The following is a 288,358-nucleotide window of genomic DNA, read 5'->3' as shown; positions in this document are numbered from 1 at the left end:
AAGGCTTTGAATACTTGCCCTTTGTTAGAGAAAGGGCTCCTTTAAGGGCTTGCATCTTTAGTCTGTTTATTGATGTGGAAGCCAGTCTTCTTTCTGCTTAAAGGAAGGGCAAGAATTCAAATACTTGAGTTTTCCATATTATAATATCTGTGTATTTAGATAGGGCACAGAAGAAGGGCTCATAAAAGCCCCAGTGTTTTCCTATCATGTGTTTTTTGCTGAGGAAAGCTGTCAGGCCAGAGGCAGCATGGCTGTGTCTGAGAAGGAGCAGAAGCATCAGAGTGACCAAGTGAAATATCTGCCTTGCTTTGCACATGGCAAGGGCACCTCATACCTCTTCAAGGTGACTTGGGCTGTGGGGATACTGAATAGCAGCTGTGACCCCAGTACCCCATCTGTGCAGTGCCCAAAATACCAATTCCTCAGCTGAAGCCACTGGCTGATAGGAGTGCCCTCTCCCACGGTGCTGCTGATGGAAGACAGAGACTGTGGAGGTGGCGTTCCTCAGCCTGAGGCTTGTTAGTTTGACTTGGCAATTCAAGTTCAGTTTTCCCATGAGCTTAGGTGTCAAGCTGCAGGGCAGTGAAACCCAAAGGCTGAAGGACAGAAAATGGGTTGACGTGCCTGTCAGTTCATCTTTATCCCCTCTAGATGCCATGGACAGTGGAAAAACTCTCTTGAGGTGACCTATACACCCAGCTGCCTGGGTAGCTGAAGATGTAGGAGGAAATTTTGCCTAGATTTGAAAAGAGAAGAGCTCACCTGCACAACCAGATCTGAGGTCCTCGAAGGCTGGGAATGGTGTGTTTGAACTGAATCCAGCCTAGGCTCCAGAAAAAGCAATGCTATTGCTGACTTAGAGTTCACAGTGTGTCTCTGCCCTTGGATTAGATTCACCAAGTGCCTTTGTCTCTGGATGGGCACTTGGAGCACTGTCAGTTGCAGACATTGCCACACGGTACACCTTGAAGCACCAAGGGCTTCTATTTTGGACCACAGATTCCCTTGTATTCCTGGGCTCCTGTGCCTGCTCAGAAGTGCTCTCTAGGCAGCTGCACTCTTGCGTAACCCATCAGGATTCACAGAAAAATGGTGTGGAGAGCTCTAAAGGGGCAGGATTCAATTAGCAGGGAGTTCATCACAGCAGCTGGGGGTCACATCCACTGGAAAGTCGAAAAGGCCATCTCTTCACTCAGCAACCTCTTACCTGCAAAGCAGGAGACCTCCCTGCTGGGCTCTCACAGCCTAATTCCTCTTAGTTTAGTCTCCAGCTGGTCTCATGATAGCTCTAAATGGCTTTGCCCTCTTTGGATGTCTGTTCCTACATCATACATCATCCTTGGCTTCTCTCTCCTTCAGCTTACCCAAATGCTTTCATAATTGCTCCTCCTTGCTTCTTTGGTCAAATTAGTGAGAAATTCACGAAGTTTTCTGTTGGAAGTCCCTGACTATGTGCAGCCTGAGAGTCTGATTTCAGTTCTTGGAAGAATGAGGTAGGAGAAACCCACTGTGCTTTGGTCCTTGTTTCCATGCTGGCAGTTAGGTGCTGCCAGTGGGGCAGCTGGTGGTTTAAAGTGTACAGTTCTCTACTCATGGTTCTTTCTGTCTTCTGGCATCCTGTCTATAGAAACAGGAATTTTAAAAGAAGGTGAATGCTGGCTAACATGCTAAATCTTCTCATCCCTTTGGGAAGCCAGTCACCTTCTGAGCTACCCCTTCCTAAGGTTTCTCCTTGCTCTGTCCTATTTCTATAGGTAGGAGTTATCTTGAAGATACCACAAGGTACCACAAGCAAAGCCACTTTCACCTGGTCCTTTTCAGTGTTGATGCTTTTCGGGATGGGGTCCTTTCCTGCCTACAAAAGATCAAGATCCCTCTCCTCTGTTGTTTACAATTCACAAAGCACAGAAATGTTAGGCTGGGGTTTTGCCTTGATGAAGAGCACATTTAAAGTTAAGACTTTCTCTGCCCATATACACAATTCTTAACTTTGTATGAGCTTAACCTTAACCTTCACTGCTGTGTGTCTTTTACTTCCACTTTCAAATTGCCATTTTAAATGCTGCCTGGACTTGCTCACCTTTTTATCAATGCTGCGAGTGAATTCCCTTTAAATAGCAGCTGCTGACACAGCAGCTCTGCCTGTGTTTAGTGTGATGGCCAATATCCAGGCAAGGTAGGAGAGCCCCATGCAGCGGGGTATCCCCACAGCCCCCACCAGGGCTTGCCCCCTCTCCCAGGGGATGCAGAGCTTTGGAGGGGCAGCAGCAGGGGATGGGTTGATGGCTGCAAAGGCAGAGCTGGATGCTTCTTTTGTGTTTCATGAGAAGTTTGCAAATGTGCCGGAGCAAGGGGAAGTCCCTAAGCAAATTACCATGCAGGATACAGCACATCCATCTCTACCTTCCTGCCCACAGCCTGTGCTGGGGCACCTGCCCTGTCTCAGGGGGAGGGAGGGCAGGAGAGCTCAGCTCTCAGCGTGGAGCTCTCCCACTCCACCACAAGTTGGGTTTGTGTGCTGGCTGTCAGCTCTCAGCCCTGCCCTGACACCATGTCTAGCTGCTGTGGGAGTCATATGAGGGCAGCCCAGCCTCTCCATACAGGTTGGGCAGGTAGGAGAGATTAATTTCCTCTTCTGTCCCAGCTCCAGAGCCCTGGCCTTATTCCATGGTAGCAGTTCTGCCCAGGGCATAGAAATTTACCAGCACATGCAGTCTCTTTGGGTTTTCTATTTCCTTTTTTTTTTCTTCTTTTTTTTTTTGTGCAGTCCTTAATAGCTGAAATGCCTTTGAGCTGAGACCCTTCTTTCCTAGATTTAGAGGGGAGGAGCAGGATAAAAGGCTGTGAAGAGATTCAGGTGACTTTCCAACAATCTTGACAAATAAGCCTAAATCTCAGGGTCTTTGCAAGAGCCTGGAAGCTCTTTTTACCTTAAGATCTCATGAAAGCAGACATTCCACACCAGTCAAGGCAGGAGAACAAATGAGGCTGAAGGCTTTAAAGGGCCTGCCAGCACCAAAGAAGGTCTCCAGGTCTTCCAGTGTAGCTGTCTCTCCTCCAGACATGCAGTGGAGGTGTGTGGCTGGCATGTGGGCTGTGCTGTGACATGCAGTGTGTCCTCCTGTGCTGATGCAGCAAAGTGGTCTTTATCATGGCCCCACCTGGAAACTGGGGCAGCCTGAGCACTTCCCCCTACAGGGAACACCTTGCTGGGTCTGTGGGCCCATTCAGACTAGACAAACCTGTATCAAGCATGCTGCTCTGTCAGCAGTATGCTCCTGCCACTGTCTCCATCCATGGCTACCCTGGGCTTTCCCCATTACTTGTGGGCAGCAGATGTTTACACTATGGCTATACAGCAGATGTAAAACAGTTTTCCCACCCAGCCCAGTTGACTGGGATGTGAAAATGCTCCCAGTCATCATGAAGGTCCCACGTTTACCTCTGGGGTACAACGATGCATTAGGATTAGTACTTCTGAGCAGCTGATGCACTTTGAGTGCACCCCATGTTGGTACTGGCATAGCCTAAACTGATGAACTCCTCTTGCACCCTCCTACTGCCAGTCAAAATCCTGGCTGTGCACAAAGCTGGGGCTCAGGAACTAGCCCTGATCTGTGTATCAGTATGTGGTGTTTACCCAGAAGGCTGGGGTAGCTTGTTCCACAAGTGATGGGACCCCCTACAAGACAGTGGGTTATGATTCCATTAAGTTTAATCTAGTGAGGAACGGCATCTGAGTGGCTGTCACAACTGAGGTGTTTTAGGGGATTTGAGCATGGATTTATTCACCAAAATGTGATCACTGTATTGGATGTGCAAGGCACTTAAAGCTTTTCCATCTGTTTTAGTTACCTCCTTAGTACCAGCACACCATTTGGGACTAAATATTTAAGGGGAGTTCCCCAAGGCTCACTCTGAAAGGACAAAATTGTCTAGAAAAAATATTCAGGTGTTGAGAAAAGGAAAATGCTTGTAGCTGTTACTTTGTGTTGTGTCCCAGCTCCGCTTCACCATGCATTTTGTAGGTTATCCCTGACATTTAAACTGCTTTTAGCTAATCTTCCAGTCTTGGGTTTTCTTTTCTGGGAGAGGGAAAAGTTGGGAGGGTTGTGAAATCCTTTGAGCCATATCTTGCCAGAGGAGCAACTCTCCAAGTTTAGTGATCTGTATTTGGTACTGGAAAAGGAAAATGAAATCCACATAGTCATCTTCCCCTGCTCCCAGCTTAGGCATGCAAGGATGAGTGAGGTCTGGGACAGAAACTCCCTTGTCAATCCAACTTGATTTCATCACATCTTGCTGTCTTTGAGGAAGCCCAGCAGAGGCAGAAAGGCCACAGGACATAGAGTGGTGCCAGCAGCTGCAGGTCCCCCACAGTAATTAAAAACCTTTGTCTCTTCTGTCCTAGTTCTGGATACTGCAGGCCAAGAGGAGTTCAGTGCAATGAGGGAGCAGTACATGAGGACTGGAGATGGTTTCCTCATCGTCTACTCGGTGACAGACAAGGCCAGCTTCGAGCATGTGGACCGGTTCCACCAGCTGATCCTCAGAGTCAAGGACAGGTGGGTGCCAGCACTGCCTGAGCCGCCAGGCTCCCGACCCTCCTGGGGGCATGGCTGCACATCTGACCCCAGCTCCTGCCTTCTGGGTGTCCTGAGACAAATCCTTAGGTGGGATTTGTGGGCCTCAGTGTGGTGAATAAGAAGTGGTTTACTTCGATAAGCATGAAGTGCTTTCAGCGTGGAAAGGGTCAGTGGTGTTACAATGGAGTGAAAATGCGTCTGGAAGGGAGCAACTTCTGCCAGAGCAATGTGAGAAAGAGAGATCAGACACCTTTGAAGGTAACCAGCTCAACTCTGAAGAGAGGGAATGCTCTGTGTGCAGTGCAGGCACTTTGGGATCACCAGGAGGGAGTCAGCAAGCATTTCAGCCCTAATTATTTTGTGTGTCCTGGTGCCATCTTCCTGTCCCTAGCTTGTGCCAAACACACCTTCAAAGGCCCTGCATTATTTGGGGGTTTGAACAAGTGTTTTGAAGGGGAAAAAACTTGTGCTGGAAGGAACTGTATTTCTAACCAGGGATGTAATGTAGTTAATGCACTGTGCTCTGCAACAAACAATTACACAGAATAAAACATCTGTCTGTGCCTGGGGAGACAGCAAGAGAGGTCGCCTCTCTCCTCCTTGCATGTGCAGGGGAGAAGGTAGCACTGGGAATTTAATCATGGTAAATAAATGTGTCCTGGCACAGTGAGGGGAAGCTGCTGGTTTATATACAAGATAACTCCCTCTTCCCATCCTGGTTCAAGAGGCAATGGATCCATTCTCACTGGGTGGGGTGTGAATTAAGCCCTTATATGTCTGCAGCTTTGAAACACTTAGTTCTTCCGTTCATAATGACTTTTAATTATGGAAGTCATCAAGAAAAGTCACCAGAGGGTTTGGGCCTCGTTGCTGGCTTCCTTTCACAGCTCTGAATAACTTCCCCACAGGAAGGGTGGACTCCTATCATGTGAGGTTCACAGCTGACAGCTCTTCCAGTAAAGCATCCAAAGTGTAGCCCACAAGAGTGAAAAGTAAAGGAAGAAACACCCTCTGATTTCATTTAAATGAAGAAGAATGTCAGTCCCTCAGTCAGCCTCTCAGATCACAGCAGTCTAAGCACTGCTGGCTTAGCTTGGGGCAAAGTAAATGTGTTTCTAAAAGCTGAAGGAGACGGGGCAGAATTTCCTGTAACCTGCCCCAATCTGATGCTGATTTTATCTAATTTAAATTGGTGAAAATAAGACGTGGTGTTCACTGTTTGCTCTGGACTGAAACTTTTACCCTCCATACATGCTGTGCAAATGCTGCAGCAGTGTGTGAGAGGCAGGAAGTGAAACAGGCTGGCGAGGTTGTTTGTGTTTCCCCGCTCAGCGCCACTCCGAGCGTGAGGAGTGTATTAATTCTTCATCCAAAACCTGGGCTCGGGCAGAAAATCACAGCAGTGGGAACAGCGTGAGTCAAAAAGCACTCCTGCTAAACCCACACGTAACTGGGAGCAGAGCATCACCCTGGTTTTCAGTCTGGCAGGCAGTTTTGGAACTTAAAATACAAAATAATTGCAGACTGCTGAGCTAGCAGGGCTGTTCAAAGCCTTCCTCCCATTTTCTTTCCACAACTTTCATTATAATAAAATTTCAACTGTAGCAGCTTTGTCCAATTAGCAGTTGTACTGCTTACAATAGGGAACAAAGTCCCCACAGAGTTTTATGCCTGATGTAAACAAGGCAAATGAGATAGCATCCAAAAGTAATCCATTTCTAATCAAGGTGCTGCAAGCCAAAAAGCAATCAAATAATCCAGACAAGCAAATATTTTGCTCCAGAAGGATCAGAGTCAAGATATACCAATGCTCAGGTATTAACATTAAATCACAGTCACATTATCAGAACGAATAACTCTAAGACTCATTTAAAATGCAGAGTGCAGTACGGTATTTTTCCAGCCAGAGCAATGGGGCAACATGCCAGAGGGAAGATGGAGCTCTTACCATCTCGAAGAAAAATGATCCACAAACGCTGTTTAAAAATCCAGAGTTACCAGGGAAGTGTTTTATACAGAAATGAGTATGTCCAGCTGCTCCTTACCCTAGTAAAATCAGTCTGTTACAGCAGAGAACACTGGGATCATTTAGGAGGGCTTAAAGTTAAGTATAAGACAACAATACTGCAGTAACTGTCAGTGATCAGAAGGGACCTCCTTCCTCCCAGCAGTGGCTAAGAGGCCCTGCAGCAGCTGATTGCTCTGTTTCATGAAGCCAGAGTGGCACTGCCAGCACCTCCCATGGCTCCAAACCTTGGTTCTCTTTATCTCTGGAACAGCGGAGCTTTCTGCAGGGGGAGAGGGGGAGAGCCTTGCACAGGACATGCTGTGGATAAATGGATCTCTTCTCAGGTGGTGGCTGAAGGCAGTCGCATGCCTGGTAGTTAAGGAAATACTGAGTATTATTACAGAGGGAGATGGGTTTGGTGTTTTTTTTTCTGGGATTAGGAACAGGAGATGGTAGGTAATAGCATCGGAAGCTTAACAAATCTCTTTGGTTCCTTCCAGCCTCCTTCCAGCTACCACTGCCAAGCCCAGTTTGTCTTGGAGTAATAGCTGATGGGCATCTCTTTGCTCCTGCTGATTTACTCCACCATTTGATTCCCCTCTAAGCACCAGCTCCCAGAGTCCATCTTTCTTTCCCTTACAGTTGCTCTCAATGGATGACCAGGAATTAAATTACTCCAATTCTTCCATCATCCCCTCAGTATCTTGCCAAGATATGCAGTTACTGAGATGCCTTAACTGCTACAAAAAAGTCCCAGTCTCCTGTCCAAGATCTGTCTTTATGTCTCAGTTGATTTTCTGGCTAATTCTCTAGATCTTTCTTCACCTAGATGGATCTTCAGGTTTAGTTATCATCAGGCATTGCAGAAATGGTGACAATAAGTTCCTGAAGTCCCTACAAATAACAAGGAATGTGTGCACGCATGCAACTTGTCAAGTAAATTTTTACAATATGAACATATGTATAACACAGCCTGTGGGTTTTCTTTTTATTTCTTTACACATAAGTGGTATGTCTGTAGCTGAAAATGTTAGATGATGTCATCATGAAAAAGTGAAATTTATGCTCATAATTTTTGTTGTAGTGTGGTAATAATTGGGTGGTGGTTTTGATTTTTTCCAGGGAGTCTTTTCCAATGATTTTGGTGGCAAACAAAGTTGATCTAATGCACTTACGGAAAATTACAAGAGAACAGGGGAGAGAAATGGCAACAAAACATAACGTAAGTTTACAGGATTATTTAATGGGTTATTGAAAGTCCTATTACAGGCATTCAGAATCGAAAGCTGTGCTCATTAGGAGCTGAATTAAAGCTTACAATGAAACATTTGTAAATAGGTTTTTGACTACTACAAAGTAGCTGCTCTGCAGTTTCCTTTCAGTAGGACCAATTCATCACTGAAACCAGAGCCTCTGCTGTGCACCAGGCTGTAGCAGAGCTGTGGCCATCACTAAGACTCATGGACAAGGTGTCTGAAAGTGGTGAGAAGTGTTCAGGATGAGGAAAGAAAGTGCACCTCCCTGGAGTGAAAAGGCAGAGTCAGGCATTAGGAGGTATATCCAGGTGCCTGAGCTTGTTAGAGATAATGAAGTTAACAGGGTTGTTAAACCTATCTAAATCTGGCCCACCATCTTAGCTCTGCATTATTCATGCTGTTAGTTTAGCCTGAGAAATTTGTCTTAGATGGGTGTAGATCACATGCTGCTCCACTAATCACCTCTAAATGCCAGCAGCCCTGAATACCCAGAGGGAGACAACAGCTCCCTTAGGAGGCGGAACTGAAGGAAAGGTTAAAGGCAAGCAAGCCTGAGACCTCTTGGCAGCTAAAGGACAAGCTGTGTGGTGGTTTCTGAGCAAACCTCGATGGGAGTTTGGCAGGGCAGGTTCACTCCCCCCCGCCTCCCCAAGGAATCTGGTTTCTGTCAGAGCCAGGACACCTAAACTGCAGCACAGCATGTTGTATCCATCTGTATACACACGCCTTGGAAAAGGCCATGCATGAAAATACCTTATCAGAGGCAGTTTTATAAATCTGCCAGTGTGCTGGACAAGCACTCTAGGAGGCCCCATCTGGCTGTCAGACTTTGAAGGGGAAGATCATTTTACATTGAAGGGGAATTGTAGTCATGAAATATTCATGCAGTAGTCCTAATAAAATGTGGCAAGCAAGAATTTTTGGCAAGTGCTGGTCTTTCAACAACCTTTGGCTATTTTCATGTCTGTGAGCACAGCTCAGGGGGAGAGAACATCTGACGACCTGAAGTCTGGCATTATTCTCCCCCAAACCCAGAGCTCCATAGCAGCTGTTTAGCCTGGTGCCCATTCCAGACCTTTTGTAAGCAGTCGCTGACCTTGCTGCAAGCTTGAGGGCGTTGATAGCAGTGTCATGGCAACATTTTGTTTACCTGTATTTCCGTGGTATTAGCAGCCCATTTCTCCAGCCTTTAGGCTTTTCATTTTGAAACTGGTATTATCACTGATCTCTTCCATGACACACTTCTCTCCTCCAGATTCCTTATATAGAAACGAGTGCCAAGGACCCACCTCTGAACGTGGACAAGGCCTTCCATGATCTTGTGAGGGTAATTAGGTAAGCTGCAAACTCCTCCCTTCCTTACTGCCCATGGATGGGAACATGCAGAAGTCATGGCCCAGAGAGTCAGGAGCCAGATTCTGGGGAGCCAGGTTTTCTTGAGGGTGGGATATTTCTGATGTTTATTAACTTTCTTGTCCTATGTCAGCTTAGCTCTGTTACTAGCACTTAGCTACTCGTGCAGGACATCAGTACCAGGCCTATTAAGAAGTAGCTGTGGTCATAATAAAAAAAATTTAATCAATGAATAGTGCAAAGCCTGCTGTAATGATCAGCTCTGGACCAGTAATTTCGGTTTTCATAGTTTTGTCCTCTCAGGGTCTTGCCTTGCCAGAAATTAAAAAGGACTGGCAAAAAATTCTACAAAATTCTAATGCTGTAGGTGACTTCTAACATTTTCTGCTCACTAAATGGAAAAAATTAAGCCATTTTGTATGAGAAACTGCATGACCTAATGGCCAAGTCCCAGGTTTCCTCAGACTGCAGAGGTTTGTTCCCAGTTTTGGCATGAGCTGCCTTTGCTCGTTTTGGCAAACGCGCGCTCTCCGGGTGAACCCCTGCTCTGGCTGCCAGCAGGGAGGGACTGCCTTCCCAAAGCCCGGCTCTCCTGCAGGAAAAGAGCTGCACACACATCCCAGCTGATCACCTCCGTTCTCTCTGAGAAGATTTGTTTTTCTGGCACTAGCTGCCTGACAGATTTTCTGGGCCCTCATTTTTCATGTTTTGGGAGGGCGCTGAGCTGAAATCGTGCTCCTCCCTGCCGTGCAGTCAAAGTGCCTCGCCCGGCAATTAAACCACAAGGCATTTATTCACAGCATATCTGTACTTGTGAATATCCTAGCAGAGCCTCAAGCCAGCCTCCATCAAAACCAGATGGTACTGCCCACTCTTCCCACATGTCTCAAAAGCAGAGGGCAGAAAGTCTTTGGAGAACTGAGTTGGAAGTGTCCCAGGCTCTTTCCCAACTGTTCTCAGTATTAGCTGGCTAGATATTACTTTTGTGTTACAACAAGCTCTTACCACCATCTACTCTGCTCTGCAGGAAAGAAAAACAGCCAGAATAAGATGGAAAGGCTTTGTTTGCTTTCTCCCCGTAACACAGCTCCAGGCAGGCTGAAAGGCGTATATTGTAATGAGGCATTACTAATTTCAAGCCCTGAAAATGCACTCTGTAACCTCAAAAATAAGTGGTACACCTCAGTTTCCTGAGTAGCTACTGTGAAAGTCCTTCCAGCCTGTGATGTCAAGGGCACCAGAAACATTCACATGAGCTGGAACTTGGGTTAAGTCAGAGAGCAGGGAGATGCAGTGATCTGGATGGCCATTGGCCACAAAGCAGCTTTGCTTGGTTTTTGGACATTAGAAACTGTCCACAGTCAAGGGTAGCATCACCCATCAAGTATTGTTTTTCTGGTTTTCAAATAAGCTTTTTCAAACAAAATGTAAATTTCAGCTCCCTGATAACTGTCATTGACTGAGTGCTTTGCAAATGAAGGGCTTCCTCAGAGCCCTTGTGAGCTTTCAGGGTGAGGATGCTTGTTGAGGGTTGCACTGTTTGAGCTCCTTGCACTTGTCTGATTCCTAGTTTATTTAGCTTCATGCAAGAAACTGTTGTCTGGAAGTAATCAATAAAGGAGTGGGGTGATTGAGTCCACTCAATAGATGTTTTAAATGTCCTTATGCCCCTTTTATGCTGCAGCAGTGCACACACAGGAACTGTCAGAGCAGAATCCTTGAGCAGACCCAGGGTGTGGGTTTTGGATCTCTAAAACAGATCCAGAAGAGTGTGAACAGCTTGTGGTCACTTAGTGTTTATCCAGATTTAAAGTATTTTCTGAATTTCATCTTTGTAGTTTTGGGCTTTAAAGTTTTATGTTTTTCATGCCTCCAGCCTTCATATTCACTGAGAAAAAGTCTTACTAGTAAAGGCTGAATTTTTCAGGTGGTTGCAAGAATTTGGAAGCTGAGGCTGTAAGAGAAACCCCAGCTAAAGCCATAGTGATTTATGCCCCAGTGATGTCTCATCCTGGTCTGGATTACTTGGTGTGAACACTTGGTTTAATGCCTGGTATATCACATGACAAAGAGGCTGCTTTTGAACTATTCAGACTCTCAGGTTTGAATCTGTGGAAGCTGCTAGTGTCTGTATGTTTTATCTTACACCATAATCTACATCTACAGGCTGCCTGTCAGGTGTTTGAGATACAGAGCCTTCGCTGGATTTGCACTGCTGGGCTGCCAGAGTAGCTGCTGCAGTTGGGTGCAGCTGCAACAGGCATTTGGGCAGTGCCTCATCTTACTGGACAGGGAGAAGCCCTCAACAGAATGCTTCAGAGGCTGCTCACAGCTCCAGGGCACACTGCAGGAGGGCTCTCAGCTGTGTATTCCTGGTGGCTGTGACTTCAGACAGCCAAGGACATCTTGCTGGGGTCAGCTCATTCTCTGTGCACCGGCACTCTTCACAACATCAGAGGAAGCCAGAGCCCCTTTGGCAGAAAACTCAATTTTTTGTTTATTATTTTTTAGCTCCCCTCCATCACCAAGTCGGCATCAGTGCAGCTGGCTAAGGGCAATGCCAGCTGAAAGGCAGAAGAGTGTATTTCTCTGTGCTCTCTGTATCTCTCTCAACCTCTTCCCTACTGAGTGTCAGCAGTGTAATGGATGATGTTGCATCGCTTAGAGCATCCCTGTTTCCCAGAGCAGCCCCCTGTCAGGGGAGGAGGCAGCAGTTCAGCATGGGCAGCTGGAGGCATAGTCCCCTGGCAGGACATACATCCCTGCCATTAGCTTTAATGGCTTCTTTCCTCCTTCCTGAAGAATGCTGGCCAGGCTCAGCTGTGTGGCATAAAAAGCCATGCAGTGCTGGAAGGGTATATGGAGATACGTATGCAAATATGCACATGCACACCAAGATGCTGCTCTACAGGCTGCCCAGGGCTCTGGATCCAACCCAGCCTTATGTCTCACCTGCCTGCTTTCTTCTCTGTCTCCCAAAACAGGCAACAGATCCCAGAGAAAAGCCAGAAGAAGAAGAAAAAGACCAAATGGCGAGGGGACAGAGCCACGGGCTCCCACAAACTCCAGTGTGTGATTTTGTGACAGGACACCCTGGGAGTGCCTTGGATGCCTCCCTGCTGCCCTCCTGACCCCCTGGCAGCCCGGGCGAGGAGCTGCAGCTCGGTGCTGATGCCCACACGGCCCCGTGGCCCCCGGCTCCCCACGGTGGCTCAGACTCGGAGCAGGCGGCTCCAAAGGGTCCGGACCCCCGGAGAGGGGCTGCACATCAGGGCCAGCCTGGGAGCTGTGTCAATGGGAGGCAGAAGGGATCAGCAGGACCTCAACTCTCAAACATCCCCAGCACCTTCCAGGGGCCTCCATCATGTTTATAAAAACAAACAAACAAAAAAAAAAAAAACAAGGCAGAAGTTTAAAAAAAATGTTGGTTTTATCTGCAAACATTTCTCTTTGTGACCCATTTCTGAACAGCCGTGAATAGCCCCCCTGTTTGGTACAATTGTCTGTGTATGTGTGGGGGAAGGGAAAGGGTTTTTCTTTCTCCTAATTTTTTTTGTCCTGTTCTTCCTTTTTGTTGTTTGCTCAGCAAGTGTTGGGTTGCAAAGAAACAACGGCCAGGCTTAGATTTTTTGCACTGGACTCTCTCTTGGGCAGCAGTGCCAAAACACAACTTCATATGAAAGTGCATAGATTTGGAGGAAGAAAATTAATTCCAGCTGCTCTGGGTGCTCCAGACATTGTGTCAGACTCTGGAGGGTTGCCAGCTCACAGACCATAAACTCCAGTTTAGGAAAGGAGGTTTGGGCTTGGATTATGTATTTTTTTTTCTTACCCTTTGTCAAGAGGTTTTGTTTCTGTTTTGTAACTTCGGACATGTCAAACTTAAGACATTTTGTTAACCTGGAAGTATTTAAATTAAAGTAATTTACAAATGGAAGGGTATGTCATTTTTGGGGGAGGGGGGTGGAGGGGAAGGGAGAAAGGAAGTAAAATCTGAACTGAATTTATTTGGGTGTTGAATTTCTCCCTCATAAATGCATGTAAAGTGGTGCGATCTAAATCACTCTATTGTTCCTTAACCTTTCCCTGCAAAGCCACTCGTGGGTAGATTAATTGTTTTGCTTTTCCCAGGCTCATCTCACACACACAGGAAACAAAATCTGTTTATGGAGTTTGGCTCAATGTTTCTTCTCCCTCCTTTGCCAAGTTGGTGACTTGAAAGGAAGAGGTGTTTTTAAAATGATTCAAGTGGGATGGGTCTCTTCATAAGCTGACTGTATCTAAAATGTCTCCCTGAAAACAGCAAGGACTAAATATGCCTTATGAAAAGACAAGGCAAAAAACCTGCAAGCATTCAAGCTGCCATCTGTAGCACCAGAAATATGGCTGTGCACATCCTGGAGGAGCCACGTGTTCTTTCACACCTTTCCTGGCAGTAAGAACTGCAGTAGCAAATTTGTCTTTAATGGTATGTCATGTGCTGGATTGAATCCATTGGCTCCATTCACATGGTCACCAAATCTGTTTAAAGTAGCAACTTGCTTTTCATCAACTTGAATCCTATTCAAATATGCTTTGCGGACATGACTTAAAATATTGGCAGAGTATGAATGCCTGAGATTTATGTGTCTGAGCACAGAAAATCCTGGTATTGGATATTGCAGATCCATCCAAGATGATGGATCATCACAAATTTAGTTGTCCATACTTGTATATATGCCACCAGATTTCATTTCTTGACCCTGTGCCAGGCCACTTTTTAGAAGTGAGTTGGCTGCTGATTATTTTTCAGGTGAATAAGGGTAATGGAAACACGTTCTTAATTTGTCCAGTCTTCATCACAGCCAGAAGATGGCAAAGGCCTGTGGCTGGCTCAGCAAGCTGCTTGGGGTAATGCTGGCTCTGCTGCCTCTGTCCCCTTTGGTGTGGTGACAGATGCTGGGGATGGATTAAGCAGAGGGATATTGGAAGGAAGTGTCTCTCACGGACTCTTGGGTTGGATGTGGACCATACACTTCAGTGAAGCAGCAACGTGCTGTGTCAGCTGAGATGTGGCTCCCCACCAGGGCAGCGTTTCTCTCAGTGCTGGGTATACAGACCTGCAGCAACTGAAGCCATCCACTTCAAATTCCAGTCCTTGAGACTTGCCTCTGCCTTCTGGAAGATCTCCCTTTAGGCATTTCATTTGTTCTGCTTTGAAAACCTCTAGTAAATGAGAAATTGTCTGATGATCTTTGCAACCACCCCATTTCACCATCACCCCTGTAACCACTTCCCTACCAGAATCCCTGTCTAGCCTGACTGCTGGCTTAATAGTTTTAATTATACACTACTAATGCTATGGGATCCCACACAGAAGATTATGGCATTTTCAGGGAGCTCTTTTAATGCCCCCTAGAGCCCTTCCACTTAAAAATAACTTGATTTCTGCTGAAACACCTCATCCTTATTATTTTTATCTAAACCCTTGGGAATGCTTGCCTGAAAACAGCATGTGTGTCTCTTGAGTCACATCTGCTGCGTACTCAGCACTGCATGTGAGAAATTATCTGCTTTTTCTAAAGCTTCTTAATTGTTTCTACAGTTCCTTTAGCAACTAGCAGCTATTGCAGAATAATGGAGAGGAGGAGGAGGGGAAAGGAGCAGATTAACAACAGAATATGGAGTAGTGGCCAGTGGGGAAAGCATGGCTGTTTTCTTCTACATTCATCAACTTGTTTATAGCAAGGAGTGTCTTCCATCAAGGATTGCATCTTTGACAATTCTAGGGTGCTGAAAATAGCAAGGTATACAAAGCCTTCTGCCACCTAACACACCCTGTCTTATTCAGGGCTGTTGGGAAATGGAGAGAAGCTTCCCTGCCATGCACAGCACCTACAGACCTGGTAGGGAGACACCAGTTGGTGACACACTGCAGAGAGCAACAGCTGAGCTGTGGGTGGCTTATATTTGTCTATGGAGCATCCAGTGGATAGGGACATTTTTGTTGTGGTCAGGGGTAGTCTGAGAAGGATCCTGTAAGGGCACAAATGGGGCTCATTGCCAAAGAGCTGATGGTCCAAGCGACCTAACATCACCTGATGTTAGAGCTGGCCTTGCTTTCAACACACAGTTTCAAACAAAATAAAAAGAGGGGTAAAACCTTATAGATTTATTGGTATTTAATAACTATATAACCTCCTTTTCTATTTTAGACACTGAATAATATTTGTAAAACAACAAACAAAAAGTATTAAGCCACCTAAGTTTTGGCTTTGCAAAGGTGTCATCACCTCCCTGACCTGGGATCCCACAGCATCTGTACCACTGCCATCAGGTAAATCATGTTGCTGTTTCCTCTCTCTGGTCCTGCCTATAAGGCAGCCACTGGCTTTGTTTTCTTACCAGCTTCTGAGGTGCAGGATATTTATTGTATAAGCCAAGTCACCTGTTTGTCTGTTGACCTCATGTCTCTCAAAAGGGGGGTGGGAAGGAAGAAAAGGAGGAGTACCTGGTTTAAATACACGTTTCTTTGGCATGAGCAGAGTTCAATTGTCCCTCTCTGCCTGCCAACTCTAAATGGCACAAAAGCCTGATAACAGCAAATCCAAGAAACACCACCCCACAGCTGAGGAGGCCTGCAGGTGGTGGCCACCTACAAACCTGCTTTGTGGCTGCCTCAGCCAAGGCCAGTGCTGTCCCTGGCAAAGCTGCCCTGTGATAGCCTGGGTTCATATAAATAAACCATGTTCAGATGATGGTGCTCAGCAGCAAAACACTGGAGATGGTGAAAAAGAGAAGCAAGCATTTAACAAGGGGCTGAAATTGCTTGGTTTGGATCAGATGTTTCAGTTTAACAAGAGGCCATTGCCGTTTGTTGCTCAGTTCCTTAATCTACAATAATTAATTCTGGCTGGCTCTTTTAACCTACAGCTGTACTAGAATTTGCAAATTAGGACAGGCTGAGGGATTTAGACATACATGGTGTGTCTTGTCTGGAGAGGAAATGAGCATTATTGGCCACAGAGAGGACAGCATTGTAATGCTGGGTCAGATTTTTTTTCTTTTAGCTTGTTACCCATCCTCAGGCCAAAATGGACTGCCCAGAGGCTTATTCAGCTCCAGTGATTTCAAGGGATGGTCCCTAAATGCTGCTGAAGTGCTTGGGAAGAAGGTGATCCCCCTCAAAGCTCTGCTAAGAGTAGAATATAATGGGGAATACAGAAGATACTTTAAGAGACATGACTTATGGTCTACTCCAGATGTCAGAGTTCAGATATTTATTAATGAGGGAGAGAGAGGGCTTGAGAGAAGTTTGGCATTAGGGAAATAGCCAAGGCCCTGTGACAACTGTCGCATCACCTATGTACCTTGGAATGGACAGAAGAACTCTGTGTCTGGAAATCTGCTTTCTGTGAGCTGGGTTCAGTGGCCAACCTATTCTATCTGCTGTAGGCTGGGCAGGAAGGAGGAGCTTTAGTGCATTTATTAAGGACTGCATTACAGTGCACAGCAAACATCACAGTGAAAAGGAGAGGAAGGATGCTGTGGCATGGGAAGTGTTGCTGTTCTTGCTCACTGCTCCCTGTGCTGGGAGGTCTCCAGTGGTCACATAGGCTAAATTGAGTGTCTTGCATTTATGTATTTAATGCCATCTGAAGGTGCCTGGGGGTATCCAGGGCATTTACCTGTGAGTTTCAGCTGTAACACAAGACCTATGGGAAATCTGGGCCCTTCTGGAGCAGCAGCCACCATCCAGGCAAGGATTCACCTGAGCACCTGAAATGGCTCCACATGTGTACCTTGGGGCAGCCAGTAGGTGCTCTGAGAACCCCCTTCTATTTCACAGCAGTGCTCTGAGAGAAGTCAGTGGATATCAGGCAATCCAGGCAATCTCATGAGTATCAGTTGCACAATTAGGCTGTAAATAATTCAATATTTGGCTATCAGGGATTCCATCGATATTATGCAGGACTTTTGCTTCCTTTTCTCTTGCATGCAAGGGAAAGAAATATTTCATAGATGATCTCAAAGATGGTTTCTGGGATGACACAGGACTTGTTTGCAGCAGAAGAGAGTGGGGAGAGAGATGCCTGCATGTGCTGGATCCCATGATGGGGTGGCACGAGGAGATACAGCACAGAGGTAGGCTCTGGTCTGTGGTAAATCACTGGTTCTTCTCTCCAGCTCCAAGAAGTCACTCATGAGTGGCCAGCAGGTCAGGCAGGTCAAGACTTCCTGAGGCAGGAGAAATGTGCTGGCACTGTGTCTCTGCTGTGCCAAAGGGAGGGGACAGGGAAGGAAGACTCACACCCAGCAGTGGGACCTCGCAGGTGGGTGAGTGCAGGGGTTACTGCTAATGACAGGAGGGGGATGTTCAGCAGTGCTGAGTGCGGAGAGACAGACAAAATCCCCTAATCCTGGCAGTTCTGGGACAGCTTTTTTAATTCTTTTGAATTCAGGGATCCCTTTGCCCAGTACTGGGGGACCAGCAACATCATGCCAAGCCAAACACAGCAGTCTGACTTGTCACAAGCATTACTACTCTTCTGGTTTCCATCCCTCCTCCCAGGTCTCTCTCATACAGATCAGGACATGCACAACATTGTCTGAGAGCTCAGACTGGGCATGTGGTCAGATCCAGGAGCCAAAGAGAGGGACTCAGGCAACATCCTGGATTTGGTCAATAGGAGAGCAAGAGTAAGAGGCAAAAGAAGGAGCTTTGTGAATCAGGACCTTGTTCTATAAATCCAAATCCTCTGCAAATCTGGGCAAGAGCTATTGTACAGCTGGTGATTAAGACAATCTCAGCTGAGAAGTCAGCCCAGCTGAACCAGTCACGAGCTGCTACTGGGGCTGCCACACACAGAGGTGGTTATCCTGGGGCTCCTCTCACTACAGTGGTCAGGCCCAACCAGCCCAGACCCAGGCAGATACTGGGCATGCTTCTTGCAGCTCAATAGCCCATGTCCCCATAAAGCAGTTCTTTTCTGCCAGCTCCATAATAAGAGCTGTGTTTCAAACAACAGTGCCTGGGATGGAGCCGACAGCAAGCAGGAAATTCAAAGTTAAGGCTGATGCTCCGGGCTTTGCTCACACAATTGTTGAGGTTGAACAAAGCACAATGATATGAGCTGGGGACAGGGTGCTACTCACCCTCCCCTGGGAGCTTCCTGCCTTGCCTTGTCTCATCCCAGTCTCCAAACTTTCATAAAAGCTTGTGCTGGTTTCTGGCATTGAGTTTCCCACAGAGCTGGTCACAAAGATTCGTTCCCATGGTTTCTTTGCTTGGCTTGGTGAAGTCTCTTTGTCCCCCCCCAGCACCCTCTGGGCAGCACGGTTAGAGTGGTGCTGGGGGTGTCTGGGCAGCCTTTGGCAGAAGGTGCTTTGTGGGGAAGAGGAGGTTCAGCAGGAGATGGAGAAAGCAAAGCAGTCACACCATCAGCATAAAACTCTTAAAGGCAAAGGTGGCACTCAGCAACTCACCTGTTAGTTTTACTTTAGCACATAAAAATTGTTCTGGGAAAATTCACGTGACACCTGCTACCATAAAAGAATAGAAAATAGAGAACTAGAACTATTGAAAGAAGTAGAGAACTAATGATTTTTCACTTCAGGATCTTAAAGCATTCAAGAAACAATGCAACCTTTCACAGTCAGGACTCTTAGAAGCAGCAGTTCCTGTTCCATAGGCTGAAGAAACAAGAGCACATACATCTGAAATGTAGACAAAGAACAGGGGACAGTGAGATGCCCAAACATCAAACACTGCTGGGACTTGTGACCAGTTTGCTTCAAGCTGCAAAACTAAAATTAACATAGACTTAGCTGAAGATAAATATTAAATATAAAAAGAAGAGGTCTAAGGCCAGCTATCTCAAGAGCTTCAGCCCCTGATAAAATCTGTAAATACCTACTAGATATAGGCTGCTTTCATAAGTGGCATTTTCTCAGGATTTTCAAATTATTTTTCCCCCCTAAGCAATCTATTTCCTTCCTAATTTAGGATTCATCTTATCACATCATAAACTAAAACTGGAAAAGGTCACAAGTTCTGCTTTATTTAGGGGGAAAAAATACCCTTTGTAAAATGCCTTTGGACTTTTTTACATGCTTTTGTTTTTCTTAGACAACAAAAGCTTGACTCCTGCTGGTCCCATGGAGACCTCAGTACCAGTGACAGGATCAAGGATGGGCTGCCTGAGGAAACCAAGCCTGTGAGCACCACGTGGAAGCTGTGTGAGCCCACAGATAAGTTGCTGGTTTGGGTTTCCAAAGGTTGGAGGCTAGTGCTTAGTTTTAAAATGACAGGCCCTGTGGTAACGTTGTCCTAAGACAACAACAAAGAAATGGCACTATCTAATGCCAGGGACTGTTCCTCCCAGCAGCCAGAGGGCCACCAGATCTGGCCATGTAAATAATGGTACTGATGCCTGTGTGGCAAAAACTGCCTCTGCTTCCTGAGATAGGAGTTAGCACCAGCCTGACCAATGCTCCAGGCTGCTGCCTATTTGTTTATGTTTTATTGCCAACTAATGCCAAACTGCAGGCTTAGTCAGGTGTACCAACAGTCCAAGATGGATTTCCTCTTACTATGACTAGTATGGGACTTGTAGCACTGAAAAATCACTGGAAAGTCAGTCTAGCCACAGCACAACATTTTGTTACTGCCCAGCTGCCTCTTGTCTGCAACAGCCTTTTACCAAAGGCTCTGTAAAGGTGGGACAGAGCTGCTGCTGCTCCCTGGAGAGAGGTAAGTGCCTTGAATTTGATTGTGTGGGCCTGGGCTTGTGTCTGCTGCATGCCTCTATCATTAAGGGGATCTTAGCATCTCTTTGGGGCAATTTGGCTGTTTATAAGAAATTAATTATCTGCATTGACCAGCTGAGGGCAGGAACAATTTGTCTATGTTTTCAGGTGGTATCAGAAGTGGTTTATCTATAGATTAAACCTCAGGAGAGCATCTACAATGACAGATGACCTTACCTGCCATGTGGACTGGCCTTACCCCAGCCCAGTCTCTGTCAGTCACCTGCCCCTTGCAAAAATGTTCAGCAGCAAACACACACATGGGGTGGAGGGCATCTGTCATGAGCAGGGAAGTCAATACAGCCCAGGACCCCTTCATGTGTGTGCAGTGCAGGTGCTGGCAGCAGGACTGCTCAGCACCACTGGGAATGCACTGGGGTCTTTAGTTAGGACACATTGTGCTTTTCCAGATCAGTCCTGCCTCCCTCTCTTGCCTATTGGTACAGAAAATAACCCAAAGAGCAACTAAAGAGCAGACAAACAAAGCTTCCCTAACATCTTAGTCTTTGTGTCTCTTCTCAGTGAGGGCTGGGAGTAAAACTGTCACAGACACAATGGTTAAAATGCTGAAGGGGGAGAGTGTAACAGAGAAACTACAATGTGCACTTGTGCTGTGGTGGATGTTTTTTATTACTGTTATTGGCTACTCAAACACTTACCCAAAAAAAGAAAAGGAGAAGTGGAGACAGCAGCCTCAAATCAAACAGATTTCAAACACTTCACAAACTTTTTCAAAATATATTAATCTTCCAAACACTCTTTAGCCTGTTAGTTAGATTTAAATAATCATGACCTAGTACTTACTAAATAACTACAATCTTTTGAGAGTTCACATTTATAGTCCAGATCACTGCAAAACAAAGGGCAGAAAGAAATCCCATTTGGATGTGAATATTTAATGCGGCATTTGGAAAACTGCTGCACTGACACTAATTTGAGATAAATAAGTATTAAAGCAAATAATTATGCAGACATATAATTAGAACAGGAAAAGGTTCTAAGTTAAGCCAATGGAAAATGGTTTATAAAGACCATTTGATCATGGCCTTTCAAACAGAACTGGAACAAAACACCAAGGCTGGGATTACAGATCAGTGGGATTATAGATCAGTGGAGGTACCTGTAGTACCTGGAATGTAAATACAGGATGGATGCTGGATCTGTTCCTCAGGGATGCACTTCAGAGCCTGCAAATGTTAGCTGGAGCCTTTCTGTTATGTCAAACAGGCTTTGGGTCAGGATCCATCAGCCTCTGATGAGGGAGTCCCACAATTTCTTTATTTGGCAGCTTGCAGGAGAAGCAGAAGTAAAACATATTGCAAAAGCCAAGCTCCAACAGGAGTTCTGTTCAATTATGTCTTAACATTAAACTGTAGCTAATGTGCTTTTACCAGATGTCCTGATGAAATACTATTACAAGCTGGTGCATTGCATTAATTAAAGTGAAATTTCATAATGAATTCTTTTTTCAAGGCAGCAGGGATGAATTGACGACCTACATAACCTCCCTTTGCTCTAAAATAGCTTTCCAAACTAATGAAATGAATCCCCCTGGTTGTGGCAGGGGAGCAGAGCAAGCTGTGCTTTGCATCCCAGCTACACACTGCGACTGGAAAAAATCTGGGCACTCTCCACAGAGATTATGGCTTGCCTTGCATTGTGTCTAGCAACAAGAGGGAACTTTCAGAGGCAGGAGGACTCTCTATTAAGGCACCTTGCATAACAGGAGGCTTTTGAAATCTCCATTAAAATTCTTGGACAGTGCCCTCACAGAGAAGCTGGGGGGGTAAGCTGGCTGACCCTCTACCTTATAAACTGGCACAAATGCACAGACAGTTAAATGCACATTTGTTCAAGTTTAAGAGGCTTAGGGTATGTCATTAAAATATAATCCACAAGGGACAACAAACACGGCCACAGCTGGCAGGCTCAGACCCGTCTCTGCGGCGAGTGCGTCGGGAGAGAAGCGCGAGGATCAGCATCACACAGCCCGTGTGTGGGGAGCTGATGGGAGCAGGGGAGGCCTCTGTTCCCAGGCATATGTTTTTAAAAGAGAAAATATGCCTGTGAATTCTGATTATGCCTGTGTTAGTGCATTTTGATCCATGGTGGCTTGAGATTAAAAGAGATTTACAGTGTTGCTAAGTCTCAGCGGTCTACATTTCACCGAGCCATTGCAGTGCAATCAAAACAGTGCCTGTACCAGTGCTGGATTGTGCCAGTGAGTCCTAATTGCCTGAAAGATAATGGTGTCATTAAAGTCTCTTGCCTCTGTGAGCCTTGTACTCCTCGACAGAAAAGACGCTTTTATTGTTGGTTTCAAAGGAGCCCTCAGTCACTGCTAAAGCACATTGTCCATTCAGGGGTACTGGGAGGCTCCATTCTGTAGCTCCTTTATTTCTCAGCTTCTCCCTTCATAAGCAGTGGGCAGGCAAGATCAATGGAGAGAAATGCAGAAAAAACATTGACTTTTCAACAAGCATGTTTTCAACAAAATATAAATCAGATATGATTCAGTTAGACATCATAAGGGAAAGAAGTGTCTAAGACCTTGCACTGGTTTAGGCTTCTAGCAACAGAAATGGAGAATGCTTATGTATAAGGAGACACACTCCACAAAAAATGCCAACTTCACCAATAATTTTCAAGTCAGTAATCATTTTGACAGAAAAGCTGCGACCAGCTTCTTTATTCATACAAAAGGCATGTGGCCCTGCAATTACACCTTAACTCATAGCCATTCTTCTTTCTGGACAATTTCAATTAAGAAATGACCTCTCCATAAAAGATTCAATTCTGCTACAAGATTTATTCCTGTCTTCATCTGGCAATATCTTCCTGAAAACCAGGCAGACACTTACGCAGGTAAATTTATCACCTGTCTATTTATGAGTGTGAGTTTTCTTAAACAGAAGAGGGGTTTGCTATTATTATTTGCCTGTACTCTGAATCTTGTCATTTCTTGTGCTTCAAGAATCACCTTTTTGTTTGCTTTGCATAGTGTTGTGCTCGCTCACAGAGCTTGTCTTCACTGGGTCAGCAATACAGACCACATACATATGACAGTGACATGCAGAGGTAGCCTATAAAAAGAGCTTTCTGCATTTGTGCCATCCAAAACTCAACAGAGATGTATTTAATCTCTAAGACCACAGCAATGTCAGGACAAGTAGTATCTGCTTAGTACAGTAAGAAGCTTGGTTTGCAGAGGGGCTGTAGTCCACCTGACCTGCCACCCTCATAAAATCTTTACAGTTAAATGTACACTAAGTTACCCTTAAGAGACTTAGGGCAGGCCATTACAACATAATCCAGAGTGCTCACCAATGCATGCATTACACAAAAAATGCTTGGCATTGCTGCTGCAGGGTACTTTCAAACAGAGAAGAGCCTCCACAAATCAGCACTCAGATAATTTTCCTTTCATACTTTCTTTCTCCTAATCAGCCTTTCTCTTAGCTGTTGCTTTTACTCCTCCAGCTGTTACCTTTCCATCTTCTATCCATGTTATCCATCATGGTGGGTAGAAGAGCCTTTATTCATTGCATCACATTTCTGGAGTACTTTGGAGTACTCTGTTGTAGTTTTGCCACTGATTCTCCATTTCTTTAATATTTACTGGCATTTAATGTTTTTTCTTTGTTGAAGCCTTTTGAATGTAGTATCTAAACTGCAGTCCTGCTCAGGGCTGTGCCTGTAAGGTGGCACCAGAGCAGGGGCTTTTTCTGAAGGCAGGAGGGGTCTCAGTCAGCTGGATGAGTTAGAGGGGCCTTTCACATGAAGGACAGGCAGTAATTACATAGAAGAACTTAATGCTTCTTGCCTGAAATATAAGTGGCAGAGGGTGATTGTTTAAACCCCAAAACCAAATTTGGAGACTCTCCCCTTCATACAAATGTAGCAGTCTGGAAAGGGCCAGTGGTCCTTGATAACCACAGCAGAAAGCCCAGGGCAGCAGCGTGGGCAGATCTCCCCAGCCTCTCAAATCCTTCTGTGCACACCAGGCCCTGCCAGGGTCTTGCTCTGATGCCCAAACCCTGCAAAATGTGAACTCAGATCTTAATCTAGTGTATTGAAAATAGATAGAGTTTTACTTGTTTTTACAAAGAACCAGAGCACAAATGGCAGTAAACCCATGAGCCTTTTGGCTTAATCCCATTTCAGACACAAAAAAGAAACTCCTGCCTGACAGCCACAGCCTCTCTGGGAAAAGTCAGCTCTTCCTATGTTTCCCTAACTATATTTACTCTGCTATGTGCTGTCATCCTCCAATCCTCCTTGAGTGTCACTTGAAGAAAAAAATCTGTAGTGAATTATAATGACAATACATTGAAGATGGCTTACAGCAGAGAATGGCACTTCATAGCAGCCAGCTGTGACAAATCTGGGTTGCGAGAGAATATTGTGCATGCCCCAGAGATAATAGCTTTTAAAATAAAAAAAAACCTCATTCTTGTTCCCTGGGGCTTTTTAATGAATTGCCACATGCAACAATGCCTTAAACGAAGCACTGGTGATTATCCATCTGACTGTGGCTCAGTGATTACAAAATAAAAGAACAGGCAGCACCCTGAAAACTCAAAACCTACTTGAAGAGGTCTACTGATGCTGAGCATAGTCCCATTTTAAAGGCAAAGAAGTAGGGGTCACCAAAGGAGCAAACACCTTTAGAGAGGTGGGACATCTTACTGTGGTTAACATTTCTCAGCAGGATGAAACTCCCACATCTGAGCCATGGACCAGCTGTAACACACACAGACTGAGGGTAATGAGTGCCAATCAGATCCCAGGATGATTCAGACACCTGACTATATGAAAACCATGTTTTACCCTGCTGGCAAAAGCTAGAACAAGGCCAGGAGCACCAGTCCTGCTGGTGTGACCCAGAGGGAAGTGATTCTTGTTGGAGCACGAGGATACAGTCCAGTGAGGGTTACAGGTCTTACATCTAGGACAAAGGATGTCCTGTCCCATCCAGATACCTGCTTAAACACATCAACACTATAGCTTTCCCTCTTGGACAGACATGCTGGTCACAGCATTTAACTCTGTGTTTGGCTTAGGTGTGCAAGGGAAGAGTCCAACTACCACGGCTCCCTCTGCAGTTGCTGGGTGAGATGAGCTCCTCTGCCATGTAACACAGACTGCTGCAGGTCATGCTGCAGGAAAGTCTACCACTCTCCAAGGAATGTACAGGAGCTCTGGAGACCACAGTCCAAAATCAGACACCTCATTTAAATGCCTCAGCTTGGGCTGTGCAAATTCACATCACAGCACCAGGTACTAGTGGAGACCTCCAGCTCCATTTTTAACCACTTTTCCAATGCTGTGCACCGGCCCTCTGGGGCTCTCCCAGTCCTCCACAGCCTGTACAACCCTAACCACCCCTCTGGGCCCAGAAGCATGTTTTAAAGCATCCCAAACTAGATTGCTCTGAATAGCCTCTGCACATATAGAAGGAGGCTGATGCATCCCAATGCACTGGGCTTGCTGTGCATGGAACACAAGCCTCTTGTGCCTCTGCCTCTCCCAGGATGTCTGGATGCCCAGCAGCCTGCCTGGCAGATATCCAGATATCCACTAGCTCACTGCCTGTGCCACTGTGGAGCTGGCAGGTCCACACACTTCCTCGACGTTCGCCCTGCATTCATTTTCTGTTGCTCCTGGGCTTGGCAGCTTCCAGGGTAAATCTGGGTCAACATCTTTCCATAGGATTTCTGTTCCCTTCCTGCCATGGCTGGCAGAAGGGGATGTGCCAGGACAGTACTGAAGAGCCATTGACTGATGAGGAAGGACAGGCAGGGAATGAGGGTTTTTGGTTTAACTATGTCAAAGCTGTGCACAAACACAGACCCACAGGCATTGCAAGCAAATGTCAGTAAAAATCAGAGGCTGATGTACAAAAATCTCGTCTCCAAAAATTGCACAGATTTATTTAAATCCAGTGGGAAATTCAGTGTTTGCTTTTTTACTGTGATTAATAGCTATCCAGGTTTTCAAAATTTTAAGCCTTTATTCCTAACACATGTAACAAAGCAAGTTTAAAACCTTAGACCACTTCAGCTCTGAATGTTGGGAAACCCACAGGAAAAAACAGTCTCAGCCCTATTTCAGTAAATGTGCAGGAGGATCAGTATGAGTAAAAGCTCTTGTTAGCTCTCTCAAGCTTTGCTCTTAGTAATTGGTTGATATTTTAGGGATGGAATAATCTGTGGAAGTTGCTTTCTGTAGCATGTGCTACTAACCCTTTTTTTTCTGTCAGAAAATCCTTTTGAAATTAGACCCAACTCTGGAATCAACCCAGACACTGCTTTTCAAGCCAGAAGCATATGTATAAGCATCATCAATCATGCCACTGACTCTTATCACTACTTTATATTTACTTTCTACCTGGTTTGAATTCCTAATTGGCCTTGCTGAGCAACTTAGAGCCCTGAAGAAAGTGGTGGAAGGGAGGTGGGAGAGAGTGGTGTGACTTTCCAGCTGGGATTGGGAGGGTTTCCTGCAAATTACACTGAGGAAGTCTGTTTCCTGGAGAAAATAGACAAGAAGCAGTTGGCAACAGGGTGAGTAAGAGTTGGATGCAATGGGGTATGATGTACAAAAGTGTACAACTGGCTCAATTATCATCTGAGCAGTTGGCCTGGCAGCTGCTTATATCATGTGTTTCAGGCTCGTGTACTGCAACGCAAGCACACGAGGAGTCACTTGGACAGGAATGGAGTAGATAATTCAGAAGACAAGGATGGTTTTCTGATTTAAGTACAGTAGAAGTTCTGAAAATGGCAGGTGATTTCCTGGGCCACCTAGAGCAGGATTTCTCTTTCTCTGCTTAGGAAAGCACTGATGTTCCCCCCACCCTCTAGCTCTCATTTACAGAAATCTCTTTCTCACAGTAAGGCTGCCCCAAGCTGTCTAAAACAATGCAAATTGGGTGGGAGCACCCTGAGGGACTGGTGACCCACGATGATGGGTCTGGGCTGTGCCAGGGAATGGACTGCCTCCTCAGGCAGGGAGGTGTGTCTCAGGTACAGCTAACCCAAATGGGGACTGGAGCTACCTCTCCATCTCAGGTGCAGAGTAAGCACGAATAGTATGCATGCAGAACAGTTATTCCATTGCTTTGCCCCCCCTGCTGTCCCCCACCCTCTTCCCATTAAGCAGTCACACATGCTGCTGAAAGCCAGGGCAGCTGTATTCATCTATCAAAGCCTGTCAGCTTGAGAGCATAGGCTCTTCCCATTAATTAAGCAAATGTAATGTGATTAGCTAAGGCTGTAAATGTTTCTAGGCCCATTTAGAAAGCTACAAAACACCGAGCATCAAGGTCTCTTATTTTCATGTGCTTGTGCTATGTGGGATGCTCCGCTGGGGCTGAGACTTTAGCTTTTAAATTTTTGTGTGTGAGAAAAAATAGGGAGATGTAATAGAAAGTACAAAAAAATGGGTCATGTAGTTCTAAAATTGCTTTTTGAATCTGAAGAAGAAATTAGTTTCTGCACTTCTAAAAAACTTTTGCCTACACTTTTTTTTAATGGATACAACAATGACTGCTGGAAGCTGAATTTTTGGTAAGAATCTATATACCTCATTTAAGTTTTCTACTTGCTTTGATGAAAAATATGTATTACTTAGCAGCTAAGTATCTAAACTGGGGTGCTTTAGGCTGTCAACCTGAAAGTAAATGGAACAGTCAGTGTGAAGTTGCACACAGAATAAGAAAATTCTTGAAGGAAATTTGAGTGTTGTGAACTAGAGCTACTTAAGGATTTAAAGCTGAAGTGGGATGTGGGTGCCTAAATCTAATACCGTGATGCTGAATGCAGCCTTTGCCAGACTTTCAGTGTGTATGAACACCAAAGGTACCTCCCTGTTTAAAGCTCTCCAGATGTTTACAGTCATTTTGATCTCTGGGTCTCAAAAGTGCTCCCACCCTATCCAGGCTGAGCTGCTCAGGAATGTCATGTGAATCTACAGCTCCTTGGGATCCAGAAATTTAGCATTTTTTCCCCAGTTCGTTGCACAGGCTCAGCCTCGTAGGCAAGCACTAAGAATACCTCAGACAAAGGGGAGCAGCTTAGACCACTCCTGAGCTCCTGCAAAGACTTCCTAAAGGTTGCATCCACACATGGACCACAGCAAGTGAAGCCCAGTGCCTGATGTTTCACCATCTGTGGGTCCTGTGCCAGCTCTTGAGATCAAAGTCTTGGCACATCGCATACTTTCACGTGGATGTTAAAAAGCCCTCAGGACTCAAATCATGAGAGTCATTTCCTGAAGCTGAGTTCACTTAAATGAACCATTCCATCAGATGCTGACATTCTCTCTACAATCTCTTAAATTGATCCAAATTCTCAACTTTTGTTTCCAGAATTCTGGGGCTTTTCCTACATGGTTGAAGAAGAAGCTACCATCGTAGCAGGCAAGGCAAGAACAGGGATGAATGCCTGGTAAGTTCTTTTCCAGCAAGGCAAAAAGCTTTAGGGAGGCTGGGATAAGAAGGTGCTCCCTACAATCCTTATCTCACTGCCCTCACAAACATCCTGGGGGACAAAGGGAGGAAAATGCTTCTTGAGATCACTTTAATGCCTTCCCTGGAATGGGGCAGCACTGCAAAGAGCTGCTGCTCTCACCAGTCAGGGCCAACAGAGAGCGCAAGCCCAGTCCCTGTCAAGAGCTGTTTCTGCAGCAGGGGTCACAGACACGCCTGGACCCTTCTCTTACCACACATAGCTACAGCTGCTAGAAAGGCAGCAGCAATGCCACATTTTGTATAGTTTCCTAATGTTGGGATCAGCAAGAAGCAGGATCCAAAGGAGATTCAAAGACCTCTTATCAAGGCAATGCCTTGTTCCAGGTTTATAGGAATTTTTGAGTGGAGAAATTTCCCATCTCTCCTGGATCAACAGCAGAGAAAAGGACTATTAGGCCTATATGGCCAAGGAGCACTTACAGAATTAGACACAATGCTGGAGCTTCATATTTTGGGCCTTCACTTGGCTGTTAGCATAACTGAGAGTAAACAGATCTGTTTAAATACTGCAGCATCTTCTGGCAATTGCTGCAGATATTTCAAACCCACCTAAGGGGCATAGGTTATCCTTTTTATGCTGTCAGACCCAGGCCATCAAAGATGATTCTAGTGAGTGTAAGACACCAAAATATCTCCTCTGACTTACTAGCTTTCAAAGAAAAACACGTTATCAGTCTGATTTCTGGGGGTGTGTTAGCACTGAAAGCAACATGGGGAAACCTAAGTGGCATTTGGACAAGGTACCCTCGGGTCTCCAGGCCTGGTAAAAACCATGGGAGCCTAATAAAGGGGATATTGTGAAACTCTACTAGGTGTCACTCTCCTTCTTCAGGCAAGATGCCCTGGAGTGTTACAATGCCCTTAAAAATCACTGGTGGTTAGATGGCTGAATCCTTTCAGAAATCTGGCCTCCACCTTTCTCAGAAATGGGAAATTTTCCCCATGATTTAAGCTATTGCAGTGTAGCCTCTGACAATAATAGTAGAAACCTAAATATTTTGCTCAGAGGACTGAAAGAGCCTTTTTCATACCTCAGTTTGAGGCTGGCATTCAGTTAATGTTGATGTAATGTCTTTTTTAAAAAGACTGTAATTAAATTTACCGACACAGTCACCAAAGAGCCATTTATAAATTGTATATATAGTTGCAATTCAGCATCTGTTGTGACTATTTCATTGGGTTAGTCCTAACATCACAAGCTAATAATACTGGGAACAGGGATATAGATAATTCACAAAGGACACTGTACTCAGTATATAGCTAACAGTGATTAAGTAGTCTCTGCTTTCAGAAGAAAGATAAGGGCCAAAAAGAATAGGTCCCTCGATAATATCAGGTAATTCTTATATATGGTCCTTCATGACACAGGCATAAATCACAATAAAACCCATCTGCAGATCTAAGGGGTGAAACCATAAATCCTGCTTTATAAATGAAACCTGCACATCTGATAGTGTACATTGCTCCAGATTTACAGCAGTTCTGAATGATGTACTAAGGTTCACAAACCCATTTGCACTCAGGCTGGGGAGAAGGGAGGTGAGATTTTACTGGGGAGAAGAATATATTGGGAGATGCAATGAGAGAGACCATATGGATGTGTGCGTGCGTGTGCAAGTGAGAAACGCGTATTTTACGCAGACGTGTCCTAGCTTGATTTTACATTTGAGACTCCCTCCTCTGTTCCCAGTTTCTGTAAATTCATGGTACTGTGTTATGCCTTCCCATTCATGCCAGGTGTGACAGGGTAAATGCAGGTGATGGGGCCAAATTGTCAGCATTTGCTGGCCACTGGAACAAACTGGACACAAAAAAAACCTTTCATGCTGGCCAGCAGCCTGTGCCTTTTTTCAGGCTGCAGCTTTGCCTGAAGCAGGTGAAACCCAAGTGATCATTTAAGCAAGTGCAGGGTGATGATGATCCAGCTCCTTTCCTGGGTCATGGCCCATCTTCTGGACAAAGCTGGCCAGCTTGTCCGGCTGATCCTTCTCCTCTGGGGGCTGGAGGGTGCATCTGCCCTGGAACCTCCACCTTCCTCTGACCACAGAGCTGCCTCTCTTCAGTAGCACTGAGCCCCCCCTGGGGCCACTCACCCCAACAATATGAAACATCTCTGGGGCTGCTCCCAGGTTTGGGGTTTTGGCTTGCCCAGTTCCCTGTGCCACTGTAGCTCTCCTGTGACTGCATTTCGCAGGGCGTGTGCTTGTCTTTTCTGTTGGCAGCACAAGATATTATTTGCCTGCTGCTCTTCTGTGGTTTGACAATGCTGAGCACAGGGTAGAGGCTGACTGGGCACATCTTCTCACCTGTGAAAAGTTATTTGGATCCCCTCTCCTTCACACTCATGCCTCTGCAGGGACTAACAAGTGGCAAAGTATCTGCGCCTGTGCTTCCCTCAAACTCTGCTCCAGCTCAGCCAGCTAAACCAAGGCATGATCCAAAATGCATGACTTTAATTTTCGTTGTTGGGACTGGGACCTTGGAAATGCCCTGGGTTTCCTATAACATTTGCATTTCACATTCATTAGGATGTTTTCCCAAGGGCACTCTCAGAGTTTGGCTTCATACATCCAAAGAAAGGTCGCCTTCCTCACATGGGCTTTTGCCACAAAAATCTTCTCTAACATTCATTTTTAGCACTTTACTGTGAAATTCCAGTATGCTTTGCAGCCAAGGTTAGTGCAACCCAGTAGTGCTGACTTCTCTTCCTGTTTTGGTATTACTGCCATCCCAAATTTACATTTCTAAATAATTGAGCCCAGCAGTGTTGCTTCTTTCAGAGCAGTTGGAACTCCCAGGCGTGCGCTCTCTGTGTTTCCAAATTTCATCTATGTAAAGTTCCATACCTCCTGAACAATCAAATATGCTCCTGTGTTTTCCTGTAAAATGCCTCAGGGAATGAATGTAACCAAAATGTCAGTCTGAGGAAGAAGTGTCTCCCAAAGAATGAACAGAGCACGTAGAAATATGGACTTTGTTCTCTAGGGGCACCTGCCAGATATTAGACAATGCATATAAAGCTATTTGCTACCTGTCAGCAATCTTTCTTTTCAATCTTTCTTCTACCTGCCAGAAATCTTTCTTTTGAAGCTAGTAAAGACTGCTTTATTGTATTACAATTTTTTTTTTCTTTCAGTCATACATAAATATAACATCCTAGCTTTTTAACACAGCTTCCTAAGACAACTGTATCCATGCAGTCCCTCTGCCTGCCTGTGGTAATCTGAATTTCTGGTCCATATAAACACATTAGACAGACAAATTGAGGCTTCCAAGAGAAATTTCCATAAGCTCAATGTAGAAATCTATGGCTGGAGAGAAGATAAAATTATTAATGCCTCTACTGAGGGAAAATTGAGGGTCATCCCTCCGCTTGCTGATGGCTGATTGCCAGCTAGCCCTGTGTAGCTTCAGATCAGCCAAATCCCATAATGCCTTTTGACATGGTAAGAGGAAAAATACATGATGGAGGGCAAGGAGGCAGCTGGGAAGTTGGCTTAGAAGCTGTATCATGGAGTGAAAGACAAGAACAAATGAGAAAAAGGAGAGAAAAACATGGGGAAAATATCACAGAGAGGTGTGAGGAGCAGGGTGTGCTTTTTTGGATGTCCCAGGGAGCAGCAACAAAGAGATGGACTATTGCAGGGAACAGTGCAGGAGCATGGACCACGAACTCCCAGTGGGTTTGCTTCTTGTGGAAGATTGATAGACCTCATTAGCCTCTACCTGGCCTCAAAGCCCAAAAGCAAGCAATGTGCCAGGTGATTTTAGGCAAACTCTTTCTGAAACCCTGCCCATGGCTCCTGGAAGGAATTCCTGAGTGCTACCAGGGCTTCTCAGACCCCTCACCCCTGCTGTGGGCACCTTCTTGACATCTCAGAAAGGCTGTGAAAGTGATGGCAGGGCTTTCTTAATTCAGAAGGTTGATAATATATTTGTCACCTTTTCATACTGCCTTATCTCACTTCAGTGTTGCTGTAGTGTCCATAACTTGGCCCTTTGTCCAAGTCAGCTGAAAGATATCAGAATTGTCAAGCAATTCAGAACCAATTTCTGTTACACACAAAGCTGCTTTCCCACTGCCATCTTCATCAGTTTTGCTGACACTTGCAGCTAATGGGGACAGAACAACAGAGGGTCTAAATCAGTTGTCTTCTATATTTCCAGAGTTTAAAATACAGGAAGGCTATTAACTTCCCCTTTGTGCCACGTTATTGATTATTTTATTTCACTTTATTCTATTTCATTTTATTTTATTAGCAAGCACTCCAAATGGCTCGCTCTAGGCCAGCAGTTGTGGTCAGGGCTTACCTTACTGCCTGAGCTCTTGCCAACTGGCCCCCTGCAAGGCAAATCTTTGCCCTCAGCTTGCTTGCTGGGGTCTTTCTGAAAGGTCCCAGTCTTGGGAATTACCTTAATGCTTTCAAGACAGTATTTGATAGACTGGTTTTGCACATGGTTCCCCAGCTGGAATACAGGAGCAGCAGGGCTGCTACAAATGCTCTGGTGAATGCTTGAGGGGCAGCAAGTGCAGTGGGGCGGCTCTGGCGAGTTAAGTCTCACTGGTATTTCTATAGATGTTTGTCGTGGTTCCTACGCGGTAAGGGAGGCAGGAGAAGTGCCCTGTGTTTTAGAAAACATGAGGAGCAAGCAGGGGGACTCCACAACTAACTGAGCTGGCAGCTGGCAAGGCACAGGGCAGGTCCTGGTTGCGTGCCCGGGAGCGGCGCTGCTCGCGTCGCTGCCAGGGACTGTTTGTGTAAGCTGCAGTTTGGAGTTGGCTGAGGGGAGCTGTAGGCAAAGCTCTTTTGTTTAGATGCTGGCTCAAGGTTCTGCTTGGAACCAGAGCTGAGGAAAGAGCTTTAACCCCTCCAGCAGACCACACCTACAGCCAAGAGGAAACACCAGTGTTCTTCTGGGCTACAAAGCAGGGGGAAGGTGGGCTCTGTGGCCCTAAGGGAGCTGTGAGTTCCCATGGGTGCTCATCTGAACTGCTCTTGCTAGAAATCCAGAGGATAGGTAGGATATGTTGTGTTTTAAGGGCCTCTTATTATTGAAACTTGAAGAGCTCAGCTTCTTGTTTGTCAGTGCAGCAGGGGTAACTCAGCTTGGCACCTCTTGGGACTTTTTCACACAAACATTAAGCACATGGTTTAGGACTTCCTCACCTCCCAACCTCTCCTTCCATCCACACACAGTTTGCTGGAGGGAGCAGCTGCTCATGTCCCCCAGACAGCAAAGGACAGTTGGAAGTGAGTTCTGTTACTGTTTCAGATATTAAAGGATTTTTAAAGTGCATGTTTAATTCTACTAACACACTTCAAAGAGAAGCAGTACCTTCCAATCATCCTCCTCCATAACATCTGAGAGCTTTCCTAAATTGTTATTTCCCTTGAAGATTTGTTCCATAGCCTTACAGATGTGTTGAAAATCTTAACCCTCCTGGATTTTCAGGGTCTCCCATCTCAAGAATTCAGCTGCCTGATTTCAACAGCCTGACCTGTTGGCTTGTCTCTGTGCTCTGCTTTGATGGATCTGCTCAGCTTGTCCCTGACAGTTTGGATACAGTGGGTTTTCCTAATATTAGGAGCTGGCCAGTATGGGAGCACTGGACCTGACAGCTGTGGGCACTGTGGCCATGAAGGAGCAAACAAAGGCTTTTCTGTTTGGGGGGCTGCCAGGCTGTCAGTCGTCAGGCAGGGAAAAGATCACTTGCGGCTCCCTTCCCCTCCTGTTCCCTAAATGAATACAATACTCCATTTTAAACATGCAAAACTTACCTTCCCCCACTTCAACTGAGCATCTGGGAACTTAAAACAGACTCCACCAGTAAATAAAAAGAAGCAGCTCGATTAGTTTTATAGCAGTAAAAGGGGGTTAATCACTAAAACTGCTTCTTCTGCTGCCATGGTTCAGATAAATGTGTTTAGCGCAGCAAGCAGCCCAGGGCACGCATTAGTGGCTCGTTCTGCAGCGGGCAGGGGAGCGTGCTCAGCCCATCAGCCCTCCGAGGCACAGCCTGCTGCCTGTGAAGATGGTGGCAGGCTTCCTGCTGACTTCAGTAGAGCTGAGATTGTGCTGCAAATAAATACATCTGCTTCCAAAGGCTACGAGAGACAGATCAAACATCAGTGAGCTTTTCTTGTATCTAGTATGATCTTTTCACTCTATTTCCTCCACATTTCCACAGCATTAAAGTTTCACTAAAAAGAAAGTAATTTAAAAATTGCATTAACCTAGAGCCTCTGACCATATGTAGCCATGTTGCCACATAAAATGCATGTGTATTCTCAGCTCCTGCTGGAAAAAAAGCTATCTGGGCTTCAATTGTGGCATCTATAGCACCTGGGCACAGCAATATCCACTCTGACTTTACCTGTGCAAGCCCTAGATCGAAAGCACCAGCAAGTGGTAGCCAGTGCCAGCTGACTGTTTGCAGCCTAGAGCCAAAGATAATTCAGGATAATTTTGTTAGTCTGGATGCAGGACTTGGATTGTGTTAAATGAGCGGCTGTAGTCTGTGTTTGTTCACACAGCAGTTGGAGCAGGGAATGTGAAGCCAAGGAGGGAAATGGGTATCACCTTCCAGGCAGGAGGGAAAATGCATAAAGGCTTAGTGTAATCTTTGGAGTGTAGAGTTTGGCTAAAACTTTAGGGGGGAATGTTTGAAATATAAAACATGAGGGTTTTTTATATCTAACCTGTTGTTGGCATTAGGTAAAGCTGTTGGTAAATTATTGGTAACCAAATTTTGGAAGTATTGTATTCCATTAGCATATTGCTACAAACTTCAAAACCAGTTTTATGGGATAGAGAGAAAATGCAAGATAGATTTCCATTTCCTGAGTGAATAACTACAACAACTCCTCTAGAACAAATACTTACATAAACGGCTAAAGGATTTGTTTTCTGACATTTCATGTGCAGCAGTGGCATTCGCTCCTGCACAGCAGACTCACTGTTCATGTGCCTCATAAACACGGCAGAAACTCATCATGTTTTGGTGCTTATTGGCTTTGGTACTGGCTTTTTGCTGTTATGTTATTTATCCATTTTTCTGGCAAACTCTCACCTAAAACCCATGAGGATGCAAGAAATCATTAACCTGTGATTCTCATCTCTTGTCAGTTCACCACTGAGGCAGCCTCCACCAGCTCCTTTCCTACAGCATGCTGCTCACTTGAGAGGCGTTCCAATGAACCCTGGGGATCTCACCAAATCTGCACAGGTGGCTGTCAGACAGCCATACCACCCTCCCCTTCTTCACAGAAAGCTGTAAATGAAATCTCTACTTATTGACTGTAGCAGACAAGCCATTTCAGGTGCATGTGGAAGAGAAAAGCCATTTGGTGGGTTTTCACTTCAGCAAAAAGCTCTCACACCAGCTGCAACCCTCAGCTCTGCTCCCAAGCCCTGCACAACACTTCCCTCATCCCCTCCTCTCACAGTGCCAGTGCTGAGCAGGGAGATGCTGTGTGTATCTGCTCTCAGAACAGCTCTCCAGGCTGGTGGGAACTGACAGATGGTTGCTGTGAGATATTTCCAAAAGAAGGAAAAAACAGGAGCCTCTCAACCCACTGCAAGTCCCTTGTTCTGGCTGCATTGGTAAGGCAACGTGCTTAAAGGAACCAGGGAAAGCAAATGAAGTAAGGGGAAAGGTTGGGTTAAAGTACATCTCAAATCAGAGTCCTCAAGGCAAATTTCTGTGTAATCTAAGTTTCCATTTTCTTCCCCAATTGCTCAGTTGTTACCCAATTTATGAGGGGAGCAGATCCAAGCAAATGATAATCAGAAAAATCTTGGGAATTTTTCTAGGAATTGGTGTTTCTCTTTTAGCCACGACATTCATATTTCTTATTTCTTCATTTGCCATTTGGTTAAAAGGAGTAACATATCCCAGCAACTGGCACTGAAATGGGAAGCCTTGTGTCTGTGCTTGAATTCCTCACTGTTTCTTGCAGAAGGCTGGTAACACTGTTGGATGCCCAGGGGTCAGAGCTATCAGGGCTCTGTCAGGGTTCTGTCAGAGCTGCTCTCACTCAGGGCTGGTACTGCTGCTTCGTGGTGAGGCACCCTTACCCTGCCCACACTGCTGCTGCTTTCCTCTTCTCTGTGCTGTGGCTTTTCCAGGCATTCAAGGCTTCCCCAGTTTGTCTCTTCCCAGCACTTTCCCTGGCCTCAGGTTAACCCCTGCACTGCCAGGATCCCCAGGTTGCTGATGAAGGAGGAGCTTTAAAGACTTCATGTCCCTACCGAGTGCTTTGCCTTCCAGTAGGTCTCAACTAATTTGAAGTGGATCTGGAGCTATTATAACCCAGAAAAAAGGTTGTTAGTGGGGAAGGGGAGTTGAAGGACAAAATATAAAAACACTGTGCCTTTGTAGCCCTGGGAAATACAGAGATGTCACAACTCTTTGGGAACAGTATTATGCCACTGACAAAAGCTATTTGAGCTTCTCTTTCTTATTTTTAATGATATTAAATAGCATTCACTCTTTGTCCTTGGGGCACATTCTGGATAATTCGTATCTCACTGTAAACCAAAAGCATTTCCACTAATCTCAGCAAAGACTGACTCAGTGGAAAGTAGGATTTTTAACCAGATAATTAGGGCATAAAAAATAGGGTGGTGGTCAGGCTTCAAAATTTTTCTCCAATATTTTTGCAATAATCTCTCTGCTAAGGTGAACATGCAGCAAGGGAACCTGCTTTAATAATTAACTCAATCCTCCCCTATGTAAAAACTATGTTGATATCTAAATTAAACAACCAAAAGTCACTCTTAGAGTGGCTACTTTATTATACTGGTATTTGTTATGATAAAAACATGGACAATTTCAACACTTTGTAGTGCTCCTCATTGGCAGAAATTTGATGGTGCCTTGTATAACTGACAATACAAAACATCAGACTGCTCAGTTTTCAGCCATGTTACCATTTGAAAACAGTCTTATGCAACAACACTGTCACCCACATCCTTCTTCTCCCAGTCCTATCACAATCAGCTGTATCACCCAAATTTAAACCAACTGATAGGGGATGAAAATAGAATCTGAAATGTTATAAAGTGCCCACATATTTGATTAAATAAGGGCAGAAGACAAATGCTATTAAGGACCTCAGCTTGCTGTGGCAGGTGAAGGGAAGGCTGGGATGGAGATGACCCTTCCTAGATCCAGGAGGGTCCATGCTGGAACTCTGCCTGTACATGAACCCTCAGGAACAACATGTCTGTGGTTTCATCGCTCAGGCTTTGATGTCTCTGTGCATGGCTTTCTTCCCACCCCAATTAACATTTTAGTTGAGAAGGTATCCTCCTAATGTGGGCTATAATCTCTGTTATTTCCACAGATCATTGATGGGACCATGAACAAGTGAATGTGTTCATCTGGGTTTCTGTTCCTCCACTTTCCTCCCCTGTCAGCAGTAGCAACTCTTTCCTCCTTTTCCTACCCCAGAGAAGCATAAACACCAGGAACATTGTGAGCAACTCTCATTTACCACCTCTGTTCACTCCAATCCCAAAGGTATTTCAATGCTTACAACAGAAATACTCCAAACACTCTTTCACTGCAGGTCCCCTCCTACAAGATGAAGTGTCTGAACAAGCGTGTGCATCCTTGCACAGACCATGTTGTCCAAGCAGGTACATGCATTTTCTATGGGCCTTTGGGGACCTATCCTTTACAGAGCAAGTGCATTTTATATAATGCTTACATGCCAGCACTCCACACTTCCTCCCCCACCCCCTGACATTAGTTAGCTTGGGTTGGTAATTCACCATTGCTTTGACATCTGGCACTACAGTCAAAGCAGGATCTCACTTACTGAGGCTGCAAGGCAAGCACATCTGTGTTTCCCTACAGCTTTGTCACCGCATCATGTTTCACAGCAGAAAGTTCATTGCCCCTGTGACAAGGCTCTTCTGCTACTGAGGGGATGGTTTCCCATCAGGATTGCTCTGGCAGCAAAGCCTGTCCAAGAAGTTTGTCTGAGTTCAAGCCCCCACCTACAGGTGCTTCACCCCATTCAGGTGTGCTAACTTAACTTTTTCCTGTGGTTATGCCCTCAAACTTTTTTTAAGTGGATTGGCTTCTGGGAAACTGTAATGCAGCACGTCACAGAGATTCAACTACTCTTGCCAAGCAAGTAAGAGTTCCTTTTACACTACGCTATAAAATACTAATGCACACACAGTGAAGCCTGGACTTTAAAAACAATTACCACTACCACCACAACAACAAAAAAGTAATTTGATGTCATTTTGTATGTTTTGGATGGAAGAAAGGCTGATCAAACTTCTGTTAAATTAGGGTTTACTCTTCTGTTGCTACTAAATTAGGGTTTAGTCCCATGCTTCCTACTGTACAATAAAGTATATTTATTTCCAGACCAGAACGTGCACATAGGAACTTACTCTGCCAAGCACAGAATGAATCAGAGGGATATGAGAGGATCTAAGGACTCAGCTCAACTTTTCCTACTGTGCCCATTCACAACTGCATTCAGTGGCACCAAGTCACAAGACAGATGTCCATCAGCACTTCCACACCTGACCCTGCCCCAGGAGTTCTGTGGTCAATGCCCCCAGACAAGACAAATCCTTCACAGAAGTACAAGAAAGTCAGTGCAGGAATGAGGGCACAAGTAAAGCAGTTCTGTATCTGAAATGTTATTTGTTGAGATCTGTCATCTCTTTTGCTGGAAATGAAATAATTATTTCAGCAATAGCTGCTCCATCATACTATATTAAAAAAAAAAAAATAACAAAACACAAAACCTTGAAATTATATAAGAAAAACAAAACTAGAAAAATTTGAAATTTCCACCATTACCAGTCTGTCTTGGGATCTAGCTGGTTTTATTTCCTTCAACTTCCCCAACCATGCTGTGTATTATTTCAGTCAATTTGATGTTGAGCAGTGTGGTTTCCTACCCTTCAGGAGCAGGCTCTTACATTTGCTTTACAATTGTCAGTTGCTACTGTGTGTTTTTCCCGCTTTTCATATTATCTGCTGCTTATGCTTTGGATTTCTTTCCCTCTCTTTGTTCCCAAATGCTGCAAGTACAAACCAGGTATCTGTAAACTTACAGCCATTCCTTCATTTACAGAGCAGGCACCAACACATCTCTGAGATCTGTCTGCAAGCGTCCAAGGAAAAATCAATTCCAGACATACTGTATCAATTTCAGCACTATGTAGGATCTGGCAGAGTTTAAATTTCTTAGCTTTGTATGTCTTGAATCAATTCTGCCTTTCTCTTGCATAGATACAAAAGCAGAATAATCTTCCTAACTTTGAGGGAGTTTAATTCGAGGGTACATCTGTCTAAAGAAATTAAATAAATGTGTTTCTCCCAATTCATATGTTTTCTGAGGAAGGGAGAAGATGTAATCACTTGATTTTGATAGTTCTAGTGACAATCAGCTAATTTTACCTTAGTCCCACATTCTCTGAAGGAATCACAATGGAATAAAAGTTTAATCTTGTTCTCATTCAAGTCAATAAAAAATTCCCATTGGTTTAAATTAGAGCATGAGTGATCCTGAAATATGAGTCAGAATTGCACAACCCAATTTTCATTGGGCTAGGCCTAAACAATCTCCTTTAAACCACATACTCACTCAAGTTCCTCATGTGCAAAAATACTGGTTTACCAAATGAGGCCTCAAACCCTGACTCACATGTTTCTTAACTGAATTCCTACTGCAGTACTGTAAATATTACCTAGGGATTTAGAGATTTGTTCTTTCACCTTACAGCATCATCACTTTTTTCCTTCCCTAAGTCTTCTCCTCTGCAAGCCCCTACACTTTGCCCTGTGCCTTTATAGAAATAGCAAAAGCAATAAACTTTTGTTTCCCTCTACAAATATTATGAAGGTGCTTAATTATTAAAACGTCTGTGTTGTTTCACTGGAGGGAAAAAGTCAAGCTCTGCATGTTCTAATTGTTTGTTTTCTTCTCAGTTTCCTTGGCATAGGTTTATTTTTTTTTTATAAAAGCTTAAGCAAATATTTCTTCAGGCTCATCATTCAAAAAGTTCCTGGTGAATTAAACCTGTTGAGACTCACCAACCTGAATCTTTCAATGAAGACATGACAGGGGGAGGTGATTTCATTTTATGGTAAGATGTCTGCAGGACATCTATGAATCTCTGGAAGTGAAAGAATACAGTTGGCCTTTTAAACCCCAAGAGTTACAGTCAAAAACCTTCTTGAATCTGTAGCTGAGCTACAGGCAGTGTATTGCAGAAGGTATTTTCTAGTCAAGACGTAGCTGATGCTGTAACAAACTGCGGTTCACGAGATCTTTGTGGCTGCCAGGCCCTCACATGGGGCATTCAGCACAGCAGCAGCTGTGCAGAGAGGCTGTGCAGGCACAGCTTGCCAGAAGCACTCCTTGCAGCAGTGATGCAGGACATAGCTCCTGTCTGGAGAAAGAGCCTCCTGTCAAAGAGCTCAGGCTCTACCTCTTGCCCCAAATCACTCCTGCCCATGCTGGGAGCTCTTGCAGGAGCTGCAGGCAGGAGAGAGCTCTCACTTCCCTCTCTTTATGAAAATTGTCATCACTAAGATTTAAGCTCCCTTTCTCTTTGACTTTTCAAGGCCCCTCAGGCTCAGCTCCAGCAGATGGGCAGCACAAACATGGTGATTCCAGCATATCTGAAGCCAGCATATGCAGGGGATTTGAGCGTGCTTCATGGATCCAGTCCAAATGTCAGCCGCCTGGGAGGGGTTCCAGCCACAAACGAGTTCAGGACAAATGGCCAAAGTCTTTTTTCAGCCTGGAGAAAGTTGGCTTTGTGAAACATGCCCAGTGAAACCTGCACATATGGTAGCTTTAGCTGCAGAGGACTTCATGTGCATAATCCGCCTTCCCGCACTTCTGTCGGTGACAGCTGGGAGGTCACTATAATTATCCTGAATTGGGATGCTGAGCAGCCCTCAGCACTTGTCTGTTTAGGGGAAGAGAGAAAATCTGTTTGCAAACGGCTTGTAGCTTAATGCCTTCAAAGTGTGCCTGCCCCTTCTTGCTTATAAGGGCTGTGCACTGGGACATCAAGCAGAGGATTAATGGAGTGGATACTCATCCACTCAAGGTTTTGTTAAAGCTGAGTCAGAAAATCTGATTAGTTGTTGGGATGTCCAGGCAGGATTAATTTGGGATTGGAAATAGGCTGGTAAAGAAATGTTGGGTGTGTTTCTCCTCCTCCTCCTCCTCCTCCGTCAGTGCTGTGAGAAGATTTTGTGCATGTGGGATGTGGTGTGATCAAGTGGCTAGTCCATGAGGGAGGTTCTCAGCAGCAAGTGGAATGAGACATGTTACTCTCTAAGCTGCAAGGAAAAACAGAAGGGAGGTCACGTTGTTCTCTCTTTGCAATGTTTACCTGCTATTTTATCAGAACTGCAGAATCCTTCTCTATTAAAAAATTATCTCTACTCTTAGACTCTTGATGAAGCTGGGAAATTTTTAATCAGAGAGAGATACACTTAAGAGGTTATACAGCTTCTCAAATGTTTTCATGAAAGCTAAGTCCAGTTCAGTTATTTATCAAGTAACACCCAAAAGGTACTTAAAGAAGCCCAGAAGGATCCAAATTTAAGGCCAAGATGACAGCAGAATTGTCCTGATCCTCCATACTAGAGACAGAGCACATCATCCTGTGTGCACTACTCAGGTTATAGCAATGCAAATTTATCAGGATCAAGAATCTTTTGGGATGGTGGCAGTCAAAGTGGGATGTGCACAGTTTGCACTTCCAAGTATGCTCCTCCAAACCACATTTTTGTGTAAGTCCTTCCCTTGGATGGCAGTAGGCTGGAGGACCTAAGGGGACAGACACTACAGGTCAGAAGCACCGTGGTGTTTCACAAGCAACTCCCAGCATGGCAGTTTGTAGGACCTCCTGTACCTGGGATTTTCTCCAAATAACAATTAGACTTTCCAGGAAAGTACATACAAAAGCATGATGTTGTGACTTCTGTGAGAGAACACAGCACTCTCTGCTTCAGAATTTGTCCTTAAAATGTACAGTGCCTTCACAAAACAAACAGAACTGGGGCTTCATGCCTGTTCTGCTCCTACACATAGTTACTGACTGTCCTTCAAAGTGGATAACATTACCTGCTCTCAGCTATGCAGGTGCACTGTGCAAGCAAGGAACAGTAACACAGAGCAGCAGGATGGCATCAGGAGGAGGGGGTTTTAATTTTTTACTTATTCATGACTCATATGGCTAATTTAAATGATTTGTATAATTCTGTTTAGACAGAATGTGTTGATGTTTTGCTCTCTTAAACCTAGAGGGCATTTTTCGGGCATTTTTAGGATATCTAATATGCTTTCAATACTAGCTGTTGAATGAACTTTCTGATCACAGAATCATCGAATGGTTTGCATTGAAAGAGACCTTAAAGATCATCTCTTTCCAACCCCTCCACCTTCTACTAGACCAGGCTGCTCAGAGCCCCCTTCCAACCCGGCCTTGAATATTTCTAGGGATGGGGCATCCCCAGCTTCTCTGGGCAACCTGTTCCAGTGCCTCACCACCCTCACAGTGAAGAATTTCTTCCTTATGTCTAATATAAACCTGAGTTCTTTTGGCTTCCCAGAGTAAGCTCTTCATTTTCCCAGAGTAAAGATAATGACTCCCAGAGCACTGTGCAAAATCAGAAGTATTCCCTACAAACCATTTCCCATCATGTGTCAAACAGAGGTATTTCCCATAAAATCTAAACAGGTACAAAACCGTAAAGAACACATTTATAGTGAGCTATTGCTTGTACTTGGGAAGAGAGGAGACTCTCTGGGTTAGCACAAAGCTTTAGAAAACAGAGGCCTGAAACACAGCGCTCTGCTCTGATGTCTTCCTGCAACGGCCCCTGGAGGAAAGTATCATTTATGAAGCATTGAGCTTGCAAGTTAAATGAGCCATGTTGTGCGATCTGTGCACTCAAGAATGGGCTCACTTCTTACATGATATGTGTGATGCCGCAGGCTGCTCTTAGAGAAGCAAGTGACACTCCTGGACCAAGATGATTCAGTGTTTCTGCTTTCCAGGTCCTGCTATTGTGCAGATATTAAAAGATGGAAGAGGCACAGGATACAATGTTTGTTGCGCACTACGGTGAATCTCTTCCCAGTCACACAGCCAAGTTTGAAGCTAAATTCAAATTAAAACAATTCGTTTCAATGAAGATAAATTAAAGTTTGCAAAAGATATTTCCAGAGAGTGCTGCTGAGACAGACGATTTCCTCATTCTCTTTGGAAGGAGAAGGTCACTTGGGAAGAGGTGAGTGAAAATTAGTCACGAGTGCCTGTCCAACAGCCCTTCACAGGGAACTGGATCAGATTCAGCTTTGGTGGATGAAAAATAGCAAGAGATGGGCATTCTGTCAGCTGCCCTTTCTCCCTCCGTGCCATCAGGGGATTCTCTGGTACCAAGCTTAAGCCTTTCTCCTAAGAATAATTGTCAGATAGAAAACCCTGTGGACTCCTCCACATACCTTAATTGTTTCAGTGCATAAGGTGCTGCCAATGAGGGTGACAATATGAAACCACCCCTGGAGAACTGACAGGACTAAGCCCATGCTGTTTTCTGTCAGCTTGTGATCCACTCCACTCTCTCATCACATGCACCAGTCAATGCCCATGCCAAAGCTGACAAATGCCTCTCACTCACTAGCTGGGAAGTGCAGGGACATCTTTTCCTGTTGCCTGGACCATAAAGCACTTGGAAATGTGCCAAGGATTACCTGAGCTGCTGGTGCTTTTTCCAGCAGTGCCATGTGAAACCCTCCAAGAGGTGGAAGGTAAGAACGACCTTTGCAACTGCTGCCTGTTTTTGGAACAGTGGTGCCCAGGGCTGGCTGGCAGCTGATGGAAATGGGCATGCGTGGTACAGAGCCCAGGAGAAGGTGCTGTGCAGGGCAGGAGCCACTGGCGTGGGGCACAGGTAAAATACCCAGGGGTCAGTAGGAGGAGTGAGGCGGCCATGTGTGCATTAAGGATGAGTAAAGTGGGAGAACTTTTTAAATCATTGTAAGGCACTTCCCCTTGAACAGATGTTCCTGAAGCAGAGGAAATGGAGATGGAATTTGGGATGAGTTTTGAAACCATTCTTATCCATAATAATGCAACAATAACCAATAATCCTATTACTTGTGCTTCCCCCCATGGTGATTTTACTTGGCACACTAACTTTTTGGAGTCTTGTGTCCAACATTATCTACAAAGTGTTTAGGGCTCTGAACATATTTGGTTGTTGCATGAAATCCCCAGCTACTTTAAACTAGTATTAATTCAAGACCAGCATAAGGAAGGATCAAAAACAGTCTGTTTTTCAAAAGAAAAAAATCTCTTGGACAAGTCTAAGCAGATCACTCTTCTGCTTAGAAAAGAGAGTAAACCCCAGGTTAAACCACTGAAGAACACAGGCAGCCCTAGTGACCTCCTGGGAAAGACTGTAAATTGAGCTGTGTGTTTTTCATCCAGAAGTGATTATGTCAACAAAAATGCACTTATTTTTCTCCATTGCTTTTCTGAAAATCTCTTATAATTACCTTGGTTTGAGATAGCATTTGATAGCATCTAGCAGCTGAACAACCCTGATTGGCACCTCTGATTACAAGAGACTAGACAGGGTGGGAAACCTGAAATTTAGCTTTATTTGCTTTAGAGCACTTACTCTTTTTATGCTTGATCCAAAGCCCACAGGAGTCCAAATGAAAGTTTCCATTTCTTTAGGTTTTAGTTCAATACCTTTGCCAATAGTCATTTAGTCACAGACTGACTACTAGCATATGGAATCAAAACAAAGCTTACAAGAGATGTTAAACAGTGTTTGTGGACAGCAGGGGCTCAGCACGGATTTTCACACTGGAGAAAGAGGCTCTCTAGGTCACTCCTGAGGTACTTTGGCAGGATAAAGAGTAGTGCCATGAGTGCTCAAATCTTGTGTTGTCCATCTGGCAAAATTTGGCCAGACAGATAGATACTTCAATGACCTGAATGCAGCAAACTTCCCTCTAACAAACCTTGATTCTGTTATTTCTTTTTCTGGACCTAGAGTAACTTGGGAATGCAGATTGCTAGAGCTTAAACATGTAGTCTCTGAAAAACAGAAACCTGCAGGCAGGTTTTGTTACAGCCATTTAAATGGATTAACTCTAATACAGACAAAGTTGGTTACTCTATTTATTTCCCCCTGCCCTGTTTTCATGCGTATTATCTTACTTCCTGCAATCCCAGTGGCATAGAAATCAAGCTTCTCCTCATTAAAATTCAGAGCTAATAATTTTGGCATCCTCTGTGCAATAAGCAGCTTTATTTCAGATTGCACATAGCCTACATTTTATACCATAGACAGCTTTACAGAGTAAAGCAAGATATATAGTGGCCAAATAAAAGATGAAAGATGAAAGGGGCAGGTTGAACTCCTCAGGCACAGGGGTTTTTTGGCTAGAAGGTCTGCCAGGACTACATTGTCCTTGTGGTCGTTATCAGAACAGGGTTTTTAGGTTTAGAGATTTTATTAGACTTTTCCCAATACTAACAACAGTATACACGCAATTGAGATCTTGATTTTTGTGTAAAATAGCTAACTAGTACTGCTCACATCTTTAGAAATGGTCCTTAATGTTTGTAAATTTGCAGGTTAGAAAGGAAATAAGACTCAGGTGGTCTGGATCATGAGATGAATCAATTAACCTGGGGTACATTAAATGGGGAGAGAGAAGTTGCTAGTGAATTAAGTCTGTTTTGGAAGAAAGGGTGGGATTTTTTTGTTTTTATGTTGGGGTTTTTTTTCCTCCCTATGTTGCTGGTTGTTCTGCAAATGTAGCTTTTCACACTGCTCCTGAGGATAGGCTTGGAGAACAAACAGGTTTGTTAATTTTTTTTTTTTTTTTGTCTGCACTATGGTTTCTGTCTGTGTGTGCATTTCCAAGTGAATTGTTCATTCTAGTTCCTCCTTTGTGTGGAGCAGAAACAAGTACCTGAATGGTCTCCGAGAGTACTCAGGAACAGTCTTCCTGTCCTGTAACTGGATGGAATGTTGACATCTGTGTGCAGAAATTCATGGTATCAGAGGGATCTGTAAGCTATAGTCAGCTCTTGCTGGTTACAGTGCTGTTTTGCAAATTCTCCTAAGCTTAAGTTTCTTGGATGTTTGAATGAGTAAATCATGTGACAGAAATAGATAAATGTATTCAATTTCTCTTCTGTTTTTGAGGTGTGAATACCATGACTCCTTCTCACCTGGTTCTCAGATGTTGTGTCTCATCTGTGAAGTTGCTCTCTGTAAACCACTTTGGCTATCTGCAGCACTTGATATGGCTGCTCCTGACTTTGTTTTTAGCACTAAATTATCTATGACAAGCTATCCAGTAAGTTCTTATCATATTATGTGCTGTTTTCCTTTGTTTTTATGGGTAATGTGGACTGCTCCTTCAAATGCAGCTTCCAGCTTTTTGATTGACTCTCCAGTTTGTCGAATCCCATGTGATCCTCCAGATGCAATTGTGCAATCAGTCACTGTTATCAGCTCCAGATTAGCAGGGAGATTGGCTTGCACTCACCAGAAGTATTCTTGGCATTTACCAACTTGTGTTTCAGAATGTGGATTATGGGTTATCCCTGTGTTTTCCCTTGTGACATACAAATGTAAACTTGCAGGTGTGGTCCAACAATCACAGGTCCCTGCCTTGCATATTCTTTGTCATAGAGTTTCATGTTTATCTGCACCTAGCATTTTATCCTCACCACAGTCCACTTTCTCAGTCCTTTGTTTCTATTTTAAAGTGGAGAATACCTTCTTTTGGGGAAAAACAATGGTTTCTACTTTGGGTTTTATTAATAAATCATTAGAAGGCTTGAAGAGAATGTAACACCACTGATACAAACAACAGGCTCTGAAACAAAACTGGTTTCTGCAAACCAATGTACTTTCCCTTTTGTAGGATGCTGGCTGGGTTGAAATTTGTCTCTGAGTTTTCATGGTTATTCTCCTCATGCAGAGTTATTTGTAAGATGTGAAAAAATCCAGAAGGGTTATTGTTTTATACCTATGAACATGCTTTATCACTTTAAATGACACTGAACCTGTGGTCCTTCACTTTTCAGAACTGAGATCTGGATGATTTCAGTTCTGGGCAACTCTTGGAAGACAACAAAAAAATGTGTTGTGGTATGACTGTAGGTGGCAACTACATCAGTTGTGTAGGTCTTCAATGCTTATTTTAATAGGTACTCACAACATCTTTCTTTAGAACTTACCTTCACAGATTGGGATGCTTATGCTGCAAGCCAGCTATAGGAAATTGTATGTAGCCCAAACTCATTAGGTATCACCAGCAATATATAATTGGAGTGGCAGTAGATGTATAAATGAACTTGATATTATGGTATCCAGATTTCACGTTAGCAACTATCCAGAAAAAACTATTGACCTGGAAAGCTAGTATTTAACTAAAGAGATGTTCATAAACCATGTAAACAAACCTATCTCTTTCAAAACAAATTTACTGCTTAAACAGGAACGAATCTCTCTGGGTGATACTGCTTTCTTTAGACCTTTTAGCTGATAGAGGATCTCCTCAAAACTTAATTCATTTGCAAGCACATGTGAGTTGATCCAGTCATATATAAAGCTGCAATATGTGCAGTCTCAGAGATCTGTGCAGTCTGAAGAACAGCTCAAAAAGTTTCTTAAAAGTACTTGAAGATCCTTTAGTGACTGATGCAATAGAAACATGGACTGTTAGTGGCCGAACACGTTTTCCCAAGAAGAGAGTGTGGGATCAGACGACCTCTTCCCTCCTACACACTGACATACCACAGTGCCAAAGCAGACAGATTTCACCTGGTTTACGGAGAACAGCTTTGGTTTACTGTAGCTGCTCTCTGCTTTACACACTCTGTGTAAGACTTGATCAGCTCCCACACAGAAGCTGTTATTTTTCTCTTGTTACATATGCTGTCCAAGAAAAAAGCTGTGTGTTACAGCTATACATGATCCCATCCTCTCAGGATGACCTTTTCTTAAGTATTTTAAAGTAAGACCTCTGACTGAGAAAAAAAACTAGATGCCACTTTGAGAGTGGGTAAAAAAACTGTAGGCAGGTATCTTTGAATTAGAAACTCAACAGCTGGGCCTGAGTCTCCAGCTCCCCAGCAAAGCACTGGGCAAACTGGCAATCAGTAAGGTAACATAAAGAAAATGCTGGATTTCCATGCCAAAGAAAATTATTAGTGCATTAACAGAATGTGTCCTTTGTTACTATTATCAGCAGGAGTCTCCTTTTCCTAGACAGAAAAGATGTGGAACTGAGCTTTGGTAATAACACTGAATAAGACAAGTCTTAAACAGATTGAATTAATAGGAATCCAATGTTCCAAATAGATCTCACTTTAACATTCATCTTGCATTTTCTCATAATTTAATTCTGTTATTTCTAGTGATAGCTCTTCCCTAGAACTGGAATATCCTTTCAACTGACTTGAAGCAGAGTGGAATCTCTGGTCTGTTGCTACAGTGGAATGTAGTGTTTTTTTAGAATAGCTGGTATTCTGGTTTTATCTTCCACAGCTTTTGATGAGACAGGAAAAATTACCCTTATCTGCAGTGATAAGGACCTCCTTGGAAGGTCACAGCATTTGTGAAGTACTCCAACCACGGAGTAGTGCTCAGTGACCACCTGGGCTGATTGACTCAGTAAAACAGCCCCAACTTCTACTTGCTTTCAAATATCATTACCTTTGCAGTAACTTCAAATATTCCCAAGGTTAGACTGTATGATTCAATCTGTTAAATATTATAGCATTGCCTCTAAGAATTGGCATCCTCTCCTTCCCAAGACACACTTCCTCCAGTTCTGAAGGGAAATTGTGCTAATTAGCTGTATTATGAAGCTATGACATCTTAATTCACTATAGTTCCTTCCTTTTAGGAGAGCCAGCTAATTGCAGGACCAGAGCTCTTAAAAATAACTGTTTTAGTTATAGACAGCGAATAGTTGTCCTGGTTAACAGCTGGGCTTGTGCATTACCAAGAAATCCCAGGCTAGACAAAGAACTTATGTTTGCCAGTTTTCATTTGATTTCACCAAATTACATCACAATGGCATCTGTAATACAGCTAAAGCAATGTGGTATAGGGTCTGTCTGCACAATACGGATACACCTGAAGCAGTTTTAAATAGCAGCAGACTACTTGCAGAACCACAGAGTTCAGCATTTGACCAGACTCTGCAAGTGGTTTTGCTTCTGAGCTCTCTGCTGCAGGTATCCAGATTTTTCCACTAGCACCTGTGTTTCACCTGGATATCACAGAATCAGCAAGACTGGAACAGATCTTCAAGATCATCTAGTCAAACCATCAATGTAGCACCACCACAGTCACCCCTAAACAAACTGAATGTGTGTCTATTAGCCTCAGCAGAGATCGAAAAGCACATGCAGATCAAGGATTTTTTGATGATTATACTCAAAGGAATCCTGCTTGAGGGAAGGATTTTCTATTTTACTTCACAGGGTGCTCACTCTTTATCAGCTTCTGGTACATCCAGACAGAGGTGAGGGAGCTTGTACAATTAGCCCCCAGATCTGAAAGTGTAGTAGCAAAGAGATAAAAACCTGCGTATTTTCCCTCTTCTGTGTCTGCTGCCACAGAGAGCTTGTCTGAGGTTTATGCAGGTCTGGATCAGCAGATCAATACTTCAAAGATTTCAGAAAGAAAAGTCAGTCCCAGAGCTGTGTAGCGATCCAAATGACTTGCAACCTCTTTATGGCTTCCAAAACACTAGTTTTTCATCCCTGATCAGTTCCAAGCTGTGATTTTTTTAGGGAAGAAAATATCTTCCCAGCTCCTCTAAAGACTCTGCTTTACTGTGATCTATATACCTGCCAATACCAACAACAAAATTAGTCATCTTTTTAATCCTGCTTAACTCTATATATTTATGTATATAAATACTGGGGTTTGAAGGTTTGATTTCAGACCAGAAATAGAATTCCCTCTTCTTTTCCCATGCCTGTGTTTCTGAATGTTTATTATGCTTGTCTACATCTTGAGAGGAAACACAAGCTATCTATCTTTAATAACATGCACATACTCCAGGTATAAGAAAAAATAGTTGTGAGTAGTTAATCTTTTTCAACAAGAGATCTAACAAGGAGATGGGAACTTCTTTTTCCTATTACTACTTACACATGGCTTTGATTATAAGCATAAAAATGCCATTTCAGCCAAGCCTTGTCTGTAAACCCAATACAGAAAGGAAAACGTGGTTTCTAATCTGCACTAACTGAGCCAAAAGCAAAATCCTGGCATACAGGCAAAATTTGCAGTTGTGTTTCCTATCAGCTGGTGAGTGTGAATGCTCCATGGGTGGAACACATGGGACTATGAGGCGCAGTGGGAATGGGACATGCAAGGATATATTATCAATATTGGCCGCTACATCCCCTTTCCAGCAACAGAAACTGTTGAGATCTGAAGAGCTGCACCTTCATGCTTTTGCTTAATGCTGTGTACACTTCAATCCCATTGTCACTGTGCTATTTGGTGCAGTTTGGAGATGGACAACTTGCTCAGAATGACAGCTGGAAAGCCCATCTTGCCACAAGCTCTTCTTCCCCTTCAGTGCAGTAAGATGACTGTTCAAGTACGAACAGGCTCAACCTTTTGGCACCTGTCAAGAACATTCAAGGTCACTTAATACAGCAATTTTCAATGCATTTTCTCATGAGTTGGAAGCAGTTCCAGCACAGGACATTGTAAGTCACCTTAGTACAGACACTTTCTAGGCATATGTTTTGCTTGAGCATTGCACTGCTTCTGTGCGTTCATTACTGAAGCACTACACTCAGCAATACTGAAAAGTGGGCCAGGGAGCTGCGCTTAAAAGAAGGCTCACAAGTCATACCCTTCCTTCAGAGTAAGATCTCCCCCAGATCAGCCAACACATCTCACTCCCGAATCTTTTCACCCTCTAACACTTCCTCCGTTCTTTATTAGACTTCTCTGTCCTCATGTCCTGTAAAACCCTCTAATATCCACACTCTAGCTCTCACGTTTTCATGATTGCATCCATAGGTGACTGGCAGATTACCTGTGTCCTGCAAACTTTGAAATCTCTCTCCTGCAATGTCTCTTTCATCTGACACTTGGGACATGCAATGTCGCATAGACTTGTGCCAGAATTATAAGGTTCTTATTATCCTCCATTAAAGCTCATACCTAGAGGACAAATTATGGAAAAACTTGCATAAAAGGGCAGATAAATCAGATAAACAGACTCCATAAAGGAAGAAGATGTTGAGGGGAGACACATCTATATCTTAGGCTGGTGGACACTCACTGACTGACCACATTCACATTTCCACTCTGGAAATCACAAGAGCAAAATAGACTGCAAGACCACATAAATCATTAAGCAAAAGAAATTTTCATTTCTGTATTTAAATGTCAACCTTTTTCCTAATGTAGCAACAAGGCTTCATACATACAGATTGCAAGTTAGAGACGCAGATGATGTTAGGTACCTCTGTCTTATGGTAAAATATGTGAGAGAGCTCGATCATATTCCTAAATGAGTAAAGGCAGAGCGTGTCCTACAGCACCACCTAGCAGGCTAATTTAGAAGTGGTCCATATCCCTGGATCCATGACTATGAGGATGTGGATGTGCATCAAAACCAGGGTACACTTCGGTCTTGTTTCACCTTCCTTGGTGTAAGAGCTGCTTCTTGAAACCAGAACCGTGCCAGCGTGGTGATTAGTAAAGCTGGGGTGTCTGTTTTTCCCAGTCGTATTAATTATAAATCTCTTAAGAGAAACCACTGTAAGAATGCAATGCCAGATTTTTGAGATTTAGTGTAAGAAGTCCTTGTTTTCTAGATCTCTCCACCTGGCGCAGAAGCACCTCACAAAGTCAGATTTCACAAACCTACCCAACCTTCTCTCCATATTCACCAGTAGGCAGGGTAAGTCTTCGTGTGATGAGGGATTTTTAAAAGCCTGAGAGTCTCTGTGTGTTTCAGTTAGTGGGAGTCTGTTGTCTGTCATCACCTACATACACATTTTCTTTGTGCATCTGCATGAGGTGTGAATACCAATGCCAACTTACAAACTGTAAGTTTTGGCAGATGATGAAGCTCCATGCTGAGGCTGCAGAACGAATACTGTAACAGCTCTCTGCTGATATAAAGACGGAGGTAAAGTGGGTTGGGTTTTTGTTTGGGGGGTTTTTTTGGTGGTTTTTTTTTTTTTTTTTTTTGGTTGTTTGTTTGTTGGGGATTTTTTACTCTCCTTTTTGTTTTGGTTTTGTTTTTCTTTTCTGGCTGCCTCATACCTTGTTAGAGCCTTTGCACTTCTAATTTTTCCAATGCTCCCATTCTGCTTAATAACCTAGCAGAAAATGGTGCCTTTTTGTCTATTACTATGTTTTCTGCTAATAGTGAGATAAATGTGGTGCGTAAGAGGGTCTGATGTGTGACAGAGCTGGCAAAAAGTGGCTCAGAGGGGGACAGGTGAAAAAGGTGGGATCTTTTCTCTGACTTCTCCCTTTGGGTGGCAGCAAACTATTCATCTGCCTTGCCGTACTTCATAAAACCATAACCTAAGGGTAGAACTGTGCCCTGTCATGAAGGAGTGTGTTTTCTTAGCAACCTGTTTATTGCAAGTTAAAACCAAGGTTGTAATCACCAGCTTCTGTTCACAACAGGCTATGCCTAGCCAGGCCTGTTTAGTACAAGCATTTCTAAAAATCAGATCATCTGGTGGGAAAAACATAGGATAAATTTCTTCATTAGGATACTTTCATGAAAATCCTAAAAACCCCCATAAATTTGAATGAGAACTCCTAACTAGTCAGTTTACGATCTTAATCCTTTCACGTGAACTCGAGTGTCATGCTAAAATGTCTGGGAACTAAACCTTTACTGGTAAGAAATGCTTCCATCAGGGGCTGCTACAAAGAAAGCAAGATCTGTCAACATTAATCACAAGTAGAAAGTAACAACAGGCTTGCTTTTATTTCCATTCTGTTGCTTCCTACCCAGCATAATTTCTATTTGGTTAGTGAAAAACTATTACCTTATGACTGCCTGGTGTGAAGGGACACTTTAAAACAATCATCAGCATTCGTGCAGACTTCTATAAATGAGACAAACCCAACCTTTTACTATCCCCTACCCAAATAAAACACTAATCTGGCCAAAAGCTATTCTGTATTCTAGCTTTGCAAGGACTGCACATCCCGGGGGAAGGCTGGACTTCCCAGAGCTCTGCCCTGGGATACCAGCGCTTCCAAAGGGCGCTGCTCTGCCACCCATCTCCTCTGCATTTCACATCTTTGCAGGGCCTTCGGAGTGCCCAGGCTGTAGATCAAATCCACACTGGCTTACTGAGAAACCACACTGGCCATCTGCTTTGAGCAAACAATAACTGTAAAGGAAATTTTAAAAATCCCTGCATATGTTATTTTCCCATTAGGAATGACAGATAAATCCTACACGACGGATGCCAGCTCTGCCACTTGCTGCCTTAGCGGCAAGCATTCCTGCCCTGCAGTGGAGAGAGCTGAATTAATAATACCGATATGTAAAGTATTTTGCAGGAAGAACGCTGGGAGTTAGAGCACAGGATGAAGTCACGACGCGGGCAGAGAGCGGCAGTCCCCGCCTCATGCGGCGGCTGCCCTTTGAGGGGTAGGGGTGGGTGTCCCTTGCTCTTCGCCTGCAGGAGCAGCGGGTCGGATCTTCCCCTCGGTCTGTTCGCCCGAGGTCAGGTTCAGCGGGTCAGATCCTCCCCTCGGTCCGTCCGCCCGAGGCCAGCCCCTAGCTGTGTCACCACAGCCACACCCGGCCGCCCTGAGGGAACCGAGCCCCGCCCGCCATGGCGCCTCGGCCCGCCCCCGCGCCGCCCCTTCCGCCCGCAGCCCCGCCTCGGCCCGGGACCCGCGGTAGGTGCTGGGCGGCCGCGGTGCGCGGGGGCCGGGCGGTTCCCGCAGCGGGGCCCCGGGGTTGTGGATTTCTGCCACCCTCCTCTTCTATGCTTTTAATTTTCGTGACAGCCGGAGCCCTGGAGGCGGGTCTGGCCCGCGCCCCGTTTCCTGATTGATCGTGATTTAAGCTGGGCTTTCCCCTCGACTACTTTCGATTTTTAAAGCAATAAATGCAGTAACACACACGTGTTATGACGAAACCTGCCCAGATGTCCCCCATCTGAACTTTAGTTGTTACAGATCTGTGAGTTCAGTGAGAATTAAGTGCCTGTGACACCACAGAGATAGAAAGTATTTCAGCGTGTGGGGGAGGCCCCTGCCGTGTAAGCGTGGTGGAGGCTTCATGGTTACCAAACGATTAAATTTGCAGGATATGGGCCATATAAATTGCCTTGCAGTTTCCGGTCGCTTTCCTCATACATAAATTGCAGAAAGTTTATGAATAAAAATGAAGATGCCATGCGCGGTTTGGGCTGCAGTGGGATATCTGCAGGAGCTGAGCATCTGCACTGACCCCTGGGGAAGGTTTGAAAGCATAAATGCTAAAATGTATTGGGGGCAGTCTTCCTTTTATTTTCCTGGGTATTGAATATTATGAGAAAACAAATTCTCTGTGACGTTTCCTGCTTAGTTTTGCATTCGATGTGCACAATCACATTTGGTCCTGCAAAGGAGGAGTTTTCATTACGTAATGCAAGAAAGGAGAGTGGAGTTTTCAGCGTGGTCTGTCCTTCCCCACGCGGGTGTGGATGTAAGCTGAAGAGAGACTTCTTTCTTTGCAGCATTTCTAATCTTAAAACTATGTGAGCCAGCTCCAGTGAGAGAGCGTTCTCTGACAGGAGAAACCTGCAAAGTCCATGCCTCAGCTTCACATGAGGATCAAGTGATAGGCTCCCTACAATCGTCCCCTTGAAAGTGCTTCCCCCTGCACTGTGAATGACATGACCTTTTCGATCAGATCTAGAGTACCAGATTTGCCAAGAGGTCATAAACTTCAAAATGGTCGTTTGATTTTAAGTATTACCATTTTCTGGTTTTAGTTTTGTTATCAAGGAGATTTTCTCCTGAAATTTTATTTCATCCAAGGCCTTAGCTCTTTAATGTGTTTTTCTTAAATAACATTGTCAAAAAAACTCTCCAGCTGTCTTCAGCAGAATATAAGAATGCCACTAGTTATTACACTAAGAAATACATATTAAATTACTGTATGATTACATAGATCATTGTTTTTATTAAGCACTCAGTGTGTGTTCAGTGCAGCATAAATATTAAACAAGATTATTCTTCTCCTGGTGAGTTTACAGTCTGAAAGATCTTCATAGGAAGGAGTAGTAATAACATATTATTAAAACACCACCTTTAAATTAATCTCTTTTTGTTTCCCTGTGGTTAACACTCATTTGCTGTTGATCATGACTGGTGTATCCTGGCATGTCCTGTAGTGCTGTTTGATGATGTTACAGACCCCAGTTGTCCACTCTACCCCTCTGTGAGACGTTCTTGTTCAGCACATGTGGAAGGAGAGCATATGTCCCTGCTTCAGCTGCTGCCATGCAGAGCCCAGCAGCATAGCTGAGACCCACCTTTGATGGTACTCCACGCTAAGACTTTGGTTGTTGTATCAAAGCTCAATTCCCTTCTGCCACCTCGGCTTCCTGTGAGGACAGCTGGAAACACTCATGTCTTTAACAGCTGCAGCAAGATTCTATGAAGATTGTGTGTTAAAGCCCTGAGAGAAGAGACTGCAAATGGAAAGAGTGGCATCCAGTTTCCTCTGATTTCTGCTGGATTTAGGTGCCTAAATTCACTTGTATACCTTCATAGTACCATCATTCTAGGCAGGAATTCTGTAGCCAATGGAATTTTTTAAAGTAATTTGGAGCTTTCCTGGGCAGAGCATGTCATATGGATTGGATCATAAAAAGAACTGATGCTTCCCAAGGGAAGCATGACTCTTGAACTGAATGAGTTGGCAGGTTTGAAAGTTTTTAAGTTTATTTGCTTATTTAAAGAGTCATTGCATAGTTGTAAGCCCTGAAACAATTTATGTTCCAGTTTCTGCTCTAGATTGAACACAGTATTTGTCAGAGAAATTATTTCAGAGTCAAATTTTTAAAAGTACCTACTGAAACCATGCTGCTTTCTGAAAATAGCTTTTTACTGAGTAAGTGAAAGCCACTGCCTGGAAGTTGAAATCTGAAAGAAAAGGAAAAAATATAGGAAAAACACTTAACTGTTTCTTGTTGGTTTTCAGTTGGTTGGTTTTTTCTTGTTTGGGTTTTTTTTTTTTTTAATACTGAGCTTGACTATCCATCAGAACAAACTCCTACAGGAAAATTCTGTCTCCTGAAATTTTTCAAATCAAAATGTGATCCTGTTTTGAAAGTTGTAGTCCAACTCAGCTTATTGAATTTAGTATTCAGGTTACTGATTAAAATTGTTGCAGCTGTACTGTAGAGGAGATTGGCATAGACTGATCTGATTATTGGCTCTTTCTGACCTCAATACCTATAGACTGGATAGTGGAAGGCAGTAGTGGGATTGTGCTAGCAAGGACTAGACAAGTATGTTGGGTAAATACAGGGTGTGTATTGATTGCTGGGGGAGGAGGAAGTGTGGTGGCTTTAGTATTGTCTTTATTGCGGTGAATTGATTTACTGGAGGAAGGGGAGAAGTTAATTCTTCATATCAATCATCCTGGGTTGCAAGACCCAAAAATTATTGCATACCTCTTCCTCTGTAAAGATGTTTTGTGTTTTATGAATGTAAGAAATGGTTTCTTTGGTTATTATGCTCTGCTTCTTCTCATGTTTTCTGCTTTAGTTGTTTGGGGTTTTTTAGTGCTGGAGAGATGGCAAACCTGTCTATGCACGCTTTAATTCCTGATTTTGTGTTACGAACAGGTTAGGATTTGACTATGGCAGTGCGGTTCCTGCGGAAGGCATCTGTGTGGTTAAAGAAGCACAAGATCACTGTGTTGGCTGTTTCTTGCATGGGACTGCTGGGCACTAACCTTTCCTATCATGTGTTTCCTGAGCAAACATTCAAACTTTTGCACGAGTGCTGGTCAGAGGGGCAGCCAGCTGAGCTTTCAGAGAAGCTCTGTGGTGTGTTTCAGGATGTCCTTCAAGATACTGGTGTGAAGTCCACTGGCTCCTACAGAGCCTTTGCCGCTTCTGGCTTCCACCCTGTGAGCGCTGGAATTCCCTGGCTGCCCGAAGGCTGTTTGGTGGGCATCCCGCCTAATTTTGATAGCACAGCTGAGGATAAAAAAGGAATAGTCAATCATGTTGTTGTAATAAATGGCAAGGAAGTAGACTGGGAGAGCAGTGAAGGCATGGCTTTGAAGGAAGCTCTCACATTTTCCCTTAAAGCTCAGAAGTTTGCCATTGCCAGAGAAATTGTGTACTTGCGGAATGGCAGCCCTTTAGCAAGTGCAGTTGTGGCTCCGACTTGCTTGGCTGGGACTTTTGTCTGTGGGAGAGCTCTAAAGCTGCTTCTGGGGTTATCCACCGGCCCTGTGATCCTCCGCGGCCTCTGTAACCTTGTCACTGCCATGGGAGGACTGCTCTGCTACTATGTCTCTTCTGATGCCATCACCTATCACCTGGACTGCAGGGCTGACTCGAAGGCAGCCAGGCTTTCCAAGGACTATGCCAGCGGTGGCCTTGAATTTTATGACAAAATCTTGTCCCGCAACAGGATTTTTCGTGGTCTGATGGGCAAACAAGGGATGAAAATGTACGCCCCGAGTGGTAACCTTTTCCCAAGGCACTGGTTCAGAATAAAGTATACCCCATACACTTACCGGAGAACTTTGATTCTTAATATTTTAAGAGAGCTCCAGGCATCTGATGGGAGTGCTTGAATTTTAAACTTGTGAATTATGTATTTTGGAACACCGCTGTGCTGCTTTTTTCCTTTTTTTTCCCTTCTGTATCTTCAATAGAATTTTGGGGTTTATTTTTGCATATAGTTCGGGAAGAGTTATTGTACATTTCTTGAATAAAGAATTCTCTCTTAAAATATTAAAGACTTGTTTCCAAAGTGCTCAGTTCTGTGTGCATCTCAAATCACAAGACTGCTGAGAAGGGAAACTTTTCAGACACTGATCTGAAAGTTCTGCTGTGCTACTTTGCCTTCCTGCCATTTCAGTCTGGCAAATTGGGAGGGGCAAGTCCAGCGGAGAGTTTTGGGATCATTATAATTTAAACTGGGGTGTTTGCTGTTTCTCCTATGGAAAAACACGGATATTTTAAAAAACGGGCAGTCTGTATTGTGTGGTTACATAAATATCAAGACAGAGAGTGTTTCTGTTCTGTGTACGTTCTTGTGCTGTGTATATTCTTATGCTGCAATCACCATTCTTCAGTAGGAGACATTAGTTATGCTGCAGTTGCTATCAGTACAGACAGATTATTGCCAGCTCCTGCATCATTTGCTTAAATCTAGTTCTGCTTTCTGTAGTACATAGTCACTGCTGCACCACTGTGAATGTTCTCCAGGAGTGGTAGTATGTAAGAGAACTGTCCTGGGTTGGTTGTTTTCTCACAAGTGGGATAAGCATGTTGAGAAAAGGTTTTTCTGCTTGCTTTGGTACAGTTTTTTTGTTTCATTTAAAAATACGTGCAGATGTATGTCACCTGTTACATCAGTGAAAGACAAGGTATGAGACATAAGTCTGGCACTTGGTGCAGAAACTGGTGAGGTCTTTGATGCAGAGTTGCCAAAGGAGATTATTCTCCTGTAGCCAACTGGCTCATGAAGATTTTGTCTGGCAGGCCAAGCTTTGCCCAGGATTACTAATCTTCTGGAGAAATCTTTAGTGCATGGGCAGTAAGCTTTCCACTATAGCCTCACCTGGATTTTCAAGGTGAAGGTTTTCAAGGTTGTGGTTCCTTCTTTCCTATGTTTCTATTGCTGTTCCAGTAGCTCTCCCTGGTGATGTCAGAGTAGTTCTCATCTCTGTCGTCATTCTCACCAGCAACTTCTATTATTTTGTGTCCTCTCAGAGATGTGCTGAGTGTCCTCTCTGTCCTGGTTTTGTCCTTTCTTCATCTGCTTCAATAAGAACTGTCACACTTGTGTTTGCTCAAAGCATTACTGAGTTCTGTTTCCCTTTTGAATCACATGGTGACATAAAGTTGATATTCTGGCTGCTGAAGCACTGCTGTTGCTTTCCATTGCTGAAGCCATGCGTGTGAGATGTTTGAGTTTCTGCTGAAGTAATCTGTGCCATGTGCTTCTGAAACATCACCTATTGCTTGCACTTGTCCTCGTCAGGTCATGAGATTCCTCTCTGGTGTTTTTCTGACTGTAAGGCATAAAGTTAGTGTTTTTGTAACCTTTGTGAGAGTCTGGTAAAATTTCCTGGTCTGTGGAATAAGAGACTTTACTTTTAGGCAAGGGTCTTTAAAAGCTTTGAGCTAATTTTTTTTCTTACTTGTCTTCCAGATAAATCCAATATAAGACATCACAGAAGTGTATTGGTAGAGTGACATAGTGACTCAAGACTGGAATATAATTCCTGGTTTTTATAGTCTGTGAGTTTATGTCATCCTCCTTTACTCCTTCAGACAAGTCTAAACTCCGTGAAATATCTCAGAGAGAACTTGGGCCCATTTAGTTTATGTGGTTGAAGGAGCTGCTGCTACATAAAGAGTGCAGAGAGGAAATCAAGGCCTTCTTGGAGAATTACTACAACGAGTAACAGTTTAAATAATAGTGTCATAGTGTCAATACAGGGAAAACACGAACTACAGTCACAACTGCTTAGTAAGATTTCCCTGAACTTTGGGAATGTGCAGGTTGTCCTGGAAAAGATTTTTGTGTGTGTCTGTTGCCAGGTAATTGCTGTTTGCAAGATCACCCATGCTGTTTGGCAAGTAAGACTAGCACAACCCAAATACATGGCCATGACAGCAGTCATGAAAAGTATTTTATTATACTGCAGTTGTTTTTCTGTAGGTAGAACTATTATTGAAATCAAACATGAACTCCACATACTGGTGATAAAAATGGTCTGGTTTTGAGAGTTCACTAGAAGCAAGCAGCCCAGAATTAAAGGTGGAAATGTTCCATACTAAGAATGGTCTGATATGGAAAAGCAAGTTCATTCTGTGGCCCAGAAAAGGCCAAACAAATCAGTTTGTAAATCGTGTCAGTGAATAGCCTCCCCCAGCTCTGAAGCTGAAAATCTGAGGAATTTGAAGAACTTGTTTGAGTATTAACTGGTTTGTCTTTTGCTGTTCAGACAAGGCACACTTTGTACAAATTTTTGTGTAGAAAAGCAACAAAAAATGTTAAGCTAAAAAAGGAATTGCTAGGAGATGTAGATAAAAGAAGTCTAAGTCTAGAAACCGTAAAAGCAGAGATGTCAGTGGAAAAATGAGCTGTCATAAAAACGGATACTATTTACAGATATGAAGCTCTCTGTTGGGTAAAGTGATTAAAGGATGAAGAAGTATGAGTAGCAAATGACCAAAATGAGTTGCTAGTTTAAATTTAGATAAAATCTAGTTTAAAGAGGGATTTGCTTGACTGGTTTATTTGTGTTATTATCCGGAATGTTCTGTGTAACTGGAAAGAAAATGATCCTTGTAATTCTTTTTTATATAAATGCAATTCTTGCTGGTACATAAAGCTTTAGTGGGTGATGCTGCAAGAGATGAGGGTCACCAAGGTGCTTTGCTCAGAATTCCCACTGAAGGGTAAGAAATGTACTCCAGGGCCTGACTCACATATTTCTTTATCCTAAAATTTGCAGTTTCTTGTTGTGGAGGTGCCTTCAGCTTGTTTAATGGTCAAAAACATAAAGTTGTCAGAAAAGAGCAATATTGAGAGCTAGATAGTTTTCTTGAAGAGAAACAAGCTGTGGAAGTCATCTGATTATAGCAGTTCCTGAATCAGCTGCTGTGGGTATCTGGCTTCTCCATCAGTTTACAGAAGTAGGAGCTTCAGAGAGAGGGAAATCTCCACCCAGGTGGCACTGAGTAAAGTATGTGGACTTGCCCAGAGGGATTCAGTTGAAGTGTAGTGGTCCTTTAGAAAACAGCTTTTTTTATTACAGTAGAGCAGTGCTATCACCCCATTTCACATAGAAGAAGTTTCCAGACTTTGACAGATAAGCTGGTGAGAGAGCTGACTGCAGAGCTGTGGAGCTTCTTGCCCTTCAGGGAAAGTTGGTGGTGTTGGGAGTGGTGATGCTGGGAAGAGCCTACTACTGTTTTGCCCTTGGCTGTAGCAGTTGTGAAACAGCACACAATGACAAAGTGGCTTGCATGGGTGGGGTGTGAATTTGTATGTATAAATCAAAGCATCATGACTGAAACACAAGTGGCTTTCACCAGAGGAACAAATGCAGAGGATCCATCAAGGAGTGAGTACTGCTATGTGCAGTATCTGGGCCCTATCCTGCAACTGTTATCTGCTCCTGTTCACTAAAAGCTCCATGTAGCAGGCGTGATTACATTCATATAAAAATCAGTAAGTTGCAGACAATGTGCTATCCATGCATCCAGTCCCTCCTTGATTTCACTCATCTCAGCTGGAAGCATATATTATCGAAAGGCAGAATGCCTTTCAAGCAGGGGAATGCTGATGTAGGAAGACATACTTAAGATCTTGGAATAAGGAGGACACCTTAAGGAAGAGAGAAATTTGGTTGTTGTCAAAAACCAGACTTAAGAACAGAAAAAAAAAAAGTTATTATTCTCCAGGAATTGGTATGTTAGACAAATTAAACTGAAGGCACTGAAAAATGGCCTATGGATGTTTTGCTGGGCATCTTTTTCACTGACAATATATTGGTTTCTTAAGCTGAAGTGAGTATACTCAGGCTGCTCAAACTGCCAAATCCATAAAGTGGAGAAAATTACTAAAATTTGGCCAGAAACCAGACTGTTTTTCCCATCTGGAAAAGTACAAGCCAAACTCTTAAGCTTCATAGCCAGAAATGAACAATGAAATATCTCTGCAGTTGGAAGTTTTTACTCTCCTCAGTAAGACCAAGTTTGCCAAAATCTATCCAGGTCTCCAATTTTGAGAGAGTGTTCTTAAAAACTCAGTTTTTTGTCCAAAAATGCACTTTGATAAACACAGCCAACCCAGGTGGACATTTTTTTGCCTCCTACTTTAGTTTTTCTGTAGGAAAAACATACTGATGGAAGAATTTGAGGTGCTCTCTGCTTGTTTTGAAAAAATAATTGTCCCCCAAATCATGCTTACTAGAGAACTTTCTCTCCTGTTTAGTTTTTTTTTTTTTCCTCCCGTGGTTGAACTTCCATCATCTGGAAAGTTGGTCCCCTTTCCAGTCCTGACCTGTTTTCTCAGAATCACTTTCTACTTTGGTTTGCAGGAGCTTTACCTTGTTAATGCAGTCAAGGTGTTAACAGCTTCTTTCCATATAAATGAGTAACAGGTGAAGCTGAAGCTGTGTCCTCCTTTGTGTGTAATAAAACTACTTCTGCAGAAGTCTTGCAAAAGCAGATCTCGTTAGGGTGACTAAGAGTAGTTAGAAAACACAAGATATTGTGAGCCTGGTCCCAGGTTCACAGTTCTGGCAGTTCTTGTGGAGTGAACATGGAGAAAGGAAATGCAGTATCCAAACAACTTTTATCCAGTAACTGTTTAGTGGTTTAGTGCAGACCTGTTGACCTCTGGAAGCTTTGTTTCCATCATATGCTGGAAATTTTCCAGTGGGAATGTTGTTGTTTCTTCATTCTCTGTTTCATTTCCCGTTGCTCTGTTACTCTAATTGCCTCTTCTGCCTGCTGACTCATCTTACAAGCTGCTTTGGCTTGCTCAAGCAAGATTTGTGAACTTCTAAGTGCTCACTTGCTGCTTGCACTTTCATTTGCACCTCCTACTTTTTCCTACAGTACTTACCTGCCAAAGACCACAGCAGCTTCAATTCTCCTGTTTTACTACATTTAGTCTACATGTTTTTTCAGGGAAAAATGCTTTTGACTACATGAAAAATAGACATGACAGTTAAAACCCTTCCTATTGTGCCATAAGAAAAGAATTAAATGTTACTTTTGAAATTTCCACTTAGCATTACTCTTTAAAAGAGTCTGCGGCACCCAGTTCACTTTTGATCTTGACTTGCCTCTGTCACTTTTAAGCTGCTATTCCCTTTAAGCCCTTAGAAACTTTGTTTCCTGTTCCTGAAAATTGCAGGGTATTTTATATACTTCTGTCTAGGTGAGGTATAGTGAGTTGAGAAATTATAACTAACGTAGTGCTGTTAGCTGCTTATACTTAGCTCAGGCACATCCATGTGTTGGTTCTGAGGATTGTGGGTTCTTATATTGCCAGTTACACTGAGGACTATATAGATGGGTTTTAATCACCTGCCACCAAGCAGCAGCAGCAGAAGGGTCTGTTGGGTTTTGTCTGCTGAAAAGAACACTTACTTTTGACAAAATATTTTGAAATGAGTCTTGCAAGGATGAGGGGTTTGGAATGAGGAAGAAGAGTGTAGGCAAAGCCAAGGAAAATAATCCCACATTCCTTACATGCATTAAGTCTTGATGTTGCTACAGAGATGTGTATGGCACAAGAACTGCAATACATTCTATAACCAATTGCTTCTGATTTCTGGGTCATCTGCTCAGTGCATCTTCAAGCAGCACCTTTTCCATCCCTTCCCAGCTCCTCATATGCAGGCATGTTCCAGGTACTCCAAGTAACACAAAGCTTCTGCTTCAGCTCCTTTACCCAGACCAGTTCCTTTTCAGTGCTCCTTTGCCCTGGAAGCAGTTGCTGCTCTGCCCCTGCAGATGTCACTGGAGCAGGTCCTGATTTAGAGGAGTTGAAAACAATGTGATGGGTCCCTGTGCAACTTGCACTAAGCAACATGTGGCAGTTCAGTACCCCAGTGGCTCTACCAGGTATGCTGATCCAAAAAGCCCATGCTGCTGCTGATTTCCAGCCAAAGAAAATGGGACTTTGCAGAGTTCTGTTACCACAAATATAATTGTCAATATCAATGCGAATTGGCTAAGATTGAAGCCATGATTTTTGATATAAAAATCAGAAGTGGAATTTTAGAACTGAAAACTAGTAAATTACACCACTGTAGCTATGAAAAGATACAACTTAATGTGGAAGTAAAGATCAAACTATAACCTGCATTACTATTTTAAAGCTGCATTGATTCTTAAATTAATTACTGTACAATGAAATACTGGATCAATTTCTCAGGAAAGATTTAAAATTAAGATCAAGCCATGTTGTAAATAACAAGCCTGGTTTAAAAAAAAAATCTTTTTTCCCCCATTTTTTTATTCTTCATATTCTGACTAAACTGGAGGCATCTATATAAATATTTCAGACAACAGAGCAGGGTAAGAATTACTTTGTAGAAAGTTTTCCTTGTAAGATCTTTTCTCATTTGGGATGAGTTTCACTGCCTCAGTGACCATGTTTTAAAAGCATGTTATATAATTCTCTGTAGATACCCATAGACAGATGTATTTATGGTTTTTGGAAACTTCATGTAATTTAGGCATAAATCTTGAAGTGTGTTTTATAGTTCCTCATTAATAATAGTTGAGAATTATGCTCATCTAAGGCAGCACACATAAATTCTTAATGTTCAGACATTCATTATATGCCTGTGATGGTTAGAAGTTGCCATAGGAAAATAAAAGCCAGTGATCCCAAAGATTATTATTTTTATATATTCTTTTAAGCAATTTGGAAGATTGTGCTCATCCCCTAACAGTTATTTCCCTTTGATTTCCACATTCTTCATCTTAACCTAAAGACATCATACTGAATATTGAAAAAGTCAAATCAGCAACTAGACAAACTTTTTATCGAAGTTTTCATTAAGCATGATAGCATCTTATAAAAGGAAATGCTGAATCCATCATTTTATGGAAGTTATAAATTCAGGTAGTTTTTTTGCCATTGCAATTTAGAGATCCTAATCATGTTTGCTTATGTCATATATGAAGACAGCTGTGGCACAGTTGCAGGTGGCTGGATGAAAACTTGGCATGGGTATGATGGCTTTACACCTCTGAAGGAGGTGAAGAGGCAAAGGTTTTTTCTTGCTTTTCTGGCCAGAACATAATTTATGTATTGCAAATTGAAGTAATCCTTTAGCAATTGCAAATTGAACCGTAAAAACATTTATTTCTTTTTTTTTTGTCTTACTTTCCAGCAGCAGAACTGAATATATAGAACCATGGAAATTATCTGAGAGCTGAATGAGAAGAAGAGCAATTGGTATTTTCTACATATTAGGGATTTCTTTCAGTTAGTATTAAAGAAAATAATCTCTACTGAAACCTCACAATAGATGAATCAAAAAGGTACATTTTCTTCTAGAGTCACGGGATGACTAGATCTTTTTTTCTGCTTATGCAGAAAACAATGCAGTAGCCAAGCATGGTGCCATTTTCTGAACAAGCAGTTCAGCTGGCACACACATTTATTATTTCCTTGATCCAGATAAAAAAATTTGCTTGCATTGGAGAAGTGTTATGTGGAGATACTGAAGGGAAATTTACCTGTAGCACAGATTTCCCAAATTTTACCTGGCTGTCTCTGAAGTAACACAAACTTCAGAGGCTGGAAGAAGATTTGATGCAGCTTTGAACTCTGCAAAAATGTGTGTGTGCATGTTCTGGGATCAGATATGTCCAAATTTTTTCTCCTTTTGCTGAACCTTGTCACCTTGGACTTTCCAGTCTGATGTCTGGTGTGAAATAATTGTTCCTTAGCTGTTTTTTATGGGTGTTGGGTGCATGTTGGCTTTGGCCGAAACTATGAAAGCTTCTGGAAAAGAACAGACCTACTATGCACTAGTTTTCTTTCATGGTGTTGCTCTGGTTTTAATCTTAAAGATTTTCTACTGAATTTTGCTTTGAATGGTATAGAGAGAGCCAATATTGATGGCCAAATCCAGCAGAGGTGCTTGCCTCAAACCAGCAGGAGGCGTGGCTGCTGCTGTGATGCAGGTTGGAAGCCATGGAAGGTGCATCACCCCAGCACCAGCTGTGCTCACCTGGCAGGCAGAATGCAGCCAGGCTCTGGAAGTGACCCGGTCGTGCTGCTGCCCACCAGTGAAGATTCCTGCTCAGCCACTGGGTCACTGCTGCTGGATCTGTGGAAGGGGTCAGACTGCTCTGTGCTCTGCCACCCAAAGCTTCACTGCTAGGATCCAACACATTACCACTGGGATCTGGGATGTCCTTTTAACTCATGGCTGCAGGAGGTGACTTTGTGCCCACTGTGCTGTGTCACATGCTAGCGTGCATGTTTAGAATATAGATCTGTGCTAAATCGTCTCTTCAGGCTTATGATTTGTAGATTTAAACCATAATCTCCTGGAGATTATATGAAAGAGGGAGTTGCAGGCACGAATGGATGAAGGGGATCCCTGTGTCATGGTGCAGGAGGAAATTTAGGAATTGTAGCTTTGGAAGAGGAAGAGACAGAGGGAATATTATGGTAGGTTAAACAGAATGGAGACTGGGATACTTGTGTCATGCAATCCAAGGAACATTTGTATCATATTCATTGTAGCTAATGTAGAGAGTGTTTAACTCTTTGGGAAATAAGGGACTGAAACCAAGTAATCCCACAAGGTGGCTGACCTCACCACAAAGCACTAATCGGGTTTTCCTTGTACAGATTATTTTCAGCAGTATGGAACAGTGTGCCCTCTGCCTTCTTCTCAAGTTTTATTTTACCTTGGGTTTTCTTTTTATGTTGGCTTCCTAGAAAAGAAAAAAAAAAATCAAACCAACTCTTTCATTGCTACTAAATAGGTTATGGAGAGCAAAAAGACTACTAAATTTTTTCATTACGATCAAAAAAGTCCCTTTCTGTAGACTTTGGCACAGAAATATTATCACCTCTTGTGTCTTTTACAATTTTCCATCTTTATAGTACTTTTTAGTACTTTGTAATTTCCTTTAGGTTAGTTTCTATCCAGGTTATCAAAGAGCATGCAATATAAATTTTTTATTGTAAGAACAGGTTCCGTGAAAAACAATGTGTAAAATACAGATCATGTTGTAGCTGTTTTCTTTTCTTGGTGTTCAATGTGTGCATCCATCACACCATCATAAACTCACTGCGTATTTTGTAACTCAGCTATTAGAGGTTTTCCACCCTGCAGTTGGTGGATGGGCTCATGGGCTGTCAGCTATGAAACAGTGATTCCCTAGCTTAAAAATTACTGCTCAATGTCCCTATAAATAATTTAAGGAAAATCACAAATTCAGAAGTTTTTCCCTGCCCTGTTTCTGGTGATTATAAATAATACTGTGGACCCAAGAGCAGTGGTTTGCCAAGCAGACAACATCCAGGGCAAGCCTCTGTGTGTCAGATGTGAACTTCGTGTCCCTCTTGGCAGGCAGGCAGTCACACGTGCACTGGCAGTAAATCAGTGATGAGCATATGTGCTTGAGTAACTCCTGCCCAGTGGGGAAAACACTTGACATTCACTCTGAAAGATAACTTTTTTTCAGGAATTCAGCAAAGCACAAAGACTTTGAGGACATGACTGCTTTTCCTGGAATTAACAGGCTGAATGGAGTTGCAGGCTGAGATTCTTTGGTTCACCTAATGTTACATCTGCCATGTATAATCCTGGGATTTTAAGTGCCAAGGCCATGCTGGTAGGAAAAGTAGTATCTAGCTCGAGGGCTTGATTAGTGAGAGTCAAACCAAGGGGAAGGGAGACTGGCTCAAGGTTGCTGTCATCTATTAATAAGACCAAAATGAAGTATCTGCACTGTGGCAACTGAATTATTTAGTTACCACAGATGGACAGGATGCCATTTGAGTCCAGAGGGTTTGGCCAGACACTGACTTTGCTTAAAGCCTGGTGTAAAGCATATGCAGCAGTTATATTGTCTTGCCAACTGAGCTATTTTCTTTTTCCCCATGGAGATTTACCACCCCAGATGTTGGTCCCTCAGAAAGAACTGAGTGACCCTTCTCTAAGATGCAAGACTTCTATTTGTGCCATGTCTGTCACTCAAAAAATAGGGTAGTTCCAAGGTGCCTATGATGCTCTGTCCCTAAAAATTTCTGTTTGGCCAATAATGGACAAAAATGATCAGCACAGCATTGCTATTACTCTGTGGTATCTGTTGGCCAAGCAAATGGTATCATAGGCTTGATGTGTAGGTTATTTTCAGGCAGATCTCAGTTTGTGCTTACCAAGATAGCAAGGAAGCAGTTGCCACATCCTGGCCATGGCTCCCACCTGGATTTTCAGAGTGCTGTGTGTGCCAGCCCAGCATTGGCTGGGGAGAGTGGCAGGCACCATTCCAGTCCCCCTGACCTCAAAGCAGAATGGGTTTTGTGCACCATCAGCCTAAAGATCCTGTATTTGATCTGGTTTGTTTGGTGACTGGCGTTAACAAAAATTAGTATTATAGGGAAAAGCATTTTGTCCAGTTACGTATTCATTATCACCAAACTGGTTGCTGCCATCCAAATTTCCAAATATCTCATGTAACTTCACTCCTATGTGAGGATGAGAATATCTTCTATTTGGAGATGTTTGTCTGATGTCTGTCCAGCTTATTTCATCTTTCTTGTATAACAGAGACCACTAACATGTTTTCTAGACAGACAGAATCCACTTTCTTTATGCAAGTATGTTATTTGGTGTCAACAAGAAATAGAATGGTTGCACTGGAAAAGTGTTGCTAGCTTGAGAGCTCAGGGACAGAAGGGTTTTGCTGCAGAACAGTAAGAGAGCTTGAGACTGTTTAAAACTATAATCTTTTAATGTGCTAAATCTCAGTTCCCTAAACTCACAGTCTTTTTATATTATGGTAAGCTTGTCATAACTTGCAGATGTAGGCTGGTAAATAATCTTATATTTAGCAAATAGGAAAAGAAAATTAAACTTTCCCTGTAGAAATTTTTCTACTTAAACTTACTGGAAAAATGCAAGATGACAAGACAGCAAATTTAGATCAGCTTTTTCCGGGGGATGAATATTCAAGGACACTGAAGCCTTTCTGCTTCAATTCTGAAAAAGATGCAGACAAAGTAAATACTAGGTTTGTACTCATTTCTTTTCTTTGCACATCAGGTAACAAGGCTTTTGCCAGTTTTTATTTTGGCAAGCCTAATTATAAGGTTTGCTTGCCAATGCTGTAGAGAAACATTGTTTGTTGGCAAGATGGACTAGATGACATAATGTTCATGGTTGTTCTTTGCTGCAGCTTCTTTCCTTCTGCTAAAGATTGTAGCACTGTTGTTTTGAGGTTTTGTTATTGCTCTTGTTTCTTGCCCACTGAAGTTAAAGCTACTTGCTTATAACAAAATAAAGTGCGTTGTATATGAAAGATATGAGCATTTATCAAAGCTGTATTCACAGGGTTTGAGTGGCTGTGGGCCACATTTTCAATGGTGCCTAAAAACATAATAAACATGTAGAGAAACATGGAGTGACTGAGAGGCTAAGTGATAGTTTGCTCTTTGAACCCAATCTCCTGGTAATGAATGTTTCTCTACTGAGCAAAAGGATTTGGAAGAACAAATTTCCACCTATTTTACCACATGAGAAAATCTATTAATCTCTCTCCCCTCTGCAGGAGTGCTATAAATGCACCAAACCATGAAGTTAAGTGTTTTTGTACCTTGTAACGATAAATTGTCCATGTTACTGTTCTTTTTAAAAGCAGGAACTATATAAGGCACTTGTTCAGGAAATTGGCTCTCTCCTCATTAAACTAATCTTTTGCCCCAGAACATGGAGTATTCCACATGTTCACAATCACTAAAACATGCTCTCACCATTAAGTTGTTAATGAAGGTACCTAAGTAAGAGATACCATTACAGTCATTACCAAGTGACAAGATATAAAATTATTCTGACACCTCATCTTTTAGGCTGAATTCTGTTCTCATTTGGTGTTTCTTATCAAGATAGGAATTAAAATAATGCAGACAGGGTTTAGCAAATTTGCTTCTGATCTTGAAGCAATATGGTCCTGTTTCATGATGGTAACTGCTGCAGCCTTCATCTGTAAGCAGAAGTGTGGCAGTAAATAAAGATGCTAAATAATTCCTATGGTGATTGTTCTAAAAAATATGACGTAGGTGAATGGAAAATTGCCTAAACTAGATAATCACCATTTACTTTGGCTGTCACTGGACCACAGTATAATATCCTAATCCCCTCTCTCTCTCCACACCTGGGATTTAGATCTGGCCAGAACCTGTGCTGCTATTATCTTTTCTTCTCGACACACCAGTGTTTTCCTTTAAAAGTAGCTATGACTTACATTTTTCTATGTTCAAAAATTACAAAGCGATAAATATCTGACTCTGATCTGACTGATCAGAGATCACAACAGACTTTTAGGTAGCTGGCAGAGTAGACAGAGACCCTGTTCTGTGAATTTGCTTTCTGTTTTTCTTATTTATTTTGAGGACAACATGTAGTAATGTGCATTATATTTAAGTAATATGTGCATGTGTTCAATGTGTTTATTTTCTTTTGCTTCATCTGCAGTGACCAGCAAATGCAAGTGCAAAGCTGAGTACAGGTAAATTGTAATGCTAGTAAATGGTTTGCCACAGCCTCATTACTGGGAGGAGGTAGTAATACCAGTTTGCAGCTAGAAGCACTTTTTAAGTAGCATTTCATTCTAGAAGGGAGCTTGATCTGCTGCAGGAGAGTAACATCTGTGCACACACTGTAGGATGCACCTGCACCAGCATTTCAGTTTGGTCCAGGAGCATGATTTTGAAATGTGTCTCCTAACTCTGCCGGGGGTGACTCCCCATCACCTTGGCTGGTTATCCAGTGTCACCCAGAGCCCCCATGTTCCTGCATACCCCATGCCAGGCCAACAGCCTGACCTGTGAAAGCCTCACTCCAGAGGGCTGCAGCACAGGCACCACGTTATTTCACACGGTGCATTTGAAAAAACCCAGCTCCCTGTTGTTGGCATTACCACAGTAGCAGTAGTAACAGTAATAATGACAGTAATGATGATGTCTCACAGTAAGAAGGGCCATCCTGCAATGTGTGTGTGACCTTTCTTAGAGGGAGGAAGCCCTGATCGTTATGGACACAAGCCAGCCTGTGTCTCCAGGAGCTGGGAATCACTGGCCACATTTTATTCACGGTGTGCACATCTTGTCTATAATTCATAAGACGAAATACTTTCCCTGAAACTTAGGAAGTACAGGCTGTCCTCAAGGTTTTGCACCACAAAATGCCAGGGCTGTTCTATTTTGGCCACTGATGACAAAGGTGAATTTTGTTCATGGTGATGATGTGTTTATATTTGAAAATTAAAGGAAAGGAGACAAAAGTAGCACCTGCATGCCTTGGGGTTAAGTCTTGGAGAATATGTGCATGGCTGGACAATTATTTAAAGTTTTGTATTTACAGTCCTGCAAGAGCAGCATTTGATCAGAAATTGAGAACTAATTGCAAGCAAATATAAACTGGTCAATCTCAAACAAATAGACAAGAAAATATGAGATTGAATGTATTCAGGCATTAAAGGAAGAAAAGGGCAGAAAGACCAAAACCAACATAAAGAATGACAGTCAATGGAATAAGGACATATGACCGATACATATTGACTTCATATTTTGAACTTTTGAGTCACTTTTCCTTGGTTTCCTGTTTCTTTTATCTCCATGTTGATGCCAGAAATATTGTGATAGCATAGAGATCCACTGTGTGCAAGAGTTTGCACGTTTGAAGCTGAGATTACAAGTACTTGGGGGCTAACACCAAGTCTGTTTATTAGCCTAGAGAGAAACAAGCTCCATGAATATTATTTATTCATCTGTAATGAATAAATGACACAAAGGAAATTGATTTGGAAATAACTATTCAAAGGAAGAAAGAGCTAATATTTCAGTGCAACTTTTGCATGAAGAATTATTTGCAAGATGTTATTCAAACATACATCAAGGTATTGAATAAGGAAAACATTTATCCATAATAAGTATTTGATAAAAATATTGCCCACCTTTGTAATGAATAATTCAGTCTGCATTAGTAAGATGTGCATGACTCTGCACGTTATTCATATATTTATAAATGCTATGGTAAATTGCTACAGGTTAATAGGTACTTATATCTTTTTCTGTGTAGAATGCTATTAGGTCTAATTTCTCAAAGGAGTTGAGCCACCCAGAAGTTTAAATATGATAATGAGTTGCAGATACTAAATCTGTGTGTAAATCAGGTCATGGCAATGTTAGTCACAGGTAGGCTGTTTGGGACTTGCATGGAGGAACAATGCAGCAGCCCAAACTAGGGATATGTTCTGTAGGGCCCTGTGTGTGTTTGTTTCACCCTAAACATCCTTTTCAATACAAAAAGCATGTTTAAAATGGTACAATTTAGTGTTTAAAAACTGATTAGAATCTGAACAGATTGCTGATGGGAAATACCAAAGGATGGATAAGACTGATTACTGGACACTGTGATGAAAGATTAAACCCTTGTGAAAAACAAGACACAATAATCTAGAAAGCTCACTCAAAAACATCTCCCCACCATGTTTCTTCTTCTGTTTCATTATAATTGACATTTAGGCAGGCGGTGGGAGTCAAGCAATGTAAATAGCTGTGAATCTGGCATCATGTAATTAAGCCCTGGACAGGCAGTGAACAAACCCATGTTCCAAGCCACAGAGATGTATATGAGATATGTGTAAGAGAAAAAAAAGAAAAATATATTGTGAAACAGTAATAACATTTCCTTTAGATTTAGCTTTTTAAAAAGCATAATTCTAAAGCAAACTGCAAATGCTTGGTTCCAAAAACTGTGTGCTTTTTGAGAGGATTTAAAGTTAAGCTGGTTCGGTTATTCACCCTCTGACTTCAAAGAGCTCTCTAGACTATATCAACCCATATGTCTGGTTAAAAGTTTGCATCTGTTGTAAAGCAGTTTTGATAACACTGCAGTCATACTGCCATAATGAAGATATATTAATAACAGAACATTAAGAAAGCGTTGTATCTATTTATATCTCTCTGCTTATCTTTATGCACATCCCAACAGACCATTATTTCTGTACATTGAACTATCCAGTGACCTTAGAGTGGGGATGTACACGTTGTGCTAGTGAAATATGAGTTATTTTATCAGGAAGCCAGGCCTTGAAGGTCACTGAAAAAAAACAGGGCAATACAGTGCAGGACACAAAATGCATAGGAACATGATGTCAGCAGGGCCTTGAAGGCACAGGACATTACCAGAAGCCTAAGTACACATCACAATTAGTAAATGACTTTTCTCAAGAGAAATGAAATCTTGAGAGCTGGGTGAAACCAGTTTTAGGGACTGACTGGGACATGTGTTGAGTTGTGTAACAGCCTATTGCAGCTGGCTGGCAGCACAGGTGGAGGCTCCTGTAGATGGAACAAAAGATTGCAATAAAACCAACTAGTCACTCAGGAATCTTATTTCAGAATTGGTTATGAAAATTGATCACTCTGATATCCTCTCTGGATGCATATGTAAAATTATTTCATCATTGTATTTGCTCTTGTGATGTATTGCTTTTGTTGGGATTGAGCCTTTGGTTTAATTTGGCTGGAGAAAACTATATCTTTTGGTTTTTCTTGGAAAACAAACATCTAACTGCTGTGCTTCTTAAAACACCTTTGCTTTATACAAAGCTTGCAGACCTTCATCATCCCTGATGATGCCATTCCATATGTCCAATTCTGGCATAATTGGCATTGTAAATCACTGGAAAAGACTGCAAGAAGCAGATATGTTTAGACATAAAATATGGGTTTACAGCCTATATGGTCTTTGTAGGAATAAGATTCTTGTTACTGATTTTTAAGCTAAAGAAAATTCATGTGCCTTTTCTGCCTGCTTTTATTTTGTGCTGACATAGGCTGATATAGCAAATAAATAAATAATGTCTGCACAAAGCTGTACTAGAATCGTGTAGGTTTTATAGCATGGTCACACCTGAACAGCTTGATGATGTTGAGTATGTAAATTAAAGATGTTCTTGCTGCATAAAAAGATGCTGCATGTTGTAAGTGACAAAGCTGAAACACTGACTTACAAATTAGCTGTGCCATCCGGTGAGCTTGTTAAGCAGCATCCCCTCAGGAGACAGCAGTAAATGTGAATGATCAGCCATGAATCCACTTAGTGGATATCCTGTAAGGATTCATTTTGAGCCCACATTTTTTTATCTGCAGACAGTTCTGAAAAACAGTATCTGTGAAATTATTCCTTAGTGTAGACATTTGGTACAGGGCTGGTGTTACAACTCCAGGACCGCCTTTTTCTGAAAGTAATAATAAAGAATTTGACTAGGAAATAATGTGAGCAGGATTCTGATCCACCCGAAGTTGACATTGCATGTCAGCCGTGGGTAACGGGCAGCCAGCCTCCCTTGGGATCACGCAGGACTCTGCATTAAGGCAAATCTGCTTTGCCCCTCCCTTGAGACAGAAGCTGCAGAAACAGCACAACTTCACACTTCAGCTCTTATTGACACCTCATTGCTAGAGGCATTACTCTTTCATTTTGAGACCTTCTTACTGCTTTTCCAGATTTGACCAGATTTTTCTTTTCTTTTTGAGAACGAGTGGTACATGCTACTCTAAATGAGAGAGTTACCCTTAAACGCTCTCTGACAGATGCCTTCTCAGAGTTCTTCTTTGGGGTTTTTTAACCTGTGTTATACCTGATGTTATTTACACAAGTGATCTGTGTTTTTAGGAAGTCACTGAGTTTTGCTGTATCAAATCTTAGCATGTTCATTAAGGACCTGTTTCAAACAGGCAAAATCCTCTCTACTTTTCTATTTTCCTTTATATCCTTGGTATCTGGCCTCTGGCTAATGTGTTCTGGCTCCTCACACTGCCTGCCTCAGCAGCCTTCATTCTGGAAAGCTTTGCTTGGTAAGTACCTGACCTCCTCTGAAGACCCCTCTAGGAGAAAATGAGGTGCTATTGGCAACCTGAGGAATAAATAGCTGCAGCCTCCATGCTGAGACAGGACAGAGTGCCTTCAGACCAAGCTCCAGGGTAGCTCACACTGCTCATCTGAGCAGGCTCTGACACGAGGTTATGTAGGCCAAGTCACAGTTCTGCAGGGTGTTTTAGTCACCTCAGCTCTAGCAGGCTGTGTGATGTAAAAGCAAAAATGCATCTATTTTGCTGAATGTCTGAGCAGTTGTATCTTAAATATATATTTTCCATTTATATTTTCTCTTGAGAGGCTATTCATGCAATAATAACCTGAATTGGTTTGTACTGAAAAGACCCATTTTAATGCCATTTCTCAGGTTCAGAAACTATGTTCGAATTTTATTCTAGCAGGATCTATTTCTTTATTTCACTCAAGCAAACCCAAGATGTTCACGCTGCTAAAAACAAACAACAACAAAAAAAACCCAGCCTGGCAGTTTCAGCAAAATTTTAACAGCATTAAATGATGCATTAGCCAAGACCTCATTACTCTCGCCAGATATAGATTGCATGGTGTGTTATAAGTATTAGCAAACTGACCTTCAGTTGTGAAATTAATAGATTTGAAGCACATTTGGCTGAACTTCTACACTTAGTTTGGCAGGGCAGTCCCCCAGGCTGCTCTGAGATATGCAGCCCCTTGGCAGTACTGCTGGCATGTTGAAGCTGATAGCATAGAGCTGTATTCTCCTCCTGAGGTGGGGTGTGAAGGTAGAAATCACAAGTGATGAGTCTTCAGGTGGGCTCAGAGCACCCCCCTATGGGGAGCTTATGCCAGGGTTAGTTCCAACATTTGGGGCCAGATGAGGCTACAGGGACCAGTCAATCTGACCATCCATCAGAGAACTACACCCAGTGCAGTTGGCAAATTTGCCTCATACAAATTATATTGCTGCACCTGGGCTGCTTTCAATTGAGCACTATATTTCCCTCTTTATTTGTGCCTCAGCTTAGGCAAAATCACTAATATACAGTGACAAAAAGCTCCACAAAAATACTGTGAGCCTTGGGTAAAATGCCAAGAAGTGTAATTAGTGATGTGCACAACAAGCCATTTCAGTTGTGGTGGAAGTGTGATCCTAGCATTGACTTTTTCCATTAAACTTTGTGTATGATGTATTAACAGTGCTTCAGTGGGTGAATATAAAAATCTGTCACTTGTTAGAGCTGCCTCAGTGCCTGCCCTCTAACAGCCTCAAAACCTGTGCTGTGCTCTGCCAGGGAGTATTGCAGTGGTGTGAGAAACGATCACTTTGACACATGAGAAACCAGACAGTGAGAGGGGACATGGCAGCACATCCTGTGTGCAAGATTGCACCTGCCACAGCACCTGAATGGTGAAGGCAAGTGAGTCAGGGGGTTGCAAAGTGGGCAGGAATTAAATAAGTAACCTATCCCCTGAGATGGGGAGCTGCCAGTGCCAGTGTGCCAGTGTACCCTGGCACTGCATGTGGATCACAGCAGTTTGTGCTTGGGGTTGGGTGAAGCCCTTTGTTTCATCCTCATATGAAAGCACTGTCCAAGGCATGCATGAAAAAAGAGCACTCCCACAGATCCTATTTCTATGTAAGGACATTTTCTAAATTCCTAAATATAACTTCTGTGCCACTTGGTCAACCTGCCAGCAAATTTGCTTTTGAAACACACTTGGTAAATGGTTGCTCCATGTGGCTTAGCCACCCTGCACAAAGTTTTAATATCCCCTCTGCCCCACCTTTAGAGGTTCTTTACTTTCCCTAAAATATGTGTGAGGTGTCTCACTAGGATACTCAGATCCACAAAAAAGTACAGCAAAAGGAGTCATCAGCACATTGGACTCTCCCTCTTCCAAAGGTGGAAGTTTTTGGAAGGAACAAAGTGTAACAAGAGTCAGGGATGTGCTGTCAGATGCTGTGGTTAGAGGGCTGGTAAGAAGAGGTGGGGGAGTACATCAGAATCTATGCAGCATTTGGATGAATCCAAAAATAATAGTCTTGTACCAGCCCAACATATGATCAGTCTGGAAAAACTTGCTCAAGTTCAAGAGGTTACAGGCAAGAAGATAGTTAGCAAAAGATAGAGTGGAATTAGGAGACAAGCAGGGAGGATTGGGAGAGTGAGAGGGGATAATGAGAAGGAATAAGTTTTTGTAGATTGTGGTTTAACCCCAGCCAACAACTCAGCCCCACACAGCTGCTCACTCCCTGCCCCTGGTGGGATGGGGAAAGAGAATTGGAAGGGTGAGAAAACCCTTGGGTTGAGAAAGTACAGTTGAATAACCAAATTAGATAAAATTGATAAAAATTTGTAATGAAAAGAAAACTATGAAAGAGAGAGAAATAGAACTCCAGAAAGACAGGTGATGAAAAAAACCCCAACTGCTCACCACCAACAGACCAATGCTCAGCCTGTTCCTGAGCAGTGTTCCCTCACCAACCTTTTCCCAGCTCCATATGCCAAGCGTGATGCCATATGGGATGGGATATCCCTGGGGTCACTTGGGATCAGCTGTCCTGGCTCTGTCCCCTCCCAGCTCCTTGTGCACCCCTTGCCTGTTAACTGGTGGGTGCTGCAGAAAAGGCCCTGACCGTGTATGCACTGCCCAGCAATAATGAAAACACCATGAACTATGAGCACTGCTTGCAGCACAAACCCAAACCACAGCCCCGAAGCAGCAAAGAAACTGTGAAGAAACTGAGCTGTACCCCAGCCCAAGGCAGTACAGTGCAAAAGCAGTGCAGTATTTCTTGAATGTACTAAATAGAAAGTGGTAATCTGCTGAGATTTTGTAGCATAGGGTAAGTTTATGTGTGCATGCATTTTCTAATGCTTGATACCTGAAAGTGGTATCACTCATCCAGACTTTCCTGGGACTAGTTCTACCATAAAATGACAGGCACTCAACAATTGTGATTTGAAGGTAAGTTCAATTTATTTAGTATCAGCAGTGCATCATTCTGCATGGCTTGGGGCAGTGTGATTCATCACATGCAAGGCAAGAATATTAACTAATCTTATAGGAATATAAATGTGTTGAAGACATTTGGCCCCAAAAATTACTTCCTTGCTTTCAGTAATTCCTATTACTATTTCTTTTTAAGCAATCTTTCCAATACTGCAAACTGCAACACTTTCTGGCTTTGTTCCTGTTTCTTGTATGGTTAACTGGAGCAAAAAAAAGTCCACATAATATTTGGGTTTCTCCTTACAAATGGCAAGAATAAGCTCCAACCTAGGGACTTTGAAAACTCAATGCTTCCTCTTGGATATTCCTTAGCAAGCAAAATTTCTCCACCCAAAAATTGCCTGATGCTGTCCAAACACAGAAGCCAGCAGAAGTGGAAAAGAAACACAGGGATATTTTTGCTTTTTTTCCTAGTACAGGCAGATAAACAGTAATATTTATCTGCACACATGAGATCACTTAAACTTTTGTAGTACCTTATGAAATTTGTGTTCCTCCTACCTCCCCCAATGGCAATAGCATACCACCAAATGAGTTCTCTAAGTCACCCCTTGTCACGCTGGCCCTGTTGGTCAGACTCCACGGAGTCACCTGTGTGGTCCTGCCTGGAGTTACCAGCAGCTTCCCAGAGGTGCTCAGCAGGGCCGTGGGAGAGGCGGCCCGGCCTTGCTGGTTCTCCTGTCTGGCTGTGATGGTTTCTCTCTGGCCTGTTCTCTTGCCATGAACCACCTCTCACAGGGGACACCTGCGAGCAGCCCTTGAACTTGCTGCTCCACCAGCACTCAGAATGAAGTCCATGCCTGAACGGCAGACGTTTAAATCTGCTGCTGCCCTGCCATATCCGCCCTTCCCTGTGGTCTGTGCCCCCCATATGCCTCCAGCCTTGCCAGAAGGAATTCTCATCCTTACGGCTGCTTCTCGATCTGACCTCTGCTGGAAGGCTGCCAGCAAAATTAGAAATTAATTTCAGGTCTAGCGGTGGTTTTATGCGGTGCAAGTGCTTGTCTGCTGGGAACATGATTCAATTCCCAGAGTCACTGGGCACTGAACAGACTGTGCAGAGTAACAGTTTTCAATCAATAGTGACCTGAGCTGGAGATGAACCCATCTGGAAGAGATGAAAGCTCTGCAAAGCTCCCATTTACAATTCCCTTTGACATGCTGATTCCCTACCACTGTCCGATCCCTTCCTTCCCAGGATCATTATGAAGCAAACTCTATTTTATTTAGGTCATGACCTTATGTCTGATTTTTCAGAGAATATGACCTACTTTGAGGCTAGGCTTTGTGCTTGTTTTTAAGTCTTCAGATGGAGTAAATAGTAAGTAAGTTTACTTACTTACTATTACTTTACCAGAGGACAAGCATTTATTTTTAGTACTTTTAATAATTTATTTTTAATATTTTTAATAGCTTCTTGGTATAACCACTGCAATGCAAAAATATTTAGGCCCTTCTTTGTAAATCTGTGGCTTTTATTCCTAACCTTGACTTTTACTCCTTACTGCAGAGTATTACATTAATTTCTGCCAGAAACCTCTGGCCTGAAGCACTGTAAAGAGTCCATAGCTTAGAATTAATAATTCTGCATCTTGCCACTGGCTAAACTGATCTAAGCCTAACCAGTCTACAGGAAGAAAGGAAAAACAAAAAAGGAGATTCCCCCTCGCCATGCTCTTAATCCACCTTTCTCTGTACTAATCTGAAGATGAGCTTGTGAATGGTCAATAAGGAGGCCAGGGCCCAGGTTGCTGGGCACGTGGCCTAGATCCTCAGCTGATGTATGTAATTTATATTTTGAACCTCATCACACCAGCAGCAGATTATGTTCCTGAACAGTAAATATTGACTGCTATGAGGCCCTGTTGAGCTTCAACAAACCATTATTTTCTATTCTAGTTCTTTTCCCACATTAAGACCAGATAAGCAAATTAAAGCATGTCACAGCAAGACAGGCCAATATAGCAGGGTTTTGAAGCTGTGTTTTGATTTTTGCTGGAAAGGAAGTATATCACTGATGCTGTACCTTAACCAGGTCATATTGCAGCCTTCCCAAATTATATTTACCCCTTTCTTGAAACAATAAAGGTGATGCTAACTGGGCTACAACACACAGCATATTTCTGAATAGTGTGGTACATAATAAGCAGACCTTTAGGAATGAGGGGTTACCAAAGACCTGATAGAGACACAGCCCTGAAAACCTTAATTAGCTGAAACAGTCTCTGACCTTTGCTTGCTTTGTCCAAGTAGAGCCTCCAAGACAGGCTGGAACACATTTATCCAATAAACTTGTCACACGAGAAAGGCTTTGCAGCAGTGCTTGGTTGGGCCTGCCTGCACTGAGAGGTAAGAGGATCTCAGGTTGTTTACCAGAAGATGTTGCACAATGCACAAGTTAAAACCAGGTTGGCAGGGTTTGTGGGAGCCACACTGCATAGCACTTCCCCAGCTGCCTGGGTCAAAGGCTTGCATAACATCAAGAAAAGTAATGTGTATCTGTGATATTATTTGAAGAAGCTTCATCAAAAATATAACATAGTGTAATTTTCCAGCACAGCATGCTATTTTGAATTTCTAAGATATAAAGAGAAAAAAGGACTAGCTCATTGTATTGACATACATTATTTGGTTAATTTTAGATTTTGTGGCACTCTCAGTAAACCATTTCACACATTTAGGTAATTTCTTGATACAATTGCATATGAATAATAATGCCACGAAACACAAATGTGCTTTATCCCTCTTTCATGCAGTGCCAAGTAAGCTCTGATGAAGTCAGAGCAGTTACTCCAATGTGAAATGCACGAGTCTCACCCTCACACCACACAGAGCAATACTGTCACTGTTTTGTTTTAAACACACTATTCTGTGCTAAGTCTTCAAATTTATGTTATTTGACTCAATAAATGTTTGATGGTCTCAGTGTAGCATCTAGTGGAGAAAGGGTAAATAACAGAAAAAATGCAAAGCAGAACAGTGCCATTAACCCTGGTGCACAGTGGGGATGAAATTGTGCCCTGTTGGGGAGGGGGAATACTGGGAATACTCCTCAAACCATTCAGTGGAACACTTTGAGGGTTTCTGCAAAGTGGCTGCAGTTAACTGGGTACAGTGCAAGGCTTCTAATCCAGGCAGAGCAGGACGGTGTCACTGGCCTGAATTCAGCTCAGGAGTCTCTTTGTCTGAGGTACACAATTGCTATGAAGGCAAGCTGTCCTTTAGAAACTTCCCTACTTGGTTTAAATTTGCTTTTGCTGTAGCAATGTTTCTGTCCTGGCATAGTCAGTTTTGTGTTTTTTGAGTTCATGCTAATAGTGTCTCCAATTAAACTACAGAGCCAGAGCTGCTGTTCCCCAGATTTTGTCCTGACTTAGCCCTTACACAACGCAAACGATGTCAGTGTTGCTGCAGCAGCTGCTCACACTGGAAACACCACAGCCAGATCTGGCTCACAGGGGACTTGGCTCAGGACTGGTCCAGGACCCGTGGTGCAGCCAGACCTTGCAGGGCTCAGGGAAGTTGTGAATGCACAAGCAAAGCAGGAATTGTTCCCACTGCCTTTGCATGTTTAATCTGGGATTCAAGGGCTTAGCTTTCGAGACATACCAAATCTCATCTGGTCCTGAAAAATGGGCTTCTCTATGTAATTACTTAATAGCAGCAAAAAAAAAAAAGCTCAGTGTAACATTTTTAATATATTTTTTTTCTGAATGTCATTATTATATTCTGTTTATAAACAAATTAGAGTAGCATATCCATGGTAAAAGAGAAGAAATCTTAATTTTGAATAACTGTGAGCTTAACAGAATAAAGAATAGAAGGCATGTTTTATAATAATTTTCTTTAAACTTTATTGTGACTTTTCAAGTGCATAAAGTCTTTAGTATTTTATGGGGAGGTGAACAAAGAAGCACAAATCCATACACCACAGTCTGCCTCTAGGCACAGTTCATAGTGGAGAATCCTGTACTGTTGGGGGCGGGGGCAGATAGCTATGAAATTAATGATGGGTTTGTAGAGCCAGTTCTTCATGATATGGCATGGAAATGTGCTGCCTTGGGCAGGAATACAAAGTAGCGGGTATGTCCCTCATTAACAGTACCTCTAGAGAAAACCGTGATTAATCCAAAATTATCTGAGATACAATTTCTTTGCAATTCATGAGGCCTCTGTATGTTGCCACATATGTGTAGCAAGCAATTACAGACGAATCTGCATTAGCCTTGTGGCACTAACCAATAGGCAGCAGACTCAAGGGTTTCCCATTCTGTATTTGTCCCTACTAAATCTTGGAAGCAAGACAGATCAGACCTGCTCACTCCTTCATCCCCATTAGAACACTGGAAGGTGTAAAGTAGGGGGGATTCCTGTTTTCCTAACTTGGTGCAAAGAGTAGAGCTGATAGTGCTGCCTGCAAGTAGTGGGAATGCCCAGTTGTATTCCAAAATGCCTCCCAGGTCATCTCCTAAAATGCCTTTCAGCTCTGTCCTAATACGAGTGCAGCTACTTATTACTTAATGTTTTCTTACTCTGAAGTGCTGGGGGTGCTACCCAGTGATCCAGAACAAGTTCACTGCAAAAAGCCCCTCTCACTGCAGTCCAGTGACTGCTGAGCCTGGAGCTGCAGAGAAAGAGCTCCAGATTTTTACCTTTTTACACAGAGAGGAATACAAGCACACTTTCTACTGTCTTAAAGGTGAGTATCAGTAACAACATTACTGGTAAAGGCAAGCATTCAAAAAAGAGTTTGTTTCCAAGATTGTGAAATAATACAGGTGCATTTTAATTTTCATTCTGTTGGTTTTTGGGTTTTTTTCTGACTTTTTTAACTTTCACATTTGCAAGTCCCCACAACAATTATGACTAGAAGCATCATCATTATCACTCCTCATCAGTACCATGGCTGTTGGAAACACTAGTACATGAAAGCTAAGATTGTTAGATAACAAGCAAATTTTATGAGCTGTGGGTAACATTACAGACCTGCTATAGATCAGATAAAAGCCACAATCAATGTGCAAATAAATGCTAGCCTTGGTGGTGGTGTCACCAGAGCCATGAAGCACTGAGAGATCCTGCCCTCTGTGTGTGGTCCCTTTGGGGTTGAGTAAGGAAGGTGCAGGTACAGTAGTGGTGTAAGAGCAACACTGTGCTTCGCTGGTTTCAGTGTTGTCAGTCCATAGGGCTGCCATCTCACCCTTTACTGGCATCTCTCTTCTTCTATTCCTTGGTAACCCAGAAGCCACTTCTGTGTCTGTGAAAGCATCTTTCCAGGGATGTACTCACCAAATGGCAAATAGTTTGCAAACTCCCACTGGCTCTCTGGTCCTCTTGTCTGTGCTGAAAGTTTCAGATGTCATCTGGTACACTCCATCCATACTATTTTTAGGATATAAATATTTTTTAAATAAAAAGGAACACATACAACATTTTGCATTCTTGATCTGAAAATATTTTTCTTCCTGATTAGAAAATGCAGTGAGCTGAATTTTCTGTAAATGTTGATGCTTTTCATTATAATTAGTCTGGCTAATTTCTACATGATCAGCCCAAGCTTTCTAAAATTTTTTCTGCTTATGGCATGAACTTTGGAACCACTTCAGGAAGCCAGAAAGTGAACATTCTATGAATCAAAAATGCAGAACAGGCTGTACAGCTCCTGGAAGAACTTAACCGGTCAAAAATTCTGTCTTGGCACTTTTTTTTGCAGGAGGCCAGAATGTGAGTGTACCAGGAAGTATTTTGCACATATGTTTTGTGTAGCTGAGTTGCTGCCATCTTTGTCTTTTTCTCAGGACAGGCCAAATTTGGCAGTTTTCTGTACCTCACTCTAATTCAAGGTCAGAGCAAACCACAACAGTCAATAAATGCTCTTTTATTTTTCTCTTCAGAAATATTTGTAGAGAACACTTACTTTGGAAACATGTCATGTTATACTGCAATGGAGAAAGGCACTTTCAGGACTGGGGGGGCATTTCTGGCTATGTTTTGCCAGCAGGGAGAAGCCCTGCACTGGTGCTGGCTGTTGGCAGACAATGCTGACCTCAAAACCACAACTGTGAAACTGCGGCACAGTGAGAGGTGACACACGGTCTCCACTGGGTCTCACATGAGTGAGGAGTTCTGTGCAAACTTTTATAAAGAAGCCTGGGAAAGACTGAAGTAAGCAAGCACTACAGTATTTTTTTTTAAATCCTCAGGAAAAAGAAAATGGGAAGGGATGACAGAGAGACCATTTTCTCCTCTCTTCTTCTATATGTACTGGTATTTTTCAAAAGGTTTCCTGATGTTCTACTGCAAACAGGCCTGAAATATGAAACTGCCCATGTGAAAGTGTGAGCTTATTCCAGTGTTTGTGTTGTAGATCAAGGAAGCAAAACCAACTCAAGCAACTTCTTTACCGATGTACAGTGTGCACTGCCCATCTACACAAGTTGCTGTCACCTTAAGAGAATAAAGTGCTGTGGCCTTCACTCAGGGATCTTAGCAACAGAAATGTAAATATCATTGAGTACAAACCACAGCAACCTGTGCACTTACATCACTCTTATTAGAACCAGTGCTATCTGACTTTGAGCTTTGAAAGAAAACTGTCTACTTTCTGGATAGTTACCTACAATTCAGTCAAATACAGGTCAACGTAAAGTTAGGGAAAAATAAAATAAAGCCTGTGGAGGTAAAACCTGTATATGTCAGCTGCTCATTTCAAATATTACTTCAGTTTGGTTTTTTTATCACTGTAGAAGGAAAACAATAGTAGCATTGAACCAATTCCACACAAATGGAGCCCACTTATACTTTACTTTTTGCATGTAGCTTTCTCTTCTCCCAAATACTCCAGAAATTTTCTGAAGAGTTCCAAATCCAGAAGGCTTTAGTAGCAGTTGTTACTGCTGGGTTGCTTAATGATGGACTTAGAAAAAGAAAAAAAACCCTATTTTAAAACATGCAACACAGCTCAAACCAAAGTTATAGGCCTGTTGCAGAAATTACTGGGTGAGGCTCTTTGGGCTAAGTCAAAATGAAGGTCTAACTAAACCATCATCTTTGGCTTTGTATCTATGCAACTGGTTTGCTAAATTAAGATCACTGGATCTCATCTTAAAATGTTGATTAAATCCCTTTTAAAGTTCTAAAAACGTTCATTAGATGTTCCATTGATTTAAATGTTTTACTGGGATTTCTCAGGTTCAGTCCCCACAGGATATGACAGGAAGCAAGAGGTCTGAGGTGGGGACATCTTTCTGCTGCAGCTGCAATATAAGAAAGGCTGACCCAAGTCACACCAAAAGCCCAGGTAACCTGATGTTCTGCAGTTCCCTACAGTGGAAATATAAGGAGAGAGCAGTTACAGCTTAATTTCTTCTCCTATTTACCAGTTCAATCTCTGACTATCTAAGGATGGAATTGGAGGCTCTCTACATTTCTCTGCAAAGCAGCCTGTTTTTCTGTAAATTTGTCTAGGAACTTCTTGCAGCCCTAAGTATTTTTGGCATCTAAAAGATCTCATGATGATGAATTATCCAAATTAAGCAGATGTTGTTTAAATAGTACTTCCTTTTGCTTTTTTTACACTTCCATTTGAAAAAATATTATTAGATTCATCATTGTTCTCATAAGAAATGAGTAATTGTTCCCTGTTCACCTTTCCCATGTCAGACTTGATTTTTGATACCTGTATTACATCTGCCATTTCTCATCTATTTTCTAAGTAGTTCTAGAGTAACTGATCTGTCATAGAAGGTATTCTGTCTTTCTGATCAATCTGGTCACTTTTTTTCCTCTTTTTTCATGGTTTTCCAATGCTTAAGATGCTACCTTGTTTCAGAATTTTGGCTTTCATTAAAGGAAAGAACACAATTCCTGAAGATTTATACAGTAGCCCTTTTTTTTATTGTTGCTTTTTCATTCTCTTCTGTCCTTATCAGTCCAAACTGCCTCTCTGGGCACTAACATTTCAGAAAAGTATCCGTAGCTTCAAAATATCTTTGCTGACTGATATGAACTAATTAGAGCCTATTATGTTGCACAAGTAGATATTTTTTTTGTTTTCCTTTCACTGACGTGATCGTTGCATTTAGCTGCTATTTTATCACCTACTCAATCTTTATCATGATTTTTTTCTTTTGGCTACTTTGTGTCAGCAGTTTTGGTTTTGATTTTCCTGAATAATTGTGAATCCCTAGCAAACACTGTCCAATCCTGTTTCACTTATCACTTGTGAACATGTTGTAAAGCTCAGGTACATTTGGAATCTGGCTATTCCCTTTGTGATCATTTACCCATGCATCTTCCCTTTGAAGCAGTTACCAATCACAAAGAGAGCTCGCCTCCTGGGCTTTGTAAAACTGTTTGGGGAAATCTTCATATGTGATTGCTTCATCCAGGCTGCATGTTAAATGTTCTTCAATCATGACCTTTATGGGTCAGACTGGGAAGATACCCCGAACATGCTCTGTCTCCCCAAGTGCCACACATTTGGATTTCCTTTCTGTGACAATTAGACAGAGTAAAAGCAAGCTGGGAGGAGGAGAGGAGGAAGAAGATAGCAGAAGCTGGTACAAACTTGGTTTTCTTCCAACAGGGAGTTGGTTAAGGCTGAAGACTCCAGAGTCCCAGTGTTTATACAAAGTCTACATAAGCCAGCTCCTCTTTATCAATATTTGCTGACTTTGCTGACATTTTTAAAGCACTACCAGGTTTGCAGTTTCTGCTTCTTCTCATTGCATGGTCATGAGCCATGTGTTAGACTGACTGGGTTGTCATTTCTGTTTTCTCTGAAGTCTTGTCTAAAAATTTATATTCTTCCAGAACTGGGTTCACTCCAAACCATAAATTACAAAGCACAGTTAATAGTTTGGCGATTTCAGATCCAAGCTCCTTTTGAACCCTGGGGTGAAGAATACATTGTCCTGGCAGTCAGGTACTGTACAGTTTACTGACTGGCTCCAAAACCACAGACACCCAGTTTTGCACACGTTTTTTCTGACCATGCTCCTAAAAAAGATTTTGTTGTAGCAATTACCTCAAAATCTGCCAAAAAGAACAGTGACAGAAAAAAAGTACTTTGTTTTCTCCTGTTTTCCCTGAATGCTTCTGTTGCATCTCTGTTGTTCCTCACATTTTCTGGCAGATCTGTTCTTGATGTGTGCTGTTGCATCTCTGTTGCCTCTTAGTTCCTCACATTTTCTGGCAGATCTGTTCTTGATGTGTTTGGGGAAAAAAAATTATGCATCAAAATATTTTTTTACCTGGTTTCTTATGGTTTTGTTTTGCCAGTTTATGCTACTTGCCAGCGTTTATGCTTCTCCTTTTGGACAGAAGCAGAAAATAACAGTGTTCCATGAGTGAATGCACAACTGGACTTCACAAAATCACTCGGCTGTTTGCAGTGGGTATCTAGAAATTCAACCCTGTGGTACTTTGATGTGTGTTAAAGGCAAAGAAGTTTGTCAAAGGCTGGCTGGAGAAAAAAAGGACTTGGTGAAACATGGTTCAGAAACTGTAAGTACTAATGTTTCCATTATCTTTCCTATTCAGTGCATTTCTGAGCATTGTCTATAACATATATTTATAAAAGAAATTCAACCAGCCTCCAGAATGGATGATAGCTGCAACAAGCTTATTACCACAAATTACTATTTCACAGTATTCTAACAATTAGTACTGTGGAGCCCTATGGCAGCAGGTATTGCCCACACTTAAAGAGAAAGTGAGTCCCTGTCCCAAGCAGCAAAATTCTTCTGTCCCCATAGCTTAGGACATTGTCGAACACTCATATTCAGCATTTATGTCCATACAATGCACTGTGGATATATTAGCTGTGATCCCACAGCCATGCTCCAGCACAAACCTCTCTGCCAGTAATGCTGAGCAGTGGCACTTCCCAGATGGGATTTGGCCAACTTTAAGGTTGTTCCCTGAGTAACATGTGTATGTTCTAAGGGCTTTGCTGAATTAGGACCTTACTTTCTAGAAAATGTATCTGCTAATAAAAATACGTTATGCTTGATCAAGCTTAGCATTAAGATTAAGTGCTTTGTCTCCTCTTTTCACAGCTAAACTCCACCTGTGGTGAGAGTAATTTATCTTGAATTGCTTTAATGCAGTGTTTAAGTATGTCTTCTTGGCCACAAAGCAGTTTGCTTGTATTTCAGTGAGAGGCTTAAAATCCCATTCACATTTTTAATGTACAGTTTTCTCATATAAATTAATCACAGCTTGGTTGGAAGGTCTTGCATGAGTAATAAGGTTGTTGGCACAAACACATACCATGCGTCTGTTAGGTAAAGGAGAAGCTTTTGTTTGCTTCTATATTTACACAAGAGGTTTAACTTGTACAAAACGGTTTAAGATAGTGGTGTTTTACTAGCAGGACGTGACAAGCCGTGAGATAACATATCCTCCCCAAAATGCATCAACAGAGTACAGATAAATCCCCACACACTGGTTTGAAAATTAAACTCTTGCTATGCAAAATATTTTCACAAAATGCAGCTTCCATTGCTTATGTACACAGGCAGACAACAGCCAGAAACTTGATGTTATAGGAAAGAGCCATGCTCTTGAAAGAGAATTGACCTGAATGTTCTTTTTACATGAGAAAGGAATGTGCTCTTTCGAGTAAATAATGACAAAGTGACATTTCAGTTTGCTTTCTCTCTTTCATTCATAACTTTGGGAAGTGATTGCTCAGGATATATAACATGTAACTCAGAATTCTGCAAAGTAAGATTTTGCTGAAATTGTCTGAGCAATATCTGCACTCAAAATTCCACAGTGCAGTTTTGCTCCATTGCTGTTGTAAGAGCATGAGCTGGAGAACTTTGTCTCAATATCTGTTTAGGCCTGACCTGAGGTACTCTGCACATGGTGGGAATCTTCCACTGCCTTGATTTAGGGCTTTGAATCAAGTCTTCTGTAAACAACAAAATGCAGAAAAGACAATGTATTGCAAGGAATTAACTTTGGAATGCATATATAATATCTGTATGTGTCACCAATTTTGTGTTAGATCAGCAAAACAAATCCCTTTGTAACACTGCAAGGTTGCATTTTCCAAAATGATGTTGTGTGGTTCTATGGTCACCACATTGAGTGGTTTGGGTTGCTCCTCCATCACACACTCTGTTGAAAGCAATGTAGGAATTATTGCTCTTCTCAGATTGAACATAGCTGTATGTTCGACACAAACCATGCACAAGAAAATTATATGAAAATGTGAGAGGCAGAATTGGAATCTTAAGTGCTAATGGATTGAAATGTATGTGTGCAATTTGTGACTAAATTTGACATGAACTGAAATAGAATTATCAGGAAACCAAGACAGCTCTGCAGCCAAGGATGCCTTTAATGCACAGAAGAACATATGCCCTGCTCGAGAGGCTCACAAATGCAGGATACAGTTGCTGGATGTCTCTGCTTGCACCACAATCAGTCTGTCAGTGTAACTACAGAGATGTTCAGGAAGAGCTGGAGAAACAGGAATGCAACAAGGAATGACATTACTGATGCTGTGTGTATTATTTCGGGGCTTTATGAAATCATCAGTCTAGGAATTGTTCAATCCAGGGGAATCATTCACATTTCAAGCTTTGTCATCTTTTAGACTTTTGTTAATAAAATGTAAATCTCAGCAATTTATGACTGTTTTCTACTCATTATCATTAACAAGTTTACTATTTAAAAGTGCTCCAGAGATTGTGATCTAAAATTTCTGCTTGACTGCTTTCCCCAAATTCCGTCTTCTCACCCGATTCAACTTGTTCCTGAAAGAAGTCATGTGGAATATCCTGTATATCCCAACACTAAGGAAATGGGGGAGGTTAAAAGTCCTTGGATTATTTAGCCCATTAACATGGAGGGGGTACAACTTTATTTAAAGTAATTGAGGGAAAAAACTGCTAAGCGGGAAGGACTATTTAAGCAAAAGAACAAAACTGGCACAAGAACAATTTAGGCTGGAAATGTACATAAGGTTTGCAAACATCAAACAAATGAGCTTTTAGAAAGCTTCCTAATTAGAAGAGAACATGCAAACTCCTTCAGTATTACTCCACATCTTGCTATGGTTAGGAATTTAATTGTGAAATCCAAGAACTCATTCCCAAACATTGGACTCAGTAATCTTAAGGGTCTTTCCCAGCCTAAATGATTCCATATATTCTATGTGTCTGTTACTAGGTAAACAGCTTGTTGTGAGAGGTTGTATTTTAATAAGTGGACATTAAAGACATTTTTAACCAAACCCTTTCACACACAATATAAGTACATCAAAGGACCGGTTTGTGTTAAACCACGTCTTTGAACGCAAAGCTTCCCATGGGCCACATATGAAAATCTTTTCGTGGCCAGGAGGCACAATACACCTCATACTCTGGAAAGCTCCGGCACGGACCTACAGGCAGTAATGACCCTCTGGGACATTTGCAGGGTGAGGCTGGGCGGCCATGTGACCAAGACGGAGGGTTACGACATTAAGACACCCCCACTGCTCCACCGCGGCTCATTTTTCCCTCGGAACGGAGCGGAGCGGGTCAGAAGGGCAGCCTGCGGCTCCCACAGGCACAACCCCCTCAGCGGGACCCCGTCCCGGGCGGGACAGCGGCGGGAACCAAACCGAGGCAGCGAGCGCCGCTGAGAGCCGCCCGCCCCAGCGCGCCGCTACCGGCGCGAGTGACGGCTCAGCTGACCAATCAGTGCTCACCGCCCCCTTCAGCCATGGTAAGCTCAGCCAATCAAACCGCCAGTTGCACACCCGGTCCTGCCCTCTCCCTTTTACGGACACATGACGGACCAATAGAAAGGAGAACACAGCGCCCGCCCCCCATCGGCTCTCGCGAGCTCTCGGGGGCCGCCTCCCGCTCTTCGCCGGGTGACTGCGCAGCCGCCATGTTGGTTGCTATGCTGCCCGCGTGAGGCGGGCAGGAGGGCGGCGATGAGGGGAGGAGGCTGCGGGTCCTCCCCCCTCCTCCCCCACGGGCACTCGCTCGCTCGCCGGCAGGGAAGGCGCCTCCGCAGCGCCCCGGTGCTCCACCTCCCCCCGGTCCCCTTAGCCTCCCGGCCGGGGCTGCGTGCGGGGCAGCCGTCGCTCCCTGCGAGGCAGTGCCGCGCCCCGTGAGGGACAGCCCCGGCCCGTGCGGCCCCTCCGGCCGGTCGCTGTGAGGAAAGGGGGGAAGGAGAGGCCGGAGGGTGGGGGTGTCCTCCGCCTTCCCCCCGGGGCTACTCCGTCCTCTTCTCCCCCAGCTCTTTTTCCCTCTCCTCCCCCGCCTCCCTCGGCCCAGTCGCTGCAGTACGATGCGGCGCTCGCCGCTGCGGCGGGGCGCGGGGCGGCTGCTGTCGCTGCTCCCGAGGCTGCGGCTCGGGCGGGCGCTGCGGGAAGACTGAGGGGGGGCGGCGAGCGGCGCCTCCGCTCTCGATCCCGATCCCGCGGGGAGTGCGGGCGCTGCGCGCGCCCGAGCGGCTGCGGCGCGCGTACCCGCGCGCGCGCCCGCGGAGGCGGGTTGGGGGTCGCGCGGGGCGGCAGCGGCGCGAGCGCGCAGCCCCCGCGCCTCTTCCCTCCGCGCTCCCCGCTCCATCTGGAACCAGGACGTGGATGTTACATGAAGGTAAAGGCGGCCGCCGGCGCGCTCGGGGCTCCGGGCTTGGGGGGACGAGGGGTGCTGCGAGCCGCGTCTCTATGCTGTAACCTCCCCCCCCGCTCCCCCGGCTCCCCCTCCCGCAACTTCGCGCTCAGGTCGCCGCGGGCGGAGAGCGACTGTGCCCTGAGCCCCTTTTGGGAGGGGGGCGTGTGTGTGTGTGCGCTCTCCCTCCGCTTCCCCCCTCCGAAAAAACAGGAGAGCCGGCTCCCCTCTGGCGAAGGGGGTGTGGGGGCTGTGTGGAGCTGGAGAGGGGGGACGTAAATAGCCTCGAGGGGAACGAGCTGCGGGGGCAGGTCGGGGTCTCTAAAATGCAGTGAACTCCGCCGAACGCCTGAAAAGGATTTTTATTTTAGCGTGTTTAATGAAAAACTTTGCGATCCTGTGCTTTCTAGGCACATGTGCGCGTTGCCCTGGTTATGGGCAGGGAAAATAGGTTTGAGTGCTGTCGTTGCATTCCTCTGGTACATTTTTAGTGTCTCCCTCGAGCAGAAGGCTTGTATAATCGCTGTGTCTATATGCGACAGAGGCTTTTCGTGTACCTGGTGATGGGTTAACTCGTGCATGCTGTTGCAGCACCGGCTGGAAGAGGCATAACGTCTTTTTCCTTTCAAAAATCTCCAAGATCTAGTAGCTAAAACTAGATAGCTGCCAGTGTATATGAGATGTTCCCACCTCTGGTCTGTTCGAACGGTAGACATCGTTCAGATGTAAGATACACGTGAACGAACTTTATGCTGTTAATTACACCCATCCAGGACTTCAGTGTGTTACAGTTTTTTGAACTGTGAGATAGAAAATATTTGTGTGACTTGTGTATTACAGAAGTGCTAATGGATCTCAGCTGAAGAATAATTGTTAGACTGCAGTGTGCACTTACATTTGCTCACCCACGGGGCATTTCTCTTGCCCTGAGCTAAACTCAAGAGTTCAGTGGTAAGGGGGTTTTGTGAGTGCACGTTTGCCTGCTTGTTTTGGCAAATAAGTGCTTTGTAATGTTGGGAGCCACCGACGTGTTCACACGCATGCAGACATTGTGTGCTGGTCACATTGTAAATGTGCGTTGCAAGGATACAGGAACGAGTTACATTAGAATTTATAAACCCATTTTTTATTAGATATGTATATTGTAGGAAAGTTTTCCAGTTCATTGCTTGAACATAATATATTCAGTATTGTAATCTTATGGATGCCATTTTCTTGACAATGGATTTCTTGCTTCACTGACCTAAAAAGTTGTTTTTACATATTGGCATGGCTTGCACCATGTTGATAAAATATGATTCTGGGTGATAAGCTTACAAATATGTACGTGTGTGTCAATATCTTTCCCAGGCAAGTTTATACTTTATAAACTCAGAAATGTACCATTGGTCCAATTTTTTTTTTTGCTAATTTTGTTGTCATTACAGTTTCTTTGTATTTTTAGATGATGTGTGTGTTTTTAATTTTAGTTTTTCAAAGATGAAACATTGAAATACAAATGCGTTTTCCTCACCAGTAGAAGTGTATTAAGTAATTTTACCTTTCAGTATGTCTTCCTTATGTTTGCAGTTAAATTTGTTTGGAATCAGGTTTAGCTGTTTAGAGTTTACTTTGATGGTTACTTCTTGTTCAGCAAAATTGTTCGTGGAATGTATTGTTTGTTGCCATGCTTTACAATTCTCATGTCCTGTTAATGTCTAATTTAGGTTGTACATAACAGTATTGATTGAACACCCTTGCTAAAAATACTTTCAGGGTTGGGTACACTTACACCATAGTAGCAGGAAAGTTCAGCCAATACTGTTTTTCTGTGACTAGAATTAATTAATTATTAGCAGCTATATTTTTAAAACATGAATAAAACCCAAAATCCTGTGATCTTAGAAGTAATGCTAGTGGCTCTGGAGTGGATGAGCTCTCTGTTAACGAGCAGGGTTCATGTGGTACTATTTACATGTCACTGCCATTAGCATATTTAAAATACATGGTAAGTTAATACCCAGGGTACATCATTTTGGCTCAGATCCTGCAGTGGCCCCTCTTTGGGCAGATGGATCCACCTGCACAGAAGCTGCTGCAGGAACTTGAGCTCCAGCTCTAGTTCAGTAGACATCAGGCCTGTGTTTGCGTGGCATTTGCTGTGTGTGAATGTTTGGTTGTGTTTGTGTGATGTCATAGGGGCTTCTGGGCATGCAGAGCTCCGGGGCTGGCAGCCTCATACAATAGTGTGTGACATGATTACTGGGGATAAAGGGACTTCCAAAAGATTGCTTTCGTATTGTAACAGCACTGCTGAAAGGTCCCGAGCAGCATCTGGGGGCTCCATTTCACTGGGCCATTATTTATGGTTCTAACTTTATAAGGATTTGTTGAGTGTACATGGGAGTTCTGTGCATTGGTTTGTGTGCCCATATAGGAAGTGGGATGTGCACTGAGAACTGAGGGGAGGTTACACTGGAGGGAAGGGTAGCCAGGATGGGTCAGCCATCAGGTCCCCTGTATGTGGGAAAAAGAACAGCTTGCTTGGGGCAATTTAGGCTTTGGATGTAGTCAATGGGTTGGGTAAATGTCTTCTTAAAATTACAGTGGATTGAATATTGTGTTCTAACTTTTCAACTGGTCAAAACTTTAATTAAAACAAGCAGTAGACATGTGCATGGCTTTTTTTGGTGTTGGAATCACAATGTTAGACTATTTTCCCTAAACTGATAAATAGTACATTTCTGTGGTTTGTCTTCTTAGGTCTTCTTACTACCAATAGTTTGATCCTCTGATTCATGATGATTGTGCCTTCCTCCTCCCCTCCCCCAGTTTGGGTTTAAATTTGGTGCAAGATCATATGAATCCCATGCCTTCACATCCTGTTTCTGTGTCACCTCACTTCCATTCTCACCAATTAAAAAATGGTCAAACGAGAATCTTTCAGCAGATGGTTCACTGTGCTGTGTTTTTTTTTTTTTTTTTTTTTTTTTTAATACAAATCTTTCACTCTGGTGCTGTCACTTTTCATTAAATGCTCAGACAAAATTCTCATGGGTATTAATGTCCTCCAACCTAAATAACTGTAAAAATGGTTTGTGTATGTATATAATATGGAATTGTTCATGGAGGAAAGAAGGAACTGTGAAGGTGGAAGAGCAAAGGGAGGGGAGAATGGCCCGAGCAGGAGACAAAACCCCAGGAGCTCAGCAGTGGGCTGGTAATACAACAGCAGGGCTTTGCTGTGTGGACCAGCTGTTCATATATGCTTGTTTGGGAACAGAGGCTGTTTTTCCTTCAGGACTTGTAATCCACTGAAGTAGCACAAAAACAATTTTCTCTAGGCTTTTAAAAACCTTTAATTTCTAAAATTTTGGAGTTCCTTTTAAGTGTATGTGTATATATATACACACATATAATTATTATAGTTTTATGTATGCAGGTACATATTCAAAATCTCCATCTTTATTTTGGAGAATTCTAGAATTAGAAAACTACTGCTGTTTGCCACTTACAAAATAAATTACTTCAACTTTATAGCAGTTAAATGGTCCACAGAAGTTTTATTGATGTGCTGACATACCAGAATTCAGTGTCCAGATGTGTAGGTTAAAAGAATCTGGTTAACAGCACACTGAAGTCTGTGCTGGTTGTATGCAGTGTCCCAGTACATGCCACAGAATGTTACAGCTGGTAGTCACAGAGATTCTCAGTAGATCAGACAAACATAACTTGATGAATTTCTCTTTGAAATGTGAGAATTGAACCAGCTTCTCCTTTCTCAGCTTATGCACCTTCAAACAAAGACTTGGTAGGGTGATGCAATTAGGCCTCTCTTGGCACCCTACTTTGTCTCACACTGCAATTACTCTTGGACAAGTTTACTGTGACTATTGGATGATAAATGCAATTCTGTTTGTGTGGTTTATGAGACACTGCCATCTCTACAGTGCATGAGGAAGGGGGAAATGGCTAATATCCATTTAAAAATAAACAGTCTTTTAATTGTGAGTATTTATGATCTGTAAAGAAGAATGCTCTGGGAAATATTTTCAGTGATTGGAGTGTGAAGTGAGCTCTTCATTGCCACTTGACATTTTTCAGTCTGACCCCAAGATTGATGAGGAAGAAGACAATCCACTTCTTACGGCATGTGCATTTTTACATTGCCTTTCTGGGTATTTCCTATCTTTTTCAGGGTAACTAGATTAGAGAATAATAACTGAATTATTCTGCATGACCAAAAGTCCAGATCTTCAAATGGCAATCAAATGTAGTGCTGCTAGAGATGAACATTTTCATACTTGCAATTTTTAATTTTTTAAAATTAGAATGGTGTAGATTATATTTAAGGAGGATGTATTCAGTTCTCTTATTAACCTGGGTTTTGGACTTAAAATTAAAAATTGCTAAATATCTGCTAGTGAAAACCTTGTTCTGACTGGTCCTTTTTCTTGGGAAACATCAGTTTAAGTCTGAAGGTATTGATTTCTATGTGATTTTGCTAGTTTGATAGTTTTATTAATAAGCTAATTGAAAAAAAAATTAAATGTAAGCTCTTTTCTGGTGTTTGCTAGGAGTAACAATTTTAATTGGTTTGGTTTTGTGCTGTTAAGTGTGCTTGGATTAAGCAAATGATCCTCATTTTGTCTCCAAAAGGCTATTAACTTTAAAGACAGTTGAGTGTATTTTAGCTTTTCCTGAGTCCTTTGGCCAGTTTTTTGCATTTGTGTACCAGCATCTCTCTGACCTACAAATCACCCACCCTCCCGAAAACCCACCCAACCAACCAAACCTCCAAGGTATGTTTTGTGTCTGCTGCAAAAGACAGAAATGAGAACCAAATTATATCAGTAGTGCTTTGAAACTTGTGTCAGTTATTGAGTGCAATGAAAGTTACGTAAGTGGTGTTTTCTTAGATGGGAAAGCAATTGTTAGTTAAGTTGTTTGCTTTTTTTATGTCAGGTTTAAAACCAGAAATTGAAACTGTGTGTGCAGCAGATCGCTGTCCGTGCAGCAGCTGGTAAAAGAGCCTGCTGTGGCTCCTTTGTCTCAGAGATGTGCTGGCATACTTTGTCTTGGAGGAGGTTAACAAGCAAGATTGCTGTGTTTTCTGGTTACAGTGGAAGGTGGTGTTTGCAAAAGAGTCCAGCAAATGGATTTGATAACACTGCAAAACTGTCTTTTTCAAAGGAGAAATTCAAGTGTGGCACACTAGAACTTGTGCTCTCTTGTATGTGCCAACAGGGGTACAGTGCTGAAGTAACTTCATACTCGGTTCAGGCTTGAATAGGACTGGAAATGTTGTTAATTCCTGTCCTTTAGGTAGAGAAATTACCACGTGGTCAGTAAGAGCACCTGGAAAATATACCAGTCAGTGGAAGAGCAGTTATTGCTACTGATGCTCTCTGAAATTCCAACTTAGCACAGTTTTTTATCTGGGCCAAGAGAGAATTTCTTGGTGGTGCTATCCCTTATATTTTCCTAGGCCATGAAGTTGCAAAACATGTTAATTGTAATTAAAGCTCTTATAACTGATATGAATAAAAAATAATCCAAAATGTAATGTATTTCTCTTGGTACCAAAAAAAAAAATGCTTCTCAGATTTTACAGCTTTGATTAAATGCTTTTGTTTTTAAAAAAATGACAATTTATGAGGAAGATCACATAATAAACTGGGTTTGTTTTGTTTCTGGTAGCCTTGTCAGTGAATTCAGAGATGTTTTTGGGGAAAAAACCTGCAGTCTTCCCATGAAAAATTGGCTTTGGAGAGAGTTAAAATTAACATATGTCACTTTGCATTTGTCTGTCTTGATGCAAGCAACAAGCTTGTAGTGCCATCTGAAAAAGTGAGACATATTTTTGTCTTTTGATGTGTAAATAGGGTTAAAGATGACCAATGCTGATGTCCAGTGATGTGTTGCATTGTAAGTTGTTTTTTCCCATACGAATTGTGTGTGTGCACTGCATATGCCAGTTTTGCATTGGCTCAAAACTGCATAGAGCCTCAGTACTGCTCTTAAAATGTTTTTCTGAGTTTATAGAGTGTCCATATTTGAAACGCTTTACTTTTGGAGGAGGGATGTGTATCAATTTGTTTGACTTAAAAATGGAATTTTATGGAACTTGGCATTTGAGTTTTAAATCTGTGGCCTGTAACCTCCAAACTGTGAGCTGCTATTAAGACTTCCCTTGGAAGTGGCTCTTGTCTTTTTTTTGGGAGGCAGGCTGCTGTTAGGATTGATGCCACAGTCTGTTTTTAGTACTTGAGTGCAAATGAGGCTATGGATGGGAATCCTTATCTACAAGTAATTCCCCACTTACTATGTTTTAGGCTTGTGTGTTGACTCTGTAAGGAGACAGTGCATCCTGTTAGCTCATCCAAGTGCACCTGCTTTCATGGAGCAGATCTCTTTAATATTTGGAAGGATGTAATATTTATGAAAAGAAGGTTTTGAAAGACTGAAATGTGTCTGCCTCTAAAACTGAATGGATGTATCATCTTTGTCTAAGTCAGGATAGAAAAGAGGGGAAAGAGGAGAAGGACAGCTGCCCTGCAATAATTTTAAAGTGTGTAGGATTTTGGAAACATAATGAAAAAGGAGAGGTAAATACTTTTTTTTAATTGTCCACAAATCTCATGACCTGTTGTGAAGTTTGTGCTGAAATAACCTTGGCCCACAATGCCACAGGAGGGAGAAACTGAAATGCAGAGTTGTATTACAATGGAACAAGCACACCAGGTGGTTACATTATGGGGTCTTAGCTCCAAGTGATTTGAATTTTTTTTTTTTTTTCTTATTTGTTTCCTGTGGGCTTAAGTGAGATGACTGATTTAGGTTCTTCAGTTCTTAGGGTTGATGCAGTTGCTGCTAGTTGTGGTTCTGTCACCTCTTCTCAAGTTTGCTATACATGCAGCTAGGTGAGGAGGGACAGAACATTAATGGTGGCAAAAGCTTCTTACCTTTCTTAACCCTTCCCTAATTAATATTTGGCTTCTCCTTTCATTGTATGGTATATTAAAATATAGCATATAAGTCAGATTTGTAAATTACTCAGGCTGGAAGTGGCCTTACATATTCAGATTTGGACTAAGGAAATAATTTTGGAGTTTGTTGTTGGGAAAATGTTATTTTTGCTTTGCTTTCCAGGGTGGTGTAATGTGGTTACAATTTTTTGGCACCTTCACCTGAGAGGTTTGCTATTACTTAAGAAACTTAGGGTATTGGTGATACTGTCTCTTCCCCTTTCTCATAGTATAGATTTGAGTATTCTGTTTTACAGTTCCTGGATCTGTTTGGGGAAGTGACCATGTGAGTGTTTGCCTGGGGAGCGATGCACTGTGGTGGATGTTCCCTGGGTTCTTTTGGTAAACTTGTTTCTGACTTTCCACAATCCCCATGCCTGGAGAAACTCTAGGTGATGTTCAAACTTTGCAATAGTTAAGTAAATGATATAGAATTGAATAACAGACATCATAAAGATATTAATTAAAATATCACTGTTTTCAAAAACATGCCATTTGAAGGATTGAGAGATGTACAGTAAGAAAATGAGGTGTGAGTAACCACTAAGGATGTATGCATACAGTTACACTTAGAACAGAATTCCTCAGTAGAGGACTAGAAAATAGATTGAAAATGAACATCTGACAAAAAGTTCTCCAGGAGGAAATTCCTGCAGGAGAACTTCATTCTTGAGATTAATTAAATGCAAGATTAGAAATTCTCTAGATAGCTGTAAGCTATTTAATAAAACTGAAGTGAGCAATTAAAAGACTCGGTTGTAGTTAGCAGCAGAAGCATTGCCTTCTTTTAATGATCATGGTGCTGTCCCCTCCCCAGTTACATGTGTTCTCCCTCCTTTTACAGGAAAGCTATATGGGAGCTCATTAATGCTGGATACTTTCTGCAGGATTTTCATAAAAAGCATCCTTCTCTGAATAAGGGTGATGTAGATAATAACTTCTTTGGCATTGGAAGCACATACACAGTCCTGAGAAAACAGAAATAAAAGTGCTTTGTAGAAATTATACTAACGAAATGTATGTGAGAGAGTAGCTTGAAAGAGAAACCTGATTAACATCTGAAACTTCAGCTCATGTTCAGGCACCTTTGAATAGAACTTGTTGCCAGTAAAGCTACTTTGTCAAATCTGTTTTCTGTTTCTAAGTTACATTGATGTAAGCATTTTCCAATCCACTCTTTACAGTATTTTTTTCCTTTGTCTGCCAGACAAACAGATTCATTCTAACTGTTGTGGGAAATGATTGTGTAGCTGCTCTGGTATCTGCAAAAGCCTTTTTCCACTGAAGTCTTTAATATTCATTTGAATATATTTTGTGTTGTGGTGTGCCATGATAACTCTGTGTGCTCCAGCAGTTGTGTACAATAAGCTGGGATGTGTTATATGACCAGAGATCCATCCCTCATCGGATAGTAGTGGTGCATGCAAATTATGTCATCATGTTAGGGACAAAGATGTATAACTGCACATTCAAAGAAGTTGCCATAGTTCAGCAGAATGAGTGTGCCATGAGTAATTAGGAAAAATAGAAAAAAAAATTAATGTGTATTGAGTAATGCTTTAATAATAATAATTTTAAATTGCTTCAAAATAAGATACTACTTAAGTTGTTGAAGAGCACTCTGTGGTAAGATTATTTTAGAAGTGCTCATTACTTTCAATGAGAAAACAAATTCTCATTGGTTTCTATTAAAATAAAAATAGGCTGATACAGAAGTTCTGAAGATAAACTTATTAATGTTATTATTTTTCTGCTGTAAACAGAAAGCTACATTCTAAAAATATGCTTTCAAGACTTAAATGTCTCTTGTTAGTACTCAGAAAAACACACAGTGAAACCTTTTCTTTTGGCATTATGTAAATATCCTTATTTTCTTATCATAATTAACATAATATACACTCTGGATATATCTGTATGCATAGTAAGTAAAATGTCATCATACTGGGTGTATAGTGGACAAAAAGATGTAGTGATTACATTTTAAAATTCTGTAAAATAAAACTATGTTTTACTATAGATTATATTTCAAAAGTATTGCAAGTCATTTAGAAATAATGTATGAGAAGCAAATACCAGTGTTTATGCTTCCTTTTCAGGAGTGATGGGGAAATGTATTTTGAATATTGTTTTTGTATTAGACTTATTTTCTGTCAAACCATGTCATACATGCTTGCACTTCAAAAAATGTTGAAATGTTCTGTTGACTTTTTGAAACTTTTTGGCAACACGACACTCTCCATTTATTGTGTCCCTTGTTTAACAGTTTTTGTGTGTGTTTTCAAAAGCACTTCCATTCACCATTCAAGGAATTCAATAGAATTCTAATAGGAACTGCACATAAATAACTACAGAAATCAATGCTTCAATTCAGCCAAGAGTTTTTTTGTGACTTCAAAAGCCACAAGAGCATTTATTATTAGAAACATACAATTGACTTTTCTTGTATTATCATTTTGCATAGTGATTTGGTTTTTACCACCACAACAAGATGTTTGACAGTTTCATTTGAAAATGATGTATTTACATTTGGCATTCCAAAACAGTGTAATTTTTATCTTTTCTCTCAAGCTCTATTCATGTTATTTTGCATGTTGCACTCTGTGCTGAGGTTGTTAGTGAAATATTCACTGGTGGATTTTTCCTCAGAGATCAACCAAATGTTAGGCATAATCTCCTGTTCTTATATTGTGATGAACATGTAAAAATAGTTTTCAAAGAGGGAGTTGTTTGGTTAGTTTTCATCTGTTCAACTCATGCAGTGTAAAGCATATCTTCTCCTCCAAAACACTGAATTTTCTGATGCTAACAGTCACAGAAGTGACCAATCTGTGATCATGCAGGGTTATGCTGGAGCTACTTCCAGCCTTTAGTGTTCATATTACACTTCAGGCCATGTCATCTGGAACAGTTCCTGAAGTTTTTAGGTGGGTTCTAGGAAGTGAGATTATCTTCAGGGAGGTGGTTTGAGCACACCAGAAGCTTTAGAAATTGATGTTTGTCTTTTGAAGTAGTCTAAAGATGATGTGATGTGAAATGCAGCACTCTGTGTTCAGGAATGCTTTACTGCCTTATAAATGAGCCCTTTGAGTGGTGTTGCTTTTGGGCAGCTCGTGCAGTTCCCATCAGGTAATGGTACAGTGTTACTACCTGGGGCGGGGAGCACATCTACAAGGGAAGAGTTTTGTTCTGGTTGTCAGCAGGATACTCAGATTAATGGATTTTTCTGTGTTCTAGTTTTACTTTTCACTGTTGCGACTTCTTTGTGGAATTTCATCTTGAGAACCAACTGATGCTGAGGCTTGCTGCCACCAGTCCAGTCACCTTGAGATGCAGACCCACAGTTCCCTCCCAGACCCATAGTCACCTGCCTTGCTGCATGAGCAGGTGCATGTTTTGGCCCTTGAGAAACATTTCAGCTCAGAGAAGACGTGGGGAAGCGTGGCCTGTCTCTAGTCCTTCCCTATCCTAACACCTGGAGTGGAAAGACTCCTCAGATGAAACTTACACTGCACCCTGAGAAGTGTTTTGCTGGTGATGAGGGGAAAGAGAGGCAAGGTAGAGTATGGTGAGGAGCAAAACAATATCATAGCTGCAGAGCCATTGGTGTTCAGTGTTGTCATTTGGAATTACATGCATTTAGGATTTAAAGAAGTCCTGTCATGGTGTTACCTTGAAAAAAACAAACAATAAAGTGAAATTAGAGCTTCTGTTAGTTCCTCAAAGTTCTTCCCCATTTCCTTTTCCACTTCTAATTCAGATTGCATTTGAGTCAGCTGCTTTCATCTTGACACTTTTGTCATTCAAGGCTCCACAAAGTTAGTGTGTTAATGTCTGCATTTCAACTGACTGATAGGTACACCAAAACCTATCTTAATTTTGTCACTGCAACATGAAGCTTCTTTTAATTTCCTAGACTGTTCAGCATTTATCGAAACAAGATAATGGAATGTTGCTGGCACAATTTGTAAGCCTAATGTTTAAAGTTTATTAAACATGACTTTTTCTTTTTTCCTAAAACACATTCTTGCCCTTCCTCTGTTCTTCTAGGTGCTTTGAATGTAACAAATTTATAAGCTGGAAGAAATAATCAAGGGCATCTAAAAATAGTTTAGTTAGGGAACCTTGGTTCTCCTAAAGGATAAAAAATAATATTAGATTTGTTTAAAAGTGAGCATCACTGTATTTTTAGGTTTATCTGTGTTCTGTTTCTTTATGAAAAACAGTTCATGACAGTAAGCAAGACAAACCCAATACCTCATGTTTTATTTGACATGGGTCAAATATTTGTGGGTATTATCAATCTTCTTTGGCACTGTTGTTCTTAGACAGCCAACCTCAAATATATCAGAAACATTTTGATACATTTTGTATCCAATGTTTGTAATTTGTTTTGAATGCAAGAAGAAGAAATATAAGTTGAAAAAACAGAAAACAGCAGAAGTAGTAGGAGATGGAGAAGACTTGGGAAGCAGCAATCTATCCAGCTCATGCAAGTAGGTATCAGAAAATCTGAAACATGGATATAATAAAATATAGTATTGGTATGGAGCAAGAAAGAAGTCATTGTTTGATACAGCATCGTGTGTTTCATAGCTCCCCACTGTCAGGTAATCCCTTTTATTGAACATTGTTTCAAAGTATATACAAGTATATACCTTGTTTATGGAACAGGTAGTTAAAAATTTATCTCAGGGACAAAAATACGGTCCTAAATTTGAACTAAACCCTTCCCCGACCACTTTACTGTGTTTAGTACTTGTCATCTGTTTTCCAGAAGTGCTTTCTTCTGCTAGGGCAGGGTCTGTGAGTGTGTTGCACTCCTCCTTACCATAATAAAAGAACTGAATCTAATATCTGATTGATATAACATTGAATGTCTTAGTAAGCATTCTGTCAGCTGTATATGGATAAAAATTGTGTTTCAAAGTGCTTGAAAGCTGTAATACATTCAATTTCTGCAGTATTGTATGAAGTAACCTGCATCTGGTTTAGGAAGCTTAAAACCAAATCCATTTGAGATTTTGCAATACTGAGAATCATGAGAGAGGACCTTCATCTGTCCCGTGGGCTGTGCGCCTGACTCCATATCCTCATATGAGGAATTCCCTCTCTACAACAGCATGACATAGTTGGTTTATGTTTGTATCTTATGACCTACTAAAAATATTCTCTTTCCTTCCCACTTACCTTCTAAGATCCTTTTCAGCAGAATTGCTATATAACCACCTTGTATGCAATTCCGGTATTTTTGTAGTGAATTGTGCCTGCTTGAGAGAGTAAAGAAATTGTCCAGACTTGAGGGAAATTTATGTTTTCAGAAAATTGTTTTCTTTTATTATTCTGGATTGAAAGCTGAACATCTGAAGCCACTTGCCTTGGTCTTCTGGAGGAGGCCTTTTTATTTTTATTTCTTGAGGAAAAAGATTTTGTGGAGTCTTTTTACGCATCTTAAAGATGTATAAAAATAGAGGGAAGCAGGAAATATCAATATGTATGGATAATATTTGAACAAGTAAGAAATTAATTCACGTCATATGATAGTTAAAAACTTCTACTCCTTGACTTGGACTCCTAAGCACTTACAACTTATGGTATGGAAAGTAAATTTAAAATATTATTTCAATGTCAGTCTCTGTTTTAGAAAGAAAACATTGCTCTCTGAAAATCATCTTTCAGTTTGTAACCTGTAGCTAACTAAGCTGTGTAATAGACAAGCACACCTAAAAATACATAGGGATATTCTTTCTCCTTTCCCTATGCCCAATAAAACATTGGCTACTGTGTATAGATATTTTTCTTCTGTAGCAATTACTGTTCCAAGACCTACACTGATGCCAGGTAGTCACTTTCCAGAAGATGTTAGCTTAGCCATGCATAGTTAAGCCCATGTCCCCTCGGCTCTTCTCACTGTTGTATTGCCTGCTGTTGACTATAGCAGTAATACATCCCTTGAGCACTGCAGATCCTGTGAACCAAGATTATCTATGGCTATGCAGATTCCAACGTGCATTTAAAAAATAGAGTTATTCTAAATGTTATGCATACTTTGGCTTTTCAAGGGAATGTATACATTCACTGGCAACTTAAGAGTTGCGTTCGTACATCAGAAGCTTAAGAGCATGTGTACAGGTGGGGCTGCTCCGCACACCTGTGGGAGCCTGCAGCGTTCCTGGAGGGAGCTTGTTTCATCCAACTGCCTTTGCCTTTGTAAGTCCAGTGCCACCATTTCTGTACGTGTCATGATCTTGCATCACCAGGGTGTGCCAGGGGTGTGTGCTCATTGCTGCTGTGGATTGATAGGTTTTTGATTGGCATGGTGCAGCAGAAACAATCACGCAGGGGCTCAAGATCCATGATGCTACATTTAAATATCTGTTTGAAAGAGCCAGTAATGACAGATGTTTGGAAAGGAAGGAGCAGATCCTGCTTTCTCTCTTCCTTCAGCTGCTGGTGGTTTTCTGTTTTGTCCACAACAGGTCTTTGGAGTCTGTCCCTGTACAGTTACATGGCATTTTCAGGTGGGAGAAGATGTATCAAGCAGCTACATAATCACCTTGGCCTTGCCTACCCACCCTCTGCTGCCTGAGCTGAAAGCTGTAAGCCAGTTATGTTGGATGCACTGGCATGAAACTCTTCATAGCACAACCTCTGTATTTCCATACATCAGAACAGCATTCTTTGTTTTTCATTGGCAAAAGTGGCAATCATTATTTCCAATATGAGTTTATCTATTTGGACTTGGATGTGTGCAGGATAAGAAAAATTGTGAATTAAAAGTCTAGACTACATCAGTATTCTGGCAAATGGTAAAACTGAGTGCACAGTAAGAAACTTAAGTGAAAGTTCTGCTGCAGACACTAGTTGTAGGAAAATGTATTAGCACCAGTTACAACAGTCTTCCTTTTTGGAAAGGTCTGCCAAAGTCATTGATGAAGATAAAATCCAATCTTTCCTGTGGTCGAGTGCCAAAGATGATATGCTAAAGGGATCATAGAATTGATGCCAAGTTCTGTGGGTTTTAAGAATTACTTGTTAACTAGAGGAGATTTTTTTCTTTGAGTTGCATAAATTAACCTTTTTTCTAACAATTGATCTTTTGTTTATGTGTTACTGTTCCTTGTTCATTTGTACTGTCATCGTCATTCTCCCCCCACCCCTCATGCACTAGTCACTTCATACCACAGGGAGAAAAATTTTGCATCAAAAGGGCTGGCACAGCACGTGCTGCAGATAAGAATGGGAGTGCACTCTTGGATCAGATAAAAGATCCGGAACTCAGTAATCCTGACAGTGATGAATAACGTGGAGACGTATCAGACTCGTGTCCTGTATACAGAGAATCTTCCTTGATGTAGCCACATGCAACTGATTATAAATACATTCCTAGGTTTGTGGTTTTAACATGTAGCTGCTCATAGCTGTAACTTTTATTCTGTAGAATATTTAACTATTTCAAAATGTTCATTGTAAACCCAAACACAAAAGCATTTCTGGTATCTTTCAGTCAAAGAAATACTGGGCTGAAAAAAGAAGGCACTAATGTGTTATTTTTTAAATAGAGTGCATTGTATAATTTTAGTGTTCATTTTCTGAGCAAAAGAAAGAACGAGCATAAATTTGAAATGGTGAGGATCATGTTGTTGATACATATGGATGTAGCTATTATAAAAGGCCTTATTCTAATGCCAGTACCTGATAAGAACAGCAAGAGATGTATGACCAGTGTGGGCTGCTGCCACTGACTCACTGTGTAATGACAGGCAAATTACTTGGTTTTCTGCATCTTGTTCTATTCCTTTATAAATGAGAAATAGTTTCCCAGTAAAACTCTGAGATCATTGGATAAAAGGAGATATTTTTTTTTGTACGCCTACTGAGTATATAAATTTGAAGATAGAAAGTGCAGCAAATACCGGGTTCTGTGCAAGTCTTTTACCAGTACAGACACAGTATGGTGAGTCTTGCTGCTCATTATGGATTGTATTAAGCCACATTGTACTTTTGAAGACCTCTTAATTCACCCCCTTAAATAGGGGTTTAGGTCAGATTTAGCACTTCAGGGTGTATTCTGTTCAGTTTCTTTTTGTAGTTAAGTGCAGCTTCAATAAAACTTCTCTGGTGTCTGCATTGGTAACTACCATTACATTTTGTTTGATATGCCAGACGTTGCACCACCTTCAGATGAAACAGTACAGGGAGCCCTTTAGAGTAGCTTACTGTCAATCTCCATCACCTCTGTCATGTTATGTCTGTGACTGCATTTTATCACTGAATTTTCATAATGTGTTGGGGAACTTGACCTTTTCAGAATTGTCTGCATTAACACTATAGTCTTAATCTTTCCCCTGGCACCTCCTGAAACAAAATACAAATTAGTGATTCAGACACCACAAAACAAATCACATGCCACTTGTTTCTTCCCAATGATTCTTCATTGTCATTGTTTGCTGTATTGTATGCAAGTCCTTGTGTGTTCTGTGGTGAAAGGGACCTAAATAAGGCAGGAAATTTTAAGGGAGGTCTGTAGCAGATAAGTAGGGAAATGATGCAACAGTTTCAGGTATATGTATAAAAGATGATTTGGAGAAACATAAAAAGAAAGGCATTATTTCAGCACTGACATATGGAAATCAACAGGTTTGATATGTGCTTTGTTTTTTTAATAAAGTCGTACTTTTATTGTGGTAGTCCATAAGTAGCTATGGAAATGGTGGGGAATACATGAAATTTCTGTCTCCAGTGCTTCAAGGAAGAATGTTCTGTTGTCTTTTTCTATGATTGCTCCTCTGGTTTTTCACCTTCATCTCCTTCCATTCAATTTGTCATCATTCTTAATTCCTTTTTAATTTGCTCACTTTCTTAGGTATTTTCATCACATGAAATGCTTACTTTAGCTTCATAATTAAAAAAAAAAAATCCCACTGATGATTCTAGCTATCACTCCATTTTATCTGGTTGTGTTCTTCCCCAGATTCTGGAAATACACAGTTGAAATCTTCAGTTTTGAATTTATCTTCAAATTTTTCTCACCTTTTCAACATTTTCCACCCTTTTGTTATTTTCTTGAAAAGGCTTTTAACAAAATGGATGAGTGAATGATATTTATTTGGCTGGATGGTAATACCTTTACTCTTTTCCTTGTTTTGACCATGAAGGAAGCCTTCCTCTCTTCATGGCCACCTGCTGCCCTCCTTGTGCTGCTGTAGTGCTTTTGCCGCTGCATAGTGAGTCGTATTGGGGAATTGGTCTGACTGAAGAATAATTTTGCCAAAATAGTGTTGCTTCTTATTTCCCCACTCTGGTTTACCATATGGCTGTACAAATGGCTATGTCAGCAGTAGGGAGAGGATGATGCAAGGCTGGAAGCAAGAGGCCAGACTCAGGAGTGGGTCAGGGATGCTGTGTTAGCTAACACTGCCAGGTTATGTCAAAATAAAGAGTTTGTCAGAGTAAAGTCTAGTTGTCTGTGATATTGTCACATTCTACTTCTAGAAATCCTGATCTCTGCTGCTTTTTTCCTTAACCTCTACCTCTCCCTCTTATATTTTCCAAAGCTCCTTGTTTATTATCTCTTTCTTAGAATAAGTGATCAATAAAAGCATCGATAGAAAGCCTCCATTTCTCAGTGTGCACAGGAGGTGGAGCCTGTTGTCCTCAGGATAGGTTGAAAACCTCCTATTTGAATCATTTGTGTGGACATCATTAGTTAAACCTGTACTGTCATTTGTACGTACCCATAAAATAATTACAGTGAGGTTTAGACTGATCAGCTATTTGAGTTAGATATGTTTAAGTTTAAAAAAATTATTCAAATCAGTAGTTGTCCAAATCAGTACAGTATGGTACCTGCTTATTGTGAAATTTGAAAAACTAGCCATTTTGGCAGAATCATTGGTAACAAAAAAAAACGTAATGCAACCTAACCTGCTTTTATAGTGACTGGATGTCTTGACAACAAAATATTTCGTGTCCCTGAAATTAATCACAAGATGCTCTTGGCAAAAAAAATGCACTAAATAATCCCTTTTCCTAAGTCTGCAGAGATGCACTTCATTACTTTGCAGTCAAGTTGTTGACAAGCAGCATGAAAGTGTTTGGTGGTTTCTTCTTGTTTCTATATTTGTTGGTGGATGTTAGTTTTACTCTACAGATATTAAACTGATACTGAAATGGTAAAATGTACATCTGATTTTAAGTTATCTGCAAATACGATAATTTTCCTGGTTAAAGTGCACAAAAAAATATTAATTCCCCTCTAAATCCAATTCTATTTAGATGCTCCGATGTAAATAGACTTGTTCCAAGCCTGTAAGTAATGGTGTGGCTACATGTGTTGAAGTCTCAAAATGTCTCAGCTAATGTGAGAGTATCTTTGTGTTGTTCTTAAAAATTCATGTTCCCTCTATTCCTGTACTTATTCAGAAAAAAATAACAGAAAAAGTGGCATTGTTTAACAGTGTGATGAACACCATGGAGACAATTTCTGCAGCTTGGTGTGTACGACCTTTCAGAAAGGAGTGATATTAGTTAACCTCTGCTCAGTCATATGAGCTATAGTTCATTGTCTTGTCCATGCCTTCTTTCTGGCTATCATAATCCCAGTTACTGACTTTGTAAATTTCCATTTGTTTCTATAGAAATAAATCAAATAATAATAATAATCAATAATCAATAAATCTTTCAAAGATGGAGCTGTGAAGTAAAACAAGAATCTGAGCTTAAAGCACGGAAACAGACATGAGCTTACTCAGCCTACACATGATCATTCAGTATTGGGTTTTTTCAGTAAATAGGTCATTTTCCAAAGTTTAATACTGGGAATGGATGCACTGCCCTGATCAGAGTGAACCACCAAATTCCAATGTCTTGAAGTATAATCCCAAATTGGAAATAGAAAGCAAACTGTCTGTGGCACATGAGGTGTAAATAAATATGACGTTTTGTGGGTTCCTCTCTAGATCTTCTCCCTAAATATCCTATGGCCTTGTTATGTGTACACTTGTGGATCTGATGCCCATATCATCAGGCTGGCAGCACTCCTGGGAGCTCTTTCCATCAGCTCCCTCCTGTTCTCAGTAGTTGTGTAATGTCTTTTTAGCCTGTATCAGTTCTGTGTTGCTCGTGCCTGTGGATAACATGGATCCTACTGCCTGCTCTTTTCCATAAGCCCTTGAACACTGTTCTTTTTTCCCAGCTGAAAGGAAGGCATGATCTTCATTCGGGAGTTGCTCTCACATTTCTCAGGTAATACTTTCCTGGATCTGCTGCCAGTGGAGACAGTGGTTGTGTTCTCTTTACCTTAATGTTACTGACAAATTTTCAGCTATTTGTCTCCTGTTGCCTTGCCTAGATTTCGTATACTTCCCATAGATGTTGTGTTTTTTATCTGTAAATGTTCCGAAAACAGGCATTTAAGTAATAGCTCTCTGATAATCTTTAACTCTGATATGGTTACTCTGGAAAGCGATTTTTTATTCGCTTAAACTCTCAATCATATTCAATAGAAAACTGAAAGAAACTTCTTAGTGAAGCCAACAAAACAGGAAAACAAGCTAACTACAACAGTGAATTTTAGATAAATTTTCAAACACCTACAGTTTTAACACTTTTCTCATCCCTTGTGGTAGAGACTAAAAATTCATCAGTCTGTGGAACTGCAAGATGAGATGTAAGAACCAGATTTGTAGTGGTATTAAAACTTGCTATGTAATGGTGGCATGGCTGCTCCTACTCCAGATACCAACATCTTCCCATGTCATGTTTCAGAGGAGTTTTACAGTCATCTTACAAAGTGGCTTAGTAAAATATGTAGTGGCAAAAATACTGGTGGCCAGTCATAGATTTTTTGAGTTATTTTGCCGTAATGACTGCCATGTGACAGAGATGTCCAGGCAGTGTAGCCTCTATATCTGTTAAAAAACAAAGCCTACCACAAAGTATGCATAAGCTGTAGGTTTAGGTAGATGTGTTCTTGAGTTACTTATTTTGGATTTCTTGAGAGCTAGATGAGATTTTTCTGCACTTTCATGAGCTCTGTCAGCACTTGTTCAGTCTAGTTGGCACCTTTTCATTTCTCTCTGTTTTTTTCAGCAGATTTTCTTACAGAAAGGCGGATGATCTAAGACTGTGAAGAAATTCTAATTTGTGTTTCTCTTTATATACTTCCAGAGGACAGATGGACACGTCTGTTATTTAATAATGCTTATGTTACATCCTTCATGAGGAATCAGAATAGCTTGTAGCAGTCTGCCTGCCTGTCAGTAGCAGACACAAGCTTCTTGCTGATTTTGTGTTAAATAACAGGGATTTCTGCTCTCTGGGCTCTAGCTTTCAGAATTTGAGAATAGAAAATTCTCAGGTGGGCATTGTAGATTGTTCATACTCTAAGCTGCTGAGAAGCTCCCTCAGATATTTTTGGGTGACCTGGTAAATAAGCATGCTGTGCTGGTTCTTGGAGAGTGGGAACTACTTTTCATAAGGATAATGTGGTGGTGGTATTAAGCTCTTTGCCATTGCCTCTCTCTGTGATGTACATAACATCATACTCATCATTCTTAGGAAGTTGCCAAAGCATCCTGACACCATTTTCTGCATCTGGAAAGGGCAAGCCTTCATACGTTTCTCTCCTCTGAATAGTCAGAACTGAAGAACCCTTCAGATATTCTTCAGCTTGAGACACCCTGCCATGGACTGATGTTGAAGGAGTCATGGTGCATGGCACTGGCCACCCACTGTTCCATGGGCAGTGCATATTCCTGGCAGCCTTAGTTCAGTAATTGTGTGATCCATCTGGAGCTGCATCACTTTTTCCTTGGTTTCACAGACTCCAGCTTTGGACCCGCTAAGACTGACTTCTGAGGAGAGGACCTCTTACAGCAGTGGACAAAGCAAAACTTGGCAAACCTTTACTGGACTGTAAAGGGGCTCATTGATCTGTTTGTTTTTACTCTCTTTGCAACGTCCTGGAGCTACTGAAACACTTCCAGTCATGGGTCACCAGGATCTGCTTCCTGTGATCTAGGGAACAAATTGTGTGTTGTCTCATCTTTCCACAGAAGGTATTAACAATTTCATGGTACGTTATCATTGATGTTAGTGTGCTGACAGTTCTGAGAGTCTTGAATTCTCTTGTTGTCATCCCATTTCAACAACTGCATGGTTGTACCTAGGTGACTACTCCGTATATGTTTATCCATGGCAACAGACACTTGCTCAAGTGTACTTGTTCTGAAGTCAGTATTGCTAATTCTGCTGGTGTGGTGGCTGGAGTTCGGAATTATCAATTCAATCTGGATTTTGTCAGAGCGCTCTGCATAATCATAATGCAAATGTGGTGGCTTCAGATCTCATTTTTTATTCTGTTGAAAAATGTAGTTTCTATGTCTGTTCCCAGGTTTAACCTGGGTAATGGGAAAAGAGTACTTTCCTTTTTGTGGGTTAAAGTTTTTTGCTTTTTCATAATATGGCAAGCTTGTTCATCTCTGTCACTGATCCAGTGATTGTTTCAGAAAAGACATAACTGGGAAAACTGAACTAAGAAGCTAGTGGTTTTAGTTTGGCGCTCTGCACTTGGTAAGCCTTTGCTATTTTGGGCGGTCCTGTACCTCTTTTTTAAGAGGAAGCTTGTTGCTAACTGAGTTTACCAATGCAGTTTTGAAAGTACTGAATTTGCTAAGGTCCCAATTTCAAGTACTTGTTGCAGTGAAAGACCTGAGTCCCCAGAAGAACTGAGTGTGATCTGTGATACTCTGATGAGTCTGTCTTGCTGTTTAGAGAGAAAGTGACTGTGTTACATGGGTGAATGTGGTGGCTATTGCTTGTGTGATATTAGTGTCTTCATTTTCAGAAAATACCTCTTCTGAGCATTTCTGGGAGCATGGGGAAGAGTTTTGTGTCCTCAGATAAGCATAGTACCACTGTTCAAAGAGACCTTTGCTGCAGACCAATATTCCTGCTGCTTCCACCTGTGACTCCTGCAGCTGCTTCTAGGGGACCTGGGCTGTGCTGCAGAGCTGCCAGCAGGGAAAAGTGCATGTGAATAGACTTGGAAAATAGCAGAAACCACTTGTTTGGTTTTCTTTGTTAATGTGCACGTTCCATATCCTGCCATATGTCCCTCTTCTGTAGCCTTTTAATTCTGGGATGCTATAGATGTAAAGAGTTTGTGGAAGCTGAGTTTAATTACAAAAGAGTGCCTAAAGAAGCAGGTGTGAGAAAGCCATTTCAGCCTGACTGAAGGGGCACATGAATGAACAGAGTTTTTAAGCACAGTGCCCAAGAGGAGCAGTGCAGATGTGCTGACTCAGCTTGTCGCCTTTGAATGCCTTCTTCATTTGTATATTGATAGACTGTTCCTTCTCAGTGCACCTTGCACAAAATTTTCACTGTAAAGAAAGGTGAGTGTTATCTTTCATCATCTGAGTGTCTCTTCATACTTAGAATCTTAGGATTGTTTAAGTTGGAAAGACCTCTAAAGATCATCAAGTCCGACAGATATCTAAGTCCAGTTTGATCGATAAAAAGCTTTCTTTTTATGTATCAGAAAACTTAGCAACTGGACTTACTCATGTCACTGTCAACATGTTTGTGCATGTTGAGAATAAACTTTTATTTAATCAGTTTTCCTTCTGGGTCTTCTGAAAGTCTTTTTTTTTTTTTTTTGAAGGAGAGTGTCCTTAAGCATTACAAGCTTGATTTAATTTTGTTGGTGAAAATGATAGAAAAATAAAACACAGATTTAGGTCAATATGTATGTATGTAGGAGACTGTTAGGGAGAAATAACTTGACTGCGTGTTCTTAATGAATTTTTGTAGTGGTTTGGAAATCTTTCTGTACTGCATGTTAAAATGTGTGAAATTCAAAAGCCTTTTAATGATTTTGCACAGATGCATTATCATCTTTTGCATAGATGTTTAGGTTGCCATCCATCCCTTCCATTTATAACCACATGGAAGGCATCTTAGGAGAATGCATCAGACATCTTTGCTGTTTCTGTGACTTGAATGTACCTGGCAGGTCTGTATTAACCTTGGGAGTGGACTTGGGCATGATTCTTGTCTCTTGGCTACAGTTTTTCTTAATGCCTTCAGTCAGAACCTGTTTGATTTTCTGTGCATTTTGGGGACATTCTTGTGATTTCTGTTGCTGTTGCATCTTTTGTACCCACCCCAAAGGAGGAGGGCATTGAGTAAGCCAGAGGAAAATTGAAATGTGATTAGAGTAATGGACAAAATGTAGGAAAGGATTTGAGCGATGAAGGAAACTGAACAGTTGGAAGGGGAATTGTTGGAGCCTTGAGAAGGAAACAACATACACGGAAGAGGTCTGGAGTATTTTCAGGAAGTGAAAGGTAGAGAACTGATGGTTTAAGTGATGAATTTTTACCTCTGTAGTTTCAGCATGGCTACCTTATCAACCTGTGAATCAGCAACCATCAGCCTGTGAATCTGACCACGTTTGTACCTGCCTATCCAGGGAAAACAATAGGAGCAAGAGCCAGGCTATTTTAAGATTACTTAATATATTATTTAAATTGCCTAATAATGCCTAATGACTTTTAAAGGACCCCATTGAAATGTCCAAAAATATAAACTTAACAGTTTATGTTTTATGTTCAACTTAACAGTGTGCTATCTCCACTGTCCATGGTTATCTGTTATTTCTGTCAGGAATCACAACATACTTGCTAAGACAAAAAAAAAATCTTGCTTTTTGTGTCAAATACTGATAGAAGAATTATTCTCTCAAGGGACACTATGTGTTGTTATAAAACAAGAAAGTATATTGGAAAAAAATTTATTTTTTATATTATCACTTTAGTCGGCTGGTTTTTGACCATAATGGTATTCATAAAAATAACTCAAATATTCATTATTGTAACTTGTTTTCATTTCTGTGCAAGTCTGTGTTGATACCTTTGAGTTTTTATTGTGACTTAACGAACTCTGAATTTAGGCAAGAATTGTAGTGGGAAATATTAGAACTACACTTTATATAAAACATAAATGTCTTGAGAAAGCTCTCTTAGAGCTTTTGGAAAACTAAGCCAGAATTTTCTCAGAACTTGCTTAATTCATTATTTTTGAGCTTTGCTTATTGAGTTATTCTTGCAGGTAAGATTTCTCATTTTTTCAAGGTAGCACTACCTGTGAATAATCACACTTGACCTAGTGACATTTCTTCTAAGGACTCCTGGTAATTTGGGGCTGGCCCAGGCTGACCCCGGGTTGAATTCAAGATGTTCCTTCCTTTGACCATCAACAACCTCTGCCCTGGCGTTATTCAGAGGGCAGCCCTGGACAGATAGTCATTTCTGCTCTGTACTTTGAGATGTGGAGGCTTTTTTTTCCTTTTTCTCCCACAGTAGCTTCTGTTCCCTTTTAGAAAAGAGAAATGAATCTGTCTCAGAATGTTGACTACTTGGCCAGTTGAGCAGAAAAAAAAAGTGTTTAATGGTGGATTTAAAGGAAAGGTATTTGAGGGAGTGGTGATTGTACTTGTTGGCAGCTTCTCTTCCACTGCTTTTATAGACAACAGCTAAAAATATTAATTCTCACCTTTACCAAAAGGATAAGAAGCTGGGAAACTTGGGTGCATTCTGCAGATCTTTTTCTCTGTAGGGACACTTACATTTATAATTTCTGTAAAGAATTCTGAAGTGTTTTGGCGCTACAGGCTTGGAGGAATTTCAGAGTTCATTTGTCAAAGATTTGCATCTTCACAAAGCAGTTCACACTGCAAGTATGGGTCATAGTGATCCTTGAGAACTGTAATGCTGGGCAGAAACTTATTTACTGGTGCAAGTCCACTGCTGTGTTTGGCTTTAGCCATAATTACACCTGAGGATGTAGTTGTGTCCTAGATTTAAGGACTCAGCATAGTTTCTGTGCTTAGTTCTGACCAAGGAGTTATTGCCATCTTTCATAGTGATTTAACATCAGCATGTCTACATAAAGCTTGTATGAATTACCAAATGTTGAAGGTCTTCTATCATAAAAGTACTTTGACTTATGTAACTGAGATGCTTCTCAAGTAGCTTTGGAGTCAGGATGTTGCCCCTTGTATAAAAATAACAAATATGATACCAGGGTGAGTGTTACACTGTGACAGTTTCTTGTGCTGTCATTGCCAACAGTAGATCGGCTACTTGGAGTGTGCATTCCTTGCATGCTTTTGGAAATCGTGGGATGTTTGTTTTTTCTTGCAGATTTCCATTACCTTTTTATTTTGACTATGAAATTCCTTTCTGGTATTTGCAGTGTGCCCACTTCACTGCAGACAGGCTCACTAAGCCTTGCTTTGGGCCTCTGCTGTCAGGTTTTTATAGCCTACCACATGCTTCCAGTGTTCGTTATGAATTTGAAACAGAGAGACATCCAACATAATCACACGTTATTACATACTTTTTCAGTAGAATGAAAGGAGAACTGAGAGCACGGAGGGAATTAGTTCAAATCTGTCATTCAGACCTGCTGCCTTGCATAGCCCCTGGCTCAGGAGGGGTGAGGCTGGGAGTTGAGCACTTGCCTGGGGCAGCTGAGAACTCACTGCAGGGAAAATGGGACAGCCCTGCAAACTTCTGGTTTCTAACAGCCTGGGGACTATAACTGCTTCTGTTCTCTTCCAGTCTCTCTTACCTGCAATATAGTGGAAGAGACTGTCCAAATGGATTTTTTGCTAAGCATTTTGTAAAGCTGCTGTGTTTGAAAGGTGAATTAGTTTGCATACAAGGCTTCTAAATCAAGTCTACAGCTTTAGTCCTTTGATTTCAAAGAGAAAGAGTGCTATGTCCTTAGCTTTATTATAGTGGGAAAAGATTGCTGAAGACTAGAAAATGGCGATCTCTCCTGTATACAGTTGAACAGTAAAGTTCATTTTTAACAGTAATTTTCTATACAAGTATATGATTCTCTGGCATAGAAAGCTAAATTAATCACTGGATTAAGACTTCTTCTGAAAGCAACTATTGTGGTTGGATTATTTTATTATGAAGAAATAGATGTCAGTTACAGGCAGTATAGTATAAAAGTTCATTTGTGTTACACTTACTCAGAGTTTAGTGACTAGATATATAATCTTCCCTGACAGCATGGTTTTCTTAGGATTAGACTTTATTGAGAAGAAAAAAAAAAAAATGGTCTAGTCTTTCATATTACAAGTTGGAGAAAATTCGAATTGGTGACGTGGACTTCTGTATTAGGCTGTGGTTACAATTGAGTTGGCATTTAGAGTTGTGCTAGGGGGGAAAATTAAAACCCAAACTTGCCCCCGGCCTCTTGGCTGAGACATAACTGTGTGCTCTCAGCTGCAGCACAGTGAAAAGGCTCAAGGTGAGGATTTGAACCATACTGCAGTTTTAGTGACAGAAAACATATTTTTACGGGGTCCTTCCAGACCTGTAGTTGTCTTACAAGGAAGAATAGGAGGTAATCTGATTACTGGCACGGAGTCATCAGTGTCAGTGGGCCCTTCCCACACTGGTTTGTGGCAGGAGTGTGCTTGTGTCCTAGCAGGGAATCAGTTTGGCCAGATGAAGGTAAGTTCTTGGGAGCAGCAGAGAAGTGAATGCAATTGAAGGCCCTGTGACACGCAGGTGATTAAACTGCATTCAAGGTTTTGTTCTTGCTTAGAGTTGGTAAATGCATGAGAGAAAGCATAAATAGCAGTGTGATTAAATAGTAGCATGACATGAAGCCTATAAATAGCCTTTTATAATTTTGTAGTACTTTCTCCTTTTAATAGCCTTTTGCTCTTGAACTTCAGCACACAACAAACTCTGCATGTGTGGGTTCAATTGCCCTTATTGGTAGTGTTTTATTCCACTGGAGTTGTGATGTTTCTAGTATTTGTTTTTAGTTGAATAACTGATTTGTACCATGGTTATGCGACTGTTTTCTCAGCGGATGTGAAACTTGATACTGAACTGAGTCAATATGATAAACAAGCATTAATGCCTCCGTGTCTTCCTGAACATGAATGCATTACAGGAGATGGTAGAAGTTGTTTTCTTTGTAAAAATAAACTCAGTAAATAATAGAATAATTCACTTCAATTAATCTCAGACCAACCAAATTGAAAGTTTCTTGCTGGTTCTGAATGGCAGCTGATTGTAGAAGTTTCCAGCTCCAAGCAAAATGGTCAGGTAATTTTTCTCAGTGGGTATTTTATTAAATTCAAATACACTAGATGGCTTTTTCTTTATAGAAAATGTATACTCTATACCTGGAAAGTGATTTGCTAATATGCTAGTAAAAGAATTCTAACTTCTAACAAAAGGCTTGATGTTGAACACATAAGATGTATAATACAGAAATGCAGTTTGTCAGTGAATTTTTGTTTCACTTAGGTATCATGGTGTCTTCATTCTGGAGATGTAGTGCATTATAAACTCAGTGTTTTTAGCTCTTCCACCTTTTCCAATTGTATACCTTCAACTTTTTGCCTTTACTTTTTGGATTTAGAAATGTAGGGATTTCTGCTCCCCGCCTCCCCCCACAGTATATTCATAGTTAACCGTGACAGTGTTATGTTGCTTTTCACACCGTTAATAGTGTCTGCTATTTTTGTTAAGTTAACTTTGTGGAAACTGTCAAGTATTACTGTGTAATTCGATAAAGAACAAAAGCTAAAAGGAAGAAAACAGTCATATTCAGAAACAAAAAAATTAAACTTTAAGGGGCTTTTTGAAGTTTGGTTTGATGAACCCTGGTAAGAATTCCAAACTTTTATGTAATTTTGGGTCTTGTCTTTCACCTTGCATTATGTTTTCTTCCCATGTTTTTTTTACAGATGCTTCTGTAAATTTGTTGGTTTATTTTCAAAATATTCAAAATAGAATATTTTCTATTTCACAAGGAAATAAATACATCTCAAAATTAAAAGTATTTTTAGATACTCTTAGAAATATGCATGAAGATCATTTATCTTCTTACTTATGTCCAAACTTGAGTATAGTTTAACAATTTTCAAAACTCTGAATGCATGAAGATGAGTGCCAGGGGGCTGCAGTCTGCCCTGAACGTTTAAGCGTGTCATAACCCCTGAACAGGGTGTGACTGTTGGGGTCAGTATGCCACAATTTTGGAAAACTTCTGATTTAGCTTAGAGTTTCACTTTGTAAGAAGAACAGACACAATTGTTACAAAGTGGGTTTGTGCAATTTACAAATCTGCAGAGTATAGACATCTTTAAGGTACTTTGCTAAAGAAACTGAACGCACAAAAATGTGATTTTATATTTCCTGTTTAACATTCCATTGCATGTGAATGATGATAAGATTTGATTGCTTGAATATGCGTGATATTTTCATTGTCAGATTCATTCAGATAATTTTGAATTTGAACTGGCTTAAAAATGGAAATTGTTTCCTATTAAGAAAGTCTCTGAGAGGAGGCAGAAGTCAGAAGAATACTTAACTTAAGCTGTGGTGAAGCTGTGAAAGAGAGTAAATAAATAAATAAATAAAAGGAGGACTTAAATTTTGGGATGATGTAAAATAGGATGATTTTTTTGCAACTGGGCAGGTGCACCAGCAAAACTGATCTTGCCTCATGTGGGAAGCTCCTTGTTCCAGTTCCCTGGTGTGCTTTGGGGTCTCTCAAGTGCTTGTCCCATGAACAACCAAAATGTGACCTGCTGCCTTTCACAGCCACGGCCACAGCGCTGTGGAGAGGCCGAGTGCCCAGAGTGCAAGGCAGGGTGGCTGAAAGCCAGGGCCACGGATGGACTGAGGTCACTTTTCTGGGCAGCACTGCCAGAAGACATCCCTTGGTTTGTTTTCTGCTGGAGGAAGAAGCGGAGTTGACAAGCGTTTTCCAGGCAGGTAGCCAGATAGGCATTATTTCAGTGTTTCCCGTGGAAAATCGGTGGGTTTTGGCAAAACTGAAATCTTCCACATGAAAATTTCTATTTTATGGAAATGGTGTTTCTGATTAAAAACTAATTTTGATGGAAAGTGTCCAGTTGGTTACACTGAGCCATAGAATTAGCATCTGCTGTGTTTAAATCTATTGAAGATAATTTGGCTTAGGTTTAGCAACTCTGAATAAAATATACACAGACAACTTTTCCTCCTCCTGTCTAATACCTCAGTTTTAGTGCCAGCCAGAATTCAACTTGAAGTTGGCTATGAGTAGAATACAAGCTTTTTCTGAATTTTGCCAGTTTGTTTTCAGTTCAGGCTGCCTTTAACTTCAAAGGCTTCAGAACACAGGTGCCATGGCTGGAGCTACAGCTGCCGGTTCCACTGGCTGCTCTGGGCTTGCGGCCCCTTCAGCGCACAGCAGTATTGATCCCTGGGTGCTCAAGTGGCTAATGGCAAGCCCACAGATTTTCTCCATCATATATTTTCTGTCATATTGTTTCCAGATAATTGTGGTTGAGGCTTGTACAGCAGACAGGATGTGGGACTTGTGTTCATTTACAGTCGCACCAAAATAGAAATGTGTAACTTTGCATCATTTGGTGTTTTACCTCTTTTATCTGCTTAATTGTGTACAATTGTTGAGGACCATCAGTTGTGGTTTGCATGTAACTTTTCTTTTTTTGATTTCTTAAATTGTGTTTTAAAAACCCTCTTATTTGTTGATGAAAACGCTGAAATCAAAACTAATTTTCATTTGCTATATTTCCTCGATTCAGCGTATGTAGTTGGGCTGTTACTCAAGTTTAGAGCTGTTAATAATTAGTGGCTCAAAAATTTAAAAAACTCATTTTATAGACTGATGAGCTTTAGTTTTCTACTAGGTCTGTGGAGAACTGTAAAGTCTTTTTTTTAATAGTTGATGAATTTTTTTTAAGTCATATTGCAAAGGGGAATAAAATTTAATTATGCTTTGAAACCTTTGAGGAAAACTGTAGGAAGAAATTTGGGTTTGGGGGGTTTTGAGGTGGGGGCTGTATATTCTCCCTCCCCTTAAGCAAGATATTAAGTTGTTATCACCTGGTGCTTTGTCTGAACTTGCTCTGATTTCAGCCCTTTTTTCTTCTGATAGGTAATATTTAGGCTTCCTGATCTTAGAGTTTTATCAGAGCCAGATTTCCCTTTAATGAAAGATCATTTAACCTAGTTTAAGAACACATTTTAAAAAGTACTGGGGGTTTATTTTAAGAAGTCTCTATCAAGATATTTTAGTAATGTTTCGTTATAGTCTTCATTTACTACATCTTATTATAGCTTTGAGTCATAAAAGCAAGAATAAGAGATCCAGCTCCAGGAATGGGAAGAGATAGATGTAGTAATCATCTGTGTGAAGGTCATGGATTACCATTTTTAATGCTATTTTCAAACAAGGGCACGTTATGGATAGAATCAAGTTTAAAATAATGGAGGTGGAACTCACTTGGAAAACTTTTCTATTTATTCCTAGTAATCTTTACACATGATAAACACTTCGAAATATCATGAACTGACAGCTGCCTACTAGGAAACAAGGAGGTTTTGTGTCTTATAAATGCGTTTGCATATTTGTTTAATTTATAATATTTTTTAAATATAGGAGGATAGTTGAAATTATGATTTAGTGACGTTTAAACAGTGCTCTTTTCCTGTTCTTGTTTCTCCTGGCACACATTCTTTACTGCCTGCTTCAGCTATCTGCCCTTCCACAGGGATTGGTTGGCTTTTTTAAAAATGAAGTTAGATTTAATATTTTTCCCTGCTAGCTTTGCTGTTTCCATCCTCAGTGGCTCATTGCAGGAGTGTGGGCTGCTGCTGCCACGGTGTCTGTGCGTGTTTGCTGCTTCCCTGCCTCATGTGGCCACAGCTGTGCCCCTGGGGCTTCTTCTCTCTCTGTGGCCTTACTGCCTCACAAGCTGGCGCTGCTCTAGCTGGTGCTTGCCATCAACTTGTGTTTTCATACAGCAGGCCTTACATCATACCAGTATTGTTACATAAAGACATTTCTAGCCTCAGCTGCCTTCTCTCTGTTTTTTCACACTGAGGTATGGCTTCCCTAAACCATTCTGTAAAGCAGTCACACTGTGATCAGATGATTCCTGAAGATGAGCTGTAGTCCATTGCTTAATAGGGGGATAGGTGTTTTTTCTGGTCCTTGAGGTGTGTAGGGGTGTATTGCATATTATAGAGAAATTATCTGTGGTTTTGCTCAAAGTAATCTCTGAAACCTCATGTGAGGTTCTTCACACATCTTATTCACATGTAAGTGTGACTTGTTCCATAAAACCTCCCTAACCCCTGAATAGCACCTAGAAATGAAAAGTCTCCAAGTCAGAAACAAAACAGCTGCACAAATTCATACAATGTTTCCACTCTGATTGTGGCTTCAGTGTGTCACCTGCAGGACAGATGGGTTTGTGTTGGTTGTGAATAACCACAGGTGCTCACTGTGAAGCTTTGCCTAAAGGCATGTGCACTCTGGACATTTTTCTTGTATTGTGTGAAAGTGATGGAAAGGTCTTGTGTCTTCTGCAGTATTGTTATCATCAGGTCAGTGAGTACTGAGCTGTGAGCTGGCAGGAATAGTTGGAAGGAGGCTTTTTGTTGTCTTTGCATTTGTTCACATTCTGGCTTGTAAGACTGATGCGGTGAAAAAGGAGATGGGAGCCCTGATGAAGTAGGATGGGTTATGGAGGAAAAGGGTCTGACTGTTTTAATTCTGGCTCTTTCTTGGTTGCAAACTTTTAGTCTATTGGTTGAGTTTCTTCAGCCTCTCTGACAACCCAAAGCTGTAATGTGTTTGGACAGGTGTTCACTAAGACTAAATTTGAAGCTTAAAAATGGGTTTGAACCATATTGAGCTGTTTGGAATTTATAAGTCTATTTGCCTTTTTTTATTTCCACTTCTTTTTTCCTTGCCAAAGAAATTTTAATATCATCTCAGGCTGTTATCTCATCTAGAGTCCTGGAGAGTGAAGATGGAAAGGTTATTGTCTGCATGTGAAACATGACTGAGCACAAAAAGGGAGGACATAAAGGGTTTAGGTTCAAAGTAATGGTCAGTGTTGATGGTGTGGTTTCTAAGAACTCTTTTATTTATTAATGTTGCTCCTAAACTGCCAGTAGGTGTTGTAATCTCCAACTAATGAATTTTATCTTGCTGTTATATGTTTCCTGAAAAGTTGCATACAGGAATGAAGCAAAGCAGATATCAGTCTTCCTGTACTGTCCTGCTTCTGACTGAAAACAGAGAAAGGGATCAGCTGAATTTGAGAGACTTTTTTCTGAGTGTGGTGCATGCAGTTCAAGCATAATGAGTATGGACATTTAATTAGATAGAAGTGTCATTTGTAATAGGCTTCTCTGTTAACTGTGCCCTTCTTCTTGGGGGCAGGGAGGAGCAAGGGAGGGAATTGTCAAACTGTCCAAATAGTTTATTTTTCAGAGAAAACTGTAGCATGCGACAGTACTATCTCACTAATTTGCTGTGCTCTGGTGTACAGCCTCCAGCTGTCTCTAACAGATCCTATGTAGAGTGATTGAACACTCAGTAATTATTATTTTCCTGTTAGAAAGTATGAAAATCTGGAAGTGACAGAGCAAGGTGTTTCATCTTTAACCTTTGTCTGTATCAGTAATAATGTGATCATAACAGTGAAAATCTTGCTTGATATCACACAGCAGTTGTTCAAATTTGAAATTCCTTTTCAGAGAAGTAGATAAAAAGCATTTTTCAAGGAGGTCTTAGTTTAAAAAAAATCCTCGAGTAATTTTTTAACTGAGAATGCTTATTAATGCAGGCATCAAGACTGCACTGAAATCCACAGCCAACCCCATGAAACCCTCATGTTCATGAGATGCATTAACAGTCTTAGAAATTTATCTGAGTAAGTGGCTAGAATATTAAATTAGTTCTCTGCTGCTGGTTCATGTATAGGACAATCTGATGGTGGAGGAGAAGGGCTAAAGCTTTTCTCTCAGCTGTTGAACTTTTGGCCCAATATTTTCAGAATTAAGAACTAATGCTTTCTTTGTTAGATTTGGCTCTTCTTATGATTGAGGATGTGGAAAAGGAGGATCTAAGAGTAGCTTATGCATTGAAATACAGGTGAGAAAACGTTCTGGGAACATGAGTATGTTTCTCTTTGTGACTTTCAGTAGTGAAGTGAGTTTTTTCTTTACTGTTCTATACTTCTGGCATCCATGAGGGATTTGCTCAAGCAGCTCAGTGTCTGCAGACACTGCATAGAGGTCTTGTAGGAATGTAAAGAAGCAGCTGCAGATCAGCTCAACTTGTGTACTGTTTTTGCACAGGAAGCGTGGAGACTGCTCAGTGCCAGGCTGTAAGGAAGGATGCAGGAATCCCTGACGCAGGAGCAGGAGAGTTTGGAGTCTGGGAGCTGCCAGCCCCATGCAGGTACCAGGCTAAAGAGCACAGTCTGGTTACCACCAGTGGAGAAAAGTTGTGAGGGTTTTGGGAATTTGAGCTTCCTAGCTTCCAAAGCCAGTATCTCCTTGTATCCAGTGCTCTTCCAACCACTGTGTGGGAACATAGTAGCACTAAAGAAGCACTGAAGCCACACCAGTGGCTGTAGTTACATTGTATGGTCAGAGTAATTGTCCAGTGGGTAAAGATATGATATTCCTCTTTTTCAGTGAAGTTTTAGGAAAAGTTTAATATGTGGCCATATGATAACTTTTCAGGAATGTATTATCTTAAGTAGAATGAATGTGGTCGATTTATATATAACTGATATTAAATGAACTTAGAAATAAAACAAAAGGGTTTGATAGAGCCTGGAATCATTAATGATGCTGTTGCCTGGCTAGAAGTCTTGCTGGAATCCTTGCACCTGGTGACTGCAAAGTGAAATAAGTCAGTGTTTACATATCAGCTTTAATGAATGCTAGATACTTTCCATTATTTGGTCAACATAAATCACAGGAAGGAATCACAGAATCGTAGACTGTCCTGAGTTAGGAGGAACCCACAAGGATCGAGTCCAACTCTCGTTGGAATGATTTCAGGATTGTAGTGCATGGGTCGATTCACTTAAATGAAAATGCATTTCTGCTCTGCTTTCATTTATAAGCAATGTCCTGAAGCTGACTACTGCATCACAATTGCTGAAAGCTTTCAAAACAAATTTTTGAAAGACAAAAAACCAAACAATAACCTTTTCTTTGGACTCGATGTGGAATTCCCTCAGAAAAGTGCATGACCAAGTAATGTTTAGCATTTTCAAACTAGTTTGGATTGAAACATTTAATGTAGTGTCACTAATGTGTTTTCAATAAACCTCTATGAAGATAGGCTTTAGGTGTATTTCAGTGTTTGTCTGAATTGCAATATGTTGCATTATTCTGTTTAAACCTTCATAGTTGTCTTTGTACTTTTAAAAGGTTGGGTTTTTTGTTTTATATATATGTATATATATATATATATAAAATTAAGTTGTCTGGATAATTTTAGTCTGCATTTTACTTAATATATTCAAGCTGCATCATGTTATAAGGATGTGGGTCTTCTATGAGTCTGACCTAGTTTCCTACTTCTTGTAGGAAATTCATATACTGTGTTGGACCCAAATGAGCAGGTGGGCCACAGTGCAAATCCGTGCCTTCTGGGTTGCTAAAATACGAGCTCCTAAACAAATGGAAATCTGGCAATGCGTAAGCTTCTTTAGCTGCTTTAGATGAGCCATGAAAAATGAAATTTGTCATGTCCTTGCATGCACATGTGCATACAGTAATGTGTTAAGGTGGTTGTTTTTCTGTGCATTACATCAAGAGTTCTTTTAAAGAAAGTTCGCATCAAGTCAGCAAATTGGCTGCACTCTTGGATAAATTAAATTTCAGTTAATTACCTGCTTAACCAACTGCTTATTTATTAAGGTGCTTAAAATCAGTTAGTTTATTGTAAGCCCAAGCAAATTGTTGTTATACTGTATACATTTGCATAAAAGAATAAAGGATGCCGAAAATTCACTTGTGAAGCTTCTGTGCGCTCTTTAGTGCCCTAACCAAGCCAGTATTGCAGGAATGTTCTGCCCTTTGATAGGGAACACTCCCTGGAATTGCTTCACCACTTGAAACCTGAGCTCAGGCAGGAAATGTGCAACTTACTCCCTCCACAGACCTGAGAGGTAAGTGGAGTTACTTTGCACGAGTTTTGTCCTTGTCCAGTTGCTGTAGCAGCATGTTCTTTAGATTGTTAATTCACATAAGTATTACATGCTTAGCAGGAGATGCTGAAAAATTATAAGCAGAAAACCTTCATCATATGCAAAATTAAGTCCAGTTTAAATAATCCACTTGCATGTATTAAAATATTTTAGCATTAACTGGCCGCGGCACTGCCCATGACATGGATATGCACACACAGTAGTACCTTGCTTAAGTTAACCTGCTATTTAAGCCAGATGTTCTCAAATTGGTTTTTTTGGTTAAGTCTCAGCTTTTGTTTTTACTCCTATTTCTTTTGGGGAGGCAGATTTTACTTTGGAGCTTAAAGCAGTCCTCTGTTCCATACTTATGTGAGCTATAATATTTTTATTGCAGAAGAATGCAATGAGCGTAGCTGAATTTCTGTCAGATTTTCTCATTTTATATATCAATATTTGTTAGGAAATCAGCTGCAATTTGTAACCTTATAAGCAAGAGCTAGCCATCTCACTACTAATAAGTTTTCAAAATATATAACAAGAATGGCAATGTGTTTGGTAGGCATAATACTGTCTGTGTTCTTGATGTATGTATTTCTGAAAGCAAGAAGTCGCTAAGATGGTATGGGTACAGTTTGGGGTCAATTATGATGTAAAACAAGTGTGTCAGTAAAACCAGTAATTGCAGGGTCTATCTGTACTTAACAACTGCGTCCTTTTTTTTTTTTTGTTAAGTGTACATGTGCTGATAGAGGTTTAAATACAGGTTGTGTGCACATGATTGGCCACAAAGCAGTTCCGTGTAATAACCCTGGCAGGAGGTCTTTAGAAGGAGGAGTGTTTTTGAAAGTGCATGTGATGGTGAGGGTGTTTTAACATATTCCCTACATTCTCCCATAGCCTCTTTGCTGATGTATAGGAAAAGAGTAACTTAGAATGTGGCTTGCAGAAGACAGTCTTTTGTCACCTTCCTCCCTATTACTTTCATGGCTGTTTTATTTCCATTTTGTAGATACATTTCAGGATTTGAGTCATTATACTTGTAAAACTGTGTTCTGTAATTGCAAAAACCTCTTAGATTCATGGAAGAAACTTGTCTGCTATGAGATGGTGGTTCCAACTACTGTGTATTTTATATGGGACATAGAATATAATGTTTCATTATATATTCTGAAAGTACAAAACATAGTTTCTTAAGTCCATGAAGAAAACATTCATGAACGACTGATGTCCAGCATGGTGGGGCTATGAGCTTCATACCAGGAAGATGCTAAACTCCGGGCTGTGGAACGGCATAAGTGTGTGTGTCCTATTTGTTTGTTCCTTGAAGAGAGTGGAGAAGGCATTGCCCTTCCAGTCTGCAAGCTACATGAACTGTTGTTCTGGCCCAATATAGCTGCTCCTGTTTCCATACCAAACTCAGAATACAGTGCTTCTTTCTTGAATGTGATAATTTCATTTATGTACATTGAGAAAAATCCAGTCATTGTAACTATGCAATATTTTTTGTTTGGCTAGAGCAAAGATGATCTGTGTTACGTCAAGAACCTTGATAGATCTGTAGGTTGGGTCTGTTGAAGGGACAGAGTGAATGGTTTCATGGTGATAAAGTATTTTGGGGGTCACTAAGGGATGATTTTCTCTTTGCTTGCTCTTACGGATTTGTTGCTGTGTCTGAAACCCAGTTTTCTGTCTAGTTTGAGGCAGTGATGTGGAAGGAAGAAGTATTGCTGGTCTTGTCTTGATCAGCAAATATGACAAAAATAGAGGAAAGAACAGGTGAAAAGGTGAGACTTAACTTCTTCTTCTGTTAAAACATGATGGTTTTAAGATGGTTTTCTAGTTTTTAACAAGCCCCTTTTTCCCCCCTCTGCTGCAAAATTGCCTTGTTGAGTTAGACTCTCCTAGCTTGCTACCAAATGCATTTATGAGGACTGCAGTACTTATTTGAAAGCTGAACAGTCCTTTGTGCACTAGTGTTTATATTTGTGAAAAAGCACTCTGAAGATTACATTCACTGTTTCTTGGTTCATTTGTTACTTTTTCAAATCCTTGTATATTACATCTATGAAGGGGTTGTTTCTGTGGTCTGGAGAAACTGATGTTAATTAAATGGTGTGCTTTCCTGAAACTTTCTTAGTTTCAGCTCAGCAGCAAATACCGTCCTAAAATTTTGGCTGTAGCTGTCAGTTGTGTAGCTGCACTGATAATGCCAACCTTTATGCCATTATGACTAGTAAGGCTTGTAGATTGTGTCTATGTTGCAAAACATAGAATCTGTGGAATATTGTGTGGTCAGCTTGGATCACTGGTATGGAGGTTCAATTCCTCTTTGGTGTTTAAAGGTTTTCTCCTGCTTTTTATTATTGAGATCTGTAGAAGGTACAGCAGAAGTAGCCTCTCCATGAGGAGTTGTCAGATGGACTTTGTTTTTAGGGTTTACTTGAGAGTTTTAATGTTTGTGACACAATTTTTCATAAATTTGTCATTAAGACATAGTCATAAGTTTAGCAGCTGGTGGCTTTATCTGATGTCTACATCATTCAGTTTGTCATGTTGGTTTAGCAAAACAAAAATAAACTTGTGGTAGTTCTACATGAATACAGCATTTCAGTTCTGAAGCCAGTGACTGAGTAGCCAAAATAAAAAAGCTGTCTGGTGAGGAAGCAAGCACTTGTTAATCTGAAAATGCTGAGTAAGTCAAAACAAGCATTTTGCAAGGATGGATCATCATCAAGCAGATTTTTTTATGTCTCAGGTGTGTGGTCATACTTAAAGAGCAGAAGATGTGATCTAGAAAAGCAAAATACCTCAGGGACTTTTAGGGCAGTTGCTCAGGAGGTTGTCTGCAGGCAGTGGAAAGATGACTGAACCACAAAGTCCCAGCTTGGTTCTTGGTTCTTCCACTGTCCCGTGAGAGCCTATGTATCAACTATTTAGGAGGGATTAATCTTTCATTTCTTACCCCTCCCTCTTCATTTATGTATATTGGAGCATAGATACCTCTTATGATCCATGCAAGCTTTCTAATCACTGCTGGAATGTTTGCTGTCCTTTTTTTTTTTTTTTCTTTCCATCATATGCTCCTGTCCCCCTCCTCAAATGTGAAGTTAATATGTAGATGTGTTTGAAGGCTTTATAATCTTATGCAAGATCAGGAAAATCAATCACTTTATATTCGGTTTTGAATGTACTTGTGTTCTTTTGCTACTCTTAGGGTATTTTAATTTTATGTCTCAATATGTTCTCTACTTAAGTTATGAAACTTAATGTTTGCTTACGCCCTTGTCAAAGGATGTAGAAACAGTTTGCTGAGTGTGTAATTAAGTGAATCACAGGCCCTGATCCTGTGAGGCACTTGAGAAAGTAGCTGGTATCATTGAATACAGCTGATAGCTTGAGGTGGGCACATAAGGACTTTGCTGGGCTGGGGCTGGATGATAATCACCAGAATCTTAGATTTGAAAAGTGAAAGTCAATTCTGGCATCTTATTTATCGGCTCTCAGCACAGGGCGTATGCTTGTGATGGTCATGGTTGCTTGCTGAGAGGATGAGAATTGTTTGTGCTCCCAAACTAAATGTGTAGATCCAATCAAATTGACATAGACAGAAGATTCAGTAGTCTGACAAACATTCAGCTATTCATGTTGTAATTTAAAAAAAAAGGGGGGAAAGAAACAATGCTAATGTTTTTGTTACCACTGTACATTCTCATGTTTTGTGATTTTACAGTGAATGCACAGGTTTTGCAGCATAATGCATCAAAGTCTTGTTTGTTTGCTGTTTTCTTCTCCGTAAAGCTTTTTATGTAAGCATTTTTTGCTGTTTTGCACTGAAATTAGTTACTTAATTGCATCTAATATCGGGAAGCTAGTAGCTGTGATGCTTTACAATGCTTTTTGAATTGAAAATGTTGTGAATCTTTAAAAACCAACAAAAAACCCAACAAGAAAACAGCAAACCCACAAAACAACCTTAAAATAGGGAGGGTGTGGACAATGGTCAGAAAGTAAAGGACTGAGTATTTTGGTATAAGGTTGTGTTGTAACATGTAAGACATTGCTTTCTTACTGGCTACTGTGAATTTAGTATTCACTTTTCTTTTGTCTGTAATGGAGTTTTTAAATAATGGACTTGCTGTGTTTTCACCTTTCTTTGAAGCGAGACATTCTTGCATTTGCATTTTTTGGCTCTTGTTACATTTTCTGTTGGTTTTGCCTGCAGACCCTGTGTGGACAGTAATGACCGCACGTTTCCGATTGCCTGCTGGCAGAACCTACAATGTCCGAGCATCTGAGCTGGCACGAGACAGGCAGCATACGGAGGTGGTCTGCAACATTCTTCTCCTGGATAACACTGTACAAGCTTTCAGAGTTAATGTAAGTAATGGTCTCATTGCAAATCAATATCTAGCTTATTGCAGATCAATAGCCTGAGCTTGCTTTCCTTTTCTGTGTTTGTGTGACTGGAGTTTGACTTTCAGACATTGTTAAGTAGAGAATAAAAGGGGAAGTTGTGTTCAGGCAGGCATGCTTGTACACGTGCACACTTTTACTGGGAACTTAGTCATTCTGGCATCGTCTGTCATACTAACACGTCTTCATTTCAAAATCCAGTGTATGAAGCATAATTTATTTCTAGTAATTCTCTTCATGGATTAAAGTTGTCCAGTGGAAATGGAGGACAGTTTTGCCATTGAGTTGAATGTAGCTTTTGTTCTGCTGCGTTCTGGTTTTTGTATTTTGAGCACGAGTGGGAACTCTTCCTATAGCTGTGTGGCTGACTGTGTTCAATGACCTGTATGGTTATATTTGGTCACAGCTGCCATCTTAGAGTATCTTCCTGCTCTTTGCTCTCCTCAGAGAATATTCTTGATCTGTGATTTCCCTCACTTAAGTTCACCACCTTCTACTACACTAATGAGAAGGAAGGAAAATGGAAAGTTTGTTGTTGAATACTGAGAACTGTTAATGGAAAAAATCAACAACCTTTACACATGAACCTGGAATTTAAAATAGGTTATTCATCCCATTTTCTAATAAAAATTTTCTTGATGTTGTGTATATGTTATACAAGTGCAACCCTTAGCTTCCCGAGGGGAAAAAAAACCCCATGAAAAATAGGCAAGGACCTCACAGGAAAACATCAAAGCATTTAAAGCCATCTGTATGTGAGAAGAACCAGAACTCAACAGGAAAGAAGCTGTAGGTTTTCCTGTGGTAGTAGAACTCTGCTTTTACTTTAAAAGCTATAGAATTGATGACTTCTATAGACAAAGGTTGAATAATGTGATGCTGAAAGTTAACAGGTGGCATAATAATTAAAATTTTTAGAAGGAAATTGGACTTCAGCAAATGGAGTGTAGGAGTATCAAATAAGACTGTGGGACTTCAGATGGGAAATGAGGGAAAAAGTGAAACAATTGTCAAATCTATGTGGACAAATCTAATTCAGAACATTTGAAGAAGTTCTAATGCTCAGTAACTATACTGAATTCTGATACCCAGTGTTCAGCAAGGATATTGATATATTTGAATGTTTTGGGGAAGATTTGTGAGAAGGATTGCTTTTTTCTGTTCTGTAATCAGTGGTTAGAGCCCGAAGCTGCTGACCACAAGTGAAATCTGTTATCCAGCAAAAACTTGCAAAGATCCAGAGGCTTAAGGTTCAGAGGCAGGTCTGGTGGTTATTTGTTTTAGGTATGTCAGTCAAGATGGAAGGATTTAGGATATTCTCTTGAGGCATTTTTGTAGTTCATTCAAAAATACTTAATTTTTCCAGACTTCTGGAAGTAGTAATGTGTGGGAATTTTGGATGATGGAGCTGAAGGACAGATTTTTAAAGACCTTAATTTATTAACATCAAGGCTCCTTTCCCTTCTAAATTCCCTTCTTTAATGCTATATAAAAAATTAAATAGATGACTTTTTCTATATATTTTCCCCTTTTCTGTATCTCTTAACTTCTCATCCTTGCTAACAGTTTCCCAGTCTATATTGCCTGCCAAAAAGCAATATGTGCAAAATATAGTTGGATATAAAGCATTAGAAGTGCATAAGAAATTGTAAATGTTGTCATCTTTGCTTTCCAGGTGCATGAGTTCTCCATTAAAGTATCTGTCTTGTGGTTTTTTCTTATGAAGAATGTAAAAATTGGGAAAAACAATGAATAATTGTTGGGCAGTAGGTATGGGAGTTGTGTTTCTTTCTGATCTAGGTGTTGAAAAGCTGTACATTTTTAGAGGATACTAGTTCCTCTCAGAAAAGCAGAATCACCAGCTATAAATCCTCAAATGTCTGTTCTGTCTCTCCCAAGAAAAAATTATGTAATATGTTCTTACCACCTCCCTAGTGTACTAAATATTTTAGTTGGATGGATCATGCTTTACTGCTTATACAGATCAGCCTGCAAGTTTGTCTATTAAAACTGAGTCTAGGGAATAAAAAGTTCCTTGGTGCTGAACATCTTGATCTCATGCCTTAGCCTCAATCTGTTTTTTCACAAATAGGAGTAATAAAGTATTCATTTGTAGCAAATGTAACCTACATGCCATACAGGTTCTCAGGTTTTATAGCTTTGGTTTACTTTATTGTGGTTGACACTATACTTAGCCATAAATATTTATGGACTTGTTTTCAAAATACGAAGAACAAAGATAACATCAAATAAATTAGCACTTTTTTTTTTTTTTTCTCCTGGTGATTGCTATAGGTATTCTGCATGCTAATGATTGTAAAAATCATCTGGAGGATGCAGTGGTGTGTTAATAAAAATGTACTCAAATGCTATTTCTTCTCCAACAGCAACAGTTGATCAGCAAAGTGCTGATCACAGACAATGTCTGTTGATAGTTTATGTAATGTTCTAAGTTCACAATTCAACTAGCCTTTTCCATTGATCTGAAAAAAGGTGCCTTTGTGCTAAGCCTTACCTTGTAGAGAGCATAACAAATCAAACCAGATAATCCACATGGATTGTAGCCAGAGAAAGGCTGCATTGGTTCCAGGCAGAAGAATCAGATGGAATTAACCTTTGCTGTGTTTGAGGAGTACAAACCCTTTCTCTAAAATGCTCTGCTTACCAAATGAACAAATGCTCCTTCCGTCCTGAAAAGCACACTTCAGTAGAACATGTAGCTGGAAGAAAGAAGGCTGCCGTGAGTTAACAACATGATCAGGATGATTTGCATTACCATAAAACTGTTTCTTCAAGATCAAATTACTTTAATTTGTTGTAATTACTTGATTAAATACCTAAAATTACATCTTTTCCATGCAGGCTGGCTTACTTATATTCCCTGAAAGCCAATATGTCAAGGTAGATGAGGTGGGTTGTTCTGTGAGAAAGGCCAATGGTCATGGACAAGTGTTTCAATTTGGAGCCTTTACTATCCCAGAAGTTCAAACTTAATGAATTTACACTCTGATGGAAGCAAAATGCAAAAACCTGTAAAGAAGTCAAACCAAACAAGAAAAGAACAAACCAAACAAAAAAACCCATACCACCCCTCTGTAGTTTTAGACGTTTTTAGTGATTTTTAGTAATTTAATCTTCAGCATTACTTTGGTACTTGCCCTTTTTTCTTTGACACCAAAAAAAAAAAAAGTCAGTAATGGGGGCTGAGAAGAGGGTGGTTGTTGGTAAGCAGGCATCAGACCTGTGGAATGTGTAAACCTGCAGCTGTCTGCCTAAATTTTCACACGTGGTGTTTGCGAAGAAGTGACAATCATTTTGCAATTAAAAATTAATCTGTGTATATCTAGTGATACTAGATGATATATACGTCATAAAATGCAGTTCATGTATTGATGTCTAGTGTCTATGTCAAATTTGTCCTAAGAGGCCAAAATTTGTGAGACATTCTGCCTCCAGCAATGACTAGTAAGTCCGTATAACCCTCTAATTCTTTAATTCAGAAAAAAATGGACATTTTTGTGTCTAACTCCTGTGGTTTTGTCTTAGATAGTTCCCATTTTTCATACGTGTTTTCATTATTTCTTGTTTTATGAGGAAATAATGTTTCATTTGAATCTGTAGCAACGAAGGAAGTTTTTTATTATGCTCATCTACATTTATTTGGATTGCTTTTTTATTAAAAAATATAATATATTTAAACTTGCTTTCATACTTTTTTATATTTTTAAGCAGCTATTCAATGTTTTGATAGTATTACAAGTATTTTGGATCTTTCTCAAGAAGCAGAATTGTGACCTTCACCTGCTTTGGCAAGCTGCAACATCATTACATAAATATCAGAGATGGGTTAAGCTAAGGTCTGGTTTTGCTAGATGCTTATCGTTATTTTGCACTAAGTAAAACACTGTGATCCAAACAAATGCTTCATGTTGAAACCTGCCTTTTCTTACCAAATTTGCTGCTCAATTGCAGGAAAAATACCTTCCTTGTGGTTGTGGAATGATGTTCTGTGTTTCTTAATTCAAACTGATCAGCCAGTTGTAAGCTTTTTCGTTAGGGAACATTTGTTCAGGTTTTTAAGAAACAGTATACATTGGCAGGATTAGATTGGAAAAAAACTGCAGAGATGGTATCTGCGTTCTGTTAGAGGAAGTAACGTGTCAGCTGTGGTAATTGCAAGGCTAAACTTGGGTACCAGGCATCTCCCATTTTCTGGTAGTTACTGTTATAAGTTCTTAGTTTGTGTTCTTATTTAAATCTATGTGGGACAAATGCCAGGAATCAATTAGTGTTGCTATGTAATTTTAAAATTAGCTTTATTTGCTGTAAAAACTCTACTGATTATTGGTTTATTTCAAAATATAACAGAAACTCCTAATTTAGTAAAAATTTAAGTAGCTATATTTGGATTGTATATAAAAATGCCTTATGCATTTATGCTGTTGTACATTTGTTGTGTCAACATTTATTTTTTTCTTTGCTTGTTTTTAGTAATTTGTAAAGTAAATTTTTCAGTGGTGGACTTCTTAACAATGGTGCTCGTGCATTTTGTAAGACATCTTCTCTGTTCCATTAAAAAAAAATAAGGTTCTTTGCAAAGTAAATACAGGAATTCTTAGGTCACGTCAATTTAGCCAAATTTATATGTGACCTGAAATATATCCCTTATGTAATTTCAACTTAAAGATACATGCAGAGTTATGGGTGTGATTGTCCTCATGGGATTATTTAAAACATAATTTGTGTATCATTATTCTTTACTTTTTTACTATTATGAAATAAATTACCATGCATCTTGGAGTTTTTAGGCTCAAATAACTGCCTCTAATAGTTCATTAAACTTCAGTTGAATACAGTGTAATTTCATCTGAATAAAAAAAGTCAGTTTTGTTAGATGTTAACAGATGTCTGAAGGTAGATTTGTAGATTTTTCTCTTGTATGGATATTAATGGGATTCTTGCAACCTTATCTTGATCTTTTAGCTACATACTTCCATTTCAACAGCAGTAAAGGTAAACTGTTATGTAATCTCTATGCAAAGCAGGGTCCTTTGGGAACAGAACAGCAGGGTTTTTTGTTCAAAAACTCTAAAATTCTCCTTATTGCCTACAGTAAACAAGGCAAGATGTATCAAATCCACTGTAGCTGCAATAATACTTGACACCTAGCAGATTATTAGAAGCTTCTCTGCTTGGTGACAGAAAAGTAGAAAATTTGGGTGGAAACTGTATCAATCATCTCTTTCACATTTCGTCTTGTTTGACAGTTCTTGCAGAATTTTGCTAGTCTTTTGTATTTCAAGACGCTATGACACTTCTAACTTCTTTGGGAAACTCCCTTCAGATTTCACCAAATGTATTTATTGAGTCCTGTCATAATGACACACTCAGAGTTTCAATTACTATGTTGGCAGTATTTCCAGGTTAGGCAAAAAATTGCTAGGCACTAACAACTACAGATTCTTTTTATATCATTTTGTGGGTAACATTTGTCCCTGTAGTAGAAATCAAGTTTGTTCACTTGACTCTGAAGTGTTACTGCTACTCAGTTACTTTGAATTAATTCATTTAGAGTGAAGCACTATCCTAGAACGTATGTAAATGATACTTCTTGGTTAGATATTTGGCTGTTTCAGCTGTCTCTGCCATTAAACTTTGGAAACATTTTCAATATCCTGGTTCATTTAAGAATAGATTTTCAGATCACAAAGGATATTTTGTGTGGACCTGTACATTTGAATTCAATGACCCAAACAAGATTCTTGTTTGCACTGAATTCTTTATTAATTCCTGAACTTTTTTTCCTTTTCTGTTCTCCTTTTTAATATCAAATTTGGCTAATGAAAGGCTTTCAGAAATAATCATGCAGCTAGCTGAGAAGTGAGAAGTTCTTACTGTCAGAAAATGACAGAGAAGAAAAATGATTTCCTTACATATGTTTCAAAAAGAGATGAAGCTCATTTAAAAATAGTGCTGCTGGGATACACTTTGTGATCTGTAAAAAAGTGCTGCTAGAGCACATCTGAAAGAATTTATATGTGCTCTACCTGCCTGAAATCTGTGTGTCCAGTTATATATATTGATTAAAGAAAAAGTCTATATTTTTCTCTGCAGAAACACGATCAGGGCCAAGTTCTGTTGGATGTAGTCTTCAAGCATCTCGATTTGACAGAGAGAGATTACTTTGGTTTACAGTTGGCTGATGAATCTACTGATAACCCTGTAAGTTATCCCTTATAAAACTCTGTTTTTTAAGTACAGTCTTTAAAACTCATAATCATGTTCATCACTGTGCTTTGTGTTATTTAAAGAGAGGTAAACAGAAGCCATTGCAAAATTGTGCCATCTTCTCCAACTGTGTCATTTGTGAGGGTCTCTCTCATCTTGTCGTTATGATAAAACGGCCTGTCAATAGTCCCAGGTTTGGAGTAAAATATTGAGTTCTGTGCTTATGAAGTAATATCTTAAAAGGATATTGCTTGTTTTATTTGTATCTGTTTAATAGATTGTATTATCATTGTCCAGAATAGTCAGTCTGTTTTAGATTTGTTTTGTGTTTGTATTTGTCATCAGGACTTAGAGAATAATGAGAGGATTTTAGATTGTCATGTATGTAGTTTCTGTTTCTAGCCCAGATACCTGGTGATTTTCCAGTAGTGTTTGGTATAGTCCAGTATCTGACAAGGGCTGTCATCTCATCACCTTAGCAAACGGGGGACTCCCTTGGAAATGAGTATTTACAATACTTCATGGCCTTAATTCAAAGGGAATTCTACTCAACTAAAACTTTGTAAATCATGAGTAGAAACCAAGAGATGCAAGTGTAACAGTCACTGCACTAGTTGCAGTGGTACTACTGGGATCTTGATTGCCTAAAGAGCCCTTCTTGGATATTTTCTTTTTTAAGTATCAAATGGTCAATACTTGTTTTGCAAAGTGCAGTTTAGCTAAGCATTATTCCTTATAAGACAGTTCTTTACCTAATTCTTATTATATGTGCAGGACAATGATGGGGTCAAAACTTACTTCTCAACTTGTGCATCAAAAGTCAGCTACATTCACTTGTTGACAGTTCTGTTAAGACATTGGTGGATTGCCTCTATAATACTTCTGTTCTAAACTTTGTTTCAGGCTTAAAAAACATAGGCAAGCAGAAGCAAAGGCTGAATTATTTTTCAGCTTTTTAAAAGAAGTATTTAATTGAATTTTGCTCAATACTTCACTTGACATTCAGAAATTTATCTTGCTTTCCAAAGGGTAGATCTCTAAGCTCTCTTTCTTTTAGTTTATCTGTCTGGAAGATGAGCACAACACTGTAATACAAGGATCTGATTAAGGGTTAGTCTGAAGCAGTGAATTAACAGGTATTTGGTACAAGCACATACTTTAAATAGATTTTTTTTATTCTTCTAGTTTCTAAATATTTTGTCTCTTCAGCACTATCTAGTTGCCATGAAAACAATGTGTCAGAGCTAAAAAGAAATATTACCAATATTAGTCATGCAAGCTTGAAGAATGTATGGGTTTGAATAATTTCAGGTTTAGATACACATTTACTTTTACACTTGGTTCATTTGGACAGGGAAACCATATTGGGTTGATAAATATTCTAGTTATTTGTGAAATAACACAGCAGAATATTGCTAAAATATAGTTAATGCAGCAGCAGATAAAGATGATGAGGAAAAGGCGATTCTGCTAATTGAGTGTGAAACCTCTAGCATTGTGTTTAAACATGGATGTCATGAATTGCAGAGCCTTTGTGGTTTTTTATAATATTAATATCAAAGAAAAAAAGTCAACGTGTTTTGAAGCATTCTTATATAAAGTTCATATATATCCCTGGCTACAGTGTTCTTTAAGCTTTTACATTTAGTCTTAAAAGTTAATTAATCCTGCATGAGGCCTTTTTTTTTCCAAATATTCGCACTTTTGAGGCTGCATCAAACTGTCTCTTTACTTCCTCTTGAGTTAACTACTACAAGGGATACAGCATGTGGATCTAGTCATCATCATTTGTTATTCCTCATTAATAAAATGACACAGGACTAACTTCAGATCCGTAGTGTGTGTTAGGTAGCTCAGGTACCTGTGTGTTTGCTTCCTCCTCCCTCACCTGAAAAAAATAAAAAGCCCTGTGATGAGTGTGAGGGAGTTGCACCCTTTACTGGGTTAGCTGTGTGTCATTAGGAACTGTGCCCATATAACGATTTCCTGAGGCTTGTGGACTTGCCTTACGAGGCAGCACAAGGAATTGGACAGTATTTGTACCAAAGATAGACTTAGGAGTTACCTGGACTGAGTTGGTGTGTACAGAGACTGCTGGGTTGCTGATGGGCAGTGGTTTAAACAACTTGCACAACTTTGCAGGCAGCCGTACTTTTAGCTGAAATTTGCCACATTGATTTTTATAAATCTCTGCATGTTCACAGCAGTGTTCTCCTGTAGAAACAATCAATATTTGGAACTGTTCAGTAAAATTATTCTCTAGTCCTTAATCCAGGAGGCTGAGTGCTGGGTCTCTGGCTTCCAAGATCCAGTTAGTGATGTAGAGGTGCTGACACTCAAGCTGACAATTTGAGCCAGTGGGATCACTCCCTGGATGTGGCAGACCTGCAAAATCCAGGGTCAGAAGTACTGGAAGTAGTTAAATTCACTTTGGAGTTGTAAATGAGCCTGCTTACCACTCTTCACTAGTTTAGGTGGCTCTTCTTAAAAAGTAGCTGACAGCTGTTAAGCACAGCATAGTTGGGTTCTCAGGCTCCTGTGACAATCATGAAAGCAACTCAAAGTGGAATTACTGCTGTAAAACAGGTATCTGGACCATATAGGTTAATCTTGGGGAAAGAAGAGCAGTAGCAGTTGTTGATGATAGTGATGATGTCTCCAGAATCAGTAATAAGCCTGTGTATGCCAGTGAAGCATTTTGGTAAAAGACAAGTAAGAAGTAATAAAAAAGCACCAGTTTCTTGATGGTGAAGGCTGAGATTTTTACTTTGTTTCTCTGAAGTTTGTGTTACAATTTGTCTCTTTCCAGAGGTGGTTGGATCCAAACAAACCTATCAGGAAACAATTAAAAAGTGAGTAATGTATGTATTTCATCAATTCATCTATTGTTATTATGCTATTTTTCCAGGGTGCCCTGATTAATTAGAAATAACTTTTCTTGACCATAGGAGGATCTCCTCACAGTCTGAACTTCAGAGTTAAGTTTTTTGTAAGTGACCCAAACAAACTCCAAGAAGAATATACAAGGTAGGTCTGGTTGCTTTGCCAATAAAATACTTCCCTAGAACAGTAATTAATTTATTTAAGGTGTAACTTGGAAACTTTCTTTTAACTCATTCTTGTTGTATGTACGAGCTTCTGAGTTTTGTCTAATAATTACCTATGTCGTTGTACCAAATCAATGCAACAAAAAGACTCTGTGAAAAAACTTAGAAATTTATATACAAAGTGAAGTAACTACATGAAGCAAATGCTACCAAGTAGAAACAGAAAAGGGAAAATAGAGAAAAGAGGAAAATCTTAATCCCAGTGTTTAACAATAAGTACAAATTTAATTCTATCCTTCCAAATGTTCTCTGTTGTGACGAAAAATTGCTGAGCATTCTGCATGTTTTCCTCCCCAGTTTTTTACTTGGTACTAATAAAATTAATCTCTGTGGTTGTAGTTGTAGTTTGAATCATGTAAGTTTATTTTGATAGCAGTGTGTTGAAATCTGTTGAAGAAAATGCTCAGTGTGAATCAAAATTAGAGGCTTGTGAATTGCAATTAGTCCCTGAAGAAATGCCTCAAATTTTCCATATTTTTAATTACTTCTGGCCCTCTACATAAATGGCATGAATTGACAGATAGGAATTTTTGGATGTAGGCCATTCTGAAAACAGGTCAGCCCCATTCAAAAAAATTATTGAGGATAGCTTTTGAAACCTGAGTACCAAAACTGTGACAATTTGAGTCCACGTTTGTTTATCATTGCCTTTAATTTGTCATATTTTGGACAAAGTTCTGCACATATGTAAGCAGAATTCACTAAAATGACTCCCAGAGATTCTGCATGAGACTTTGTTTTACTGAAATATATACTCTAGGAAAATTTGGCAATTTACTCTATCAAAATAGTGAATAATGAAAAACATGTTTTTTGAATTAAAGCAAAATATGTAATATTCCTGAGGAGATGAGAAAAAGGATAAGTGTTGATCAGTGTGAAGTAAACCATAAAGAAGGAGAAAACTGGAGAAGTGCTATTCTCTAAACACAAAGCTATAAACACAGCTTTCTTTTAAATGGGAAATAATGTATGGTTTCTCTATCTAGGTCAGCTCTGCCTTTTTTGCTAATAGGCCTAATTGCCCTTGAGAAAACTCATTTGTATTTTGAATTATTATGAAGAGAGAGAGATATTATCCATGGGCTTTTTTGGAGTGAATTTAGGATGCCATGTCACAAATATGGGTCCTTTCACATAATCAGTATTCCCACTCAAAAAAGGGAAAGAAAAGAAAGTGCAAACTTCTGACAATTCCGGCTGGAGCTGAGACTGTTCCAAAATGCTCAGTTTTTACAAATTCCATGAGAACAGAGGAATGGCTCAAAACACGAAGCAGTATGAAGAGCTGTCAGGGAAAGATTCAGTGTCTTCTTAGCCCTCTGTGCGTTCACGTGAGCGAGGCAGGTTTGAATGCCCCAGGTCAGGAGAGGTCAGTGTGAGCTCAGTGTGCACTGGAGAGCTTCGCTTCAGAAACTTGTCTGGGGAGGGAATGAAGCTTCATTAGTGCTCCTCGTGGCAGGAAAAATTGCTTATTAATGTTGACTCCATTAGCAATAATTCTGTCCTGCCCTTTTCTAGCTGTAGCTATATAAACAAGATGAAAACATGGTCATGCAGTGCTGCCTTTGTTGTTTTAGTGGAGTCTGTTGTTCAGGCTTTTGCAGATCTGCTTTGCTAAAGCTTCTATTGATTTCCCATTTTGCTCAATAATATGTGAGGCTTCAGTGGTCAAACTGGTGGTTGGCTAACAAGCCACTAACCTCACTGTTCAGTGAAAACAGTGGACAGAAGATGAACTCTGCTTGTTGTCCCTTAATCAAGATGTCCTTTAAGTACCATGAAATATTTCTAATAAAGCTTTATACCAAAAAACATCCAAATAAAATGGAAGTGCAGCTGTATATTTGTGAAGAGATGCTCAAGAAAAGCATGTGAAGCATATCCATTTAATATATAAATTTAAGTTGTAATTTATTGCATTTATTAATCAGTAATTTGCTTTATCTATTTTTTTTTGTTTGTTTCAATATGCATTTTAAGTATTTGAAGTATTTGAGATCTCTAAAGCTTGGAGAACGTCTAAGTTTTAATTCCTTGATGTCAATGTCTTTTAAAGTAAGATTCTTGCCCTTTTGGTCACTTAAAGTTTGTAGGGGTTGAGCACATGGACTAATCTTTGCATGTCAGTTCACAAATGTTTTCCCTCATATTCTTACAAACATGGAATGTTTTACCTTTTTATTGTTATATAGCTTGTAAATAATTGGATTTCTTTGTGAATATTTGTAAATGTTTGTGTAAGACTTTAAGTGGTAGATAATCCACTTTCTGAAGACTACACAGTTAGGAGAAGTCATGTTGTGTGTAATGAAGTGATATATTTTAGCTTTAATTTCTTAGTTGAAGTTGTTGTTGGGAAATGAATATTTAACATTTAGTGCTTTTCATATGTAATATTGGTGTTTGTAATGAATGGGTATAGCCCAGCTTTTGAATCAGAACTATACAAAGGAAAACAGGTGATTATTATAATAGTAATAATGTTGGGTTTAAATTTATAAGAAATCAGGAGTGATGTTTAAATTTGCCACTCAGTGACACTTTTATTAAAAAATTTAAAAGGCAGTGGAGACAAATTCTACAGCAGCTTTTATGTTATTTTACAAGGATTTTTATTCTGAAAGTTTAAGCTTTTGCTAACATCCTGCCACCTTGATAAATCTTGTTTGGTACCCCACTGCAGTCTCTAGTTCAGTGAAGCTTTGTAGCAGGTGTGATTTGCCACTTGATGTAAACGTTATACTTCTGTCAAATTTTCTAAAACCTCTGAGTGAAATATGAAGGAACTAAACTGAATGAACAAAAGATTCATTCTGAGACATTAACAAAATATTTGGGGTTTGTTGGAGAAACAAAGGAAGTAATTTAGGGGGAAATTTGTTGTACTTTCCAGCTTGTTGGAGTTTTTAAGTCATGGTGTTTCTGGTGCTCCTGTTTGGTGGGAAGTAGTTTGTGTTTTAAAATGTTTGGCTGTTCTTTCTGTTATATCAATCTCCTTCCTGACTTGAAAAGAGTGGGCACGAAAAAACTAGATGAATTTCTAAAAGAAGCTTTTTTCACATTATAATATAAAGAAAACTTTAGAAGCTCAAGGGAAGTTGATTGAGAGGTGTTTGACATAATAGAGTGCTCAACTTTTGTAATAACAATATAACTCCAAAATACTGAGAATAATTAATATAAATGAAAACACAGCAGTATCGAATACTCAGGATAAATTGTTCTGTCTACTTGGAGTACAGATCATTCTTATAAGGGTACCTCCATGCACAGATGCAAACTTCGACTTGTGATTGCTGTATAAAGCAGGAAGAATGTGAAATTTGTAGCCTTTTAGAAAAATATAAAGCATAACTTCATAGCCTGTAAGTCATTTTAATTTACCAAGCCGGATTATTAGATTACTAAGCAAAGTTTCATTTCTTTCCTACAGAGTTTAGGAAATAACATGCAAAATGTCCAGTGTTAGTTTGACACTAATTGAAAGCAAATTACATTAAATTGATGAAAAATGATGGAATAATATTTTTAATTGTAGTGTTTTTTTGTTTGCTTTTCTAAATAAGGTACCAGTACTTTTTGCAAATTAAGCAGGACATTCTTACTGGAAGGTAAGACATTTTTCTTGTGTTAAGCATTAAATGCAAATCTAGTCAAGGAAAAGTTCATAACGAGATATTTTGCCTGCAAAAATAAAAACTTATTAAGAATTAATCACTGTCTATGCAAGTGGAAATGTTTATAATAATTACCTGTCAAATTTGTCTGTAGACTATAAAAGACTAGGGTTTTCAAAACAGCCAAATGTCATATGATATATGTAATTTTATTTTTTTATCATTTTAAAAACAAAACAGATTGCCCTGTCCTTATAATACTGCTGCTCTTCTGGCTTCCTATGCTGTTCAATGTAAGTATAATTAGTGCTTGTGTACTTGTAGTACTGAAATATATAAAAAGTCTTATTGATTAGTTTCAAAAGAATGTACTTTGTATAGCATTATACGGTGGTGTTTGTGGGCATTGTGCTAATTCTCTCATGATTAAGGACATTGATTGGTTGTCCTCCCCCAGCATGTTTTGCTGAATTGGATATGGCAAAAGTACTTAAAGCCACACTGTTAGAAAACCCCAAATCAATACTCTTTTATTCCTGTGTATTCTGAGGCATGGCATCATGCCTTTTGCCTTGAGAATGATACTAAAAAGTATTTCTTAAGACACTAGAATATTTTTAACATACTATACAGTGAACCTCCAAATAAATGTGGAAACGGGAGTTCTGGTCTTATCTGGCAAAAAAGTTCAATACCCATCTTGGCAATTGTAAGCCATCCAGTGAGTAGATGAGTCTTGAAAACTGACATTTAGTTTTCTTCCTCATTCAGTTTTTCTTCATAAGCTGAAATTAAGCAATCCCAATATATTCATTCACATTCCTGTGGTTTTACACTGTTGAAGATACTTACATCCACATTAGTACTTTGTGTACTTTGTACATATCAGAGAAACTGTGTCCATGTTAATGGTTTCATTAAAAATATATAATAATGGTAATGTCATGTTTTATGCATGGTTTTGCTCAGTGGTCACCTTTTTGTAGGTCAGTCAATAGAACAATTTCTCTTAAACAAAACTCCCACACTTCAGCAGCCTGAAAAATGTACTGCAAATGCTGTCATGCCATAGGGATTTGTCTTTGAAGAGATAAAGTATTTGGTAACAGGAATTGTGAAAACTTGGTAGCGTTCTAAGGTTGTAAGAACACAATATGGGGTTTTTTTAAATATTGTAGAAATGGTGGGTATACACAGTGCATTGTATTTACATTTATCCATCACATCCCGCTGCTACTAAGTTTGTCAGCATGAACAGCTCTATCTAATGATTCCTGTACCTGCTTAGTAATAAACGTCCTGGATTGTTTATAAATACCTGTAAATAGCAGATCTCAGTCCTGTACTCTTGGATTTCAGCAAGGAGTGCATTCTGTTATAAAACCTGGTCCAATTTTCTAGTTTTTAAATTATTTACAGTAGGATCTGTTTGTGGTGATGCAAGTGACCCAGAGGTCTTTCCTACCTTCCCTTCCTTTCCTCTCCTCATCCTCCTGCTCAGTAAGTGCCTTCATCTGCCCTGTCAGTGCTGCTAGGCCTGCCCAGGACCCCAGATCATGATATATTACTGTTATCTCTCCTCTTTTCATTTTATGTTTCTTATCTATCACTGTCAAACTGCTACATGGATTGCAGATGTTTAAACCTGATTTTTTTTTTTCTACTGTAGTTAGAAATCCTCAAAAAAAGAATTTTAGCACACATTATTTATGTGTTGTTTTCTGACAAATGTGGTTGTAATCTATTTCTTATAATTTTAAGAAAGTGTTACAAATTATGTAAACACACTTTTTAGTAGTTTCAAGTAGAGTAGTTTCAATGTAGGTGTATGTATGTGTACTTTGTTTCATACATACAAGTGAATGTGCAAAAAATATTTTTCTAATGCTTCTGAATGTATCTTGATGCAGAGTGAGTGGCTGGATTTTGCAGATCTTCATGATAAAATAGCAGTTGTAGTGTCAAATGAATAAAATTGTGTAATCCCATAAAAACAAGCAAAAGTAAAATAATAAGAGAAAATGTAATACCTATCCTATATATATCCTACTTAGTGCTAGCTGTAATGACAGCATTTATGGATTAATTTGTCTGTTAAAAATTAAACACTTTATGAACTCCCTTCATAAGTGCATAATCAAAGCCCTCTCTAAATAATCTCTATAATATTCACTGAGAATGTGACTGTTTATTCAAAAGGGAAAATGGGAGTCCAAATGTCATCTCTAATTTTCTTTGCTGTGGATCATAAATTATGTGGGAGCAAACTCGTGTGAATTTGGGGGCATTGCACAATGCCAAGTACATCAGTGATAAACAATAACCTCTCTTTTTAATATTTTAGCCGAGCTGGGAGACTACAACCATTCAGAAAACTTGCCAGGCTACCTCTCAGAATATTCTTTCATCCCTAGCCAGCCTCAAGACTTTGAAAAAGAAATAGCAAAATTACATCAGCAGCACATGTAAGGATTTACATCAGAAGATAATGACTTTGTCAAATCCTGACTGCTGATGCTGTGCTATTATATTAAACAAAATAGTATTTTTTCTTAAAGGTTTTGGGGTGGGTGGGTTGTTGGGTTTTTTGGTTAGTTGGTTGGTTTTGGTTGTTTCTTTTAAGATAATGTGATTTTTCTTTTTCTAGATTAAATACATGTATAATAAATACCATTGATGGTCTGTACAAAATATGAGTATCTAAATTAGTGAAATAATGAACATGTTAAGTTAAAGGTTCTCTGAAAACAGTATTTGTGCATATTATGTTGGATATTAGCTTAGCTGGATATATTTTATTCAAGATTTTTTTTTCCGTCTTTGGGAATGTTCTGAGCATAAGGGCTTTGCTTTCATGATGCTCTCACCAGTAAAAGAGTTACTTTAGATGTAACAAAGTCCTTTTCTTCAATATCTGCTCTTTCCTGCGTGTGAGTCTCTGACCTTTCAGAAAGAGGAAAAGGCAATGAAGCAATGGAAAATATTTTTTTTTTCAGTATGTAACATTGTGGTACTTTCCAGTGATGGCTCCTTCCTATTTTAGAACTTAAGTGCCTTTGGTTAGTTAAATTTAACAAAATGTAAGCAATATTTATAAAACATTTGCTTGATCAGGTCATTTTTGCTTTCAAAACTGCAGAATGTTACCTTGAACTTCAGACAAAGGCTTAGAAAATTCTCTTAGCTACATTAAAGACATTTGAGTGATTTGAGGGTAATTTAAATTACCAATGCCAAATACAGGACTGTAAAACTAATTTCCAGATTCTAGGGCTCCACAAACATTTAAATGATAAAGTACATTAATATAAAATGTGTTGTGGGCTCTTGTCAAGACTTCTGTTCTTTTGGAAGCATAAGTACTTTTCTGTTAAAATTTTTGGGTTACAGTCTGTTTATCATAAGAAAGGAAATTCAGATTTCAGGGTGGGGATAGAAGTAGTAAAATGAATGCAGATTTTCTGTCTGCACTCACTTGGGGAGCCTGATGTGGGAGGTCATGTTAGAACATTTCTGATTTAGCTGCTTTCTTTCAGAGGGTTGTCTCCTGCAGAAGCAGAGTTCAATTATCTCAATACAGCACGTACCTTAGAACTTTATGGAGTTGAATTGCACTATGCAAGGGTAAGTTTGGACGAACTAGTGTAATGTAAAAATGTATTCCTCTGAGATTTATGGAAAAATACACTTCTCTTTTTGTGAGCCTTCCTGGCTTTTGCTTACAAGAGAAAATAAAAGAAAAAAATATTATCCTGTTAGGTGCCTAACTGGGATTTGCTGATTGAATATCCACTATTTCACTATAGAGAGGCTATTTCTTTGCTTATATTTGTGCTTAGTTAGCTCTGTTTTAATCAGGTTGAGCTTTGTTGCCTTGAATCCCATCTTCAGAGTTCTGTAGCAGGTGCTTGATTAATGTGCAAAGATATTTCAAGAAAAAGGTGCTGCTCAAATATGCTTACAATATTGTTTGTTTTAGAATCTCTCCTCTCTGTGTTCTGAGATTGCAATTTCCTTTCAGGTAGGAATTAAAGTTGCTTTTAGTGTAGCAAATGCCAGGCCAGTCTATTAGTGCTGCTATTCACAATAAACCAGAATACTCGTATTTATTTCATCAAAGCTGGTGTAAGACAGAAGATCTAGCTTGAGAAATTAAAATTTTGTGGTTGCTTATAAGGAACTCTGAGCAAACATTCAGGTTTGTCCTAAATAGGAGGGAATAATTTAATTTTTTATTTGTCTTATTACAACACAATTATTTCCACATTATTTTGTTTATTTGGAGAGGGATGAGAATGAATATATATGAGGTTTCAAAAGATATTTATACTGTTATTCAAGTAATTTTCTCTTTTTTTTAAAGGATCAGAGTAACAATGAAATAATGATTGGAGTGATGTCAGGTGGAATACTAATTTTTAAGAACCGCATACGAATTAACACCTTTCAGTGGTAAGAACAGCTGTTTAATGTTTTTATTTGCTGTTTCAAAATATTTTTACCACTCTTAAAAAGTCCGAAACTTATGTTGTTTTGTATCATGTGGAAATTATTTATCTCATGTGCCATGGGGAATTCTGCAGGGGGAGTATGTCCTGGTGTGCATGCTGTGCTGTTAAACAACTTTGAAACTCTAATGAAACTGTAATGAATTTCAGTACTCTTTTTCTTCAGGATGTTGTAAGCATACTTTACGTTTAATTAACTATATAGCCAGGGCCAGTGTGGTGGTCTAGCTTACAGTCTTTAAAGAGACAGGTGAATTGAAAAATATCAACCTGGAGATTGACTGCTCTGACCTGTTTTGTGACCTATAAATTAATTGTAGTGTGTGCTTGAAATTTAATGTAGTTATGGTACTTGTGAATAACTGAGGTGGAGCATTCAGGATATTGTCATCTCTTCATCTGTAAATAACCATTTTCATTATATGATCAAAAAAAGTGCATTTAGTGCAGAAAATCTTTAAATCTCTAAATTCTTCAGAAGTGCTCTATAACCTCTGTGGTGCTCTATAGAAATTATGTCACCTTTCTGGAAATGCCTTTCTTAGTTCCTGCAGAAGTAACCTTCCCTTGGTTTCTTTTGCTGGTTTGGAGTCCACTTTGACAGCCTTATTGCTTGTGTTGCTGAGTTGCTATGGCTGCATTCTGAGTGGATGAAGCCAGTCATATAAGATTATCATAGCAGACATTAGTTCACCAGGCACAAAAGCTGTTCGTTCAGGAGAAGTGATCAGAACTTTTCATTTGCTACTGATTTTGCATTTTTGTTTGCTGCTGATGTGTGCTTGTTATTTTCTGCAACCCCGTGAATTTCTGACATATTCTACTTTTCTGTGCTAAGCTTAGTCTCAAGGTTCATTGTAGGAAGTTACATATCTTGTGGTTTACCAAGCTGAGAAACAGTGTTATTGGTCGAATGTTAGTTGATTTTTGTAGAGAAAGAAAAAATGAAGCTATATCGAAGTGTTATCTGCAGCCAGTACAACTGAATGTGCTGAACATTTTACCTGTATGCCTTTGAAGAAAAGTAAGACTGAGCCAATTACAAAGCATTTAAATTTCCGGTCTTCATGGTTATTGGGTAAACTAAAACTGGAGCTTTCAATGATAAACCTGAAACTGCTGTACCAGTTAGTCAGACCTGCCCTTATAATAGTGACACATTCCAGGAAAGATATCCTTCATGTGGTGAGAGTTTTGAGATGTTGGAGCCATTTCTGGGCTAAGGCTGCTTTATAAATGGAATGCTGTAATAACCAGGAAGGTTTTATTTCAGTCTGATTTTACTGCTGTTATTTTTGGGAAAACAGCAATAGTAGAAATAGGTCCTGTAAATCACACTGGTAAATTACTGAGTACGTACAAACTAAGTCATAATTAAGCCACACGTCACTAATGGAAGTTGGAGGTTTCTCTGGGTTCTGCTTTATATTGTTTGTATGCCAGGGATGCTGATCTAAATTCTTAGTGTGTTTTCTTGTGTGTGTGTAATTACCTAAAGAGTTCTTTGTATTCAACCATATCAGCTGACACCAGGGATATGAAGACTATAGTTCCAACATAATTGGTCTTTACAAAAAAAAAAAAAGGAACCACCCTTCCCTATTTCACCTTGTTAGAGACTTTCTTTTGCTGCAAGTAATAATCTGAAATACCAATTTCCACAATATAGCTCAATAATAGACGTATTACCCTTTCTTTCTATCCATACTTCTTTTTGCTTCCACTTATTCTTGTTCTTATGCAGCTGAAGTTGTGTAGTGTCTTCCTAGTAGCTTTATAAGTATAGTAGATATTTGGATACCTGTTTTTCAGTACTCCTGAGTTTTCAGACAAGTGAGAGGATAGAAATGCATGTATGTGGGAGGAAATAAAGATTTAACTGTATTGCTTAGAGAAGACTCAAGTAAAATGTCTTTGCCCTCTCACTCTTAATTTGATATTGTATCTAAATTTCTTTTTATTAATGTTTTAATCATGGGGAGAAATTAAACAGGAGGAAGACAAGTGAGAAATAGAGGAAAACAAAGGACACTGCCTTTTATCCATGTGTCCTAACTTGATCTTCCTGTATTGTATATAATTCTTCCTTTCCCTAAACTTTGCTGCCAGGCACAGAGACCTGGGAGTCCAAGGAGATTGAAGACCAAAGGAGAAGATCATGGAGTAGGTCAACCTTTCCTTTGTTACTAGACCACCTGTTCAGCAGTTGGAAACGTGCTTTCCTTAGCCTGTTGTTTGTGGTTGATGTATCTCTGGAAAGCTTTGCTGCCTTTTGCGTTCAGTGCCAGTTGCACCTGCAGTTGAGCTGTGCATCTCCCTAGTTCTATCCCTGAATGATTAGGTGGCACTGTGTTCCTCCTTGGTCATCTGATCCTGCTTACATATCTTATACACTTCTTTTTGTGTTTGAGTCCAGTCAGCAGTTCTGAGTGCATCTTGGCTGGCCTCTTCTCATGCTTGCATGTTTTCTAGCACATCAGGATTGTTCTGGATTGAGAAGATTGTCCTTGAAGACTGACTTACCTGTCCTCTGTTCCTGTGACCCAAAGGCAACTCCTGTGGGATTTTGCCCACCAGAGCTCTGAACAAACTGGAGTTCCCTCTCCTGAACCGTGGTTTAGTCTGCTGCATCCCTCCGCTTCCTTTCAGATCTTTAGCTTTGCCATCTCCCAGCTGCTGGAGCCAAGTTTGTATTCGGCTAGTAAATCTGGACAGTCCTTTCTTGTTTGTGAGCTGAGCTATCAGGAGAATCTTCCCTGGGTGACTGGTCCAGAACCTGTGTCAAAGAGGTCTTGCTCAAGAAATTTGCTGGATTGCTCATGTCCTGCCTTATCACCCTCCCAAGGGTTGGGGTGGCAAAGCCCTTCTGAGAGTCCGGACTTAGTATCTTGAGATTTCTTCCATGTGTTTGAGTACAATCTGCATTTTAGACTAGGATTTCAAATATCTATTCATTTTAAAAGATATATTTTATTATTTAAGATGTCTGAAGTGACTCTAGATGGGAAAATCATACCAGAAAAATAATATTGGTGCCTGCCTGTTCTTGTGCTTTTCCTTGTGTATACAGCATTGCCAACAGTGAAAGAAAGGAAGCATAGACAGGATGCCTTTTCCTTGGGCTGAGCGTGGATATGCTCATTCAGTGCCTAGCAGGCTATTAGCAGTGCATAGGAACTCTCTTATCTGCTGTATTTTTTTTAATAGATGGGAATCAGCTTTGCTGAGTCATTTCTTTGTACATGAATGGTGGCTCTTTTGAGTTGAGTTAGACCTTAATGGGTAATGTTACAGCTTTGAGTCTGTTCCAAATGGTTTCAGGCTTAAAAGTCAGCTGACCTCTCTCTGTAAGCCTAAATTATGGGATGACATTAAAACCCTGTATGTATTATTCTTATTCTCTTTGAGTTTGTAAATCACCAGGGGTAGTAATTTCTTTAGCAGAAGAGGAAACCCCAAAGAGTGAGAGATAGTAAATGTTTTTATAAATGGAATAATTCCTAAGTAAATCTGATATGTTTCAAAGTGTATGGAGCTCCATTTTTAGAAAAGGTATATAATAAAATGTTCTTTTAATTGCACTGTGCACCAGAGTGTTAGAAAAATTAGTAATAACATACTTGTTGATTAGCTGCAGCCTAAATAGTCTAATTTTTTTTTTCTGTTTTTCCCATAGTCGAACTGTTAATAATCACTAGTGTATGGCCTATCCAGCAAGTATAAGAGCCATCCTACATTATCCTTAAGCAGGTTTTTGTCACAGGAGGTTCTAAGAAGATAGATGCATTGCCAGGGAAATAATTTGATTTCAGTAGATAAGATATAACTCACCTTTAAGTTTCAAATCCTTGAGAAACTAACTCTGATAGCAAGAATATGTTAAGAATTTTTAACAAAAACCCAACTAAGAAATAAAACATTTATTAACTGTTAAACTAATGGCAAGGCTGGGAAAGAAAAAAGAAACGGGAAGAGATGTAAATAACGATAACTTAAACCGTAATGTTCACGGAGTGTCTTTATGTTACTGCAGATACAGACTCTCCCAACAAATTAGGACATCCCACTTAGGTTCGTGCTCTGAATGATCCCCTGGAGAAAAATGTCTTTATTTGATTTACTTAAGAAGATAACGTCTATATATAGATATCCAACTTAGGTGTCTGTTAATGTTTTGCTTCTCATCCTTCCTGGTCTAAAGAGTTTTTTATTCAGCAAGTGATAAATATGCAAACAGTAATTCCAATCAGTTTGCGGGATTTTATCAGTTGTTCGTTTTTCAAGTAACAAAAGTTACTGTGTTTTTCCTTTTACAATTTGAACCTCACTTTTGTTCTTGACCAAAGTGATACTCCTGTATATTTAATAAAATATATGGACTATCCTAATATCACATTTCATTGAAGAAGTGTGTCATTCGATTGTGATGTAAATACAGCCTGTCTTTTCCCATTTTGTATAACTACTATTAGAATGATCATCTAAAACAGTCTGGAATTAGTGTCAGTATTTCATATGTTTATAGATAACCCGAAAGGTGAACATATCTGTAGGCATATTTTTCCCTGTCATGTGATGTTGTAAATGTTGTTTTCTTCCTAATAGTGTGATCTTTCTTTTAAGGTTGTGAGTCCTATCTCTGTGATTAATCTTATCTTAGCTGTTTTACTAAAACAAGTTCTGGTTATATTTAAAGACATGTAGGAACATAGAGAAAGAATGTTTTTCAGGGATCAGGTGAAGTTCAAAGGATTTTTTTCATATTCTTAGGGATAATGAAAGCAGCCTGAGAAAAGAGAACATCTGCCTGGAATGACCTGAGGATAGAAAAGCTCTTTGGGCTTTGGAATGGGGAAAAGATACCAAAATTAGCAACTGCCTTGGGTTTGGGATGTAAACAAATGAATTTGATGGATAATGTAAATACACAGCTCATATATTTCAAATTATACAAACTATTTTATATAATCTTTGATATCTTATTTTTTGTCCATGGAAAGGAAATCTGTTTTCTCTAGAAAGTATATTTTCAGTAGTTGTATTTAAGCCTTTAACCATGATTCAGTATATGAAATGTTTTAACATTGTGGTTATGTTTTTCATTTAGGTTGAAGATTGTAAAAATTTCTTTTAAGTGCAAGCAGTTTTTTATTCAACTTAGGAAAGAACTGGTGAGTACTGTCTTAAATTTGATCTGAAAGCAGTGACATTTCTTCTGCTGCCTGTCTGCATTATACTGATTGAGACTATGTTGATTATTTGTTTTTTCTGCAATTAAAAGTCCAATTTCACCAGCATTCTGGCTCTTTCATGTTTCAAATAGACCATTACAATGCTTTATAAGTTTTCTTTTTCATTTGATTTGCCTTCTATTTTAGATAGTTCTAGTTTTACATTTGTATGCAGGAAATGTAACTTGTTTATGTAAGATAAATGTGGAAAAGGTTGAAAGTGAATCAATATTATATTTAAATTTAATGAAAAAACAGACTCAAAGTAAAGGTAGTGCTTAGTGCTGCTTCAGTTGTATATATGCTTGTAAATTAATGTTTGATAAACATGTTGATTTGTATTATTCAGATTTGGTAATACATGATGACTTTATTATTTATATTTAAACAGGGAAGACAAGAATTTCTTTGTAGTTTTAAATTGCATATGGTATATTTTTATGCCTACTTCTGAATTTCTTGTTGAAAAGGTTGGAGCTGAGTTTTTCACTGCTTGAGGTGTGTGTTTGCTACCCCATGAAGCACCACAGGACCACAGAGCATTTAATTCAGCAAGAAATTGATTGTTCTGTGCCCCTGAGAGATGAGCTTCCATCACAGACATAGCACTGGGGAAAGATGGAGGAATTTATTAAAAATATGACTACATGATTAACTTGTCAGCTTATTTAGGAGGTTTTTTTGCAATTCTTACATCTGAAAGGATTTACTGTGAGCATGGTGAGACACTGGAACAGGTTGTGGATGCCCCAGCCCTGGCAGTGTTCAAGGCCAGGCTGAACGACCTGGTCTGGTGGGAGGTGTCCCTGCCCATGGCAGGTGGTTTAGGATTAGATGATCTTTAAGGTCTCTTCCAACCCTTAATGTTCTATGATTCTGTGATTTGAGGACCTGAAATGCAGGGTTACAGACTAGATATAAAATATGACTCTAGGCAGAAATGCATCTTGAGTACTGTAAGGCTGTTCCAGGTTTCGAGGCAATATGGCTAAACAAGAGAAACACCTGTTCTGTCGAGTCAGGCCAATGGCTGGTGACTGGTACTAGTGCTGAAAACAGGAGTATCTTAAAAGGATTATCAACAGGCGTATCTTAAAAGCAGATCTTCAAAAATCATGAAGTGCGCAGGTCTGTCAATGTGAGCAGACATCATGCAGCATGAGCAGAAAAGTACTGATGCAAGAAAGGTGGAGGGGGAATGTTTTATTGGGGTGACACAGCATTTTTGTAAAACCCCACTGGAGCTACGGACTTCTTCTCAAAGGCAGGCTGAGGTCAAATTTTGTCATGATACCAGTGTGTGTCACTTCCATTACAATTGCAGGAAAGTTGTATTTGCATGTGAGATGAGAATTTGGGTTCTTTTTGGAATTCAGAAATTATGGACTGCAGTTGTTTCCTAAATTAGAGCTTGATGAAAATGCTGTGGTAGCAGAGTTCAGGACCCTGAAGATTAAGATACCTAGATATAAAATAGGATTGGGTACTGTGTACTTGAGTATTTCCTCTATTTTCTGCAGAAAAGAAATCTGCTTATAATAGAAGGTAATACTAAGACAGCTTTCTCATCTTATTTCTCTGTTGCTTTTTAATACTCTACATATTGTTACTTGCATGAGAATGTAGTTTATATAATTAATGTAATTTCTCTTCAGAGACATCTTATCCAAGCCAACAAATTAAAAAGCCTTGTAGTGTTTTTCTTTAAACTTTGTGTATCAGATGAAAACTGGTGGCAAGAACTTAATTTTCATTTATTCCAAGTCATGAATATCTTAAGATCAAAGCTCAAATTTGGCTTCCAAAGAAGTCATACTTAAACTAATTTTTTAATCACAGCTAATATTAAAATTATTGTTTCCAGAGTTACTTTCCCTGACTAGATTCATAGGATAAGATTCATCTCACCTATATTCAGCTTCAGTTAGGTTAAAAGAACATATTTTCTGATTCGTGCTACTTGGCTCACCAAAGCTCATCATTACATTTCTTCTGTAATAATCATGTACAAAGGCTGAAACATCTTGCCAGAACGGGAAGTGTGTTTTAGGATGGATTAAGTTGTTCTCTGGTGGTATATTCTTCCTTTTGCTTTTGTTTTCTCTCCCATTAACAATAAAGGGAGCCTAAATGACTCTCTTTAGGCAGCAGAAACTAGGTGAAGTGACTCAGTGATTGCACATTTGGTATGTAAAATATCTCTGATCTAGTGCTTTGAGTGCATATTTTAAATCACCTATTTACGATATGGCAGGGGAAATACATTCATGGTATGCTGATGATGTGTTTCAGACTGGTGTGTAAATATATAACAAATTGTACATCTGAGAAACTGCATTTATTTGAATGCAAAGCTGAGATGCTGTAGAATATTAAGTTACTGGACTTGGGAAAGGAATTTTCCACTGGTTTTATTTTTTCCCAACTGGGCTGCATACACTTTTATATAATTCTAAAAGATATTTTTGAAATACTTCTAATAAGTGTTGAGAGCTTTTAATTGCAACTGTCCTCAAAAGTGCAAGTGCCTTATCTTGTAATCACCTATTAAATTTATTCGCTGACTTGGCATAGCTTGAAGGCGTCAACATAAGTAAAGAATTATTTGCCTACTTTTATTAGATTATATCTGTGTTTAAATAAATCACTTAAATGAAGGGAGATGAAGCAGTTGAATGTCACAGTCATTTTCCAGTGGTAGTGTAATACAATTTTGAGTGGAAGCCGGTGGAGTATTCTGACAATCATATGGCTGGAGCATATATCTGCTGGAGTAGGTTTTTCTCCCCATTGTTTTTTTTATTATTTTTTGGGGGAAAAGTATATTGTATGTAGGACTTCTTCATCCAACATTAGAAGCCCCCTGAGCCATTACTTCAATAGCATTTTTCCATCTTATCTTACTTTGTTCTGCCTGCTCTGTATGCTGCTTCACTTGCATCCTTTGAAGCTGCTTAAGAATAATTCAGTAGTTTCGTTTTTCTAGATGTTTCCCTAAACTTCTCTGGTTCTACTTAGTTGCACTCTTGGTTGTAGTAATATCAATAGCTGGCATCAAGCTTTTAATGCCATCCAGCATGTTTTTGTGGTCTTGGTTCTTTGACAGCCAAAGAAGCTGTTGAACATTTTCTTTTGCTCTTTTAGAAGGCAGATGTCCATTGAAAAATTACTTGAGTCTGGAACTAAACAATATGATAGGTTTCTGGCCATAACTGGTTTCAGTGAGTGGCCAAGATAATTGATTTTTTTTTTTTTTTTATATTATAGGTTATGTGCCTGAATTTTGTGCTTTGAATTTTGTCTGACTCCTTTTGACTGACTTTTAGAAAGAACTTAGTCTGAAATCACAAGGTGGTGCATGGGCTTATCTGCTCAAGTACATATTTGATCTTAAGTAGCACTGGCATTCATTAGATGCCTACTTGATTGCTTCCTAACCCTGTCAAAGTTTGTGTATTGCCGTTTTTTATGAAGAGCAAATACTGCTGGCAGAAGTATATTTGCTGCATTTAAGCTTTCACAGGACTTTTGCCCCCTATTTCTGGAAGATGTTGAGTGTAGGGAGCATCTGCCATTATAAAGCACAAGTCTTTTTGTCTCTCTGAGGTGGGATAGGCAATTTCTGCTTTTTTTTCTGGGATTTTTTCCTTGCTTAGCCAAAGTAAAAGGGTCTCATTAGAGAGTGAGTTTTTCAATCCAGTTTCTTTCCTGAGCAGCAAGAGATTGGAGCAGTGCTTTGGAATCACTGTTTTAAGGCAGGCAGAGGTGGGTTTGAATGAATGGCCCCTCTCAAGGTGTTTATTCAAGTACTGAGCTGTTCTGTGTGAGAGGAGCACCAATATCCAGTCTGCTTTTTAGTTGTGTTTGCATTTTTAGTAATAGGAATCACAAAGATGACTTGGACTTCACTGTACCCTACCTCTATTTGTCTTAGTCTAGTTTTGTGCTGGGGCCTGGAACTTCATTGCCAGTAGTGCATCCCAGCTGCTTCACTCTTCCTCTCCATGGCAAGCAGACTGTTTTCCTCTCTTTAATAAAAACCACAGACACAATTAGTAAGATAATAATTTTGGATCAGAATCCTGCTGTGGCTCTCTGACACTGTCTAACACTGATCTCAGCAGACATAACCCTCTGAAATGCCTGCATGTCATTATCAGACCATAGAGCATATGCATCTTGCTGGAGCCTTGTGCTGTAAAAGCATTCCTTGGTTTGCAGGGCTGCAGTATAACTGTCCTGTAACTTTATGTGCTTTCAGCTGAAGTACCATGGATATTACAAATGTCAGCTTGGGGTCCTTTGCTGAGCCCACATTGATTCAAGCCTGCTGTTTCCAAGGAATACAGGGTCAGCCTTTCTTTAAATCCAGCAGTAGAACCAGATCTTGCACCCCAGAATTATCAGCTAAGATGAATTTCAAGTGCCCAAGTTACACTGGAATATTACAGAACCTTCAAGGGTGAATAGGGGAGGGATGAGTGCGCTTAGGAGCCGATATCATATATTATTCTTTGCTTTAAACAATGTTTCCTAGCTGTAATTGAGATGAAGGGTAGGGTTTGAGGATCAGTTCTCCCTGCACTGCAATGAAAGCTTTAAAAGCTATGAATAGAACTATTGTTAAGGTACCTTTAAAGCTCTAGCACACCAAGTTCCTGTGAAAGTGCTGTCTTGCATTACAATTAAGTTGATCTTGCTGCAGCTCCATCTCATCCTGCCATACCAGCTCCTCCTTCATGCTTCATGTGTGATCTACTGATCAGATGGTGGAATGAGATTCAGATTAGCTCGTTTTCTGGAATACAAACTAGGGGAAACAGCAGGTTATATTTTTTTTCCCCAACCCATAATTATAATACTTTGAATGACATTAAAATGCATGATCACCAGCTCATATAACTTGTCAAAGTTTCTTTTCCAACTGTTTAAAAGGCTGACAAAACATGAAAATTTGCTACATCATGATTACTTGTTGTTAGAATCTAAAATCTTAGCTGTTTCATCCTTTACTGGATCGAGATGAAGGCACTCCGTAATTATACATACTTGCTCTCTTGCAGAATAGTAATCTACCTTGTTTATATTGTTTGACTTTTATATTTTTGATAAAGCCTTTTATAACTGCATAGGTAATGGGCTTTATTTCTGTTATCTTGTTTCTGATTTCTAATTTTTAAACTGTTCTGTTCACATGTCTAGAAAATATGGGGAACAGTCGGCAATACTTGCAAATTAAAAACAGATATAAGTAATCTTTATAATTGAATTAAAATATCAGAATTTAGGTTCTTGAATATAATTTCGTCAATTTAATCAATAAGTAGTTAGAATTTGCTGTTTGTTTTAAATCCATTTTGTTTTGCCCTAAATATTTCCTGTGGCTGAAAATAGTGTCATTCTTGTTTCTGAATACAATACTGGGGAAGAATTGCAGGTCTCTGTGCCTTGTTTTCTCAGCAGATCTGAAGACGAGCAGACCAACAAAAGCTTAATTTGCAAAAGGACTTTACTACTAAGTTAAATCAGTTAAGGTGTGCAAAATGTTGGGGAGAATTTAGTACTGTGAAGAGAAAGAAAAATGCTGCCATTTCTGGCCCTACAGAGCTTGTTATCAAGCTCTCTCAACAGGCAGAATAGCTTAGCTTGCTTTGCCATTTTGCTTCTTGCATTTCCCAGGAATCTAATGAATCATTTAGAAGTATTTGCTGTCAGTTGCTCTTGAGATCGATACCTGTTCCCAATCTCCAATTGCGACATGTTCATGACAATTCCTCAACTGTAGTTTTGAACAGAGAGGCACATTGTCTTTGAGCTCCCAAATCATGGAATTCTTTTAATGTAGTTTGGGTCATACCTTTTAGACTTGTTTCTATATAACTAAACAGACTGTTAACCTTTGAGCAGGCTGTTTTTAAAACAAAAATAACTCAGGGGAACAAAAAAAACTTATTTAAAGAAATTGTAAAGGTATTTCAAAAGGGTTTGTTGTACATAAAGTTAATAGAAAGTTAGAGTACCACTTCAAAAAGCATTATTTAAAAAATACCCTAAAGCCAATAATATTTCTTAGTTTCAAAAAGAACTTTGAATAATTCTTATCTAAAATACATTTTTCTCATTTTTTAGCATGAATCTAGAGAAACATTACTGGGATTCAATATGGTGAATTACCGAGCATGTAAGAGTTTGTGGAAAGCTTGTGTTGAGTATCACACGTTCTTCCGTTTGGACAGACCACTCCCGCCTCAGAAGAACTTCTTTGCACATTATTTCACTTTGGGTTCCAAGTTCCGGTACTGGTAAGTGCTGATTTGAAATATATGGGAAAAAGTATGAGTAGTGAGCTCATCAGTAAACACAGGGAATTATCAAGAATCCACATTAAAACATAATTCAAGTAGGTTTTGAATCCTGCAACTGTTCCCCTTCCCTCTTGGCCTGAGTTTCAAAGGTCACTAATTTTTTAAGATAGCTTGAAAATATAATTATTACATTATTGGTGGTCATTATTGCACTAATGTTCTGAGATTGTCTCCCAAGCTGCATTTCTTGGCCTGTTCTCCTGCTGGGTTGTTTATCTTAAAAATGTTGTCTCACAGCTTTAAAGTCTTTGACCTGGTCTTTTAGAAAACTGTTGAATCTCAGATACTGCATGCAGCAACAGCAACAAAACAGACCTAAATAAATACCAAATAAAAATCACTGAAAAGAAGCTTGTACAAGTAAAGCCTACTCATCTACATGTATACAAAGAGGAACTGGGTGAAGATAAAGAACATACATGTTCTGTATCAAACCCAGAACTTCAGAAAATGAGGAGGAAATTAAATCCATAACCTTTAAGGATGAACTTAAAATAACAGGCCAAAAGCTTGGAGGTGCACAGAATGACTGTGGAATAACTATAATCCCTGTAATGCTGGAATGGGGGGTTTATACTTTTTATTTTAAAAAAAAACCAAAAACATCTCTGTTCAGTGACTGAATTAACTGTCTCTGCAAGTAATGCAGAATGCCAGTGGTTTAAATCATGCCTGAAACAGAGAATAACAGAGCTGCTACTAATCATCCATCTAGAATGGCAGCAGTGTCTGTGACGTACAAAGGGACATGATGAAAAGCTAGAAAACAGAATAACAGGCTATTTCTGTCACACTTGTGAATTGCATAAATGTATAAAGAGGAAAGTAATTCAGTGGCTAACTGTTTATAGCATCTGTTTTTGACCAGCATTCACAGTACCCATTTGAGAAACAGCATTCTATGATCCTGAACAGTGTTTTGAGACTTAACTCAGTGTTGCTGTAGAGAATTTCAAGGAGCTTTTTCATTTCTGTAAGGATTTTGAACCTGAATCATTGTGGTTACTATTACAGAATAGCTCTTTGATGATGACATTCAACTTAAGTTAACATAAGATGAAAAGGGAAACTGCATAAAAATGAAGAAGGTCATTAAAGTTGCTGGAACAGCCAAAAGGCTGGAATTTCTGCAAGTAGTTTGAGAGCTTGTTGAGAGGCAGCATAACAGGAATAACATGGCCCACAAAGAGAGGTGGAGGGCACTAGGCTTGTTTAATCTGGTGAAGAGGAAGCTAAGGGCGAGTTCAGCAGCAATCCTAAAGCTACTTCAAGGGTAATGTCAATACTGATGGACCCAAAGGTGCTGGTAACAGGCAGGTGAGATTTCACCTTAAGATTCTGGGTGGACATGAGGCAAAGTGTTTGGGATTTTTAGGGCTGTGTTTCTGGAACAAGTTACCTGGACTGGCTCTGGGTTCTCTGTTAGTGGAGGCTTTCAAAAGTCAGCTAGACAAAGCCATGGCCAGAGGTGACCTAGTGTTAGCAGGAAATTGGACTAGAGACTTCTAGCCAACATCTGTATGATCAAAAGGAGTCAGTAAAATACAGGTCTTCACACATCCAGTAGTTCTGTAATATGAAGGTGGAAATAGCTGATTCTTTGGTTTCGTAAATATTCTTGTAGGAGACTCTGCTTGTTCTGAGGCTATTAATGGAGAAGTGGCTACAAGAGCAAGTGTTGCTGGTATCTTGTCACCAATTCTTAAGTGCTGATAGATACTCAAAAAATGTATTTTTTTTTCTAGAAGAGAAATAATGAAATTTTATAAAGAATCTTTGATTTGACACAAGACATCTGGTCGTATGTGAAAAGTCAGCAAGTTTCAAGATCTAAACTTAGTTTTGACAAGTTGCATAGAAGAATACAATCCTGATGTGCTTATCATGTAATTTTTTTTGGTTATTTTGCTAAACTAAGTAGCAGCTAAGTCACTAGCAATTCAGGGAATAGTTTAGGAAGAGCATGGAAGAGATGCTGTAAGTTTTTAATAGTGGCTATAACAGGAACTATTATTAAGTGTTTCCCAAAGATCCAAGCAGAGATTTCTTACTGCTTTGGATAAAAAAGCATACAGAAGGGAAAGCTTTTGTTACATCTAAAATTATTTGGAAAGAAAATCTACCAAATGCTTTTTTAGGTTATGCTGTACTGAAGCTAGGGCAATTGCTTGAGCATGACTGAAAATAGAATTTAGGCATTTTGTTGAGATGGTTCAATTTAAAAAAATAAATTGTTATTTACTCATATTGGATTTAGCGGTTTGTTTTTGTTTTGCTTTCCAGTGGGAGAACAGAGGTTCAGTCTGTGCAGTATGGTAAAGAAAGAGCAAATAAAGACAGGGTATTTGCAAGGTAAGTAGTTTGCATTCCTTAATATTTCCCCATTTATATATCTAAAAAACTCAGGATAGGCTTCAGTCTACACAGTTTGTTGTTACATGTATTAGCTCTCTTTGTGCTGTTTTTACTACAAAGAATGGTCTCCTGCTGTTAAAAGACTCCATTAAAATACTGAGTTAATGGGTATTTTTGTCTGTAATATTATCTTGCAACTGTACACATGTATTTCCTTTAGAAATGAGTACAGTGAGTCTTACTTGTGAGAACAGCTTTATCACTGTAGTCTCTGTGAGGCATTTTACTATGAAAAGTGAGCTGCTTCTGAAGGTATTTGGTCACAGAGTAGCTGGCTAACCAGGAAATATATTACTTAATTTTATTCCAGGCTCCTGGGCAGTTTCGTGATTGCAATAAAAGATTCAAAACATAAATTTAGTTATTTCTTCGGAAATTATGATGCTGTTTTCTAAAGTAAAGCAGCTGCTACATCCACCTGGCAGTTTGGTCTGATCATTAACAGAATCCTTGTGGGGAGGGGGCAGCCCTGTCCTTTTTTTGTGTTTCTACTTTTACCAAGATCTGAAATGTCTTTTACCCCTTAAGGAACTCTGGAGTTCAAATTTGTGCTTGCAGATTTCTAGTAGTAAGTCCAGCAAACTTTCCAAGTGCCTGCAGACACTGTTTCTAAAGCACTGGTGAATTCTGCCTTGTTTTCCTTCCCTGTCTCTACCACTTCTTTCCCTCTGTGCATTAGAATCTAATTTGGGTTTTAGCTCAGCCCACCATATATAGATAGCTCCATGTTAGGTTTGGGTGCAGAAATGCTGTAACATGCTGGTTCAACAAGGAGATGTTATAAAACCATTTTTTCCTGTGTAAAATTCTTTTTTACTCCATTTAATGTACTTTGGGAATGTGAGTGAACTTTTTTTAGTACTCGGGAGACTCAGCCCTGTGACAGGTGAGCTTTACTTCATTAAATGACAATTGTGGATCAGGTAAAAATTGTTTTTCTTGTTGCACTCTAAACTTGGCAATTCCCCACAAGTCAGGAGAATAGAGGAGAGCTGATAGTTTGTTTTAAGGAGTATTTTTATCATTTCAGAAACTCTTATGCAGTAGATGGCACTCTTCCCTTTGCAGCGAAACCCAGAAAGGGCTGCTGGGGGTCACTTGTAGTTTATAATATATAGTTGGATAAAATTGATGAAGTCGATAAAATCAAAAGCCATGGCTGGAACTGCTCTTATTTTCATAAATCTTTTCTTCTTTTAGTTCATAAAATGCTTGGCTCTCCCATCCTCAGGAATTTGGTTTTTCACTGTTGCATTTTTATTAAGAAATAAAGCATTCTCATATTTTTTGAGTTTCTAAGAAGTGTTGATGATTGATGTCTGAGGCATATATGTTTATATCAGTGAAATGAAATAATGGTGTATTGTAACGAATACATCTCAAAAGGTTTTTAACAAATCCACTGTTTCTTCTTCTGTCTTCCTCATGACAGTGTGCAATTAATTTATTTTCAATTTTAAAGACCTTTAATATTTTCAAGAGTGAAAAAAGCTTGAAAGAGAAGACATTTCTGGAACGTAGTGTTGTTCAAGAAACTTAATTTAAGAACATTAATTCTTTGTCTTCTAAACATGTGCATTTCAGGTTGACATGCTGAGTAGATGTCAGCCCTTTTGTATTCATACAGAGGATAAATTTTGTTTTCTAAGATTTTCCAGGTATAGTGTGGGTTTTATTCCTGGAACCTGCCTTTCTTTTTCATGGTGTGTCTTTATCAGACAAAGTCACGGTAGCATTGAACAGCTTTTTAAGCTCTCAGGCAGTGGGGTTCTTTTGGTGGCTTTTCAGACCTTTCTTGAGAATTAGGTGGGCACATAATTTGAAATAATTGCTATTGCTTTTATTATTATTACATAAGACGATTTATTCAAGGTCAGTTAAAGAAATGTTTTCGGTGGTTTTTTTATAGAGTTATCTAGATTTACATTTGGATTTCTTAACAGTATCTAATTAGAAACTGCCTTATTTGAACTAATGCTGTCCAAGCAAACCTTTGAATCATTTCATGGTAAGAAAATTAACATAGAGAGTTGCACTGAGATGTTACTAGAGTGATCTGTTTGCTCTAAGTTGGGAAATGTTGTCACGAGTAATGACTAGCTGCTCTGGCCTTTGCATGCTGAGTGGAACGTGGGTGCAGAGCATGAGACAGGGAAATAAAATTTTTTAACAGCCAGTTAAATAAAACAAGCAATTTTAACCTATAGGAAGCAGGCTTAGCTGTTTGTTCTCGGGATTTTGCTTTGAAATTAGATGAAGGATTTTTTTTCTAAATTGTAGAAACATTTACATTTAACCTTTAAACATGGAATTATTACTGTGAAGGATATATTCTGTAATAAATCACATACATTATGTAGGTGCTGTTTTCTTAATCTTCATGCAGCACGAAGTTCAGCATTCTGAACACTATTGCTTATTGTTTTGGTTTTTTGTGGGTGGTTTGTTTGGTTGGTTTTTGGTTTTCTGTTGTTGTTTGGGGTTTTTTTTTTATCATTTTCATTACAGCTGTTCTCTTGGCATCATTTATTGCAGGATACTTTCAATCCACGAAACCCCATAAGAATTACCAGAAACTTAATAAAAGTAGATAATAAGAGTTAAAAAGCTTCAATCAAGTCATGAATTGAGAGAATTCTTAAAGGGCACTGCTTTGTCTTAGAATCCTTGCAAAATATTCTAGGGCTGCTCAGTTCTGGTGTGCACGGGGAGCTGAGAGCAGGGAGTTTGAGTGAGAGGGTGTCAGTCATTTGTATCTGCAAACTCCCTACCAAAAATTGGAGTCTCTGTTGCCAAAAATTCAGTCTTGCTTCAGTTATGCACTTACTCAGGTCTGTTAAATAATTTCTCAGGTGCTTTAAATTGCATATGTTATTTGTGAGATATACCTTGCAGATTTGTTGATAGTTTTAGCCTCTTGGTCTGCAGCAGTATTTGTCAGTTTTGCTGAGAAATGTGTTCCCTGTACTCCTTGTCAAAATACCAAGCAAGGCTGTAGCTTCAGGTTATGTTTCTTTTTGGGCCAGAAATTACTTTTTAAATCCCCACCTGTATTCCCAAACAACACCTTTGTTCTTTCCCAGCTTCTGCAAGATTTTAGCCCTTCAGCTGTGGATGCCAAACAAATTCTGTCTTTGAAGGCTTTTCTGTACTGTAGCTGAGCTAATATAATGTCATGGGGCTTTTTTAGTTGCATTATGTAATTTCATCCCTGCTACTCAGTTTTGGGTGTTTAGCTTTATTTTTTGTATTTGCTGTAACATTGCAGCTCATAAGACTTGGTGGCAGATAAAGTTTTCAGTTTCTGTTGCTACTCAAGTAGATGGGACTGCTTCCAACTTTTGGGAATGTCTCTGCAGGTACACCAAAATTAAATCTGAAAATGGCTTATTCTGTCAACTATCAGTGGTCTGTGCTGGGTGCAATAGAAGCATCTAGGCTGAGCAGACAGAGGTGAAATTTAAAATGCCAAAATTTCAAAGTTTGATGCATCTTCGTTCTCCTCTCCCATCTCCTCAGCTGCACTCTGGTGTGAGAAAATTATTTTAATATCGTTAGAAATCAGAGATAAAGGACAAATTTGTAGGTACATTTCACAACAAATCTTAAATGTTAATTAAAAAAAAAACCAAACCCTTATTGTTGGATTTAGAAGTGTTGACAGGAGACCTAAAATTGGCACAGCACTAAGAAGTTCAGTTCTGCAGTGTGGTAATTTTTTCTTTGAAATTTCTGCAAAGACAGGAAATTGGGGCAACAAACATGAGTGGGTGGGGACTCTGAGGTTAGAGCTGTTAATAAAATAATTGAGACGAAGCTTTGGTGATAAACGCTGCAGCTGTTTATCATGGTGGTAAGGTGATCTTCTGAAAGATCAGACCCTATCCACAATAAAAGGTGAGTGTTTTCTTGACATTGGATGTTTTCATAGGGGAGAATGTGATGCTTTGCCCATTTTGGAGTTGTGTTCCTTTGTTGTATCAATTGAGGAAGTTTAGGTAAATATAGTTACAGACTTCGGCTTAAGATACAAAGCAGTGGGGGTTTTTGAAGGAGTCAAAAATGTAACTTTTGGAAAAACTTGGATTTTTTTTCCCCACCCTGTATGTTCCTGTGTCTCTCTTTGTGATTTATCTAGTTTCACACAGGCGAGGATGGTGCACTTATACTGTTGTTGCATGTTAAATAAAGAAAAGCCCCCCCCCCCAACTTTCCTACATTCCATTTGTTGCTTTTTCACTGAAGGTAAATGAGGGTCAGTAATTGCCTTTACATGTCTGTCAGCAAATACTGTATCTGCAGTCCTGCACTTACCTAATTCAGCATTGGTTATATTACATTCTTCTGCATTTTTCCCTCAGGCTTTTCTTTGGCTGGTAGTAGAATCCACCTCTTGGCAGACCTGTTTCTTGGTGCTCATCTGCTGGCTGCAGACAGATGATTTGAGTGTCAGCAGGGTCCAGCTAATCAGAGCCCTGATCAATAAAAGAATAAAGAAAGGCTAGAATCAGACATGCATTTCAGTTCTGCTATTTCAGTTTCCTTTACCTGTTCAGAACTGCTTGCATGTACATGTTTGTGAAGAAAGATACCAAAGTGGTTTGAGTTGCTCACATTTCAAGTAAATTATGTAAATTGGAATTTTGGTTTAATTGATCTGATACCAAGCTAATTATTTTTCAAGTCAAATTATTATTCCTTAAATACAGTGAAGCGTGCTAAGAAACTGGATGTGCTTCTCCTGACGAATTAATTGGTATTTTCCCTCTTTACAAATACCAATACACTATTAGATTTTTTCCCCCAGGTGAAGTAACAACTGAAGTAGCATTATTTAGAATAGAAATTTCAGCTATTATTTAGAATAGCTGAAATTTGTCAGCTATTACTCAGTAAGATTTTAGAGCAGTAAAGCAGAATGCTATGCATGTTTAGGACTGCTTGGTGGGGTAAAAATAAAAGTAAACCCTTCACAAGAACACCACCACTCCATTAGTACTCCATTATTTCTGTCTATGAAGCTTATTCAATATAGTACTTGATTGGTTTTTGTTGTAGATTTTTTTGGTAATGTTAAGGACAATATTATCTGCTCAAGGTGGTGACTTGCATTGAGTTTTAAGTTCTCTGAGAAGCAAAAATATATTGGTTAGCAGGTTTCCCGTTTTCAGAGTATGTAGTTTGTGTGCAGGTAGTTCCTTAATTTCTCAAAGTTCCTTCTTTGTGGAGTCACTCTTTCAGTAAACCAGTAATAATGACAAAGATAAAGAACAGTTACCGTGTGTCACAAGGACAGTGAAGGCAGAAATTATTTTTTGGTATGGGTGTATGGAGCTGTACTGCTCATACAATAATATGTTGTCACCTCATTGTGCCAAACTGGAGAATTTAGTGATAGAATATGAAGGCAAATGGAAATGATTCCATCATTCCATCCAATCAAATGATTCCACAAAAGATTCAGTATCACTGCAGCTAGAGGGTTGAATAATGATAGAGGAGGAATCTGAACTATGTAGCACCATCAAAGCAGTAGAAGTAAAGGAAAAACCTAGTAAAAGAAAATAACAAGACATATATGGATTGTTTAAAAGTATTTTTGTGGTTAGCTGAAGAATTTTCAGTTGAAAACAACAAACTGCGAAAGTCTGGGTGTGTTTTTAGTTGCAGGATGACTGAACCATCCAATGCAATGCTAAGAAAAAAGCAACCACAGATGATTCATTTGCTGCTTTCCAATAATAAAGGGAAATGTTGTATTTCATGAGAGATTGCAAGCATGGTTCCATTTGTGCTTAAGAGGTGAAAGAAACAGCAGGAGATTGTAGGCATCCTGCAATGACTGGAGAATGGGAAGAAAAAGTTTTGTTAATGTCAAGAGAGGGCAACAAGTAGAAAACAGAATTCCTTTTGTATGAAAGCACTGCTAAGAATGACCTTTAACCTGAAAAACATTTCTGTCACAAAACCAGGTGAAGTTCTGTTACCCACAAAGAAGTTTAAATAGTTAAGTAGTATTATTGCATCTGCCTGGCAAGTGACAAGGTGCGTTCTGGGAGAAAGAATGTGGTCTTGATGGAAATCCCTGATGTCTAAACAAAACTTTGTAACTCTGTTGCCATGTTGTTGATTACCTCACTTTCAGTTCTTCAAAGTCTTTGGGAGTGTTTTGGCCTAGTATTTTCACTGCTTTATTTTTCCTGAGGTGGCTAAACAGTTGTGTTACTTAGAGGGGACTTTTTAACTTGTTTATTTGTTTGGTTTTGTTCTACATTTAATAAGTTCAGATCTCTCAGTGATTATGCTGTTTGAGTCAGATTGTCCTTGAGGCATTAAAAATCTAGTGAGTTCAGGGCTGTCTCCCTCACAGCCAACAGTAGTTTATTAGTATTTCAATGGCATTCTTTTCCAAGTGCTTTAAATGAAGTACAGTAGATGGAGAAAATCTAGAACTGCCCATGTAAATACAGCTTTGCAATTTTACATTTCCTTTATTACGTATCATTTGATTTCCTGTGATAGAACATCAGTTTCATTGTGGTGAGTTTTATATAATTTTGTTCTTACATCATACAATTTTTGGTAGTCATTTGGCTTTCTTCTTCTAGATCCCCCAGCAAACCCCTGGCACGGAAAGTAATGAGTGGGATGGATTGGGAAGTAGTGAGTAGGAATTCGCTGTCTGACGATAGGCTGGAAACACAGAGCCTCCCGTCACGGTCCCCTCCTGGAACCCCAAATCAGTGAGTAGCATCAAATCTTCTCTCCCTACAAGTGACTCTCTGCCTCTAATGTGTGTGACCTACTTGCGTAATAAAGGGATTCCTGTGTTATTTAGACAAATAGCTTCAAAAAATGTGTGCTGAATGATTCTCTGTAACACTTAGCTTCAGATTCAAAAACAGTTTTTTTAGGTGCTTCTCACTTGACCTGTAAAATGTGTAGGATGTATCACACTACCCTAAATTTGAGAGTTTGAGTTTTCTCAAGCGCAGTTATTGATTTGGTTTAAAAAGACCCTGATGATAAAATCTATGTGATATTTTAAAAATAATATATTTAATTTAATACCATTTTTTTAAACATTGGGGAAAATTACTTTATTGGAAATCCTTGCAGGTTTATTCCTATCAATTTTTCTGCCTTTCCTTTCAATGTTCACTTTTCATATGATAGAGCCTTCTGATTTAAGTTAGTGAAAAAACATTCCTGATTTCTTTTGGAAGGTTACCAATTTTATCAGTGTGCTGAAACTTGCTTAAGAATCAGTATTATTCAATTTTGTATTACATAAACATTAAGATCTTAAGATTCTACAGCATATTATTCACAAGATCAATGTGGTAAATACCTGTAGCATTTAAAAATTACTGAAAAATTGTGTAATAATGATGCTTAAAGCACAACAAACTTAATCATATATGTTTAAAAGAATTTTAATATTGTCGTGCTAGTTTTCAAGTGGGAAAATACTGGATTCCAGAGATTATAGGACTCTCAGTGCAAAGCTTATGATTCTTCTAGGGGAAGATGCAGGGGATAAATTGTTCATCTTAATGGATTCAGGTTAAGTTCTGCCATGAACAGAGTCAAGATTTGTCTTCTTAGGAATCCATTGCTCTTCTTGCTGACTGGGCTGTCAGCTTGTTCATTGGAGCATAATTGTTTCAGGCTTCTTTAATTAAAACTGAATACATTTTTTCAATAGCCCTTAGTGTTTATTAAAATAATTTTTGAACACTTATAAAATGAAATACATGTTGATCTGACAGCATGTACTTGTTTCAGTGATTTTTGAAATTTTAATAAAAATATGTGTATGAACATGTGCTTGCACTGAGAGGAAATAATTTGTTTAGCATCCCATTTTAGTGGGTGGTATCAGAAATGTAGATTAACAATAATATTCCTGTCACATTGCACTGCTCTGCTTTCTCTCTTAGTCGCAACTCTGCCTTCACTCAAGAAGGAGCCCGGTTACGACCCTCATCAGTTGGACATTTAGTGGATCATGTGGTTCACACCTCCCCCAGTGAAGTATTTGTAAATCACAGATCTCCATCCTCCACCCAGGCCAACAGCATCATACTGGAATCATCCCCGTAAGTTCTGCTCTTACCACGCCACTGTGGCATGCAGGGCTGCAGAAGAGAAGTCAGAGATCTTGGCCTTGAAGAATATATTGTTACATGTGGGGTCAGGGAGAGCCAGGCAGTCTAATAAAAAGGTGGTTGTTATTTAGGGGTGTTAGCGCAGGTCTTACTGTGAGAAAGAGCTAGATGATACAGAACTGAAGACCTGTGTCTGACATACTCCCGGTTCAGGATTACAATGCTATCCCCACCAACCCAAGCTGTGGGTTTGCTGTAATGTGACCATCAGTGTCTGGATGTGGAATCAAAAGATGGGTTTTTGATAGAATTGAAGAAATGTTTTAATTCCCACAAGTTTGGAAATGTTGCTTTTTGTCAAGGCATAGAAGTGAGCTTTACAAACTGTGTAGTCAAAATACCTTTTTGGCATCTGGGCATTTGGGCATTGCTAGTGTATTTGGTATATTGTTACACAGTTTATTTTTTTAAGCTGACACTGTCAGGCTTTTTTATTTTTTTTTTTTTTGATAATGCTGAATATTCTTTATACGGTGTATACAGTAAGCTTACTTACCATAGGATACAATGGGCAAAATAATTATTGTGTATTGGGTCCAGAAGGAAGTCAAACAAAAAAACTGAGTACAGATTAATTGGGGAAAAATATTTCAATATATACCATTTTATCACTGCCAGTACCCTCTTAGTATAGCTGAACATGTAATGCCAGATAGGATCTCATAGTTTTGTATAATAATCTGTGTTAGCAGGGAAATTGAACAAACTGTTTCAAAATCAATTGAGAACTGTAAAGCAGCACATACCTAATAACATGTTTATAAACAAATTGTATGTCTCAGGAAAAAAATACTCTGGAAACTATTTAAATACAGTTTTAAAATCTTGCTTAGACTGACTGTACTTTCCGTTTTAACAACTAAGTGTAGTTTTTAGGAGGGAAGTAGAATACAAAATTCTTAAAAGTTTTATAAAATAGCACATGGTGCTTTTTACAATACACTACAACAGTTACAATTTGACCATCAGCTAGTTACTTAACTTTCAGGGTTATGTAATATTAATTTGACCTAGTCATGTAAATTATCCTTTTTTTGGTGGGCTTTTTAACATGTTCACATGCCAAAAGACTCTCAGAACTGGAACGGATGAGAATCTTTTCTCATATTACAGTTTTCTTGTCCAAAAGCCACACAGGATCAGGTTCCTTCTATTCTAAGACTTCCATCTGAAGTCAGAAATGAGAAAACCTTACTAAATGACACAATACAATGAAGAAAGCACAATTTTTAAATACTCTCTTTTATTCATATGCCTTTACTTGAAGTTGTACGAGTTCTTCCTGAGTGTTCTTAGGATTTGTTTATTTAGTACTTGATTTCTTGAGTAAGTCACCATAGAAATGAGTCTTAGAAAGAGAGGAAGTGGTTTTGTACAACTATGGCTGTTCTTTTTCATGTTTTTGCACTTTTTATGCCCAAGCAGAAAAAGTATTGCTCTTCCATCACTAAGTGTTAGGGCTTCCATTTTTGGGGTTTTTTTTCCTCTTCTTGGAAGCTTGAAACTAAAATTTAATATCTCAGTATAGCTCTCTAGTATAAGATACTTCTAAGAATGAGGACGTTGACTTTCAAAAATATATGAATCCTATTAAGGTCTTTTGAAGGTTTAAACTGATGTTATTGATTCAAGTTTTGCCATTTATGAAGGAAAATAGTAGACATGAAGTTCATAGTAGCTATATAATTTTAAACTATACTATTCTACAGTACAAAAAGCTATTTCTTAATCAATTTGACCTTTTTGGCTGAAAAGACTTGAGTAGTCCATGTGCTAATTTGCCAGAAAGTCTTATTTATTGATCAAATTTATAGTGTGAAAAAGAGGGGCTAACCTGACTGGCAGTAGGTTTGGTGATCTTTCTGAGTTTGGAATCAACATAGCAGAAGAAATTAACAATTTCCATGCAGTTCAGAAGGATATTATAGCTTAGCTAGTATAACCTTTAATTGCACATCTTTTCTCCATCTGCACATCCTATTCAACACTAAATGGAGAGGTAGTGCTTGTAGTTCCCTTAGCTAATTATAACCTCAAATTCCAAAAGCACGTGATAAGCGTTTAGTTTAATACATTTATGGGGGTGTGTATGGAACTTTTGCTAAATATATTAAAAAGATCAGACCGGATATCTGTAACAAAAATACCCGAAGCTTGCCAGTGCCAGGGTTTGTATGTTATTTTATTATGATGTAAATTGCTGAATTCAGTAACAGAGAGCTGCTTTGCCTGCAAAATAGGCTGCTTTCACTGCCATTGTCTGAGCATTCATAAGGAAATTCAAAGCTGACTGGGCAAATATAAAGCACTGAAGTTTATGCCCGAGGCTTGATTGTTAGTTCTCACAATTCATTATGCTAATATATTACAGAACTTGCATTGCTGCTTGTAAAATGCTCATTTAAGTAACTTTTCAAATCTTTTCTTTATGTGTTCGGTAGGAATTTACTTGTGTTTGTTGGCATGTATGTACAGACATCTCGTCAAACATCAGATCCGTCTTCTGCTTTTATCAGAGTAACTTCTTTTGTGTTTCTATTCGTGTTTTCTGTTCCTTTTTTTCTTTGGTTAAAACTCTCAGGAGTAATTGTTTTCAGGAAAATACATAACTTAAAAGGCTGAGTAATCTGTGCTGGCCAGACTTGAATGAATGAATGCATAGGCAGCTAAAAATCTCTGGGTGACCTTTGTAAGTCATGTAGTCGATGTCTAAATAGTTTATAGCTGCCTTGCAGATTTGTTTTGCAAATGTTGACAATCATCATATTTTTCTCTCCACAAAAATGAATTTAGAAAAGCTGCTTATCTTGAAAAATGAAATGTGCTCTTTTTTCTGTTGCTTGCACTGAGAAGTGTTAAGAAGTACTATTTTTCTTCCCAACTGTGTTTTGAACATAAGGTTCTTCAGACATCAGACTGAATAATTAGTACTTTTTTTTTCTTGTAACACTTCATGAAAAAAATATTTTCTGAAAGTTGAAATAAAGCAGAAAAATAGAGGAAAATATTGTTGGGATCTTTTAGAATGTTCTGTTTTCTTTCATACACTGACAAAAATGTTACCAGTTTTGTTTTCTAAGAATATTGACTAATTTTTTATAAACTGAAGCAGAAAATGTTTGGCATTTCAAAGTGAAGTGTTCTATTTCCCAGTTCTCATGCTTTTTGAAAGAGGTTCATCTTTTCTTTTTTTGAAATCTGTGTACTCCATTTTGCTGAGATTTTTATTTTTGAACATGTATCTGGGATCTGCCTTTCTTGAATTGCATAGAGACAAATTTTATGGTATAGAGTTTGATGCGTGCCTTAGGTTTTCAGATTTGCAGCTACTTGAAACCTTGTGCAGTCTCATACTGAGAGTCTTGCCCTGCTAACAGTTCACTGAGGCAAGACTACTAAATACAGTGGAGCTGCTCATGTGGCTACCTGTGTGTTTTGGAGGGAGTTTTGTGATGAGTTACCGCTACAGCTTGCTGATAATGAAAGGAGCAGTATCCTCCTTTTGCCTCTGGGAGTGTCCTTCCCTCTCTGCATGGTGGCCAGCCCTGAAATAAAATAGAGGACCCAGGTTGGTCCAAAAAGTTGTTTTGCTTGCTTGGTGTAAGGTGCCTTAGCCAAGGGAGAAGGACCAGTTCTTCAAGGAAGCAGCCAGAGATGTGGGTGAAAGAACAGACACCCCTGTTTTTGGTGGTAGTATTCTCTTTAGATTTAGCTATAACCTGTAAGTTCATTCTTGATGGTTTATGGATCTGGTATTAGTGGGCTGTTGTCTGAAATCGTTAAATGACTTAATAGCACCTTTTAATGGGGTGCTTGTGGAGGATGACATATCCTGCTGGTATTTAGAAACTGGCATTCAAACCAAGTTAATGGGAACTGTGAGCTCGCTGCCCTTTTGAGCCTTTCCAAATGTTCTTCTTAATTCTTAAATATAAATCCATATAATGAAAGATGAATCATATATTTATGTAATATGAATTACAGAGTTTTTTTATTCCAAGAGGACTAACAAAAGGAAATTCTCCATATTATGCAAAAATACAGAGAACATTTTTATTAGTCTACAATGGAGTGCTTGCAGATCAGAAGTAGTGGGTTAAGCATGCTAAAACCATTTTTTTAAGAATGTCAGGTAAAACATGAACTTGCTGATTCTGTGTACAGTTACTTGTCAAGAAAAATGCTGCAACAGGTGCAAACATAAGCTGCCAATATACTCTACTGCACTACATTTTTGAGGTTCTAAAAATACATAAAATAACCATCTCTCAAACTCTTGAGTTTCTTCTAACATTCTCAGTTTATTTGCAACCCTGAAAGAGCTGTCAATATCTCATGATTGTTCCACTTCATATTTCTATTTTGTTATTTAGATCTCAAGAGACTCCTTTAGATGGGCAGCCTCCAGCGTTACCACCCAAACAATTTAAAAAGAACAGTTGGAACCAAATTCATCATTCACACTCACAGCAAGAACTGGATAACCATATTAATGAAACATTTGATGTCCCTGCATCACCTGAAAAATCCACTGTAAGTTTTGTGATCCAGTTGAACCATTCTGCTTTTAATCAGAATGATTGTCCTATTTTACATGAGCTTGGTTCTGAAGCATTTCAGAACTGCTGTGTTTGTGCATTACCTTGCAGCATTACTGTCCCTTCACTGGCTCCAGCTGGCTTTACTCTAGCTGCTGGAGTAGTGCTTTGTCAATTGACAACAAATCACTACATTGGGATGGTCATGCAAACCTTTTGAGCATTAGCTTTTCAGCACATGCAGAAATTTCTGCCCAACCTCTCCTTTGAGAAGTCATTTGCCATCAATTTTGAAGAAGATATTGCAGGTGTTTAATCTAGCTTTAGCTAAAAAACTAAACCTGAAAATGCCTACCAGCTTCTATAGTAGTTTTATCAAGAGAAGCTTCTTGAGTCTGTGGTTGCATTTCTCATCAGAATTTCCAAGAAAGAGAGTATCAAGAGGCCTGTGATAGCAAATACAAAAATATGAGCAGAAGTTCTTTTTCCATAATCAAGCATGTGTGAGATGACTACGACAGTCAGTTGATTGTCTTACTGAGGAGAGATCTCCCTGATCACTTTTGTGATTTTTGTCCTTCCAGAAGTTTTCCAGTGGTTCTAGATTTTATACTGATGTGAACAGTAAATAGGACAAGAAATGCATTGCAGGATGGGAAAACATCCAGATCTAGCAAATACTGTGTAAACAGTTTTGTCAACCTCAGGCATTCAAAATTATGAGTCACCTCCTCAAACTGATATTTAGAAATGCCTTAGTTTGGTTTTTTTTGCATCCTGAACTGTAAACCTATGGTGTTCTGTTCTCTCAGGCCTTACAACAAAGTTAAGATTCCCTTAAAGCCCCTGTTTCATTTCATAGCTGGGGTTTTAATAAAGGACTCAAAAGTGAAAATTTTAACTTTTTGAGTGTTTTGGGAATGTTGTAAAATTTTTTGTTATAATTAAATAATGAAACAGAATTTGTAACAGCTTTGTCTTCAGGCAGTGCTTACCTGAGTCACATTAAAGTACTGTTCTGTTTTGAAAGATAACACTCTTTAGTCATCAAGTTTTTCTTCCTTGTATTCAGTTATCTTTACTAAATTGACAAAAATAACTTTCACTTGTTTTTTTAACTCCTTTTAGTTCTGCAAAACCAACACAGCTGTGTGAATGAGACTGTTTTTTCTCTGTGCATTGTCAGTGTGATGTTTGCTATGCTTCAGTGGGACACATTTATGCAGTCTTGCTGAAGGCAGTGCACTGTTGTAATTGAACATCTAATTTGGTCTGCTGATGATTTTTTATTTTGGGGGTTGCAGAAGAAGGAACATAGCATGACTGAAATTTTTGGAATGTTGTTTTGTTTCAAAATTGCTTTTCTGACCAGAATTCTGGTTCCTGCACTGCTAGAGTCTTCTGCTGTTCCATCTCAAATATTTTAGAGAAAACCCCTCACCATTTTGACTTCATAAAGCTATTGGATTTCCTTGGTTTGTTGCTTGTATGGAGGGTCTGTATTGAAAGGTAGTAGGACACATACAGGAATGACAACTTTTTACTCCATCTGCAATCCCTAAGTGTCCAGTCTGAGAATGTCAGAAGTACTTTAAAGTACTTGAAAACATGTGTGGTCAAAGTCCCTTCAGTCAAACACATTAATGATGGCATACAGTGCTCTCTGCACGTTTGCATTATAAACTTCTGCTCAAAACAGCATGTTAAAGCAGGAAATTAGCCTTTCCTTTCTGTCTGGGGAATGCAGTGGCACAAAAGCTGCTAAATGCTGCAGGTGAGCACTTGGTGTTCATTCTGTCTGATCTCCCACACCAGTCAGCATAGGCTGAAATGATTGGCATATGATCAGGCTTCCTAAGATCTTTCCTTTTCATTAATATTTCTTGTGCCATTACTTGCCCAAATTTTTCACTTTTTCATTACAATGAATGCATTTGGCGAATTTTGTTTTGTTTTAACCAAGAACAGAAGACACCTGCAGCTGAGTTAACTTCTAGTGAGCCAAGTTGTGCAGACTTCTTTAGCCTAGTGAAACTCCAGGTTCTGAACTTTCTAACATAAAAAAATACTTGCTTTTTTAAGTTTGGTGTTTATTTTTCTGAGTATGAGTCTTCTGCTTTGCTGTAACTGGTAACATTGAAACACATTTCTTTATTACTTTGCATTCTCACTGTAGGAACTATAGAAATACTAGATAATGTTCTGTCTGTGAAATAAATATAGATGGGAACCAGCTAATAATCACTTCAATGGCACTAAGTTGGTTTTTTCAGATTAAAAAGGTAGCTAGTATTCCTCAGTTTATTGGCATTTCCTTTAACAGTGTTGTTGTCATCCAAATAAAACCAAGAAGAAAGAATCTAAAATTTTCAGAGGTGAATCAGTGCAAAGCATATGTCACAGCTCATACTCCACCAGACTGGAAATGGAGTAAGGGATAGGGAATCAGGAATTCCTTGCTTCCTACCTGGCATATTGCAGTTAACAGAAACAAAAGGACATCTTCAATTATCTTCCTTTCATTGTATTACATTCTTATTGCAGCTCTTCACTCTGGTAGTAATTGAAATTAATTTAAAAAATTTCCATTTGATAAGCTGTTTTTATTAGAGTTTTGAAGCCAGTTTCTAATACTGTTTCTTACTTTGAGCTTGCTTCGACAGAACAGGCCTTTTAAATCAGTTATGTCCAAGACTCTTAAATGTGTAATTTTTTCCTTTTATGCAAACCCAAGATGTTTCTGTTCTTGCTTGATATTTTCTCAAGCGTCCAGGAGCAGTTATTTGATAAGGAAACTGCAGAATTATTAAACACAATATCCTCAAAATCTAAATGTGAACAAAATATATACTAATATAATATAATTTTTGTCTATTAGCCCAATGGTGGTGTCCCCCATGACAATCTTGTTATGATCAGAATGAAACCAGATGAAAACGGAAGGTTTGGCTTCAATGTAAAGGTAACAGTACCTCTATTCCTTTTACGTTTATTAAGGTTATTTTCTGACATTTGGGATTTCTTACTAATTTAATTTGTTTTTAAAGGGTGGATATGATCAGAAGATGCCGGTAATAGTGTCCAGGGTAGCTCCAGGAACACCTGTAAGTTATCAAAAAAGCAGACTTGGTAGCAATATCTGTGTATCTTGAAGTAGGTACTGAAAATGATAAATTATTTTCTAGCTGCCTATGAAAATTAGGTTTTGCTATAGCATTATCAGAATAAAGCAAATTACATGCAGTAAGAATTTGATGGGGCTGTATAAGATATTTTTTAAAGTTCTTCAATCCTCAAAAGTATTTTTTTCCTGCTGAAACAAAGTTTAATTTCTGAAAATTACAAGGCATTACAGATGCTCAGTATGCACTGGTACTTGAGCTGTGCCATCCTAAAAATACTTCTACTTTATTGCTTTTTTTAGATATAGACATTCAGTAATTTCACATAAATTACATATTGAAAGAGTGTTAAAAATAACTAAAATAGCAAATGTCTTACTTCAGTGGCAGATGTAGCTGAGTAAAGCCAACATGTAGATTAAAACCAGACATTATGAATCATTCATCAGGTCTGATTGTGTGTTGTTAGTGATGTTTGGTGACTATAAGAGTGTCTTCAAACTAGGCACAATATTTGTTAATTTATTGCCAGAAATACTGACCTGGTATTCAGCTGACTGGAGTCAGTTCTGCCAATAGGTGTTAGAGTGGAGTTAACCATTTATTTCGTTTTTTTTTTTTTTTACTCTTTGAAAGTATTGAAATTTTTGCTGAAATCATTCTTCATGTATCTTGTTAATTATTATCCCTGAAATATTTAATAATGTGAATAGTTTTGGCTTTAAACATTCACTCTGTAGGGAGAAGATAGTTGGTGATGGCTTGTGCTCTTTCTTTTCTGCAGTGATGTTTAGTCTGTGGTTATAATAACAACTTTTATCACCTGATTCCTCTCCCTGAGATTACTGAGAGTTGTGCATTGTTTTTTGCCATTACCATTGCAGTATTTCAGACCTGAAGCATTTAAGCCTGTGAAATTGATTTGGACACGGTTTTGCCATGTTTCTCCCCTCCCTTCAAAGATAAAAACATCCTGCTTTTTAATTGCCTGTACAAAGGGTGATTCAAACAGAGGAGCTTTCTGCATCAGCTGAGGGGTAGAGTAACAGCTGCTCAAAGACACTTTACAGTGCCAGTCACCTCCCAGCTGCAAATGGGAATGGCACTGCCTGTGTATTGTGTAACTTTTGGATTTGTCATTTGAATACAGTGCAGCAACCATAGCAACAGGGCTGTTAGGATTCGAGAGCCCAAGTATAGTTGCTTTAAGTTGTTATTTTAAGGTAAGAAATTGGTAATGGCTTGTGTTACAGATGGTTTTGTTTTTTTCCCTCAACCTTGCAGGCTGATCTGTGTGTCCCTCGTTTGAACGAAGGGGACCAGGTTGTCCTGATTAATGGCAGGGACATAGCAGAGCATACCCACGACCAAGTTGTAATGTTCATTAAAGCTAGCTGTGAGAGACACTCAGGGGAACTTGTGCTCCTAGTTCGACCCAATGGTGAGTGCCTTGTACGTCATAATTCAAAATAAAAATCCACACCCTGCTCTCATTTTCTAACCTCCATTTTGTGTCCTGGGATGGAATGTTTGACCTGTAAGAAATAACTCTCTTCCCTGAAAAGGAATTGCAACAACACAATGTATTGATCCCAGAATCTAAGGAACTCTGTATAACTAAGTGTTGCAAAATAATAAAAGTCAGACATAAAATATTTCTAACAGTGAGCTAATTTAAATTTTGTTCTCACTCTCATTGATAAAAATGTCCTGAAAGCTATATGGATATTGAATGTATTTCATAAGGTTATTATTATTCTCTTAAGGAAAATATAACAAAAAACCCCTCACCAAATACTCAGTGTTTGGGTGACATGGGAGGTCAATACATACAAAATCCTTCCATATATTTTTCAAACAATCCAAAACCACTAGTAACATTTCTACTTGAGGAGTCTTAGTAGAAGTGCTAAATTGCAGTCTAAATAAAAGCTTGTGCTGTGTATTCACAAAATACACTGGTGGATCATAGCCAGCAGATGGGCACTGGATTTAATTCTGCTGCACCTCCTAACTACTGTGAAGTTGGAGAGGAAAAAGCAAAATGAAAAATATTGGTGCTTAATTGGAATAATTGAAATTACTTTTGCAGAGTACCTCATCCACTTCATAAAAATTTTTGCCTTATTCACTAATTTGCATTCCCCACTTCCATGTGCTGTCATTCTGTGTGTAAGTTCTCTTGCAGCTTTTGTGTTCTTACTTTCTTTTCAGACAAAATTATGAGCTTTGTTTGTACACACATTTTCTAAAACAATCTTTCCCCTTGCATATTGATTACCTTTGTATTCTAGAAAAAATCATGTGAGTTGTAGAAGTGAGGAGTTGCCGGTTTCCTTCTTAGTAGTGATGTAAAATAATTTAAAAACAGGCTTTTGAACAGCATATGTCTGTTATGTGTAGCAGAGAATGCATATTATTTCTGAGCTTATAGGCAAGGCACACATAAAGCATTGATACCTTTATAATGCCATGTATTAAATGCAATTTTCTCAGGTGGTCTGCACATCTTGCCCTAATTACTGAAGGCTAAAATGAATTCTAAGTGAATTGTAAGTAAAATGTAAATGCAGCTGTAATGATATCAGAGGCATGATATGAGAATCTGAGATTTGAGAGTTATATCAGACAAGGCAGGGTATAATGTGAGTTTTGATCAAAATTTTAGCTGTCAGTGATGGGCTTTCACTTAAAATTACCATTACACCAAAGAAAAAAATAGTTTTATCATGGATTATAATGATCAGTAAAGGCTCCCTGTCCTTGCTGATGGGGACTAAAATCAATGTGCTAATAAGTGTGGATTTTGGAGAAATGTGGTGGTTTTGCTATTTTAAATAAATTACTTACAGCTAACTTAATCAAACAGCTTTTTCAGAGCATTCATACCTTTTCTTGTTCTAGCTGTCTACGATGTTGTGGAAGAGAAGCTGGAGAGCGAGCCTGATTTTCAGTACATCCCTGAGAAATCTCCACTTGATGGTGTCCATCAGGATGACAATGCTCTGAGGGAATCCATGATTCAGTTAGCAGAGGGGCTTATCACTGGAACTGTCCTGGCTCAGTTTGATGTGAGTACCGGATCGCCTGGAGCCAGGGGCAAGTTCCACGTCTTTTGGGAGAGCAATTATTTTAAACTAAGCAGATTACAGTTAAATTTCAGTACAGTCAGCATCCTTTAGGAAAACAATTGTCTTACATTCTCAAAAGAAAAATAACCAAGGAAAAAATCAATCCTTTATTGTATGTGCAAATTAAGAATACCTAACCCTAGGTTTTGTTTTTATAAATAGCTTTATTGATTACTTACACTTTTTGTGGTTATCAGGGACATGCTAATAAAATACTTTCATAAAGATGAAGGTTGAAGAATGTCTACCAAAATATGTGTTTGTACTCAAGCCTTCATTCCTTACCTAAGTTGCTGTAGAAACTGAATAACAATGAGCTGTTGACATTCTATAGGCATTTTTGGTGAGGGAAGGTGGAAAATACTGCCCTAATGTTAAAGGCTAATGTAACTGTGTATTTTATAAATAGTTGATTTTTATTGACATATTTCAGAACAGTAGTGCATTTTCTGTGGGGCATTAAGCTGCTGATGGCCATGGTGCTTCTTCAGCAGTGACTTGTGCCTTGGTGATATCCCTCTAAAATGCATGAGATCACGTGGCTTAAAGCAGGAAACAGTAGGTTTGTAAAACACAGTGCAAATCCTGTGAATTCCTCACCAAATGGAGACCTAGCATTGTATTTTGCAATGTATATCTATAAAATACATTTTATATACTGTTCTTTAAGAACTTTGGTAAAATTTCCTTTTATATTTCTATATATATATAGAAAGAGCAGATTTTTTTTCTAAGTTACTTAAAATTCTGCTTTAATGTAAGTTTTATTCTCCCAAGCAGGTTCAATGTGTAAAAGTTTTTTAAGTTGCTTTTTTTGAACCTGGATCATTTTGATATTTTTTGTAGCACAAGGGTTGTGGCAATGCATGACTGAGGCATAAAAGGGCAGGAACCTCTCAAAGGCAATTTTGTGCTGAAAAATTTTGTGCAAGGTAACCAGGATTGGCTCTGCAGTTTTTGGAATACAGAAGGATGTCTGGGGACAAAAACAAAAATTCTAACTGAAAGAAGTGCAATGTAGGTAGATGCCTACACACAACATAATCTGCTTGCCCCAAATGAGCAAGTGGGATGTCAGTATCAGTGAATTCACTTACCACTATACCATACTACTTTTTATCTGGATCAGTGTTCCAGTGAAAGCTTGAAATTTAATGTCCATTTTCTTTAAACAAATTTTGGCTACATCTTGGTCATTTTCAGTGATCCCAGAGCATAACTAAATTTATAGTGCTTTATTTTTAAAAGTATTTTCATGTTTGTTGAAGCTACTGTTGCTCCACAGTTTATGTTCTAAAAAGCATCTCTTTTTAGAAGAAATGATATTTAGGCAAATAATACAATAATGAGTCTATTGTATCTATTATGTTCTGACCATCAGCTTTGTCTTTTAGCAATTGTATAGGAAAAAGCCTGGAATGACAATGTCTTGTGCCAGATTACCTCAAAACATTTCCAAAAATAGATACAGAGACATTTCGCCTTGTAAGTATTGCTATGTGTATATGTGCTCTGAAAGTATTTTTCTGTGGTTACTAAATAACTAACATCTTCCTAAAATTTTTTTCAGATGATGCTACACGGGTTATTTTAAAAAGTAATGAAGATTACATCAATGCAAATTATATAAATGTGAGTAGTATTTTTCAGAAGTGCTTCTGACATTTGGTAATTCTACAGTTTCTCGATGAAAAAATTGATATAAAAATCTTTTTTTTATAAATCTAGTTCAGACTAGAATGGCTACTAAGCCTCTACTCAGGTGATTTGAAATTTCCTGTAGATATATTTCCTTCCTAATGTTTTGTGGCACATGTTTTCAGAAATGTTAAAGTCTAGCCCTGCATTTAATGCAAAATGCAAACTGAAACCAGCCATTTCCAGAGCAATTAATTCTTCTTTTCCGATTACTTTTCTGACAGCTGTGTTCAACAACAGTAAAGTTTGATTTGGTATCAGTTTCTTTTGCATCTTATTTTTTTCTTTGTTAGTAACAGAAAATTACAGCTACCTACTTTAATGAAAAAAACCCCAGATATTAAATTCTGAGATCTGTGTTTTAAAAGCCAGTGTCAAAAACCCATAGAGCAAGAAATATTTGCACCTGAATTATTTGCCAACTGCTCTGTCATTTATTTTTTCACCCATTAATCTTCATTATGGCAACTACATGACTGTCAGTTCATATGTAAAGTGTATTTGAATCTTTGTAGTGATTTTGCATGTGAGACACTTAAAGAATTTTTATCTGTGCCAATTCGTATTTGCTAGCCTTTAAGAAATAGAATTAATGTCATGGATGCTTTTTTAAAAATTAGTTACTAAACTGTAAATGTCTGATGCCTGACTTTCATTTCCTGTAGGAATTGAACTAATGACTTTGTCTTCTCTTAGATGGAAATCCCTTCTTCCACAATAATAAACCAGTACATTGCTTGCCAAGGTCCATTACCGAACACTTGTCCTGATTTTTGGCAGATGACTTGGGAGCAAGGCTCTTCTATGGTTGTGATGTTAACAACTCAAGTAGAACGGGGCAGAGTAAGTAAAACATTTCCTTAAATGCCACTGCTGTAATCTTCTAAAAAACTATTAGTGATTAGCCTTTAAAAGATTAGAGGAATATATTGTGATGGTGTAAAATATGTCAAGGGGATAGGAAGAAGTGGTTTTAAACTAGAAAAGTGTAGGTAGAGTAGGTATAAGGAAGAAATTTTTACAATGTGAGTGGTGAAATACTGGCACAAGTTGCTCAGAGGTGGTGAATGTCAATCTCTGGAAACATTGAAGGTCATGTTGGGTGGAGCTCAGAGCAACTCAATCCAGTTGGAGGTCCCTGCTTGTTGCAGGGGGCTGGACTGGATGGTCTTTAAAGGTCCATTCCAACCAGAACTGTTCTATCATTCTGTAACTGTTTTTCATAAGAGCAGTGCATTCCTAGTTGAGTCTTAGATTTCAGACCTGGTGTTGTTAATACAGTCAATAGTTAAACTTTGCTCAGTCCTGAAATGCACTTAACTCTTCATGTATTTCCTCAAATACTCTGTCTGCTTTGTTTGCTTCCTTATTGTAAAGTAAAAAGCATCTAGAATTTAGCTTCATAGAACTTTTTTACTCTAAACTTCAGATTAAGGAACTCCAAAAAGTTCCTTCAGTTTTCATAGAGTACTTGTTTGATATGTAGTGAGATTAATTTTTAAGGCAGCCTAATCCAACTTTGTAGGGTTAATATCCCATGCCTGGATGGCTGTCTTATCAAGGATTTTCTTAAAACTTGAACTCTAAAATTTCCCAGAAAATGTTATTCTGTTATAAAGATTTGTTTAATCATGTAAAATAATAATTGCCCTTTAATTTTATATAAGATGTGTTAAAATAGAATACCAGTAATAGAGTAATTAAGAGTTAAAATTAGTAAAAATAATTGTGTATGGTGCTATAAAAGGCCTCAGGTGTATTTTGTGGCTTGTTTGGTTTTGGTTTAAGCTGTAGTTTCTCCTTAATAGCTTTGGATTTCATGCAGTTCTATCCTTTGGAGATAGGCAAATCAATGTGGTCACACACACAGTGTAATTCCAGAGTTACTTGCTTTAGTCTGGAGCATTCACAGTAGCACTGGCTGGTTAAGTGTGTAGACAGAAATTACTGTCTGCAATAATAGTGTAGTGGAATTCCTCCATATCAGGATTTCTTGTGAAGATGGATTTATAGTGGGTTGTGGCTGTACTGACCAACTTGGACTGTAGTTCTGCTGCCTGTATATATTCTGATTTTTTAACAACTGTATACTTGCTGTGAGGTCAGGACTCTAAATAGAATTAAAATAATTGAAGGGAAGTTGCAGTGGTTTTAAACCATTTTTCAGTGACTCAATGTTTGCATGATGCTGCCTGCTCCTAAGTAAACACAATTAGAGGGAATTTCAGTACAAGTGCCCTTTTACTTTGAGTTTTCTTTGCAGATCTGCTAAGAACAGACTTGCAATAGCAGTTCTCTGAGGTTCCCCCACCCCTTCAATAATGATATTTGTGGAGTTCTTTGGAGAGCTGCTTAATAATGAAATAAAAGGACTTATCTGTCTTATACCCATAGGCAGACTCCCTGCTCTAAAGCTGATCATGAGGCTTCTGACATCACTATCCCACTGCATGCCGGGATGTCTCAGTGGAGCAGGAAGTCTGCAAATCTGGCTGCTCTTAAAGATTCGCCAGGTGGGTTGCAAATGCAAAAGTACACTTGAGCTGAAATGACCTCTGTAATTAGGCATTCAAGCCATATATGAGAAAACCATAGTGTTTGAAGTTTTCATTCACATTTGAGGACTTGATTGGGAGTCCTTGAAGTCCACCATATTCATCTCCCTATTTTCTGCATTAGCTTAGCAACTTTTTGTTGCATATTTCCCTTTTTTTTTTTTTTTTGGTTTGTTCTTTTCCCGTATAAATGTACTTTGAGAAGATCAGATTAGGGTTTTGGAAGTCAGAAATTATTATAAAGCAGCATCTTTTTCACTCAAGTGTTAAGATGGAATATTTATAGATAAACTCTTTAAAAAATTGTAATGGAGGTTAAAGGCATCTATCTTCAGTTAAACTAACTGCAAGTGCTGGTGCATGTGTCCTTTTGGAAAGAGAAACAGGAAATCTCTGTGATACCTTATTTTATAAACAGTAATTAGGTTACAGAGTCTATTTGGTAAGTAATTAAATAGTGATTAGAAAATTATCAAAATAATCTGTAACAAATAAAGGTATAAGAACTAGAGAAAATGAAAATTATACCCCGAATTTAAACACAGGCATCTTTAAAAATGTGTTGACCTTAGGTTAAATGCCATCAGTACTGGCCAGAGCCATCAGGAAGCTCATCATATGGGAATTTTCAGATTACCTGCCATTCAGAAGAAGGAAATCCTGCTTATGTCTTTCGAGAAATGACATTGACTAATCTGGAGGTAAAATCTTAATATATTTTCATGTGTTAATCTGCAGAATTCTTGGAAATGACCCATAACATACGTAGATTTTCTACTTGGTGGCATATCCATGTAAATGGAACTGTTTATTTCTAGAACCCTCTAGAAAACTACTCATTGACATGTGCTTTCCTAGGGGAAATTCTGTCCACAGAATGATAACAAACCTTTCATAAGTGAAAATATCACACAGATTCATTTTTCAAAATCATATTAATTGGATCACATGAAGGATATATTATTTATCCTAAAAGTTTTTATTGGTGTCTCTCATAACCTGGCCAAAGAAAAAGAGTAGTAAAAGAAGTTGAGAAACTTGTTGTTCCCTTGATGTTTTCAGAACATGAGACATTAGAGGTGTTTCATCATCACACTGATGATGAAAAGTCTTTGTAGAGGCAAATAGTTCTTAATAATTCCATCTCGAACAATATGTGCAAGATGATGGAAGAGAAATCCTGCTGAAAAATTAATCTGGAGTGGTGACTACATTTAAACAAGGACCTTTTTGAACATGCATTGCATGATTTTCAGGGCATGTGTTTCAGAGCCTCCCCAGCCAGCATTTCAATGTCAAATGTTTGGAAATGAGTATCTGGAATTTAGTTCACATACTTATTTCTCGCTGCTTGAGTTACCAGTTGAGAAGCCAGTTTTATAGAGCTGCCTTTTCGTCAGTTTGCAGTTAAAATTCCTGCCCTGTGTCCTGTTGAGACAATTGCTCATCTGCTATCAGCCGTGGAATCTCTGTAAATGATTCAATGCCTAAAGGCTATTTAAAGTGCAGTAGCTCCTCTGCTTTTGAAATTCGACTCTGGTTGCCCGGGCTGTCCCCTCCCCTCACCAGAGGCCGATTGATTTTATTTGTGATACCAGAGCAAGGGCCGGGAGGGAGTGGAAACCAAAGTCATTGAGCCTTGTAGGTATAAGAGGGTCAGATCAAGCCAAAACAGTGCTGATGCTCACACAGGGTCTGAAGGAAACCTTTTATGTCTGATCTCCCCTCCCTACCCCACTTCTGTCATTTGATCTTGTAAGACACTATCTCATTCTATTAAATTTGCTATGCTAAGAATATGACCACCTTCTTGTACATCTAGTGTTCAGTTAGATTGCTGGTATCCTTGAACTGCTTTTATATTATGTGCTCTGTAATTTTTTTCACCTGTTGAAGATGTAAGCATTTGTGGATTTCCTTTTTTACTTTTAAGAAAAAAAAGAAAAAGAAAAAGCCATTGTAAAATTCAGGATGACTGATGGTTAGCACTAACAAAGCACTGCTAGTTGCCTGTAGCCACTTGGATTATGGGTACAAGTTGCTATAAATGTGCTATTGATTTTTTTATTATTATTTTTGGAGCTTTTTTAAATGGGATTTGAATTACCCTTGATTAAATTTCATGTTTCTGATTAGAAAGAGGAAAGTCGCCAGCTAACCCAAATCCAGTACATAGCATGGCCTGATCATGGGGTTCCTGATGATTCCAGCGATTTCCTCGATTTCGTGTGTCTTGTGCGAAAGAAGAGGGCTGGCAGAGAAGAACCTGTTGTTGTTCACTGCAGGTATCACATTTTTTTCCAACTTTATTAAATCATCAAAGTGAACTTTTTGTCATCAGATAGCTGTTCTGGGCTTTGTTCTTGAAATAAATATTTAATAGTATCTGCTTTGGGGATGACAAGAAAACTCAACATTGAAATAAAACAAATATTTAATGTGGCAATCACATTTCAATAAGCAAGATTTAGAATGTGTTGATCTGCTCAGGCATTTTGCTGGGATGTTTTGTTTTGTTTGCAATTTAAATGCTTGTGGCACCAGTCTACATAATAATTCAGGGAAATGGCAAGAGATACTTGGTAACCGTGAGGAATAGGTTCCTATTCTGCAAAGCTCTAGAGTAGCTGTGTAAATGATCCATAGTGGAAAATGCGGATGGTTTATTAAAAGATCAATTAGAAGACATTTTCTCTCGAGTCTGCAGTCTTAGGCTATGTGGTATTTTGATACTTACATTTAGATGAGACATTTTTCCCAACAGTTTACCTTTGTCGTGAGTTAAAATAACTGTTATTTAGATCTTTACATACACATGAAATGTGATTTTTCTTTTCCTTGTGCAATACTTTGTTAATAGCATTCTCCATTCCTGTAGTGAATTTCAAGATCTTAATAATTTTTAAATACTTGATTAGCAAACTTGAATAATACCAGTTGTTTTCAAATGAACATGTGCTACCACAATTCTTGGGGAACAGTTCTGTGAATAATATTTGACCTCTCAATTCTGAATACTCCCCAGAGAGTCAGTGTTCCTGAGTCAGGCATCTATAGTTCTTTTCAGAGAGAAGCTGAGAAGTGTAAGGGATAAACTAAATTTAAAGACTACAAGTAAACTAGACATTTATTGAAGGAGATGAAAGAAAAAGAAAAATACACCTTGTGTATCATAAATTGTATTTCATTAGTTCTGTTTTATGCAGGTCAGGGTGAATCTTACTAACTGGGGAAGCTAGTACCGGAATGCCAGTGTCTTAACTGATACTGCTTCTCACCTTCCATTATTGGTATACTTTTGGTTAATATGGTTGTAAAAAGATGGTGAAAATGGCAGCCAAATACACCCTCTATGATAGAAACAGTGCAGAAACACTGGAACAACAACATTGGGAGAGGAGGACCAGTTTCATTCATCTCAAGTTCAGCTCCAAACTGATAATTTCAGTGTGTAATTGAAGCTTTATGAAAAAATTATGTTTCACAGAAGAAAAGAGATGGATTATCACAGTTGAGCATAATTTACTTAATTGGCCCAACTTGGTGGCTGTTGGGAAGTATAACCAAATTCCAGTAAGGAGTCAAGCAGAAGGAGCCCAGGTGTTCCTCCATATGGTGCATGCACTCTATTTTTGACATCTCTTCAGTGTAATAAGACAGGGCATTAGTGCAACAAAATTTGTTTTCAGGACTAAGCCACCAACTTTAGTGTGAGGAATCCAAGTAGCTAATAGAAAATTATTTTATTTTGTATAATAATAATAATAATAATTTAAAAACAAAATGGTCCAAACCCACAGAGATTATAAAGCAACCAAGGCCTTAAGGAGTTGGAAAGGTTTTTGTTATACTGAGCTGCATAAACCACTAGTTTCTGATGTTGTGCCATGTGGTTATTTTTATCTTTACAAGGTCTTACTAGTTTTGTTGAACAGTTTCTAATTCTTGTTCTAGATGAGATAGGAACCACCCATCCTGTCCATGCCCTTCATGATTTTCATACCCTGTCTCAGTGTTCTACTCCGTCAGTCAGTGATTTCTTTTTCTAAGCTGAAGAGTCCTATCCCACCTTATGTTTGTCATAGGAAATTATCACATTTTCCATCGTGGTTGCCCTCTGAATCTTTTGAAATTGTAAAATGAGTCATTAGGTTCTTTGACAGTTACTGTTTGTTTGTGCTCGGATTTCATAAAGCATTCTGCATTTATGTTCTATATGTATAAATTCTAGAAATATAAATATTACTGAATCATTTTATATAACCAGCACATGTACATCTTGTCTTAAAATTCTTATGACATCATTGAAATATAGAGTAGCTTTAATGCCACCTCCTGGACAAAGATTTAAATAGTAGTTTAGCCAGACTTTAAAATCAGAACAAGTGACTTTCAAAGTTTGAAGTGTTTATGTTAATCACTTTAGATCCAAATACTTTGATTTATTATATGAGTTAGGATAATGCTGGCATTTTAAAATATGTGTTTGGCCCTATATTCCAATATAGGGAAACATTTGTTGTCTATTTCAAAAGCGCAACATTAATTGAAAAATTTGAAACTGTTCATTGAATTCAGAGTTAAATATTCAGTCTTTACGGCTTGCTACTTCTGGAAAAGCATATGTGTACATAAAACAAAGTAGATGAGTCTTTAGATTTGTTTTATTTTTAAGGAAAAAATGTTTGTCTGCAAACTCTCTTGATAATTTTGCCATTCTGAGATGTGTATGTTATGGTACTTCCTTGTCTTGGAAGGGATTGCTCTCATGTATTCCTTTTAATAACAAGAAAACAATCCTTATTGTCACCCTACAGAGGTTTCTAGTAATTGTTCTTTTACTTGGAAATAGGAAGGTATGCATCACTTGAAGGACATGAGTATGATTTTATTGGCCCAACATTCCAGAAATCATCATTTCAGCAATGGTCAAACTGACACGTGTCCAGCATACGCTGGTGTTTTGTTATCCTCTAGATGTGAGTGTGGTTTGTAATGGGCTCTTAACAGACCTCTCTGTCAGTTCTGCTCACGGGAATGGCTGGGTGAGGCAGTGCCTCCTCCAAGGATGGCAGTTCTGCACTGATGGGCTTTGCTCTGTTCAGGCGGGACTGAGGCTGCTTCCAGACACAGGCACAACCAGTCCTATCCCTGCCCCAGCAGTATGGAGCCATAATGATCAACCCTGAGAATCCAGGAGAAGGAAGGTCTTTAAGTATGAATTGTATTCCAGACACTTGATTTCATTTTCCACTTTGTGTTTTTGTTGCTGTTCCAGTGCTGGGATTGGCCGGACAGGGGTTCTGATCACGATGGAGACAGCCATGTGTCTCATTGAGTGCAATCAGCCTGTTTATCCTCTAGATATTGTAAGAACCATGAGAGATCAAAGAGCCATGATGATCCAAACACCTGTGAGTATCATCTCTGCTGTTCTGGGTTGCAGAACAATAATTTCCTATGATCCAGTCGTACAGGATGGATTTTTAATGCACTTGTTGATCATAATGCAGAGATCACCTTTACCCAGTGTAGCTGTAGCCTTGGATCCAGGCAAAAATAAATTCTTAAGGCTATTGGAAAGGAGCAATTATTTAAATTTCCACAGAGAAAACTTGAAAAAAAAGCAGCAGCTGTTTCAGGGATACCTGGCAAATAATGACAAAAAGGGTCAATTTTCAGCAGTAAAAATCACTCAGAGAAGAAAGCAGGAACCTAATCCCAAGTGTTAAGAATCAGAATAGTATAAAAGATAAACACAGAAAGAACCAAGGCATGCAAGAAAAAACTTCAGTGATGAAATTCAGTGATTTTATGTTGCCTTAGTTGTAATGGAAACAAGCCTTAACTATGCCCTGTTAATGACTTAAGGGAAATTATCAGAGAAATAATATTTGTAAAAATCAATGTAATTATGTCTCATGCGAGATGCATCAAAGCAATCCTAAGTACCTTTTTTTAGTCTAAAAAAAAGTAACTTACTAAAGGATTCTTTTGGGGGTTTCGTACCTTAAGATACCAGAACTTTTCGTGCACCTGTAAGGTTTGGGTTTTGTGAGATAATTTGAGTATTATATTTCAGATTTGTAAGAGTTTTAGAACAGATTTAGAAACTTGTATCAGTCAGGAATTGCTTATCTCTAAGAGCAGTTTGTGTTCACATTTTTAGAAAGTACCTAAAAAGGGTGAAAATGTTGTGTTGTCTTTCAGAAAGGAAAAAAAACAAAAAACTTGTATTTTTTGTAGTTCCAAAATTTGGATGGTTCCAGGGTTTTTTATTTTTTTTGAAAGAGTAATCATGAGTAATTAGTGTAGTTTTACTCATAGTATACAGCATTTAGAGAGAAAGCATCTTGAAGGAGAAAAGGCACTAGATCGAGTATGAAATCACAATTACTTGAAGGTAGTTGCTGTTGTAATTTTCATGTCCCTGCTGCTGTTCCTCTAATAAAATTTGAATAAAACTTTTTTGTTCTGCAGAGAGTATTAAGGCTGACAGAAAGTATGTATGTGTCTCCATTTCTAGTTCATCAGTCATTCAGTGCTGCTGAATTCATGTTCCAGAACTCATGTTTCACTGAAAAGTTGTTGTATTCAGCTAGCACAGGAAGGATGAGAAAGGTCATGATACACGAAAAATAGCAAAGGATGGCTCTTGCTGTTTGTGACTGTTTGTTTCTTCAGTCTCTCTAACATATGTAGAGGGGGAGAAAGTGTTATTAGTGAAGGTAGGAGTTGCAGTTGCGAGGGTTCTGACCGCATTTTTTCACAGTATGCGCTCAATATAATCTTGTCTCCTCATTTTTGTTAGAAAACAAAAAAATTCAAGATTCAATGAAGAGCAGATGTTTAGTTCATCCGAGGGAGAAGGTCTAATAAAGGAGTTGGGGTGTTTTTGAGGTTTCATGACCGTCAGCCGTTCCTGCTCCTCTCCGGCAGCCCGGGCTGGGCCCGTGTGTGCCCAGGGGCTCGCTCGCTGTCCGCGGGGAGCGCTGGGGACAAACCCCAGTGGAGAGAAATGAACTGCTCCATATACACAGGGTAGCAAATAGTGCCTCTAGTGCTAGGTATGGTCATGTTCCCTTTTAACATCTGACATCACTAGCTGCTGCATAGAGAGCTGTTCCACAATACTGACAGTGCGGGTGTGCTGGAGTTCTAACCAGCACAGACACATCGTGCAGGATGCAGTGTGAGTTGTGGTGCTTTGCATTTATTTCAGTTTGTTTTCATTATATTCTAATTTGATTACTGTCGAGTTTTTAACTTTCATTTGAATAAAACAGTTAGTCACCTCTGTGTATGTAGGTGCTAGACTTGAATGCATTGAAGAGAGGTTTTTAACTTTCATTTGAATAAAACAAACTGTTAGTCACCTCTGTGTATGTAGGTGCTAGACTTGAATGCATTGAAGAGTTAGACGTTATATAATGTTAAGAAACAGGAGGTCTGGTTTTTTAAAACATGAAACAGTTTTCTTTTAAATCAGATTCTGACAGGGATGTGCCAGTATCATGCCTGAGTTAATGTAAGTATGAAAAAGTGATTTGAAACTATGGCTTCTAAATCCAAGAGCATGGAAACCTCAGGTCAGTGAAATTTCAGCAAGGAAATAAAGTGCAGAAAATTAATCAATAGGTGATGTTGTAATAATAATACTGGGGTTTTGAGTACGACTTTCGGTATATATTTCTAAGTGCCATTCATCCTATTCTTCTGTTGAGAAACAAAATGTTCTCCTCTAAAGTTCCTTTTGTATTGTGTTTCCTAAACTAACTTTGAAGCACAGTTCTTGGCCTGTCAAGAGAATGGGGTGGGGAAATCTTAGAGGCCTTTTCTGTTTCCAAATGACATTTTTCAATTGCATTTCTTTTCAATTTACTGAATCTACTTTCCTTTTCAGAGTCAGTACAGATTTGTATGTGAAGCTATTTTGAAGGTATATGAAGAAGGATTTATTAAACCTTTACAAGCATCACTGCATAAGTAAAGAGCAAAAAACCTATGATATCAATTGAGGAGTCCTGTCCTCTATAATGAACTGGCAACATTCTTTGTGCCATAATACTGCTTGCAGGAAATGATAGTGAAGTACAGCAAAGAATTGACAAAGGACTTTGAAAACTTCAGCACTGTTGCACTTTACGTTGAAACAAAATCAGTCTCTGAAACTCTTCTAACCTTCATCTGTTTGAAGACTTTATTTTCGTGATTTGCTCCGAACAGACCATAAACTGAAAGAACTGATTGTGTTCAGGGTGATCTACGATATTTCATTGTAGTGCCATATACTGCGCTTCTGGTTGAATTGCTACAAACAAGGCTTGGAATTATTTCACTCTGTTTTACACCCATGTCTCTTAAAATGAAAAACAAATGAAAACATACACTAAGCCATGGTCTTTTTCCAGTGCTAGGTTTATTTACTATGTACAGACTCTCACAGTTTTGTTTTTTACAACATTAGCAATATTGCCAATACTAGATAGATACACACTGCCTACTGATGCAGCACACTTTGTCCTACACCCTTACTAGAGACCAGCTGGTTGTTAGAGGAGAGCTGGCATCTGTTAACCCAGCAGTAGCTGCATAGTGCCCACTTACCAGCATCTTGTACAAAATAATAACAATAAAAATTTTAAAAAACCAACATATAAATAAACAGCATTTCTTTGGCACCGCGTGTGTGTCATACACTGGTGTATTCTGATTTGTGTGACTTCAGATTATTTGATGGGAACTAGTGCATACATTATGTCTTAACCCCTTAAGTGCCTTGAGACTTACAGCATACATCCAGTTAAAGGCACTCATGATTCCATGGGGGTGGTATTGTCCTGTCATATTTATCCTAATGGGTTCAGATTTTTAAAATGGCCCTTGGTGCTTGGAATATGTTACCACAAGGGGTCATGGAAATACCATTCCCTCTTTAGTTATACAAGTACCTGTGTGCTACTCTCTGTAGCAAAGGCACCTCTGCCAACTTAATGAATGAGCATTGTACGCTGCTGTGCTGTAATTATATCAAAAATCTGACACATTCCTTAATTCCTTCCAACTAGTAACTTACTAGCATCTTGCTACAAAATGCTGGTGGGTCATTAGAGGCTGATACCTTGTTTTATTGAGAATAGCTGTTTTACTCGATTAGACATAACTCTTTAATAGCACTGATAATTAAGTTGAACTTACAATCAGATGTGATTTAATTCCATTACCTTCTAACTAACTTGTTAAGTCCTCATAGCTGATTTCAAGCCATGTTCGTACAGGTCTGCCTTTTATTTTCTTTTGTTTGGAGGGGAGAAGGGAGGAGAACACTATGAAGTTATCCCAGAACTTAATTTTAATTTCATAATGACCCCAGTCGCCTTCTGTTATGCTTGTGCAAAATTGTTCCAGTTGGTATGGGTTGCTTCTTATTTAAGTAGGTAGAAGATTTATAAGAAATGTCTGTCTGATACAGTATCTGAGCTCATTCTAAAGATGCATAAGCGTCCCCATTTTTAAATATTTTTCTAATATAGGAGAAACCAAGTCAGAAGCAAGGTACCCAGTGTAATATACTGTAAGAAAAAAACAGTCACTTACTTGACTGCCCTGTGACAGCATAACATTGTGCCCTCTATTTAAAAGTTTTAATTTATTGTATTGGTTTCCTGAAAATGTTTATCCATTAAATTTTGTTGTAAGCTATATATATGTATAGCAGAGAATTAAAATGGAAAGTTCTATGCTAAATAATTTTTAACTATTGAAGAATTATATTGTGTAATATACTTTGTTCTATGGACATTTGAAACAGATCAATTATAAACTATTAAATGAAAAGGGATTCAGGCAACGTGAAATCCTGGCTTATGACTTAGTAAAGAACTACAATGCCAAATGGAAGACAGAGTTTTAAATATTTTTAGAAAACAAAATAATATTAGGAGGGCTGTGGCCCTGTCACTTACATTTCTAGATTTGATGTTGAAGTCAATGTTATCCCTCAGTGAAAAATAAATTTTACAAGAATCTCTGGATCTGAACTGAACTGAAAAAGAGTAACATGGTAGCTTTAATCTCAGTTATATTTTAAGCCATTTGCAACAAATAAAAATTCTTTTTTATAATTCTTTAACTTCTGTATGATGAGGTCATTAGCTGAGTTGCTGGCTAGTTAGAAGGTTATATTGAACTCAGCACTTAATGTCCAAACAATAAAATAATTCATCCATTATACTGAAAGAAATTTTCTTCATAGTTAAGTTGTAAACAAAAATAGCATTTGCCCTGTTATTCTGAGGGAAATCAGAAATGGAATTTATGCAGCATTATATAGCATTGGTATGTCACATATTTAAATATTCTTATGTAAAATTGCTATAGCAGTTCGAGCTCAAAAGTCCCATTTATACCACAATTACATGTGGGATATGTATTGGTCATGTGTCATTACTGTTTTGATTACAAACACAGGCAAGAATAATAGGTCTCTTCAAAATTTTCCTCTGCACTGACTTGTAGTTTATTAACTGGCTTCACTGGGGAAAAAATTGAAACAAAGTACCTATCCTTAATTAATTGGCCATCAGCAACTCAGTGGCTTTTGGCTCCTCCTCACAAAGCCAGGAAAAAGGTAACCAAAAACTGCTTGGGAAAGAGAATAGCACTGAAGCCTTTCTGCACCATAAATCAGTAATTCAAATTTTTCTACCTATTGTGGTATAAATGGCCTTTAAAATATTTTTATATGGCCAAAAAAAGCAAAACTGCTTAATATTTTACTTTGGGTTATGAAGATCTGTATCATCCTTAAGAGTTTTTTAAAGAAGTTTTTGTATGTTTCATGCTGTACAAAACATGAATGTATCTTTCAGACATAATGACTTATAGACCTATATGTGATTGGTGTTATGACTGTTGGATTTTATGAATAATTATTTTCATACCATTTGATTAGGAAAAATGTTGGGTGGGTGTGGGAAAGAGTATGTTTCTAACACTTCCATAATACAAATCCAGTTAAAAGAAAAAAAAAAGTAGTTTTCATTGTAAATAAGAGCAATATTATGACAAATTTGTGCCAATGTAAAATGTTAAGATTTTTGGTTTTACTTTTAGATTCAGATTGAAAACTACCACTACCATCTCTTGTTTAAAATGGATTTGAAGGGGTTTTTTTTAGTAGAAAGGCATGGGGCTCTAGTGGGGGCTTTGAGTGGTTTTTGGGAGCATTTTTTTATTTTTGCTAAATGTGAAATAAGATACAGGTATTGTTTAATAAACCACCTACAGACTGTCAGCCAGTCCACTTTGAGAAATATTGCGTTAGATATCCCAGGTAACTGAGGGCTAAAAATTTCATTTAACCTGAATTTGGAAGCATTTGGTATTTTCAATCACTTACAGGTCTTAAGCAGTAAAATACTGCTTTATGCATTTTATTTTTATCTATTCTCTCCCAGTTATGAAAAAGAGAATGCCTGGGGATTGTTCTCACTAGATTTAATGCTAACTGACATTTCTTCCACGTTTCTCTGTTAAATCTCAAAAGCTTATATGCCATATAGATAAAGCAATAACACTTCTTGAATATGTGATTACAGTCTGGCACACCATCTAGTAAAGAAAGGGTGAGAAAGCAGTTGGGACATTAAGGAACGTGAGGAGGTTGTTATGGAACTTGTGAAGCTGGCAACTTTCCATGAAGACCTTCCAAAAAGCTTCATGGTACCTGTGGAAGGGCCAAAATGCAGCAGATGTTCTGCAGTTGTGCTGCCCAGGGAAACAGGACTGAGGGAAGGTCTGGCATAGAGGTGTTGGAGCTCCAGGTATGCTGTGGAGCTGAATTATGTGACATTTTTATGCTTTTGCAGTGTGTGCAGGTATGTGGGCGATGTTTGGTGGCTCAGGGAATTAGCATGAGCATGAAAAGCTCTACAGATCCACCAATTTCCCAGCAAAAGAAGATTGTCCGGTACATACGCTGTAGGTTTGACTGTAGAGCCACTGTGCAGGCAATCAGCAAGCCCCTCAGCCCTGAGGATAACAGGAGTGATTTGGTTATGGTCCACATGAAAATTTTGCATATCTGGACTTCCTCCAAGTAGAGGAATGGTGTCCTCTAATATCAGCTGCAGTCTTTTTGTAGCTCACATCTCAGGTCCCCAGTTGGCTGGTTTGAGTGTATTTGCCAACTTTAGTGTACCCATCTTTTGTCTTGAGACTGAAAAAGTCCTTTCCTGTTGCTACTAGTGTTAGGATCCAGTATTAAGATCTGGTAAAAACATATTGATTGATTAACTGTGGATCTTGCACGAATATGCAGGGATTTATAATTAGTGGTGATTGGGAAGCTGTTAGAAGGAGGAAGTGGTTGGTTTCTTTCAGTGTAACTGTTCTGTCCAGTCTCTGTTATCCCACTGCACTTAGTCACTTGTTTGTTTAGAAGTCTGCAAAGAAGGCCAGTTCCTTATCACTGGATTTTACCTCTGTGCTTGTTATTCCCACAAGTGTCTATCTTTTCATAGGGCTTATCCTGCTACAAGTTTTTATCTGGTGCATAAGCTGTAAATTATGGCTATTGGCTTCGGCATGTTTTGCTCATTGAGATCACAATGGTAAAAAGGAGGGATTAATGACTTTCTTTTAAAAAATGCTGAAATATTCAATTTTTAAAATGTAGACGTTTTGATTAGTAGCCTCATTTTAAAAAGCCACTAAAGTATCTCATTCTAGTCTGCTGTAGCAAGAACAGTGTTTCATGGACTGGCTGGCAGCTTGTTGGTTGTGGTATTTCATATTTAGCAAGCTTACACATATTAAAGGATAATTTTTTTCAAAGTGTTTTCATGTTTGAATAGTAGCACTTTATGTCATGCTTACTACTGACTGAACTATTGGACAAAATAAATTGGGTTTGGAGAGAGATGCTTAATGGGTTTCTGTACAGAGATAATTCAGATTGCACCCTGGTACGAATGCTTTCTGTTGTTCCAACCATTTCTTGTTGATTGTTTATGTTTTTCTGAGGGATTTTCAGAAAATAGATATTAATAAGATAATTCTATCATCTCAATTTACCTGTCTTAATACAAATATGAAGCCTGCATTTGGGGAAAAAAAAAAAAAAAAACACAAAAAAGGAAAAAACCGGTGCAAATAGAAACTTACAGGGTACTTGTAAATTTATGTGCTCTCTCTCAGCTAGCTGCATATTAGCTATGTTTACTGTAAATGTTTCTGCTAAGCATTATTTTTAACATTAGATCAATTACCTGGAAATCAGTATTCTTTTTTTTTTTTTTTACTTAACTTATTTGAATTTTGATAATTAAAGATAATGCACAACAAAGTTTAAGGAAGTTGTCACCCTTTTGCACCTAGGCCAGGGGCCTGAGACATGAGTGAAAGGGTTAAACAGTTTATGTTAAGCTGTTTTCTTCTTTAACTAGAATATATCCACAAGGACTAGACTATAAATGACCCAGTGCAATTATCTCAGTGTATTGGGGCACCACAGTAACAACCCATAATAATCTTACAGGAAAATTAAGGTAAGAGAGTGAAGGTTTTATCTCATCCAGTGTAGCCAGATTTGTTTTCCATTTGGTTTGCTTCATTTACCAGTGATCCCATTTTAACCAGTCAGTTTGGCAGGGCTGTTTGTGTAAGGTTTGGGGTTTTTTTTTCTGTAACAGGTGCTATACTATGTGTAAATACAAAGGGAAGAGTATTATTTAGATCATTATTAACAATCAGATGGTGGCAATATTTTTGCCAGTTACTTCTGGTAATTAATTTGCATTTCCAGCTGTAGATTTCAGTTGTCAAATTTCATCTCAGTTTCATATTGCTGAATGATGGCCTGCAAGTGTGGAGTAAATCATCTCAGAGTTCAACAGCTCTTGCATTGTTTAGACTAACTCTTGTGTATCTTTATTAATACTGGGGGGATGCAAAGGCTCTTCCCATAAGTAGACTTCTGCCTATAAATTTGTTTAAAAGCACATGAGGGGGAGGGAGAAAACAAACCAACACCCTAAAAGCACCATCCTGGCTAAGCAGCCAGGGTGGTTGATGGAAAACGATGGAAACTTGAAATTGGTCAACACTGGACAATGTGAAAATAAATCCAGCTTTTGTCACTGCAGCTACTGTATGCTTTAAAGGGCCTTATGTATTTGTCCTCATTTTGATAAAACTAAAATTCTTGCCATTAAAATTATACACTAACTTCTACCGAAAACCAGCAGTTCCCAGGATAAATATGCTAATTAACATTTAACAAGTCTTGTTTTAGTCTTAAGTAAAATTTCATTCTATTATGTGAAAAAATGCTGTTATGCATATTTTGTGGATATATTTAATTTCAGTTGACAAATAGTTGTCTAGGTACAGACTTGAAAATATATATATAGTTTACTTGTGGATCTTAATTGTTTAATTGCAAAATAAAGATGTGCTTTAGTAATTTGAAGTTTAATTTTTTTTTGCGATTTTCTTGCTACTGTACACACAATTTTGCTGTGCCATATTTATATGTGTCTGGTGCCAGATAATGTTCGCCTTGTATTTTCCTTCTTGACATTGTATGACATAAATACACCCCTATGGATTGTGCGTTAGAAGAGGTTGCAGATTATCAGGAATTAAGTTGTTTGTTTAAAGTATCAGCCCAAGTTTTTGCCTGAAAATATATAAATACTGCAAGATTTGCTTTAATGGAATAATAACTTTTAAATTACCTTTTATGCAGTGAGTGTATTGGAGATAGTGTTCAGTAAAGATGATTATCTGATCAAAAAGCTGAGGATATGATGAACACTGATGTGAACAACAAAAATTCCAGATTGAAGATTGTAATTAAATATTTGCTGTCAAAAAGTAAGGGGATGTTCAAAACAAAAGCAGGTAAAGATAATGAAAGGACTTAGGAGTCAAGACAAAAATCTCAGGAGGGATGAGTGTCTGAGACCCCTGTATGTTCTTAATTCCACTGACAAATGCAAGACTTTAAAGTGAGGATGGGGTGTTTGGATTTGAAGTACAAAAATATAAACAAGTGGGAAAGCACTTTAAGGAGAAAAACAGATGTAAGAAGAGGCTTTTCAATAGGAGGAGATTTGTTTAAACTGGAATAGAAAGACTGGATATAAGACAAGTGACAGGTTACACAGTTGAATGTGTACTGTGCATACTTGGACTGTATCTGAGTAGCAAATAGCGAGGAAGGAGTAGACTGTAATTACAGGAAGAGTAGCAAGAGGGTGGTGTGAAGCAGAAATTGTAAAAATGAGCAACTAAGTTTTTGTGTCACTGAAGCTACAGGACATAATCTTTGTGCCAACATGGGAGCTTGTGAATGACTGAGTGGAAGGAAGCTCAATTTGAGGAATAGTTGAAGATGGTTAGAACATTTAGGGACAACATCCAAGAATCAGGGAATTCCCCACAATTCTTTGTCGTATAGGACAATGTGAACTGGGGTAGACTAAACAGCCAGGAGATTCCAATTTACCTGGCAGATCTCCACTACAAACTAAGCATCTTTGATATGCAAACCATTGGTTAGTTGGTCTGAGAATTCTTCAGATATCTCCAAACCCTCAAGATAATTTTTTTTTCCATTTTAAATATATTAAGACTGTGTATGGTTTCTTTGGGAACTTTATTGCAAGCTCCCACAGGTATTTCATGACAGGCTACTGAGAGCAAGCATAGTCCCTGCTCCTCTGATAAAAAGTAAATCTCTAAATTCCCCCCCATTTTGTAATTCACCTTTCTGAATAAATAAACTGGCACATGAACGTGAATCACACCTTTCCTCAAAGCTCGCCCTGCTCCTCCCAGCGGCAGGAGAGTGGCTGTCAACCTGTTACTGCGTCACCAAATGGTGGGCAATTACCTGTCAGCTTTTTAAATTTCCCCCCCATTTCAGTAAATGACATCAAGGGAACTCGATGTGTATTCAGGCACTGGGACTGACCGGGTGTCGGCCCGCGAGTCAGAGCTGAGCTTAAAAAATGTTGTGTTATCTTTAGCCCAAGTATCTGCTTTCCCAGCTATTATGTAGGCTAGAGTCCCTAGGATTTTGAGGGTGTCTGGAGCTCCTTTACTCCGAGCTTTGTCACTCTTAGCAGGCATCACGCACGAGGAGTTTAATATTGTTTTTCCTCAAATACTGACTTGGATACAAATATTTATGTAATTAAAAAACACAGTAAAGTGCAGCCCTTCGTAATCGCTGCCGAGCGGCGGGGCTTGCGCCCGGGCTGGAGTAACACGCAAGGAAAGCGATGGAAGCGCGGAGCACCGGCACAGGCTGTGCGGCTGGATTTAAACTTCAGAACACAAACTGCATTTGGTACTCGCAGCCCTATTTCAGTGTATAAATATTAACAGTGTTCGCTTGTAGACGGCTCTGCTTGATTTAATACTGCTACCGCTGCTCTTTCTGTTTAAAGGCACTGTTTAAAGATAAGATTTTCTTACAAATTTTATGGTTTAAGCGCACATTTGCCTAAAGGTTCCAGTTACCGCTGGGCAGCCGCGGGCCGGTCACAGTCCTGGCCAAACCATCGAGGGAAACCTCCACGCCGCATTAGCAAAAACTCCAGAACTTTTGGGAAATAACCTGAAACGGGTCCCGAAGGCTCAGTCCCCAGGGGCGCCCCAGCCCCGGCGCCGCCCCCGCTCCCCGCCGCGGCCCCTCAGGCCGCTCCAGGCTCCGCGCTGCCGCCCCCCCCGGCAGCACGTGGTTGGCGCCGCGCCCCCTCCACCCCCCGCGGCGGCCCCTCCGCCGGGCGAAACCACCTGGCACGGGAGGGGGGGAGCCCCTTCTCCACCGGGCCCCGCCCCATTAAAGGGGCGATGGGCTCCCGGCGCGGCGGGAAGCAGAGAGTTCCTTCTCCCGTCCGGCTGCCGCCTTCCCTTCCCGACGCCCTCCGCCTCCATCTCCGCGCCGCCACCGAGCAGGAGAGCGCGGCCGGAGGAGCCGCCAGGTGAGTGAGCGCGGGAGGGAGGAAATGGCCGGCGCGTCGCTGCCCGTTTAAGGGCCTCCCACGTCGCTCCGCCATGTCCGGCGGCCCGGCCCCTCCCGGGGCTCCCTCACCGCCCCCCACCCGCCCCCGGGGCCTGGAGGAGCCGCCGCGGGGACGCTCCCGCCGCCCCGCAGGTGAGCCCGGCAGGTGGGGCCGGAGCGGGGCCGCGGCGTTATGTAAGGGCGGGGGTCGGAGCGGGCGGGGAAGGCGCCCGGCGGGGCCGGGTCTCGTCTGGGGTCTCCCCTCAGGCTCGGGGCTGAGTCCCGCGCAGCTCCGGGTGTGTGCCGGGAAGCGCCGTGTCCGAGGGGCGCTCGCCGGTCCTGCCCAGCCATTCGTGCACGGAAAGCTGGGAGCGCGGCTCTGAGGCGGGAAGGGTCGCTTATCGCTTGTTTTCGATGGGAGAGGTGGAGCGTGTGAGCCGGGAGAGCAGCCGGTGGTATGCGGTGCTCAGTTGCCTCCCAGCCGTGGAGGATCCGCCTCGGAGCAGCGCGCCGTGGCGTTTGTGGTATTGAAAGATTGCAGAGAACAGTAGGTGATCGGCGCGATCGCTGTTTTTTTTCCTCAAGCGTAGTTTGTGTATTCCCAAAAAGTCACCCAGCCGTCTTCAAAGTTCTACACAAAGTTTTTTTCAAAGACTTTCACAGCCAAGGACTGTGGGTGTTTAAATAAAAGGGAAAAATCTGTTTGAAAATTTTTTTGGATCTGATCCTTGACGTTTCTTTATCAAAGTCTGGGATTTTCTAAGAACTTTATTGCGGATTTTTTTCTTTTTTTCCTGATCGGGTTTGAGATTGGTTTGTTTGTTTGTTTTGATTTTGGCGGTTTTTTTCTGTAAAAACGTAACCCTGTTCATTTTCTCTGCTGGATTTTGTAGCAAAGATGCTGAGCTTTTTCCGCCGCACGCTGGGACGCCGGTCCATGCGTAAGCATGCGGAGAAGGAAAGGCTGAGAGAGGCCCAGAGGGCTGCGACCCACATCCCTGCGGCTGGGGACGCCAAGTCCATCATCACCTGCCGAGTGGCGCTGCTGGACGGCACAGATGTCAGCGTGGACTTACCGGTACGAGCGATCCAAGTGTGCTTTTGAAATACACTTGGTTTGTGTTATTCTGATGGGGATTGATGGTTGCGAGTTAGGTAAAGGCATTGCTCTTTGCCCTGTGCCTTGATGTCCGCTACGTTGCTGCTCGTAAAAAGGTTCTGAAAGAATGGTTCACTTTGGCATTCACTGAAATTTGAGTGTTTTGCTAGATGTTGTGCCTTACACACTGAGCACTTTCTAATGTTTTAATGCAATTGTTGTGCCAAGGCATAACTTAGAGACGGTAGCATGTTTGGTGAATTGGGTTTTCTTTTTGGTAAGCTGTCTTGACAAAGAAGGTGAATCTCTTGATGTAAATTGTTGAAGAGGAGGGATGAGCAAAAGTACTAGCAGGAATTTCTGTGTGGGTTGGGTTTGGTCAGGTTTTGTGTCAGAGATGGATGCAGTTTTTAACACTAACTTGAGAGGGGAGGGGAAGAGGAAAAATCTGCTTCCTTCCCCTCCTCAGGGCTGAATATATAGTAGGGATTGTCTCATGGCATGGTGCTTTATTCGGAGTGAGGTGTTAGCCACTGTTTTACATTTCTAAAGCTTCCTTAATATGCACGTGCCTGTTCTGCTTGCCTAATTATATACCTGGCTTTAGCCAACAGGATGAGCAGTAGCACCAGGAGTGATGTGCTCTGTTTTTCCATTACCATGTGTTATAGTTGTTAGTGACTTGTTTTAAGCTCACAGAGCTGAGCAATAGGAAGTTAGGAAGGTGTGGATTTGCGAGACCTGAGGATTTTGGCTGCAGTCGCAGTTGTGCTGGTGTTGGAACTGCTGACTAGAAAGAAAAGCCATTTCAAGACTGGCTGCTCCACACAGCTCTTTCTTCCCTTTCTTTTTTAATCGTGAAGTGTTTAGATAATGCAAGGAAGTCAGCTTGATTGAGCAGTGTTGTTGACATAGCAGAAATAACTCTTCTGGTATCCTGAACCCCAAATAATCTAGAGTTAGAGAAACCGTTTGGCATCTTTATTTGCAAAATGACTGTATAGACAGGCGTTTATAGAGGGTGGTAAAGTCAATTTGTAAATCTCTGAAGCAACGTAATGAATATATCCAGTGCTGCTAAGTGCCTAGGATGTTTGATTTGAGGCCAGGAATGCCCACAAACACTTAATAGCAAGAGTTACCACTTAAAAAGTACTCAAGTTTAAATTGGTGTCTCTGCATAACCAGAGCAGTAATCTTTGGAGCTGGAGTCGGCTCTGTAGGCAAATTCCTGGTGGCTCCAACAACATTTCTAAGGCTTTGAGGAGCATAAATTGAACCTGAAGAGGTGTCACGACCTGCCACCTGGCCTATAAATCTCAGACCAGGGTGCAGTAGTAACTATTTACTTCTATAAGAAACTCTTTTTCACTCCAGATTTTTTTCTTTGAAAGCCAACATAGGTCCTTGACTGTGAACATCTAAGTTATGAGTAACAGTAACCAAATTGACATAGCCAGATGTGGTAATTACAGTGCATCATCAGTGGCTGACATGTACCAGTTTCTTCAGTGATTAAAGTACAATAAATTAAAAGTAAATTAAATGTTTCATTTCAAACTTCCTAGAGTGTTTATTCTTGTTTCTCCACTTGCATCATTCATATTTTGAGGTTGACTCTTACAAAGGAAAGAAAAATGGGTAGGGAAGACAGGAGATGAAGAGGAGGAGTACAAAATCCTGCAAAACAACATCACTTTCTAAAATGTAAAGCTTAAATTAAAAATACGTGAGTATATTTTTGTTTTCTTTTACAAAACCTTTCTTTGAGACTCCTTGGGCTCTTTGAACTAAGATCTTTCCCAAGACTGGTACTGTTACTTTGTTGGCAGTAAAATGAACTCTTTCTCTCAAAGAGGTGCCCCCTGGTCTGCCAGTTCATTTGTGCACAGTTGCACTGTCTACCTAAGCACTGTGAAATTGTTTTATTAAAAAAATAAATAACAAAGCTTTTCTTAAGAATTAATCATTTAGCAAACAGGTTAGTTCACAGCCAGAGAAAGGGTTGTCTGGGCAGGAATGAATGCCATACCTTTTTAAATCCATGGCTACACAAATACCGTGGCATAAGCTGTTGCTGCCCCAGGAAGAAAAGATGTTGCTTTCGTTATTGCGTTTGTCCTTGTTTTCTCATACCCCTTGGCAGAAGAAACAGTTTTTTAGCAGCCAGGCAGCAAGCTAAGTCAAGAAAATGCTGTGGCTGAAAATAATCAGTATAATTTTGTTATGTAGTTTCCAGCTGGAGCGATTTTCCAATCTGGTTCCCCATGTGCCTCCCCAAATGTGGTGAAGAAGCATTTAGAGGTGATACTAGGCTTAAGTTTGCTCAAAATGCTGTTGAGCTGTATCCTTACAGTGGATTTTTTACTGAGAAGAGTATTCTGCATTTACTATCATTGATATAATTGAACCTGAGATTTCTCCTTAATTTTAAAATGAAAAGGAATGGCAAAAACAACAGCAAGAAGCAACCACAAGGGATGTTGTCATGTAAGCCAAACACATTTGAGAGTTATTAAGTAGCAAAGACTGATATTTATGAATATTTACAATGAGACGGAAGGGACAGGTTGTAAATGATGCAGTTGAGATTTAACTTTGTAGACACAGAGCCAGGATTTGAGTAGTAACTCTGCTTTTTGTCCACTGATCTTATCTTTGGTGTCTGTCAAGCCACTTAATCTTTCTGCTTTTCTATGTCTTGTGTTGTTTTTAATTAGAAAAATGCCTGACTTGAACTTTTCACCAAAACTGCAGTCATACACAGTACATAGACTGGATTCTTTGCAAGAATCTACTGCTTTTGTAGCTATGTCAATGACTGAGGAATGTCAGTGTCATGTATATATTTACTGACACCTTGGTATGTTCAAAATGGGAGTCATGAACTTAATGCAAGTTACCAGTGTTTTTTTGGGGCAGATTGAATGATGTTAGGTTTTTTCCCACAGCTTCTTATCAGATTCAAAGTTGCTTTTTGATCTGGTAGTTTTCCTCTTACCACTCTTTTGAAGCTTTGTGTTTCTCCAAATGCATTCAGCCATTTTTACGGATTTATGTGCCTAGTGAAACACTAAGAAGCTTGTTTGTTAATCTTGAAAAAGTTTTTATAAAATAGATGTTGTCTGTAAATGCTGTTGTGGATGTTGTTCATTATACATTCTGCTTTTCTGTTAACTTGAGTTCAACTTGGACAAACGTCAGGTTGTGCTTTTTCTTTCAGTTGTTTAAGATCCGTGGGTGGAATGTTTGCTGAGTAGTATGAGTGGTGAAAGGACAAGAACTCTGTTTTGCTGACATCCCTTATCTTACTTTTCATCCTGTTCCCATGCAAAACTAAACTACATCTTCCCCCACTGCACCTCTGGAATTCCCAAGGCTCAAAAGCCATTAACAGCCCTGGTTTATTACCTGGAGTCCGTCAGCTCAGTCATGGTCTGTCAAGGGAACCCCTCAACAGCTGGAATACAAGCTCTCTTGGTGCTCGTGGTTTGTGAGGAAAGACAAGTTAGTGAGGGGGAACTTGGAAGTACAAAAAGTTTTCATTGGGGTCACCAACAACGTATGAAATAATTAGGAACAAAAATCTTTGTCAAGAGTTTAAAATAAAGTGCTGTTTTAAGTAATAGAGAGCTCCAGAGGATTTTAAAATCAAAATATTTTACAGTTGAGTACTAAACAGTCAATTCTATGCTATCCATAGTAGTAATTGGGAGAGGGAAAAGATAATATAGTTGGGGGAGAACTGATAATATAAATAATGTAAGTACATACATTTGGAATATAAAATTTTTGGATTGCTATTTATGGGGGAGCAAGGTCAGTCTTACAGGAGAGACAGATAGTAAGTGTAGGGTCTTATGGAAGCAGAATGTACTTTGTGGAAGCCAGCAGTGTTTCAGTAAAAAAACCTGACCCTGCCTAACCCACAATTTACATAATCTTCTCATGGATAATGGAGCGTTAATTGTATTCCAGTTTCTGTGTGTGCTAAGTTTTAGGTAAATGCTTCCTGGTGGTATAAGATGAAAGACAGAAATTATGAGAATGGATGCTCTCTCTGAGTAGTTTTTTATCTTGGAATATTTCTTACTTACACATGCATGAAATTTGATATGGAGGTTGCAAAATGAGATGGTTTTGTCCTTATTATAATGAAGTATCATTAAAACAAGGTCTTGTATAAACCAATCCAAGGACTGTGTATAATAGTGGGATTGAACTAAGCTCTTTAGACTTTTGGAGTATAAAACAAGATTAAAAAAAGGACTGTATCTGTAGTGACTATTTTAAATAAAAATTAAGAAATCTATCTGGAATGCGAAAATCATTAAGGAGTGCAAGTGGCTTTTTTTGGAGAGAAATTATTTGTGTTGATCTGACTGCAAGATCAGAGATGCATTGTGATAGTTGATTTTACTCAATAATCCACTCTGGTTCATTAAAAACTTGTGGAATATTAATGGCCACTTGCTAAATATTTGTGGATGAAATACATAATGCTGTTCCTTGTGTGGATGTTGATTAACAAAAAAACATAATACTGCTAAAAATGCTGGAAAATCAGCCATCAAATAAAATGAGTACTGGGAGTACTCACTGTGAGTAATGTGAGTTCAAGGCTGACCTCTAAAGTTTCAAAATAAAGCTCAGCTGACAGAAGTAGTAATAACATAAACATTTGAACGTGTCCCTTTTTGTGTGTGCTAAGGCTATAAAGTTTTGGATTAAAACTTTATTTCCCATGTGATCTTCTGTCTGAAAGTATTGAAGTGCTTTTGAGTGTTTGCTTAAACTTCTGAAGGACCTTTAGGGGCCTGGAACTGGACAAAATCAGTCGTGAGCTGTGCGTTCGGCAGCAGAGGTGCTGCTGTCTGTGCAGTGTGAGGAGGCCCGGCCGTAGTGCAGGGTGAGCCGGTGCTTCCTGGGGTGCCAGACTGAAATCCGGGGTGAGACGGAGCCTAAGCCAGGGGATGCCGAGTGGCTGTGCCCGTGTGAGCAGCACAGACTGCCTGCACCGAGTCCTGCTCGCAGCCCAGCCGCGCCGGGGCCATGGCAGGCAAGCAATTCAGTCTCGCTGCAATGCGCCGTGCCCTGGCACTGTTGGAAAGGAGGGAGAAAGGGAGCAGCTGGCGGCAATCTGTGCTGCTTGAAGAGTAAATTGTTTGGCCTGCAGTGTGCTGCCAGAGTGTTTCTGGGGCTTGTGCTGCAGGCTGGTTTAGTTGCCTGAAAGTTTAACGTTCTTAACTCACAGCAAATTTTATCTGAAGTCCTGCTTTCCTGCTGAATTGCCTCTGCAGAGAGCTCAAAGGCGTGGGACTCTGGTGCTCTTAATCAGAGTGCTCATGAGAAACCTGCAGGTGGAACACCAAATAAAACTGAAATGTTTGACAGTTATAATGGGGGGAGGCATTTAATCTGTAAACTTTAATGCTGAACAAGTAATTTGGATATATTCTGTATCAGAAAGAATTAAAAAGTTGATTAAATCAAATTGGTAGTTAAAAGATAAAAATTTTCAGGAAGTTGAAACAGACTTCCACAAAACAGACTGTCAGATATGAATGTTTTGAGTTTTTGCCTTATGCAATAGGGTCAGTAAGCTCAAGCACAGTACATTAAAATCCTTCTACATAGCACTCTAGTGGATGTACAATTAAAATGGGTATTGAAATAATTTCTTCATTATGAAGATTTTTGGGAAATGCCTTCTTTCTCCAGAGAACAAAATAACAAAATATTTAATCCCAAATGCTTACCTTCCTGTACTTGTGAGACACTGAGTAAATAGAATTGATAAGCTGTGTCTTTGGAGATAGAAATTCTCCCCAGCATTCCAGGCGGCAGGATTTTAAACTCACAAGTGTGTACAGCAGTGTTGTCAAAAACTGGGGATAAATCAGAGAGAGAAGCACTAGAATAACTAGAGTTTTGCTGCCAGTGGCATCTTTAGATGAATGAGAAAATTGACTGGAGAGTTTGGAAAAGTTATTTGTAGGAGTGGTGCTTGGTGTTTGAAGAGAGGAGCAGCTCCATTTGTAGGTCAGTACTTAAAGCCCTAAGAAGATCAGGATGATACAAGTAATGTGTACTTCTAACACTGCCTTTGCAACAATAAGGGGTTTTAACCCTCCAATTCTGCAGCAAACTTTAATGGTGTTAACTATAGACACCTTTTGCATGATATTGATATGAAATCATTTTCCTTTAAAGGTCGCTGTTGAAGCTTTCTCACGGCTTAGTTATTTGAAACCTGTGGTTTCAGAGAAGAGGATTTACTTCATTTAAAAAATGGGCAGGCTCATCTGCTGCTTCTGTGCTGCTGTGGTCTGCAAACATGCATAGGTGACATCCTAGCAACTGGGTAGCTGTAAACCCTGAACAGGGACCCATACCTTCTGTGTGTGTGTGTCTGTGTAAATGATGTGGATATTTCTAAGGAAGCTCGTATGCATATGAATGGTAACCCTCCTGATAAGATGACAAAAACCAGGAAGGGAAGTTTTTGCCACTCGGTGGATATTGAAGACAATAGCTACTGTTAGTTATTGTTAATTAAAATATTAACGTGATCATTTGAAGAAATCTAAACAAAAAGTACAACTGCAAAGATGCAAGAGATAATAAGTCCCATGAAGGTAACGCCTATTCATTAATTTTTTTTCAAAGTTCTTCTTGCATAGGGCCCTCCATGTCTTCACAAAGAAATAAATAAACAGGAGAGATTATTTTCTGATAAATATTTTAATTAGTAGATATAGTAGATGGGTATTTTCATCTTGGCATTGTTTTTCAAGTTTTGGGAAAAATATAACTACTTTGGTGTGATTGAAAACTCGACGTGAGCCATTCAGCTGGTGCACAAGCTCCTCTCCAGTTCCTGTGAGCTTGTGTTGCTTCTCCAGTGCTGGTGTGTACTGGCTGCTCCAGTGCTGAGGTGGGTTTGATATCAGGCAGGTTTGGAGCACCTGGCTGGCTTATCCTCATGGATGCGTGTCCCTCAAATAGCCGATACTCCGAGACCATGAGAAGAGGTATAAATGCTGCCTTTCAGGTTTTAGGCAGTGGCTGAGATGCCTGAGCCGAGGAGAATGTGCCGAGATCGCCTTACCCGGCAGTGAAGGGACGAACCAGCGCGCCGAGGCGAACACCCAGCCTTGTTGCTGAGCTGCCGGGCTAAGCCCAGCCTTTGTAACACCCACTCAGCCAGCAATTGCAGTTATTAAGAGCAGCAGGAGATGTCATTAGTTGGGAGCATCCCTTTCATTGGGGGGAGGGGGCGGGGGCCATGTGATGCATTCCCAAGTGATCAGAAGATGCTTTTATCCAGTGTGGCATAAACCAGGAGAGGTCCTACCCTATATATATGGTATATTTTGTTTACGTTTTCCTGTCGTTCATTCTCCTGCTGTGAGATGTTTGCTGTTGCTTCCTAGAGAGAAGAGCAAACTCTGTAAATCAAGTAGTCAGGTTTTACTGAATTGCAAACCCATGAGAAGTTTAATTTGTGCCCTGAAGGGAGGACCAGCCACTGACTGGACTGCTTGTGAGTGGTGTTGTTAATAGTTCATCAGTAACCATTAAACAGTTGGAAAATATTTGTCCTTTGAGTGTAACCTGAGCTCTTCTGTAAGGGAAAGAAAGGAGATGGGGGAAAAAGCATAGGACAGCAGCAGGATAAAAATGTCACTGACAGAATCACAGAATATTCCGAATTGGAAGGAACCCACAAGGATCATTGAGTCTGGCTCTTAATGGCCCATACTGGGATTGAACCCACAACCTTGATGTTATTAGCACCAATGTTGCCATGAGAAAATTAGGGCAATTTTTTGCAAGAAAATGTAATAAAAGTATATCTTTGCTCTTTGAAAATTCTTGAGATCTCAATTTTATTGACTACAGAGAAATTAATTTTGATTCATAAAAGTTGACTGGTTACGAAACATTAATATTTTTGGTTGCCATTTGTTTAAGGAGGAAGGACTTCAGTAAAGTAAAGCATGTGTGACACTTCTGCTGACTTGCACCAAATACAGCTGCTGATGATTTAAGTCATATGCAAAGTAGTACATAATTAATTCCATGTTGACAGCCCTGGTGATTTAAGTCAGAGAATAACCAGAAGTCCTGCAGATCTTTCCACTGCTGCTCCACTGCTTCTTCAGGGACTTCATTCCACATTAGTCATTCGGGGTCCAGTTAATCTTTAAGTCCTCTGCTGACATTTCTGAAATGGCAAACACATTCTGAAGCTAATCTGACACTGCAGAAATTGGAGTTTTGCTCGTGGGTAGTCTGAAGTGGTATGTGTAGTATTCCAGGCTGGAGCTAAAATGCTTCTGTCACCAGCAGGGAATTTGCCTGAGATAACTGGTTAATTGCACTTTTTAAAGATGACCTACAGAGGAATTGAGAAGGATCTCAAATGTTCTGCTCAATAAGGGGAGATTTTCCACTAGTCTTAGACAAGCTACCAAAAGCTTCATGCAACATAGTGTTTTTCTAGTTTTTGCTGTTGCAGGTGCTGAATTTATTTCACTTGTATTATATTAATATTTAAGTAGAAGATATCCTGTGTTGAGAAAAAATGCCAACAGTTTAATGCCTTGGTCTTTTGAGACTGAGGCTACAGAATGAAAGAAAAGTATGAGTTTGTACGTATAGATGGTTTGCCTTAAGGTTTCTGTTTGAGCTGGTGTTTACTAAATCGTTATTGCTTGAGAAATTTTTCCTGAGACCAACAGAAAACAATTTGTCTGAATGAATTTGATGAGGTTGACATTTAGTATTTGTATTATACAATGTTTTGTAGATGCTGTGTGTTTGTGAAGTTGCCTGCTGGTCCAAATGCCTTCCAATCCTGCTATTCTCCCCAGTACCTGGAAAGAAATAACTGTGTGAGGATTTGCTTAGACAGGCTCTGTTTACAAACTATTTTTAAGACTTTGCTTTGAGCTGTGATATGTTGTGTTGGATTTAACTGATACATTGAGTAAACCAGTGATGGTGATTGCAAAGTTGAATATAAAATATTTGAAGAGCTGAGTAGAGGAAGGTGACGAGAATTACAGCATGCAATTTTACTTACTTAGGTATTACTTACTGATTAAACAAGATTGTTTCTGAGAACAAAAATTTGGCTGGCCCAGAATTTTGATTGCTGTACTAAATTTGCTAATTACTAGCTTACTAAATATGTGCTTAGAAAGTTATCCCATTTCTCATGTTGTGAGTGTATAAATATTGAGGTAAAATATTGCAAGATGGTGGTTTTACAGAAATAGAGAAACCCTTCAGCTGCTGGCAGAGTAAGCATAAATAATGTCTGCATTTCTTTGCATTTAATTTTTTAACACTATGATCTTAACTCTGATCTAATAATTTATTAATGTATTTTATTACATTTAAGCATCTTAGGTATAATAACTCTTAAACTATTATTTCTGTTTATTGTTATAAAGGAGCTCATAGCGTGAAGACTATATGTTGTGTAGAAACTGCTTAGTGCTATTTATGTGCCTTCTCTTTAAAAACATCTGTTTAATTTTTTAGATCATCACTGTAAAAACGATGTTTCCTTGGGGCTAGAGCTGTTTTTTTCATAAATTATGTATGAGCATATGAGCTGGCTTTTTGCACCTAGAAGTTAGTTTTATGAACTTAGTTTTGTAAATGCGATATCTGAGTGCTATTTATTCAAGTTGCTTGCCCCAGACTGTTTCCTAGTAGTTGTTAAAAGCACTTGCTAATGGAATGTTATCTCCTAATTCAATAGGTTTTGCTACCTGCTTCTAAACTGGTGAAACACCTAGATACCAAACAGGAGTAAATTCATAAGCAAGTTGCTGTACTTGGTTCCTGAAGTTTTCCAGTACATTGGTTATTGCAGTTGTACTGGCTGTGTTTCCAGTTCTATTGAAAATCAGTGAGTAAGGAAAGCATAAAAGGAAAAATGATAAAATGACATTTTAACACTCTGTTGGCAAGCCAGTGTTGACATTTTCCAATAAAGGAGATTATGCAAGTTCTTTATGGATATTCTGTGTTTCTTGTGGGGTGTACATTTGCCTTTGAGAAAAGAAGCCATCAGAAAATACAAGGGGGTGAAAAAAGGTGTCCACATTGTATTTTCAGAAACTAAATTTTTGGAATTAGAATATAACGTGTGCAGAGAAAAAGGTAGATGCTACAATAAATCTACCTGCTGTGTACTAAGTCCTGTTATCTTTTCAGAAAAAAGCCAAAGGCCAGCTCCTGTTTGAGCAAATCATGTATCATCTGGACCTTATCGAAAGCGACTACTTTGGATTAAGGTTCATGGATTCAGCACAAGTGGCAGTAAGTAGTTATTCTCTTTTTTAAGCAACAGTGTAAAAGTTAAATCCTAAAAGTGACAAAAATGCTATAAGAAAGCTGCCTTTTGTGAATTAAGTTTTGTGCAGAATCTCTGTAGTGTGTCATTTTCTGTGACTTCCCCAAGTTTAATTCCACCTCCAGCACTGTAACATGACCATGCTGTTGTATCTTCCTTGCTTGTTTCCACATGTTCCTGTCACAGCTCCTGTGGTCACTAGGCAGGCTGGTCCAGTCGGACCCTGTGGATAGATGGAATGTAGGAAAATAGAGATAGTGATGAAGGTAATCTCACCCCTAAGGAGTTACAGCTGTGCTAATTATCAAGCATTAGGAACAGGCCTGCCCTTAATAGGCCACAGCTGGATCTAATTCGGATGGGTATTGTAAAAGAGTAGGTTGGCTGGTCCAGAAGTTGGATGGAGTTTGTTGGCTGTGCTGAGAAGGAGTCAGTGCTGTGAGGAGCTGCCCACAAGAAATCACCAAGGAGGTATGAAACTTTGCAATAAAATGGTAACAGGACCCCAGAGCCTGGTGTGTGGTGTAGATCTCTTGGTGCTGATGATACAGGAAGGATGGAGCAAAATTAGAGTGTGTGTTTGGCCCTTTTGTTGTGTGCTATACAGAGAGAAGGTTTTCCTTTACAAATGCCATCATCTTTCTTGTCAGCAAAAGTCACCTTGTTAATGTCTGGGTGCAGGTGGGTATACCTTCGATTTGTTCAAGTCAGCTGTGACTCAGACCTGCAACTGTAAGTTTTTAGGAGGCTATGGGTGTGTTTGTGTGGATCAGTTTGAGCTGAGGGTTCTTCCAAGCCCAAGTTTGTTGGTGTTTTATTGTGTGTTTCTAAATATTTAACAGGTTTTGAAGTCAGGAGCAGAGCATTGTCAGTAGCAACCACAGTTCTTTCACTTGTGGGCTATGTGGTTTTATATAGATACTTCTTGTAGTCAAGTATTTAATCCTGCCACCGAGAGTAGCTGCGAGTTAAGTGAGCCTTTAGGCGAGGAGTGTTTTTTGTTTGTCCTGCATCCCTGTAACTTAAACTTGTATTTGCTTAGCCCAACATCCCCAGATAGAATGAAATCGGTGTTTTCCTGCTGCGTATGTCAATCTTATTAGCTAGATGTATAACCTAATTGTTTTTGTGTTTCAAGGCCACTTCAGAATTATTTCATGCTTAGGATGGCAGTGGGGAAGCACAGACAATTGAGCTAAATATCTGAGTTGTTCAAGGTCAGCATATGAAAATGGAGGCAGTGACTTATATTCCTTTATTTCTGTGAAGGTCTGCATCCATAACAGTTTGGAGGTGATCTCTTAGTTGTTGCAGCTTTGTACAAAGGCAAAAAAAAATCCACGAACTTGAACCTTTGGAAGACGCTAACAGCTTTGGACACAGTGCTCCACCCAAAAGCACTTATAACCTAATGGCTTCTTTCTGAAATTGTGATTGAATTTTATGCTTAGCGTGTAATTGTAGAGATTGTGCTCTTCAGAGAAAATTGTTGGTGTTCTGCATCTGAAGCAAACTTCATGGCCACTGGGATTAGCTGCTGGTGGTCTGTAGTTCCAGTAGTGAAAGTGGTCTTAAACCCCTTGCAGAACAGAAATGTTTAACACTAAGGAGAAAAAGACATTACACTAACAGACAGATGGCATTCAGAACCATGCACACAACAGAAATGAGAAAACAGCCTATTGCATACCATTTTATATTTCTCAAAATCATTTTAGCTGTGCTCAGCATGTGCAGTTCAAGATGCTGAGTTTTGATAGTGAAGTACTCTATTGCATTTATATTTTTGCTTCAGAAAAGCAATAGTCTGTTTGGTTAAGGTATCCTAACTCAGTTTCTGCTGTGTGGCTTCTGATGTATTTCCCTGTCTCTTGGATCTCATAAGAGATCACAGTGGGTTAAATTTAAGTGGTAGAATCATCTATATGATAATTTTTTTTTCTCTTCCCGATCTGCTAGCAAATAAACCTATTTAATCTTGAAATGTGTTAATAAATATCTTTTCTACCACAGCAGCGACTCATGCCTTGCTTTTGTCTAGCAAATTATTACTGCTAGTCCAGAGAGCACATGATTGAATATTTGATACTGCACAATGTACCAGGTACAGGGGATTTCAAACTCAGTTTGCTTCCTTTTCTTAACAATGTGTGACTGAAAAGCAGCAGAGTAGAGATAACAGTCTGTTTAAACTAGACCTTAATGATGAGCTGCGTATAATGAAGGAGAAAAGATTGCATTTTGCCAGAAGAGCCGAATGCAACAGCCAGAGATAATTAATTGCTTTAAGAAATGAAGAACTGTTGCAATAGCAGCTATTCCTGCAAAAGGAGCTGGCAAGTTCTAGCAGAAACCCAATCTGCAGCTGGAAACAAAGAACAAAGACTAATTAAGTGACTTGTCCAAGATTATTCAGGAGACCTGTTAAATAAACAGTGTAAGACTCTAGCCCGTCACTGTAGACAGAATTGTCCACTGGCTCTCAAGGATACAATCTTTCTGCTACACAATTTAAATCTAAGAATATTGCCATACTTGTTAGTTACTTTTACTGATACAAACTAGCAACACATAGTTATACAAAAGTTTTAGAAATCCCACACTTGTTTTAACTACAAATAAGTTTTCAGTAGATCTATTGTGAACAACTGAAGGATTGCTTTTTTTTCATTCATTTCTGATGCTGAAGTGATCACTACTTGGGTGTTAAAGAATTCCTGGGAGTGGGGAAACCCAGATAATGGAAATTTCCTGATATTTTGGATTTTAGTATTCAAATAATAGCTCCTTTAAAAATGTTCTTGAAACCATTAGTAAAGTGAAAGAATTGTTGTTTTCATGTGATTTCTGTGTTCACTCTAGTCTGCTGTTCAGGAAGAGATCAGTTTTAACCTCAGCATCTTGTCTAACAAACCTCATTTGCCCAAACTTCTTAAAATGTTGCTGGGTCAGGATTTGAGGGGCTTTTGTATGTGTTTTGTTTTTAATTTCTGCAGCAGCAAACTATTTTAGTAAGGACTTCCAGTACTCTACACAGTCTGTGTTTGTATTGCCTTCTGTTTAGCAAACTTTATCTCTGATTTTCAGCAATACACTGTGCTGTGCAAACCCTCATCAAAAGTAAACTTCTTTTCCAGGTCCACTTGAATTCCATTATAATCACTTGGAATAAATCTCAAGTTTCTTGACGTCTGTGTCTGTCCATTCATGTGTTGGTTTTGGGGCTGGTTTCATTCCCACCCCCACTTAAAAGCAGCTCTGTTTCCCTTCTCCCTCGCACACCATCGCCATTGAGCAGAGCTCCTGTGAGCAGCAGCAGTCAGAGCCCAGCAGAGTGAAACGCTATTGGTGCCTGTCATGGGCCTGCCTTTCTGTTGCCTTCCCATGGAATGTGGAGGAGATGAGAGAAAACAGGAGGGAGATGAAACCGGGGCACAGCCAGCCCTGGAGCCTAGAAAGTGCTCTCCTTGCCATTTCTGTATCTAAATCACCTGCAAGCCTCCAGCTGTGTAGTTTCTATATTTTTTTAGTGGAGGAAAGAGTAAGTAAACTCTCTCTTACAGCAAGTGAGTTTATGGAATAGGAAAAAAGATTATATAATTACCTTGTAGAAAAAAAAAATTGCTTAGCTCCCATTTCACTGGTAGTGTAAGCAAAATTTATGTAAATATTTGCTTCATTCCTCCTTAAGCTTCCTGCTTTATTTTAAAAAGGTATTAGATACATTTCAGATGTATCAGTTCTCTGTAACTACTTAGTTTGAATAGGCAATGAGAGCATTCTCAGCTGTGTGCACAGCAGCAGCAGATGGTTTAAGCATTCTCATCTGCAGCTAATACAGCAATCAGTCACATCCCGGCTGTGTTTCAGGCTGACTTCAGCTCTCTGCACAAGGCAGGGCTGTTCTGGAGGCAGGAATGTGTTTACATTTGGCAGTGCAACCTGAAAATACTGGTTCTTTTTCATACCCTTGTTGCTTTTCTGTCCTCCCTGGAGCTCACTGTGAACTTCATATCACACAGCTTAAAAAAAGGAGTCTTACTAAGTATATAATTCATCTGTATTAGTTGCAAGGTGACATTTGGGATTGATCTGATGAGGTGTTGTTCCCTGGGCATGGTGAACCATGGCGCATGGTGTGTCAGATAGTTGGCCCTTGCTGTTGAGTCAGTGCTATTATGTTGGTCAGGGTGCTGTGTTTCCTGTTTAGGTGAGTCACCTCCTTTGGAGGAGGGAGCTGTTGGCCCTGCACGGCACCAGGAAGGAGATCTGTCCCGCTAGATGTGTGTTGGATTTCCAGCTTTGACTTCTGGTATAAACTCTTTAGCAGTGCGATCATGTGCAGTTATTCTGGGGAGCATAGTGTACATGTGTAGGTGTTTCAATCTGCCAAGTACAGCTTTTTTCACGTGCTGTTGTACATGGTGTAAGTCAAGCCATTATTTTGGCTTGTCCAGTATATAGCTTATAATTAGCATTAGTAGGTGAGGCAGTAACTTGTCCTCCCATGTGACAGTTGCTGAAGTGTCACCTGTGAATAGGTTTTTGAGAATTAGGTAGAGCTGACTCTGATGTTGGGACACAGACAGCTCTGCTGTTACTGCACTTGAGTCATCAGAAGAAAATGCCTGAAAGCCAACAATATTTATTTTGTCTCTCCCCTTCCTGTCCCAAGTAAACATCACACACAGCTGAGTGCCAGAGTCTTCAGCTATGATTTATGCTTCTCTGGCTGATTGTCACTGGCTGACCTACTAATGTGTGAATTAAGTGTTTGTCTGGATAGGATGAAAATCTACTGAAGTGGTTTTCTAGTATGTTTATTTTTCTTTTAAATAGACAGTGCTGTATTGAAGATTTGGTTTAAATAAGGTACTACAGGATGTTTCTGTTGTTCAAAACTGACATTTTGCATTACAAACTTTGAGGAAAATGATCTTCAGCAAGCACAGAAAGCTATAAATTGTGAAAGATCTGGATTAGATTGTTTTAACAGGCTACTTGTTATTCCAAGATGGTCTTCACTAGCACTTCCTTTTTTGTTCTTTCTGGGAGATTTCTTTATTGATAATTCAGTGAAATTAATTTATTTTTCAGCATTGGCTGGACAACACCAAAAGCATTAAAAAGCAAGTTAAAAGTAAGTGTCATTTCCATTTTCTCTTGAGGCGTTATATTTAACATACAGAAAGCACCACCAGTTGAAATGGGTGGTGGGGGGCAGTGTCCTGTGAGGGGGTGAGGGTGGCAAGTGAAGAAAGCCCAGCATGGTGCTACTGATTGTTTAATGGTGTCTTCCCTCTGTAGCTCATATTACTTTATTCTAGTGTTCTTAATTAAACATGTTATGGGCTCATTAATTATAGTTGAAGTGGAGTCAAGGCAGCTGAAGATGTAGTGTTATGGAGCGTTATCCTGGCTATAGGAAAACTTGTCTTGGAACCTCACGCAGGGGGCAGTCCTGCATGCTTGCGTCTGTGTCCAGTCCACCGAGTCCTCACCTGCTGCACAAAGGTTCAGTGTGGCTCATTGTTGCAGTGATGTGTGCTTGGGGAAGATGTTGTTTAGCAGCTTCCTTGCTCTGCACTGTGGGAAGTCTTCAGGGATTTGTGGTGTTGTTTTAATACAAGAGAGGTTTTGGAAGCAGTGAGGAGGGAGAAAATTCCTCCTGTCAAATGCAAGAATCAGCAGAGCGATGCACATTTTTAAAGAGCTATTAATCCACCCTTTTGCTGAATTAACTCTTTGGTTTCCAGAAGAGATGATTCTTCCATAGAAGGGTCTCTTAAATTCCCATAAAGAATGTCTAAACATCTGTGGAATAGAGGGGCCAGAGTTGTCAGCAGTGAGTATTTCCCAGAGCCCTGGAAAGATGTTGCAGACACCAACAACGTTCCTGAAGGTTTAGTCAACTGTAGAACCAAGATGCTTAGCTTTTGTGATGATGGATAGAGCCCTTAAATATAGGGATTAACCTGGATTCATATGCTCTTGGCAGGAAGAATCACGGTAATGTGATATGACCATTGGGTTGACTTGTAACACATAAAACTATTTTGTGTGCATATTCATGATGTTCCTCACAGATTTCCCTGGCATAAAGGAATTCCTGCCTTAAGACCTTGTGTAGAACATGCCAACTGATTTCAGTCAAGTTTTGTGATGTGATTCTGTGGAATAAATAAATAACCTGTTTCATCCAGTAACTGTTACTGCTGTCTTGATTGAATTGTGCTTTGCAGTTGGCCCCCCATACTGTCTCCATTTTCGTGTAAAATTTTACTCATCAGAGCCCAACAATCTACGTGAAGAGCTAACAAGGTAAGAGGGATTTTGTGTGTGAGAGGGGGACCCAAATAAGGCCAGGGAAATGTTTTCCATGGTATTTATTTAAACAATTTGGAGGCTTCTGTAGAGCTGCTTGCTTACTTGGCTTTTTGTAAATGTAGTTTTCTTTTTGTAAAGTGCCTGTTTTGTGTGTGGAAATAAATGTGCTGTGACACAGAGTGATCTAAATATGTACATATTACTTAATGCACCATTTTTCATTAGGCAGTTTTGGCAACTGATCTGAGTAGCTTATACACCATGGACAGAAGTTTTCACTGAAGAGAACAGACGTCATTCCTCTGTCTTTTTCTTAAGCTATTAATTTCAACTGCATGCAATCTTTCTGTCTCCAGGCAGAAAAGCATTGAATTGCAAGTTAGAGGTTCTCTTTGAAAAAGGAAGTTCAGTTAGCATTTCATTGCATGTGTGGTCTTCAAAGAGCTTATGGAAAGGGAAAGTAGTATTTTACTGCCATGTTGAGCTGAGTTGACACTACTGTAGGTGTTGGATTGTAGTATCAGGTGAGCAGCAGTTCCTCTTGATTAAAGCATTTCACAAATCCATTCATAGAACTGCATTTCTGAATGGGCTGAGACTATGGGGGGAGCTGAGAAAAAGAGCACAACCTACCACCTGTCAGGAATATGCATCTGTTGTAAAAGACAACAGTTCCTTGTGTTGTTACCGCTGCTGCTGATCCCCTTTGGAGAGTAAACAAAGTTATGTTTTCATGATAGCTGTAGACATTTCATACCTCAGCCATTTGTAAGATTGTGAAGTGCATTTGTTTGTTGTTCAGGTTTATGTGTGGATCTTCAATCTGCACTTTAGCCAAATTCCTTGGAGTGCTACCAGGAAGATTATAGTAGCATTACCCCTTCCAGCCATATGTACCCTGTGCAGCTTCATATTTACATGCAGTAACATCATGTGGCAACTGCTGCTTTTTAATGCTTTCCTGCTGATCTGGGAAGAATGTTTTACCTCCCTATTTGTGCTCCCAAATAAACATTTAACTGTCTTTAAAACCAGCAGCTGTAGACAGAATTCAGACCTATATCTGTATCTGCCACTATGGAACGTTTTCATCCGTTTTGGCTTGAGTTCTGCCAGTCATACCTTGCTGTGCAGGTTTTGGCAGGGCAGCCCTGAAACCTGAGGGGTTTTAAACAGTCTGCCTGCTTAGCTAATCCCCCAGAACAGGAGAGCAGCAAGTTGTCCTCCTGTCTTGAGACAGTGAGACACCTTAAATAGCAGCAGCAGTGGGAAGCAGAGCTTTGCCATGGGGTGTAGGTGTCACTGGCAGGGGCTTTCCCAGGCTTCCACCTTTAAACAGCAGGACAGCCAGCTGGAGCTACTTTTCAGCTTCTACAGGTACAGCTTGCTCATGTTCTCAGCCAGTGGTCATATGTAACACAGCATGGGGAAGTGCTTGAATTATTTTGAAGTGTTATGTGATAACAGACATAACTGGTCACACCCACTGCACACTGGAGGCCTGTGTTCATTTTCATATCTGGGGTCAGTAGCAACCAAATTTATTCCCCATGCAGAGGCTAGTGTTCAAAAGGTTTTGGTTAATAAATGGTTTGGCAAAGTATATGTGGACTTCTGTGGAACCTGTAGGAAAAACACCTGCATTTGTTTTGTGCCTGTGTATGCGTGTGAGGAGACACAGGCACATGTTGAAGCAGAAGTTGTGTGTAAGGTTTCTTGGAATCTGTGCTAGATTCAGATTGGATTCCGTGGTGGATGCCAGTGTTTTATACTTGATGAGAGCTCGTCTCTTGTTAAAGGAAAGCTGTGTACCATAATGGAGCAAAGGGCTGCTCTTCAGGGGTGTTGGATCAGAAGAATTGGTATTGCACACCAAAGGGATTTATATTCAATATTTGCCCCATTTCTAAGCAAAAAGAGTAGAGGATATGCAAGGCAGTGAAGGAAAGCTGGCTCTGAAGAGTAACCAAGTTGAAAAGGCTGCAGCCTGCTATTTATATTTAGTCACTTTGCAGTCAGCATTCCTGATTAAATTTTAACTAGGCAATCCATAGTAGAAACTTTTTTTTTTTTAAGACTTAAAAATAATCATTCTTTTGAGGTTGGTATGTGTATGAATAATGAAGGAAGTGTGAAAGATGCAAGTTGTTCTTTGCTCAAGTAGAATCAGAAGAGAATAAAAAATATGTTTACTTGGGTACCCTGTTTATTTTTCCATGCAATACTGTAGTTCAGCTTTTGACAGCTTGTACCTTTGGGTTTGCTTCATTTGAAATGCCTGCAAAACACACAAACCCGACTGATAAAACCTTGAGAGGTCACAGTGCAGTTTCTTCTGTCTTGGAAACCCATGTTAAGAGTAGAAAACATTTTTATTTGTCAAGCTCTAACTTATTCCTGTTGACTGAGTGACACATTAGCACTATTACTCAATGACTTATTTCTTATTTAATCCTGCAGGTATTTGTTTGTTCTGCAGCTGAAATTGGATATTCTTAGTGGAAAGTAAGCAGTCTTTTAAATTATTACAGTGTGTTTAGCATAGAGTTTATTACATTTATATTTGGATCATTAACAAGTTTTGCTTTGTAATGTAATGTTGGGGTTTTTTTTCTCTAAAATACTACTTTTCTATGCATGAATATCAGGAGAGGAATACTTAAATAATGTAGTGCTTATCTCCTGATAAGTTCCTGAAAATCTACCAATACTTTTTCATTTTCTTATCCCAGACCTTTGCAGTTTCTTACTGTGTGTTACATAAGTTGTCTGCTAATGGTGTCAGTTCAGGTTTTAACAATGCATTTCTCTTTTGGCAGACTGGAATGTCCTTTTGACACCGCAGTCCAGTTGGCAGCTTATAACATGCAAGGTGAGTAGGTGCAAGAAGGGAAGGGTGAAGTTGCACCAACAGTTTTGTGTAGACTCTTACTAAGTGTTTAAAAAAGCCTGTCCTTGTTATGTCCATAAAATAGACTGTGCCCAGACATCAGTGATCCAGTGTGAAATGCAGATCTTTTGGATTGTACTTGTGCTTGAGAGTATGTACAGAAAATTACTCAGTTCCTCAGGAAACAGAACAGACAGCTGTTTATGTTCAGAACAATGACGTTCTGAACATAAACAGCTTTGCCCTAAAGTTGTTTTCTCAGGTGCTTATGTCCAAATCTGTCCACTTTCACAGAAGATATGAGGCCTGCAGCCTTCCTGAATCCTTTCAGTGTAGTAACACAGCTCACTTATTTTTCATCATATAGGTTGGTTCTGTCAAGTGTCGTCTTTGTTGTCCAAATCAGATACAAAATTGGTTTTGTTTGCACTGTGTATAAAATACCAGCTTTTGATTTCAGCTTATTTGTAGGAACATCTTAATGCCCTGTGTCTCGTGCTTGTACTTGAGCATTCCAGGCTCAACTGCACTTGTTAGTATTTCAGATCCCTCTCAAGCCACAAGATGTCACATAGTCTTTTTTCCTCAGCTATACAGCACTTTGAGTCAGCTGAGATTTTATTAATCAGTTGTCTTTAACTTTTGAGTCCAGATGAGAATGTGGTGTTTGGATGAGGGTGTGATGTTAACAAATATGAAGTTACCTATGGTTTCAAGCAGAGGAGCTCACAAAAGAAAGAGGCGAGGCTTGAAGTTTTAAAAATGCCTGCTAGAATGGGCTTTTGGGTCCTTACTGGAGGATATAGATATATGGATATGTGGCCTTATTCAAGCCAATTGATGTGCCATGTGTTTGAGCCACACAAATTCTCCACATAAGATTCATCTTATGAATCTGCTGTACTTACTCTGCATGAGGTAGGACTAAGTCACTGAAATTTGTTGTCTTATGAGTATTTTTCAAAACACTTTCTTCTTTTCATGCAGAAAGTGCTAAAGACCCTAAATCATGTGTAGGTAGAAGAGTTGGGATTAAACTGTGGAGACACTTGCCTTTTTAACCTGCTCTCTTTTGTGTGGAAGGAAAGCAGTTAGAATACATTCCACAGTTTAAAATAGTAGCATTGTTAGAGCCTTAAGATGCAGGTTCAGTAAATAAGATTTTGGAAGAACAAAGTGATCTAATTAGGCTATATATCCACAGCTTTTTGTGGTGGTCTTTTCTTTCCTCTCTCCATAATGAGGCCTGTAGCAGGGCTTTAATCTTACTGTCTCACAGCTGTGTACTTTTATTTAAATCAGCTGGAACCTAAGCTGGCTTTGACAGCATTCCTTTGAACAGAGGCAGGCATTTTAGTGGGAGTAAATTATTATAGAACTACAGACTTCCTCAGTCAGCATTTAAAAAAAGAAAAAGGAGGAGGTGAAAAGACTGTTGTTATGCTTGCAGTATTCAGAATCCAAGAAATGGAGTTTTATATCATGTGGCATTTCTGTACCTGTGGAATACTGGCATTTATTTGACTTTGCCAGGTCTTCCCAGTGATTTCTCTATTTTTCTCTGCATAAACATCTGTAGCTTCCTTTTTTCAGGCAGAGTAGTTATTGGCCTGCATCAGACTTCCAAAGTCCAAGTTACAGAATTATTCTTAATTTTTACAACTTGAAATTAGTAGGAGGAGCCAGTGCTTAGTGACTGAAAGTCAGTACATTTTTAAGGTTTCTCATTGTCAGTTTCAACATTTTAGATATTGATCTGTCTTTAAAAGTGGACTTCTTGGAATCTGTAAGAGATGGAGTTGTGTTTTTGATGTGGCACCCCTTGGCTGGTATGTTCCTGTATGTTTTGTACATAGCATCTCTTACTGCTCCTCTGAGCATGCAGCAGTGGACTCGATGAGCCATTTGACTGACCCAGGAGGGCAATTAGTATGTCCTTAGGTGAAAAGGAGAGCAACAAATAACAGCTGCATGATTGTGCCCTGACACAGAGTAATTTTAGCAGGCAGGACAGGGCCCTATAGAATCATAAAACCAGAAACCAACTTGTAGAATGGACAAATAGTTTCATGGAAAGTGTCAGAACTGGTTTTGGTTTTTATCAATCTCAAGAGATATTGTTTTAATTCTTTAAGGCAAAATTCCATTGTAACTTTAGTCAGCTGTCATCTCACTAGATACTTCCATGATAAAAATGTTGAAAACTCTCTGCAAGAAAGAAAAAAGGTGAGTTTCAAGGATGGTGATACATTCCCTTTATAGGAAGCTTTTTAAGGAATATGTCAATAATACTTTGTAAACATTAACACAAAACTTTGGTGCAAACAACACAACTATTTGTTCAGTGTCCTTAATTCCCCTGTCAAAAAAGGTGAAGGGGGAGCTGGAGGAGGAGAAGGAACATAAAAAGAAATTTAGTATTTTGGACTAACTAGAAAAGTGTGCAGAAACTCTTCTGTACAGAATTATCCACTGTGTTTATTGAGAACAGTGCCTAACAGTGTTGTTCTTTTGTAGCTGAACTTGGAGACTATGATCCTGCTGAACATGTCCCTGAGCTGGTGTCTGAGTTCAGGTTTGTTCCCACTCAGACTGAAGAGATGGAATTAGCTGTTTTTGACAAGTGGAAGGAATGCAGGTACTAGAGCTTCCAGTGAATGCTACCCAGCTGTTTGCACTGATTTTTCTGTGAAGTAAATCTATTAAAAAGATACTACTGATGCTTCTTCTGCGGCCAGATCAGAAATAGAATTTTAATATGGTTCTGTCCTATTTTGTAAAAGAATATAATGTGATAAATGAAGCTTTTCAGAGGTCTGAGTAAAATGATGAGGTACAAAATCTTGAAACACAGTAATTTCTGCAGCAGCATTTTCAGATTAAATCTTTAAAAAGTGACCTTGATCTTCAGTAAAGTGAACAGGTGTCACCAGTGTTTACCTTTTCCACAAACTTCCAGGAAGTTCTTTTCCTCATTCCTCATTTACCACTTTTTCCTTTCTGTGCTTTTTCAGGCATCTACCTAACAGCAAAAATTTTATTTCAGGGGCCAAACACCAGCACAGGCTGAAACTAACTACTTAAACAAAGCTAAGTGGCTGGAAATGTATGGTGTAGACATGCACATAGTCAAGGTATGTTTAACCACAGCATGGTGACCTTTGGAAATCATAGTGTTAGTTTTGTGTTGCATTTCAACACTGGTTCTGCCTTGAGGGGGGAAAGAAAAGGAATATTTTTCTCCTGCAATCTATGTAATAAATAATCTGGCTTTGTGTCAACATTTCACTCTTTGGTATATATTTCTAGAAAGTGTAACTTGAGTCCAAGCATATCCTGCTCTATGTTACATGCGTGATTGATGTGGAAGTATGTACTACAGTTTGTATTTAGACTTAGGAGTTTTGTGAAAAATCATAGTAATTCAAATTTGCTGGGGTGTAGTCAGCTACCAGCTAAAGAACTACGAATAAGCATAGATCTCCTGTGGAGGTGCAAATGCAGCAAATGCATAAGGATTTCTTTATTACACAGACAGATAGAGAAACTTTAATTTTCCTCTTTAGACAGCCTTACTGAAGAGTTGCAAACAAGAAAAACCCATTGCATAAGATCATCAAAACGTAAGAGTTTTGTTGTATAAGATAGCAGACGTGTGTAATTATAACACTGAGCAAACAAACTACATGAATCACTCTAGGAAATTGGATAGAGGGTCAAACACCAGAATGAATCTAATTTTTATTTTGTGGCAATTAGGCAAGAGATGGCAATGATTACAGCCTGGGACTAACACCTACAGGAGTTCTTGTCTTTGAAGGAGACACAAAGATTGGTTTGTTTTTCTGGTAAGCTCTCTGATTGTACCCTAAAATCTGTTTTCGATTTTGGTTCTTTTGTTTCTTTTATGAGAGCAGGAAAGAAAATTGTTTGCATTGTGAGACCTCCATGAATATGAAGTACTTTCTCAGTAAGTTACTGAAAGTTAGACATAACCTACACTCTCTGTTCATCTGGCAGGCCAAAGATAACAAGGCTTGACTTCAAGAAGAACAAACTCACTCTGGTTGTTGTTGAAGATGATGAACAGGTAGATAAATATCTCTTTAGTTAAATCTCAGTCTTAATTATACACTACTGGTGTATATACTCCTAATCTTTCTTTATATTTAAGTTTTGAGAATTAATGTGGATGCCTGAAAGATTCTTGATTGGGACATAAGTAAAAGATAAACTTTTCTCTCATCCATTTTTTAAAAAGAGAATGTCTGGTGAAACTAGAGCAGGTACTTAGGAAAGAGCGTGCATTGCGCAAGAAAGTTTAAAAAAAAATCCCACATACCACATTTAATAGAATCAATTACTTAAGCAGGTTTCAGAATTGTTTCTATGGGGAAGAAATTGCATACACCTGAGACAATTAAAAAGTGAGCATTGGTAATTTGAGAAGATTAGATTTGGAAGTGAAACCGTGTTAGCCTCATCAACAAGTACCTTCCTGTTGTAATAGTATCTTTAATTTGTAGTTATTCAGAGGTTTGGCTTGTTAAATATGTGGACTCTAGCTTTTTCCAACTTTAGACAATATAGCAGTTGTTCATTATAGCTTCTGCAAAGGTTGATTTTTCTGCCTAAAACATGTTTTAAAATATATGTATTAGGAATGATAAAACCCAAATTTTATTTGGCTTACATGGAATTTCAGCTTTGACTTACTCAAGCCCCTTGTAAGTTGTCAGTGTGCTTTGTGTGCTTTAAGGGAAAGGAGCAGGAGCACACTTTTGTCTTTAGACTGGATCATCCCAAAGCCTGCAAACACTTGTGGAAGTGTGCAGTGGAGCACCACGCCTTCTTCCGGCTCCGGGGCCCTGTCCAGAAGAGCTCCAGTCGGTCTGGCTTCATTCGCTTGGGGTCTCGCTTCCGATACAGGTCAGTGTCACTGTCATTTGGCACACGCCTCCTCTCATTCCTTGCTTTTCCTGGATGCTGGATTTTAGTCCCATTATCAGCTTTCTCTGTGACTTTTGGCAATATTACTTAAGCTTTATTCTCTCTTAGAATTTTCAGCTTCTCCCAAAACTCGTGCAGTGAGATCACAGAAATATGCAAAGGGCACACATGCTTTTGTCAGCAGCTGAGTGTTTAAAAAGTCATTGCTTCTGCCATTTGTCTTGGGGAAATGGGGTGAGGAAGAGAATGTTTCTAAAACTCTTACCCTCTTTTGTGAAAGGTCTTTTGAGGTGTGAAGGTTGGGGTGTTTTTTTAGAACTGACATGAGATAGTAAGCTATGAATTTAAAATAGAAGTGTGATGTTTTTATGAACATGATCTCTATTCCATCACTAAAAATAAGTGATGTATTTTACTGCTTTGCACTCTTACGTGGCATTTTTAGTGGGAAAACAGAATATCAAACCACAAAGACCAACAAAGCCAGGAGATCAGCATCCTTTGAAAGAAGGCCTAGCAAGAGATATTCAAGACGAACCCTGCAAATGAAAGGTAAAAGAACTTCCATTCTGGGAAGTATAATCCAATGTGAGAATCAGTTAATCATCTTTAAAATTTCTGAGTGGGAATTCTCCTGTGGCTGTTTGCCCTTCTCTTGAATTTTCAAAATTAGGTTTTATTTGACTTAGTTAAGAGACCTCATGTATTTATCAGAACAAGCTTGTGTCCAAACCAGCTTGCCCATGAAAATTACACCGTAGGTCTTGATATGAAGATGGAAAACTTGGACCCAGGAAACAGCAATATATTAATTCGGGTATTTTAAATTTATGAATTGAGTTAAAAATGTTTGTCATTGAGATTTTTTTCGTTGTTGTTGGGAGCTGCCCTTTGTTGTCATGATCTGACAGCAGCTGATACGTTGTTTCTGACTCCCACTCTTGCATAGGTCAGGTGTGACAGCCATGTTTGCCTTCAGATACTTGCTTAAATCTGGCTTTGGTTTGCTCTTCAGATTTTTTATTTTATTTTTCGATTTAGATTTTGTTTTTCACGCGTTATACATGAGATCTGTGCAACTTTTGCTCTTTTGGTTCAACTTTTGCTCTTTTGGTTGCCTACTTTTAGGCAGTGCTAGGCTATTTTTATTAATCACATAATCAATATTTAACTGATAACCTAATTATAAATTAGATTTTAATAAATGTTTTATATTTTTGCAGCATACACTGCTAAACTGGAAGAAACAAGGTAAGATGCATTCCAGTGTTTCAATTTCTGTCTTTGATGTTTGGCACCTGTACTTGAGCACGTGTCTGCAGAAGGAGGATATAGTGTTGGACTCTTAATTGTAGTTTTGCTGTGGATATTGTTTGCTTTACATAAAAGTTATGTTCACAGCAACTTCTGAGTTGCTGTCACACAGACAATTTTGCCAGACTTGCTTACTAGCTGGCAAAGCAGTTTGTTTATTACTAGCTATGATTCTTGCTGGATGTGAGCTGTAGTTCATGTGCTGCCATGTAAAGAGATCAGGTCAGAGTTTGTGAGGAGGTCTTCTGTCTGAAGTCTGCCTGCTCCAGCTGTGTGACTGAAATAGCTCATTCAGTGAAGGTCAAAGACAGGGAAAAGACAGTAAAATGAATATTTTTGAAATAAGTTGATGGGTTTATATTCTGTATTACACTTGTATTTATTTTCATGCATGATCAACATTGAAAGGGAAGCCTTTTGGTTCTTTATTTCTCTGCCAAAAGTCTTCCTGGATGTGTAAGTTTATACTTGCTGTTGCAATGTAAATTACTCATATGTATCTGAATCATATAATTTTCATACCCTTCCTTAAGGAAAGAGAGGAAACCAGGTTAAAAGGAACTGCCTGGTAGTGAAGAAACTTAGGTCACTCAGTTCTGGTTTCTGTCCTTTGCCTTAATAACTTGTGAACAAGTCAATGATCAGTTGCAACCAAATAATTTTTTAAAAAGTAGATATTCACAGATATTAAGCACCATGGTGAGCACTGCGGAATGTCAAAATAACATTTCAGAACAACCGATTTAATGCAGCCCAACATTTTCTGTCTGTAGTAGCAGGCCTGGTTCTTGCACGAGAGCGGGAGAAGTCTGGAAGTGTGGGGACAAGGCTGCAGTGTAACTTCCTCTATTGTTTTTTCTTTCTCTACAAAGGGAAAGTACTCTGCAAAACTGGGTGTCATTGAGATCCTCTGCATGTAAAATGTGGCTCTTTGATTGTGCTCTTGTCACACTGTGTTGTCGTGCCCTTCTCCGAGTTTCAGGTTGCTTAGGTCATTCTGAGAGTGGGAAGAGAAACTTCATGTGCAGTTTCTCCTCCTGATAAGGCTGCGGTCTCCTGATCTGCATTTAGGTGTGGCACTGTTGTGTCTCCACAGCAAGCTATGCCATTTCTGAAACTCTACACTCCAGTGTTGCTAATTGAAATGCATCATGAAAGATGTATGTTGTTTCCTTCTTTTGTGTTAACCCAGCACAGGAGAATGTGCTAGTCAGAAGGAATTCCTTAATATTTCTGAAAATTCTGTGGTAGCCTCCACATTCTCTCAATAGAGAAAGGGTGAAGGGGGAAACAGGCAAGAAACATCTTGTTCAGTGTTGACATAATGGTGTTTTAAATAAAACAATTCTTAAGAGTCACTGAAGTAAATACAGAAATCTATTTGAATTGTCAGCTTGCCAGGTTGGATAGCTGTTGTCTGGACCATAAATCAGAAAATTAACAGGTTGTAAGAGATGGGAACCTTTTTTAAAAGGCTAGAAGGCTGGGGAAAATGTTTGCTTTGCATGAAATCTATAATGCATACTTACTGCTTTTAAGTCTCTCAGAAATGTGAAATGTCTCTTGCAGGTTCAGAAATCATCAAGAATAGGGATATGGGTCTTATTTAATTCATCAAATATAGTAAATATTTAACAACATAAAATTATTATTAATGCCATGCCGAGTTGCTGTGCATGTAAATTTCAGTAGCTGCTTTTGAGTCCGTTAAAGGTTGTATGCAGAAGAAACTGTAATTTTTCTGAAAAACTCTTGTGATGTGAAACGTCAAATCAGGAGGGTTCTACTTATGGAAAAAACATAAAATCTACAGCATGTAGGTGAGCTTTTCACAATGTCACATTTTGCTGGGTGTTTTAACTAAAAATACATAATTTTTGCTTTAGAAGTGCCACATCTTCCTGCTGAATCAGCAAGACTTTAAAAACCAAACTTGTTTAGGAAAGGAAGAGTTAAAAATGGATGAGTTGCAGATAAGCTACAGCTTGGACAAAGAGAAAATAACTTGATACCCTTTGTGACAAGCAATTAATACTTTGGAAATATCTTAGATTCTGTTTCTTTCTGAAAGTCCTTACAGTTCTACCAGCCTGCAAAAGCAGTTTGTTGATCTGATACAGTTTTAAATTCTTCTTGTCTTTCAGTGCTGCAAACAATGCTGTTATCAGCCAAACTAATGGATCACAAGTAAGGACTCTCATTCTTTCTAAAGGCAATTTTCATGTGTCTCAACAGATTTGAAGATTTTGTTATTTGTTCTTGAAATCCAGTGATTGACCAATTGAATGTTACAGTTAACTATTAACTGTCTACAGTGCTGGAAAAGACTAGGCATAGATATCCAGTGCTAGGGAAGTAAGGGAAGAAAATGGCCTTGCTTTAGCTTTGTGCTTAAGAAGAAGTGTTGATATGTTTTGTTCACTTTACTTCATCACTTCATTAATGTGTGTATAACAACTTGTCTATATTCTGTCTCTAAAGAGCTGGAATGCAAAGCCAAGCCTACCTGTCCTAACAGCGGTTCCTTCTGCACCAGTCTTAGTGGAAATAGAAAACCTCCCAAGGAGCCCAGGAGCCAGCCAGCAAGATAAGAAGTGGTACGTTAAGCTTTGCTGGGAAATGAATTCTGATTACTTATGCATGATTCAAGTAGCTTTTGCTTTATCTGTACTTAAATAAGCTGCCATCCTTGTATCTCTGATGTAAGTTGACAGTCAAGTTAGGGATGATGCAGCTGATTTCTTCCTGTGAATTGTGTGTGGAGAGGTGAGGACAACAGCCTTAGTCACTGCCAACCAAAAGAAAATTTCTTCAGGCTGGAGGAATTAAGGAGGAGTAGCATTTTCAAGTCTTGGAGAGAGTTGGGTCCTTCTCATTTGCTATAAGCTTGTAACCCTTTGCTTGGTATCATGGGGTCCAAGGACTTCACCTTGATCTTTAGATAATACAGAACCTTGTAAACTGGTATCCTTGTGGATTATCTTTTGAGCCTTCTGAAATAGACAAGCTGACTTTTCTCATGAGCTTGTGTAGAATGGGAGCTTGAGGAAAATGACACAAGCTGAAGATAAGAGCTTTGATTTCATGTAATCAGAATATTTGTTTTATGGATTAGATACATCTCAAAATGAAGTGGATTTGTTTGAAGATAGATAAATGTACATGTTATTTATCTCTTCTTAAACTAATTCTATATTGCAAAGCTATTTTCACACCAAAACTGGCATATATCAACCCAGTACTTGTGCACAGGTCATCTTAACTTCTTTGGCTTCTCATGCCCAGGGCTCCTCCAAGAAAGGAAATTGTGGCTTCTGCCAGACTCATGAGGAGCAGTTGTGGTGGATTGGAGTGACACCAAAGCTCTTATCCTAAGCAGTTTCAGCCCTCAAGAGTTCTCCCATTGTCAGGCATATGAATCTGCTTTGCTTCAGTATCTCTTACAAGTCAATGGTGCCTGTTTCTAACAGTGCTGTGACAAATGTACTTCAATTTTGTTAATTGTATTAATTTAAAAGACTTCTAATGCTATCAATTTTGAATGATAAAGGGGATGGTAATTCTGCTTTGAGTTGCATTTTATTGACATTTCAATCAGAACATATGATGATAAATGCTGTTTTTCTTTCTTTTGCCCTTGATTTATCTAGTATCTGAAATCTGTGCTTGTCTGTGGTGGGATCCTGTTGATCGCTCGATTCCTTCCATGGTGGTGGGTGAAAGGTGGTGGCATCTTTATTCTTCAGCATTCTCAATATGGTTATATTTTTATTCTTTTGGCCTAACTGCAAGATGAGTGCTAGTCACCTGTATTTCCTTTGGTGGAAATGTTTGACTTGGCTCCAGACCAGCTCTTCTTGGGTACCTGATTTGTGCTAATGTTCCTGCTCATGTTTGCAAGGCTGCTGTTGCTTACTGAAATCCTGCTGCTTTGGTTCTGAAGCAGAGAGGGCTCTATAGCCACTCAGTTTTGGGTTTGTTATGCCTGTTTTTAGGATTGAGAGCTTGAGCCTGTCTGTCTTAACATTGTCCAGGAATCTCAGCTTACATGCCAGCTGCTGCAGGATGTGGTGTTTGTATAGAAGAGTGGGAGTGAATGCAAAATACACCTGCATGTAACTCAAAACAGTGTGTCCTAAAGAAAACAGGCTTCTTGGCAACTGATGCATTTTAATTGAGAGTGCAGTGCTTCTACTGTGTCTGTGTTACATTTCTTTGAGACATTGCTAGTGAAAGTAGTTGTCTTCTGGTTTTACTGTGTTCACTGGAAACAGTACTGCCTGTGATAAAGGGCAAATCCAGCTGTAGGAAAAAGACAACAGTTTGGAGCTGAGTCAGGAATTGAGCTGCATTCTGGTTTCCTAGATGGCAAGTGGGGTTAGGTTAATGGAATTGCCAGAGCATACATATTTATTGCAGGGGGCTGTGACTTGGCTATTGTGCCTGCAAGGGTGTCTCGGTGCTGCTAACAAGATCTCCTTTGAACTGCTACTGTCTTTAATTGGCCTGTTTTCTGCATGAATTATCTTTGCTTTCTGTCAGAAAAATAGTCTTCTTTTAGAGAGAGCTTGCCAAAGATTATTGAGAACACAAAAATCTTCTGGACTGTGGGTTTTGTAGATAGTTAGATTGAAGGGGTTTAGAAGTAAGGTTCTGACCTCCTGGGTTTTGGCACTCTGCTTGGCAGATGCCTCTATTGGCTACCTTGCAGTTTAGATCCCTTCCTAATGTCAATGTTTCCTTTAATTTAAAAAGTTAGTGCTGCAGCTGCCAACAGCAGTTTTGCCAGAAATTGTAGAAAGTACTTTGCCAGATGCAAAGGATTTTATTATTTCTGGGTTTATGGTTTTGTTTAGTTTTTTTTTTTTTACTTCATTCTTGTAAAATTGTCAGTACAGGAAAGCTGTACTGGTCTGCAGGATCTGAAAATGGTCTGGAATATTAGTTGTGTGTCTGGAAAACCTAAAACATGATCAGTGTCTTTCTAAGTTTAGTCTTTCCCCAGTAAGTTCTTTTTTTGCTTAGTTAGTACAGCAGACAGATGTAATATTTATTTCCTTACTATGAGATAAGTAGGGGAGTTGGGGTTTTTTTTGCTAGTAGATGTAGCTTTCCCTTAACCACATCCATGAGAGAAATGGTAAAATAAAGGAATGAACTGTTGGGGATTGGAGCCCTCAGTATTCATGGGTCACTTCCTCAGTGTATTTCACAAAAACCAAAATTCTGAATTTACACATGGGTGATCTTTGTATGAATCCTGCTTCTTTTCTAAAGGAGGACTATCCCCAAATGTTAATCATTTACCACTGTTGTGAATCCTGCATGCTTTTCTGCTTGCCTGCCTTAACACGTGTGATCTTCCAACTCATCTGTCTGCTTGGCTGTTCTGGAACATGAGAAGGTGGAATTTGAGCTGAAGGCCGTCTGACCCCTCTATGTGAACAGCAACAATCCTTCCACTTTGTTTAGATTTGGCTCATTAAATCGAATCTTTTACATTAAACTGAAGGAGTACTTTTGATTTAGAAATTTCCTTACTTGAGTAGTTTGTGAAGTGCTTTTTTCCAAGCACTTTTTTGATATATGACTGTACCTTTTATCAGCCTCTCCTAAAACACACTGGTGAAGAACTCTAGTGCTACACAGGCAACAGTTAACAGATCATTGTCCATTTTTCAAGTATTTTAAAATTTGGCTGTTTTGCATTAATTGCTTATCCCTGCTGCTGTTTGGGAGATGTTTGTGCCTAAAGCCTTACAGTTTCCTAGCTAGGAGCTCCTACATAATAGTATTTTTCAAAAGACTGAATAAAGTAATGAGTGTTCTCCCTTGCACCTCTTTCTAGCTTTTGGAGGACTTCATACTAACTGTGGCAAAGAGTGGCCGTAACTGTGCACAGCATTTCTGTGGGTTTGATTTTGGGAACTCTAAATTTAAAATTTAGAAGCCATTATGCTTCCATATGCAAAATTAGAAAGTGAGGTCTTAGTTTGTGTTTTGACCTTTTATAAAATATTTCTTTTCCAGCTAAATTTTTATGCTAATGCAAGTTATAGCTGCAGGCAACTTCTTCAATAGTATTAATCCCTTAGTCACCTAAATTGTGGATGATTTGTTTGCTTTGCTGTTTGCTCCTGCACAGTAATGTTCATTTTTTCTGCGCATCTGTTTTCTTCTCCTTTTTTTTTAAAATTTGCTTTAGAATCTGCACTTTTCTGTCACTTTTAAAACTAGTATTGCTGTAGATGTTTGCTTCAGGTGTACATTTCGAGCTGCCACTTAAACTTGTTTTCTGCAAATAAAAGTGCTGTATACTTGAGGTCTGTTCCTTGTTCACATTATTTTCTCCCATCTGTAAAATGCACACGATTCTTGCTTAGTTCTGTGCAGTGTTTTAAAATATGAAGTGCTCTACATTTGGGAAGTGTAAGCAACATATACATGAGAGAGCTTGTCAATTCAGACTTGTACAGAAACGTGCACGATGCTGTGCAGAAAGGCATTTATTTGGCAGTGTCATCATGTGCAGAGAAGGGTTTATTTGGCAGTGTCATCATGTGCACGTGTACTTGCACACCTCTTTCCTCCAGTATTCGCCTTCCAGGAATGCTCCTTTTCCTTGTCTTTTCGCATCAATCTTCTTGCCCTCGCCTTTGCTTTACTTTTCCACCCTCCTCCCCCTCCGTGCCCGCTGACTAATTTTCCCCCTCCCGCTCCCCACCGCTCCAGGCCCCCCGACGCCGCCGGCCGCTGTCAGCGTGGTGGAGCCGCGTGGGAGGCGTGGGCCCCGCCGAGGAGCGCCACGGACGGACCGAGCCCCGCGTTCGTCCACGAGCGCAACGCCAGGAACGCGGGGCTGCACGGCGCTGCCTGCGCTCTGCAGGCCACCATGACCACGCTGTGACCCGTGGGCCTGCCACGAGCAGCTCGGGACTGCTTCCCGCCAGAGGCTGGGAAATCACCTCCTGAGCTCCCTCTGGGATAAGGACAACGGACCCGGAGCATATAGAGAGGCAGAAGCTTTTATTACAAAGGCTCTGCAGATTGTGCTGTTGGTAGTGAGTCTTTAAAGAAAAATGATACATAGACCGGAAGCCACACATCACTCTTACTTTAAAAACAATATATATCTGTCTATGTATGCATATAGATAGATATATTTTTTAAATTGTGTTAAAGAATTTCTTAATGACCGAAAGATCCATTTTTTTTAGCTGGGTTTGAGAGCCATGTAGGAAGCCACGTTTATTATAAAACTATGTATGTGACTAGTGGGTTATATTATGGGTTCAAAAATCTAGGAGAAGTATAGGATGTAACTGGCCCTCCTTTTGAACCGTGATCATGTAAAAATATCTAAGATACATGGTTGATCTGAAAGCCAACCCTTTTTTTTCTCACTAAGACCTGAGAAATATTGTTTGGAAATGGAATAGAATTATTTTCAAATTTTTAAGAATAAATTTAACAAACTATCAAAAAGCCAAAGAGTAATTTTTTTAAAATTATTTTTTGCTTTTTACAAATTTTTCTTTCATTTTTGCTGTACTGGTCCAGTTGAAAAGAAACAGAAAGATTTCCTGACAAACACCAGTCCTACCATATGATTCACAAGGTTAATTGTTAAGTCAGAGGTTAAGACTCCAGCTTCATGGGTCATTGGTATTCTTGGGGGCCTTTAACAACATGAAACCGTTACCCTTGAACACGCTGTGTTTTCTTGTGTTTTCTGACGTTTGTTGCTTTTAAATTGCAATATTCTTTTCCTATTAGGAAAAAAAAGGAGGAAAATGGTAACAGAGGGCTTTTAAAGTTAATTTATATGTAGCTTTTAGGATAAAGGAGTTATTTGAATGATTTTCAAATTATTTCACGATGTTTCAAATTGCCACAGAGCCCAGAAATAAAAAACCATTATTTTCAGATATCCAGACCTGAAGAACCAAGAAGTAAGTGTCAGCCAGGATGTAACTTAAGATATTTTAACCTGAGATATTTTGGCCTCCTCACCCCCACATTTTGGCCTCCTTTCCCCCACATTTGATGGGGGAAAGAGTTTGCTAATGAAATGTGAGCCTCTAGTTTACAACACGGCTTAAATAAAAAAGTGTGAGCAAGCTGTAAACTAAGGATCTGTGACGCCTACCAAGCTAATTGGAATCATCTCCTGTGCTCTTTTTAGTTTCAGGTTTGGAATGGTGGATGTTGTAAACTTCTGGAGTGAAGCAAACCCATTTGTTTCTTTCTTATTTATAAAGTTGCATGAGAATATGCAAATGAAAATAAGTTGTTTACAGTATCGTAAAATGTCTGTGTAGTTGAGGGAGAAAAAAACAAAATTGCTCACACCACTTGTAACTGAGAGCTTTTTCAGTCATGTTATACATTGAATGCTGTGTGGTACATATTTATACCAATATATGTGTCAGGCAAAAAGAAGGGTAATGCATTAAGCTACTCTCTTAACTGTGTGAGCTCCCTGAGCATGAAATGACTTATTAATGGGTTGACGAACTTTTACATGCATTACAACCCTTCATTATTCCTATATTCATAATTATTTATTTAGCTTGGACTCTTGGTATCTTTTATCAGCATTTTCCAGAGACTTATTTCTTAAAGTATGATGATAGAAGTTGATTTGAAGACATAAAGCCCAGCACTTATTACTATGCAAAGTTCAAAATATCCCTTTGTATGTGGGTAAATGCAGGTTTGCAGAAGTCTAATGCCTGTTCAGTTCCTGAGTACTGGGAGCTGACTGTGGTAGAAGCCCTGCTTTTCCTGGGAAGCCTTGGACAATTTCCCTTATGGATGGTGTGCCAGTTCATCAGTATTTTATAAGAGGTGTCAGAAATTCTGTGCAGTGATTCAAGTTTTTTGTGCTTTTTGCATTCATGGTTGGGCCATTTATGAAGCCTGCCTGCAAATCTTCCTGCTGATGCTCTGAAGAGTCTGGGAGGCTTCAAAGGTTTTGCTGCTCTTTGGAGAACTCATGCCTGCAAATTCCAGTGGCTGAGGGTCTCCCAAATATGACTTTCCTCTGATTGACTGCCTATCTCAGGTGGCTCAGGAGGTGTTTCAGTGGGTCTGAAGGCAAGATGGGGTCAATTCCTACTTGAATCTTGACTTAGGAGGCTTCCTTGAGTTTATCTAAAACTAATTTCCCTGAGGCCCTGTTGCAATGTGGGGTGAAGCTGCAGGGACTCACTCCGGTTGTGCTGTCTCAACCAGGTCTCCATCCCAGGGCGCAAATGGCAGTAAGGTTTCTTAAAAATTTTGACCATCTCAATGTAAGTAGTACACAGCTTTTGGGTAGTGCTCAGCTTTTGGAGCACACTAGACACTGAATGTGCTGTTTTAAGTATGTTGCCAGATGTCAAGACTGCCCTTTTCTGTAGTAGGCAAGTTTTTGAATCAACTCTTTTGTCTGTCTAGTAAATGATACTGTATAGTCATGAGGAGGAAAAGTCTAGTGCAATTATCCTAGCAATTAAGGAATAAATTTTTCATTCATTTTCTCTTACAATACTTAGAAAAGCAGTGAGAAATTCAAGCACAAGAAGTGTTACTGGTGCTCTGCATCGCCTCTCTGACGTGGAGCTCATAGCAGCTTATACCAAGTTAATTCAAACTGTCATGGTGTCAGCAACTGCATGCTGTAGGTAAAATCTGAACTTCTTAAAATGGTGGTCATATTGGACACTACTTACAGAAAATTGCCAGAAAATAGGAAAAAAATTGTTGTCTCTATGTGAAGATTATAAAACATTTTGACTCATGTATCAGCAAAGTAAGGTATGGGATTCAGTCTCACTTTCCTTGTTACCTTAATTGGAAGAGCATCTCTTCCAGTCTCTTAGTTCTAACAATTAAATCTCTGTATCCATCATTCCCTCTCTGCAATATACAGTGGTGCAGAGAGAGGCTGCACAGGAAGTTGGAAAATTTTCCCTATTACTTGTTTTGCTAGTAGCTTCTTATTCCACTGCTTTAAGAGAATCAAGCCAGTGGCCTCAATTTGCCTCACAGCAATTAATTGACTTAAAATGATTTGTACATTATTAGCACTAGAACAGTAATATCCTGTAATCTGATTCAGAGGAATATATTTAACATTGAAAGAATTCTTTGTGTGCTTGAGCTGGAGGGGAAGGAGTTTTTTCCTGCAGCCTCTGTAGTGACAATAGGGAATTGCTTTCAGGTTCCAGAGGCTGGAGGGGGGCATGAGGCACTAACCTGGTAGTGGTAAGGGAGAAGCTGGTCTAAACTGTCAAGTCGAAAATGTTTCTTGTCTGTGCTTAAGGGTAGGTTCTGTTCTGCTGTGGTGGGTATAGGCTTGATATCACTGTTCTCATATTTGGGACAGGACTTGCAAAGGGATTGACAGATTTTTCTTCTTAAATCAATATTGCAGCCAAACTGTGGGAGTGATTGTTGATTGAACTGGGCAGCAGTAAAGCTGCAGTTGTGTGCACAGGCTGTCTGATGAACCATTGTATTGTGCAGCAGTGGTTTCTGTGTTTGCTGTTAGGATAGCTTCAGCTGTTCCTAAGCTTTAGAGCCTGACTGCTTTCTCAGCATAAACATCATAATATCATTTTTGTTTTGTAATAGTTTTTCCTTGTTCATTGAATATAGAGCTTATAGGGCAAAATTAAAAGGAGACGTTTCCATCAAAAACCAAGAGAGGTGAAACAAATGATCCTGACAGGGTACAGAGTACATGCTGTGGTTCACTTAAAACACTGACTGCTAAGGTTTCTTTCATGGCTCTGCTTAAGTTAACAAAACTGAAACTGGTTCCAGGTATGCCTGACCATAAGTGTCAGGGCAGTCCTGTGCAGTGCACCCTTCTGCCCTCTGTTCTGCTTACCAGTGTTGGGTGAAGTGCTGCACAAACAGCTTTTTGTGACACCAACTTCCCTCCCTCTAACTTTTCTTTTTCTCTTGTAAAAATCCTAAATGGTACTTTAAGTTTGTTAGAAAAACTTCAGGTGTTTGTTCCAAAGAGTGTATTTCATGGATAAAAATTTCCCTTCTCTCTTCAATTTTTCCACTGCTATCTGATGACACAGCAGGCAACATGGACCTCTTCTGTTATGAAGGCTCTTATACAGATATGAAATGTTCCCTTTTTTGTGTTCCATAAGCTTGCTGAAAACCAATGTGTGTTAGTAACCTGAAACAGTTTTTCTAGATTGTGGCTGGTCAGCAGAAGACAGCTTGAAAAAAGAGATTGCATGTGTTAAAGCTCTTTTTTGTTACAGAAAGAGTGGTAACGTGATTGTGCATCTCTCTGCCCATCTTTCTGCCCTTGCAGCATACCTCTTGTTGATTTGCTAGACAGCACAGACTTGCCAGAAACTTGTGTGGATGATGCTGTGGGCCATCCAGTTGTTGGCTTGGCAACAGGAGATTCAGAAGACGTTGTTAGTTGCCCTCCTCCTGGCACAAAGGAAACTGCTGCAGACAAAGCAGACTCTGATCGTAAGCAAACTGACAGATTTTTCCGTATTATGATGTGTGAGATCAAGATTAAATAATAGGTTGATATGAGAGTGTTTCCTTACGAAAAATGTGGAATTGTTTTAGGAAGCTCCCTTAGATGATATGCATAAGGACAATTTTACCTATTACTGGAACAACAAGGACAGAGATACAAGAGAAAAGTCAGTTCTTCATTGGATGTGACTTTGTCCACATATACAGTGAAGTGCAACCATCTAAACAATTAACTCTGCTTGCTCACTGTGGGGATGGCTGGATAAATGAGCTGCCAGGAGTGCAGAGTGCTGTCATTTGGTGCACACAGTCTGCAGGTTGGAAATTTGCACTGAAGCTTGAGCAAGTAGATTCCCCCATCCCTGTGCTTTTTTGCACGACTTCAAAATTATGTAATTAGTATTCAGGAATAAAGCAAGTTACAAGTCAAATAACTCCACGGTAACATTAGGAAGATGATACCTTTTTTATCTTTTTCAGCATTTGAAGACACATTCCTAAAACTGAAACAGCTGGAGACAGAGCGCAGCAGCCCCGTGCCGAGTGAGCGTCCCAATGTGAACATAAATGTACAGGTAACTTCATTCCCCTGCTACGTCCTGGGTTTTCTTCAGATCCTTCTGAAAAGTCTTCCTCTTGCCTTGCTCTGTTTGCGAGACTGCTAAGACGATGAGTGAGTAATACTGGGGGATAGCAAAGGTAATAACAAATGCTGTATGATATATAAACCTGTGTGTGACAAGGCAGTGAGATAAAGATGGGGGCAGAGGTGCATGTGTGCAGACTTGCAGCCTGGTGAGGTTTTCTAAAATCAGTGGGAGTAAGAGGCATAAATGCTTGAAATGTTTGTCAGTTGTCTTTATCTCTGTAGGTTAGTACCTGCATGGTGTTGAGTAGTTCACCCTCTTTTTGGAAGGGCTGAGCTGCTTTCCTGGCATTTTTCAATTCCAAGAAGGTTGTTCTGACGTTTTGTTTTCAGTCAAGTTTGCTGATGATCTGTCCCTCCTGTTAAGTAGCCAGTTTGTACCTGCTCTCTGATGTAGGTGTTAATGCTCTGTGTTTACACAAAGAGGAGTGATGTGGTTTGATTTACTGCTCTCAACTCCCTCTGAACAAGTCAGGCTGCACTTCACAGGCAGCTGAGCCAAAGTACAAGCCTGAGTGCCCTGAACGGGGTGAAGGCTCTCTTCTCCCTCCTTCCTCTTCACTCTTTCTTCCCCAGCTTCCCCCTCTCCTCTCTCACCACCAAGAATCATTTCAGGTTTCAGTGCAAACTGGCAAACAATTTTTTTCCTGCCTTTGTTTTGAACTTTTTGTTGAGGTGCTGGGTTTCTTTAGGTTTTTAGCTTGCTCTTGAAGTTGGTAAATAGTGAGTTAAAGAGGTTCAAGGAAGGGGTCAGAGAAATGCCAGGGCCATAGTGTAAATTACTAGTGTTGCTAGAAGGGATTGAGAGAGAGAATCCTCCCTTACAACAGCAGTGAACTTTGATAGATTCACTGGTTATCAAACAGCTGCCCCCAGACAGAATATTCTTCTGGGTTTTTTTCATGAGCTTTAAAACATAAAATTTAGTTCTCCTTTACTCTGCTTTCTCTGATGCAAAAGCTTTGGGAGTTTTTTGTGTTTTGAGCAAGCAGAGAGAGTGAACACCTGGCAATGTTATCTCTGTTTAGGCTATCCTCCCTTGCAGGGAGGCCCGAGGATTTATGTAACTTTGAGTGAAGCAGCTATGATTTTTCTTGCTCCCTCAATAGTAACAGGAACCAGGTGCCAGGAGAGGTGTTTAGCAGTGTGTGTTTGAGCTAAGCCCACTCCTAAGCATTTGTTTTCCACCTCCATGTGAGAGGAGGCTGCTGCTGTGGGTGGTGCTGCAGGCTGCTTGGCTCATGTCCCCTTTAAGGGCTGCTGTCAGGGCTGCCTGGTGCACCTCTCTGCTTGGTGAGTGCATTACAAAGATTACCAGGTCTCTAAGAAGATTAGTCAGTAGACTGTAGGTCCTGTTAGGCTGAAACACCGCCTCTACATAAACTAAAGCAAATGAACACAATTGATTTAAGAATATTTTAGCCTGTTGAGCTCCACTTTAGTTCAGACAGAGAGGGGAAAGACATTTAATTGGTTCATTGAAAAGAATGGCCTGAACCTGTTTCAGATGTTTTTAAATCATGGCTGATTTATAATAAGCAAGCTAAGATTCCTGTAATGAGCTAATCTAACAAACAGCTGCCAATACAGAACAGTCACAGTCATCCAGCTGCTGTCACATAAGGTGCCGAGAAACTTCAGAGGTTATAGATACTGGGAGGACAGTAATCTGATTAGAGAGCAAGAACATTTGCATAACAGAGAATTATGGATCAACAGTAGGCCAGTAGGTGGTAAAACACAGTTCAGCTTTCAAGAAGGAAGTGCAAATTATATTAGGAAAATATAAGAGTAGATCATTGGAGGGTTTTTTAGGGTAGAAGAGATAGAATAAAACTTCTCTGCCTATGATGTAGCTTACCAAGAAGTCACTTGAGAGAGTGTTTGTTTAAAAAAGATAGACAAAGATTAGAGACTCTCTGCATACTTGAAATTCCCAGTGCTTCAGATTGCAAAGACATGTAGGTTACAGTAGCACCAAAGAGCACACCCTTCAGAGAGGAAGGTTAATGGTTTGGAAACCAGTCCTGAAAAGAGTGACCTACAAGTCACTATTAAAAATACTTTGTTTCCTGCCTTTGAAGACTGCTTTAGAAAACATAGAAGCTTTCATTTATGGTGTTTATTATAAAATGTACCTGTGGGCTCTTCTCCTGTACTTACTTTTCTTCTTAATCTGTTAGTAAAAGAAGCGTTTGTGCTATTGTCCTCTGGCAGAATTGCATGGAACTGCAATATATCCACTAAAACCGTGCACTAAGTTTAGATCCTGGAGCTTGCTATTATTTCAGAGGGAATGCAGTATTGCAGCATTGTCTCTGAACGTGTGTGATTAGAAATTTCAGCACATGTAGAAACTGTTACAGTACATAAGAAGTTTGGTAAAATGCGTTGGGAGAAGGTGTTACCTTTCTACTCATGAAGGCAGAGCTGCGTCCTGAACTTCATGACATTGTTATATGCCAACTCACTTCAGCTTTGTTAATTAAAAATCTTTAACTGTTTTCCATCAGGGGATAGAGATAGCCTGACAGTCATCTTTATGTAATTCTATACCTGCAATCAATCAATCCTGATTGATTCCTTTGATAAAGAAATATTTATCTAGCTACCACTGTTCTTCTAGAGAAAAAGAGGAAGCGAGGGAATGAATGGCTTTATTCTTCTCTGCTGCTCACTGCCAAAATCTGTTGGGATGGAAGAATGCGACTTTGTCCTTTCCCAGCTTTCAGTAGTGCAGTGACCAGATCTGACAAAGAGAGCAAATAGCTTTAAATACACCAACGCTCTGCTTTCATCAGCTTCTGAAGGGAAATGGACAATAAAAGTTCACCCTGTTTGCCCATCTTCAAAGTCTGCTCCCGAGTCAGAAATGGAAGGACATGAGGGTTTACTTATTCTGAATTTGTTGTGATCTGTAAATGCATGGAAGTTGGTTCAAAATGTACCTGTATTAGGCTCCATCTTCCTGCATGAAGTGATTTTTAGTGGCACCGGGAACAGAACTCAAAAGCACAAAGGGTTGGGATCACATGCCTGTTACTGCCTTTAATCTTTCCTTGCTTTTTTGCATCACTGCCTAGCTCCGTGTTTTGATTCAAGAACACAGTACAAGTGTAGTTTGTCTCGTCCATGGAAACAACAAACATTGCTAATGAGCTGGAATAATGACAAACTCCAGCAGCTTTACCGTTTTGTGTGAGCAGCTGAAATGTCTTGTAAATTAGACATCTGGAGGCGTTGGCAGGTGCTGGATGCTTTTCCCTCTAGCTACATGCTTTTTCATTAAAAAAAAACTGTAAGACACCTATGCTTTTTGCAAGTGCAAAATAGGATTGAAAAAAATGGATCATTTATATTCACGGAAATGCTTCCTTGTTGGTATGAAATTTATGCTCTATTAAATTAAAATATTCTGTAATAGTACTAAGCTTTTTCAAAAGTAGGGAGTCTAATTGTTCATAGACTAGAGTGGCCTAATTGATTTTATTAAATCAATTAAATTGATTTTCAGGTGGAGGAAGCTGAGAGGGAGTTAAACAATAAAATGGTACTTCTAGCACCAGTGTACTGATGTGCTCAGTTAAAATGATCAGATTTATTGTATTAGTGGAATAATGCATTCAAAATGCTGTGCAGGTAGTGTCACACATGGCATCCGCTTCAGTGAGGTCCAGTAAAGACTTAAAGATTATCACAGTGGGTGCTGCAGCTGTACAAATAATAATAATTTAGTTGTAATTATTCATTTTGGTAATTCCAGCAACTTCTCTAAAATAAAAGTACTTAAAAGTACTGTTGGTTCCTCATAGCTTTTTATGTTGTAAGTGACCCTTGAATGTTTTGTGAAGCTCATTGCAAAATTTGAGAATGGATTCTCCTTTAAATAGTCTCCTAAGATCCTGTTTGGATATCCCAAAAGGTGATTTAGAGGGAGACAAAAAAACGGAAATGTTTTTTCCCCTCTCTAAAGACCAAATAACTACAAGTTCTCAGCAGTGTCTCCAGGGAATGCAGAAAGCTGAGTGGATGGAGGGCTGTGAGGGGACAGTGTTCACCTCTTTTTAACTCCTCTGCTCTGCTCTCTCTGCAATGGGTTTCATTCCTCCTGGGCATGGTGCAGGTGGGAGTGCAGCAGGATTGTCGCTGCTGGGGCAGTCCTGCAGCACTTGCCTCGGGGGATCAGCCTGCTCTAGACCGTGGCATATGGTGAGGAAAGCAAGACTCTGTCTCCCCCTGCTGAGTCATACCCTCAGAAGGAAGGTCACAGGGTTTAGTTTTCACTCAGCTAATTAACTTCTGCCACTAATCAAATAGCAATTAGTAGATTGAATGCTTAATTAACATTTTATAATTAAGAAATGAAATTCTCATAATGAAATATACTGTAGTGAAAGGTATCTCGTTCTTACTTCTCTTCATTATGTGTCTGGCTGCCAGTTTGCTCTGATATAAGTGGTGGGAGAGGTAGTTAGTAGCACATTAATTAAACTCTTGGTCTAACTTATAAGTGGATTTTAAATTAAAAATCTTCCCAGCTTGTGTTTGAGAGTAAATGATCAACTTTTACTTAGGCTACACTGACATGATATAATGGCTGTTATATTGATCTCCTCTCAGTAAACTAGGCTGCAGTTTTAGGATGCACTTCATTTCTTGCACACTGTATTTTTAGCACAGTAGTTTGCATATCCATATTCAAGCATTGTGGTTTTTTTTCCTTTATGTGTTGCTTGACATTACAACTGAGTTCCAAAATAAAGGAAAAAATTTCTTTTTCCTTTCAATATGAATCTGCTGACTCCCCTTTGTCTTCAGAGTCTTGTTTAGAGATGCTGATAAACTTCAGCCCAGACTTGTCCATGTGGCAACTGCTTCTGATAAAGATGTTTTCATGTCTAGGATGAAGTGGTGAAGTTGACAGATAAATGTCTTAACAATGCAATCGAGAGCCCAATCGTAGCAGCAAAGTGGCTTCCAGCAGATCTCAAAAGCAATATCCTGAAGGCCCAGGCAGAAGCAGGGCACAAGGTAAATACTCGACTGAGCAGAGCCGTGGCGTTCTCGAATGTTTTATTTCTCTTCAATTGCCTGGTGTTGGAGAGGGAGCCTTGCAGATAAGGGTGTTCCAATAGCCTTGCCCGAGGCATAGGGCTTCTCACAGTGTTAATGGTTCCATACTGGAACGGTTGCCCAAGGAGGAATTTTTGTCCTTGATGATACTCACCAGGTAACAGGACAAGACTCTATGCAAGCCCTGGTTTGAGAGGTCATTGAGACCGGTAACCTCCAAAAGCTGCCTTCTAATCAAGCAATTATTCTGTCACTGAGACTGGGCTTTGTGCATGATGTAGTAGATTCCTTAGCAAATAACAGTATTTCATTGGGTTTTGTTGGTGAGCTATTTTTACTTCTGCACTGAAGTTGTCATATGGAACTGATTTTCTAAGTCCCAGAGCTGTAGATAAACAGCACTTTTTTGTGTGGGGATAGAGACACTCAGCTCTACTGTGAATCTCAGAACTGACACAAGATGGAAACAGGTATCAGAAATGTATGTTTCTGTTCATTTCTTCCTCTCAGGCTGGAAAAGATGACAGCATGACAGGTGTGAAGAATTCCAATATTCAGGAGGCTGCTGCCAGGTAGTGAACAGATTTGTAAGAAACGTGGTGTAGTTACCTCGCTACAGAACTGAGAATCTGCAGTTCAGTGTGGTCTGCCAGTGGCTCAGTCACCATTGCATTTTACCTTGCATAGGGTACCTTAACTTCATGAATGTGAAGTGGTTTTGAGATGAAAACCAGGGTTATAACTCCTAAGTTTTATTATATACAATATAATACAGGTGCTCTTTATTCTCCCATACCTGATGACCATTGTTACAACAGTAATTTCAATCACTAATTATTTCTGAAATGTGAACATCTTCATTGTGGGGAGGGGATGGGTATGTTCACGGTAGGTGTTTTCTAGTGGAGGAAAAAAAAAATGTATACAAATCCCTGCAGTGACAATTTCCTGAGAATTACTAAATATGAAATGATTGCAGAGTCCACTGGGATTGCAAACATTGAAAAATTTAAAAGATTACAACATCTAACTTCTTGATCATTGTCAAGATGCACGTGTGGCAGACCTCAAAGAGCAGAGGGTGATACTGTAAACATACAAATAAAATGTACATTAGCAGTCCCAAAACTGTGTTGTAACAAGTGATTCATGAAGAGCTTTCCATGGAAGGCTGTACGTGTTTTCTGGTTTTGTTTTTTGTTGGTTTGTGTCAGGAACCTGATCCTGTCAGGCAAATCACAGAGCAGTCCCCCAGCAACCAGTCCAGTATTTCAAGATCCAAGAGAGCTGCTGAGAACAATCCCTGCTTCAAACACCTTTGTTCCGTAAGTGATTCTGGAGAAACATGTTCCTGGGGTAAAGGGACCACGTGGAGGTTATGATGAAAAGGCCTGAAAAGATGAGGAACAGTTGCTGAGCATTTAAGCTACATCTAAGCAGGTTTAGGGATGCATTTTTAATTACCGTTGCAGCAGTTAATCAGTAGGCCAGGCCTCGGGGTGAGTATCCTTGCAAGCAGTAAGGGAATCTCTCTCATCTTCTGAAAGGACTGAGATTCCTGACATCCTGCTGCCCCTGGCTCTAAGGAGGAAGATAAGAGGATGACAGGAATGACTTCAGGCAAATTAATCACAGGGGCTGAAGAAACTCGTTTAAGATAGAAGACGTCGATACAGTTGGGTCTATGCACAGCTGTAGCTGGAGCTCTGGGAGAGGGCAGTAATCTGTGGAGGTAGCTGGAAGGCATTTACATTAACATACAAACACCAGTCTTTGTCTGCCTCCGTGGAACTGGTGTCGAAGTTTTGAACTGTCTGGGAAGCAGCCCTGTTCCATGCTATCCAGGCAGGGTGCTAATGAGGATGTTTTCCTCTTTCAGAAATACCTTGAATGAGGACAATGGTGACTCTAACCATGAGGACCTGCTAATTCCAGCTAATCTGGCTCCAGCTGAGGAGGCTGCTGTTTCAAAGGTATCGCCACCTGCCAGCCTGGAAGGTTTCTGTGTCACATTCTGAGCTCCCGGTGCCTCCAGGCAAGCCCAGCAGACCTTGCTGCGTGCCTCTCATAGCTCTGTGAATGCCTGGCGCTGGGGAATGCCAGAGAGTGCTTTCTGAAGCAGGCAGGGACACTGCACAGATCTTTCCAAAGGCCAGTTCTGCGTGTCCTTTCCAGTTCTTGGCGTAACTCTTATTTTTCTAAGCTGGTTGTTTTTCTCACACTGGAGGGAGCCCCTTAAATCCCAACGATTTCATGCTCCAGTAAGGAGATGGTAGGGATGAAATTCTGACATAGGCAGTTCCCATCAAAAGAACCACAGAAAGGAAAGTTTAAATTTAGATATTAATTTGTTATATTCTAGTTACCTTAAGGTAATTTTTAATTGGACTCCATGAAGAGCACAAATTCGGGGATTAAACTTTCTTTTGTCCCTCTCCAAAAGAAAAGCAGAGTCCAATAGCATTGGACCTGTGCTGCCTTTACTTGAGCAGACTGACAGGTTGTTCTGGATGACCAAAACACCTTGCCCTGTAGCTGTTGGGCCTCTAAACCAGTATTATATAGTTGATTCCACTGAATAATCATAAATTTCACCGAGTTCAAACACCCCACTCCAGACCTTGCTGACCTTTTGAATGGTGCAGTACCCCACTTTGGCAGAGGGGAAGGGACAGTTTCACTGCTTGCTTACAGTGGCAATGATGTTGTTTCCAGTACATTAATGAGAATAAGGGAAATCAAAGGCTATTAATAAGGATCAAATGGAAAGATGTGAAAAAATAACTCTGATAAAAATTGGTGTTCATTAAAGATACTGGTCCGTAACTCAGGAAGCCACTAGAGTATTCAGTGGACCTATGTGGTTACTACTGGGAATTCAATTCAAAACTGATTTATTCCATAGAGCACTCCAGATGACCAGGACGTTTCCTTAACATCACTGACAGAGAATCTAATTGACTTTACAGAAGCCACACCTCGGGTAAATGCATTTCAAACCCAAACTTCTTCCTTTGCACGTAACTGATTTTTACTCATGGACTGTCCTCTGGCTTTAGTGTCTGTCTGCCAGGCTTGGATCTGTGGCAGTGGAAAGAAGTGATGGACAGGGATCACTGCTCACATGGCCCCCCCATGCAGGGTGTAGGGGTGTAGACTTGACAGCTTTGCAGGGGAAATGAAGGAACCTGAAGAGTGAAACCTGTATGTGTGCCACAGGAAGTTCTAGTACTGTGTTAGTAGAGCTGCAAGTGCCAGCCTGCTTCTCACAATTTTGGGGATACATAAGGGTTCAGTAATACATAATTCAGAAATTATATTTTGAAGATGTATGTACTTGTGTATATGTCTGTGTGTATATATATCTATATATATAGATATACACACAAATACTTGAACAGTAAACTTGTAATACTAACCAAGCCTTTTATGTAGCTAAAAAGAAGTCTCTTATAACCTGTGCTGGCAAAAATGAGTTACATTTTACTCACCAAGAGAAAGGGGGAAGAAGGAGGGCGTTTAAACTCTTCACAGTAGTGTGCTCTGGGTTAAGGTTGTCCACAAAGCACTAAAAGATGATGGATTCTTCCCTTTGGAAGGGAGCGCTGAGTTGAAACTGCTCCCAGTGAGTGTCTGGCCCTGTGCTCGGTGGGTGCCACATCTCCAGCTAATCACTAGCTTGGTTCAAAGGCTAACGAGGGGCAAATATCTGGGATTGTTTTGGGAGGTGTGCTATTTTGACGTTTCTTAACTACTTTCAACCTTTTAATTGAGTTTTTGTTTGCTTTTTGTAGGTGTCTTCTCACCCCATTGTAACACCGAGGTGGATAGTGCCAGTGAGTTACTTGACTGTTTCTTAAAGAAAAAAGCGAAGGCTTTTGTCATGATTAAGGAACAGAAGTTCAAGTTAAATAATAAAATACAATAATTTTTAATAGTTTGAAGATCTATAAAGTAATGTATCAGACCAAAAACAAAGCAAACTAATTCAGCTGGAGTAAATCAGACAACATACCCTGTTAATAAACTTAATTTTTGTTGTATTGTACTGGTGGTAAATGCCATTACATTTCTTAAAGAATTGTATTTAGTAAAGATCAGGCTGGAGTTATAATGAATTCTATTTTTGCCATTTATACGTAAATCATATTGAAAAGTTAGCTTGTCTTGTCCTGACTGGTGTTTGAGTTTCTTATTTCATTCTTCCCCATTCAGACTGGACTGATTTCCAACGGGCCTTTGGGAAATAATGTTGCCTTATCTTTGAAGGCAGTGAAAGGCAGCACGGAGACCCTGCTGTCCTCAGCTGGGCTGACACCATCCCAGCAGGTACCCGAAGTGAGGTGAGGTCTGTGTGGGCACTCTTACTGCTTCCACTGGCATAGTTACAGCGGCCGTTTAGACACGATGCCTTGTTCTGCTGTGCTAAAAAACTGTAGCTCTGTCTCAGTTTATAGCATTTCAAGTATGACAAATAAATGGATGTGTGTATGTTATAATTTCACTTCAGTTTCTTTCCTTATCTGCTCACATGTTCTAATGCTAGACTAAAGTTATGATACAGAAAAATTTCCTGAGAAATCTCTTTGCAGTGTTTCAGTACCTGCCAGAGGATTGGTGGGGGTGGAGAGGGATGCCCCCCACTTAATTCCAGGCTATAAGGATGTCAGAAAACCCAGCTGGTAGAAGCGTTTTCCCTTGCTATTCCATTCTGCCATGCTGATGAGGCAGTGACAATCAGGCCTTGCAGTGACCATCTTTAAAGAATGGCAGTGGTGCTGCATTGTTTACATTTCATCCAGTTTGCTCTGCTGCAGTTGTCCATTAGAAAGGTTTGTCTGTTGGTTTCATTAAGTTAAAAGGTGAGCAGCCATGAAAGCTCTTTGAAGCAATACTCTTCTCTTGTAATCCATCATGGCAGACCTTTTTGGAGGGGAGTGTATTTACAGAGCCCTATTTTTTTTCCCCCGCTTTTAGCCCAGTTACTGAGGATGCTACAATAAGAACAAAATGTTTACTCACCACTGAACTCTAGAAGAAGGAGTCTCTGAAACTCTCACCTTGTAAAAACTCAAATCTTCTGACATATCTCCAAGGGATCCTTCCAAAAGACTTGCTTGAGATCAAACTCGTGCTGAGCAGGAGTCAGACAGCCAGCTGGTTTGCCAGGATCCAGGAAGAGACTTCTGCATTTTTCACAATCTGATTGGAACTGCAGCCTGAGCTGGGATATAAAACCACATGCGCATTTGATCTTCTCCTTTGGGAGGAACGAAATGTCACACTGGAGCTAGTTCTGAACTGAGGAGAGGAAAACAGTTGTGTTCTGCTCGTGCTGGGTTGATTGTTCCTTACCCTGAGCTGGCTCTGGTGCTGGAAGGTGTCGCAGAGCTGTGGGATGTGAGCTGTGGCCCTGCTGGCTGCGGAATGATGAACATCGCAGGGATGAGGAGAGCTCGCAGGGCCACCTCGTGGCCGTGCCCTGCACAGGGCTCTCCATGGTGGTCACTGTCCCTCCCGTGCAGCCAAGGACATTTTCTTCTGTGTCATTGTTCTCTCTGGTTTTCCTTCGTTTCACCAATACATACTCTCCTTTTTGGCCTTAACCCCTTAATAATCCTTGCACACCCTGTTACAGTACCTGGAAAGTATGAAAATGTAGTCCATCAGTGACCAGCTATGTAGACTGGATTTGGGCTGCTGCTCACTGCAGCCAGGAAAATGCAAATTACCTGCCAAACAGCTTGTAGCATTAGCAGAATACAGCAGAATACATATTATACTGATATTTTCATTTCCTACATTATTCAAATACATGCATTTTAGACTAGAGATCTGTATGTTTTAAAAGCCAAAGCAGTGAAGGTGTGAGGGCAGCTTGCTTCAGGAATTGCTTATTGATTAGTATTGTTGTCGTCTTGGACTAGAAAGGAAAAGAATTTTGTTGCTCTTCATGCTCTTTCTGGGTGTTTTTTCCAGATGCTGTGCTTAAGGAATACTTAGCAGGTATTTTTGCAGCATGAGGGTACAACTAGATCAGTTTTTAATACCACTTTGAGTCCTGTTCCAAGTGTCACCTAATAGTTGTATGTGGAACAAATAATAGAAAGACTAGGGTGAAAATAGGAAAAAAGGATGTAAAATTCATGTAAGCAATTCACTTCTCTGTAGAAGGCAGGTGAGAGCACACACTGCACAGAGCAGGTGAAGGTCTTTGGGTGCTCAGGTGAAGTTTGGGGTACAGTACATAGAGTTCAGAGATCATTTGAGCTCTGGGCAGCAGTGTCATCACATGGACCCTGGTGATATAGCCTGTGTAAAAAGTAATGCAGAGTCAGAGGGAGGAGAAACAAAGGTGATGAATCCCACATCTAACAGGGAAGCACAAATGGAACAACTGTGATCTTTCTTTCTGAGGAAGAGGTTTGAACATCTGACTGAGGTTGGAGGGCATTTTCTACATAGCGCTGCTGTTTGTAGATACTTACATGCATGTGATTCTCAGAAACAAACTTAAATGTGAAAATTGATTCTGGATCCTGTATGCACAACTTCATTTCTGCCCATTGGCTGTGTGCATGTGTCTCAGTGCGTGTCTCAGTTTGGACCAAACCACTGTGGGTTGTGCAAGTAAGCTGGGCCCAGTGAGGCTGCTGCATTCAGACCAAGGTGTTCATGCTGCTGTTGCTCTTGTGCTTTTCTTTGCAAGATGCTGAATGAGTGCTAAGGGAGAAGCTATGTGTATTTTGTGACCCACTGCCACTTCTCAAAACCCCTGAGGCCTTAAAAGAGGAATGTAGGGACCAGACAAAGCGCCTAGGACTGTACCAGAGTGACTCTGCAGGCAGTGATTTGCAGCCATTGCCTCAAGAACCAGGATTTCAGGATTAGTGGCGGGTGCTGCAGGTGCCTCTCCAGCCAGCACCAGAGCAGCACAGAGCAGGTCCTGCTCCCAGCCCTTCAGCTCTCTCATTGCTTCCATGCTTCATTCTTCCAGTTGACTATTGGCTTTTTTTATACTTTTAAGTCTGAGCCTTACTGCTTATTAAAACGTAGAAGATTCCTGATTTGAATATCAAATGTCTTAGTCTGGATTAATAATACAGTTGCCAGCAAAGTTCCTGCAGGAAAAGGGAAGCAATGGCTGCAACAGTCTGCTTTCTGCACAAAGCCAGGACTGTGTGTGGAAACTTGGCACTTGCTATTCATCTGTTTGCTCAGCAGCTGAGCTGGCATTCACCAGCTACATGTGTTGGGTTTGTAAATAGACAGAATGCAGTAGCATTTTCTTAGGCATGTTTGATATTTGGCTCTTCTTGTTGGGTTCAGGAGCTCTGCGAACTGTCAGCTTGAATCCCTCCCAAAACTGGAATAACAGAAGTTTACAGTTTTCCAGCACTGTGTGTTGAATACCATCCTTAGATTCCTCCCAAGCCATCACAGCAAATAACAAGTAAATAGCGTGTGGTGAGTGTGTCCCCTGAAATCTAAATGGTTCTAAATAACCAACTGTTATTTCAGTATGGTCATGATAGCAGTGTTTGGAGGGGAATGTTGTAATTACACACATGCACAGAGAAACTTCAAAGGGGTGAGGCTTTCCTCAATTTTCGGAGGACTAATATTTGAAACTTCACATAAAAATGCAAACATTTCAACTGGTAAATTGGGAACTTGCAATATCTTATAGATTTGGGGCTACAAACCCAACTCTTCCCCACAAAATCTGGTACTTGGAGCAACTATTCACTCCATTTACCTTGATGTAGCTTACTTACCTAACCAAATCATTGCTTATGTAGGGAGCCTGGTGAGACCAAGGTGACACATGTTTGTGATCTGAACGTCCTGCAGTTTGGCATCACTGTTCTGGTTTGCAGCTAGAAGTACTGTGTTACAACATGAGTGCCTAACAGGTAATATAGCATTCCTCATCACCTGCATTTTATCAATCACAAATAGGGATAATAGTTCGTACAGTTAGTGTTATAAAGTATCAGTTAATGCCTGTGCTACTGAGAAAAAAGGATTTTCCTCCAATTGCTATACTATTGATTGATTGGCTATAGGGTCCAAGCATGTTCTTAAAGTCTATTTTTTGGTATTTATTTAAAGAGATTTATAAATAAAGCTCTTGTGTGAATCTGGTGTCAGGATGTTGGCAGGTCTGCCAACCACTGAAAAGCCGTAAGAGTTGACAGGAATGAATGAATGAATGCTAAGTGTTTGCATCTGAAAGTAAAAGTGATTTTACTCCAGTCACATTCTGTGATTGGAGTAAAAGGTTTTATAGAAATCTTGGTGTTTGGAATAACAGCATCCCTGCCCTTACTCAAACTGATAAACCTGAGAGAGATGCGTTTCAGTCTCACCCATTTAAGACCATCAGTCTGTACATGCTGCATGCATTTACAGGCTTAGAAAATGGGCATTAAAATGTGGGAGTTGAGGCTTTCTTACACCAGAATTAAGGGAATCTCTTCTTTAGTTCAGTAGTAATAGAGTTTAATATTAGGTAATTTATAGGACATAAATTGCCTACTTACCTGTTAATCAGTCATGGTTAATGAATTAGCTTGAAAGTATTTGATTTTAAAATCAATTTTTTCTTATACTTTGTCAGAGACAGATGGCTATGTAAGACAGTTTTGGACAATTTTTTGGACGCAACTTTGGCAAGAAAATTTGCAGCCCTGTTAGAGCAGCTCAGGTGAACAGTGCAGCTATGCGTGGGTCTCTATAGAAACTGCAGTCCTTGCCTACTCTCCCTTTGTCTGCGCCCTGCTCCTTCCTTCTCATTTCGTGAAGCGAAGACATACTGTTGGGATGAGTGTGTCCTTCACAAACTGCACTGGATGTATTTTTCACATTGTGAACAAATTCTGGTACAACCCAAATCTGCCGGTGAAGTGATAGCAGCTAGCAGCCAGCTAGCATCTAAAGCTCTATCTGGGCACATAGTGTTTTTGAGTTTAGGAAGCTGTAGTATCTATATACATACATATATATATATATATATGTAGCTGTTAGACACTGTAATGTCACAGCTTTCAAATGCAGCTGGACAATCATAACTTCTCAACCAAAAGATAGACCAGTATATCCTAATGGCCTTCCAGTGACACAGGTGTGATCCGGGTGTGTTTGCTCCGGGTGTTGGCAGCGCAGACAGGGGTGCCGGGCCCTGCCCACATGCCGGGCAGGGGCAGAGCTGCAGTGGCTCCGGGCAGGGCTGGCGGGGATGCAGGGGCTCAGCACAGCCCCTGACAGCCAGGCCCGGCTCGCTGTCACGCGTGGCTCCGTGTTGCTGCTGGCCTGAGGAGCCGGCACTGCCGGCAGCGCTGCCACACCCACAGGATTCTGCAGAATTCACCTCCTTTGACTGCTTGGCTTGAGCACTCTGCTCCATAAACACACACACCACCCCTACCTATATAACTGGACGAACTTATTTTTAAGGTATATAAGAATATTTTTAGCTAGATTTGTTTTGTTAAAGCCGCACTAACTACTGTATTTTTACTTTTTATATGTAAAGGTTGGCAATAGCTCTCAATGTATAATTTATTTGTTGGGTTTTTTATAAAATGAAGTGCACCCTCTTGCTTTTGTTTCACAACACTGGTGACATATGAACTGTCTTAGCCACTGCACTGAGATCTGTATTGAAACTGTACATGGGAACAAGTAGATCTGTAGTCCACTCAACCCAGTCTTGGAATGTTTGTACTGTAGTTTTGTCTTAAATACACCATGTCAGTGCAAAAGTCTTGCAGAGTCATCTTTGGGCCCCCTGTGTCACACCAGCACAGCACTCAGAGGGGGTCAGCTGGGGCTGGGGACACCGGGTTGCTGCTCTAAACTCAGCCTCTTGGCAGTTAAAGTGTAACTTAGGACAGCACCAAAGCTTGCAGGTAGATGCTAAAGAATTAAATGCCTTTTTTCCAGCAGAGCTGAGATTGTCCAGGAGGACTGTCAGGTGTCCAGTGCCTTTGAAAAACCAGTCCCAGGCGTGTGCCCAGAAGGGGAGCCCGAGCTGCTGGTGTGATTCCAGTGCAGGCCAGTTAACCAAGCACCCTCACTGTTCTCAAGTGCAGCAGCACTAATGAGTGTTCAAAGGGAACTGTTTACTACCAAGCCATGACTTCAGGTAAACACTAAAGATGGCAGCAGAGGGCAACTAAACCCTTTGATCATCTTTGTTTCTCAAAAACTATTTGCAAAGTATCAAAAGGAACAGAAATTACTCCGTCCTAATGACTAAGCTTATAGGAAATAATTTCTCTTGTGGCATAATTTGTTGTGTGAGCAAACTGTGGTCCGACTGATAAATCACTGAATGGTTCTTCACATCCACTTGCAACTCAAAACAATGAAACCGTTGGGTTTTTCTATTATTAACTGAAAAAAACCTTCTTTGAATATCTGCAATTTAGAAGAAAATATTTCTGCCATTCATGCATTTTAATATTTAGAAACCAAATGTCAGTTAAAACAATGAATTTGTTGAGATGTTTAGCGCTGATCAATTTGTTCCCTTATGTACAATCTATGATAAAACAGCACATCTTGTGTCTCAGATGAGGTTGCCAAGAATGCTGCATCCTTTTGCTTTTGTTCTATGGACTGAATTTCTTTGAGCATATCAGATATGTGCAAGGTTCTCTACTTTTCACAGACATTCTAAACAGCCAACTTCAGTGGCAGCCCCTTCAGTCCCAGCCAAAAATGGTGTGTTTTGTTTTGTTTCTAAATATTTGCCACTAGCTGGAGTAATTCCATTCATTATTTCATGCAGGCCACCACCGAGCTTTCAGATGGCAGCAGCTTTTAGTCCCTCACTTGGCCTGGGATGAATTCTTATTAACTGCTACAGTTATGGAGAAATATCATAAGCACATCCACAAAAGCTCTTTTCTGCCTCTCTGAAAAGGTGCCTGCAGTGGGAAAAGAGGAGTGAGGTGCTCTGAGAACCCTTTTGGTGTAACTGATAGCACTGGCTAAGGTTTGGTAGGGGATATGATCAGGAAGTGTCACAATGGTGTAAGTAAGGATTGTGTCCTAGGTCTGGACACTGGAGGGTACCTGAAATATGGGTTGTGCATGCTCAGAGTGTACTGAGGTGTCAGGCACTCGTGTGGGCATCTGTGGGATGCAGTCACTGCAATTCCCAACACCCCTCCCTTCCAGCCTGAGCTCACCCTTGATTTTTGAAGACAAGGGAATGGGCCACAAAGGGAGAAAGAGCCTCCAGTGGTTTCAGCAAAGCTGCTGTAGCACAGAGCCCCACTTCAGGCTCGGGGCTCTCTCCCCTTGCACCGCATTGCTGGGGCCAAGTGCAGCTCGGCCTCCCGTGAGCCAGCCTGGAGCCCCATCCCTGCAGCCAGACCTTTCCCGAGCCCCTGCTCTCCCTGTGTCCTGTGCAGGGCCGGGAACAGCAGGGCCCTTAGAGCTGCCTCGAGAGGTTTGGCATCCCTTAGGTGATGGAGTGGGTGTGGTGCCGCCAGTGCTGTGCCTCCACCTGACCTGGCACACGAGCAGAGCCCAGGGGAGGGAACAGGGGAGATGGGCTCACTCCAAGCTGCTTTTCCTGCCCGTGCCAAGCCATTGCCTTTGGGCTGGCTTGCGTCCCGCCTGCGTTGGCTCCAAGTAAATGTTAAACCCTTCGTGGGGCTGCCAAAGGGAAGAGAGTTTGAGGGGGCAGGAAAAAAGGAATGGCAGAGGCTGGATGGCATTTTCCTGGGGCTCTTGCACATCCCCAGGATACCACTACCTGCCAGGAGGCCTCCGCGTGACTTGGAAAAATCACTGGTTTATTGTTGCCCTTTCCAGTTAAATTTCCTTCCCTCGTCAATCCTAGATAAAAGGCTGTATGTTATGGCAGCTCTCAGGATAAAGCCAAAACAGGCATGTCAGTCAGCATGAGGAAAACAAGCTGCTGATTTAAGACTGCAGTGCTGAGTACATGCTCAGCTCAGTCACTGTATTCATGTCCCTTCCAAACAAACCTCCTCAAACTGGGAAATTCTTGTTCTTGGAGGAGAAATTCAAAGCCTGGGCAGCCCTCGAAGCCGGCTGAAGTGCAGGGAAGTGACTGGGGCTTGCAGAATCACGTTCCTTGGTCAGAGAGGTAAGTTCTTTGTTCAGTTAGAAAATACAAACACATACTTTAGACTCATAAAGGTGAATATGAGCACACAGTGATAGGAAACGGAGCAGGCTTTATTCACATAGCTGTGTACAATCCTCTCTGTTTCCAGGTAAGGGTCATGGATGGTCCAAATAACTTAGGTAGCTTTTGCAAATCCATCCATAATTTTCTTATTGAATTCATGTGACAGTTACTTGTGAAGAAATGATGAAAGTATCTCTAAATATTCTTGAAACCTGTAAATTACTTGTAAGTCATTATTCCTATGAAATTTTTCAAAAGTGAACTTTTCAAATATTTGGTAGTATTAACTTACAGTTCCAGGTAATTTCAGATACCAGCAGCTCTTACAGACAGCTGCTGTTCTGTCAGAAGGCCGGTATTTAGTAACTTCTATGGAAATATATGGAAATAAATGCTTTGAACACTTGGACAACATTACCTTGCAAAACAAGAACTTTTTCTTTTCAGCAAAGAAAAACCATATATGAACTCAGAACTTACTACTACAGAGGGGAGATGCGTAACAAGTACTACATAGGGTGATAAAAGAGAGACAGGGTTGGAAAAGCAGAAAACTCTTTAGGGCTAAAACATGAGTTGCCAGTCAAAACAGCCCATGTTTTGTGACATTCTGTCAAGCCCTCCTCTTTCTGTTCCCTCCCCACCCTGCTGTGGGAAATCAAACCCTTTTGTTTCTGTGTTCAGTCATTAAAGCCAACACTCATTTGGCATATCCTTTGTTCTCACAGGTATAATGCCCTTCCTCTGGTCCTTGCTCATGATTTCCAGGGGACACTCATTGTCTCACTTCCTCAAGGTTATATACAATGCTTGAATATCTTCTAGAATTCAGTTGCTGATTTGTCTGTTGGGTTCCTTTGTCGTAGGCCATCTCACATTGCAAATATATTGTGCAAAGAAGACTCAAGAATTTAAAATCTTAGAGAACATTCCTGTTAAGACTAATCGAATCCCTCAAATGTGACTGTATTCCTCTTAGGCCAGTGCAAAACAAGCAAGCTTTGCCCCTGAAAAGGCATCTGGTGGAGCCAGTATGGGTTAGTGCAGTTCTGATTTTCAAGGCAGCATTGGCCATTGCAATTTGAAAGGGTATGAAGTGACCAGGAGAAAAGTAACAAAAAGAGCAGCATTCCAACAAGCTCCTCTCAGAAATCACAACTTACATGCAAGTTGTGACTTAAATATATGTCGGGTTTTGTTAACATTGTAAAAAATCTGTTCGCAGCAAGTATGAGAAGGTTTAATTATTTTTTTCCCCAGCGTGCTGATAGGAAGCTGAAGACAGTTGCAAGCAGTTGGTTTTCCACCTACTGCCACGGTGGTGGAAATTTATTCCTTCACTTTGCAAGCAAAGCAATCACAAGCAATCAAACTCCATTTGCTTGAAGGAGATCTCAGAGAAGCTGGACAAAGGTTTGCCCCCAATGAGCAGCAGTGTGTTGGTCCTGCTGATCCCACCCTCTGTGGCCACACACCCACAGTCAGGTCTCTCTTCACCCACAGCCTGAGCAGCAGCAAAAGCCTCTCCCGAACAGGCCAACAGATGGAGAGACTTGTCCTTGGACAAACAGCTCCTGTCTCTGTTTGGGCCTAGTCCTGCCTCTGAAGTGGTCTGGAAGGCAGGGAATTCTGCTGGTTCCAGGGGCAGGCTGAAGGTTTTCATTTCGATGGCGTTGCTGCGCTCCGTGGGCTGTGGGCGGAAGAAGCTGCAAAAGCCAGAGTGCCTCAGCACGGGCACCAGCTGGGGATGGTCCTGCTCACTCTTGCGGTGGCTGGGGCATGTATCAGTGAAATCTGAGGTAGTTTGAAAATCCGCACCAATTCCTAAGATGCAGTGATACATTTTAGGAGAAAAGTTTCCCTTTGTAGTACTACTAAGCTTCTTCCATGTCTGCGTAAGGAAATGATACCTCCAGAGGTCATCATTAGGGCTGGAATTTGAAATCCCTCCACCAAAAATCAGCATAGAGTCTTTGCAGACTATTGAAGCGTGACCTACCACCGGAGGAGGTCCTTGGCTGAAGGTAAGAGAAACCAGCAGTTAAGGGGAGACCAAAAAGAAACTTAGCACTGATTTTAGCTTCTGTTTTCCTTTTGACTCAGACGGATGACTGCTGAACAGCTGCATTGGGACATCAAAATTACACTGCTGACAGCTGCATCAACGCCTTGCCAACAGCTCTCCCGAGCAAAGCCAACTGCAGCCCCAGGGATGGCAGCAGCACTGCATCCTGATCTGAACAATCCCTACAATTACCGAGAGGGCATTGCCTCCCTCTCCACCCGCACGCAGTATCAAAGAGTAAGATTAATTCTCTTTCTCTGCTCTTACAGCGTAACAAATAGAATAGGTCACCTTGTTCTGATGCTGGACCAGCTGCTGCTTCCAAAGTCCCACCTCCACAAGTCCCTCTGTTCAGTGAGCCCCACCAGCCCCCCAAAGAGGTACATGGCTGTGTGATAAACCACTGCCGAGTGGCCGTGCCGCGCTCCGGGGCCACTGCTGTGACAGGGGCTGGAGACACACAACCACTTCCTTGTATCTGAAACAAAAACACTGATATACAGATGGACTGACTATTTGAGAAAGGATTTACTTCCTGGAGGAGGTAGCTATTCAGTTGGAGAATAAAGGTTTCTCCTCTAAGCTTATTATGAGTTAACATATTAAATTCTGACACTGAAAAAGTGCATTTAAAAAATCAGTTTTGAAATCAGTTTTGAAATAAACTTTTAATGAAAATGTCAGATGCTGTGTGACAGATGCCATGGAAATTTTATTTACAGAGCAGTTTTTCCTACAGCTCTGTCAGTTCATTGACTCTGATACAGAAAGATACTTTTCTGGCTGTTAGAGGGAAAAAATCAGTCAACAAAAACATTAATTCATTAATGTCTCTACTTATTCTCCTTAAGAGAGAAGGAAGGATGAGATAAACCCATCATTTTTAACAAAATAGTGACAGAATGGCCACCAGATAACAGTTATGCATTTAGGAAATCTCTGGGAATCATCTTATTTGCAATAATCAGACTGGTAATGAATATGTTAATAAATTATCTCCTGTCAGGTTTGACTCTCCGTGGTCAGTTGGAGATCTGAGATCAAAAGATGACATTAAGAGGCTGAAATCAGGATCCCTGCTGGATCTGAAAGTTTTTAGTAGTCCTTGAAGAATTTTAGTGAGTAGTAAACAAATATTCTCCCTGATTTTCAGCTGTAAAACTGGCAAATACTGCAAAATGTATTCCAGTATAATAGTCTAATTAATTTCAGCCAGCAATTAATTGAATTTGACAGAATTTGTCACTAAATGTTGTCAAAGAGAAGCCAAAACTAACTTAGAGCATTTCTACTGACAAGAATTTTCTTAGCAGAGCAAGCTCTCCTGCTGCGGTTGTTGTTTTACACTGGATCAAAACCTTATCCTGCTTTTTTAACTTACCAAAATGGAATTCCCAAAACTCCTGAGAAATGCCTTTGATGCCAAAGTATCCCCCATAGATGTACATGCTGGAATGGTACACAACTGCACTGTGACCTTTTCTGTTAGCTGGTGCAGAGCTCTAGAACAGTTCAAAAATAAGACAAAAACCTATAAAGTCCTATCAGCAGCAATGTCTGTCTTGGAAATATGCCTTGTTTTTTAACCCACAAATGACCCTGCAGTCCCAAACTTCCTCTTGACTCCCCCATCAACTAAAGGTAACCAGAGTGGTAACTGTGTCACATCTCAAAAAAAAAAATTGGGTGTGATTTCAAGGTATAGAAGCATTGTGATGATGACATTTCAGTAGCGAAAAAATGAGTGATTCCTAATGTGTAGTGATACAAAATCAATCTCAAAAGACCAAGCCACAAATGCTTCCACTTAGGTTTCAATTAGAAGTGGCAGTAACTTGGTGAGTCCACGTGTTCACACTGAAGAATTGAAAAATGCTGCAGCACTTCACGTTCCAAAACGTATTAGTGTGGCTGCCAATCTGTTTTCACAACCCTACTTTTAAAAGCACAGGCTTCACGTATGGTTCAATATTCCATTTAAAATTAGTTTTCTTGAAAAGGATTTCAGAAAAACAGAAGCAGCAGCAGAGGAGAGGACTTAACTTCTTACATAGGACTTAAAATTTAAGAGCAGTATTTTTAAACACTGTTTTGAAGAAGGAAAAAGCCTTAAGTTACTGAAAGTGCAAAGAAATAAAGTACAGCCACATGTCTCTGAAGAGACGAGATTGGAACTGTTTGGGGGAACATATTTCAAAGCAATCTGTTTAATCAACAAAGCAACAGGCATTTGATTCACACATTCCCCACTTCCTGGCTCCTTACCTCCGTCTCTGCTGGTTCGTTGCAGCTCTCTGTCCATCTTGCGGAATCTGGGGGATTGAGTTAATAAAGCGCAGTTTAGGTCCCGCACCACAAGAGGACACTCCTCCCGCAGTAATTGCTCAAATTACACAGCTCATTTTCAAGGAAGTCTCGTCCTGGTGTTTTCTACTGACAAGGCTGCAGAAATCCTGCTAAGACAGCAGCACCGAGAGACTTGCAGGAGACACAGTTTGAACAGTTTTCCTCTATCCTTATCAGATACAGAATCATACAGGTGCCACACTGTGTTCCTGTTTCCTAAAGCTAAATTTTATAATGCAGAAGTAACCTGTGATTTTCATCATTTTCTGAACTTGCAGGAATCCCAGATTTCCCTATGGATGCATGACTCCTCCTGTTTACCACACACACCTCATTATGGCAGACTTGTTCTTTTTCATAGGTCCCTTAAATAGCCCTCAAATAACAGCCAGCAATCACAGATCTGGCATCACCATGAAGGAGAGGAAATATCAGATAACACAGCACAGAATACAATGAGAAATCAGTGCACGCTTGCATTACTTAAAGCTATTCTTGCCAGAAGATTTTAAATAATAACTATGAAACAGCTAGACATACAACCAGTGCTGAACAACTCATTTCCAATTTCCACTGGTAAGTACTGTGAGTAGTAAGATGCTTTCTCCTTTAAAATATGTTCTGAGGCTTTTCTTTCTTCCAGCAGGTTATCTCAGACAACTGGTGTAAAAACCCCCATTGTCTTAAGGTTACATAGTGAAGTAGCAAAAGAAGCCAGGACACTTAAATCTTGGTCTGGACCCAAGATTTACTGGCTCAAAAAGAACTGAGCCTCTCTCTCTCTCCCCTCCTGATCTGACATCAAAATACCAGCTATTATTGTACACAGGATTTCCAAAGGGCGAATCCATGGTGTATGGCATTGCTATTAGATTCAATGCTGCACTGTTTTTCTTAGAATACACACTTAAGAGATCCCACATGTTTGTTATTAGGAGAAAAAAAAATCCATGTTATAAAACGTTGATGTTAGTTTCCCACTTTATTTAATATTTTATTTCTCTTGCTCTAGCTTATGTGTTTCTTTAGTAAAAGTACAAATGAGATCTATTTACTGATCTACTTTCTTCCATAAGAGCTTGGTTTTTAAAATATAAGTGGCATAAAAAAAATTAAATAATACATGAATTGTCAGGTCTTATGATCAAATAGTAAATGTAAAAAGGAGAGAGGGAAGGAATGGAAATTCTGAGACCTTAAAATACATAAAATTTTCCCATAAAATCCTCTCTAATTGAAGTAAGACCGGCATCTCTGATAGCTTAACAGCCTAATTTTGAGGGGAAAATATGCACACAGTTTTGCACACATTACTTGCTGTAAAGCTTAAGGAAGGCTCTGTTACAAGCAGCAGAAAACAGTTTGGTTCTTATTATTTATTACTGCCTATGGAATGTCCCATGGAAAAGACTGGCTTTTGTGTATCATACCAATGTCATATATCCAGAGAGGAGTTTTTGCTTGTGTGAAAGCAGAATCCACCATCCCACCAAAAATATACAGGCTGCCCTGCAAAATGCACAAATATTTATCACTTACAGGAAGGCAAATAGCATTAAAATGATTTTAAAAACAATTCTTAAATGCAAAGGTTGCTTTCAGCAAAATATATTTAACAAGTTACAAAATATAGTAAACAATGTTTTAACAGTTAATCCCAAAAAGCCACCAACTTTAATTATTCTTTTTTTATTCTCTCCCAGTGGGAAGCCCTGAAGAACATTCTGCTGTTTAATGAGGAGAGTATTTCAGAACTGCTCGTTCCATGTCAGCCTGGGGCAGCTTCAGGGCTGGGAATCTGGAGCTCTCTTGAGGCATTGCTCAGGTATATTGGATTATCCATGTTTAGAGAAATGTTTCATTGTGTGGTAGCTCTTGATATCCTAAATTCTGTCTTCCCCTCACAGGCAGGGCTGTAATTCTTACTTTGCTTTTACTCCCTCATCCCTTTTCTACAAGAGTTCTGTAGTGAATGTTTTTATGCCGTAGCTGATCATGCAAATGAATTCAGAGCAACTGTTACAACTGCACAGATAAGTCAGAGAAAGTGCTGCCAGGGTCTTTATCTGGTATTACTGCTACTTATTGAGCACCGACTGAGGAAACCAGAGGGCTGCTGCAGAGCTGAATTACTGTCACTCTGTTCAGAAAGATTCCAAACATTGGTACAGCTACATCCAGAACTGCAACAACACAAAAATGCTTTCTGGGCATAGTATTTCACTACATAATACCTATGGCATTTTATTGCACTGTATAGTAGGAAATAAAATGTCAGGATATGGACAACATAATCCTTGTCTACTACCTTATAAGCCACCATTGAATGTTCTTCCAGTTCTTCTGGACCATCTCTTGAGCATTCCAACATTTCCCATTCATTTTTCACTGTAAACCAAAGCTGAAGTTAAGACAGTAGTGCACTCAACACATAAACAGTAGGGGAAAGGTGAAAAGGTGGGCTTTGAATGTGGCTATGCTGCTTAAAATGAATCATTTTGTCATCTTTCCTCTGTTCTCCCAAAAATTAAATATATGCATTTTTTTCTATTTAGCAAATTTAAATATAATAGTAATAGTTACATTTAAATATAATAATTGTTACTCCTTGTATTTTAATTGTTACTTACATCAAAACTGGACAATTCCATGAGTATGAACAATTAGCAAAATTCTGTTTTATTCCAGTAACAACTGAACAGGGAAAACCATACATCAAGTCAAAAAATACAAGGTATTGTATTCACATGTTTGTGCACTTCCATATGCATGAATTATTGCTGTGTTAGAGAGTCAGGAAAGCTCATTGATATCCCTTGCTAGAATCAGGATATTTTAAATTACTCAGTATTTCTGGTCGAGAAAAAAAAAACAAAAAAAAACAACAAAAACAAAAGGAACTGAACTGAAGTCAAAACTCTGAGGGACACTTGCAAGAGGAGAAAACACCCCCCATCTGCCCAATGAACAAAAAGCAGTTTATCCAGCCTGTGATGGAAAGTCCTTAAATGAGGATAATCTGTTAAGTACAGAGCGTCCTCAGTTTCACGGTGACGATGTAGAATGGCTTTAATCCTGACAAACAAGAGAAGGGCCAGCTCACCTGTGTGGTATCTCCAGAAGTCCCCCAGCGTGGTGCTGCCGTGCCCTCCGTGGAGATAGACGCAGCCTCTGCAGACAGCACAGGCGTGCTTGTATCGGTCACACGGACGCGGCCGCTGCGCCTCGGCCGCACCGCAGGCAGCGCTTCCCTTCATGCTGATAACCAGGATCTTATCCAAGGATCAACTTGCAAAGGGCTGCCATGTCAGTGGAGGGTCCCAAAATATCAGGGACAGGGCTGAACCCCGTTTGGTCTGCAAAAAGACAAAAAAGGAAAAAAGAAAAGTCTCCACCTTATGATAAAATGTTACTATGTTTTCTTTTCAATCCCCTCAAAAGCAACATTGGACAAGTTTGTGATAAGACACCAACTTGAGTAAAGCACCTGAAATTCTGACTCAGATTCTTGTACCAGCGAGGCTGGGACAGGAACATTCCTGGAGCTGAAAGTTTTCCAGAGAATATCAGTGAACTGAAATCAGTGAAGCTCCAACACGCTACATTTACAATACCGGGGCTTGGTCTTTTTTCACAACTAAAAGAGTACTTTAGACAAACCTGTACTAAAAACAACTTTGGAAAGAGTGATTATTTCGGATGGAAGTAATGCATTAGCAGTTGTCCAGAATTTGTTTAGACTTTTATCTGTAAACCTGCTGAAATGAGGATGCATCTGGAAAAAAATGACACAAGCCCTTCCCATGCCACAAGATGTCACTGTGTTCTGTGAAGACATAAGTACCAAGAAAACATTCTTCTATTAATCCTCTTTAAAACAGTGGCTTATTTCAACATAGATTATTTTACGAAGCACACCCAAAAAACCCCCCATGCATTAGACCAGATTTGGGAATTTGTGTTGATAATGTGTCTGAGGTGACGTGTCAACAAATGGAGTGACAAGGTCTCCCAGCTCCAAGAGTTTTCAGTGGGAGCCAGATTCCAGCTGCATTGAGAACCCAGGATGGAAATCAATAGGGAAGAGTAATTTACCTAACGGTAATGTGTAAGTCCAGGGCAAGCTGCACTTAACTTGAGGAAGAACAAAGATTACAGTAAAACAAGCTAGATACAGAAGCTAGTTATATTTCATATTAATATGAAATTGTACCTAACCTAATTTATCATCCATTCATCTCTAAAATTTACCCTTTTTAAGACTGGAATACATTCAGTGACAAAGAGATGCTAGAGAATCTCTTGCAGCATATTCAGGCAAGATTAAGTACTTCAATTTTGTTGGGGGATTTTTATTATGCACAACAGTATTGTAGGCTATTACTGTAGAAACTGAAGTATATTCTTTGTATGTTTTTTTCTGAAGGAATACAAAGATGGGTGGCACTTACTAAGGGTGCATTTCTCATGTCCAGAGGAATTAGCAGATATGAAGTAATGACACATTATAGGTCTGTAAGTCCATAATGCTTCCTGGCATCCCATTGAAAAGGGAAAAGCAGCTGAAGGCATGAAACAGGGATTATCTCCCTAACTCTGCCAAGCTTCTGAGCAACCACAGCCAAATCATTCACTTCCACACCTAAATGGGGACAGTCACTTCCTTAGTACAACACTTCAAATTTGCTGATGCAGTGCAGTGTAACAGCGCCAAGGTATTACTGCTATTGATGTTATTAACTCTGAAAAGGGTGATAGGTTACTAATACTTTACAAAGGTAAAACAGACTTGTCCCCTTGCTGTTTGTGGTTTCTTTCTCAGTTATAAAGCTGGTTATTCTCCTTCTTACATATTTCTGCTTGTTTTTGTTCCTCCAAGCCTTGCCTCCTGTTGTACAAACATTCAGAGATGATGACAGCCCTGATTTCATATAACAGATTAGCAACAAAGTCCTGTCCAGTTGTTTATCTAGCCCAGCTGAACTCTTGCAAGGTGAGCAGGATGGGATAACAAAAGGCCAAGCGGGGCTGAACTGAATGGGTGTCACCTCCCAGTCACACCTTTTCAGCTTCGGCTGACCCTTGTGAATCTTGGCCATTTACTCTCTGCTGAAGCATTTTTGGAAGCAGACCTACAATCCCTAACAATCAGTTAACTGCTCCACTTCAGAGCTGGGGAAAAAACCCACCAAGTTAATCATGAATCTTGCCTTTCATCATTGGTATTTTAAATTGCAAACTTGACTCCCAGATTGCCGTCTACAGAGTTCATCTGTCAACCTGAGCAGCCCCATTTCCAAAGAAAAGCTGCTCCTCTTCTGAGAACAATGTCACCGAGACTTGTCCTCTGTGTCCTGCACCACTGACCTCAGTTTCAACTTGATACAATCTCAGTTGTCCAATAGGAAGCTCTGACTTCAGAAAAAAAAATTTAAAAAGACAACTCTGAACATTTTTATTCAACTTTTTTTTATTTTTTTTCCCAAAACAGCTGTAGCACACACAAAAATGTCTGCTGCTCTCCAAAGTCTTCTGCCATTCCATTCTAAAAATAGCTCCTGTGCAATCAGTCCCAATTGTTAAAGGGCTGGAGGAGCTGAGTGGAGGGCCTGGAGAGCTGCAATTAGTGCAGTAACTATAGCACTGTGTATCAATTAATGGCACCCCACTACTGTTTCATAATACAAATAATTCAGGAAATGTAGCAAGACAGGAATTACTTCAGGAAATGTAGTTTATATGTTCATTATACAATTATTTATATTTCTGATAGATGTGGTTTCTCAGACAAATGATTTATTTATTTAAAGTATTGCATAAATAGATCTTCATTAAAGCTTTTTTTCCTATCTCGGCCCCTTGATTCATTTCCATCTGTTTTCAATACACTCAGAAAAGTTTCATTTTTAAAATGATCAAGCTTTTTGGAATATAATGAGATATGAAATCACTCATATGGGGAGGGGCCCAAGTAGGAAATCTTGTTCTGTTTTGGGGCTTTTTGTTAATGACCCAGTTTTCTGAACTCAAGCCTTGAACCTTTCCAGACAGAACACTGCATTTTCTCACTAGGCAACTTGATGCTTTACTGCTTTTCAAAAATAATAACAGATCTTCCCATTTGTACTTATCCCAGAAACCTTGGCTCTAGAGGTGGTTTTATTGTAAGTCTTGTTCTAACGGGACTGCCTGCATGAATGAGGAAACTCGGGAGACTTGCAAGGCCCTTACAAAGTTTTAGAAACAAACCTAACAACTTGTTGAGAATAGAGAAAAGGCTTTTTTTCAGTATATCTTGTTTACTAGCAGTGCTTCACTATGTGTGATAAATTTAGTATCCTCTGGTTTGCTATTTTATTTTTTCCTAAACTCAGGATCACCTGAACTGTTTCTGTGGTGGGTATTTTTTTTTTGTTTTGGTTTGGTTTTTTATTTACAAAATACAGGAAGTAATTTTCAGAGATGCTCAGCTTCAGAGTTTCAACCTGAAAATGTGAATGGCTCTAAGACTGTTGGGTGTCTGTGACAGTTCTGTATTATTAGCATTTTGAACTGAAATAAGGGCCTGGCTTTGCCACGTGTTGTAAAACATGCAATTACCACATGACTGAGCTTACAAGTGCAGGAGCCAAGACAAAAGGAAGGGAACAGAAAGAGGTATTGCTTCTCACAGGGAGAAGCTGAAGGACAGAAAGAGGCTTTGTAAAATGACAAATCAAAGCAGAAGACACAGCTCCATCCTGATTTCAGGGTTCAGAAGAAAGACAGGTACTTTCAAGTAAAACAATAACAATCCTGTTGTCTGAATAAAGCTTAGAGCAGACATACTAAAAACTGACAGAAAAACTGGAAAGCTTTTATTTGAATAACTCTTAGTTGAATTTTAACAATTTTAGGGCAGTATTTGTAAACATGATCACTGCTATATCTCAGTGCTTCAAAATGCTTTTTGACATGAACAGGTATTTTAAAGGGGGCAACTTTTCTGACCAGCATATATTACAGTTTCTATAATATGTTCTACTGTATGATACAAAAAATACAATTACAGTTTCTCTGTGCTGTAAGGCTCTGTAGGTAACTGCTCCTTCTGGAGAGAGCAGTGCCACAGCACCGAGGGCATTGGCACCATCGCTGCACAACAGAGAGAACATCATCAGTCTCTCCCAGAGAAAAGCTCACTGCGTGGTTCTGGAGCTCTGCAGGCAAGAGATTGCTTTTCTTTAATTCAGATCACATTAATATTAAAGCTTTAATTTTAGAAGTTCATAATAAATTTATGTTTGTGTATCATTGCAAAATTAAAATTTGCAAATTGACATTATTAATACATTGTCTTTTGTTTTTTCTAGAAGCTTTCACCCAGGAATGAAAATCCTTCAGTCGTTTAGTGTTTTGTAACACTATTTCATCCCTGTTATATAGTGAATTCTTAAGTAGTAATAAAATAACTTATTAAATAAATGTAAATATATGCAGTTGTATTTTCTATAAGCTAGGTACAGTTCTTATTTTTAAGTAAACAAACAAAAAAAATATAAACTTGGTTTAGAATAATACAGTGAATATTTCAGCTACTTCCCAAATATGGTGGAGGAGGAAATATCTGGAAAAAAGAAATTCAGTACCTTAAATATTTCTGGGGTTGTTACATTTTTATATACACTTCTAGCATATGAATCAGGAAATTGCCTTTTCCACTGTATTTAAATATGTTTTATGGTAAGATGAAAGTGAATACATTTTTCCCACCTTAGTTTCCTTAGTAAATTAAAATTTCATTTGCTGGGGATTTTTTTGTTTGGTTTTTGTTTGTTAGTTATTTGATAGTTTGGGGTTTTTTTTAAAGAATGGGCTTTTTTATAAACTAAAAATTAGAATATATTGTTTTGATTAGTAGATCTCCCCATGTAATCTGTTAATTACAATTTACATTTGCAATCATTTAACTGCATCTCAATTTTGAATGAAGTCTCTGAGAAAGAGCTTCCCTAAATACACATCCATGGGTGGCACAAGTGTATAGGAGGTTATGGATATATAAATCCAGGGTAGCAGCCATGCGTGATCAAAAGTTTTTGCTCATAATCAATGTATGTATGGGTTTTATTTACTTATGGTCCTTAATAGGATATTTACTTCAGGAACCTAATCTGCTTTTCAAATCTTATTTAGGGTCCTGCTGGTGACTCCACCCACAGGCAGAACTCAGTTTCTGTTGTGGTCTCAGCGCAATGGAGAATGGAATGGACACCCTGACTGTGAAGGGTTGCTGCAGCAAGACTTCTGGGCTCTTCAGAAATTATCTGAGACAAACAGGTGATTTTGCATCTTCTAGGTATGACAGAGGGAGGAAATACAGTTTCTGGTCCTCAGACTTTATGAGAAAAGAAATGAGAAATTCCCACCATGTTCTCAGGGCAGTCTTAAGATGTATTTGGCCTTTTAGCCTTTCCTTGAAAGTAATTTGTACTGTCACCACTGGAGCAGGTCATTTCAATGCACAGGTCATCACCCTTTCCCCAGAAATAGCAGTTCTCAGTGTTCCTAGATGGCATCATTTGGGGATTTCACAAAAACTAACTAGCTGGATTCCTTCAAGGTACAGTAGGCAGGTCCCCTGGAGATTGAATGTAATAAATCTGTCCCTAGGTGTGACTGAATGCATCTTCTTGACAGCTTGTGACCTGCTGCTGAAGTAACTTCAAAATACTTTATTTCCTAAAGGAGACTCTACTCACACTAACTCACAAAATTTTCTAGGTTAGGAAGAAAGACTCTGGTTGACAAAGGAGTCAGTGGCTGCTCAGCCTGACTACTCTCCTCAGGCACGAATTAAGGTACTAGAGTAGTATATACCTGACAGCTGAGAGTCTATCAGTGAAAAACTATTATCTTCCATTAAAACCAAAAAGTCAGCATTGAATTTTACTTGATTGTTCTTTATATCCCCTGACTGAGGAAAAGAAGCATCTAATAAAACACTCAGTCACACTTAAAACTTAATGCCACACTTCATGGAAGATAGACGTTGTGTTTTTCTTGTCCCCGTGACATTTTGCCCTCAGACAAACGTGCAGCAATGAGACAGAGAAGACATACAAGGTTATGAGAATAGCAGAAGCTGTAGCTTGAAGAAATACAAAGGAGTAAAGAAAGGGCATTTGGCAATCAGAAAAATAAAAAGTTCCAGCTGGCAGATACTAAAACATCCAGATATCCTGCTAGAATCAGTAAGAATTTAGATTATTCTGTATGGGAGAAGTCATGAGAGACTTGTGTGAGAAAAACTCAGATGGCACAACTGGAATGACTGTCAGTCATGACTGGAGAAAAAGTGAGTACAAAAAGATCTTTTATGGGGAGATGAATTTACACCATCAGGTGAAAGATGATTGCATAAAAACATGATATAATTGCATAGCTGAAATAGATTGCATAGAGAGGAATAGCTGCATTTTAGTCTGGCAAGGAAAACAAAGGTGTCAGCTGACAAACAGTAATAATAACTGTGATGGTTCACTATAACCTTGATGCCAACAGTTACTGGGCTGCACCATCAAGTGGAAAAAACCAAACCCACATCATTTCAATATATAAAAGAGACAGAAAGCATATGAGTAACTTTACACATACACGTTGTCGCTCCAAATTCAAATGGAATTACTCATGTGAATAAAACCAGTGATATGCATGAGCCTGCACAATGTAGCCTAGATACCAGAGCAAAAGAAGGACCAACCCTTTTGTCAGAAGCCTGAAAAAATGTTTTGCAAGCTGTTTTCATATTCAGTCTCCAAATGACAGGGTCCGTTTTGGACTGGAGTCCAGCCTTCTGAAAAATTCTCACTCCCAGCTGACATGGTCCAGTATTCATCCCAAGCCAGATGCACTTTGGCTTGGGTTTTGGATGGTTGCATTTCTTTGTTTGTCTTTTGCTCGATAGAAGGCATTTTGTGCTTTATGCTCTTTGACTGTGGAAAAGGGAATGAGCAAAAAGAGGGTGGTGAATCTCCTAAACTGGAAGCAGGCAGCAAGAGCTCTGGCAATTCCTACCACAGACCTCCTGCGCAGCATCGCGGAAGCGGCAGGTCCCTGTCCCCAGCGGTCTCCCGGCTGCTGAGCGCTGACAGCGCTTCCTTCCTTTCATGCGCTTTGTTTCTTTTCGTACCTTTGAGTGAAAGCCACTTTGTGCACAGCTGCACTCAGCCCCGCTCGCTGTCCAGCAGTACCGCGGTGTGCACGGCCGGGCTGTGCCGGTGCTCCCCGGGCTGCTGGGCGTGCATGAGCGCTGCTCAGCGCCCTCAGCGCCCCTCCTGCCCCTGGGGGCCGGCGCTGGCTGCTGCAGGTGCCCCCGCTGGCGGGCAGGCCTCAGCGCCCTCTCCTCTGATCCACACCACGGCTGGGCTGGTCCCCACCGAGACGGGGGCAAGGAAAAGAAAAGGAAAAAGAGTCTCGTGAGCCGGCATGTAGCAGGGGTGCACCAAGCCTGACCGCGCCCGCTGCCGCCCCTCGGTCCGCCCCAGGCACTGAGCCCAGCGGGGCAGCACGGAGGTCCCCGGCCGCTGCGGCGACCCCCGCCTCCCGGGGGCAGCAGCCCGGCGCCCCCGCCCTCCCCCGGCCTTACCCTCCCCTCCCCAGCCGCGGGCGGCGGGGCCGGCGGCGAGCCCGGGGCGGGCGGAGACGCGGCCGCTGCCCGGAGCCTGCGCGGGGCCGCTCGGGGCCGCGCGGGTGGGGACGCGCTCGGGGCCGGGCGGCTCCGGCTCTTGTCCGCGTCCCCGCGGCGGGGAGGCTGAGCCGAGGGTGCGCGGGGTGCTGCGGGCTGCGTTCCTTGCGGGAGGAACGTCTCGTAGTCGTTAACTGCCTTATCAGTCATGGGGAAAGTGCAAAATCTCGTTTCTGGCCTGAACGCAGCCAGAAACAAAGATCTCTATAACTTTTGGTTTTGGTTTTCTGTTGTTTTGGTTTTTTTTGGGTTTTTTTTTTTTTGTTTTTTTTTTTTTTTTTTTTTTTTTTTTTTTTTTTTTCTGTGGTAGCGGCCGTGGGAAGGGGGAGGACGGAGAGCGGTGTTTGTTGGTGTGCTCCGTTTCAAGCCCTTTCAAGTCAGCGTTTAGCCCAAAGATCCCTTTTCAGTGAGCCGCAGCCCCAGCGCTTGCTTGGACTTGTGTCCTTGGCTTTCCGTTCGGCTGCCACTGGCTCGCTTTTTTGCCTGTTTCTCGTTTACAGCTACATAAGGCTTCAGAAAACAGGAATGAAACTCCCCCACCCACACGTGCATCTATTTTCCATCCTGACATATTTCCCTGCTTTGAGGCAGAGGCTAAAGCTTTCCCCTTAGTATTGTTCCTTAAAAAAGACTTACTTAGGTAGCTGCAAGTGAAGGCCAACAGAACGACCCAGTCCACAGCAATACAAAGCATATGGTGTGGACTATATAAATAATGCAAATACATTTGATTTTAATATATTGTGTATAATATATCTGACTGTAGTAGTGATGTGTGCTTCTGAATTTTATTATTCTAGAATTCAGGTGTTATTGAGAGGCCAATCCACAGCTACAGTGCAGTACTTTCTCCAGCCTTAATTGTGTTCTCCTAGGGATTAAAAAAAACACCAACAACCCAACAACAAAACCCAAACCCCAAACCAAACCCACACATACTTCATAAAAAGAACTCTGAGATCATTAGCTAACATTTGGAAGTCCCTCAAATTAACATGCGTGAAGGACTGTGGCCAAACTCCCACTGGCTCCCATAAAAGCAGTAATCAGTCCTTCAAGTAAGATTCTCCACAAAATAACACCCAGAAGCCCCTGCAGAAAGGATTGCCAATCTCACCATCTGACTAGATTAAAAACAGCAGTAACAATGTGATAATTGACAGAAGAAACTTCCCTGACAAGGAATGAATCAGTGTTTATTTTTAGCCTTTCCCCCAAAAGGCTTTATTTAAATGAAAGATTAGCTAATTATTTCCGTCGTTGTATTGTCCACACTAGAAACAGGAGGTGGCAGATCTTCACTTGTCTTTGGCTCTTCCTTTGAGGTCTGCACCCTGGAAGGGTGAGATTTTGCCAGTTGTCTTTTCATTTCCAGTCTGATCAAATATGAACAGTGTGAAGGTTTCACTAAATTTAGACACCCCCCAATCAATTTTTTTTTCCTGAGTAGAAAGCCCCAGCAAAGGTGTCAGAAAATGTAAATTGTGATTGTGTCCGTATCCCACCTTTGCTCAAAGCTTCTCTTGCCTGCGAGTCATTAATCCTGTTGCTGCAACTGCCCACTGCAGCCTTTTGCACTGACAGAGCACTTGCATTCCAAGAAGGTAATTTCCTTTCCCTGTGTACAGGAGCCAGCAGTAAAATTTTATCTAGGAGAAAGCAGCTTACCTAAGAAAAGACTAAAAAAATTTGTTCTGTTTTATTGGATAAATGTGAGGAAACTGTATTGATCCCATAGGCGCCAAGTAATATCTGTGTTTCTGATAATAAGCATTTGGGTTCTGCTTTTTTTTTTTTTTTTTTAAGGGAGGACTTATTTTTTCTGATATTTTTTCTTCTTTTTCTGATTTTTTAAAATTTTGAATTAATTGTGGATTGCAGCATGGGTTTCATAAACAGAAAACTAATCAAACTGCTTTGAAAATGTCTGAGGATACTTTTTTTTTTTTGTTATTGACTTAACTGCTGTGGAATTAAGACACATAAATTACTCATTGTTTCATTCCACCACATATCCATAGTATGATGATTGCTACAAAGCACACAAAGAGCTGATTTACCAGTCTCTCACTTTCCATGTCTCAAAGCAGTTGTGCCACATGAAATTCATAAGTCAAATCCCATTAATTTTAGTCTTGGAGAATGAGTCTCACTTTCAGCATTTGAGTCTTTATTCTTCAATGCAAAATGTTTGTGTATATTTTCTTTTCCACACTTGTTAATATTTCATACAATTTTGAATATGACTACTTTGGCTAGACCAATTCTAGGTAAAATAGTTTATTTGTACTAATTTAGTGTATACTTTTTCATTCTTGAACAGAGTGAAATGTGAAGTAGAAGTAAATGCTCATAAAATAATGTGAAATTCTCAGTTTTATGTGCACCCCACTGATCTCTTTCTTCACCATCACAGAGGGAGAAACTCCACTGTTGTTTTGCTCTTAGGAGGAGCCTGAACCCTCAGCATCTCATTTCACATGCTACTGAAAAGATGTATCAAAATGGAATTTTTCCTAGAAAGAAAAGTATTATTTTTCCTGTTTCTGTATCTCCTAAAGAGACCTGGCTGAAAGGGCTACTCATTGGGATGAGCTCTGCCATGCAAGTATTAACAGCAATGGTGCCTCCACAGCCCCAGATAACTCAATTCCTGTTTAGAAATAAGATGCCTGTAATGCTAATGGGAACATTGTATGAAATTATTTAATCTGTGGGCAATCAGGCCAAAGAAATCCATGAATCATTCATAGTCATTCCTACACATCTGCATTGCAAGAGATACAGTTAAGTACAAAGGAAAACATTACAGATGGGGGAGGCTGAAACAGAGAATAAGGTACAACTGGCATGAAATACATGGGGTTTTAACCAAAATTTATTTTATTGGCTACAGGCCAAGTCCAAAAAATAAGTGTTTAGAGGAGGACTTGAGTTCCTAAGTCTAAAACAGAGATGGTGGAAAAACCCCAGTGAGCTGTGTCTGACCTTGCACCACGCCTAGATTCCCAAACCACGTTTCCTGTTTATACAGAAGCTATATTCTGCTGTATAGAGCCTCTCTGTGTACCTAGATCTGCACCAGTTCAACAGGGCTGAGCAGCTTGGCACTCTTTCATATCTCAGCTCAATCAGGAACTAAAAGCTTTGTGTTGCTTCATTCAGTTCCCCAGAGAGGCTCAGTTCAAGAGGTAATCCTCAAACCTCTCTAAAGGATGCCAATCAGACCGAGTCTTGACAACTGGAGCCGTACCTGTTCCCTCTAAAAGACATTTCTGTGATCTACTAGAGCAGGTAAAGCATTTATCCAGGTAGTGGAAGGTCTGAGTTCAGGGCCTGTTCTTTGCAGATCAGAGATACCAGTAGCCACATTGATGTCTGAGTAAGTATTCACATGAAACCAGCCTCAAAGCTTGATCACTCACAGTGTCAGCTCCATCCCCTGCACAGGGCACTCCAGAGCAGGTGGTGAAGCTCTGTACAAGGATGCTTAAATGAGCACTGATGTGTTCCTCTAGATCTGACTGATGCCATGCCAGACAAGGGGGCTGAAAAGTAGCTGAGAGGCAGCGTTAGGGTGGTGGTAGTACCTCTGAAATTAGCTGTGCCAGGGGCCTCCCCCTTCAGCATGTTCCTGCTGTTAAGGAAGCAAAATCTACATTCATTGTTGAAACTATTTCAATATGGAAAGCCGATTTTTTAAAAAAAAGAGATAAGTTATCAATTTTAAACAGAAATGTTCCTCTCAGCCTAGCAATAGCTACTCAGGAGCTTGAATTTGCAGCTGACAGGTTGGTAGATATAAGCAGCACTGGCTGCTGGTCAACTCTCTGGGAATGCCTTCAGTGAATACAGGTTTGGGAAATACCACTGGATGGCAATCTTGTGCCACAGAGGCTGTAATCACCTGTGATTTTTCTTTTTTTTGGCTGCAAACATAGATGTTTTTTAAAGATTTCCACTTCTTCCAAACACCATCATAGAGTTACTGCAGGTAAGGCATTTAGTTTAATTTAGAGTTGCACAAGCATAGCTGGGACAAGAATATGAACCAGATGTTGAGAAGTGATATTTTGACTGTTAATTCAATCAATAAAGTTTTGAACAATTTATGAGACATGAATACAAGGAGCAAGAATAGATGCTCTGGCCATGGAACAAGAGCACCCAGCATCAGTTCTTCTGTGTTGTTACAATCTACACTAAATTCTAATCACCGACCTTAATGCCTTGTTACAAACCACTGTTTTTACCCTTAAGACTGCTGTATTATACACAGTATTCCTTAAAGATACAAGAAATTTCTACTATGGCTGGCTTAAAACAAGAAGTTATCTTAGTTCTGAAAGTCAACATTTGAAGTCTTTGTTTTAAGGTTTCCAGTCTATGTATTTAAAATGTTTGGCGAGTGTTTCAATAATTTCTAATATATATTTCATAATATTTCAAATATTATGTTTTTATTTTGAAATATTTGGATAATGGTGCATTTTTTTTTACAAAGAATAATCATTCTGTAAAAGTCAACATTTTTTTTCAGAAAGTATTTAGGTTTTTTGAAAAGGAATAAATTTTGGACTAAATCTATGTTGTTTAAAAGTGGTGATTATTCCAGTTCTCTAGTGGAATAGAATCCTATTCACAATAACTCTTTAGTAAAGATAACCCATTTGGTTTAATGTTCTCTATACTTGTTGTGTATCAATGGGGTGTATGGGAGAACACCAGGAAATTACTGCAAGTACATTTCAACATCAGGGAAATGTCTTACTTAAATTTGTGCTTCTGCTCCTTTTCTTTTGGCACTGATGGTGACACCTCTTTCCCATTAAAACTTCAGTGCCCCAACCCCAGACTGCACAGTACTCTAAACATTATGAATATCTGACAATTTCAAGAACTCCTTCATTAAAGTCATCTTCTCTACCTTCACTTTCACCAAAACTATCACGAGAACTGGTAACCAATTTGAGCTGAGGTGTTTTCTATTTTGGGGCTGGTAGCATATCTCTGGTTTCAGCCAGGGAAGGAAGTGCTCAGAGTGTTTTATCACAGCCAACTCTTGTGATTTACTTGGCATAACTGGAAGAAGGAAACTATGTAAATATGGGCTAAAGCTTATTCTTGGGAAATGCACAGTTCCATGGACTTGAGATCTTTAATGTATATTTTTGTTTATTCCTTGCTGTCACTTCAGTTCTCTATTTGTAGTATGAGAATAATAACCCACAAATTCTGTGATGCTTGATGGAAGAGTTCCTTCCATGGGCTAAACATACTCAGAGGCAAACCTGTTAGGCTCAGGGTAAGAATGTTTCAGCACACCTTTCTTTCCCTCCCTAGTTTTTAATTCTAAATTAAGAATTGACTGTAATGGCTGAATAACACAGCAACTTGAATATATTCAGAGAATAGGCTGGAAACTATTGTCTTCTTACATTTCTGCCCTTCTGTCTTTACACTTGATGCTGGGACTTAGAGCCTTCCCAGCAGACAGGATAGTCTGCAATTCCCCTATAAAGAACCTGTGTCTCACCCACTTTGGTGTATGTACCCTTGCCTTTCACTGAATAGCTGGTAGTTAATTTAATTTTTAAAATCTATTTTGTGGCAATCCCTGCAGCTGTGTTCTTGTTTGTGGTTTCTATGTATTAGCTATTGTAGATATTGGTAGTTGAGAGAGTTGCTCTTAAGGAAAAGTTACAAGCTCTAGGTAGCATAAATGGAGAACTGAGATCCAGGGAAACAAAGGGATTTGCCCAAGGTCACATGCAAGTTTTGTGGCAGTGTTAATCTACCTGATCTGATTACCTAAGGCGTGTAGGCACCAATGCATATTTAGGTGCATGTATCAGCCACAGGAATGCTAAACTGGAGAAGTCAGGTTGGGAAATTAAAGGGGGAAAAATAAAAAAAAAGCATGCTTGGCACTACTTGAAGACTTTGCGAGAAATTTCTACTTTCCCATTCTTTGGATACTTTGGAAAAACATAAACACTTGAGATCTGCATTTTAAAGTGTTGTTTCAAGCTGGAATAGCATCTGTTAAATGCAGTTAAGAAACATCTGTTTTTCCATTCCTGGAACCCTGAGCTGAGGCAGCCGTTTTCCTGTCAGCCCTGCTGTGGAGCAAAATTGGTTCAATAGGTCATTCTGTTCTCTCCATTTCTGAGTTCTCAGTTTCCTATTAAAAAGATGGCCAACAGCATGAGTAAGCAGGAGGGGAAAGGAGATTTTGTGTAATGTGTGTATTGGCCTGTGAAAAAAAATCCATTTAGCTTCAGACGGAGTTAGATAACTGGTGAGAGCAGAGTTATTAAGCATTGCAATGAACACCAGGGATTATGTGGAGCTGTAAGATTTATTAGCCTCCAAATAGTTTATCGTTCATCAGTGGAAATAACAATCTGATACAAATCTCACTGAAAACAAAACCACACTTCACACTGATGGTCACTAGGCTCTGGATCTGACCCTCTCTGATATTGCTGATAGATGGCCTGGTGGAAACTGGTCACCAGTACACAATATATTGGTTGCAACTGTTGTTAACTCTGATCTGAACAGCTCCAGACTGGATGCAGCAATTGGAGGGCCAGCAATGGTTGTGTATAACCATCTTTTCAGCCATCACTCACTCCAGTGGAGTCAATCTGAGAACAGCTGGGAGGGAGAATCAGAAGAAGAGTTCAAAGGCCTCCTGTAGAGAAGACCAAAAGCATATTGTGTAGGTTTAAGTTCTTACATTCCCAGCTCTCTGTGCTTTGACAATGCCTTGGACAAACAAATACATTTTGGGAACTGCATATTTTTCCCTTCATTTTTAAGAATAGGATCAAGACTCATAAAGGCATTGAGCTGCTTATGCTCCCACTGAAATAATCATGAATAACATTGAGATTGTGCACCATGATCTGATATTTAATAAGCAATGAAAACCTGTGTCATTCAGTCAGTGGCATTAAAATTAGGTAACAAGTGCACTGAGTTGGCAGAACCTTCTATATGTATCCTTACTGAAAAATGACAGCACCCCTGTTTTGAAAACAACTGGAAAAGGACACGTTGTGACCTTCTGTCATGAACACTTTGTTGACAAAAAAAAGCCAACAGGCCATTGGAGTCCTGTTGCTTATATGGATATAATTTGGCATCATTCACATTGCTTAAAAAGCAAAACTAATCCAGAGGAAGGGTTTCTTCTTTTTTTTCCTTAGATCTGACCTTTCCCTTCCACTTCGTGAATTTAAAATACTGAGGAAGTGAGTCCTAATCGGAGGAAGAGTTTCCAAAACAGAATTGGAGATGCAGCACTTTCTGTGGTGGGGTCTTGCAAAGTGCTGATGGTATAAATTAACTGATGGGGGTCAGGAAACTTGTAAAAGGCAGAGAAGGTGCAGGAAGGGAAAAGGGAGTTGAACAACTAGTGGGCAGTTGCAAGGAGCTTCCTGACTCTATTTACTGGGTGAAACATTTTGTTCTTTCCAGAGCAGTGTTGGACTTTGCTTTCGTCATTGCCAGTGTAAGTCAAATGCTGTTATTTGTGTCATGTCTGGCTTATATTGCCCAGCATTCACAGTCTGATACTGGCATGACCATTCCCTAGCTAGACTGGAGCTATCTAAATCTATATGGTGATATGGTCCTTCCAAACCCCAAGTAAACTACAGACAAATGTATGGTTTCATTAAATAAGATCTAGTCTGACTGCCATGAGAGACTATGCCATTTTACTTCATGAATGGCAAAAAAATAATGTGTATATGAAAAAGTGCTGTTGTCAATGTACAGTTTGGAATGGAATGATGCAGGTTTCTGTGATGCCTGGGATTCTAGTCCATTTTCCTCAATGCTATCTTCATCTGCTTTCTTCAGTCTCATCTGATTTTTGTATTTGCCATATATGCACTTTTTTGTGCAAAAGGGGAGGCTCAGATTGAATATTAGAAATTTCTTCACTGAATGAGTTGTTAAGTTGGAGCAGTTTGTCCAGGGAAGTGGTGGAGTCACAATCCCTGGAAGTGTTCAAAAAAGAGGTGGGCATGGCACCTTTTGATGTGGTTTAGTGGGCATGGCCATACTTGTTTGAAGGCTGCACTTGATGATCTTGGAGGCCTTTTCTAACCTTGACGATTCTTTATTTTGTAATTTGTCTGAACTTTATTTTGTAATTTGTTACTGTTGTTGTCTGTTTGGAGCACCACTATCTGGAACTGCTGTGACTTACCGAATCACACTCAGTGGTGTGATTCAAACGACCAGCACCTGTTACAGAAAGCTGCTGCATGATGTGAACACAAACGTGCTTCTGCACTGCTTGAGTTCCACCTTAGTCCCGCTTTTCCTCATGGATTCTCCCCCCTGGAGCTTTAAGTAGGAACGAGGGACATCTAGTGGCTCAACAGAACATGGCAAAAGATGTTCTGCCCCGAAAGGTGCGTTGTTGTGCAAAGAAGACGGTTCAGTGAAAATTAAGCTCAAGACTCTCTCAGTAGTTGAAATGTAGTTTCAATATGTGTAATTCCTTTAGCTAAGAGTCAAATAATCTGTGATGAATTTTTTATTTTTGTGTTTTTATCTTCTTTGAAAAGGTGGGCTGGCTTTGAAACTTACACAGGTTAAATTTGTTCAGTACCTAATTTCAGGAGGACAGAACATCCTTTTGCACTAGGAGAAGCTGAGATACAGCATATGTGGATAAGAAATAGAAGCAAATAATACAACACAGTTTTATATATATTTTTTGATCCCCTAAATGAATAGATTTATTTTATGCATGGCAATTCAGGATGTGATTAATTAGACCTGGTGATACCTGATAGCTTTCAATGACAAGAAATGAATGTGAAGAGCAGTTAAATGGAAATTTTTTTTTCTCTGCAGTGTGTTTCCTATTTTAATATTTAAATAACGAGTTTCTTTAACAAGCAACCCACTCTGAGTCATGTTTTCCTCTCTCCCTTTTGTTCTTATCCTAACCAGTAACTGCTTGTCATCCCAATAGCTTTTATTACGAGAGATGAGGTGCACTTAAGAAAAGCAAAAATATCTGCATTGAATGATACACTCTTTTTTTTTTTTTAGCCCATTTGGGCTAGGTTTGCCATTCTGTCTTTTTCTAGTCTGTACTAAAAATCTGGATGAAGTCTGTTATGGTGCTCAGACCAGGCAGTGTTTGACCTTTCAACCTGCAATAACTAAAACTGAGAGACCAGTGTCAGGTAGTCAAGGGTGTAATCTCTGAATGTGTCTTGTTCCCATCCTAACCCCACAAAAAACCCAAATTCCATTGATACAGACAGAGCTGGAGTATTTTGGCTGGGGCACATGACTAAAGAAGGCAGCTACATATAAAGAGGGGGGCTTCTCTGCAAATGAGAGCAAATCATTGCCAAATATTAAGACAGATAATCTTCAGAGAGCAACAGGAGGCATTCTGTCTCACCTGAAATGCTGATAAAACCTGGAAGCCATGGGAGTGAGAGTAGACTGAGAAAAGACGAATGACTTGTTATTTTGCAAACATGTGTAACTTGGGAACTTTTTTAAAAGAGTAAGGAGTGATGATAAAGAAAATACTTTGCTAACAAGAGGATTTTGTCTTCCCTTTCCCCTCTGAACAGATTAAACTAGAAACCTGTAGGCATTGGTAGTTAAGCTAAGGAAATTGTGAATAAGTAAGCAAAGGGCTCTCCCAGCTCAGTTCCATGTGGAGCTCCTCTGAAGACCCTCTGCTAGGGGTCAGGGCGGGATTCTCAGTCTGTGTGTGTGCCATTAAAATGATATAGGAACAGTTATTTTAAAGCAGCTCAGATCGCATTGGAACACAGAAACTGAGTCCAGTGGTTTGGGCTGTTGTTGCTGGGGGATTGTTGTTGGTTATTTTTTCATCAAGATACATTGGAAGCAGGAACTTTATTAATGTCCTACAATTAATGAGTAGTGGAGAGAATATGGCAGCAGAATGATCTTATAATCATTAAGATTAATGAAAATATTTCTTTACAGTAGGGTATTAGCAGCCTTTATGTGATTGAATCTGTAGGTTTTAAACTCCTGAAGTTTTAGGTGAACCAAGAGGCACAAAGTTATGTTGTTGAGGTCCCATTTATCTCCAGATTTGTTTCAACAATAGTTCATTGTAGAGAGAAGTTGCCATGAAGAGAGCTTTGAAAGGTTTCTGTTTGGATCTCTAGTGAAGGCTGCATTTAGGATGTGAACATGGATATACCATGTTGCTGGCAACATTCAAAATAATATTAGGAACATGTGAGCTGGAGTTGGTTTAGCTGGCAAGTAATTATTTCTGTTTCAGAAACTTCTGAGAAAGAATAGCAAAGCCAAGGTACACCTGACAATATATATGAACTATCCTGATGCAAGTGTGGTCAATGACCAGGATGAAGAAAAAGAAGCAGACTGGCTTTTTAATGAATATTAAATGCAAACTTCTTAAATCTCTACTTACCTTTACCACTGTGAGACTCTGGTTACCACATTACCACTTTACCGATTAGTAGGACAGTGCAAAATGAACCTAGAGTTACATGAGCTCTAGAATGAATAATTTTCCTTGTGAAAAAATCTAGGAAAAATTAACAGTCCTGTACTGACCACAGATGAGGTGAAAAGAGCATGTTTTGGGAAAAGGTTGGAGTATGCCTTAGACAGATTTTGAGCAGAAAAGGTAAATGGGAGAGCTGAGACTCAGCACCTGACATCCTCCACACTTCAGTCTGTTACAGTGCTGGAAATCAGCCTAGCATTCCTCTGTTCTTACTTCTGTTGATGCTGGAGTGCCAACAGCAAAAAAAACTGTGACTGCTCCACTCAGCCTTCCACTCCCACTGCCCTGGTGCTTTGCCCCTGGCCCTGTGCAGGCATGGGTACATATTTACTGACTAATACAGGCACACAGAAATTTCCATTGACTAATCTTCCTCTGGCAGGGTGAGTCATCATAAAAGGAAAGGTTGTTTCTGCTTGTTCTTTGTTCAGATTGAATCCAGTCAGAGTTCCAAAAAGGCCAGGCCAGTACCTTCAACACCTATGACCATGTCTGCTCTCCCACGGTAACGGAGGGAAGCTTTGAGAGATATCTTAGCTTCAAGATTTCTGAAGGGAAAGATCTTCCTTGGAAACTACATTGAAAGGAGCTGGCAAAGTTCCTGGTAAGAACTTAGCCTTTTCTCCATCTGTCAAAACAAGGCATAATCCTTCCCTGCTTCACAACAGTCTTGGGAGAAATCATCAGTTAACATGTTTAAATCACTAAAAGTGATTTCCTATTATAAACCACCTAGGCTTCAGTTCTTATGAACACAAACTCATCTCACCCTTCTTAAACATCTTCTCCCTCTTTTCACACATCTGTATTCTTCTTTGCATTCTGCTATTGCAAAGTGCAATTGCTGCTAGCATTGCTTTTATACACCTGAGAGCAGTTTTAACTATCACACTGTATTTTCCTGAACAACTAAATAATCAGCAAAAGAAAATAATTCTTCTTCAATTTCTGTTCTCCTTTTTATCAGTATTGGAAAATGCTTTCTACCTCATATTGCTGACTACTAAAATTTCCTGATCATTGCTCCAACTCCTTGGTATTGTTATGAAGAAGAATATCTGCATATAAAACATTTTTTAGTCCAGCAGTCTTTAAGAGAATTAACTATGATTGAAACTGGAGTTCTCTATAAACAGTGCCCTGTATAAATATTATGTGTTGCCTATGCTTGCATGCTGCAGGACCTGTAGTTCTTTCTTCAAAAAGACAACTTTCTCTGGAACAGAACAGCAGCAGACCAAAAGATCAGCACTGTTTTAAATGTGAAATGCACTATCCAACTGGAATTGCACAGAGAGCCAAGAGAGCAAAATGCTCTGGAAGCTCCTGCAATCAACTTCATGCCAGAACTGGCAAGATATTTTTAGCTATGACACAGTCTTGAAGATTTATTTAGGGTTGTAAGAGGTATACCCAAATCTGGGTGTGGTGACCACTTCAGTTATGGTCCTGCCTTGTCATCATCCAAGTTCTCCCACACATGACCTTGCCTGACCTGTGAAGCAGTCCTTGCTTTTCTCCCTCACTGCCATGATTCCTTTTACTCCTGCTCATCAGTGTCTCTCCTACTATGAATGTAAAATCTTGGCTTTTCCTCATTTCTCCATGGTATAAATCCCTTCCACCTCTTTCCCAAGCCCAGAACTTCTTCCCTATCCAGGTTTTCTACCAGATGCTGTATGTTAGCATAAGGAAACCTCCCAGCCTTATATATGTACATGAGAGAGGAACATGAGTTACACTTCATATGGACTTCACAATGAGGGTGGTCAGAGCCTTAAACAGGATGCCCAGGGAGACTGGAATGTCCACCCTTGGAGATATTCACACCTAGACCAGGCAAAGTGCTAAGAAACCTGACCTAATTTGAAGCTCTGTTTTTAGCGGGTAAAGGATGAGGTTATCTCCAGTGATTCCTTTTAATCAAAATTATTTCATCATTCTAATTAAATCTTGAAGAAAAAGAGGAAGAAGGAGAACATAGAAGAATCTAAGAAAATTATGGTTTTCTGGCAAGAAGCAAAAGGAATACAACAAAACAAAGTGCTGTGCAAGTTATCCTGCTTTTCATGCTCACACTGAAGTAACTCAGGATGCAATCAGAGAGATGCTAAAATCTGCAGAGAACCAAGAGAATGAACACCAACGTGTCTGTGGTTAACTAAGGCTTACTTCATCTGTTTGACCTCAAAGCCTGGTTAGAAATGTGTGTGTTGTCTTTAGAACATTCTCCTCTGAAATATTCCAAGGCACCATCTGTTTTATTTGCTGCAGATTCAGAGTAGGAGCATGATGCAGGCAGTACCCACCTCCTCAGAGCTTGGGCTGAGCAGTGACCCAGGTGCTGCAGCCAGACGTTCACTGGACATTGACCCCCTTGGGGCTGCAGAGGAGTAGGAGCACACCAGAGGTGTGCCCCCTTCATGGCAAGCAGCAGTTCCAGCTCCCTCATCTTATGAACACTTCAAAGGGACGGTTTGCAAGTCCAGTGTGTGAATACATTAAATGTCCAAATCAAATCCAGAGCTGTGACAAGTCTTTGCTCTTTTAGGAAATCTCAAATCCAGGTGATCACCTCTATTGGTTTCATAGTACTAGTAAAAATCAAGGTGAGAGCAGAGAAACAAAAATATACATGTAAACTCTATCACAGTTTTTTTAGAAGGACTTCCCAAATTGTACAAAAATTAATGTATCAGTGATCTTAAATCACACTCCTCCAACTCATAAACAATTTGAAAATCATTGCCCTCAGATCCTTCATTCCAGAGTACAAGTAGTTTAAAAGTCCCCAGAATCTTTATGAAGAAAATGGTTCTGTGCTCTGGTTTATTTTGCTACTGCTGCTGATTTATTTGGGAGATGCGTCACCAGTGGATGAACGAGCATTTGATAATACCAGCGTCTGTTTAATAAATAATATATTATAAAGTATTGTTCTTCCCTTATCCTCTTAAATAGAACAAGTTCCTGAAATTGAAAGTCCACTAACAAAAGGCACAAATAGAACAAGAAATCTGGCAGCAAAATATTTCTTCTTTAACAATAGAGCTGCAAGAGCAACACCCTTTTGTGCAGCTCAGTAGAAGAGTACTGACAAATACTCTTCCATAAAATGCCTGATAAACTGATTTAATATGATAAGGGTCCTCCAAATCCCAGCCATTAAACTAAAAGCCAACAGGAGCTTGAAAATTATGATAAACTATAATATATCGCTCATGGGTGGCCTTAATGTTGAGTCTGGGATGAGTTGCATGAACAAAAATCACTGGAAAAAATTTTAATACAAAAGAAGAAACTTGAAAGGCAAGCACAATGACTACCATAACAGAGAATGTAGCAATTCCTAACACAGCATTAAAATGTTGCTTGCTTGAAATCTGGGCTAAATTTTCCTATGAGTGTGTTTTATGGGATTATAACAGAAACAAAATTATCCTGACAACTTGAAAGAATAAAGAGTGGCTTAGTAGACGAATTGATAAAGCTGAAAAGGACACAGAAGCTTCCAGGCATGCAATGCTGCTTCAGATCTGAAATATAGCCTGAAAACTTCAAAGCTAAATCCAGGTAAAGGACAATTGTGCTGATTTAGGACATATGCTTTGCTTCAAATGTTTATTAATTTATTTTTTAAAAGCTGTAAACAATGACCTGGTAAATAAATTTATAGTAATATATCCCTGCAAATGGATTATTTCTGAAGCAGACTTGCAATTAGAAAAGGATCTAAGGAGTAAAACTTAACCCTGCAAATCTGCACAAAATCACATTGACTTCCCATAAGATTTAAAAACCTGTTTGCTTACATTACTTTAGAAAATATTAACTGGATTCCTTAATCACTTAGATGCTTTAAAAGATTTTACTTTTGCTGAGAAAGGCAATGAACAAGTCAGGATACTGGCAAGGAGTGGATACACGTGGGTCCCTGTTGCTTACACAGGCCCAGCTGTGGCTGCAGACCCAGCTGTGTTGGGCCTGGGTATATGTGCCTCGACAGAGCTGGCAACAAGCTCAAAGCTTGAGCTCTGACACGGGC

The 288,358-nt window shown here is 40.0% G+C and overlaps 5 protein-coding genes across 20 annotated transcripts in view; 4 read left to right on the top strand and 1 right to left on the bottom strand.

Moving 5' to 3' along the window:
* Positions 1–13,140, top strand: part of MRAS (muscle RAS oncogene homolog) — a 38,340-nt gene extending 25,200 nt beyond the window's left edge. For all 4 annotated transcript variants that reach the window (XM_041473251.1, XM_041473247.1, XM_041473250.1 and 1 more), the window contains 4 exons: positions 4,412–4,565; positions 7,717–7,816; positions 9,106–9,185; positions 12,188–13,140. In XM_041473251.1, coding sequence (XP_041329185.1) covers positions 4,412–4,565; positions 7,717–7,816; positions 9,106–9,185; positions 12,188–12,287 — 434 coding nt within the window. In that variant the 3' untranslated portion in view covers positions 12,288–13,140. The remainder of the gene's footprint in view (positions 1–4,411; positions 4,566–7,716; positions 7,817–9,105; positions 9,186–12,187) is intronic.
* Positions 13,141–54,461: 41,321 nt separating this feature from the next.
* Positions 54,462–58,558, top strand: TMEM177 (transmembrane protein 177). Of its 7 annotated transcripts, none has more exons than XM_041473501.1 (3): positions 54,462–54,490; positions 56,225–56,326; positions 57,436–58,558. In XM_041473501.1, the coding sequence occupies exon 3, from the start codon at positions 57,450–57,452 to the stop codon at positions 58,398–58,400; it is 951 nt and encodes a 316-aa protein (XP_041329435.1). In that variant the 5' UTR covers positions 54,462–54,490; positions 56,225–56,326; positions 57,436–57,449; the 3' UTR covers positions 58,401–58,558. The 7 variants fall into 7 exon arrangements, with proteins under 7 accessions (XP_041329435.1, XP_041329436.1, XP_041329432.1 ...); XM_041473498.1 differs by having other exon boundaries at positions 54,468–54,490; positions 55,996–56,326; XM_041473496.1 differs by having other exon boundaries at positions 54,469–54,490; positions 55,975–56,326.
* Positions 58,559–90,946: 32,388 nt separating this feature from the next.
* Positions 90,947–198,346, top strand: PTPN4 (protein tyrosine phosphatase non-receptor type 4). 4 transcript variants are annotated; one of them, XM_041472865.1, is made up of 27 exons: positions 90,947–91,163; positions 130,356–130,510; positions 136,661–136,768; positions 139,584–139,626; positions 139,723–139,801; positions 143,451–143,495; positions 143,742–143,794; positions 145,846–145,966; positions 147,038–147,125; positions 147,865–147,953; positions 153,117–153,180; positions 159,370–159,542; positions 161,889–161,957; positions 168,629–168,763; positions 169,964–170,122; positions 174,565–174,724; positions 177,608–177,691; positions 177,777–177,833; positions 179,136–179,292; positions 180,756–180,922; positions 182,377–182,467; positions 182,553–182,614; positions 183,377–183,523; positions 185,808–185,936; positions 187,372–187,520; positions 190,514–190,649; positions 193,139–198,346. In XM_041472865.1, exons 2-27 carry the CDS (start codon positions 130,373–130,375, stop codon positions 193,223–193,225), a joined length of 2,790 nt encoding a protein of 929 aa, XP_041328799.1. In that variant the 5' UTR covers positions 90,947–91,163; positions 130,356–130,372; the 3' UTR covers positions 193,226–198,346. The 4 variants fall into 4 exon arrangements, 3 of the variants coding, with proteins under 3 accessions (XP_041328799.1, XP_041328798.1, XP_041328797.1); XM_041472864.1 differs by lacking the exon at positions 90,947–91,163 and adding an exon at positions 91,921–92,047; XM_041472863.1 differs by lacking the exon at positions 90,947–91,163 and adding an exon at positions 118,081–118,211.
* A 3,766-nt stretch (positions 198,347–202,112) lies between these two features.
* On the top strand, positions 202,113–253,507 carry EPB41L5 (erythrocyte membrane protein band 4.1 like 5). Of its 3 annotated transcripts, none has more exons than XM_041473040.1 (26): positions 202,113–202,232; positions 203,146–203,330; positions 213,588–213,692; positions 218,824–218,866; positions 219,969–220,047; positions 222,514–222,558; positions 222,873–222,925; positions 225,461–225,581; positions 225,990–226,077; positions 226,703–226,791; positions 226,964–227,033; positions 227,703–227,872; positions 228,339–228,445; positions 229,117–229,144; positions 231,352–231,394; positions 231,689–231,804; positions 240,534–240,700; positions 241,196–241,290; positions 246,264–246,392; positions 246,945–247,006; positions 247,649–247,759; positions 248,314–248,407; positions 249,340–249,417; positions 250,229–250,270; positions 250,650–250,777; positions 251,412–253,507. In XM_041473040.1, exons 2-26 carry the CDS (start codon positions 203,151–203,153, stop codon positions 251,467–251,469), a joined length of 2,301 nt encoding a protein of 766 aa, XP_041328974.1. In that variant the 5' UTR covers positions 202,113–202,232; positions 203,146–203,150; the 3' UTR covers positions 251,470–253,507. The 3 variants fall into 3 exon arrangements, with proteins under 3 accessions (XP_041328974.1, XP_041328973.1, XP_041328976.1); XM_041473039.1 differs by lacking the exon at positions 202,113–202,232 and adding an exon at positions 202,357–202,405; XM_041473042.1 differs by lacking the exons at positions 202,113–202,232; positions 249,340–249,417 and adding an exon at positions 202,357–202,405.
* Positions 253,508–258,147: 4,640 nt separating this feature from the next.
* On the bottom strand, positions 258,148–273,313 carry LOC121356766 (leucine-zipper-like transcriptional regulator 1). 2 transcript variants are annotated; one of them, XM_041473516.1, is made up of 8 exons: positions 273,192–273,313; positions 266,124–266,376; positions 265,329–265,408; positions 264,451–264,529; positions 262,940–262,986; positions 262,056–262,176; positions 260,966–261,152; positions 258,148–260,627 (listed from the first exon to the last, which is right to left on the bottom strand). In XM_041473516.1, the coding sequence occupies exons 2-8, from the start codon at positions 266,275–266,277 to the stop codon at positions 259,967–259,969; spliced, it is 1,329 nt and encodes a 442-aa protein (XP_041329450.1). In that variant the 5' UTR covers positions 266,278–266,376; positions 273,192–273,313; the 3' UTR covers positions 258,148–259,966. The 2 variants fall into 2 exon arrangements, with proteins under 2 accessions (XP_041329450.1, XP_041329449.1); XM_041473515.1 differs by having other exon boundaries at positions 273,084–273,209.
* Positions 273,314–288,358: the final 15,045 nt, after the last annotated feature.

The sequence above is a fragment of the Pyrgilauda ruficollis genome, unplaced genomic scaffold, assembly GCF_017590135.1.
Source record: "Pyrgilauda ruficollis isolate IOZ18807 unplaced genomic scaffold, ASM1759013v1 scaffold3, whole genome shotgun sequence".
NCBI classification, from domain to species: domain Eukaryota; kingdom Metazoa; phylum Chordata; class Aves; order Passeriformes; family Passeridae; genus Pyrgilauda; species Pyrgilauda ruficollis.
Note: the sequence above shows the minus strand (reverse complement) of the source record. Positions and strands in the feature narration are given on the sequence as shown.

Coding starts and splice junctions, on each gene's coding strand:
- TMEM177 (XM_041473501.1), top strand. CDS start 57,450: ATGGCAGTGCGGTTCCTGCGGAAGGCATCTGTGTGGTTAAAGAAGCAC.
- PTPN4 (XM_041472863.1), top strand. CDS start 118,166: ATGGCAGCTGATTGTAGAAGTTTCCAGCTCCAAGCAAAATGGTCAG. Junction 147,126..147,864: donor TTGAATTGCACTATGCAAGG/GTAAGTTTGGAC, acceptor TTTTTTTTAAAG/GATCAGAGTAACAATGAAAT. Junction 190,650..193,138: donor CCATGATGATCCAAACACCT/GTGAGTATCATC, acceptor TTTCCTTTTCAG/AGTCAGTACAGATTTGTATG.
- EPB41L5 (XM_041473040.1), top strand. CDS start 203,151: ATGCTGAGCTTTTTCCGCCGCACGCTGGGACGCCGGTCCATGCGTAAG. Junction 222,559..222,872: donor TTGGATATTCTTAGTGGAAA/GTAAGCAGTCTT, acceptor CTCTTTTGGCAG/ACTGGAATGTCCTTTTGACA. Junction 231,805..240,533: donor AGCCAGCAAGATAAGAAGTG/GTACGTTAAGCT, acceptor CTGCCCTTGCAG/CATACCTCTTGTTGATTTGC.
- LOC121356766 (XM_041473516.1), bottom strand. CDS start 266,277: ATGAAGGGAAGCGCTGCCTGCGGTGCGGCCGAGGCGCAGCGGCCGCGT. Junction 261,153..262,055: donor GTTTTGGGAATTCCATTTTG/GTAAGTTAAAAA, acceptor TTTTTGTTTCAG/ATACAAGGAAGTGGTTGTGT. Junction 260,628..260,965: donor TGGTCCAGCATCAGAACAAG/GTGACCTATTCT, acceptor TCTTACCTTCAG/CCAAGGACCTCCTCCGGTGG.